The sequence below is a fragment of the Micropterus salmoides genome, unplaced genomic scaffold (assembly GCF_014851395.1).
Source record: "Micropterus salmoides isolate LMB-PRFRI ecotype aquatic unplaced genomic scaffold, ASM1485139v1 Ms_hic_scaffold_5, whole genome shotgun sequence".
Classification (NCBI taxonomy): domain Eukaryota; kingdom Metazoa; phylum Chordata; class Actinopteri; order Centrarchiformes; family Centrarchidae; genus Micropterus; species Micropterus salmoides.
The window spans coordinates 6,743,159-7,031,516 of NW_024044237.1; the positions used below are offsets into that span (position 1 = coordinate 6,743,159).

The 288,358-nt window shown below is 42.0% G+C and overlaps 2 protein-coding genes across 2 annotated transcripts; one reads left to right on the plus strand and one right to left on the minus strand.

Moving 5' to 3' along the window:
* Positions 1-84,907: 84,907 nt before the first annotated feature.
* On the minus strand, positions 84,908-208,459 carry LOC119889140 (GDNF family receptor alpha-4-like). The gene is made up of 8 exons (XM_038700010.1): positions 207,250-208,459; positions 164,491-164,787; positions 131,206-131,277; positions 115,897-116,251; positions 111,662-111,771; positions 108,755-108,889; positions 106,361-106,497; positions 84,908-88,629 (listed from the first exon to the last, which is right to left on the minus strand). The coding sequence occupies exons 1-8, from the start codon at positions 207,287-207,289 to the stop codon at positions 88,420-88,422; spliced, it is 1,356 nt and encodes a 451-aa protein (XP_038555938.1). The 5' UTR covers positions 207,290-208,459; the 3' UTR covers positions 84,908-88,419.
* A 2,403-nt stretch (positions 208,460-210,862) lies between these two features.
* LOC119888961 lies at positions 210,863-211,725 on the plus strand. The gene is made up of 2 exons (XM_038699773.1): positions 210,863-211,076; positions 211,205-211,725. The coding sequence occupies exons 1-2, from the start codon at positions 210,946-210,948 to the stop codon at positions 211,680-211,682; spliced, it is 609 nt and encodes a 202-aa protein (XP_038555701.1). The 5' UTR covers positions 210,863-210,945; the 3' UTR covers positions 211,683-211,725.
* The last annotated feature ends 76,633 nt before the right edge of the window (positions 211,726-288,358 follow it).

The following is a 288,358-nucleotide window of genomic DNA, read 5'->3' on the forward strand; positions in this document are numbered from 1 at the left end:
TTTACATCACTGTAAATATGATGTTCAGTTTTGATTCTGACTGCCTTCAGTTCAGTCTGATGTTAGTCCAAGCTGTCACGTTCATTTTCACAGTGTTATCAGATTATGATGGTTTCAATGGCTTTTGCTGAGGTAGCACACTGTGAATCATGGCTGCGTTGACAACAGCACTTTCAGACACCAGTGAGGAGCTTCACTGTGTACAGTCAGTTCACTTTTATAGATGGGAATATGTACGTACATATACTGGACACATCCCACAAATGCCGCAATTTCCTACAATCTCACTGCTGTTTTGCTGAAACTCAACATAGTTCACAGTTCACAGTGCCAATAATGGGAAATTAAATTTTGCAATTTGTGGGCCCAATTTGTACCACAGTATAACCCCCAAGGAGTGTTTCTCTAAAATAGATGACTTGCATCCCAGCAAGAGTATGTTGTCTGCTCTAAGCACCCTGCCACAATGATCCCTTCACACTACCTCATGATTTAAGACTGGGAGATAACACACCAGATGCTTTCATGTGGGGAAAAACTCCACGCCACAAGAAAGGAAAGGCATCAAAGTATTCAGTGATTAGATTAAATAATAGATTCTGCATGTAACTTTAAATATCCCCAATATGGTTGTTATTCAGATTCAGATATTCAGACTTTAGATTTAGATAAACATTATTGTTCATCACAGTGTATGGGGAGTTTGTGTTAGATGCTACATAGTAAACATATCTTTCCAAAAGACTAGCAAATATAGAATAAAAACACACTGGATAATATAGTAGCATATGTGTCAAGCGTGTTCATGTGCACAATAGTACTGTTTATAATGTTAATGGACAGGGACATAACATAAGACAGACATATTCTCTTCTTCCATTTCTCCTCTGTTGAACAAAAATTACTGTAACGTTAGCTATTAGACACAACAAAGCTGCATAGGGGGAATTCACTAAGGCCAGACTTAATGTAGGCTGTGACTTAAATACTACCCAGCTGCTCATGTAAATGTGTGATAAAGTAATACCATATCTAATACCTCTCTCTCTTAGATAAGTTGCAGGTTCAAAGAATGCTATTAATTACACTAATTACTGTTACTGCACTGTAGATTGGTTCAATCACAGTGTGATTTTGCTCAAACATACATACATAAACTAGGATAGGATCCTATTTAAAGTGGCTACTGGCTGAATTTAATAACCTGATGGTGGAAGGAATAAAAGATGTGGAGCAATGATTTCTATGTGTATGGATGCATGTATGTATGATTGCTTTCATTTAAATATTTTCCTTGGTATATATCAGTGGGTATATGCTCATATATAGCCTAGCCATTTAGGCAACATTTAATTTATTACAGCCAATAAATGCAGAAAGTTAAGTGGGTCAGAATATAGCAAATATACCAAGAAAAGCTATCTAGTGTATGCGGTCCTGTATATTGGGGAAACTAAACAACCACTACACAAACGCATGGCTCAACACAGAAGGGCCAACTACTAGAGACAGTCTATATTAATGGTGTTCATACTAGTACCAACACTAGTGTTTTCCATAGCCAACTAAAATATCATTGTCATTAACAACAACTTACAGTTTCACTCTGTATCACTCACTATGCTAAATCAATCTTCCTGTGTGTCGCAGTGTGTCGCTGTGTGTGTGTAGTAACATTACTCGGCTGCTCCAGAGCAGCAATGAAATGCACCCTCCCTCAGGGTCCTAGTCCCTACTACAGTAGGGATTTAAATTATGAAGCAGAAGAAACAACCAGAATGATTATTTTAAACCAATAAATACAAATTATATTTGTATTATTCTATAGCGGCTGTGGCTCAGGAGGTAGAGCGGGTTGCCCGTTAATGGTCTCCCCGGCCCCCCGGCTCCTCCAGGCTGCATGTCAAAGTGTCCTTGGGCAAGATACTGAACCCCAAATTGCCTCTGGTGGCTGTTCCGCCAGTGTATGAATGTGTGTGAATGTTAGTTTCCGTTTGAGCACTTAGGCTCAGTGTATGAATGTGTGTGACTGGTGAATGCAGATGTAGTGTAAAAGCGCTTTGAGTGGTCGAAAAGACTAGAAAGGCGCTATACAAGTACGGAACATTTAGTATTTATCTATATTCTTGCTTCTCTCTGTTGAGTAAATGTCTGCACTGTAAAAAATATCTAAAAAAAACATTACAAACAACTTAATCTAATTTTACTATCATTATTTTTCTCATTATTATTTGGGGGGGCTTAGGACCATGTTAGGGTAGCTTTAGCCCCCTTAAAATAGGCCTAATGATGTCAATGTTAATGGATGTTACAATGATCGACTTTTTTTTTTACAGATTGTCTAGGACTTTTCTTAAACCATGGTCATTTTATTGATATTTGAGAACACAGCCTTCAGACAATTCTTGTATGCTAACTTTGTAAAATAGTTTTGACAGCTGGGGGTGATGCCAGAAATCTGTTAAATCCATGCACATGTTTTACCAGCCTGGTTCATTCATCCTCTGCCACCAACAAGCTCAACTGCAATTCCTTATCAACAGTCATTTAACCAAATGGGGAGGGGTCGAAGAGACGCTACATTGAACTATTTGCTCAAGATAAATTCAGTTAAATGCAAACCAGATCAGGAGCCAAATCTGAGGCCTAGGTGAGAAGAACCCTCAAGTTTTTGGGTAGAAAAATGCACTATTTTATGTTATATGACCAAATTAGCACTGTAAACTATATTCTATCCACTTGTTAACTTCTTAGTAGCTTCTCAAGTGACTAGCCTGAATTACTAGCACTAGCATCGTTAGCACCTTTTCCCTTCTGAGAGAGGGCACCAACAAACCTGTACTGCTGGCTTTATGGCAAATGGAATCACATATCAGAATCAGAATCGGGTTTATTGCCAGGTACATTTTCACATACGAGGAATTTGCCTTGGTATAAATTGGTGCTTACAGTACACATGAACATACATAGAAATATAAATATATAAAAAGTAAGGAGATCAAAAAATGTACAAGTATACAAAAAATACAATAATACTATAATACAATGCTGACAAGTATGTGCAAAAGTTCACAAACATGAGCATAAAGCACAGTTGAGCATTACTGTAAAGTGTGTGGTCAGGAGTGTGTATGAGTGTGCCCTACTTCACACTAACTGTCCACAGTGTCTGTTGCTGAGACGTTGCTGACGTACTGCGGTAAGCGTGTTGACTCATTTCCGCTTCTTGTGTGTTGATAGTGTGTTGTGCTGCTCGCAAAATTTTTTATACAAGATGTCTGTCTGATAGTGCTGTAGCTAAATTTAAGGATGCGATTCCATCAGCTATAAATTCATTATCAAGTCACAAAGTAACGGAGGACTCCTATGCTAATTTCAGTCCCTCCCAAATCGATCATCTTGTTGATAGTGCTGCAGGCTCGCTGCGAATGACACTCGACTCTGTTGCCCCTCTAAAAAAGAAAATAATAAAACAAAGACGGTTAGCTCCATGGTATAATACTGACACTCACAAATTAAAGCAAATATCGGGAAACTTGAAAGAAAGTGGCATTCCACCAAACGGTGGGCCCTCCGTAATGCCAGAGCAGCGTACTACTTGTCATTAATAGAGGAAAATAGGAACAACCCCAAGTTTCTTTTCAGCACTGTAGCCAGGCTGACAGAGAGTCACAGCTCTATTGAGCCAAGTATTCCCATAGCTCTCAGTAGTTACGACTTCATGAGCTTCTTTAATGATAAAATTCTAGCTATTAGAGACAAAATTGGCACCGACTTATCTCTTAACTCGGGAACCTTAGAAACAGCTGTAGAACCAGATACATGTTTAGACTGTTTTGCTTCCCTCAATCTTTACCAACTAACTTCAATAATTTCTTCATCTAAACCATCAACCTGCCTCTTAGACCCCATCCCGACTAGGTTGCTTAAAGATGTTTTACCCTTAGTCAGCACTTCTGTACTAGATATGATCAATCTATCTCTATCAACAGGCTATGTACCACAGTACTTTAAAGTAGCTGTAATTAAACCTCTTCTGAAAAAGCCCAAACTTGATCCGGATGTTTTAGCCAACTATAGACCTATATCTAACCTTCCATTTCTCTCTAAGGTTCTGGAGAAAGCAGTTGCTAAACAGCTGTGTGACTTTCTACAGAGCAATAGTTTATTTAAGGATTTTCAGTCAGGATTTAGAGTTCATCATAGCACAGAGACAGCACTGGTGAAAATTACTAACGACCTCCTTATTGCATCAGACAAAGGACTTGTCTCTGTACTGGTTTTATTAGATCTTAGCACTGCATTTGATACCACTGACCATCAGATCCTATTGCAGAGACTGGAATATTTCATTGGCATTAAAGGAACCGCTCTAAGCTGGTTTAAGTCCTATTTATCAGATCGATTTCAGTTTGTACATGTTAACGATGAGTCCTCCATGCACGCCAAAGTTACTCATGGAGTTCCTCAAGGATCTGTCCTTGGACCAATCCTCTTCACTTTATATATGCTTCCTTTAGGCAATATTATCAGGAAACATTCCATAAGCTTTCATTGTTATGCAGATGATACTCAGTTATATCTATCGATCAAGCCAGATGAAACTCATCAGTTAGCTAAACTTCAAATGTGCCTTCAGGATGTTAAAACCTGGATGACCTGTAATTTTCTAATGTTAAACTCAGATAAAACTGAAGTTATTGCTCTGGGGCCTAAGCACCTCCGTGACGCATTATCTAAAGATATAGTTTCCCTGGATGGCATCGCCTTGGCCTCCAGCACCACTGTGAGGAATCTTGGAGTTATGTTTGATCAGGACATGTCGTTTAAGTCTCACATTAAGCAAATTTCACCTACCTAAATTTCGCCTTTTTTCACCTACGTAATATTGCGAAAATCAGGAACATCCTGTCTAAAACTGATGCAGAAAAACTAGTCCATGCATTTGTTACTTCTAGGCTGGATTACTGCAATTCCTTATTATCAGGCTGCTCGAAAAAGTCCATTAAGACTCTTCAGCTGATCCAGAATGCTGCAGCACGTGTTCTGACAGGAACCAGGAAAAGAGATCACATTTCTCCTGTCTTAGCTTCTTTGCATTGGCTTCCAGTAAAATCCAGAATAGAATTTAAAATCATTCTTCTTACCTACAAAGCTCTTAATGGTCAGGCACCATCTTATCTTAAAGAGCTCATAGTACCTTACTACCCCACCAGAGCACTGCGCTTCCAGAATGCAGGGTTACTTGTGGTAAGATGTCGCTTTTAGTGTAATTTAATGTATATCCTGAGACTGCACTATATTCTTTGAGGCATTTTAATAGAGGGGGGACAGATGTTTGTGGATCAGTTATATATAATAGGAGATCATCTGAATACAGAGAAAGTTTATGTTAATTTCTGCCAAATTTAATTCCTGCTATGGAAGTGTTAGAGCGGATGGCGATGGCTAATGGTTCAATTGCAAGTGCAAAGAGCAGGGGGGAGCTTGGACAGCCTTGCCTGCACCCTCTGGATAATGAGAAAGTATTAGGCTGGGCAGATCAGGGGAGCAACAGAGTCGACCAAGCCGGCTGGACGGGCCATAAGGGCAACACAGTTCAGGAGGTCATCCCGGAGGACGACCAAGAGAACAAGGGTTCAACTGAGGCCAGACAGGTGACCGATGAAGGCGAGACCTCTCCGGAGGATGAACTGAAGGTCGGCGGTGGAAACATGACCTCTCTGAAAGTCGGCGGCGAGACCTCTCTGGAGGATGAACTGAAGGTCGGCGGCGGAGACGAGACCTCTCTGGAGGATGTACTGAAGGTCGCGGCGGAGACACGACCTCTCCGGAGGCCTAACTGGAGGTGGGCGGGGGAGGCCTGGGGCCTCAAGTGGCAGGGACTGAAGGCTGGCAACTGGACAGCAGGGCTGAGGACCGGCGACTGGACAGCAGGGCTGAGGACCACCGACTGGACAGCAGGGCTGAGGACCACCGACTGGACAGCAGAGCTGAGGACCACCGGCGAGACTGGTACCGATCAGGCCACCAACAGGGAACGAGGAGCAGGAGTCAGCTGGACCTCCGGCGGAGTTGTTACCGGTCGGACCACCGACAGAGAACAGGGAGCAGGAGTCAATCGGACCACCGGCAAAGCCGGTGCTGGTCAGACCACCGATGGGGCACGAAGAACAGGATTCGGATGGACCACCAATGGAGCTGGTGTTGGTCGAACCACCGATGAGGGACCAGAAGTCGATAGGACCACCGATGGAGCACGGGGAACAGCAGCCGGCTGGACCACTGGCGGAGCTGGTGCCGGTCGGACCACTGATGGGGAACAGGAGTCGACTCAGTAGGACGGAGGTGCTCAGGTTCCATGCCGCACAGGAGCACGGTCTCGGAAACCCTGGGTGACTTGGAGGACAAGGCGCTGGACCCCTGAGCAGCCTGTCTGTGGCGGCGAGAACCCTGTTGTCCTCCAGAAAGTTTCTCTGCAGGTGGAACAGGCGGGGAACTCAGAGGGTGGCTAGCCTTTGTGCTAGCAGACCAGGGGCCGGACACGTGCAGGTCGGCTAGCAGCCCGCTAGCAGACTGGTTACTTTCCAGCTGGTGGCTGGTTGGTCGGGGTCTGTTTGCTCTCTGGCTCCAAAGCTATGTCCAACAAAAAGGCAGCCAGAGAGCTAGAAGTCCATGAATCCCCAACCAACTTGGATGCTGGAGCAGACTGGATGCTGGAACAGGGGATGGAGTAGGCAGGCAGGCAGGCTGAATACTAGCTTCAGCGCTAGCAGGCCGGGAAACTGGCTGATGGCTATCCGCTGGAGCGCTAGCAGGCCGGGAACCAGGCTGGCTCGTAGATTGGCCGGACAGGCTGATGACGCCAAGCCTGACTGGTTGCGACGCAGGCAGATGACTAGCCCCTTCCCTCTATCTCCAGCAAATCCACAAGCAGCTCCTCTGGAAACTTAACTGCATCTCCTCCTTCTTTGCCCTCGGGAATGCCCACAAAACGAATGTTGTTGCGCCTCGAGCGATTTTCCATATCCTCTATTTTCTCCCAGAGTAGCTCTAACTCCTTCTTGCTAGCTGGCGGGTTAGCTTGACATTCGTTCTCGGCTAATTCCAGGTACTCCACACGCTTTTCCACCTCATCTATTCTGGTGATTAGGGTGGAGAGTTTTGTCTTCACCAAGGCAGTAGTACGTCGAATTTCAGCCAGGCCTTCCATGTCGTTGATAATTTTCGTTAATGGCGCATAGATATTTTCGTTAATGGCGCATAGATATTTTGATTCTATTAACCATAAAAACCTGGAGGACATAATACAACATCTGAAATCCTCCTCATGCTGCCTTGATATTCTGCCAACAGGTTTTTTCAAAAATGTGTCTAAATGTATGGCCTCAGATTTACTACAAATTGTCAACATGTCTCTCCTTTCAGGTTTTTTCCCACAGGCCCTGAAAACTGCAGGCATTAAGCTACTCTTAAAAAAGAGCAATCTAGACAGTTCACTAATGAGCAATTATAGGCCCATATCAAATCTCCCATTTTTAAGTAAAAACATTGAAAAAGCTGTTTTTCAACAGCTTAGTGCTTTCTTGGCACTAAATAACTGTTTTGATGTCTTCCAATCAGGTTTTCGACCACACCACAGCACTGAGACGGCTCTTGTTAAGGTCTTCAATGACATCCATTTAAACACTGACAGTGGCAGAATTTGCAGTATTATTGGATCTCAGTGCTGCATTCGACACAGTCGACCACTACATATTACTAGACAGACTTGAAAACTGGGTTGGACATTCTGGCACAGTACTAAAATGGTTTGAATCCTACTTAAAGGACAGGGACTACTTTGTGTCTATAGGTAATTACACATCTGAGCTGACAAAAATGACATGTGGAGTTCCCCAAGGCTCCTTTCTTGGGCCTCTCCTGTTTAACATTTACACGCTTCCACTGGCTAAGATTATGAAAAACAACAAAATATGTTACCATAATTATGCAGATGACACACAGATTTACATAACCATTTCACCAGGGGACTATGATCCCATACAGGCGCTGAATAACTGTATTGAGCAGGTCAACGATTGGATGTGCCAGAATTTTCTTCAATTAAACAAGGATAAAACTGAAGTTATTGTTTTTGGAGCCAGGGAGGAACGATTGAAAGTCAGTGCTCGACTTCAATCTGTAATGTTAAGAACCACAAATCAAGCCAGAAATCTTGGTGTAGTCATGGACTCAGACCTGAATTTGAGGAGCCATATTAAGACAATTACAAAGTCAGCCTACTATCACCTGAAGAATATATCAAGGATTAAAGGACAAGGAAAAGCTTATCCATGCATTTATCTTCATTTGACTCGACTACTGTAACAGTGTCCTTACAGGGCTCCCTAAGAAATCCATCAGACAGCTGCAGCTGATTCAGAACGCTGCCAAGAAGGTGGATCACATCACTCCAGTTCTGAGGTCTTTACATTGGCTTCCTGTATGTCAAAGAATTGATTTCAAAATCCTGCTGTTAGTTTATAAAGCAGTAAATGGTTTAGGGACAAAATACATTTCCGATCTTCTGCTTCGTTACGAACCATCCAGACCTCTCAGGTCATCTGGGGCAGGTCTGCTTTCTGTCCCCAGAGTCAAAACTAAACAAGGAGAAACAGCGTTCAGTTATTATGCTCTGTATATTTGGAACAAACTCCCAGATAACTGCAGGTCTGCTGAAACTCTCAGTTCTTTTAAATTAAGACTGAAGACTTTTCTTTTTACAATTGCTTTTAATTAAATATTTAAGATTTTTCTTTTTATTGATAACTTACACTGTACTGTGACTTTTACTGTCCTGTTTTCTTTTTCTTTGTTTTTAGCTTTTTATCATTGCTTTTAATTAAATATTTCCATTGAACTCTTTTAACCCTGATTGTAACTCTGTAACTTTTATTATATTTTATGTTGCTTTTAAACTTTTTTATATTTCCCTGTTGCTTTTATGTTTTATGTAAAGCACTTTGAATTACCTTGTTGTTAAAATGTGCTATACAAATAAACTTGCCTTGCCTTGCCAATGTCCTCCGCTATGTTATGAGACTGTTGCTCGCTAGCGGGTCCAGGCTCACCTCCGCTGTCAGGATCTTGCACGGCGTAGGTCCATGCGAGCGCAGATGTCAATATGTGCAGATTTCAATATCCCCACAGGTTGACGACTTCATAACTTTCGCCATTGTAGACTTCCACAATGTTTCTCCCCCAAACTAAACACAAATTTCCCTGGTAATATATCTCTATGAGGATAAATGTTTCAAAGCGATGCAGAGCTCTCTATTGAGCAGCCATCTGCTGGCTTATGTCACACCCCCTGTAATATAAATTTAATAAAAAATAACTCTTAACAGATTCAAGGTAAATTTATTGTCAAAGTTTGGGCTTTTTCTATAGAGTAAAGATATTGACTTTTCATTATGAATTAACCTATACACAAATGCTCTTATTTCATGCCATTTCTAGTTTTGATGTCATTTTAAATTCCTAATATATTAAAAAGTAATAATGCTACAGAACTCTGTAAACTGGCTCTATAAACAGAAGATGCTGTACTAATAATGCACTAATAGTTAGGTAGGTACATTTCTTGTCACAATATAACAGGTTATATAATGAAACTGAGTTTTGTAACACACTTCTGCTACATAGCAGACAATGTACATTAATACAGAAGCAATTATAAAAACAGAAAAAAACAATATTCAATGGAGCAGTCTTAATGCACACTAATGAACTGTCTAAATAAGAGAATGTGGAGAAGGCATTAGCCTGTATAGATGGTAGTGCTATCTTTGGTCACATCCAGTTTCCCCACCTAACATTAGTACATTGTAGCTATAGCTGTTACTTTGGGTTTCCTGGGTCTCTTGTTGTCTTTTGGCATGTCTGTCTTTAAAAGTTCTCGCTCAGCTGATTTCAGTGAGGACTCTTTTCTACATTAACGTGGGGAGATATAATTTTTAATTTCAACAATGCCAAATATCAACACCATTTAAAGTTTTAAAACATAAACTCAGCCTTTAGTGCTAACAGAATAATTTCCATTTTTAAAAGATAAGGTTCCAGGTTAACGTTGCAGCTAGCCTAGTGGGTCATTACCATCGGCCAGCCTGAATGTTTTGACTGAAGCCCCGAATGTAACTCAACAACAACAAAAATATTTTCCATATTAATATGCAATAATCCTCATGATGCAGCCTGTCTCCCAGGTATTCAAAGAACGGAGGCTACTCGCAATAAAATTGCTACATTTTGTTTGAAGTTCACATAACGTGACCCCCACCGTTACTCAGCCTGCCTGCATTTAGAGACAGTATGAGAGGAGAGAGAGAGAAAGAGAGAGAGTATTGCTCACAACTTCAGGGCTTGTCAGTGACTACTGAATTGTCCCTAGCAAAATTGTAATCAAAACATTTAAATATAAATGTTGTCGGTCAGTTTCTAGTCAGTGTATTTGCTACACAAATGGTTATGAGTCCGCGACACTGACACCTGTCGCTCTGTGTCTCTGTCTCCCTCGCTCAGAGACACTTTGCTCAGTTTGAATGTCTCTCTGCTCCAGGAAGTTTCTCTCTGAAGTGGCTGAGCTACACTTTATCAGAGGTGCTGAAGTTAACATTTGTGTGGATTTGTGGTGACATTTACATCTGATCACAAGTGTTTCCAGTTTCGGTTTTCAACCTCTGATGAAAAGCAGCGCTCTCGTCTCATCAAGTACAGTCCTAAACGGGCTCTGTGTCTGTCAGACGGTCTAAAGGGGGTAGCCTACTACCACTACTACCATATCAGCAGAGCAATAACCCAGGGTAATAATGCACAGCAGAGGGGCAGGTAGATTTTGTTAAAATATTATGACTTCATTCTCATCAGTTAACGATTTTATTCTGGTAATGTTACGACTTTTGTCTCAAAATATTCTGTAAATGTCAGAGAACACATACGTGGGAGAGATTCTGAACAGTTTTAAACATGAGCAGAAAACCCGATGAAACACAGAAGCTATTACACTATATTTTTTATATTTTGAATTGTCACCTGTCACCTGAAACAGGTGAAAACATGAAAGATTCTCTGGCCTGGGCTAAGCCCCAAATGTTTCAAGAGCCTGGAAACGCCCCTGGTTGTTAGTTAGCCTATTTTGCAACAAGGTAACATTTTAGCATGCAGGCCTAAGAGTTTTTTAATTTAAGTTATGGTCACTGTTATAAACTGTAAATAAAAATAAGGCCTTAACTTACCTGCTAACTGCATCTCCACTGCCAGCCCAACTTGCCATCAGTTCACAGTCTTCTCGATGTGTTTATCAAATTCAACCTTGAAAGCTTGCTAGTTGTTGTAGCTAGTTGTTGAAGCTACCTACCTACAATTTTAGCGGTCTTTTTAACGGCACTGCCAACAACGAGTGCACCACTAAGTGCACCCAGCCTATGCTGTGATTTGCTGGCACTACTGTGCTGTTATTGGCTAATACTCGTTGTTTCAAAACTTTTTATGGACGAATCACAGTGACCAAATGAAAAGGAAATATATCCCTGGTTCTGATAAAATGGAGATTCCAGTAGGAAGTTAAATTACAGTAAAATGATAGCATGGCCATATTTAACTTATTAACATAGTACACTTATGGTCTTGATGGTACTGCAGTTTCCTGGTTTGGGACCTGTCATGATGACTGCTGTTCTACCTATACATTAAGAATATGTGTTCTTCTGTAAAATATTGTGAATATATACTTTTATACAAATACAAATTTATATATGTACACATGAACACAATTTTTCATATTTACTATCATACTTGTATATGAAATATATAACTATACAAGTGAGATGGCATTGATGAATATCTGTTCAGCTATTTGGAAAGCATTGCAATATATTTCTTAAAAGTAGCAGTATATAGCCATACATGGTCCATGCATATATTACAGTATATTGAAAAATATATGTCCTAATTTCACATATGTGGAAATTAATTATTTAATATTTTTAATTATATTTTCCGATATATTGCCATATATTTTTGTTTCGTAAATGAGGGTTCAAAGTAAAGGAAAATCAGGCTGAGGGAAGCCTGGACAGAGCTATTGAGCTAAATGTGTTTTTCAATAGGTTCAGCTCAGCTGCCCCCTCCCCTGCTCCCCATCTCACAGACCCCACACCCTCCCTGCCCCCACAGCTGCTCCCCTTTCACACTTCCTCAGTGATCAGGACTGATGACACACATGGTGCCTCCCCACACTCCTCAACATCTTTCCCCCCATCTGCCCTCAATGACTACAGACCGGTTGCCTTAACATCTCACATCATGAAGGTTCTGGAGAGACTGGTCCTGGCCCATCTAAGACCTCAGGTGTCCACCTTCATTGACCCACTGCAGTTTGCCCTGAGGTTGGTGTGGAGGATTCTATCATTTATCTGCTTCAGCTCACTATCTCACACCTGGATAAAGCAGGCAGCATTGTGAGGATCATGTTCTGTTTGTTTTCTCCAGTGCTTTTAACACGATCCAGCCTATACAGCAGCGGGAGAAGCTCCAGAAGATGCAGGCGGAGACCTCCACAACTTCCTGGATTATTGACTACCTGACAGACAGACCACAGTTTGTGTGACTGAGGGATGGTGTGTCTGAACAGGCGGTCAGCAGCACAGGAGCATCGCGGGGGACTGTACTCTCACCATTTCTCTTCAGGCTTTACACCTCAGACTAGAGACCTGCGCGGGACTGTTTTCTTGATCCAGCTCCTGCTGATTTTGTGACCATTACCGTCCAGTCATGCAAACATTGTGACATAAAGTAAAACCTCAAGAGTAAAAAAAAGGACACAAATGTTTGGGCTATGCTAAATGTTCAGAATAACCGACATAAATCATTGCATTCATTTTTGTCAGTAACAAAAATGACTTTGGTCTTATATTGTATAAGCCTGTGTGATGGAAGCCAACGAGTAAACGTTGGACGGAATACTATCATCCATCATGACCAATGCTTAATTTGTAAATTATTAGGTGCCAGAGCGTGTGAAATGTGCCGCCCGCCGAAAATAATTAATTAATAATGTATGATAAAATATTTATTTAAAATGCGTGGCGTACCTGCACATTGTTTTAAAGGGTAAACAGAAACCATTATTAGCTACCAATCAAATAGCAAATAATGAAATCCATTAGACTTACCCTATTTGGCTGGATGAAATATTGGATTTTATTTGTGTAGAAGGGCAGTGCAGTGACAGAGCGCACTTTAGAGATGCCGGAGCGCAAAAGGCTTAAACTCAGAGGTACCGGCTAGCTCCGGCACAAATTAAGCACTGATCATGATCATCATCAAGCATCAGTGCTTTAGTGGGAGCCCCTTACCCCTGTCATCAAGGCATCAAAATGTGCAACAAACACAAAACACTTCAGAAGCTGAAATGTGTACACACACACACACACACACACACACACACACACATAGCTTTACATACGTGCTCAGGGAAGTTCTGCAACTGTATATGTACAGTATGTACATTGAGCACTGGTGTTCAGTGGGCTCATTTAGGGCCGAAGATTTTTAATTTTTTTCATTTTATATGAACAATAGGTCAAATTTAACTGCTGACAAAAACTTTAAAGAATTGTGCGGTGGCAAGGAGCCGCTGCTGCAAATGTTTGAGTGGGTCTTCCCCTAACATAGTGTGACCATATTTTGGTTTTCAAAGAAGAGGACAGTGGGGGCAGGAGGCAGACAGACACCCGCAGTGGGGGGAAGGTTGGGGCTTGGGAGATTCAAGTAATTTGTTGTTGGCAATGTGTACTGGTGGGGGCAACTGTGTTATTTAACTTTAAAAGGGCCTACATGTGGGCTTCTGGATTGCTAGCACATTTATTTGACAATGACATGTAAGTACCAGCTTTGCAGGTAAAGTAAACTGCTTCACACGGATCCCGACGCCACCCCACCCCTACCCCTGGACACACAGTGGGCCGACACAGTTTTAGCTCTTATTTTGAAGGGCTTATTGAGGGGACGTGACTTCACATAGAAACAATACCTTTGATTGGCTGTCTACAAGTGTGGATTGTAGTCATACACTCTGTTGAAAGACGAAAGGACAAAACGATCTGTAGACAAATGCAAAAGGATCTGCAAAGACAGATTCAACACAGAATTTGTAAACATGTCTTTAAACAGCAGTTTGAAAATACAAGTTAGAGATCCAGATTGCGAAAAGTTCATTTATAAAAAACACAGCGTGCCACTATTCTGAAAACAAATGCAACACAATCTACAAACAGAATAAGACCCTCATGCCCAGTCAAATCACTTTGCCTTCATCCAAATTCTGGTTTTCAAGTTCAAGTCACTGATTTCTATTTGTTAAAAGTTTTATTAAGAATTTATTTGTAGATGTGATTTGTGTTTTGTGTTTACAAGTTGTAATATACATTTCTAACTCATATTCTGTTTAGTTTCAATAAATATGGCATCATTTTACCCCCATAGTTTTGCTGCAACACAATATAACATCATTGGGCAATATAACACATTTGCCAATAGGCTTCTTGGACCGTACTGCCAGTACCTCAAACAACAAATCCCCACCAGCCCCCTGCTCTGTTTTAATACAAGTAGTACAGGAGTGAATTAAACTATAAGTCTCCGAACCTGATTGAATGGAATACATCTATTTAAAGTACAAGAGAACCTAAAAATGATCTTGAGGCAAAATAATACGAAGCAAATCCAGCTGTGACATCAACCAATAACTACTGCCATAGAGGAGTCTTTTCACTAACATTTGATCCATGATAAGCAATCACATTATTATTTCCCAGAAAAAGATGAAAGGCTTTGGCTGTTTTTAAGGCTTCATCCGTCGGCATCACAGAAATTAAAGTTGTGTCACAGCTTCATTTGGAATCTGAATTTGCTTCACTTGTTTTTAGCAGGGAAATGAAAAAAGGTTTTTAGTAGTTCAATCAGATTTTTTTATTATTTTTTTTATTTTTTTGCCGTGGAGCTAAGATGTCAGGCACGTAGCCAGTCAGTCAGCCAAACAGTGTTATTAAGTTTTCTGCAATGCTTCAGTTCTTCATAAAACCTTAATAAAGGATCTGCTTTATGTATTCTCGTCAGGATGCAAAGTCATATCCATATTACAGTTACAATTCAGCTCATTAATTTTTGAGCGTTATAAAAGTTGCTGCTGGGGTGTGTGTGTGTGTCAGACTATCTGGTTTTCTTTCATTGTACAGCTTTAGTTCTGTTCATTTATGATACTAGCTTTGTGTTGTTTGCTGTATCAATATGTAATTAGAAGCAAGGAGCCACTGCAGTCTGGACCCTGTGTGTGTGTGTGTGTGTGTGTGTGTGTAATGCCATGAAGTTCCTTTATGTGCCATCATTATACTTATGAGGTACAGACAACAGCCCTGCAGCCTCTGGAGTGCTCAAACGCACGAATATCAGTACACATGCCCACACACACACACACACACACACACACACACACACACACACACACACACACACACACACACGGACAGTTTGCTGTTTAATGGAGCTCTACTCTTCTTTAATGAGCGTTGTAGTCGTTCTTTTCTCTGCTGTCCCCCTCATTACCTCTGTCTTCACTCTCTTCTTCGTCATTCTCTTCTCTGCTCTTTCGTACCTGCACTCTCTCTTTCTTATTACCCTCCTTACTTCTTTAATCTGTGTCATCTTGCTTCCTTCAGTTTGAACTTCCTTTTCATCTTTTTCTTCTTGCCCTCTTTTCTTTCTTTCTTACCGCAGTACTTCTCTTTCTGCATTCCATACCCTCCTCCTCTTATTTCATCCATGTTGTCCTTCCATCTTTTCTCTTCTCTCCTTTCCTTCCATTCCTTCTTTCATCTCACACCATTTCTCAACAGAACAAATGTCACAATGTCACAATAACATATTGTTTAAAATTAGTCATAAATCACGCATTGAACAACTCTTTATTCATGACAAAACCCAGTCTCATATTCTTATTAAGATGGTGCTCTCTTCACCAACATAAATACCCAAAGATGACAACTACATTGTTCTAAGCTGCAGACTACATTTAGCTTGAGCTAGTTCAGTTTACCTCATGTATCTTTGAAATGACTAATTGACTGGAGCACACTTATTAATGAACAAGACTTTATAATGACAACATATTAACATTTCAACAGCGACTGTGTCTAATTGTCAGCATAATACACATATCTGGTCCACTGGCAGTGTGATTGGATATTAATAAGGTATATATAAATCGTACCCTCGCACCCTGAAGCACATCTGGGAATGCTGCAACGCAGTTTTCTGACATCAAATTACAAAACATGTAATTGTCTGTTGATAGTACGTGGTGATTAGCTGTATTTTTTACTTAATTAATATCTGTATGTTCAGTACATCATATTTGTTGTAAATCACATACTAGCTAGCACTACAGTGTAGAGCTGGTCAAGTTTCAAAGAACAAAAAGAGATGTGTTGTACAACAGTTTCTTGATCCTACCTTGAACAGTAATGAAATGTGTAATATTATTTAAAGCAGTGTCAGAGGAACTTCTGTGTTCTTATTAAAGTTAGTTGCACTGAGGTAAAAGTTTTTCATTCACTGGGGGTAAGTGATTCACGGTGCTGCTGTTCAAATGTAATCTGAGGGAATGGATCAAATTCTGATAGTGAAACAAGTAATTTTGTGGGGGTTGTAACGGTCAAAATAATGTCTTCACCGTTTTACAGCTGCTTAGAAAGATGCCCAGGGTCCCTGCTCATCTGCATGAACGTGGAGGACTGCAAACAGCAAGAACTGGCAAATCTGCGGTGCAGTTGATGAGGAGGAGATGCACCGCAGAACTTTACGCACACCAGATACTGACATTTTGATTTTGACCTCCCTTTGTTCAGGGAAAATTTTTCAATTTCTTTTAGTCACATGTCTGTGAATCTTAATTCAGTTATGTCTTAGTTGTTGAATCTTCTTGTCTTCATACAAATATTTACAAATGTTGAGTTTTGAAAGTACAAAGTGGTGACATTAATACATAAGTTCAGTAACCGCATTATGTGTGTAGCCTGAACAAGCTAACAGTAAATACAGTAAGTAGTCTACTTGCATAACTATACTTTTTCATTGTCTTTTCCTGGTGTGAGTTCTCAGGGTCATACATCTCTCGATTTCCCGTATTTCTGGTTCCTGTAACTAGTTTTTGGTCATGTAATGATGCAGTGCATTTGAGCTCTGCCTATTGTTAAGCCTATTGTTTCCACTCAGACAACAAAACAGCTACACTAGCAGCAATAGACACATAGTTTGTCATGATTAACTCTACCATACCATAAAAACAATGAATGAAGTTCACCTAAACACGCGTAAAATCTTCTTCTGTTCACTATGTACTAGCCTGTTGTTCATCACGTGAGTATTGATAGCTGACTTTGGCACTGAATGTTCCCCTACTGTTTTGCACAGTAACAGAGTCGACACAATAGTGTGGATGCATTGATTGGTGTATGTTGTTAATTTTTTTCCAATTATTTGTTAAAAATCATCAAAGTAAAGTTTAATTGTCCAGTTTAGTTGGCTAACCATACAAACACACATTATACATCTAGCTGACGCTTTTATCCAAAGCGACTTACAATTGCTATATATGTCAGAGGTTGCACGCCACTGGAGCAACTAGGGGTTGTCTTGCTCAGGGACACACTGGTGGATGTGTAACAGTGGGGAATGTATCTGAGATGGCACCGCGGAGGATGGCAGCCTGTGGATTACGCTCCGTAGTGCTTTTTGTGTTTTTGTTTATTAACTCTGTTTTCTGACGTCTCTTTCTGGTAACATTTACCTTAGAAGAGCTCTTAAACATTGGACTTTCAACTGCTCACACTATTCCACCACTCCTGATCGAACCTGGAACTTTCCCGGAGTTATTAGTTGGAGGAGCGGCAACTCTATTTGTGATACCCTGTGAAAGTTTGCAGGCGTACTGGTTAAACTGAGGCAGCGGGGTTTTCACACTGCACTCCCTTCGATCCACCTGGTGAATGTCCGCTCTCTGGCCAACAAAATGGATGAACTGCTGCTCCTCAACAGAAATAACTCAGACCTGCAGATCTACCGCCCTCTGTCCTGGCTCACCGAGCACATCCCGGACAGCGCACTTCACCTACCGGGATTTAATCTTTTCCGAGCAGACTGCGTAACAAAAACGGGAAACACGGGGAGGCGGACTCTGTCTCTACATGAATGAAGGTTGGTGTACAGATGTCAGTTTTGAAGAAACCATGCAACCCTCACTTAGAGACCTTATTCATAAACTGTTAACCTTTTTATTCACCGCAGGAGTTTTCCTCGTTTGTTCTTGTCGCTGTTTACATTCCACCTCAGGCCTGTGTTAGTGAGGCGTTACTACACCTGGCTGACCAGATAACTAATGTGGAGAAAAAACATCCAGACTCCCTGCTCATTGTTCTCGGGGACTTCAACAAAGCAAACCTCAACCATGAACTCCCAAAGTACAGACAGCATATTAAGTGTCCCACCAGGGACACTAACACACTGGACCACTGCTACACAACATTAAAGGACGCCTATCGCTCTGTCCCCCATGCAGACTTGGGACTCTCTGATCACTGTCTGGTTCATCTTATCCCAACATACAGGCAGCGACTGAAATCTGCTAAACCTGTTGTAACCATCCCCCAACTCTGCTGTTACTCAATGACTGGCTGACGAGCTGAATGGTTGCTATTGTAGGTTTGAGAAGCCCACAGTCACACCTCTACCCCGCTCCAACACCATCTTCAAACAGTCACCTTTCCCGACTGCCATGCTCTCACCCCCCCTCTCCGACCCCTCACCTGCACTCATGATGTGTGAAGAGGATGTGCGCCAGCTCTTTCAGAAGCAGACGATCAGGAAGGCTCCTGGCCCAGACGGTGTGTCTCCATCCTGCCTGAAAATCTGCATAGACCAGCTGGCCCCCATCTTCACACAGGTCTTCAACAGATCACTGGAGCTGTGTGAAGTTCCCTCCTGCTTCAAATGCTCCACAATCATCCCGGTCCCCAAAAAACCCTCTGGACTAAATGACTACAGGCTTGTCGCCATGACATTTGTAGTCATGACGTCCTTTGAAAGACTGGTGTTGGCCCACCTGAAGGACATTACAGGCCCCCTGCAGTTTGGCTACAGGGCTAATGGGTCTGTGGATGATGCAGTCAACACATATGCAAGGATCCTGTTTGTGTACTTAGGCTCGGCATTCAACACCATCATCCCAGACATCCTCAGCACCAAACTCACCTAGCTCACTGTGCCAGCCTCCACCTGTCAGTGGATCACAAACTTCCTGACTGACAGGAGTCAGCAGGTGAGGCTGGGGAACATCACATCCAGCACACGGACTATTAGCACTGTTATCTCACAGCGCTTTTCATAAAAGAGCAGGTCTAGACCGTACTCTATGATGTTATTTACAGAAGCCCAACAGTTCCCACCAAGAGCAGCACTAGGAGACAGAGGCAAGGAAAAACTTCCTTTTAAGAGGCAGAAACCTCGAGCAGAACCATGGCTCAGGGTGGGCGGCCATCTGCCTCGACCGGTTAGGGTGAAGGAGAGGGAGGGAAGAGAGAGAGAGAGAGAGAGAGAGAGAGGGCAAGAGAGGAACAGAGAGAGAGAGAGAGCAGGAGAGGAACAGAGAGAGAGAGAGCAGGAGAGGAACAGAGAGAAAAAGAGAGGGATGGAAGGAGAGAGAGGGGGAGGGAGGCAGCCTACACAATATACACACAGAGGTACAGACAGTAAAGGTGATGTTGCTATAGACTAAATGACTAAATGAAAAATGGTATAGATATTTATAGTAGTGTTAATGATAACAATCCTAATGTTAATGATTATAATAACAATAATAACAATAGGACTTTTCCCTCTACACCAACGACTGGACCTCAGGAGACCAATCTGTCAAACTCCTGAAGTTTGCTGATGACACAACGGTCATTGGCCTCATCCAGGACGGTGATGAGTCTGCCTACAGATGGGAGGTTGATCAGCTGGGTCTCTGGTGCGGTCAACCCAATCATTACCGTGGACTGCAGGAGGAGCCCCCCCACTCTGTCAAGTACAGACCCACCTAAACCAGAGCCAACATAATAAGCCACCCGATCCCCCGCAGCCCGTGGTATTGGTGTCACCGTGCGTGCAATCACCAATGGCGCAACATGGGAAGGCAGAGAACTGACCCATGCGTAAAAGACCGGGGACCAGATGGGGGGCCCCGCAGCTGTGCAGGTGCAGACGAGGTCACGACAGTGACCACATCAGCTGCGCACAGAGCAGGGCCAGCATGATCAGCGGCCGCTCCCCCACTTGTTCGGATGGCAGAAAAGCACCGCGTACTCACAGAGGACAATCACTCAGACAGAACGCTTAGTACTGAGTGACTCAACAAGAAGCGGGAGACACAGATGAAAGAGCATGGGGAAGACCAGGAGGTCTTGTCATCCACCGACATTCCACTGTGCAACGCCACAGAGGAGGAGACACCTCTTGTGGAGTGCACCCTGATGCTGTCCAGGGGAGATACACTGGCTGACACATAGGCTTGTGAGATAGCCTTGCCAAGCCAGTGAGAAAGGCGCTGCACCGACAGGGGAAGCCCCTGGACTGTTCCCTGTAGTGCACAAACAGGCGCTATGAACAGCGCTGTGAACAGTGCCAGACGGTCGTGCGCACTACATAGCAGGCCCGGGCATCCTCAGACCCATGGGGGGAGGAAAGAAGCCAGAGAGGGTAATCACCCACGACGGGAAGGAGCTGGTGATGTGAGCCATGAAAGCAGGATTAGGGCGCAGGACAGTAGAACTGCCGTCACCCTGTATCTGGAGACACGATGGAGTCAAAGAGAGGGCAGCCAGGTTGCTGACCCTCTCAGCCGAAATCGGAGCCACAAGCAGAGCGACCTTGGCTGAAAGGAACCGCAGTTCCGCCATCTCCAAGGGCTCGAAAGGGGCTTGGGTCAAGGCGCGTAAGACTAGCACCAAATCCCACTGTGAAGCGGCAGGCTGCGACACACGCCTGAGCCTCCGCACCCCATTCAGGAAACGCTTCACCAGCAGGTGAGCGAGCACCGTCCTGTCACCAAAGCCTTCGTGGCAGGATGAAATGGCAGCTGCGTAGGTTTTAACCGTACTGAACTCCAGACCTTTGACCTTTGTCTGGAGGAACGAAAGCACCTCCGTCAGTGGACAAGATACAGCGTCCAACTCCTGGTCCAAACACCAGCGTTGGAACACCAACCATTTGGAGGAGTAAGAGGACTGAGTAGAAGCGATCCATAGATGCTGCAGACCTAAATCCTCTAGGCACCGCCACTCAGCAAGAAGCGGATAACTTCTGACCGTGCCTCCCGCCTGAGAGAGGCCATCCCCCCTCCAGGGGAGTTTCCACAGCTGACCCGACAGCAGTCGCTGCGGGGGATCGGGTGGCTTATTATGTTGGCTCTGGTTTAGGTGGGTCTGTACTTGGCAGAGTGGGGGGGCTTTTTTACTTTATCCTTCCTGCCAGGTGATCCCACCATCTCGGCGCGGATCACGGACTGTCTCTCGGACATATCTGCATGGATGAAGGCTTGCCACCTTCAACTAAACCTCTCTAAGACTGAACTCTTGGTCATTCCATCCAAGCAATCTATCCACCATAACATCAAACTACAAATTGACTCCTCAACCATCACTCCAACCAAGGTGGTGAGAAACTTGGGTGTCATGATTGATGACCAGCTGTCCTTTTCAGACCATGTCTCTCGGTCATGCCGCTTTGCTCTATACAACATAAGGAAAATCAGGCCCTACCTCACTCAGTACGCAACCCAGCTTCTGGTACAGGCCATGGTTATCACTCGCCTCGACTATTGCAATGCCCTCCTAGCAGGTCTTCCAGCTTGTGCAGTGAAACCCTTACAAATAGTTCAGAACGCAGCAGCACATCTGGTTTTTGATCAGCCCAAAAAGACTCATGTCACTCCATTACTCAGTGACCTCCACTGGCTGCCCGTGGCCTCCAGAATCAAATTCAAGTCACTAATGCTTGCATACAGAGTGACTACTGGGTCTGCACCCATCTACCTAAACTCCATAATACAAACTTACGTTCCTTCTCGGCTGCTACGCTCCTCCAACGAACGCTGCCTGGTTCTGCCATCCCTTCACACAAAGCAATCCCAGTCCCAGCTATTCTCATCTGTGACACCACGATGGTGGAACGAGCTACCACACGCCATCAGAGCAGGGGCGTCCCTCTCTAACTTCAAGAAGCTCTTGAAAACTCATCTCTTCCAAGAACACTTCCTCTTATAACACCTCTAACTCCTAATCTCTAACATGCACGTCCTGTGCTCTTCTCCTATCCCCTACAATGATCTTGTTTTGATTGCACTTTTTGTTAACTCTTACTTCGTTCCCTAGGTATTTACCCCATTGATGTGATATGTACTATGAGCTCTTACTGTCAGTTGTAGATCTGTATTTGATGTTTGCACATCCTGAACATGCGCACGGTTGAACTTGTGTATACATCTCAGTTTTGTAAATATATGTTGTAAATATATTTTTTAAAGTAAATTTTGTACATTATATGTTAGTTTGTGGTCTGTAAATTTTTGTAATCTGTGTCAATTTTGCTGCTGCAAGACTGCTCTTGACTGGTAGTCAAGAGCTGTGGAAAGCTCATATTTGTTTATCTGTCAGCAGAATCCAAACCTGATGTGGCCCATTCAGCATCCAGACCTGCCAAACTGCTATTTCTTTGTTTCTTTCTCTGTGCTGGAATCCTTTTAAGAGCTTGAGGGCTTTATCCTAACTATTAGAAACCTGCCCTTAACTGGCACCAACTTATCTCTAAACTCAGGAACCTTAGAAACAGCTGTAGAACCAGATATATGTTTAGACTGTTTTGCTTCCCTCAGTCTTTACAAACTAACTTCAATAATTTCTTCATCTAAACCATCAACCTGCCTCTTAGACCCCATCCCGACTAGGTTGCTTAAAGATGTTTTACCCTTAGTCAGCACTTCTATACTAGATATGATCAATCTATCTTTATCATCAGGCTATGTACCACAGTACTTTAAAGTAGCTGTAATTAAACCTCTTCTGAAAAAGCCCAAACTTGATCCTGATGTTTTAGCCAACTATAGACCTATATCTAACCTTCCATTTCTCTCTAAGGTCCTGGAGAAAGTAGTTGCTAAACAGCTGTGTGACTTTCTACAGTGCAATAGTTTATTTGAGGAGAGACAGCACTGGTGAAAATTACTAATGACCTCCTCATTGCATCAGAAAAAGGACTTGTCTTTGCACTGGTTTTATTAGATCTTAGCGCTGCATTTGATACCATTGACCATCAGATCCTATTGCAGAAACTGGTACATTTCATTGGCATTAAAGGAACTGCTCTAAGCTGGTTTAAGTCCTATTTATCAGATCGATTTCAGTTTGTACATGTTAACAATGAGTCCTCCATGCACGCCAAAATTAGTCATGGAGTTCCACAAGGATCTGTCCTCGGACCAATCCTCTTCACTTTATATATGCTTCCTTTAGGCAATATTATCAGGAAATGTTCCATAAGCTTTCATTGTTATGCAGATGATACTCAGTTATATCTATCGATCAAACCAGATGAAACTCATCAGTTAGCTAAACTTCAAATGTGCCTTCAGGATGTTAAAACCTGGATGACCTGTAATTTTCTAATGTTAAACTCAGATAAAACTGAAGTTATTGTTCTGGGGCCTAAGTACCTCCGTGACGCATTATCTAAAGATATAGTTTCCCTGGATGGCATCGCCCTGGCCTCCAGCACCACTGTGAGGAATCTTGGAGTTATCTTTGATCAGGACATGTCGTTTAAGTCTCACATTAAGCAAATTTCAAGGACCGCCTTTTTTCACCTACGTAATAATGCGAAAATCAGGAACATCCTGTCTAAAAATGATGCAGAAAAACTAGTCCATGCATGTGTTACTTCTAGGCTGGATTACTGCAATTCCTTATTATCAGGCTGCTCGAAAAAGTCCGTTAAGACTCTTCAGCTGATCCAGAATGCTGCAGCACGTGTTCTGACAGGAACCAGGAAAAGAGATCATATTTCTCCTGTCTTAGCTTCTCTGCATTGGCTTCCAGTAAAATCCAGAATAGAATTTAAAATCATTCTTCTTACCTACAAAGCTCTTAATGGTCAGGCACCATCTTATCTTAAAGAGCTCATAGTACCTTACTACCCCACCAGAGCACTGCACTCCCAGAATGCATTGTTATTTGTTGTTCCTAGAGTCTCCAAAAGTAGACTAGGAGCCAGAGCGTTCAGCTATCAAGCTCCTCTCCTGTGGAACCAGGTTCCAGTTTGGGTTCAGGAGGCAGACACCATCTCCACATTTAAGAGTAGGCTTAAGACTTTCCTCTTTGATAAAGCTTATAGTTAGGGCTGGCTCAGGTGAGTCCTGAACCATCCCTTAGTTATGCTGCTATAGGCCTAGACTGCCGGGGGGATTTCCCATGATGCACTGAGCTCCTCTCTCCTCTACTTTCTCTCCCTCTGTATGCAACCTCATCCCATTATTGCATGTTAATAACTCAACTTCTCCCCTAGAGGGCCCACTAGAGGGCTGCAGTGCCACAATAACCAGCCTAGTTCACAAGAAAGAAATGACTCAAAAAAAACATTTTTTGTTTAAACCTGCCCTGCACAGCAGCCTGGTATAGAGTATGCACAAACAGACAACACAGACAAAGGACAACACCTGCAAGAGAACAGGGATGGGGTGTGAGGACAACAGGAAATAGCAGAGGGAAACACCAATTGCAAAAAGCAACAAAACCTGCAAGAGAACGGGGAGGGGGGGCTTTAGACGGAGAAAAACAACAACAAACAAAGAAATAAAACAAAACAAACAAAGAGACAAACAGCCGAACAGCAGCAATAAACAGCTGATATAAGAAAAAACTGAGGGAGAAATAAAATCAAGAAACAGTCATCCAAAATAAGAAAAAAATCGACTCCCGGACGGACCGTGACACAAACGCGGCAGACCCTGGCCCGACCAGCAAACACCCCCTCCCAAAAAAAATCCCAACCAACCAAATGCCAATTGACAATGCAATGCAAAGGCGGAGCGGCAAACCAGGGACGCAAATTGGTCCCTTCAAGTCAACCAGGAAATGCCTCCCCCGGACTCCAATGACCAAATTAAATGTCCAACAGCCACTCCAGAGACACTGTACAGAAAACCCCCCAGCGGACCCCAAGCCTCGTGAACCAGAGGCCGGTCCTTTCCCCAGATGGGGTGCAGCCCCCCCCCCAGGCAGCCACCCCCAAGGCAGAGGGCCAAAACCCACCTCGACAATACCGGTGATGTAGCACCGGGACTACCGCACGCCCACATTGTGAAAGAGCCGGCAGGGGGAACCTGTGGGAGCTCCAACCGTGCTGAAGATTTTAATGACCGAGATGTGAAGATTCTAGTCTGTCAAAAGATTTGAACTTGTCATCACCACTGGACGTCGGGGGACGCCCCTTGAATTATTGCGTGTTTTGGACCACTCACTAAGGAGGTAAATGTCACATCCTGTGTGTCCCCTAGGTGGCACTACACAACTCCCACTAATTATATGTTGTGTAGCAGTAGGTGAAGTGTGGACCATTCTGTGATCACACCATCCATATCAAATGATTTTTTTTCAGATAGGGCTTACTTCCTTTTGCCAGTGTACGGTGCTATAACATCGAGTGAATTATTTGCATGTAGATGTGTTGAGGGCAGAAAAAAAATCCTTCAATTTCAATAAGGTTGCAATTAGGTTGCATGCACCTAATTATTGACTATGCAAGACAAAACTAGTCATCACTGTTATTTTGTTTCAGTTTTTATTGTTTGATTTTCAAGAGCAACCTTGCAAGGAACTTTTAACAAAGCCAGGCTGATGTGATCTAATCATCTCCACGTCCATATCTTCATTTATGTATTAAGAAATGCAAAGATGAATCATGTGGAGTAATATCAAGTGAGAAGACCTTATCTGAAGTTTTTTTGTGAGGTGAGTGACGACATGTCTAGTTTGGGCTATTATGCTCACAGCAGTGAATGCCCCTTCCTCCAGACAGAAAAGAAAAGGCTCTCTGAGTAGACCCAGAATACACTTAATACATTGATTTGTACACAGATTACACTCATGTTAGCTGTAACATGAGTGTAATCTGTGTACTGGTTACATGTGAGGACAAAAGTAATTTTGTGGACAGAAGTTGAAATGTTAATGTGCTGTTTAGTGGTTGCAATGGATACCATGGTAGTGCACCTGCATCTGTCTATTTTTACCTGACAATTACAGCAGCAAAGTGCCAAGCCACAGCACGTCAAGCCGTGTACACTTCACACAGGTACAATTAGGACTTGTCTTTCCCACTGAGCAATTTTGAGTTGTAGCACACTTCCTGTTTGTGTCTTTACTGCCAACTTTGTCACAGACAAAATGCTCTGCAGAGAACTGCAGGAATGTTCAAAGCATTAATTCAGCCAAAAATGCTATTGTTGAATGCTGTTCAACCCTCTTGTATTAATGGATGCAATTTTAATTCACAGTACATGCTGTACACTAAACATGTTCGGCTCATCAAGGGCTTTGAACGTGGAACAGTCAGAACAACTTTCATCAAAGAAACTGATATTAACGCCACTGTAGTTATGTTTGGCATTATGGTTCTCTTCACATACCTGCCCATCAATGTGCACACATGGAAAGCCTGAGGTAGAGAGCAGTAGTAACCAGCCCCTTGGTACAGAACAGAGCAGGCATTTTTACCAAATTACCTGATTTATCAGACATGGCCTTAAAGGCGTAGCTGGGGTTGTGGTGGGTTATGAGCTGCTTGCCAAGGAAGCAGCAAGGGTATGCAGGCAGACTATAGAAGCTTACGTAAGGCACCTTATATGGAATTTGCCAATGAATGCTAAGAGACGAATCAGCTGATGTGCTGGGATTGTGAGCTGAGCTTGACTTTGTTGCCTGCCTGAACTAGCGCTATGCTTGATTTCAGTCAGGACAACTTTGATCAAAGAAACTGATATTTGCGCTGCTGTAACTATGTTTGGTGGTATAGCTCTGTTCTAGGGAGAGCATCTCCCTGCCCATCCATGTGATTACATGGAAAGCCTGAGGCAGAGAGCAGCAGCCAAGACCCCCAAAACAACCACACGGGCAAACCTATCTGGCCTTCCATGCGCTTACATGGAAGTGCCAGCAGGAGGACCCAGCTGAACTATAAACAGAAAGAACTAGTCAGACAACAAGGCAGACAGCTAAAAGGAACAAATTATGGACTCAATGACCAATACCTGAAGGACATTCTACGGCACAAACAAAAAACGTGCAAGAATTTTTTTTTATTTCTTATTTTCTGCATAGAAAACTCAAACAAAACAAAACCTCAAGGATCCATACCCTAAACTCAACTAGAAGTCAGCAATTTTTTATTTAAATTAAATTTTGCAATTTTCACCATTTACAAGGTGTGTACTTTAATGCTTCATGCTGTAAAGATGGTGAGTCTATCTGCAATGGCATATCTGTGGCGGGGCAGCAAAGCACTCGCAGATGCGCTTCACGTGTGAGGGCCCGCTCAGCTTTAATTGATTTATCATTTCCCAGGGGAACCAAATGCCCATCTCTGAATGACAGCATAGCGCTCGTAATATTCTGGGAAGAAGTCCTTATTTTTTATTTATCCATACTCTAATGACGAAGCTCATAATTAGTCATTCAGTTGCCAAACTGTCTCCCTGTTTTGTGCTTCTGTCGACGATACATTGAAATTTATTAAGGAAGCTGGTAGAACCGGGTGGTTCTAGCGTTGTGATGTGCCTTAGCAGTCTTCGCAATGGCATCTATCAGGGTAAATAAATAAATAAAATATATTCAATTGGCTAATCGTATGTCATTAAGTCAATTGGCTTTCTACTGAGTGCTTTCCTAGCCTTGCTGGCCTTTCCATATAGCTCATGGAGGGCAAGGGAGTCTTGCCGTGTGTAATTGTTTTGAGGGGTCTGCTTTCTGCCTCAGGCCTTCCATGTGCATATAGAGGTGCTTTCCCTGCTTTAAGGATTTTCTACATAGGCACGTGGAAGGGCAGAGAGGCCCCAAAATAGACCCAAAATACCAAAAACAATAACAACAGTGTCTCTTTGTCTCAATTTCAATTTTATTTATAGTATAGTGCCATGTCACAACAAGTTATACAAGTTATTTGCATTATCCAAAGCGACTTATATTTGAGGAACAACATACAATCATCAACAGTTATCTCAGTGCTTTTCATAAAAGACCGCACTCTGTGATATTGTTTACAGAAACCCAACAATTGGCAGAGTGGTTTTGGAGGTGATGGATCTATGAACGCTATTCTCACAGGATGGTGCGACATTCAATCTCATTCATTGTCATCTCAGACTGGACTATAACATCACGCAACCTGGATCACTTGGAAGAATTAATCTACCAGCATGCAACATGAAGGACAAAACAAACGATAGCAAAAAAACCCAAATCCACTTCTACTCCAAACCCAAAAAGAATCCGTCCTGATTCCCTCTCCTGTACAGGTACAACTCCATCCACATCCCCAAAACCTCCATGCTGTGCAGAGATGAGTGACATTCTAATTTCTATTGAAGGCAAATTTATCGGACTGGACACCAGAATTGCACTATTAAAAGCACTATACGGGGAATTCCAGGCACTGCACCACAGCCTGGAATTCAGTCAGGACCAAATCGAAACACTCACCAGAGAAAATAACTCACTAAAACACCATTAGTGTAACACACACACCACTCGCCTCTGTCAGCGCAGGAAACATACGTATGAAAGTTCTCTCCGGGAGAAATTGGGGCATCAGAAAGAATGAATGGAACCCCCGGAGGAGGCTGGAACTGCACTTCCCAGCAATCTCTGCGGGAGGGTAATGTCATCGATGTTGCCGTTTTGCGTCACAGGCCTGCATCCAAGGAGGAAAACAGCCAGCTGTGCTAGGAAAACTTGAATTGTGGAGAGTGCCAAATCGGACTTCAGGGCTTGGATGTAGAGTTCATGCTAGCTGTTCTTATTTCAGGGTTTCAGCAGGTTTCACCTAGTCAAATTTCAGACTTTTTAGACCTTTTTAAGACCATTTTGAACGAAATTTAAAACCTATATCACATCAAGTCCTCCGCCAAGAATTTTCTGTATGTAAGTATGCAATTCCACCTAATTTTGGAACTTTGTTATTATATGTGAAGAATAAGTTGGAAAATCTAGAGCAAATTTTTTATTTAAAATTATTTAAGACCTAGAACACAGTACTTAAGCGAATTTGAGACTTTTTAAGGCCTTAAATTTAGATTTTGAAATTGACTTTTTGAGCTCTCACGAAAAACCCGGTAATTTCCTCTATTAATGACGAGTAGTACGCTGCTCTGGCATTACAGATGGCCTTCCTGTAAGTTTTAGGACTATCTTGCCAAATTAAACAAGATTCTTCCAAATTGGTGGAATGCCATTTCGTTTCTGCAATGTTTGCTTTAATTTGCGAATTTCGGTGTTATACCATGGAGCTAATAGCTTTGTTTTATTATCTTCTTTTTTAGAGGGGCAACAGAGTTAAGTGTCATTGATCAATGTGGGAGGGACTGAAATTAGCATACTCTGTTACTTTGAGACATGGTAGTGAATAAAATTAAATTGAGCTTCAGCACTCTCAGATAGACATCTCATTTTTGCCTAATGACATGTAGTCCAGCAATAGGAACGCAAAAGTTATCAAATAGTGGTCAGATTAAAAGGAACACTCTTAAATGTTCAATTTCAATACCATATAACAGAACAAGGTCGAGGGTGTGGTTAAAACAGTGAGTCGGTTTATGAACACTCTGACAGAAGCCTACTGAATCTAGTAGTGAGATAACTGCAGTACTTCTATCATCATCAAGTCATCATCTATCATTCTCAAGTTCCACATGAAAATTTTAATTCTGATCCATGCTGAAGTTTGCAGGCAAAACAAGATTATATTACATATTATTAACCCCTAACTGCTATGAATATTTCCATGCACATATTATTTTAAAGGTCACAGCTTATGATTATTCACTTTTTCATTTACAGTTGCAACTTCAGATTAAAGAATGGTTAAATTAGGGCATTTCCTGTCTCTCTCTTTATCTGTTCCTATCAAATAATGGCAAAAAGCCACAAAAAAAAAAAAAAGAATGGCTAAACTGTAATTTTATTGGGTACCAATACATTTCCAAGATGCAAAAGCAAAGTTCAGGTAAAATTCACACATGGATTTTCACATGTGACTTCATTGATACTATATAATATAGTTTATAGTAAATATAATATACTGTATTATTACAAAGTATGTGACATGCATTCAGTTCTACACACCTGAAAATATTTTTCTTTCTGCATTGTACAGGCAATGTGTATGTTTATCTGACCACAGCAATATACAAGATTTATACATTTTGTTGAGATGGAGTGTATTTGCTGTGCAGCAGGCAGTCATCCAGATGTTATTAAGTGTTCTGCATTGCTTCGTTTATTGTAAAACTATAACAAAGGATTGACTTCATAGATTACACTCCAGATGCAAACCCCAGATTCATATGCAGTTGTGTTCCTTGGTTGGCTGGTTGGTTGAATGATTGGCTAGTTGGCTGGTTGGATGAAATAAGCTGCAGATCAGCATTATTGAGTTAGCTGAATCTGGTAGAATCTATTAGTTGTGGAATTTCAAGTTAATGTGCAAATAGAGCCGACACTATCAGCTGGCTGCACACCTGGAGAGAGAGAGAAAGAGAGGGGGAGAGAGAAAAAGAGGAGAAAGGAAGTGAGTGAGCAGTGAGATGATGCCTAATGTGGTGTGTAATGCTGTTTTTCTGTCTGTGATTGGCTCCATTTAACCCTGAGTAACCCTCCCCACCACCATCACCACCACCTCTTTGCCAGCCAGTTGGATGACTGGCTGAGCTGCTGCCAACCTATACGCCATATAGATCGCATATGAGGAATGTACTTTTGCAGCTATCGCTACCTGCTTTTGGAAGGAAATTCATCTTTATCTGTCCTGACCCAGTCGCTGTTACCTGGCCGTTCTGTCAGCCACATCCACTGTGAATCAGCACAAACCAGAACCCAATCACTGGTCACACAGAGGGAGATTTGGATAAGAGGACAGAAGGGGAAAAGGTACAGCGAGAGAAAGTGACATCTATTTTGATACACATATCTCACACAACACCCACATCTGATACTATAAACCTCTAATGCTCAGTTTACAAAAACATTGAGATACTGGAGTGAGATTGTTGTGGTACAGCTGCAGATCCCATTCACTAGCAAAAAATAATATTCTGAAAAGGTGGATTTCTTTCCTAAATGTAGAGTAGCCTCCACTGTCAGCTGTCATATTCATAGCGGATTAATTGGGTGAGTAATAAAACATTAGGCATGCTGAAGTGATCATTCATAACTAAATTTAACAGGTCCCAAAAAGAAAGGAACTCCTTTTTGCAGGGGATGAGTGGGCAGACAGACAGCAGAAACACACTGGTCATCATTCAATAATAATAATATTGTGTTTCAAAGTACATTTTCCAAGGGAACCTCATGACACCCATGTGATGAGATCTCAGCCATTTCTAATTTCACCTTCTTAAGAAAGAAATCCTCTTGCCAATTTTCGTTGACAGTCCCCTAATTTACCTGGTAAATATATGGTAAATTATAGTATATTGTTAGGTAATTACCACTGTAAATGTAAATGCTCTGTATTTGTATAGCGCCTTTCTAGTCTTTTCGACCACTCAAAGCGCTTTTACACTACATCTGCATTCACCATTCACACACATTCATACACTGGCGGAACAGCCGCCAGGGGCAAGTCGTGGTTCAGTATCTTGCCCAAGGACACTTTGACATGCAGCCTGGGGGAGCCAGAGATTGAACCACCGACCTTGGCAAACAAGTAGGTAAATATCCAGCACACTCTTTCCTTTACAGCGACGTTCCCCACCCCTCCCTTAAAGCCCAAACTCTCTCAGCTGGCTGTTGCATGTTTAGTTCAGCTGGATAGGAGGAGCCAAGTTGAACAGGGTTATAACTGCTAGAACTTGCTAATCACAGTTATTAGCTTAAGGCTATGGTGTTTTACGCTTCATCAATTAGCCTAGTGGCTAATGGACTTTTTCTCTACTCATAGCATAACAGTTTACTTATTATTTATGCTTATTCTAAACCTGGTGTTTTAAGCCTTGCTTTACCTGGTCCGTGCTTGTAAAATATTCACCCTGTCCCCAGGTGGATTTATACATTTCTCCCTGTAAGTAAGTTTATGTAACTTCATCTCCTGACAGAACACCACGTTTGAATTTCAGTGTTACATACCGTACAAGTTGTCGTCAACTTTACCTGTCTGTGTGCCCACACATATGCACACGCACACACAGTTGGTTTCCAGGAGGGACAGAAACATGGCAGTAGCAAAACAAAACTGGTCTGTCAATGATACAATTTTTTTTGTTGAAGTATGTGCTGTTGAGATTGCTGCTTAATTAGAAAGAATAGCAGAAACAAAAATATTTTTCCAGAACACAGTGTGGTTCTATCTTAAAAATTGTATTAACCAAAGGAACCACTTCTTCTTCTCAAGGGCGTAGAATTAGGTAGGGATAGTAGCGAGATGTCCCTACCAATATCTATTGACTGCTGGATTGTCCCAATACTTTTGATCAAAAATTCAACTATAACCTCTGTTGTCCAACAGTGTCTAGTCACTGTATTTGGTACACAAAGTCTTAATAGTCAGCCACAAATTAGGGAGGGAATAACAGAAACCAAAAGGGGGGGTGGGGGGGGCAGTGTTCTGTATGAGACGCCCCAGGGACAGAAGGACAGTAGAAAGAAGGACAGTAGCCTATTCACCTAATTCCGCCCTGCCCACTTTTAATACCACCTCAAAACTTCTCAGAAGTGGATTTAGTGATGAAATTCCAAACGAAACTTTCTGTTGCTGGCCTCTGTCTGGTGCACGTGATGATGATGCAGTGAATAGTGAATATTCTCTCTGACCAATCAGCAGTCTGTCCTGTTTTCACGTCACATTTTAGTATCCCGTAGCCCAAAGTCTAACAATCCCCTGTACTCGCCGGGGCCCCTCCGGCAGCCCCACTGCCACCCCCCCACGTCACCGTTCCCACACAAATCATGAGCACTCTGACCACCACCAGGCCATCAGAGCCGGCACAACCACCCCCCCACGCCAGACCCCTCAGAGAACCGAAATACAATTATCAGCATGCACACAGGACAGAGCCGCACACCAGCCCAGTCCAGGCCCGCACCTGATGCCCCCAACCCTCGACAAGCACGCAAGCCAATCATGACCTACAGGTGAGCCAACCAACACTACCCCACTACCAATCTAACTAGTGGCACACAACAGCCAAGTAATGCGCTGCACAGGAGAGATGCCAGCCGGCGCAGACCGCCCCCATCCCCCCCGCAGCCAGGGAGACCACAGACCCCCACCCACGGCAACACCGTGACCCACACCGCACGCCTACCACCGGACCGAAACCCACAACAAGCATCCTCCCCCGCCAAACCCCACCGCCATGCCCGCCCCTCCCCCCAACCTGGACCCACACACAGGACCCACAGAGAGGCAGCCAAGCACCGAGCGCCACCACATCCGCACACCGCGCGAGTCAAAATCACCACCCGTGCACCGATACCAACAACCGTGCGACACCCAAGCAGAGTGGCTACCCACCCAGCAGCAGCAGCACGCCGAATACAGGGCAAACACCGGTCCCCCCGTCAAGCCCGCACCCCAGGCAGCCCGAGCGCCGCACCACCGCCCCCCGCCCCCCGCCAACACCAAGCCATCAACCAACATTAAAAAAACCCAAAAACGAGTCCCCCACGCCCACACCAATGCATCCAAGAATCAACCCACCCCCAGACACACCTACCGGCCGCACGGGACCCTGACCAGCAAGGCAGTACACACCCACCCCCATTAAGTGATAAAGTTGATCAAGGGGAACCAGAGAGACTGGAATTGTGTCAATTTGTTTTTTTTACATTTTCTTACATACCGGGACTTCTCCCAAGCTGGCAGTCCTCTCCTCTGCCCTCTCCATATTAGGTTCTCAGCTGTTCCCATTCTCTCTGCTTGCTAAACTCTGTCAGCAGAGAGAGATGAAGAAGCTCTGGTGCCTTTTAAGCAGCCGTGTGCTGAATGTAGCTTGTCAATGTCACTTTTTGTGAACCGACCAATCGCAGCCTGGATGGGGCGGGACATTTAAAAATATTGACAGATCATTGTCATTTACACTGAGGACGCTGGGGACAGGTCAGAATCAGAATGCCCATCACTTTTTGAAAGCTTTTGTTAAAAATGTTTTGAACAACAGCGACAATAAATGTAATTTTCCAAATGTAACAATGGACAATAAGAAAACATGCAAATCAACTGAAATATAGAAGAAACAAATGCGCATTGTCCAAAAGCTCATTACTGCATTATATTCCATTATATTTTTATATTTTGAATTGTCACCTGTCACCACCTTAATTTTGTTCCCCTTCATATAAATTAATACATTTCCACCATAAGTTGGTGCCGAAAATGTCTCCAGAATGGGAGGAGTACTGGCACCTATTTTTCTCCACTTCAAGCACTGAACATGGCAACCACAATTATATAAAACAGTGTGTGTGAGAGAGGTGTATTTAAAACAAGACAGTATACACACAATCTCTAATTGTTTTGTTAATACGAAGGTCAATATCAACATCTGAATGAGGGATGTAGCTAACTAAGTTGGCCGGCTAACCTCTGCGATATATGTAACTTACAGGAATAACGTGAGCTATTGTTAGACTGTAATGGAGGAGATCATAATATGCTAACACCTTAATGTCAAAATTTAAATTTATAACGTTAGGTAGGCAATGGTAATCATGCAAAATGAATTGTATTTAGTTACTTTAGTTACCTGCTCGTTACTTATCTTTAAATGTATTGATAGAACAAACTTAACAAACGTAAAAAAGTTATGCAGTTGAACACATATATAGCTAGCTTACCTGAATCTGACAACCTGTTCAGCCGAGGACTTCATCAGTCTGCTTCCAGAACACACAAGCGTAGTGCGCATCAAGTTTAGCGCCTTCAGCCATAAATTAGCCTCAAGTGCTCCTCATCTTGGTGGTAGGTGTAAGTTGTAAAATGCACAACACTCCAAGCTCTTCACATTATACTCATAACGTTGTGTGTGCAATTGTTCTCACCTCTTGAAACTGAAAATGTAATACTTGACATCTTTTCTCGGTTATCGTCTAACATTACAGCTAGCAGCTAGCTTAGGTCCTGCTCAACCGGAAGTAGGATGACAGAACGAACGCAATGGCGTCACCCTTGTTGTTGTGGAAAATAAGGTGAATAGATTTTCTTCTGTGCTGAGGATAAATCCATAATGTCCGGAGTTCACATATATCAATGACAGACTGATCATAAAAGCGTACATGTTCAAGATCATCCAACGAAGGTTTAGGTCAAGAGCAACTGAACTTGGTTGAAGATACTAGAAGACATTTCGTCCCTCATCCAAGGGACTTCTTCAGTTCTGACTGACTGGTAGGGAACTGATGCCAGTGACAAAGTTCTGAAAAGCTGCTTTGGACAACACGTGACACCAATTACACTATAAGAGCAATAAACTGTGCCAGATTGTGCAGTTCAGCAATGACACTTTGAGAATGGACTTTCACTACCACAAACTACAATAAGCACAACGCAGTATTCACTCGTCATGGCGCCCAGTGCACAGGTAAGATGTCAAAGATATGAGCCCTTTTAAATAGATAATTGGGGACAGTATCCCCACAGTGGCAATTTTTTATATCATAGGAACAAATCAAATGTTAAATTAATTGTTCAATTACAAGTTTTAGTTTGTCTATTACAGTTTTTTTTTTTTTCAAATTAACCTTGAGACGTGGCCCTGATTTAGCGCCATAGATGTGCCACACCAGTGAGGTGTTTATAATTTTGTTCAGTATATGTCTGCATCTGGGTCCAGACTCCTAGTTTTTCTGCCCACTAGGCCTAAAATACATATTTTCTAATTGTAGTTAAGTCTCTTTTTAAAATCACACAACACAATGTAGACACCATAATATTATTACAAAATAAATATTGATATAATGAAATTACGAAACTAACATACTACAATGAACTTTTAGGAGGTTTAAGAGGTTTACAGAGAGTACTTAATATGAATATCAAAAGTAAAGACAAAGAAAGAAAATGGCATCATTTTACAGCACTGACCTTGAAGGTGATAAGCCAACCTTTTTGTCCCTCATGAAACATGAACACCGCTGCTAGGGCACTGTCATAATAAAAACTTATCACATAATATAACTGTATAAAATTTACCGCAGGGTATTATCGCACTTAATATGTCAAAACCTTAGCTTGTAAAATTCTACTATTTTCCGTCGTGAATGTGGCGAGTCATGAATTTCAGTGAACACACTCTGTAAAATGAATATGTTGTTTTCGGAGGGAACCCATCAGAGAGACGTTGAAATGTGTTTAGAGAAAGTGTAATATACATTGTAGTATATTCTCCTTGACAGCAACACGCTGCAGTTTATTTGCACATTGCAAGATGACTGTTTTAAGAGCTGAGATATTTTTCATTTTCCTCTCCTCTTTCTGTCTCTATTTCTCACACTGTCACTGTTTTCTTCTTAATTCCCAGTCTCTCTTACTCTTTATCTCCCTCACTCACTCTTCCGAGTAGAGCCCTATAACCAGCAGTGATTTGATTACTCTGCGTAGCTACAGTCTTTCTTTGTTATCAGGCTTCATAAATGTTTAAAGAGCATTAAGGAGATGCAAACAGAGCAGACAGACAGAGGGGATATCTTAATGCTTAAATGACCATTACCCTTCTCCATTTACAGATTAAAAGCTTTACTCTGTATCCTCCACCTGCTACTCATCCTGCCCTTGCTCACCATCATCCCTCTCTGTGCATTTCTCCATCGGGGCTCTGGAGAATCATTTTTGTTTAGGTAGATGATGACAGTGAAGAACGGATTAAACAGAGGAGTAGCAGAAGAGTGAAAGAAAAAATAAATAAAATTGATTTATATATGAGTCTGATTAAGTCATTTAAATTGAAGGTCAGATCATCCACACAGATACAACTGCTATGATGCAGTATTAATTTAAGATTTGGAAGCAGTTTAACAATTCTAATGATATCACTGGAACAAATACAACAGAAGTACGAACAATGTGTAGTCTAAATGTTCTTTCAAAGGATTATACTTTTTGTATTCATCCTGAGGCAGTCCCAGACTAGATAGGAAGGGGTGAAGGAGAGAGAGGGAGAGAGAGAGAGGGAGAGGGGTAGAGAGAGAGAGAGAGAGAGGGGGAGAGAGAGATAGCCATAAAGGAGAGGGGGATGGGGGGTAGAGCAGCCTACACAATATACACACAGAGGTACAGACAGTAATGGTAATGTAGGTACAGACTGAATGAATAATGGTACAGATTTTTATAGTAGTGTTTATGATAACAATTGTAATGTTAATGATAATGATAACAATAATAATTAAATAAATAGTGTTTTAAAGATAACTACCAATAAGAGTGAACATATAAACAGTAAATATGGCCAAAACATGGACATTCGCCTGGTATATTTTTAAAACATTGTGTAATAACTGTTGTATATCAGTTTCTTTTCATCAAGTGTACAGTTGCAGTTGTGTTCCAGGTGTATTAGAAGATATTCAGGTGCATTATAATCTACCTTATGAAGGTTTTAAAGGTTTATTGCATCAAAATAAAGCTTTTTTTACCAGGCGAGGATGAAAATATCCTATTTCTTCTGTATTTCATCTCCATGTAGTCTGTAATAGTAAAATAAATAGGTTAATATACAATGGATTTATATTCCTTAGCTCCAGACCTTTCAAAGGAGACCAGAATTATGCATCTAGGCCTAATGGTTGAGGAGATATTACTGATTTATTTTGTGTATGTTATTTTAGGCGTTTTTCCTAGAAATAGTTGTCAGGGTCCATGTGGATGTGGTCCACCTCTTATAAGGAGCATAAATGCCTCACTATGGACATTTCTGTTGCTAAGGTGCTAAGTGGGGTAAAAATATGAAAGAGGTATAAGAATTAAATTTTAAAATGTGTCCTTTCCAGATGCCAGTAAGTGGCGCTATCACTACTGCTGGATATTGACATGACAAGTCTATGAAGAGGTTCACTTGTGAATTTTGGGCCAGATCTGACCTTGTCTAGTCCATTTACATGCTACTTCCTCTTACATGGCGTAACATCAATTCAACGGCATGCCATGGACACACCGTTTGATCAATCAAAAAATGCTTCGCAATTTAACATTGCAAGGCTCTTAAGATGGCGCTACCCACATTTGAAGTCGATCAGATTAAAGCTCTAGGAGGAGTTCGTAAAAGTATGGAGGGTGTAAACGGGTTGAGTTCAGTGCATCATGGGAAGTCCCAAGGCAGACTAAGGGATGGTTCAGGACTCACCTGAGCCAGCCCTAACTATAAGCTTTAAACTGGAACCTGGTTTCATAAGATGGAGCTTGATAGCTTAAGGCCCTGGCTCCCATTCTACTTTTGGACCGCATCCTTTGAAGGGCATGGCCTTTGCGGCCTACGAAGGCATACGGCCGCAAAAGGCTGAACCAACCGTTACCAACTGACCCCACTCTTACCATTGCGTGGTGAAGCACTGCTCCTGTCACCTAGCAATGTTCACAGCTGCTGTCCACCGGTATGGAGACGAATATTGTAGCAGACCTCGGATACGTAAAATTTTAATACAGTTATGGAAATTAATATTTCTGGGAATATTAATTTATACCTCAAAATTAGGAGCACCACCTAAAGATTTACTTGTCCGCCCAAGGCTTTAGGTCCTTGAGTATAGCCTGAGAATTATACGAAGTTCGGTTAATTCATTAGTTGTTATTCTGAAATCGTAAGGTCAGTCAGTCAGTCTCAGATCTGAGCGTAAGTTCTGTGTATAGGGACTCTAGATTCTGAATAACACACACACATACGTCGCTGTGCTCAAGGTGAATTTATTAACTAACAAAAGAGGGTACAATTGTGGGTAAATGTGGTGATATTACAGGGATAACAGTTAATATGACAACAAGGAGGTACTAAAAAGGGTAGCCTATGTAAGGTTCGATTGAATTTCAGTTTATTGTAGAGGGAGAGAATTCTACCAGTATGAAGGAACGAATGACAGAAATTGGATTGCAGATTTAGTTTGTCTAATCTAAGGGTTATTAACTGTGGATGGAGCCCATAGAACACCAACGAGTCACAGAGTGTTGTTTGTTTTGGCCTACCGTTGCCGCAGGTCCCGTGGCGAGGCTCGACTGCCGGTTGGCTCGGGAAGTCGGTTCTGGCCCGACCCCAGTGGCGTTTTTGAGTTGGGTTGAAACCGGTGGATTGGGTCCGGAGTCCTCTTGTGGCAAGCGCTTGCAGCAACGGGGCTGTCAGCCAAGGCTTTTGCTCTGATCTCAGTTCGTTTGGTGTCGCTATAGGGCCCACTCAGGGTTCTGTTGTCAGAGCCGTGGTTTCATTTATTCTAGGCCATAAATGAAGGCTTCTGAGTTTCTGGTCCAAAGTTGCTCACAACGGTCAGATGAGGTTGCAACAACAAAATCAAATAAACTCACACATTCACCGTAGGTTTGGGAGGCCTCGGGAATATAGGCTATTTAATGTTGCTGAGGTTAAACAGGCAGCTCCAAACAGAATAAAAAAAATCAAATCCCCCGCTAAGAAATTTGGAATTCAGGGTCGTAGCTTTCTCAGCTCGTCTGAAGGAGATTTAAGTACGAAACGAAAATCGGAATTTCAAAAGTAAAGGAAGTTAAGAGAACGTATACGTTTAGTTTCAAGAAAGTTTTAAAAGAAGAGTTTTGAAGAGGCAAGAGAAGCTGGAACGAAAGACAGCAGGGCCTTTTTATTGATCCCGCTAGGTAGTGACGTCAATTTTGGGGATGGTCTCCCAAACGTCGCTAAGGTGTTAACTTTTTGGGATAAAGAAATATACGTTGCGCGTATTTCCCTTTGATCTCTCTCTCCACAATATCGACATTTGGAAAAATACTTAGTTCTAAACATTCGGATAAAGACAGTTAAAACAAGGCTAAACACTATGGAAAAAGGTTATAATGGTTATATAAAACGTAACAAAGCTTGCAATTACATGGTGATAGTTAGGCCTACTTAGCAATTCTGTCAGTGTAAGCCGAGTTTTAAACACTTGCGTGTTATACCTTTCTTGTCCCCTTGGTGGCGCTCGGGTCACACAAGAAAAGAGTAGACATTCCACTTTAACTGAGAGGCTGGTGATGCCTACAAGCGTTTCCATGGATAATTTAGTAAGAAGTTGTATATGAAACATTTAACTAAAGCATTAGTTAGCATTGAATAGACAGTGATTACTAGGGAGTAACAGGAATGACTTAAGACAACACAGAAAGAGGTTAGAAAACTAGTTCAAGATTACTTTCTTATGAGTCTGCTAGTCTTCAAACATCACTAAAGGATAACAACAGGGTTATTACTTACTAAACTCAGAGGCAAACACCGCTGCTCACTTAGCAAGGTTACTATTTAAACAGAATAAACGCAGTTATACTGGAACCTTGCTTGGTTCAAGAAACAGGGGTTTTTATGGTCTCTCTTCTCTGCATTCCTGGCTTATCGCACCGGTTATCAGAGAATGAAATGGTGGTTTATGGCTCAGCCGTTCTGTGGAGAGAAAAGAGTCAGCTGAGAGAGGATCATGTCCAGGTAAATACGGGGGAAAGTAACTAAGAAACATTTCATTTTATATGTATTTAGGCACTACAGGCTTCGTAAAGCTAACAGTGATATTAACCACAGTTAATGTAGTTTATTGATACTGCCATTTCACTTTAACAACATAATTTCATATTTAAAGAAAACCTAACCTTACTTTAATATTAAAATATTGACACTGTTTTTGTCATTGATCAGCTAAAGCAAGTTGAATAGAAAGATATACAAGCCTTATCTAACTAAGCTCTCTACACTTCATAACAGTTGTTCTTCTCCTTGTCTCCCTAAACCAGCCCGGCCCCTGTACTGCAGGATAAATCTGAGTGATCCTGTGCTGGACAGGTTTTTTAGCCAGCAGGACACACGGCCAGATTTCCTGTTGTGCAGGGAGGTGATGGGAGTATTACTGGGCCTCCTAAACCAGGAACGGAGACACGGATGGGGTGCCACCATTGAGACCCTCGTGTTTCTCTTCTGGCTGGCAAGTGGGGCATCATACAGGGTGGCCTCCTGAGTGTTTGCAATGCCTCCATCCACTGTCCACCGCATCGTCCACAGAGTCACTGAGGAGGTGGTGGCCATTCGCCACAAGGTCATCCACCTACCGAAGACCCAGGATGAAATAGAAAAGATATCTACGTGGGCTGACCTGGGTCGGTCCACGACTCCAGAGTGCTCCGCTACAGCCCACTGTACAGGAGTTCACTCTACCCTCCTCCAGGGCATTTCATCCTTGCAGACGGAGGGTACCAGCACCCACTCCCCCTCATCACTCCCCTAGAGGCCAATACAAGGTGTGGGAGCCCAGCGCTTCAACAGCCATCACTCCCGGGCTTTTGGGATGATGAAGACCAGGTTCCGGGCCATCTTCCTGCAAGCGCTGGAGGTGCACCACACCTTTGTACCTCACGTGAGTATTTTTTTAAATTATACAAATGAGTAAATCAACAGACTGATTCATCAAAAAAGCATAAATGTTGTTTTTTTTAGACTGAAATATATTTTTAACCATTTCAGGTCATAACAGCATGTGCCATCCTCCACAACATCTGCCTTGGGGCTGGTGACACTATGTCCCCAGAGGATGAGCCTGAGGAGGATGTGGCAGAGGATGAGGGGGGAGAATGGTTTGGAGACAGTCAGTGATGCTCCCTGGCGTGACCAGCTGTCTGCAGAGGTGTCTGCCCTGGAGGAGGTGCCCCTTGACCACCAATATTTTTAATAGGCAAGTAAAAGATCGGTAAATTCCTATTCATATCCTAACAATTTTGCCTGATTTATTTTGTCAAAATAAGATTGTGAATTAGTACTTTGTGTGCACAGCCTATTATTCTTGCCTCTTACTAAAATATCTTAGCGACATGGTAGCCGTCGATTGAACCAGCCCTGGACAGTAGAGAGATGCATCCACACCTGCAACCCACTCTGGAGACCACCCCAGATGATGTCCTGCTGACCAGGGTCTTTATTGTGGCAGCCCATCCAGGTCCAGCAGCATCACCAGGGTCTCCCTGCTGAGCAGAATAAATGTTGTAAATAAAAAGACCACAGAAAATAAAATCATTTATTTAACAAATATTTTATTTTAATTGATTAATAAATATTGAATATATTATTATTTAAGGATTTATTTTTCGGCAAGTCTCTCTAGTACACGCAACTCTACCTATCCTTCCCGCCAGGTGATCCCACCATCTCAGCGCGGATCACGGACTGTCTATCGGACATATCTGCATGGATGAAGGCTTGCCACCTTCAACTAAACCTCTCTAAGACTGAACTCTTGGTCATTCCAGCCAAGCAATCTATCCACCATAACATCAAACTACAAATTGACTCCTCAACCATCACTCCAACCAAGGTGGTGAGAAACTTGGGTGCCATGACTGATGACCAGCTGTCCTTTTCAGACCATGTTGCTGCTGTCTCTCGGTCATGCCGCTTTGCTCTATACAACATAAGGAAAATCAGGCCCTACCTCACTCAGTACGCCACCCAGCTTCTGGTACAGGCCATGGTTATCTCTCGCCTCGACTATTGCAATGCCCTCCTAGCAGGTGTTCCAGCTTGTGCGGTGAAACCCTTACAAATGGTTCAGAATGCAGCATCGCGTCTGGTTTTTGATCAGCCCAAAAGGACTCAAAAGGATGATGGTGGAACAAGCTACCACACGCCATCAGAGCAGGGGCGTCCCTCTCTAACTTCAAGAAGCTCTTGAAAACTCATCTCTTCCGAGAACACTTCCTCTTATGCACCTCTAACTCCTAACCTCTAACATGCACTTCCTGTGCTCTTCTTCTTCTATCCCCTACAATGATCTTGTATTGATTGCACTTTTTGTTTTGATTGCACTTTTAACTAACTCTTACTTCGTTCCCTAGGTATCTACCCCATTGATGTGATATGTACTGTGAGCTCTTACTAGTATTTATTGCTGCTCTTACTAGTATGTATTGTCAGTTGTAGACCTGTATTTGATGCTCTGTTGATGCTTGTATGTTGTTCCTCAAATGTAAGTCGCTTTGGATAAAAGCGTCTGCCAAATGAGTAAATGTAAATGTAATGTAAATGTAGTAGAGAGAACAGCCTGTCTCTGCTCTCCTGTGCTTTCCTCTCCTATGCCTCTCTCTGCAACCTCATTGTCTTCCTTAAGAAGCTGAAGCAGCTCATCCTCTCTGTCCCTCTTTCTCTTTCTCGGCTGGCTCTCCTCCTCCTCCTCTTCCTCCTCCTCCTCCTGGTCACCCACTGCAGTACTTGGCCCTGGTGTGTCCTCACGGATAGAGGCAATTACGACAGGTGGGGTGGTGGAATGCCTCTGTCCCAACACCTTGTCCATGAGGACAAACCAGGGCCAAGTTGCAGCAGTGGGCTTCCCACCTACACCCTCTCCTGACCCTGGACGCTTGCGATCCTAAGGCACAGGAAGTCAATCATGGTAAATAACAGCAGAAAAACAAATTCCACCACGTGTTATGTAATGTGCATGACTAAAATGAATATACAATGTACAAGGTAAATGCATGTATTAAAACAGGGTTGTAAGATGAATGCAGTTTGTAGTTCCCTTTATGCTACATTTATACAAAAATTCTAAAGTCATAAAGGTCGGTTGATTGGTTATGCTACTCAACCACAGCTTCTTGCCCCCTTCATGCACGGTGCTCCCGTCAACGAGCGGCCACACATCTTTCACATAGTTCTTTGTGTCCTCGTTTGACCTTTTAGGCCGCACTAGAGCTTGAAGGGTCTTGAATGCCTTGAAGTGTTGACCATATGTCTGTATCTTGTCAGGGCTTTCCTTGATGTCTGGTGCCATCTGGAGGAGTCCACAGTGGTGACTGGAGAGTCACACAGGATGATGGGGGAGGGTGGGGCTGTGCTCTTTCTGAAGTCCACGACCATCTCCACTGTCTTCAAAGCGTTGAGCTCCAGACTGTTCTGGCTGCACCAGGTGACCAAATGGTCGATCTCCCACCTGTAGGCAGACTCATCCCCACCGAGATGAGCCCAATGAGGGTGGTGTCATCTGCAAACTTCATGAGCTTGACGGACTGGTAACTGGAGGTGCAGCTGTTGGTGTACAGGGAGAAGAGAAGAGGGGAAAGAACGCAGCCTTGAGTGGAACCGGTGCAAATGGTCCTGGAATCAGAGATGTTTTCCCATCTTCACGTGCTGCTTCCTGTCCGTCTCTCGGGCTACTCGTGCTCACTGAGACCTGGATAAAACCAGAAAACTCTGCTACCCCCACTGCGCTACCAAATACTCCTATCCTCCTTCTCAATCAGCATCAGTGCTGCCAAAACTGTAATCTAAAATGACAGAATTAGCACTGACCCATGGAAATTATTTTCCACTTTTAAAGTGCTTCTAAATCCTCCTCCACCTCCACACTACATGAAAAGCGGGATTTTCGTCCCTGTAAACTGCCTTCAATCCCACTAATCCCCGGCAGTTTTCGGTCATTTATGGTGCTGCACGTTCGCATTAGTCTGTACTCAAAATCGTCGGAAACGTACCCACACAAGCAGCACGGGGAAGGGGGGTGTTGGGGGACTGGCGGTGGTATTAACAGGGTTGGAGATTAACGGACTACATCGAATGGCATTACATAATCAGGATAAAACAAAAAAAAAACCTGCATTCCGTTACAGAAAGTTTCCATGAAACAGAAGATGCAGCGCTATTTATGTTTTTTATATACAGTCTATGGTATGTATCTATATCTATGTATCTATGTACGTGTTTTTGTAAAAACACAAAGCTCGGGAGGGACTTGTTGCAGCTATCCACATTTAAAAGTAGGCTTAAGACTTTCCTCTTTGATAAAGCTTATAGTTAGGGCTGGCTCAGGTGAGTCCTGAACCATCCCTTAGTTATGCTGCTATAGTCCTAGACTGCCGGGGGATTTCCCATGATGCACTGAGCTCCTCTCTCCTCTACTTTCTCTCCCTCTGTATGCAACCTCATCCCATTAATGCATGTTACTAACACAACTTCTCCCCTTTCTGGTAGTCTTGTGCTTTCTCGTCCCTCTCGTCTCCTCCTATCACTTCCTGCAGGTGTTTCTGGCTCTGGAGCTGTGGAGTCTGGATCTGTGGCTGCGGGTCACCTGCTGCCCCCGTGTTCCTGCTCGACACCCTCTGCTACAACTATTGTTACTAGTCCTATTGTTATTATTGTTATTATAATCATTAACATTACGATTATTATCATTAACACTACTGTAAATACCATTATTCATTCAGTCTATAGCAACATCACCTTTACTGTCTGTACCTCTGTGTGTATATTGTGTAGGATGCCTCCCTCCCCTCTCTCTCTCTCCCTCACCCCCAACTGGTCAAGGCAGATGGCCGCCCACGCTGAGCCATGCTCAAGGTTTCTGCCTCTTAAAAGGAAGTTTTTCCTTGCCTCTGTCGCCTAGTGGGACTGGAAACTGTTGGGTTTCTGTAAATAGCATCATAGAGTACGGTCTAGACCTGCTCTTTTATGAAAAGCGCTCTGAGATAACTGTTGTGATTTGGCGCTATATAAATAAAATTTGATTGAATATTGATTGCCTTTTACAGTCACCACCCAGATAGCAGAGGACTGTGGGGCAGATCCGCCTTCAAGCCGGCACATCCGCCGTACATTCTCCCCCGTTTTGGCCATTCGCACTGCATCCGGCCCGCCTCCAGACAGCACTCTGTCAAACAGCGGACTCACTGCGGACACCGGGTGGGTTCGCACATCGAACACGCCTGTTTTAAAAATTCTTAATCGTCGCTGACCGTTGTTCTCGCAGGCAGCAGAGTACTTGCAGTGGGAATCGGCAGCTCTCTCAGAGGACATGGACATATGTAATATTAAACTGTGCTGTCAAAATATGATTTATTTGTATTTGCCATTTTAATTCAGACAATATACGAAGTTCGCTCGTGTTACAGCACCTTAGCATTAATGTTAATCTAGCTAACTAACTTAAAAGTTAACAAAGCCCAATTTGGATGAGATGTTTTCTGTCTGGGAGAGTGATTTTAACATCAGCGCAGTGTTCAGGAATTTTAAGCCAGTCACGAGGGCATATTTAATTTAAGTATATTTCACCCCTCTAGTAGTAACAAGCTAAGCTAACCTGATAACTTAGCTTGCAGGTTCTTGTATAACTTGAATTTAACCATTAAGGTTACTCGTTTGAGTCCATTTTTAGCTGATATTTGCTAATATTTTGTTAAAGTGATGCTATTAAAAGTATGCCAAAAAGCTATTACTTTAGCAGTTAACGTTACAGTTTGCAATGGAAAGGTACTTGTGCAGACAACTATCACTTGATGACTTTATTACTGAAGAAAACTTGAAATGTGATCATTTCTCAGGCAGGTTAAGTTAACTAACCTTAGTTACCTTAGTGTTTTTTCGACCTTTAAGCGGATTTATGGACATAAATTGGCAGTTTACATTGGATATGTCATCTGCGGGAAGTTTACTCACACTGAAAGATACACTGTGGATCTGTCATGTCTTTCAGATTATTAAATCATATTAAACATTTAGTCAAAAATCCCTGAACCCTAAGTAATGTTACCTATAATGTCAGTTCATGTTTTTTTCTCATTTGGCATTTTTCTTTTCTTCAACTTTGGTTATTGTAAAATTGGTGTTAAATTTAATTCCGAGTGGCATTACTAAAAGTCTCACATCGCATTATACTGTGCTTTGCTGCAGCATACTGCTCATTTACAAGCGGCGCCAGTCTGATTTGGGGACTGCCTGCTTCTCACCCTTTCCTAATGTCGGAGTAAAGTAAATAATACAGTATTAGACTTGATTTAGCCGACTAAATTAGTATTTTGTCAAATACTGACAATGGTCCACTTATTTATTGATTTTAATAAATGTATGTGCATTTTAAGTGCATGTGTGAGTGAGCATAAGTCTTATATTTTTCGGCGCACTGAGCGACTTCTGAGTTTTTACAGCCATGATAGTAAAGCTCAGTCAATGTCTTCATAAGCTCTAAACATCTCTGGCTCAGTGTACAAAACATTCAGATCCATCCATCCATCCCCGTTTTAGCCGACCACGTCGCTGTTTTAAATAAGAAACATCAAGTCATATCAGTTGTTGCTAACAAACGTTAATTCAATGATTTAACTTGACCAACTCAGTGGACTGAGTGTTAATGTAGCTCCAACAACTCCAACAGAATGAGACTTTCTGTACGAGTAAAACCATCAGCTGATCGCATCATGTTGTGTGTGTGTAAAATACAGTGTTTCCCACAGATTGACAGCGTAACTGTGGGGGGGAGGTTATGTCGAATTTTGTATGCTTGCCGAGAACTGCATGAAAATGCATTAAAGTTCTTCTTTTAAACACTATACTATTATTTGTGGGGTTCATCAATAGTGATAAATGATCAGCATATATTTTATGAATGTTATGAATCGTTAACATATTATTACACTTAGTAAAAGTAGGCTACCATTTCTTGAGATTTGGCAAAAACATCTCAGTATAAAAGAGCGTTACCTCCCGCAAGGTGTATGTAATTCATGGCAGGCATGCAAAATTCGGCACAACGCACAACACCTGTGCGGCAAAACATTACTAGACCTTGTGCGAGCAAGGCCTGACCATTGTTCTAAGCTCACAGTAAGCTCACGCAGTCTACCGGAGGTAGATTGTGTCTAACTTGACGGCGCTGTTTTTATTCCCCTATCAAGTCGACGAAAGTCAGCCAGTTATCTCAAATGCACCTGTAGACTATCAATTATACAGCATGGTAACTTCGACAGCTGTTTTCCAAAATGAACATAGACATCCTTATTAGCTAGGCTCCTTATATGCTTGCTAATAACATTGACAGAGTTGTTGGACAGATTTGTGCAGTGGTGTTTATGATACCAGCTTTTCAATTCACAGACTGTTGTCTGTGTTTGCGAGAGAGAGAGAGGATGTGTGGAGCTAATATGTGCTGTGCAGCGCTGCAATCAAGAATGATTTTTTTCGGGATGTGCAGTGTGGGTGCGGGGCAGGGCTGTGCTCCGGTTTGTTCTGGGTTTGTGCCTGGAGTTCTCGGCCCTTGATGGATGGGTGGGTTGTTGGTGGCATGCAGCTGAGCTAGTTGATTTTGCCTCGTTGCTGGTTTGGCTGGTGTTGCATGGCGGCCGGGGGGCGCGCTGGGCATGGGGGATGTCGGCTGGCGCCGGCGGCCTTAGTTTTTTCCGGCGGTTGGGGGGACGGTGGACTTTTATTGGCGGGTGCACGGTGACCTGTGCGGCGCGTTTGCTGCCGGGCTGGGACTTGCTGCTGGTGTCTCTCTCCGCTGGCTTTCGCTGTCGTGTTGTTCCGTTTGCTCTCTCTCATTTGCCCGACCTCGCACGCGGGATTCGCGGGGGGCTGCTGGGCATGGGTGTCGCCGTGCTCGCGCAGTGTGCGCGTTGGGCTCGTCACTTGTGCATTGGTGTTGATGACTGCGTGGCATTTGGGCATTGTGGTTGTTTGCTGCACGGCGGTGGGGTGCTGGATGGGGAGGCCACTGGTCTATGTTGTGTCTGCGCCGCGGTCGGTCCGGGCGCTGCTCTTCCTCTTTTGCGTTCCGTCGGCATTACGTTGTCAACTGGCATTTGGGTCGGGGTCTTCTGCGTTTGCATCGCGGTGCATCTGGGAGTCTTTGTTTTTTTTTTGATTTGATTTATTCTTTTTCTTTCTTCCACCCCTATTGGCTACTGGGGTTCTTGCCTGCCTGTTACAGTCGTGGCGTCCCACTCTCTCTAACAACTACATTCTTTAACAGGCTTATGCGCACACACATGTACATACACACACATACAGACACATTCACCCACACAGACACAAACAAACTTAGGTTGTCCCTGGTAGAATTATTCCTGATGCCTTTCTTTCAGTTACTTATTTAAATTAATTATTATTCCAGCTCTCGTGGCTGTGTTGTGTTGCTTATTTAGTGTGTGTGACTGTTTCTTGTTTTCATTGTTCTCTTAGTTGTCTTAATATGTCATTAATATGTCAGCTGTTTATTGCTGCTGTTCGGCTGGTTTTCTTTTACTATTATTACTATTATTATTTTTATTGTTTTTTTTGTTTGTGTTTGTTTGTTGTTGTTTTTCTCCTCCCCAAGCCCCCCTCTCTGTTCTCTTGCAGGTTTCGTTGCTTTCTGCAATTGGTGTTTCCCACAGCTTTTCCCTGTTGTCCCCACCCTCCATCCCCCTTTCCCCCTTCTCTTGCAGGTGTTGTCCTTTCTCTGTGCTGTCTGTTTGTTAGTATTTTATTTATTTTCTACTGAAACTGTCATGAGCGATCAGCTGATGGTTTTAGTAGAGGATGTCTCTTTCTGTTGAAGTTGTTGGACTATATACATACATGAATACATACATATTTCTTTAGGCTAGGATTAGGCTGATTTAAAAATTGGTTACCAAGGTCTTGGGACTAAAAAAAATCCAATAAACACATAATTTATACCCGGTATGATAAAATTAATAATAATAATTAAAAATGTATATTTTTTGTTCTTTTTCATTTTAGATTTTCTCCCTGGAAGCCAGAGGGGCCACAACACAAAACGTGCCACATGGGACATCCTTTCCCACATGTTCGGGAAGAGGATAAATTGGAAAGGGATCATTGAGAAAAAACTCTCTATGCCAGATTACATTGGAGATGTTGCTCCTGTAGTTGTAATATATATTTAAAACAATCTGAAGTCACGTAGCATTCTTAGGCAGTGTTCAAACTGGCATTAGCACTACTTTAAAAAAACACAACCATGCTTATTAATCGACGCAGAGGTTTGGGAGTCAACGCAGGAGGTTTCAGAAAACATTGCAGGGTCTGTTTGCTAAAAAATTCTTAATGCCACACAACAACACATCATCTGGCCAAGATGTGTGCAAATACACATTTCTGGTAGACTCTGAAACTTGACTGTTACATTATGATTGTTGTCAAGATAAAATAAATTTTGGCGTGACAACTTTCCAGAGTTGTTATATACCTTCTCATAGTATTATAAACAATTACACAGTGTTTTGACATCTAACAAGCCTTAAAACGCATGGATCTTTCACTCCATTCAGCCTTCCTGGGTGATATTTCATGGGCTAATTGGCACACAAGACATGCCTCCGCCAAGTTTGTGAACGCAGTGCTGTTTTTGGTCTGAACACTGTCTTATATTAATCTCCAGAAAATACCTTGTTTGTGTAAAAATGATTGTTGTGTGTGGGAACAGTAGCTTTCCTGATGTCTCTGCTGGTTCAAGGTCGTAGCCAAAATGTAGTTCATAACATAACCACTTGTTACAATTTGTTTTTTGTCTAGATTAAACAACTGTGAATAAAGTATGAAGTGCTGATTACTGATCTTTAGAGGTACAGTGAAGTGGGTTTTATTACATGTAGAAAGGGCCAGGCTGTCTTACCCCCCCCTCAAACCAGCTTTGAGCCATGTCCTGCCCCTACTCTGTCTCTGATTGGCTAAACCTAACTTCAACCATCCTACCCAACGGAGGCAAGGAGTTCTAGCCAATTACAGGCAGTGCTGCGCAAGCTGGTGGGGAAGAAATATTAAGTGCGTTTGAGAGGACTGCAGCTGACTTTCGCCGACTAGATCAAGTCGAGTCGGACACGTTCTACCTGTGTGAGCTGAGATAAATGACTAATCTCGCGGCATTTGCAATGGAAAATGCCAGGAGATCAGGCAAAAGTGTGGTTTCAACTTTGTGCAGCCGGAGAAAAGCAACTGCAGCCGCCATCTCCCACGAGGTTTTAATGTCATGTGACACGGTGCCGTTTTCCACAATTTCTAACCAACACGCCTATTTTTAATCCAGCATGCATCATGTTAAGTCAGCGCTGCACAGTGCCGCATGAAGTCAAACACAAACGCACCTAATGCATTTCCACCTGTTTCAAGTCTTTACACTGGGCTAACCTTAGCTAGGTAGAAAGGGGAAGAAGCTCAAGGAGGTATGCCGCTATCAGCGTCCTTATGGAAGATCAGCCCACTGTTAATACACCTATTTTTGATCATTTTTATGGTTGCATTTCGTTTGTCCAGTAATACATATTCAATGTATTTACAGTCCGTAAAGACTTTTTTGACCTACAGAGTCTACCATTGGATAAAAACTGTGTAAGGAAACAAGCATCGCTGATAACTGCTGGCTCTCTTACGGCTGTAGCAGAGCTGTATGAAGTTGCTAATACAAACTAAATTTTCTTATTTTCTGCTTCTTCACAGTAAAAGCATTTAACTAAAGAACCGCAGGGTGGCTTAAAGGATAGACAGTATTTAAGCTTTTATACAGAACAGTAGATGTTGGTCGGCTAGATATTTCCGGATGAGCCACTTCGTGAACGGGTCTGGATCGGATCCGGGCTAAGCCACTGCGTGAACGGGTCCAGATCAGATCCGGGTTGGGTATGGGCCGGAATCCTTATCCGTTTCGGATCCATCTCGCTGTGCAAGTAGACTTTTGCGGCTCCATTCCGGACCCTGTGATACCTCCAGTGCGGAGTCAGTTTGCTATCTGGGCAGTAGCGCCGAATGTGTGTTAAATTATTTTCAGTTAAAAGGGAATTTATATCTTTTGCGTTACTGCTGAATTAATTAAAGGTTCAGTGTGTAATATTTCTTTTGGCAGAAATGCAATATAATATCCATAACTATGTTTTCAGTGGTGTATTAAGACCTTAAGTAATGGACCATTATGTTTTTATTACCTTAGAATGAGCCATTTATATCTACATAACCGCGGGTCCCGCCTTCCATGGACGACTATGTTTCTACACAGCCGATAACAGACAAAGAGCGCTACATAGCGCGTTTCCGTTTCGTCATCACGTTCGTTCTTCTGTCACTACATTAAATGCGTCCGTAGAAGAATAAGGGGAAATAATAATAATAATATACAGTCTCTGAGTAGTCTTCTGGTTTATTAGAAGTTAGAAGAGAAGTGACATTTGGCCAAATGAACGAGCACACGTTATTTAGCACGAGAGCCGACAGCCTGTGGGTCTTTATACCATGAAGCCAGACTGAGTCGGAACAGATGCAGACAGCTGACGGTAGAAATCACGGATGTGGATTTTCCCAGATGGAAGGATATAATGTGGGACAGATGTTTTCAAAGCGGTGCTGAAGTTTCTGCTGGACAGGTAATTAACTTAAGTTTGTCAGACTTTAGCGATCACTGAGAGAGGTGAGGTGTTTCCCCTGTCAATATGTAGTTGCATTAATTTTATGTATTAATTTCAAAACCTTAGCTTACAGCTGGAAGCTCAGATCAGACAGCTAAACCTTTAATGTCCTGGTAGAAAAATATGTTGTTGGATTAGTTTTCTGTAGTTAATTTCTCTCTCCAGCGCTCTGTTTTGGTTTTGTTACATTCTTGAGACAATCAGCTGATCACTAATTGGCAATAAAAGAAGGCAGCTTCAGCGTCGAAGCTCATATCAACCAGCTAAACTTACTGCGTTGATAGGAAAAATATGTAGTTGGATTGTAATTTCATGTAGTTCTTCTCCAGCCTCTTTGTTTGCTTTTTACTGCCCTGCTGGAAAACATGTATTTCTTTTTACTGCTAATGGTGATATATAACAAGACCGTGTGCCTGTCAAGTGACCAATAATGAATACTTTCCAAATTTGCATTAAAAAAAAAGGTGTTCTGTGCACACGTGTAATTTGTACTTTCACATGCTGAATGCCCATTAAAATGTTGCACTGTTTTACCACAAGCTGAAATTATGGCTGTCAGTACTACTTTGTGTTTCTGTTGTATGTTAAAAAATTATAAAAGACATGTTGGTAAGATTTGCATGTTTATCTAATTAAGCAAAGTGAGAGGAGCCTTGATCTTCACCAGCCAATGCCTTTGTAAGCTTCATGCATTATGTGGTTTATAATGGACTGTGGTGCAGAAACAGTGAGGCTTACATTGTCTTGTTATCTGTCAGTGGTCATACTTGATGCACTAGATGTGAAAGTGTTTGAGATGTTTTCATTTAATTTGGTATGTTAGTCCAGATGAGCCTGAAGACTGAAGTTTGTGTCCTGTTACAGACAAGTAGCATTAGTCTTTTTATCAACCATAATCATGATCTTTCCCTAACCTTTGCGTGGTTAGGTGTTTTAGTTGCCTGACCCTAAAAATACCTTAACTGTTTCCATAACCACAATATTTCCTTAACAATACTTATATAGTAGTTTGCATGCACCGATACTGAAATTAAGATGTAAGAATGTTGACATTAGATGTAAAAATAAGAAAAATCTGAGATTCATCCAATATTGACATTCTTTTCCATCAATAGCGTTGGACTAAATGACTCTGAACTGCATATTCCTGCAGTACATAAGACTCTCAGAGAGACACAGTGATAAGTCTTCTCCAAGTCCACATAACAATGTAGAAGTATTGGCCTAAGTAACTTTTCAAAGATAAAAGAAATGGTCCACTCTTCAAAGACCAGGATGTGATTGTTCCTTGTGATTCTCCAATTGGTTAGATCTTATGTGCCAGCACCCTGCTTTGTGTAATTTTACATACATAAGCTATTTGCATTTTCAGTGTTGAGGTATGAATGTCAACCGTCAGTCAAGTGGTGTAAAAGGAGGAGAGGAAGGTAAAAGGGAATGGAGTGAAAGAGTGTACAAGTGAGAATGAGCGAGAGATGCGTATGTTGGGGGGTCGTGGTATGAGATCAAAGGAATGGAGGTGGGTTTGGAGGCAATAAGATGTTAAGGCCTGAATTCAAACAGGGTCACTGGTGAGAGCTGAGCCATAGAGGCTGAAAATACTCACTGTTAAATCTGGAGCTGCTTCTCATAGACTGAATGGCAGCGCTGGAGGAGAGGCAGCACACACACACACACACGCACACAGACAAACAACATAAACGTCTGGATTTGTACATGCACACCTACACCCTGACATAAAGAATCTTGCTTGCATTTATGTACTGGCTCCCTCTTTCTGTCACACACACACACACACACACACACACACAGCAGTTTGCTGAGGAACAGCCGATTGGTTCTGATTTTTGCCAGTGGGGAAGAAACCTGATTATTTAATAGGCCTCAGAATGGACCTCACAGGGAGCATTGTTCAAGTGTGTGTGTATTTGTCCAGGTGCTTGTATCTTTATGAGGGCTGTTTATGTTTTAGACTCACACAATGACATCTTCTTAGCCTGACGTTCAGATGCTTGTTTGACGTTTGGGCTCTTGGTCTTAAAGTTAAGTTAACCATTGACATATAAAAAAATGCAGGCTTTTCTACTTTTCATCACAAATTACTACAACACAAAACTGATTCAACTAAAACTCACTTTATGAAAGCTTTTATATTTGGTATTTCGAACACCTGGGGCTCTATCATTGTGAATCAATGATGCACAGCACAAAAGCACAGGGTGTGGCATGTGATTTGTGATAATTTTTGTAGCCTGGGGTGGACAGCTTAACGGCAGCAGAGTCGGAATACATTAACAGCTGGTGTGGTGATGACCAATCATATCACCCCTTTTCCCCTTTGGGAATAAATAGAGGATGAGGTCACTATCTACAACCATGCATTGCAGCACATAATGTCAGTCCTCTGTGGGTGAAAATAATTCACAACAGAGACGCATGACACTGGTACACCCACTCAGGGCTTGAAGGCTAAAGTAAGGTTTGTGATGTGTCGCAAAATGTCCTGTTTTCTTTTCAATAATTATTTTCAGTGCACATCCATGCTGTTTGTGATTTCCCAGGGTTGAATTTACAACTTAAAATAGGTCAAATGAAAAAAGAGAAATGGGTTAAATATATATGTTTATGTATGTGCATACCATATACAATACACTCACAATTCATTGAAAGATTCTCATCACAGTTTGACAGGAGTAACTGCTAGATATGAAGAGATTGAAAGCAGACAGAAGTTAACACATATCCAGTTTTATTGTATTTTTATTTAACTTTTATTTATTTACTACATCAGGCCCGTATTAACATGCAGGTTCTTAGCTAGTTAATAGAATCTACAGGACAACAATGGAGTGAACCTGCAAGAAGAGCTCAGTAGTGTTTCTCAAGATCAGAGTTTTTAGTGAGTTGAATGCAGAAATCAAGGTATTGTTACTGAGGCTTGGCTCTTGCTGTATCAGGCTGCATCTGTCTGTGCTTAAAACTCCTGCCTGAAGGAAAATCAATCGGCCTGTAAAGTCGATTCAAATTATAGCGATCCCTGCATGTAGTACTGTGCATTATTATGTATGTGCATGCCTACTACTGTGGCCACATGGTCGAGCAAATGAATGTGAGTGCAAATATTACTCTTCCGTTTGGAGACTTGATTAATGCTGACTTTTGTAGATGCATAGAAATATTACTCCTTATCATCCATCTGTATGTCCAACCTAGCGTGTTCAAAGCAATAGTTTTGCCAGTGTGGCTGGCAATCTCATTATCGCATAGGTCTTATAAATCACTGTTGTTCACTGAAATCCTTGTATCTCTCCACATTGTCGCCAAGAAAAACAGCTTTATTATGTTTTTTAAATATTTTTCTTCAGCTCATGTCAAAGCATTAAAATCACCACAGAAGATAAAAGCTTTTCACATGAAATGTGACATGCTGTTGTTAACAAAGTGAACGTGGAATACTAACTTTTCGTGAAAAAACACTGAAATCAAAATGAAAACATAAGTTCATAAAAAAAAGAAATTCAACATATTTTATTCTCCATATGCAGAATTAGATGTTTGCTATGCAAGGAATTTTGTTGCATGCTAGGGATTGGTTTTTTTGTCACAGAAAGAAATGCACCACAGTAACAAGCTGCAAACACAAACTTATTTTATTATTATTAAGATAATATAAAGTTAATATGGTAAATAACCTAGAAAACATTAGCCTGTTTTAACATTCAACATAAAGCAACAAAATTCACCATCAAAATGACATAAATGGCATACCTTTGTTCATGGTAACAATAATAAACATGTGGTTAACTTTGTGAAATGGTCTCAGTTTGATTAGTTTTAGGCACCAAAACTACGTGGTTATGTTTAGGTCAAGATCATGGTTAGGGTTTAAAACAATTGACTTTTGGATCTACCTGGGCCTCCTCCCTACATGGACTTTAATATGCTGCTTACAGAGACAACCTATTTGGCTGTAATTTGGGGTTGGTCTGGACTGATCTAAACAAAGCTGAGGACTGTAAAACCAAAATTATGAAAGAAAGATGCTAAAATATTTTTGTACAACTGAGGGAAACTGCAAAATTAGGTCATAATTGTCTGTGGATTTATCATATGAGTGACCCATTTTGATATAAATAATTATTCAAATTATGATTAGTGCAGCTTAAGAAATCTTCTGAGATTGCTTTGTCATATATAAGTGTGTTTAGTCCTCACAGGGCTGCAATAAACACTCATTCCATTCAGACCGAATGTTAATGATTGGCTGGGTGACTGTCACTCTACCCTGATACCAGCCCTGCTGTTGACCCGCCTACACGCGCTTGCCCAGTCAGCTCTCTCAGACCTGACGACGGTAGGTACAAGAGGTCATAGGACCGGAGTCAATATCAGCATTTCTGCTGGATAGGTAATCTGTCTAGTTTTTTGATGGTAATTTGTTACTTTTATCGCTAGCTAACGTAGCTACCTACTTAGCATACAGCTAACATTAGCTACGACCGTGTAGGTGTACCCTGGTGTAGCATGCCAGAGTACAGACATAGATAATCAGTAGCTGCAGCTAAGTTGGAAAACAGCTTAGCCACTGTCTTGGAGAAGTTAGCTAACGCTAACATTAGGTAAGACAATGTAGGTGTAGACTGCGTCGAAGAATGATTTTTATATCTAGCATTAACCTCTAAACTGCTAGTGTCATCATCGACACGACGCACAAATCTTTGCCTGTTTAGGTTTGTCACCTTCTCCATTCCTCTTAGAAATTTTTAGCACTAAAGTTAGTTGATGTATGATGAGTATAAATTACACTTGAGGAGCTTCTGATCCACTTTTACACATCCATCATTCAGTGTGTCCTTTGCAGTCCTGACTGTCCGTTTTAGTCTGCTCCTATCCTTATTGGTGGCAGATCCAAACCAGACAGTGATGGTCGTGCAGAGGACACACTCAATGATGGCTGTGTAAAAGTGGATCAGCAGCTCCTTAAGTGTAATTTCGTCAAATCGACGGCATAGCCTCTGCGTAGCCCCCTACCCTATGCTGTCACCTATGCCGTAGCCTGACGTGCACTTCCTCAAAAATGTAACTACACGTCGAGGCAACGCGGACTGTAAGAACTGTGACTGGTCGACTGGGTAGCCTCGCACTGCCTCTGAGCCAACAGGACGTGCACCGTGGTTTGAAGTAAATTATACTAGCGGCCAAACCAGCGGTTGTAACATGGTGGATCAATAAATTTGACCATCACAACCTGAGCGAAATGAGAATCAGAATGTGATCCATTTGGTCGATAACATTTGAAAAGGCTACAACAGCCGCACGTTTACTATTTTATCCCCACGTAAAAGGAGGGCTAAATTGGAAGCTAGCTTGCTCGGGCCGGCAAAAATCAACACAGTGGACGCTGTAGCGCTACTGCTGGGGCTACTACTGGGGCTGTGATTGCAGAATGACGGAGAGACCGATGCACAAGTATAAATGCATTGTTAAAATGCAATTTTAACCATCACTCCTCAGGGAACTCCTTGGCTGCTTTAAAATGCCCATTAAAATGTGTTTGAATGTAAATAGGGATATGACTTCATATAGAGTCCAGTGTTTCCAGTTTTCCCAGTCCAGTATGGCCCGCCATACTCTAATCTGTTCCGCCACTGTCTCTAACGTTTTTCGCCATTGATTTCGCAAAGAATCTGTTCAATTCAATTCAATTCAATTTTATTTATATAGCGCCAAATCACAACAACAGTTATCTCACAGCGCTTTTCATAAAAGAGCAGGTCTAGACCGTACTCTATGATGCTATTTACAGAAGCCCAACAGTTCCCACCAAGAGCAAGCATTAGGCGACAGAGGCAAGGAAAAACTTCCTTTTAAGAGGCAGAAACCTCGAGCAGAACCATGGCTCAGGGTGGGCGGCCATCTGCCTCGACCGGTTGGGGGTGAAGGAGAGAGAGAGAGAGAGAGAGAGAGAGAGAGAGAGAGAGAGAGAGGGAGGGAGGCAGCCTACACAATATACACACAGAGGTACAGACAGTGAAGGTGATGTTGCTATAGACTAAATGAAAAATGGTACAGATATTTAATTTAATAGTGTTAATGGTAACAATTGTAATGTTAATGATTATAATAACAATAATAACAATAAGACTAGCAACAATAGTCGTTGCAGCAGAGGGTGTCGAGCAGGAACACGGGGGCAGCAGGTGACCCGCAACCACAGATCCAGAGTCCACAGCTCCAGAGCCAGAAAACCTGCAGGAAGTAATAGGAGAGAGGAGAGAAACGAGAAAGCACAAGACTACCAGAAAGGGGAGAAGTTGTGTTAGTAACATGCAATAATGGGATGAGGTTGCATACAGAGGGAGAGAAAGTAGAGGAGAGAGGAGCTCAGTGCATCATGGGAAATCCCCCGGCAGTCTAGGCCTATAGCAGCATAACTAAGGGATGGTTCAGGACTCACCTGAGCCAGCCCTAACTATAAGCTTTATCAAAGAGGAAAGTCTTAAGCCTACTCTTAAATGTGGAGATGGTGTCTGCCTCCTCAACCCAAACTGGAACCTGGTTCCACAGGAGAGGAGCTTGATAGCTGAACGCTCTGGCTCCTAGTCTACTTTTGGAGACTCTAGGAACCACAAGTAACCCTGCATTCTGGGAGCGCAGTGCTCTGGTGGGGTAGTAAGGTACTATGAGCTCTTTAAGATAAGATGGTGCCTGACCATTAAGAGCTTTGTAGGTAAGAAGAATGATTTTAAATTCTATTCTGGATTTTACTGGAAGCCAATGCAAAGAAGCTAAAACAGGAGAAATGTGATCTCTTTTCCTGGTTCCTGTCAGAACACGTGCTGCAGCATTCTGGATCAGCTGAAGAGTCTTAATGGACTTTTTCGAGCAGCCTGATAATAAAGAATTGCAGTAATCCAGCCTAGAAGTAACAAATGCATGGACTAGTTTTTCTGCATCATTTTTAGACAGGATGTTCCTGATTTTCGCAATATTACGTAGGTGAAAAAAGGCGGTCCTTGAAATTTGCTTAATGTGAGACTTAAACGACATGTCCTGATCAAAGATAACTCCAAGATTCCTCACAGTGGTGCTGGAGGCCAGGGCGATGCCATCAAGGGAAACTATATCTTTAGATAATGCGTCACGGAGGTGCTTAGGCCCCAGAGCAATAACTTCAGTTTTATCTGAGTTTAACATGAGAAAATTACAGGTCATCCAGGTTTTAACATCCTGAAGGCACATTTGAAGTTTAGCTAATTGATGAGTTTCATCTGGCTTGATCGATAGATATAACTGAGTATCATCTGCATAACAATGAAAGCTTATGGAATGTTTCCTGATAATATTGCCTAAAGGAAGCATATATAAAGTGAAGAGGATTGGTCCGAGGACAGATCCTTGAGGAACTCCATGACTAACTTTGGCATGCATGGAGGACTCATCGTTAACATGTACAAACTGAAATCGATCTGATAAATAGGACTTAAACCAGCTTAGAGCGGTTCCTTTAATGCCAATGAAATATTCCAGTCTCTGCAATAGTATCTGATGGTCAATGGTATCAAATGCAGCACTAAGATCTAATAAAACCAGTACAGAGACAAGTCCTTTGTCTGATGCAATAAGGAGGTCGTTAGTAATTTTCACCAGTGCTGTCTCTGTGCTATGATTTGCTCTAAATCCTGACTGAAAATCCTCAAATAAACTATTGCTCTGTAGAAAGTCACACAGCTGTTTAGCAACTGCTTTCTCCAGAACCTTAGAGAGAAATGGAAGGTTAGATATAGGTCTATAGTTGGCTAAAACATCCAGATCAAGTTTGGGCTTTTTCAGAAGAGGTTTAATTACAGCTACTTTAAAGTACTGTGGTACATAGCCTGTTGATAAAGATAGATTGATCATATCTAGTATAGAGGTGCTGACTAAGGGTAAAACATCTTTAAGCAGCCTAGTCGGGATGGGGTCTAAGAGGCAGGTTGATGGTTTAGATGAAGAAATTACTGAAGTTAGTTGGTAAAGATTGAGGGAAGCAAAACAGTCTAAACATGTATCTGGTTCTACAGCTGTTTCTAAGGTTCCTGAGTTAAGAGATAAGTTGGTGTCAGTTAAGGGCAGGTCTTGGTGAATTTTGTCTCTAATAGCTAGAATTTTATCATTAAAGAAGCTCATGAAGTCGTAACTACTGAGAGCTATGGGAATACTTGGCTCAATAGAGCTGTGACTCTCTGTCAGCCTGGCTACAGTGCTGAAAAGAAACCTGGGGTTGTTCCTATTTTCCTCTATTAATGACGAGTAGTACGCTGTTCTGGCATTACGGAGGGCCTTCCTATAAGTTTTAAGACTATCTTGCCAAATTAAATGAGAATTTTCCAGTTTGGTGGAACGCCAATTCCTCTCAAGTTTCTGCGATATTTGCTAACCGTCTTTGTTTTAGTATTTTCTTTTTTAGAGGGGCTATAGAGTCCAGTGTCATTCGCAGCGAGCCTGCAGCACTATCAACAAGATGATCGATTTGGGAGGGACTGAAACTACCATAGGAATCCTCTGTTACTTTGTGACTAGATAATGTATTTAGAGCTGATGGAATCGCATCCTTAAATTTAGCTATAGCACTATCAGACAGACATCTTGTATAGAAATTTTTGCCCAATGGCGAGTAGTTCAGCAATACAAACTCAAAAGTTATCAAACAGTGGTCGGACAAAGAGGGATTCTGTGGGAAAACCACTAAATGTTCAATTTCAATACCATACACCAAAACAAGGTCGAGGGTGTGGTTAAAACAGTGAGTCGGTTCATGAACACTCTGAGAGAAGCCAATGGAATCTAACAGAGAGATAAACGCAGTACTAAAGCTGTCATTCTCAACGTCCACATGAATATTAAAATCCCCTACAATAATAACTTTGTCCGTTTTAAGGACTAAAGTTGACAAAAACTCTGCAAATTCAGATAAGAATTCAGAATACGGGCCAGGTGCTCGGTACACTATAACGAAGAGAATTGGTTGCAGTGATTTCCAACTTGGGTGCGAAAGACTAAGAACAAGGCTTGCAAATGAGTTATAGTTTGGTTTAGGTTTAGAGCTGATTAATAGGCTAGAGTCGAAGATAGCTGCATCTCCACCTCCTCGGCCTGTGCCTCGAGGAATGTGAGTATTAATATGACACGGAGGGGTGGATTCATTTAGGCTAACATATTCTCCATCACCCAGCCAGGTTTCAGTAAGACCAAATAAATCAATATCATAATCTGATATTAGTTCATTTAGTAGTACACCTTTAGAAGAGAGAGATCTGATGTTTAAGAGTCCACATTTAACTCTCCTATTCGTTTGCACTATTGCTCTTGTGGTTTTAATTTTTATGAGGTTTTTATGCACAGCTCCTCTTCTGTTTACCTTTTTAAATAATTTCAATGGTCGGGGGGCAGACACCGTCACTATAGGATTTTCACTAAGTAACTCCTGAAATGGAGGAGCAGAGAAGTGTGTTAGACTGCGACTCTGCGTAGGGTTTTGGGTGGGTAACTGCTGAAAAAGAAGTCCACCTAAAATCGAATTGATATGGCTTTGTTCCCTTATCAAATCGCAAACTTAATTTAATTTAATAAGTATACGTAAAAATAAGATATTAAATCAATATACAGTCCCCTCCAAGTATTGAAACGGTAAGGCAAATTCCTTTGTTTTTGATCAAAAGATGAATAGGAGACAAGAGTTCAGAATTTCAGCTTTTACTTCCTGGTATTCACATCTAGATGTGTTAAATAGCTTGGGACATTTCACCGTTTGTTTGAACCCACCCATTTTTCAAGTGAGTAAAACTATTGGAACATGTGACTGACAGATGTTTCTTGTTGCACAAGTGTTCATGAGAAATGCATTGAAACTAATGTGGAGGAAGTTTATCATGCAGCAGGACAATGAGCCAAAGCACACTGCCAACAAAACAAAGGACTTCATCAGGGGAAAAAGTGGAAGGTTTTAGACTGACCAAGTTAATCAGCTGACCTGAACCCAACAGAGCTGCATTTCACCTCCTTAAGAGGAGACTGAAGGGAGAAACACACAGGAATTTGCATTACCGTTCCAATACTTTTGGAGGGGACTGTCAATAGGTTATTTAAGTAGGTTAAAAAAGTAACTTTTACACTGAGTAAATTTTAAATGAACTACTTTTTACTTTGACTTGTACTTAAGTAAAAGTTCATCAAAGTAATCGTACTTTTACGTAGGTAGAATATTTTTGTACTCTTTCCACCTCTGGTTTTGTGTTAGTTTGACCGTTAGTATATTTTAACGTCCGCCCACATTTTTACCATGCCGTGTCATGTGACCAATGTAGCTCGTCTGAGATTTCCGCGTCCCTTTCCTAGAGTAAACGCTGTATTTTTACCTTATGTTTCACTACAGCAAACACAGGACATCAATGTGGAGCAGACTGCAGTTCTTCGATGTCTACCAGTGCTGCTGCAAGAAGACAACACAGAGCTGTTCTACACCTGCAAGGTGGGCTGATATACACTTAACATGTGCAAGCAATAGTAGGCCGAGCATTTAATGGAAGATTTATCAAAACCAACATTACGATTCTCTATCTGAACTCATTTTATATCGAATCGATTAGGGTGTAATGATTCTCGAATCTTTCGGTTCAGACCACGATTTTTGATCTGCAGTTCGGGCATTATTATTATTAGTAGTAATATTATTGTCCACCTTGGGTTATTAATTAAAGTAGTCTAACTTGCAGGCATGATCTCTCAGTAATGACTGGACCAAAATAGTCACGTGACACACGCAGTTGGAAGACAATAAAGTAGGTTTATGGAGTAATATTTACAAAAAATAGGCCTACTACTTGCCCTAACTGCGGCCAAAATCGGCAGGTTAGACTGTTAAAAAAATCGGAGTCGGCAAGGAAAAATGACTGACATCAGCACCAACAGGTGTGTCCACTGTTGCTTTACCTGGTCCTTTCTGTAAAATATCCACCGTGTCCTCGCCTTCTACCCCAATACAAGATAGCGTCTCTTCCTGTGTGTTTTTCTGCACGTGTAAATTGCGAGCACTGTGTCTTCTAACATGTTTTAGCGTGTGAGGTTGTGACAATAGCCGGTTACTGTCTGTGCCACTGTGTGTACAGACAGAAAATAAGTGTCCAGAAGCTGCGCAAAGAATAGGCAGTCAGTTTTTGACGGAAGATGCGTCAAGCAGCACCGAGCAGATGAACCGGGCAGGAAGTCAGACACAGAAACAGCAAAGAGAATCTGGTCGATTTTCAAAATAAAATACCTTGTGCAGACTCCCTATCGTATATCGGCTGTGGCTCTGGAGGTAGAGCAGGTTGGCCGTTAATCGGAAGGTCGGCGGTTCAATCCCTGGCTCCCCCTGGTTGCGTGTCGAAGTGTCCTTGGGCAAGATACTGAACCCCGACTTGCCCCTGGTGGCTGTTCCGCCAGTGTATGAGTGAGTGTGAATGTTAGTTTCCGTTTGAGCACTTAGGCTCAGTGTATGAATGTGTATGACTGGTGAATGCAGATGTAGTGTAAAAGCACTTTGAGTGGTCGAAAAGACTAGAAAGGCGCTATACAAGTACGGAGCATTTACATTTAACAAAAAGTCAACAACGTGGGGCAGGCTAAACACGGTGCACATGCATGAGTTTTCATGCACTTTTACATAATTACAACAGGAACAGTACTGGTGTTACAGTTGCCTTAATTTGTGGATATATATATTCTTTCAAAGAAATAATAATTTCTATTTTTCAAATAGCAAGCTTTCCTCGTACCCCCTGGTAAATGCAGAAGTACCCCTGGGGTACAAATACCCCTGGTTGGGAATCACTGTTTTGAATAAACCAATTCTTAACCAATCAGTCTTTTAGAAAAATAAGTCATTATTCTTACAGGGTCTTGTAATGAAATGCTACATTCATGCTTAAAGTATTGTCCATGATTGTGTAGCTGGTCACATGATTATGAAGGTAAATATGGTGTAAAAAGTGAGAGCTTGTATGTGAGGTTTTTACTCAGGTAAAAAAAAAAAAAAATTTTATGTTGCATTGCAAGTCTGCAGCTGTCTTTATATTTATGTAAATATCAATCCACACATTTGTGAATATTTTAAGTGATAAGTGCTCACATCAAGTCTACAAGCTCTCACATTTTGCACCATATTTACCTTCATACATGATGAGGCAATTTTTTAGGGCTGACAAAAGTCCACAGTGATGTGTTGCGGTTCCAAGGGGCAGAACCGTGACCCACCACTGGACTGTTACCTGGAGCTGTCTTATAAAAAGGGAGGGGCGGTGGCTCGGTGTATGACGTAGCCTATTTTATTTCTAGTAGGTTATTTCATTATTTAACTATTTCAAATCTAGTTCATTCTCCACCTTGTTTTAGTGTTTCCTCACTACTTGAATCTGCTCCATTTCTCTTCACTTCTCTTTTCCCTACACTCACATACACACCTACACCTCCGGTCTCTCACTGCAAACACACCTGCTTGCCTCACCTCTTCCTGTCGCTCTTGCCCTGTATGAGTCTCTGCTCTGCTGACTTTCTCCAGCAGTACATCGTTTAAAGTCACTACGTTTAATAAACTCGCCTGCGATGTGTGTGAAGTGACACCAGTTTACATCTCTGTGTCGCTTTGCAAAATGCTAAAATGTCTCGTACAATATACTTTGGGAGTTATCACTATACCTGAGTGGCCCGCCCAAGTAAAGTATGTCAAGAACACTGTATTTAAAGTTAGGATGAGCTGTAGCCCTATATATTGTAAATATTACACCTTTTTTATTGTCTTTCAACTGTGTGTGTGTCACGTTACTATTTTGGTCCGGTCATAATTGAGTGATCATGCCTGCAAGTTAGACTAGTTTAATTAACCCAAGATGGATGATGATGATGATGATGATGATGATGATGATGATGATGATGATGATGATAATAATAATAATAATGGTCTGTTAAAATGTATCAATACGATATATTAATATGATACTGTTGTGTCATTAAATTGGATTGTGATTGTCCTGGTCAACTATCACTGGTCTATGAGGAGTTTGCGTGAGATGTGATGTTCTCCCCATCTCTATTTGTTTCCCTTCTAACCCTAAATTGGCTGTAACTTTGTGGTAACGCTAAATAATGTATTCATTTATAGTACTGAGGTGTGTGTGTGTGTGTGTGTGTGTGTGTGTGTAATTTAATCAAAGTTGTAATTGTAAATTTTGGGGCATATTTTCCAGGAGGGTGCAGACCAAGGTCCTACCATAGCGTCAAGCACTGCTGACAGTAAAGATGTAAGCATGGTGCCATTCCATCCCTGTGAAGTCAAGGTCTTCCTCCAGGATCAGGTTGTCTTTCACTAGACTGATTGCTAGCTTGATGTACTCCTGTTTTTGTATGGCTGTATGTCCTCCAGCCTGAGTACTCTAAAGGCTTGACCTATAATTTAGAGTTAATTTAGAAATCCTGCTAAATGTGGATGGGGTAAAACTGAAACCACCAAACATTGTCTGTAAACTACAAAAATAGTGTAAGAAAAGTACTTGCAGATATGTTGAAATGATGCTGTTTTGTTGAGAAGATGTTAAGCTGTTATAGCCGTGATTGTGGCCCTTACATCAGTGCAGTGTCATGTTGGATTCTACAGTTTGTTAAATAAAAAAGATACACTTTAGACCCTAATGTCCAGATTTTTTCTTACATAACCATGTATTATGGATTAGCAATGAGAAGGTAGAAACAACATGGGACTTTGTATGAACAATAGAGAGATGTGTTCATGATACCTAACATTTTAATTTGTTTCGTTTTTTTTAATTGAGTGCAAGGTATTTTTAAAATGAGTTGTATAATAGCAGAAGTTATATTAACATAATAACTTAAGTTTGTACACTTAACAAAATAGATTTTTGGTTCTAAACACAAATCCTGTCCTTTGAAAAATATTAATTTATACATTTAACAACTTAAACATAACTTGTGTTACATTTACTCGATATTCCCACATAATTTGACATATAATTCGATGTTATCAAAACAGAAAATATTTCATCATGTGGTTGAAAAATTTGTGTAGACAGAAAACTCAGTCAGACGAGGGTCATGTGACACAATTATTTTTGTGTCTAGCGTAATTCATGTTATTGTACTATTATTATTGTGTAGTTTTGTGTGCAAGATGTTTCCAAAAAGAATTTGAGTAGAATGAACGAATTTGAATTTAGCTGATTAATAAAAAATGTGCAAATATATGCAATGTAAATATGCAATTGTTGTTTGTAAATAAAATGATAAAGTTATTACACATAATTTTATTTGTGGTTAATAAACATAACAATTAGAATTCAGTGGCCTTGTAATTTTTATTCATATAACTTATACATGTCCTGTTAACGTGACACAGATTTAAACGATCAAACAGCACAACTAATTTTGTAGTGTAATTAAAAAAGTTATGTTGAACATTTTCAGTCAGACAAGGTTCATATGATGCAATTATTTTGTGTCTGTTGTACTCAAAAGTTTCATGTTACTGTACTGGAAAGTTTTGGTGCAAGCCGTTACAAAAAAAAAAATTAAGTACAGTGAGCGAATTTTTTTTCTGAATAATGAAGAATTTTATGTTCAGTTGACTTTAAAATAACAATATCCAATTGTGGTTTGTAAATAAAATGATAAAGTTATTACACATCATTTTATTTGTGGTTAATAAACATAAAAATTTGAAATTTGAATTATTCATATAACTCATACATTTCCTGTTAACATGACACAAATTTAAACAACATTTAAACTCAAACAGCACAAATTATTTTGTAGTGTAATTAAAAGTTATGTTGAACTGACGTAAATTTTCAGTCAGACAAGGGTCATGTGATGCAATAATTTTGTGTCAGGTGTACTCAAAACTTTCATGTTACTGTATTTTACTAACTAAAAGTTATGCAAGAGTGCAAGCTGTTTCCAAAAAATAATTTAAGTTGAGTGAGCGAATTGGGGTTTACAGTGTACACATGTACATGCCCACATTCACCCACAGTCATAGCGCCACCTGCTGGCAACAGGAAATGTCCTTTAACTAAGCAGCCCCTGTGGCACGTTTCACCTACATGTATGAAATTTCTGTGGCACATTTACATTTACATTTACTCATTTGGCAGACGCTTTTATCCAAAGCGACATACATTTGAGGAACAACATACAAGCATCAACAGAGCATAAAATACAGATCTACAACTGACAATTGTAGTGAACAACAGTGTGGATTTGTGCATTTTATATTAAATACATTTGAACTACTCAAAATTATTCCCCTCTCCCTGAGAGAAGGAGGGGGGTTGAGATCAGCTTTCAACAGACGGCTGAAAAGACCCCAACAGAAGGGGGGTGGAGAGGTCCCCCCCCCCCCCCCCCCACACACACACACACATGTAACCGTGACAACTGACCTTGCTCTGTGTTTCATTACCTCACCAAAGGTATACTCCTTTATGCCTAGGTGTGACAAAATCCAGGACACCAGGGACAGCCCTGAATTTATGTAAAAAAAGATTCAAAGCATTACCTGTTTAATTAAATAATATTTTAGTTACTTCATTACGTTTGCCTCTATTTGAGTAGTTATGTTGTGTATTGTATGTATCGGTAACCAGCAAACGATGTGGGCTTTGTAGATCATTGGCAGACTTTCTGGGGAAGACCTGGTCTGATCTGGAGAGATGGCATCCATCTCACTTGGGAAGGAGCAGCTCTCATTTCTAGAAATATGGCCAAGTTTATTAGTGGACCAAATCCATGACAACCCAGAGTTGAGACCAGGAGGCAGAGTCGCAGTCTAACACACTTCTCTGCTCCTCCATTTCAGGAGTTACTTAGTGAAAATCCTATAGTGACGGTGTCTGCCCCCACCATCGAAATTATTTAAAAAGGTAAACAGAAGAGGAGCTGTGCATAAAAACCTCATAAAAATTAAAACCACAAGAGCAATAGTGCAAACTAATAGGAGAGTTAAATGTGGACTCTTAAACATCAGATCTCTCTCTTCTAAAGGTGTACTACTAAATGAACTAATATCAGATTATGATATTGATTTATTTGGTCTTACTGAAACCTGGCTGGGTGATGGAGAATATGTTAGCCTAAATGAATCCACCCCTCCCAGTCATATTAATACTCACATTCCTCGAGGCACAGGCCGAGGAGGTGGAGATGCAGCTATCTTCGACTCTAGCCTACTAATCAGCTCTAAACCTAAACTAAACTATAACTCATTTGCAAGCCTTGTTCTTGGTCTTTCGCCCCCAAGTTGGAAATCACTGCAACCAATTCTCTTCGTTATAGTGTACCGAGCACCTGGCCCGTATTCTGAATTCTTATCTGAATTTGCAGAGTTTTTGTCAACTTTAGTCCTTAAAACGGACAAAGTTATTATTGTAGGGGATTTTAATATTCATGTGGACGTTGAGAATGACAGCTTCAGTACTGCGTTTATCTCTCTGTTAGATTCCATTGGCTTCTCTCAGAGTGTTCATGAACCGACTCACTGTTTTAACCACACCCTCAACCTTGTTTTGGTGTATGGTATTGTGGTATTGAAACTGAACATTTAGTGGTGTTCCCACAGAATCCCTCTTTGTCCGACCACTGTTTGATAACTTTTGAGTTTGTATTGCTGAACTACACGCCACTGGGCAAAAATTTCTATACAAGATGTCTGTCTGATAGTGCTGTAGCTAAATTTATTGATGCGATTCCATCAGCTCTAAATTCATTATCAAGTCACAAAGTAACAGAGGACTCCTATGGTAGTTTCAGTCCCTCCCAAATCGATCATCTTATTGATAGTGCTGCAGGCTCGCTGCGAATGACACTGGACTCTATAGCCCCTCTAAAAAAGAAAATACTAAAACAAAGACGGTTAGCTCCATGGCAAATATCGCGGAAACTTGAGAGGAATTGGCGTTCCACCAAACTGGAAAATTCTCGTTTAATTTGGCAAGATTGTCTTAAAACTTATAGGAAGGCCCTCCGTAATGCCAGAGCAGCGAACTACTCGTCATTAATAGAGGAAAATAGGAACAACCCCAGGTTTCTTTTCAGCACTGTAGCCAGGCTGAGCCAAGTATTCCCATAGCTCTCAGTAGTTACGACTTCATGAGCTTCTTTAATGATAAAATTCTAACTATTAGAAACAAAATTCACCAAGACCTGCCCTCAACTGGCACCAACTTATCTCTAAACTCAGGAACCTTAGAAACAGCTGTAGAACCAGATATATGTTTAGACTGTTTTGCTTCCCTCAATCTTTACCAACTAACTTCAGTAATTTCTTCATCTAAACCATCAACCTGCCTCTTAGATCCCATCCCGACTAGGTTGCTTAAAGATGTTTTACCCTTAGTCAGCACTTCTATACTAGATATGATCAATCTATCTCTATCAACAGGCTATGTACCACAGTACTTTAAAGTAGCTGTAATTAAACCTCTTCTGAAAAAGCCCAAACTTGATCCGGATGTTTTAGCCAACTATAGACCTATATCTAACCTTCCATTTCTCTTTCTGGAGAAAGCAGTTGCTAAACAGCTGTGTGACTTTCTACAGAGCAATAGTTTATTTGAAAATTTTCAGTCAGGATTTAGAGCTCATCATAGCACAGAGACAGCACTGGTGAAAATTACTAATGACCTCCTTATTGCATCAGACAAAGGACTTGTCTCTGTACTGGTTTTATTAGATCTTAGTGCTGCATTTGATACCATTGACCATCAGATCCTATTGCAGAGACTGAAATATTTCATTGGCATTAAAGGAACCGCTCTAAGCTGGTTTAAGTCCTATTTATCAGATCGATTTCAGTTTGTACATGTTAACGATGAGTCCTCCATGCATGCCAAAGTTAGTCATGGAGTTCCTCAAGGATCTGACCTCGGACCAATCCTCTTCACTTTATATATGCTTCCTTTAGGCAATATTATCAGGAAATATTCCATAAGCTCTCATTGTTATGCAGATGATACTCAGTTATATCTATCGATCAAGCCAGATGAAACTCATCAGTTAGCTAAACTTCAAATGTGCCTTCAGGATGTTAAAACCTGGATGACCTGTAATTTTCTCATGTTAAACTCAGATAAAACTGAAGTTATTGCTCTGGGGCCTAAGCACCTCCGTGACGCATTATCTAAAGATATAGTTTCCCTTGATGGCATCGCCCTGGCCTCCAGCACCACTGTGAGGAATCTTGGAGTTATCTTTGATCAGGACATGTTGTTTAAGTCTCACATTAAGCAAATTTCAAGGACCACCTTTTTCACCTACGTAATATTGCGAAAATCAGGAACATCCTGTCTAAAAATGATGCAGAAAAACTAGTCCATGCATTTGTTACTTCTAGGCTGGATTACTGCAATTCCTTATTATCAGGCTGCTCGAAAAAGTCCATTAAGACTCTTCAGCTGATCCACAATGCTGCAGCACGTGTTCTGACCAGGAACCAGGAAAAGAGATCATATTTCTCCTGTCTTAGCTTCTTTGCATTGGCTTCCAGTAAAATCCAGAATAGAATTTAAAATCATTCTTCTTACCTACAAAGCTCTTAATGGTCAGGCACCATCTTATCTTAAAGAGCTCATAGTACCTTACTACCCCACCAGAGCACTGCACTCCCAGAATGCAGGGTTACTTGTGGTTCCTAGAGTCTCCAAAAGTAGACTAGGAGCCAGAGCGTTCAGCTATCAAGCTCCTCTCCTGTGGAACCAGGTTCCAGTTTGGGTTCAGGAGGCAGACACCATCTCCACATTTAAGAGTAGGCTTAAGACTTTCCTCTTTGATAAAGCTTATAGTTAGGGCTGGCTCAGGTGAGTCCTGAACCATCCCTTAGTTATGCTGCTATAGGCCTAGACTGCCGGGGGATTTCCTATGATGCACTGAGCTCCTCTCTCCTTTACTTTCTCTCCCTCTGTATGCAACCTCATCCCATTATTACATGTTACTAACACAACTTCTCCCCTTTCCGGTAGTCTTGTGCTTTCTCGTCCCTCTCCTCTCTCCTCCTATCACTTCCTGCAGGTTTTCTGGCTCTGGAGCTGTGGAGTCTGGATCTTTGGCTGCGGGTCACCTGCTGCCCCCCGTGTTCCTGCTCGACACCCTCTGCTGCAACGACTATTGTTACTAGTCCTATTGTTATTATTGTTATTACAATCATTAACATTACGACTGTTATCATTAACACTACTATAAATATCTGTACCATTTTTCATTTAGTCTATAGCAACATCACCTTTACTGTCTGTACCTCTGTATGTGTATTGTGTAGGCTGCCTCCCTCTCCTCTCTCTCTCCTTCCATCCCTCTCTTTTTCTCTCTGTTCCTCTCCTGCCCTCTCTCTCTCTCTCGCTCTCTCGCTTTCTCTCTCCCTCTCTCTCCTTCACCCCAACCGGTCTAGGCAGATGGCCGCCCACCCTGAGCCATGGTTCTGCTCGAGGTTTCTGCCTCTTAAAAGGAAGTTTTTCCTTGCCTCTGTCGCCTAGTGCTGCTCTTGGTGGGAACTGTTGGGCTTCTGTAAATAGCATCATAGAGTACGGTCTAGACCTGCTCTTTTATGAAAAGCGCTGTGAGATAACTGTTGTTGTGATTTGGCGCTATATAAATAAAATTGAATTGAATTGAATTGAGTCAAATGCTTCCCACAATCGAACCTCCATTCTCATTGTTTAGCCATTGTTTATTTCTCTGATGTATTTAACCACCTTTCATTATCACCTTAGTTAGTTTATAAATTCACCAAGGAATTGTGTGTATTGCCTACGTCTGAGTCCCTGCCAAGAGAATTTACCCTTTAGATAGGAGACTGACTGATTGATTTAAGATAATTGAGCGATTATTAACTAACTGATAACTGGTGAATTATTGTATAATTATTAAAAGCTACCTAGAGGTCCGGAGACTCTAGGTTAATAACAACTCCGGTGGTGCCCCGAAACGAGAGATTAATATTGTCTGAATATTAAAATTCATAATTGGGTATTCTCATAAATTTTTTAAAATTCATAGCTAGTTTAGACATGCTACACAATACACACTAGTAGGAGCAACAATAAATACTAGTAAGAGCTCATAGTACATATCACATCAATGGGGTAAATACCTAGGGAAGGAAGTAAGAGTTAACAAAAAGTGCAATCAATACAAAAAAGTGCAATCAATACAAGATCATTGTAGGGGATAGGAGAAGAAGAGCACAGGAAGTGCATGTTAGAGGTTAGGATAAGAGGAAGTGTTTTTGGAAGAGATGAGTTTTCAAGAGCTTCTTGAAGTTAGAGAGGGACGCCCCTGCTCTGATGGCGTGTGGTAGCTCGTTCCACCATCGTGGTGTCACAGATGAGAATAGCCGGGACTGGGATAGCTTTGTGTAAAGGGATGGCAGAGCCAGGCGGCGTTCGTTGGAGGAGCGTAGCGGCCGAGAAGGAACGTAAGTTTGTATTATGGAGTTTACGTAGATGGGTGCAGACCCAGTAGTCACTCTGTATGCAATCATTAGTGACTTGAATTTGATTCTGGAGGCCACGGGCAGCCAGTGGAGGTCACTGAGTAATGGAGTGACATGAGTCTTTTTGGGCTGATCAAAAACCAGACACGCTGCTGTGTTCTGAACCATTTGTAAGGGTTTCACCGCACAAGCTGGAAGACCTGCTAGGAGGGCATTGCAATAGTCGAGGCGAGAGATAACCATGGCCTGTACCAGAAGCTGGGTGGCGTACTGAGTGAGGTAGGGCCTGATTTTCCTTATGTTGTACAGAGCAAAGCGGCATGACCGAGAGACAGCAGCAACATGGTCTGAAAAGGAAAGCTGGTCATCAATCATGACACCCAAGTTTCTCACCACCTTGGTTGGAGTGATGGTTGAGGAGTCAATTTGTAGTTTGATGTTATGGTGGATGGATTGCTTGGCTGGAATGACCAAGAGTACAGTCTTAGAGAGGTTTAGTTGAAGGTGGCAAGCCTTCATCCATGCAGATATGTCCGAGAGACAGTCCGTGATCCGCGCCGAGATGGTGGGATCGCCTGGTGGGAAGGATAGGTAGAGTTGCGTATCGTCTGCGTAGCAGTGGTAAGAGAAGCCGTGCGAGCGAATGATCGGCCCCAGTGAGGTGGTGTAAATATGTACATGTACCAACTCAAAGTCATAGTGCCACCTGCTGGCAACAGCAGTTTTGGCAATGTGTTCATTTTAACTTTCTTGCCACCATTTTATCACAGCAGGCAGGCTGTGTCATGTGACCAGTGTAGCCCTACAGAGATTTCAGTGTCTCATTTCCTAGTGTAAGCCTTGTATTTTTGTATGTTTAATAAACAGAGGTGCATTAAGATGAAGCCAGAAGGCAATGCATTGTCTTCTGCAGGTATGTGTTTTCCTTTTTTTTATTAACGTAATTTCAGCGGGTTTTAACGGGTACCTTTAGCGTCAAACAACTACGCTTTGTCACGCTGTCTGAAAGCGTTGGTAATGACGCACTGAGAATGTGTTGGTCATTTTCATTATCTCTGTGTTGTCACCTTCCCCACAAACACATATTAATTCAGTCCACCAGGGTGTTGCTGTTATGCTTTTATGTATATATAACATTTGTATGAATTTGTTATAATTAATTTTAAATGTTTTATCGATAGTTTTAATGACTCGATGAGTAGTGTGCACTCTGAGTGAAATATATGATGTGATGTTAAAATAATGTGTTTGTAATGTATTTTAAATGTATAAAGTTGTCAAGTTTCTTTTTGCACTGCCTGGCCAGCCATTAGGAATTATGGACAGGGGGACAACATTTTTCAAACTGGTCCCCTCATTGACACCCACTCCAGCACCAACTCCACACTCCTGCCCTTAGTTCTAATACAAACATGGGCAATTTCCAAGAAGCTCTTGGCCATTGGCTTTATTGTGACAGAGATGGAGTCCCTAACGACCATTTCCAAATTCAGTGTTATAGACTCATCCAGTCCATGCTAGCATATACACTGAACAAAATTATAAACGCAACACTTGTTTTTGCCCCCATTCATCATGAGCTGAATTCAAAGATCTAAGACTTTCTCTATGTACACAAGAGGCCTATTTCTCTCAAATATTGTACACAAATCTGTCTAAATCTGTGTCAGTGAGCACTTTGCCGAGATAATCCATCCACCTCACAGGTGTGGCATATCAAGATGCTGATCAGACAGCATGGGGATTGCACAGGTGTGCCTTAGGATGGCCACAATAAAAGGCCACTCGAAAATGTGCAGTTTCACTGAATCAGGCAGGGGTCCGTAAACGAGTCAGTATCTGGTGTGACCACCATTTGTCTCACGCAGTGCAGCACATCTCCTTCGCATAGAGTTGATCAGGTTGTTGATTGTAGCCTGTGGAATGTTGGTCCACTCCTCTTCAATGGCTGTGCAAAGTTGCAGTCAGATCGAGACCCCGATGAGGACGACGAGCAGATGCCGTGTTGCATCAGCTGCGTGGAGTAACTCACCCCGAGTCGATATTATCAGTTATACATTTGTTTTCACTGCGTGAGAAAACTGATGTGGAGCGTGAGAGTATGTGAAAATTGTCAGTTGCATGAGTCACACGCTCGATGCCTGAGAGATGGCAGCTCTGGTTCTAACATTAGCCTATTTAAAGGTTAAGCAAGCGAAAGCTTTACTAGGCTGCCTAACTGTTAGGCCCCTGACAGGCTGCAGTGTTCACTTAAAGCGACTCGCCTTACATTTGCGGGTGTCTATGAAGTTTGCGGGTCTTGCACATGGCTAAATGTTTTGACCATACTATTTTCACAACAGCGGGGGTTATTAGACGACAAGTATGAAATATGTTTTAATGCTAATAATACATTTATCATGTAAATACATCTAAAAAGTGTTGTTATTCATATAAGACAGTAATTAAAGTTGTACTAGATCTCATTTAAGGGTCAACAATGGACCTTTAAATGGGCTCTTCTTTTATGTGTAATGTGATTAAGATGTAAAGGTACACTTAAGATTAATCTACAAGTAAAAACCTTAATATTCTCTGTCATTATAGCCACACATTTATGACAGAAACTTCACTTTGCAAGGCTGCAACATCACACACACGCGTCTGCCGTGTAGTATGCATACATAGGAAAGTTATATTAAACTTGCAATCGGATTTAGCAGTGAGGAAATCCTCCTGAGTTTAGCCCACAATATATTATCATGCACCTTAGAGAATTTGCTGTGGATTGGGCGTATTCGGAAGAGTGATATTTGATTTTTTTTATGACAATAATTTCAGGGTAAATTCCACACTTTCATCAGATTTTTTTTACTCGGTTATTAAGCCACACCTTGGTTCCCTATTTTTTAGACACGTAAAATAGTCTATCTAAATATGTGAAAAAACTTAGGAGAATTCAATTATAGACCACAGATGGGCTACATCTAAGAAACTATCCCGTAAATTAATTCCTCTCTAAAATCCCTGAGGCTGCAGGGCTCGCTGTCTGAACGTGATGCTGTTGTGTTCAGAACTTCATTCCAACCGCAGTGGAACAAATCAGGGTGAAATCTAAACATATTTTATGAAGTGGTGTGTAATATCCTACTTCTCATCATTAACACTGAGTACAGATGTGGTGTGTAGTCCACGTGCAGGGTAACCTCGAGTTAACCACGAACAAAACCTGCTCGGAGCAGTTTCGAGATGCGGTGTAAATTGCCATGGCAACAGACCTCGGTTAACACCTATCCACCTTTCGTAGTATGGGTTAACCGGGAAGTTACACCCGACGTCACAAAGTTACTCTTGAAGTTACTTGGATAAGCCTTACCCCGCTTCGTAGTACAGGCCACAGGTCTCCTGGTCATTCCATGGTTTAAAAACAAATCAGCTGGCTTCCAAGCATTTGCCTACAGTGCTCCTTATCTCTGGAATGGCATTCCATTTTAGAGGGCAGTTCAGAGTGACGCCGTTTTGGTTTTATGGTCTGGTGACACTGTGGGTGTAATTAGCATTTTCTTTTACAGTGATCATGTTTCCAGGGAGGCATGAATACTTTTTTCACTTCTTTGTGAATAAAGACACTATGAAACACAACACTATGCTCCAAAATATATTTGAGTGGGGGGAGTGCTGTTTTAACAGGTACAGAGGTACAGTTCCAACACTGCTCATCTGATGTTGGTGCGTGAAGCTAAAAGTGACACTGTAACCTCAAAGTACAGAGTACAAAACAACAACAAATAGATATTTAAATCTGCAGTGCAAAATCTGTAAGAAGTCACTAGAGAAGAACAGACACACTGGAAGTCGAGGTAAGGAAATGTCAGCTTGTACATTTATTATTCACAGGTGAACACAGCAGAGGCATGGAGTGGTTCATATCCCTCGGGGGCACATTCAGCAGGGCAAAAAAATCAACAAATGATCAGAAATAGAAATATTTCATGCGGAACAACCTATATATCCCCCAGAGATACATAGTTTTTCATCAACACCACCAAAAATCAATCAACTACCGATCTCTATCGACTAGAGCCAATGTTTACTCAACTTAATTTGGGTGAAGGAGTTGGACTTCATGTGCCTAAGAAACAGTCAAAGGTTTAACCAGCAATCAGAAAGCACAGGACCAATGGAGCAGTGGATCACGCACTAAAATAGGAGAGAGATGGGAAATCCCTGTGGTGATGTGCCTCCCTCACTCTAGCACTGTACACTGACATGCTTTGGGGGGTGGGGGATGACAAGCTTGTTTTCAGCCTCGGTCAATGTTCTTTAAATGGAGTGTATATATCTCCACCTGCTTGTCTCCCAGGCCTGGGCTTTTGTTTGGAATTACCCAAAGGAAGGGTTTACATTTGACAGAATGAAAGAGAAAGTGAGCTCCATCCATATTCATTCAGAGGGATGAAAGAGCAGAGCAGAGTTCCCTTCAAGTGACAGCTCAATCCGTGCGGCTGTCCTCCCTTTGGAGAAACAACTTTTCATTGAGTGAGACTGTGCAGCCGCTCGCTCATGAAAGCCAGTCTCATTTCCGAGTGTGTTACTCTGTGTGTGTGTGTGTGTGTGTGTGTGTTTGTGTTTGTGTTTTTGTGCGCGCCTGCGAAAGTGTCATTGCCTCAATCTCTATGGCGATGATGTCCCATTCAACCAGGCACCTGCCGGGATAAGAGGTGGGGGAGGAGGGAGGATGTTCAGTCAGTCAAGCAGGGAAAAATGGCTGTTGTGCCCTCACCAGGTGTTGGTGTATTGAAAAGAACTTCCAAAGATCATTCAGCTCCATTTACCTTTTGGGATCACCCGGGGTGCAGCAACCTAGGTAACCATGGCAATGTACGCTGACGGTGACAAGCTTGTACATCTGCGTCAGCTCACAAAAACATTCAGACAAAAACACTTTGCAGAAACACATTTGAAACATAATTTAATGAGCAGTACGGTAAAGTGGTTTTCAAAGAGTCCAGGAAGTGCTATTAGCCCATGAAGGGACACCTGGGAGGTCCTAGATAAAGCTCCAGGAAGTCCCAAACAATTAATTTACTAGATATTTAAATGTACAGAAATAACCCCAGTCAGGGTGTCCAAGAATGAATTTGGTATTCATTCAACAGCATAAATATTTTCATATGGGTCTGGGAATTCTGTAAAATTATACAAAACAGTGCTAATGAACTGTCACATGACAAGACATTGCCAATAATTCCCTTATTACATACATCTTTACACAGTTTAACAAATGAATAGTGCAAGCTGTTTCAAACTGAACACAAAACAAATGAGAGGTTTTGTGCTTGTTTTAGAGTTTTTGGCAAATGCTTGGATTCAGTGATAAATTGAGTAGATATTGGCCAGGAAGTGCGGTTTACCACCAAAATGTCCCTGTTTGACTATAATTGCTAAATGTGTTTTTTTTAAAGTCAAAAGTCCAGACAGAAGAAGTGGTCACTGAAACCTGCGTCATTCTTCCTTAAGGGGCTGATATACCCCCATTTCCACTCTCCTGTAAGGCCTGGTTATGAATAAATACATAATTAAATAAATAATAAAGAAGACAAAGGAGTTAATCAAAGCTCTCCTTGGAAAAGCAAAATCTGCCAAGCACAACATGGTATCCAGCTCCTCGTGGTGCATACCAGGCTGCTGAGCAGGAAAGGATAAAAAATAAAATAAAAAAATAGAAATAATACTCAATTTCGCTTACTTCAATAGACTCAATGGTTTTGCTGCTACAGTTTTACTTGGTCTGGTATGAGCAGTAGTTTATGGTGACTAATGTTAGCTGATATTAGCAATATTTAAATAGATAGCTGTGTAACTGACATTATTGTTTTTGTTTGTATGACTGTTGTCTACCTGTGCTACTGTTATGCTATGTCTTGGCATTTACCATTATCCCATTCATGTCACTTGTGGCCAGAGAGGATACTATTAAGCAAAAGTTACCTAGTCTCACTTTTGACTAGCATGGCTTTCAGTGGAGTCTTTGAGGGCCCCATGATGGTCTAAATGCTGCTTCAGAGGCGTTAATAATCTGGTACATGTGAAAAGAATGCCAACATTTTGTCTTGTTTCCGCTTATTAAATAGACATAGATTGCATAGGATTCAAAAAAATCTAACAAACATTGCAGAGCCATTGTGTTCCATCCAACAATCTGGATCTGGTAACCCCACTATGAGGACAGCACTTGTCAGCTGTCCTGCTGTCACTTTGCTCACCAGTTATGTAGTGTTAGGTTTTCTCTTGATGAAGTTAAGCTAGCACAATTTCCCCCTACTTTTAGTCTTTTTTAATAAGCCACACTAAATACGTGAATTGGTGCACAAACATGATATTAATATGATGTAATGTCTGAGTCTGAATGACAACATAAAAGTGTACGTCAGTTAAAATGTCCTTCACATGCTTCTTCAAATGCATTTTCTGATGTAAGGTTGAGGATTATCCAGAATAATCAGGATTTTGTCTCTGGATAGACGCATTGCTGTTACATTTTAAAATGTAATTTTTCAGTGTCACCCAATGTGTCAGGGGGAAGTATGAATCTCAGTGACAAAAATCACAAAACATGGGCAAATAAAACCAAAACCATCTGTATGGAAAGATACTACTGGAGGGTAAGTGAGAAAATATGTTTGGCTTTTTTGTGTAATTAGCTGTAAGGGAAAAGTTAGCCGCCAGTCTTTGTAATTAACTTTTTAGTTGTGTCAGCTCTTCCTTAACCTGACTCGCCTCAGGAAGCATCAGTGTAAGTGCGCCATGAGACACCACCAAAGCTGTTTTGAAAAAGCATTTTAATGTTGTTGAGGGGACTTCCTTCAATATTTTTTGAACCCAGTGTGATAGATTGAAAGCAGAGATCCAAGAAGCAGAGAGAGCAAGAAAAGTTGCAGGAATTTCAGTTTAGCGACTGTGAGTGTGTTTATCTGCGTGCATGACTGAGAAATGGCGGTGAACAAGTGTGTGTGTTTGTGAATTAGAAATCAAAAAAGGACTGAGCCTATGTGTGTCTATGTGATTTTGTGTGTGTATGTGTGTCTTTAAGCGCTGATGCGTCAGGACCTACAGAGTGTGAAATGGAGCAGGGAGGTTCTGGCTTCAGCCGTGACACTGCAACACACACACACACACACACACACACACACACACATCTCTCTCTCTCTCTGTTTCTATCTCTTGCTCTCTCGCCCATCCCACCAACTGCACATCCTCCTCTTCCGCTCCTATTTTCTTCTTTTCTCTGGTTTTCCCACTTCCATTTTATCTCCTTCCTTCCCTGGTTCTTCTTCTGCTCCTTCCTCCCTTTTCCCTCTCATTCCATCTCTTCAACTTCCTCTGTATATCTCCGTCACTGTTTTATTCTGCTGCTTTATCTCTCTGGATAAAGCACAGCCTGCTGTGGAGTTTGTTTTCCCCCTGCTCGCTGCGTTTATCTTCCATTTGGATGCCGTGTATGTGCAGTACCATGGTGAGAGAGACATAGACGGAGAGAGAAAAGAGAGAGACAGCATCCCCATGTCAGGCCAATGATGGATTAGAATACTAAAATACTGGAGAGAGAAAGCAGACACACTAGACGCTCAAATCTGACATGGTGTGTGTGAGTGTGTGAGTGTGTGTGTATGTGCGTGCACTTTCACCCGTGTAAATCTACTGCACGGTAATAGAACAATAAAAAGAATGCTTCTTTCTACACACACACATCTTCCTCTCTATTCCTCTCTCACCCTTTAGGCTTTCTGTCTCTCTCGTTGAGTTGATTTAACGCATGGCTTCTCCGCTTGTTTATTTCAGTACATATTAATGTAAATCACTGGTGTCCATTCCATCCTCTCTCTCCCTCCACTGTCTCTCTTACTCCCTCCGTCCATCCCTCTTGTCATCCTGCCACCGGGTGCCGGTCCTGGCATCAAACCACGAGACAACAATTAAAACGAACAAACAATGTGGCCCGTAAAAGGTCGACGCTCCAGCCCCCTCCGGCCACGTCAATCAAAAGCCCGCCCTCTGCTGCTGATCTCAATTAACCTCCACTATTGGGTAAAAGGACGTCACTTCATCTAATCTCTCTAATAAAGGAAGGAATCTGTGTATATGTGTGTGTCTGTTTGTTTGTATTTCAATTATGTAAGGAACCATTCATCCAATCGACTTCCAATGGCAGGTGTGTTGTTGCGGACCCAGGGGAGTGCAGTTTCATGTTTTGTGCATTTTTAACACGCAATACGTTCAGAATTATTAAATACAGTAAAGAACAGTGCTGAGCGGAGCTCTGCAACAGCGAGAGCGGGGTACACTCGTGGGGACGGGGCTTGTATGCTCCGGTGTGGTAGTAATTGTTGAAACCAGAGATGGGGACTTTGAGTTTGAGACTCGGACTCAAGTCCGACTTAAGTCACACACACAGTGACTTCAGACTTGACTTGGACTCAAGATGCAGGACTCCTGAGCATTGTTTATTTTTAGGAAACATCTGATTAGCTTACTGTTATTCCCCTCCCTGCGTTACCTATAACCTGCCTACGTAGCACATACGCATCTGCTGGCCACATGTGAGAGAGGACAACAAACACCAGCAGCTGCTGAGCATTCATCATAAGCTTTGGCTTTAAAACTTCACACAACAAGACCCAAACAAAGAAGCGCTGAATGCAAAATAGGTTAGTAACCTGAGGTTAGTAAACATGTTTAGCTCAGAATTGGCCATCTAATGTTAGCTTACTTCTTGTTCAGCCACGACCTACAAGAGGATAACTCCGACTGCCGTTCGTTATGAAAAGATGAATGAGCGTTTGTTTACTTGCCAAACTTGTGGTGGTCGATAACGTAATGATTTACATCCCGCTGGCTGCTATCACATTAATTATTAACGTTGGCTGCAAACAGGTTACAGGTTTATTGTTGATCATGTAACGTTACAGTTTTAAAACGTTACACTGGGTTTGAGAGTCTGCGGGGTGTGTTGACTTACAGTAGTTTATAAGCTGTCATTGATTGCATTGCACATTACATGGTTGTGCTCTGTGAAAAACAGGTTACAGGTTTATTGTTGATCATGTAACGTTACAGTTTTATTAAGGTAATGTTACACTGGGTTTGAGAGTCTGGGAGGAGGGTGTTGAATTACAGAAGTTGATAAGCTGTGATTAATTGCACTGCACATTACATGTTTGTGCTCTGTAAATGAAAAACAGGTTGCAGTTACAGAATCTTACAGCAGTATTGCAGTATAATAAGCAGCCTGGATTGAACGCATGGTTAAAATTCATTAAAACCACGAGTGACTTGAGACTTAACTTGGACTCTAGCTCAAAGACTTGTGAGCATCTCTGGTTGAAATAGAGTTATTGTCATCCAGGATTTATATATGTTAGAAATGAATGTTTTGAAACAGTTGTAAGAGTTTTATGTTTAATGTTAAGTTCTAGGTAGGCGCTGAATATCTAGCAGTATCTCCACCATTGTCGTGTTGTTTCAGTGTTATTAATGCTGTAGGTCAGCGGTCGGCAAATAAGTTTGATAATTTAAAATCAATTGTTAGGTTTCCTGTTAGCTCAGTCAGTAGTGCACAGGCCTTTTAATTGGAAGGTTGTGTCTTCAGTCCCCCCCCTTTCACAAATATATTTTTGCCTCTGCAGCAAATTAACCATGCGATAAAGCATGTGCTGGAGTGTGTGGGTCCCGGCGATCCACATTCATTAACATATGGACACGTATTTTCATTTACCCTGCATCTCCAGGCAGAGGAAATTCCTGTGCTTCTCATTCAGGGGAATCATGTTTCCTGAGGCTTTTTTAAAGAGGCTAAGCAAGCAACAGTCTCTTTTGAATGTCTTTCAGAACTTTTCAAAGTAAAAGCTCTCAATTCTACAAAAAATAAAGCATTGCTGCAAAAAACTTTCACTGGTATTTGTTTTGTAGGCACAATCACTTTAGGAAGTGATTGTTTGAGAACTGTTGCTGTCATGACTGAGATCTATTTCAGCACCAGCTGCTATTTAAGTATTTATTTTTTTATCATCCTCTTACCAACCACTGCTGTAGGTGAAACCAATGTTTGAATGCACATTTTGAACAGAAAGCGCAGGGAGGTCTTACATCGGCCCCTGTGAACGGGCACTGCACTTGTTCTATGTAACGTTGGCCAGCATAGCTTTCAGGAGAGCAGTGTGGCAGGAGATATGGAGCATGGATTTATGCTGCAGCGAGAGGAGTTGTCATGTGGATGACGCAGCAAACTTGGACTACCTGAATTAGTTTGCAGGCTTCACTTCAACTGCTCACCTTGTGCACCCACTTTCAAAACCACTCTAGGAATTTTAAACTGATCTTTCTACCTGTTCCACAAGCCATCTTGTTTTAAGCACTTTTACGATTTTCGACAGGTCTTTATCCCTGGTCACGCAAGAAAGTGGCACAGCAAAACTCAAGGTTGGTGGTGTTGTGACTACTCACAGGGCTAGTTAGCTAACTGCTATAGTTAACAAGCTAATTGCTAGCCAGTCTAGAACCTGCTATTGCTAGTCAGTCACAACAGCTGTCCACTGTTCATTGAAATTAATTGATGTAATTCCAAACGTTGCTTTTTTCAATGCTGGTGTGACGAGCATTTACTCTGACTTGTCCAGTCCCACTAGGAATTGGTGTTCTTCCAAATAGAAGGAATTCATCACACTTCAACCAGTTTTCATGCTATATGTAAGGCCTTACATCAATTCAATATGTCCACAACAAATGGTTAAATCAGAAGATTTTCAAATTATACCAATCACTGCCCTTTGTGTGGTGTGAGCCCACAACAAATTAACCTTTCTCACAGAGCTTACGCTCAGGCTGTGTGTGTGTGTGTGTGTGTGTGTGTAACTGCCAACAAGCTCCTCCAGTTGAAATCTCAGCAAACCACTTCTAACAACTTTCCTCAATTGACTCATCTCTAACCAGATTCCTCAAATATACCATCTGGTTAATGACTGTTAGGAGTGCTACACAGCCTGGGACACTGAAGACAAAACTATGTTCAGCTGGATATTAAATATAAAGTTTTTTAAACAACACAGCAGTTCATTGCAAAACAATTGAAAAGGTTGCAATTCTTACCAAAGCTAAGACAACAGAATCATGGTGGGACTGAGAGAAAGGGAAATCTACAGTGGAAAAATTTTGAATTACAGATCACTAGAATAATTTCTGTAAACTACAGAACGCTATGTGTGTTCATGGTGATGAAGGAACATGTCACCCACTGCAGCAGTGAGGCTCACTGACGGGTTTTAATAGTTTCTACACGACAATAGAGCTCTATGGCTCAGAAGAAGAAGAGACATCAGGCTGTGAGACACATGTGAGTTGTTAATTATTCATTGTTGGTTGGGTCTATTCATGGGATTTAGTGGCAGAAAGAAAAATATAGATTCATGTCATGGTTGACCTAAGTCAGAGGTTTTAAGGTGCACATGGTGTTTCTTTAAACAAAGCTGTCAATGCTGACAGCTCTCTGAAGAGTCCTTCATGGAGACATTTGCAGTCATTACAATGAATGAATGTTTCATTGTAATCAGTATCCTCTGTTAGATTACAGTGCCTGATTGCTGTTTATGACTCAGTTAATACTTGGGCAAAGCACTCCTCACAGAACATCATGATTTATTGTTCAGCCGGCGGAATGTTTAAAGAAGAATCTCAGGTGAGCCAACAGAGCTTTACGCTGTCTCTTATCACTGTTTCATTGACTGACAGGCGCTTTGTCTGAGGGGTGTGTTTAGACAGAAAGGCCTTGAGTGTGTGTGTGTGTGTGTGTGTGTTTGTGTGAGCCTGCATTTGTCAGTAGTTGCACACAATGCCTGAGGAAAAAGAGAGGTTAAAGTACACAGCAGACCTGTCACCTCTCTATCTCTCTCCACATCCTTTCATTCCCTTTGTAGTTTGTTTCCTCGGCAGCTTCACAAAGCAAGTGTCCTCTTCCTCCTCCTAGCTTTCTTCTCCTTTTTGCCCACTCCTTCTCTTCACTCTTCTCATTCCTCTACTCCTTCCATCCTCTTCCTATCCCTTTTCAACTCTTTTTTCCTTCTTCCCCCTTTCCAACCTCTTTTCCTTGTTATTTTCTTCAATGTCTATTTCGTTCTTTTTTCCTCCTCTCTCTGCCCCTCTTTCTTTTTTCCTTCTTCCCTACTATTCCTTTCTCTTCTTACCCCCCCTTCCTCCTGTCCATCTCCTGTTTACATCTTTTCTCCTCACCTATTTATATTCTATTTGCCCCCCTTCCATTTCTTTCTTTTCCATTCTTTCTCCATGTTTGCTTCTCATCCTTTTTGTTCCTGCTTTTCCTTTGTCTTCTCTGCTTTTTCTCATTTGTTTCTCCCCTTTCTTCTTCCTGCCATCCCTCTTTTCTTGCCCTCTTTTTCTTCTTCTTCTTTCCTATTTTGTCCTCTTCTACTTGCTGCTTTCTTCTATGTTTATTTTCTACTTTTATCTTCTCCTTCTTGCTTCCACGCTTCTTTTTTCTTTCTCTCCCTCTAATTTGTTACATCTTTTGTTTCCTATCTTACCCTTGCTTTCCTTTTCCCTTGTCCCCCTCCTGCTCCCTCTCCTCCATTTCTTCCTTCGACTTGTTTCCCTCCTTTCTTCATTCTCTGGCTGTCTTTCCATTCCCATTTCCATCTTTCTCCTATTTCTCCTCCCTTCTGTCCGTCCTCTGTCTCCTTGCCCTCCACCATCACTGGCACCCCTGCAGATGTAAGTTAATTTTACACATTCCCAAGAAATGGGAAAGAAACGGGGGGGAAAAATTAGTGTCAGCAAAAGATTTATAAGACACAGAAAATCAAGAGCCGGCGATTCTCTCTGCTATATTTGTGCTCCAGGGTCCTTTCTGTTCTCGCTGTAGCACACTATTTCTATCACTGTCTGATACCCCCCCCCCCCCACACACACTAACCCAAGAAGCCTGTCAGATGATAAAGAGATGTTGTCAGGGAGTGATTATCAGCCTCCCAACTAAAAACAAGTAAAACATCAAACGCACAAAGACCACACAGGGACAGGGCCTTATTTTTTTCTAAATTTCTCCTCCATACATCTATCGCTCCTACTCGTTCTCTAACTCTTTTCATTTTGTCTCCGTGTCAATTTCAGAAGTAGCATGTGTTTTTCGCCTGCTGGGGAGCCATTTGATTTGTTCTACTGTTTTAGAGCTCATATTGTTTCTGGGATCTTGTTTTTGTTACTGCTTTATTCATACGGGGGCCGGTGGCAGCTCGGGTCCCGGTCCTGAGGCACCGGAGAGGGCAACACGGACGGGGATAGAGCAATAAAGCAAAAAAGAGCTGCATCGGCTCAATACATGGCAGGCAGTATGTGTGCAAATGTAAGGTGTGTGTGAGTCTCTGTAGTATGTGTGGCAATGCTGACGTGGATGGGAACGATGAATTGCAACACTCAAATTATGACAAAAAGCATTTTCTTTGCATTCTCTCCATCTGATCCCTGCACGCTCAAACACACACATCACACACTTGTCACTTGATGTTCATTAAACAATGAGAGCCAAGTGTGTAATTTGTCATTCATCCCAGCTGTAGAACAGAGACAGCGGCTGGGAGAAGAGGATCGCTGCATTCATCACCATGAAGTTTGAATGATGCATACTATGTAAGGATGACCCCATAGACAGGTAAGTTGTAACCAGTGGGACAAATCATCAACCATCAATAAGTAAAAAAAAAAGAGGTCCGACTGCAGCCGTGGGGCATTTCTGTGTGTGGGGCGTATTCACATCCAAGCAAGATCATTAGTTTGCAGTGTTTCCAGGCCAATCATCTGCTTTGACCCCAAACACATGCTGGTACTAAAAATGTACTATCCATTTGTGTTTTATTCTCTACTTCTCAAAATTAAAACTGATCATTAAATAAAAGTGAACCAATAAAAAAAATAAGAGTTTGGAATGTGGCACTCAATTATTAGATTTCAGGTGGTTGGGCTGTTGGATTTGCATTATGTTGACTATGTTGCCTATTTCTAAAAAGTAGCTTTTGGAGAAGCCAGAAATGAACATAGTGTACATAAATCATCAAAAGTTATAAATGGCTATAGCCTACAGTTTATCCTTAAGTTTATCAACTTTCATCAACTTAACTAGCTTACAAACTACATATCTTACTAAAACATTTGTTTGCACTTTGACAACACCATGTACCAACTTTTACAGATTTTCTTTTGCTATGTTGTAAAATGTATCAAATAAAAGAGTTTGTAGCCAGCTTCTGTGCCATTTGATTTTGTTACTAGCATAGCTAGCTTGGGAATGTTCATTATTTTATCTGAGCCCATTTACATAGACATAAGCCACACAAGCAATTTAGCTAGTTTTATTTTGGTAAATATTGGTAGCATCTTGCTAACAAGTTAAACCAGACATTAACTGTGTAAGCTTTGCAGCTCCTCTTAAAATAGTTGCATTAAGTTTAATCTTAATAGTATGTATTTTCTTTGTCTTGAATGGATTGACAGCAATTTTGGCTTTGCAGACATTTTGGCACCAGTTTGTGGACACTTGGTTATTTCCTATTGCCAACCGAGAGACATCAAAGCTGTCAGAAATTTGTATCTACTACTCATGATTAACACTGAGGGAGCTGACAGGAGCTGTTTCAACTGTCTGTACAATATGGCAAGAATGCAACATTACCTTCAAGCCATTATTTTATCCTGCTAACACACCTTGGCCTGCTAATGTTTGTGTACAGCCAAGCAAGCCACTCAAAATTATATAATCTTTCTGGACCTATGACAGAAACAGCTACATTATTGGTTGATGGTAACATGTGAATAACCTACCACAACTAGGTTTCCTGTGCTCCCAGGACATTACAGTAATACACCACTGCAGCTGCAGTCAGACCATTCTGAAAAAAGTGCAATTTTCCAAGGAGAAAAGGAAGGAACCAAGGAAAGAACTGAGGAATCAAGGGGATGCTACTGACAAATTGTGAAGTCCATTTCTTCATTATGCTTCCTATTATTTTACAGCCATCAGTCCAGGATTGTTGGCAGGTCCATTATATGCGAGTGTTTCCATGTGCATGGATGTATGTGTACGTGTGTGTGTGTGTATGTGTGTCTTCTCTATATCCTCTGTTCTACCCCCAGCTAAGGGAGGCAGACAGAATCAGAAGGAGCAGTAGTATGGATTTAGGAGGGCCAGTGGTCTGGGATGCAGCTCCCCCTGTGCCGGAGGAGCCCAGGTTGGAGACAGTGGCCCTTTCTGAGTAGAGTGGGATGACGTCAAACTGGCCACCTTCATCACCCTCCTCCTCTGTCAGTTCTTCCACTTCTTCGCTCTCCACCACCTGAGAGGGAGAAGACAGTGTTAGTAAAAACTGTACAGCAGAGGACAGCAGATACAACAGTAGTACTTCTACAAAATGTTCACCTTAACTCTGAAATGTTAACTAGCGAAGATCAAGTTTGGGCAGATATTTGTTTCAGGTACTTTAAGGGTTTTCAATCTGAATCCCTGTTTTCTCATGTTTTATCTCTATGTGACTAATGGTAACAACATTTTTTTAAATTGGTCGCGTACTGTGTGAGTGCGCGGCTGTCGGCAGCAGTGAACAGGGCTGCAATGTAATCCTTGCATGCAATTATGCCCCGTTGAAGTACGTCCACTAAAATGCTTGTTTTTGCCACTGACAGGTTCAGATTGTCAGAAATGTCCAACAACTTTGTGGAAAGAATCCCTACAGAGAGAGAGCTTTTTTTAAGAGTAAGAATGTTTTTGTTTAACCAGAAACAGTCACTATAATGCTCTCGTCAAACGTCAAAGCCACCAGAATCCCTTGACAAAAATAGTCATTTTACCTCTCTGGTTTACTGCTGCCTTAATGAGTTAGTTTGTGTTATTGTGTGACTTTTTAACCCTTTAAAACCACCAAAGTAACAGAAAAACACTCCCGAGTTCTACAAGGTAAAATTACATCTGTAAATTAGAACAAGGGGTTTAGGGTTAGTGGTCAAACAATATGTGTTTTTAAACGTCCACCTCACGAGCACCTAGATCTCGTGAGGTGCCATTGTTGTTGGCGCGTAAGCAGGCTCATTTATATGCATCAGTATTCATGAGGTGCTTTGCATCAACCATTTATGGTTGAAAGTGCATGTGTAAATGGCTGCATGTGAGGCTGACCCACGTGTGCACATTTCCATGTGGACTGTGATGTATAAAGGGAAAGCTACCTACAGGTGTGTGTATGCAGAGTTTAAAATCTGAATTTTTTGGACATGCGCCATTTTCATTGTTTTTTAGTGTGCATGTCCACTGTTTTAGTATGGATTCCTGGTCATTTCCTATTTCACAACCACAATATTTGATAAAGGCTATCAAATCAAAATCTATATTTTTTTTACCATTACTACTTTGGAGCGGGTGATTCAAACTGCTCAGAAGATCATCGGTACCCATCTCCCGAGCATCAGTGATATCGGTGAGGTGAGGTGCCTGCGCAGAGCCCAAAGGATTCTAAAGGACAGTACCCACCCAGCCACAGCCTGTTCACCCTGCTGCCTTTTATTTTTTCTGCTGCCACACCACCAGACTGCAGAGCAGCTTTTTCCACCAAGATATCAGACTTTAAACTCTAATTCATCCTCAGCACTGTTCCACTGATGATAGTTAATTTCTGTTACCATTTTTCATAATTGCTGTTATATTAATTAAAATACAAACAAATTCACAACACAGATTATTGTTCAATACCTGCTTGAACAAAGATCTGCCAATGTAAATCTCATGTCATGTATTTTATTACATGTATGTGTGCGATTATACTTTTTAAATGTCACTTGAATGCCTTTCTGGTTCATGGTAAACATTACAATGTTTGTTTTTCTATTAAATATGATGTTAAATGTATCGTGTGTGTTCATGTGTGAACACTTTGATCAAGAGAAGTCTATCTTATTTAAAACTTTATAGCTGTTGATGAATATGATTTAATGCAGTGTTATGGGTGTTGACACCCAGCTGTTCATCCTCAATGATATGCACCAACATCTGGAATAGCTCAGGGCCCTTGCTGGGTTATTGTGTGCAGATTGTTCTTCTACAAATAATAATACGCCACTCTATCAATTTAGATTTTTTGACTAATTTTAAACTTTTCATCATCTAGGCTGACACTTGCAGAAGCTGTAAGCAAGCCATCTTGCTCTCCTTCAGGGTACAGAAATGCATCATGGTTTTTCTCACTTCTTAAAATAATTCTTGTCCTGTCTTTTTAATAACACTTTTCCTTTGATCTATTGCTTCTAGGAACATTGTTAATATTTCTATAAAGATAATTGGAGCAATATACTTATTATATACAGTGGTTACGGTATGTTTAAAATTGCTGTATGTTGTGAGTTGTCATGTTCAGTTGCTGTGATAAGAATAAATAAAGCTGTTATAGTATTGCACAGTATGCGTTGTACATCCCATTTCCACCTGGTAAAAATATGCTGAATCTGTGTCTGAATATCTTATCTGTATAAAGAAAGAAGCATGTTACCGCAGGTGTAAATGCGTCACACAAGAACACAATGCAATCCTAATGTGACAGGAGGAGCAACACCACATCTTTAGGTGATCTGACTTGAACTGTGATCTTCTCTCAGATGTAAATGCAGTTTGAACATAGTGTGGCCACATTGTCTGTCCACAAAGTTGAAAGGTCACCTAACTCCTCCTTTTCCTGCTATCTGAAACTCCATATGAAAACGCCATTGCCATGAGCCGAGAGTCACATGATCAACAAGGGTAGCTGAGCTAAGCATGCTATTGGTAACATTGGTAACTAGTCCATGCATTTGATATTCTAGGCTGGATTACTGCAATTCCTTATTATCAGGCTGCTCGAAAAAGTCCATTAAGACTCTTCAGCTGATCCAGAATGCTGCAGCATGTGTTCTGACAGGAACCAGGAAAAGAGATCATATTTCTCCTGTTTTAGCTTCTTTGCATTGGCTTCCAGTAAAATCCAGAATAGAATTTAAAATCATTCTTCTTACCTACAAAGCTCTTAATGGTCAGGCACCATCTTATCTTAAAGAGCTCATAGTACCTTACTACCCCACCAGAGCACTGCGCTCCCAGAATGCAGGGTTACTTGTGGTTCCTAGAGTCTCCAAAAGTAGACTAGGAGCCAGAGCGTTCAGCTATCAAGCTCCTCTCTTGTGGAACCAGGTTCCAGTTTGGGTTCAGGAGGCAGACACCATCTCCACATTTAAGAGTAGGCTTAAGACTTTCCTCTTTGATAAAGCTTATAGTTAGGGCTGGCTCAGGTAGTCCTGAACCATCCCTTAGTTATGCTGCTATAGGCCTAGACTGCCGGGGGATTTCCTATGATGCACTGAGCTCCTCTCTCCTCTACTTTCTCTCCCTCTGTATGCAACCTCATCCCATTATTGCATGTTACTAACACAACTTCTCCCCTTTCTGGTAGTCTTGTGCTTTCTCGTCCCTCTCCTCTCTCCTCCTATCACTTCCTGCAGGTTTTCTGGCTCTGGAGCTGTGGAGTCTGGATCTGTGGTTGCGGGTCACCTGCTGCCCCCGTGTTCCTGCTCGACACCCTCTGCTGCAACGACTATTGTTACTAGTCCTATTGTTATTATTGTTATTATAATCATTAACATTACGATTATTATCATACACAACACTACTATAAATATCTGTACAATTTTTCATTTAGTCTATAGCAACATCACCTTTACTGTCTGTACCTCTGTGTGGATATTGTTTAGGCTGCCCCCATCCCTCTCTACCTCTTAATCTCTCTCTCTCTCTCTCTTGCCCTCTCTCTCTCTCTCTCTCTCTCTCTCACCCCCAACCGTTCGAGGCAGATGGCCGCCCACCCAACACGTTCTCATCTCAATGCGTCATAACTGACACTTTCAGCCAGCGTGACAAAGCGTAAGGATTTTACATTAAAGGTACCCTTCAGCGTCAGTATGAAACGCCCCCGTTTCCTAAATTGCAGCATCACAAGGGAGGCTAACCCTACCTGTTAGCACATCGTGCCGATGTGCGCAGCTATAGGGTTAGCCGGTCGACATGCATACATTAAGTGACTTAGGTTTAAGTTCTAACATTTCTGATGGTTGTGGTAAGGGTAGGGGCTTCGGGGGGCTGTCAACACCTTTATCACAAACGTTGGTAGCTAGCACTTCCGGTCTGAACCAGACAACCTAAAGGGTACCTTTTGCGTCAAAATCCTACGCTTTGTCACTCTTTCTCAAATTGTCGGTATATGACGCCCTGAGATGAGAACGGGCTGGCCCACCCTGAGCCATGGTTCTGCTCGAGGTTTCTGCCTCTTAAAAGGAAGTTTTTCCTTGCCTCTGTCGCCTAGTGCTGCTCTTGGTGGGAACTGTTGCGTTTCTGTAAATAACATCACAGATTATGGTCGCTAAAGGGTACCGTCAAATAACTATGCTCTGTCACTTTTTCTGAAAGCGTTGGCATTGGACGCATGGAGATGAGAACAGGCTTTGGGCCTAATTCATTACAATGAAAGTTGCTCACCAGGTCCAGACTGCAACAAAAATTCAGGCGGCCATTAGCTTCTGTTTTTCGGGGACTATAGAGCACATATGCTAGAGTCCTCTTCCAGCTGAGCCAGTGTACACTGTGCACATAAATGGTAAATGGTCCTGGATTCAACCTGGGCCTCTGCAGTAAGGACTCTACCAACTGAGCTACCAATAACAAAATTAACAGGCTACTGGTATTCAAAATCCCATTAATATCCCATACAGTACTTAAATGCATTCCTTGAGGAAATTTTCAATTCAATTCAATTCAATTCAATTTTATTTATATAGCGCCAAATCACAACAACAGTTATCTCACAGCGCTTTTCATAAAAGAGCAGGTCTAGACCGTACTCTGTGATGCTATTTACAGAAGCCCAACAGTTCCCACCAAGAGCAAGCACTAGGAGACAGAGGCAAGGAAAAACTTCCTTTTAAGAGGCAGAAACCTCGAGCAGAACCATGGCTCAGGGTGGGCGGCCATCTGCCTCGACTGGTTGGGGTGAGAGAGAGAGAGAGAGAGAGAGATGTAAGGAGAGAGAGAGATGTAAGGAGAGAGAGATGTAAGGAGAGAGAGAGGGGAGGGAGGCAGCCTACACAATATACACACAGAGGTACAGACAGTGAAGGTAATGTTGCTATAGACTAAATGAAAAATGGTACAGATATTTATAATAGTGTTAATGGTAACCATCGTAATGTTAATGATTATAATAACAATAATAACAATAGGACTAGTAACAATAGTCGTTGCAGCAGAGGGTGTCGAGCAGGAACACGGGGGCAGCAGGTGACCCGCAGCCACAGATCCAGACTCCACAGCTCCAGAGCCAGAAACACCTGCAGGAAGTGATAGGAGGAGAGAGGAGAGAGACGAGAAAGCACAAGACTACCAGAAAGGGGAGAAGTTGTGTTAGTAACATGCAATAATGGGATAAGGTTGCATACAGAGGGAGAGAAAGTAGAGGAGAGAGGGAAGAGAGAGAAATGTAACATTTAAAACAAAGAGCAGTCATCTGTTTTTCTAAATGTGACATTTTTCACTGCTAGAGCAGATACTCAGCTTTTTGAAGTGAAACTTTTCAAATTCAGGAAAAATCACTTTAGAAAAACAAAGCTCCTCAGAAATACAACACAAGCAGCTGAGTGGCAAACAGATGAGGAGATGTCGAGCAGGTATGGATGGGGGGAGGGGTACAGTGGTGGCTTGAGGACGCAAGACTGAATGAACTGAGTAACAGAGAACAGAATAAATGTGTAGAAGAAGAAACAGGATGGAGGAACTGAAGAAATTACAGAAGGAAGGAAAGAAGAAGGGAAGAGGGGGATTTGGAGAAGGAAGAGAAATACAGGGGAGACATATGGGCATGAATAAATTCATATTAATGAAGCTTGACTGATGCACTGCTTCCAACCAACACCTCATCTAATCCACTCACTGGGAGAGAGACACAGACGGGGAGGGAGGGAGGGAGAGAGAGAGAGAGATAGAGACAGCAAGCAGAGGAGGGCAAACTGAGGAAGAGAGAGAGTTGGAATCCCCTCTTGTCTGGCGGCCCAGATTATCTCTGGCAGTGAGGCATGCTGGGAGCCAGGGCGCCACAGCCATGGCAGATTGTGGTCTGGCCAAGGTTACAGTAGCCAGGACCGCGAAAGGATTGGACCACATTTAATGGTTCGTTTTGGACATGGACAGCCAGGAGTTGTGCTGCTCGGGACATATGTGTTCACAGCACACTTCAGCAGGTATGTGTGTCTGTTACTGTCTGCACATTACTGAGCTGGCAGACTCAGACTTGATCCAACAGGACTGAAATCAAAACACTTCAGGGCCAAGACTTGTCTGTGTCCCACAGACTGTGTGAAGCCTGATTGGCAAGGAAAGACAAATTAAATGGACACACTCAGGACGGTTAGAAAATTTGTTTGGGTGTAGTTGAGGTCTGACCCTGATCCCCTCACTGAGCTGCTAGGCTCCAAATAGTAGGAAAGCTTAAGCAGATTTTGAATAGAAGGTCACTTGTTTGAGATTGGAAACGTTTTACACCTGTGCAAAAAACAACATCCATATTAGAGGCTTTCTGACGGTGAAGCACGACTCCACAGGGTGGCACATGAGAGTTGGAGGGGAGGGGGGCGTGGGTGGAGAATCATGAGCTGGAATTTGCATCAAGATTCATACAAAACATATTCTCGGAGTTATAACTCACACACAGAAAACACAGATATGATACACATATTATCAGATTCAGTATGCCTTACACACAAGGATGAAATTCCAGGAAGTGGTCTGTAGACATGGACATTTAGCAGGACAAAGATAAAAGGCTTCCCTACAGTTTAAGGGGAGGCAAAGATACTGCATGATGTAAATAAAAACATAAATCCACTCAGACATCATAGCAAAAATAGCTGCACAACACTGCTACTCTGCCTATGGCAGGCAAATCTTAACGATTGCTCAGCTGATTATTAACATGTTATGTTAATATGATAACTGATCAGCCCAAGTTGGATCAACTAGTTCCAGTGTGGGCCAGTTGTTGGGCCAATGGGCCAGTCAGGAGATAAAATCCTACAGTGTGTGGTGTCCAGCGATTCTACTAGTTTGCTTCTGATTAAGTCGCTGCCCACTGTTGTCAATACCATTATTTTACCTGGAATCAGGAATCACCGTAAAAGCCTTCCAGTGGTGTTTCCTTAAAACTGTAAATTAATATTCCACACTCAATTAATGTAAATAAATCAGCAGTAAAAAAACTGATCACTGGTGAACATTAACAACCCATTCGTCAAATACAAACGCTACTTCATCACGCACAAGGTAGCCTACTCTTTAGCGTCTGTATGAAACACAACACGCGGTATATATATATATATATATAAAAATCCTGTGTAATCTTTGATGCAACATTTTTATATATATTTTGTAGTATAATGCTACACACTTTGTGTATTATGATATCTGTGCAATAATCCATTACATATACTGTATCTGTATGTTCTATTTCTATTTTACTTTTATTTTATGTGTATTTTTTACCTGTTACTTTTTTCCTGTACATGTAGAATTTTGAGCTGCTGTAACAAGTTCATTTCCCTGGAGTGGGATCACTAATGTTTATTTAGGGGTCCAAGCCCGAGTGGGCTGGGAACCCTATTGTAATCATTCTTGTTTTTATTATTATACCTGACCTGACGTGCTGACGTATTGCGGTAAGCGTGTCGACTCATTTCCGTTTCCGGTGCTTGTGTGTTGGTACCGTGTTGTGCTGCTCTCGCTAAATAACAGTTACATTTGTTAGATTACAGCGGCCAACTGTTCGCTAAACACTTATTCTTTACAGTAATTTTGCCTAAGCACTCACAGTTCTTTCCATCTTTTAGTGACTGCTGTTCAATCTCATAGTTGTTCTAAAGTTTTGGTAACTGACGCTACAGTACTTTAGCTTAGCCGTTAGCGACTTTAGCTTAGCAGCTAGCGATGGCTTCTCCTTCTCCCTCTCTCTCTCCTACTTTCTCCTGCTCGGTGTGTCAGATGTTTAGTTACTCCTCTGCCTCCTTTAGCGGTAATGGTACATGTAATAAGTGTAGTTTATTTATAGACATGGAGGCGAGGCTCAGTGAGTTAGAAGTCCGGCTCCGCACCCTGGTAGATCAGTCTTTAGCTACTGTAGCTAGCCAGTCCCCGGTAGTCGGTGCGGAACGGCCTGAGTTAGCCTCTGGTAGCCGTCCTCCGGCATCCCCTGTGCAGCCAGGAAAGGGGGGCTGGGTGACTGTCCGAAGGAGGAATAGTAAGCATTCAAAGTCCACGGGGCATCATCAACCTGTTCACGTTTCTAACAGATTTTCCCCACTCAGCGACACACCCGCTGAGAAACCAACTCTGATCATTGGCAGCTCCATTTTGAGAAACGTGAATTTAGCGAAGCCAGCGGCCATAGTTAAGTGCATCCCTGGGGCCAGAGCGGGCGACATTGAGTCTTATTTGAAACTGCTGGCTAAGGATAAACGTAAATACAGTAAGATTGTTATTCACGTCGGCGGTAATGACTCCCGGTTACGCCAATCGGAGGTCACTAAGATTAATGTTGAGTCGGTGTGTACACATGCAAAAACAATGTCGGACACCGTAGTTTTCTCTGGACCCCTGCCAAATCTGACCAGTGATGACATATATAGCCGTATGTCGTCATTCCGCCGCTGGTTGTCGAGGTGGTGTCCAGCAAACGATGTGGGCTTTGTTGATCATTGGCAGACTTTCTGGGGAAGACCTGGTCTGATCCGGAGAGACGGCATCCATCCCACTTGGGAAGGAGCAGCTCTCATTTCTAGAAATCTGGCCAAGTTTATTAGTGGACCAAATCCATGACAACCCAGAGTTGAGACCAGGAGGCAGAGTCGCAGTTTAACACACTTCTCTGCCCTTCTTTTTCAGCAGTTACCCACCCAAAACCCTACGCAGAGTCGCAGTCTAACACACTTCTCTGCTCCTCCATTTCAGGAGTTACTTAGTGAAAACCCTATAGTGACGGTGTCTGTCCCCCGACCATCGAAATTATTTAAAAAGGTAAACAGAAGAGGAGCTGTGCATAAAAACCTTATAAAAATTAAAACCACAAGAGCAATAGTGCAAACAAATAGGAGAGTTAAATGTGGACTCTTAAACATCAGATCTCTCTCTTCTAAAGGTGTACTAGTAAATGAACTAATATCAGATTATGATATTGATTTATTTTGTCTTACTGAAACCTGGCTGGGTGATGGAGAATATGTTAGCCTAAATGAATCCACCCCTCCCAGTCATATTAATACTCACATTCCTCGAGGCACAGGCCGAGGAGGTGGAGTTGCAGCTATCTTGACTCTAGCCTATTAATCAGCTCTAAACCTAAACTAAACTATAACTCATTTGAAAGTCTTGTTCTTAGTCTTTCGCACCCAAGTTGGAAATCACTGCAACCAATTCTTTTGTTATAGTGTACCGAGCACCTGGCCCGTATTCTGAATTCTTATCTGAATTTGCAGAGTTTTTGTCAACTTTAGTCCTTAAAACGGACAAAGTTATTATTGTAGGGGATTTTAATATTCATGTAGATGTTGAGAATGACAGCTTCAGTACTGCGTTTATCTCTTTGTTAGATTCCATCGGCTTCTCTCAGAGTGTTCATGAACCGACTCACTGTTTTAACCACACCCTTGACCTTGTTTTGGTGTATGGTATTGAAATTGAACATTTAGTGGTGTTCCCACAGAATCCCTCTTTATCCGACCACTGTTTGATAACTTTTGAGTTTGTATTGCTGAACTACTCGCCATTGGGCAAAAATTTCTATACAAGATGTCTGTCTGATAGTGCTATAGCTAAATTTAAGGATGCGATTCCATCAGCTCTAAATACATTATCTAGTCACAAAGTAACGGAGGACTCCTATGCTAATTTCAGTCCCTCCCAAATCGATCATCTTGTTGATAGTGCTGCTGGCTCGCTGCGAATGACACTCGACTCTGTAGCCCCTCTAAAAAAGAAAATACTAAAACAAAGACGGTTAGCTCCATGGTATAATACTGAAACTCGCAAATTAAAGCAAATATCACGGAAACTTGAGAGGAATTGGCGTTCCACCAAAGTGGAAAATTCTCGTTTAATTTGGCAAGATAGTCTTAAAACTTATAGGAAGGCCCTCCGTAATGCCAGAGCAGCGTACTACTCGTCATTAATAGAGGAAAATAGGAACAACCCCAGGTTTCTTTTCAGCACTGTAGCCAGGCTGACAGAGAGTCACAGCTCTATTGAGCCAAGTATTCCCATAGCTCTCAGTAGTTACGACTTCATGAGCTTCTTTAATGATAAAATTCTAGCTATTAGAGACAAAATTCACCAAGACCTGCCCTCAACTGGCACCGACTTATCTCTAAACTCAGGAACCTTAGAAACAGCTGTAGAACCAGATACATGTTTAGACTGTTTTGCTTCCCTCAATCTTTACCAACTAACTTCAATAATTTCTTCATCTAAACCATCAACCTGCCTCTTAGACCCCATCCCGACTAGGCTGCTTAAAGATGTTTTACCCTTAGTCAGCACTCTATACTAGATATGATCAATCTATCTTTATCAACAGGCTATGTACCACAGTACTTTAAAGTAGCTGTAATTAAACCTCTTCTGAAAAAGCCCAAACTTGATCCGGATGTTTTATCAAACTATAGACCTATATCTAACCTTCCATTTCTCTCTAAGGTTCTGGAGAAAGCAGTTGCTAAACAGCTGTGTGACTTTCTACAGAGCAATAGTTTATTTGAGGATTTTCAGTCAGGATTTAGAGCTCATCATAGCACAGAGACAGCACTGGTGAAAATTACTAATGACCTCCTTATTGCATCAGACAAAGGACTTGTCTCTGTACTGGTTTTATTAGATCTTAGTGCTGCATTTGATACCATTGACCATCAGATCCTATTGCAGAGACTGGAATATTTCATTGGCATTAAAGGAACCGCTCTAAGCTGGTTTAAGTCCTATTTATCAGATCGATTTCAGTTTGTACATGTTAACGATGAGTCCTCCATGCACGCCAAAGTTACTCATGGAGTTCCTCAAGGATCTGTCCTTGGACCAATCCTCTTCACTTTATATATGCTTCCTTTAGGCAATATTATCAGGAAACATTCCATAAGCTTTCATTGTTATGCAGATGATACTCAGTTATATCTATCGATCAAGCCAGATGAAACTCATCAGTTAGCTAAACTTCAAATGTGCCTTCAGGATGTTAAAACCTGGATGAGCTGTAATTTTCTTATGTTAAACTCAGATAAAACTGAAGTTATTGTTCTGGGGCCTAAGCACCTCCGTGACGCATTATCTAAAGATATAGTTTCCCTGGATGGCATCGCCTTGGCCTCCAGCACCACTGTGAGGAATCTTGGAGTTATCTTTGATCAGGACATGTCGTTTAAGTCCCACATTAAGCAAATTTCAAGGACCGCCTTTTTTCACCTACGTAATATTGCGAAAATCAGGAACATCCTGTCTAAAAATGATGCAGAAAAACTAGTCCATGCATTTGTTACTTCTAGGCTGGATTACTGCAATTCCTTATTATCAGGCTGCTCGAAAAAGTCCATTAAGACTCTTCAGCTGATCCAGAATGCTGCAGCACGTGTTCTGACAGGAACCAGGAAAAGAGATCACATTTCTCCTGTTTTAGCTTCTTTGCATTGGCTTCCAGTAAAATCCAGAATAGAATTTAAAATCATTCTTCTTACCTACAAAGCTCTTAATGGTCAGGCACCATCTTATCTTAAAGAGCTCATAGTACCTTACTACCCCACCAGAGCACTGCGCTCCCAGAATGCAGGGTTACTTGTGGTTCCTAGAGTCTCCAAAAGTAGACTAGGAGCCAGAGCGTTCAGCTATCAAGCTCCTCTCCTGTGGAACCAGGTTCCAGTTTGGGTTCAGGAGGCAGACACCATCTCCACATTTAAGAGTAGGCTTAAGACTTTCCTCTTTGATAAAGCTTATAGTTAGGGCTGGCTCAGGTAGTCCTGAACCATCCCTTAGTTATGCTGCTATAGGCCTAGACTGCCGGGGGATTTCCCATGATGCACTGAGCTCCTCTCTCCTCTACTTTCTCTCCCTCTGTATGCAACCTTATCCCATTATTGCATGTTACTAACACAACTTCTCCCCTTTCTGGTAGTCTTGTGCTTTCTCGTCCCTCTCCTCTCTCCTCCTATCACTTCCTGCAGGTTTTCTGGCTCTGGAGCTGTGGAGTCTGGATCTGTGGCTGCGGGTCGCCTGCTGCCCCCGTGTTCCTGCTCGACACCCTCTACTGCAGCGACTGTTGTCGCTGTCTTATTGTTATTATAATCATTAACATTACGATGGTTACCATTAACACTATTATAAATATCTGTACCATTTTTCATTTAGTTTATAGCAACATTACCTTCGCTGTCTGTACCTCTGTGTGTATATTGTGTAGGCTGCCTCCCTCCCCCTCTCTCTCCTTACATCTCTCTCTCTCTCTCTCTCTTTCTCTCTCTCTCTCTTTCTCTTCTCTCTCTCTTTCTCTCTCTCTCTCTCTCACCCCAACCGGTCGAGGCAGATGGCCGCCCACCCTGAGCCATGGTTCTGCTCGAGGTTTCTGCCTCTTAAAAGGAAGTTTTTCCTTGCCTCTGTCGCCTAGTGCTTGCTCTTGGTGGGAACTGTTGGGCTTCTGTAAATATCATCACAGAGTACGGTCTAGACCTGCTCTTTTATGAAAAGCGCTGTGAGATAACTGTTGTTGTGATTTGGCGCTATATAAATAAAATTGAATTGAATTGAATTGAATTATTTTTATTCTTCCGTAAAGAAAACTGATACTGAAGCCTTGACGGTAAGTGCTACAGACGTGAAACTCAAACTGCAAAAATTCACACACTTATAACAATTTTTTTTGCCGTTTTACCTTGGAACTCCTGCCTACGAAGGTGCATATCAAAAACCTTATATACACGCGTTTGGGGGATCGAGCTGAATCTAATGGTATAGGCCACGCCCATTTCCGTTTAGACTTTTTTTAGCTACATCGCAAAAACTGAAAAACCTATTTTAATTAACTCCACCCGAAGCTGCAATTGTTCCCCATGCACCCCTGATGACACACGAAAAATTTGGTGCAATTCGGCTTATAGGTGGTGCTATAATGGAAGCTCAAATACCGTCAGAAAATCCCATTCATTTCAATGGGATTTTGAACCAAAGGACATTTTGCCTCATAACTACGCACCACTACATCGCACATTCCTTATGTCTACATGTTTGGGGGATTCTGCCGGTTTGGATGGTATAAGATACGCCTCTGTGCGATGACGTTTTCATTTCGCTAAATCACGAAAACTGAAAAACCTATTTTAATTAACTCCTCCGAAGCCGCAAGTCCGATCCGCACCAAACTTGGCACGGACCATCTCTGGACCAAGCCGATAAAAGCTTGTAGAGGGAATTTTGATCCGCCAAAAAATGCCCTAATTATACTCTAACAAATAATTGACAAAACACACAAAACAGGATGTGATGTCATATCTTAGGTTTGCAATTGCAAACCTGGGGGCATTATCAGCCACCTTCCCGACGGGCTGTGTGAAATTTGGTGTCAATCGGCCTCTAGTCAGCATTACTAAGCGAATATCAATTAACACTCCCCTAGACATACATTCATTTTATATCTCTGTAATTGCAAGTTCGCTTCATTTACAACTATGGTCGTTTATTCTCTGCGGGTCCCCGAGCCCTGGCAGGGCGCCCGGGGCAAGGGGGGCGGCTTACCCCGCTTACAACTGCTTGCAGTTCTAGTCTTATTTTGTATTGCTTTTATGCATCTTTGCTGGTATTTCTTCTTTTTCATTTTTGATAATAGTGATAGTGACACATTCTTTATTATACATCACTGTAAAATTAATCTCTGTGTTTTGGACTGTTAAACATTTAAAGATGTTGTGATTGTATTTTTTTGCAATGTTAATGACATGGCTCGGAATGGAATGGAATGTTGGTCAGATGGTTAGTCAGTCAGTTGGTCCCATCAGAATCACTCAGCAGCTGTTGGATATGTCCTCTAAATGTTCTCTTAGCATAACATTTTTCTAAATGTATTTGTATAGCGCCTTTCTTGTCTACATCGCATTCACCCACTGAGCCTAAGTGCTCAAACAAAAACATTTACACACATTCATACACCGATGAAACAGCCATCGGGGCAATTCGGGGTTCCGTATCTTGCCCAAGGACACTTAGACATGCACCTTAGCCACAGCTGCGATGTACAAGCACTCATTGTCCCTAGACAATCAATCCTACTGACTTTTGTGATTCTCTAACGCCACCATGAGGTTCACATTTGTGGATTTGAATGTCTCAACAACTGCTGGATGGATTGCCATTACAGTTTTTTTCAACTGTCAACAAGCATCAAACTGAAGCCACTTTTTCAAAAGTCTTCATACAGTCAGGCATTACCAGCATGCATCTTGACCAAACAGTTAATCTCACCTCCAAAACTCACTTAAACCACCAAAACACTTCATACAAGTCTCAAAATGAAAATGTTCAACCAAAACTCTGGCAACAAGTCTCACTGACATCCTATGCAAAAGATGGCGCCGAGACAGGGCACCATAGCAAGAGCTCTTGTTCTACTGATCGCCATTTCAACAGTTTCTTTCCCCAAGCTGTGATCACTTTAAACAAAGCACTTTTATCTTATGTATGGATTTTATTGTACAGTGTTTTATTAAAGTTTTATGTGGCATTTGCTTGTCTGTTTTATGTTATGTCTTTTTATGTGGTGACATTGCACTTTGAGCTTCTTGCATATTCTTTTCCAATGTGGTTTTATACTGCAAATGGCAGATGGCAAATGAAGTGAATCTGAATCTGAATCTTCAAAATGTGACAGGTCTTTCGTATAAATCAATATTTCATATAGAATACAGTTGTTCTCAGACACTTTGGTACATTTCTCAGATCAGAATTGAAATTCTACTTGTTCAACCTCCACATCATCTAGTCACGTGGGCACATCATATGTAAAAGCAATTTCTCAAATTGATTGAAATTGCAAATGGAAAATGCTTTGACACATTTATGCAAATGATTATGTACAATTGTTTGCTGTTTCCTACATTATCAGTTGCTTACTGTATGTCATGTTGATTACAATGTATTACAGTTTACTGGTTCTCTGTTGAGTAGCCTTACCTCCCAAAACATCTAGTCATAAGTTCATTGCATAAGTCGCTACATGCAAAATGGTTGAACATGTAATTACGTGCAAATAATTTTTTCTACATGTCTATTACTTTTTTTTTTGTGTGCTACGGTAAATGATGAAGATATCTGTTATGATGTCAATAAGAACCTGTGAATGATACAAGCACATTTCCTGCTTTACACTCAGCTTGCAGTTTTACAGTAAAACCAAGATAGATGTAAACATAAAATGTACGCATACACTGCATGTAAAAGATTTTCTATATATTTCAGTCTGCAGGATATTTAAAATAATTGAATTTTGAATGTGTTTTTAACAGTTTTGGACAAAGTGTGTTAGCATTTGAAAAATGTGCTGCAGATATACAGAGTTTTGCAGGTGGTGAAGTAGTAATGAGAAAAGAGTTCATGGATTTTGGAGAAAGTGGTCATTGAATGCATTTTGTGTGAAAGCAATGAAAAATGATTCACAGTTTGGTTCACATACACTACTGTTTCGCTGACTGTGTGAAGAGTTTTGACAATGGGACTTCAGTTTTGACCAATGCAGGTTAGCAATTGAAAAAAAACTGTAACTGTTTTGGCCCCATGGTGCTAGCATTTGAAAAATGTGCTGCAAATATATAGATAGTGTTTTGCAGGTGGTGGAGTATTGATGAGAAAAGAGTTCATGGATTTTAGAAAAAAGTGGTCATTGAACGTATTTTGTATGAAAGCAATGAAAAATGATTTAGAGTTTGGGCCACACATACTTCTGTTCGCTGTATGTGATAAGAGTTTTGACAATGTGAGTTCAGTTTTGACCAATGCATGTTAGCAATTGAAGAAACCTGCAAATTTAGTATAGTTCCTGTTCCCCTCAGGATGAACTGTAAGAACTTTGGTGATCTGTCATCTGGTCAACATTTGAATGTGTCCAACGCAAATACCTCATGGCATCCCCGTCAGCCTCAGCTCTACTCTAGAGCTAATTAATATGTTAGAAAGCTATCATTTGCTAAACTAAGAATTTGGTATTTCTTTATTGGATAAATTCTCCTGGTGGTAGTGCTATACAACAGTCTAAGTTACAACCGTAATTCCAATGAAGTTGGGACATTGTGCAAAACTTAAATACAAACAGAATACAATGATTTGCAAATCCTTTTCAACCTATGTTCAATTGAACACACCACAAAGACAAGATATTTAATGTTCAAACTGATAAACTTTGTTTTTTGCAAATATTCACTCACTTTGAATTTGATGCCTGCAACACGTTCCAAAACAGCTGAGACGGGTACGTGTTTACCACTTTGTTACATCACCTTTCCTTTTAACAACACTCAGTAAGCGTTTGGGAACTGAGGACACTAATTGTTGAAGCTTTGTAGGTGGAATTCTTTTCCAATCTTGCTTGATATACAACTTCAGTTGCTCAACAGTCTCCGTTGTCGTATTTCGTGCTTCATAATGAGCCACACATTTTCAATGGGAGACAGGTCTGGACTGCAGGCAGGCCGGGCTGGTACTCTTTTACTTTGAAGCCACGCATTTGTAACACGTGCAGAATGTGGCTTGGCATTGTCTTGCTGAAATAAACAGGGACGTCCCTGAAAAAGACGTTGCTTCGATGGCAGCATATGTTGCTCCAAAACCTGTATGTACCTTTCAGCATTAATGGGGCCTTCACAGATGTGCAAGTTACCCATGCCATGGGCACTAACGCCCCCCCATACCATCACAGATGCTGGCTTTTGTACTTCGCGCTGATAACAATCCGGATGGTCCTTTTCCTCTTTGGCCCGGAGGACACGACGTCCATAATTTCCAAAAACAATTTCAAATGTGGACTCGTCAGACCACAGCACACTTTGTGTCCATCTCAAAGGAGCTCGGGCCCAGAGAACCCGGCGGCGTTTCTGGGTGTTGTTGATATATGGCTTTCGCTTTGCATGTTAGAGTTTTAACTTGCACTTGTAGTGATGAACTGTGTTAACTGACAATGGTTTTCTGATGTGTTCCTGAGCCCATGTGGTAATATCCTTTACACATTGATGTCGGTTTTTAATGCCGTGCCGCATGAGGGATCGAAGGTCACATGCATGCAATGTTGGTTTTCGGCCTTGCCGCATACGTGCAGAGATTTCTCCAGATTCTCTGAATCTTTTGATGATATTATGGAGCCTAGATGATGAAATCCCTAAATTCCTTGCAATTGTACGTTAAGAAACGTTCTTATTCTACAGCAACTTTGAAACTGCTACCAAAATCTATGTCCAAGTAGTCCAAAACATTACACCTCACAAACTGTTAAAATATTCAAAATTATTCTATGGTTAGTTCAAAGTTGTTGTTTTTTGCTTTGAAAACTTTTCTTCATAACTACGTTAAAATGGTCAGACAGAGAACATATGGTAGGCTACTTGTGGTAAATTGAATCCACATGTGTTGAAATTTCAAAGATTTGGTATATATGTAAAGAAAATGTTTAAACACAAACTCCACATTATGTTTTGTCACAATCCAAAAGGAGCAAGTGAATATAAAGTTCTGAGCTTGCAAGAAAAAAGCAGGTAAACGCTAAAAATAATAAACTGATAAAAAAGCCCCAGCAATGGAGATAAAACAAATATATTAAATAAACAACATAGGCTGCCGTGTGACAGTGAAAAGATGGGCTCAAACCAAAGATAATAAAAAATGCCTTGGGATAAAAGTCTGAAAGGTAATTTAAAATGTGAAGGCGTGATGAGCTGAATTGTACTCACAACGTTGTTGTGTTCAGGCAGGTGGTTGTTGCTCAGCAGCTCATCCTCCTGAACCAGCGGGGAAGGTCTGGGAGCAGGATGGGGGGTGATGTCTGCAGGCAGGGAGCCGGGGCTCCCCATCCAACTGATAGAGTTGCCTGCATGGAGACACAGTCCCATCACTGCTTTTGTGTGTGTGTGTGTGTGTGTGTGTGTGTTTGTGTGTGTGTGTGTGTGAGTGGGTGTGAACATATCTATTTGGCAGCTTTATTGTTTGAGCTGGCAGCAGCTTGATAAATCACTGAGCTTTATGGGAAGTGCATTGACGCATCGACCCAGGCTTTAGTGTTTGGACATACGGGCTCAGTGTGTATCGACAGCCTTATTGACAGCTGCTGTGCCTGAGTGACACCTGGAGGTCTTTACCCTAGGGCTCCTCTCCGCACACCTCTTGATTCTTGCAGAAGCCTAATGCTGCAGATACAGGCTGTAAAACTCTTATGAATGCTAAGGCTGTAACAATTAAATAGGTAGAGCCAGCCACCCAGACAGATTCAGCAGATATTGTGTCAAAGACATTTTTTCATGTATTTCCTTTAATTTGTTTGTCTCAGAGTATCTTTGATGGTGACATATGCATTCTATTTTCATAATTCTGGTTTAAATGTGACTTCATTCCAAATAATCCTCAAAATTCGAAATACTCAAGTGCTTTGGGGTAAAAAGAATCTGAAACAACATCCAGGGCATCATGGGATGGTAACATATTCCATAAAACCACAGGAAATAATTATAGATTATAATAATAATTCATATATTTCTTAGGATATTTCTTAATAGAAATATTGGTTGCACAAAACTAACTTTACTTTATTGCTGGGTATTAAAAGTAAATAGCACATTTTAGAAATCCACTTTACTGGAACAATAATTAACCTGAGGAGTCACTGCAGCCTCTCAGACCAGAGGATGCTGGATCATATAGGCTATGGATATAGGCCATTTAAAAATAATAAAAAACAAAGCAGGTCCCTCCCAAAATTATAACTAATTGTGTATTCATAACAGCAGCAATGAGTATGATTTTTACAGTACATAACATTTCTTAATGTCACAGGCGGAAATAGAAAAAACATGACACAGCATGTTATATTAATATGCGAAATCTACATTGATTACAGCGGTTGACTTCAGTCTTCTGGCTGGCTACCGGAGCGCTTTTGCCCCCTGGCTGCGTGCGAATCCAGTAGTGTATACAAGAAACCCGTCTATACACATAGCTTTTAATTAAATTTTGCCTACAGAGCCCCAGTAACCCACCAACTTTCCTGTCCTGGATTACTATCTGGCCCCAGGATTGTATACATACATGCAACAGTTACTCACATAATCACTCAATCAATCATTTTCATAGCAAAATAAAAGTGCAAGAATGTTTTTTGCAGTAATGCTTTACATTGAGTAGAATTGAGAGCTTTTACTTTGAAAAATTCTGAATGACATTAAAAAGAGTCTGTAGCCTGCTTGACACACCTCTGAAATAGCCATCAGAAAATGTGATTCCCCTAAATTTCCTCTGCCTGGAGATAATGGGGAAATGAAAAGGCGTCCCTGGGTTGAGGGATGCGAATGAAACACTGAAACACTGACACTACAGCAAATGCTTTATTGTGAGCATGTGAAACAGTTGCTTCATAATCAAATTGTTGAAAAGGGGGAAAAATGCCATTCTTCCAACATGGGATTGAACATGCAACCTTCTAGGTGACAGGCCTGCACTTTACCAACTGAGCTAACCAAAAACTATTACATTTAGTTTAAATATTGTGCCTCATGCTCTCACCCACCATCTACAAGATCAAGAAGAAGGACAAACCGCACTCTGTAGCGCTGTTTGTCCGTTTTGGGCTACTGTAGAAACAACATGGCGACGTCCATTTAAGGGGGACCCGCGGTTGTGTAGATAAAAAATGGCTCATTCTAAGGTAATAAAAACATAATGGTTCATTATGTAAGGTCTTTATACACCACTGAGAACAAAGTTATAAAACATAGTTATGTATCTTATATCGCATTTCTTTCTATATCCTCAGAAATATTACACACTGAACCTTTAGGGAATTTTGTTGTGATATTGTGCTATAATGGTGCACAGTCCCAAACAAATGAGCAATTAATCAAGTTATTAAAATCAAACTGACGCACTATGAACCAAGGGCTTTGTTAGCCACTGGCGGTCTGGGGCAGTTGTCCACTTTGACCAGGTAACCCAGCTTGGTATGAAAGACGTTTTATGCAGCCAACACATCTACTACTACATGGGATCTGGTCCAGCTCAGATAAATTACTGCACTGACCAAATAGAGTATATAAAAAGAGCTACATTGGAAACATGCAAATAGACTGTAGACTCACGCAGGCAGCTGTTGTGGGTGAACATGCGCTGCAGTCTCAGACATTCCTGCCACTGGTTGCCACTGCCCTCACAGTTGCACCACAGTGACACATCTGCAGAGCTGTTACCGATGTAGTTGGGTGTCATCATGGTACCTACAGGTCAGAGAGGTGAAAGTTGGCAAATACACTTTTACTTTGATTTTAATTCATCTGGGGGTTTTCTTCCTTTTATTTTACAGTTATTCAGAAATGTAAACACAATTGTTAGAAACAAATTAGGCCATGGTCAAAAAGACTGGAAGCATCTACTGGTTTCTACACTGCATTTCACTTTGATTTGTGAGAAAATCAGTTAAATTGTATTATGGCACGAAACAGAGAGAGGATACTGTTCTTTAACTTCAAAGAAAGCCGAAGCATAGCCTGTAGAAAAACGTGATGTAGATCCTGTGACATTTCCTAAGAGAGCTGAAGGGACATTTTGAAGTCTGGAGTTGGTGTTTTTCTTCATAATGCCATCTTCGCCATTTTTAGAGCCAAACATACCAAATGTTGACAATATGCTGAAATAGCAAACACCATAGCTGAGTGCGACACACAAAACAATACCACTTTTAAGTCAGTTCAACTGTTTGATTTTCTTTCCTAGAAGAAATAGTGAAAATCAATACTTCATTCATTTTGAAGCTTGGACTGGAAGACGATTGGCCTAGCTTAGTATAAAGAAAGGAAGCTGGGGAAAATAAATGGTCTGTACATATAAAGCACCTTTCTAGTCTAGACTCAAAGCGTTTTACACTACATTACATTCACCACTTTTACGTGCCTTCATACACTGATGGAGAGAGGCTAAGGTGCCTCTGCCATCAGAAACAAAAGTAAACAGAACAACACATTCTCACTCCCGAATCGTCACATATTGTCGCTTGGTCAAGGCCCTTTGGCGTCATTTATTAACGCCCTGTGTAACCCTTTAGCGTCATTTTTTGACTCTTCAGGCTTCATGTAACGTCCGGTTAGACTTTCAAAATAAAATGCTAGCATTTCGAAACATCGCCATTTTGAAACTGCACGTTATTAAAGTTGAAAGTGAAGTTGCAGTTTGTTTAGGTTAAGGTTAGGAAAAGATCATGGTTTGGGTTAAAATAACTATGTATGTCAGTTAACACATAAGTTAACAAATGTTACTTGTGTAACTTATGGAATTTATGTAACTTGCCTTAAATAAACATATTAAATTTTTGCTTCACACGAGGCACAAACACCCTTTTCTGGTTCAAAGTCCGGGTTCTGGCCCTCCATTCACCCCAACCACCTCCTTATTCAGTTTTTTCTGTTAAATATCATATACCTAACTTTTTTAACATACTGAGCAGCTAGTTGGAGAGAAGTTGATTACTGGCCAGGCATGGCTACACGTTTTGACAAATAAATGCAGGTGTCAAATGGTTTTAATAGAGTTTTTGGGATGTATGAGTTTAGTGATTGAAACAAATAAAATCCCAGACTAATAATTTTAATTAAATTAAATAAAATTTAATTATTCTTATTCTTATTCTTACTACTACTACTAATAATAATAGTACTTTTGTAATTACGCAAACGGGGTTTGTGGGGGGATAAGATCAAAGTAATTGGTAAAAAAAATAGAGGAGGAGAGAGGGGAAGGAAGTTAACTAAGGAATGCAATCTTGAAAAGGTGGGTTTTCAGGGCCTGTTAGAAAGATGGCATGGAGTTAGGCTGTCGGATGTGGCTAGGGAGGGTGTTCCAGAGGGAGGGTGGTGCAAGGGAAAAGACCCTGTCACTTCAGGACCGTCGCTTTGTCCAGATGGTTTTTAAAGTTGCTGCCTTCGCAGACCTGAGGCAACATGTGGAGGTGTGGCAGGGGAAGAGGTCAGAAAGGTAGAGAGGGGCCAGGTTGTTTAAGGCTTTGTAGGTGATGAGTAGAAGTTTAAAGTGGATCCTGTATTTAACCAGGAGCCAGTGGAGGCTGTGAAGGATGGGGGTGATCTGATCTCTGCAACGGGTCGAATTGAGCATGCTGGCAGCAGAGTTCTGGACGTATTGAAGTTTATTGAAGATTTTGTTAGGTGAACTGTAGAGGATGCTGTTACAGTAGTCTGGAAGTAATGAGGGCATGTATGAGTATTTCTGCAGCAGTAAAAGTCAAGGAGGGTCAGAGGCGGGCGATGTTCTTTAGGTGGAAGTTTCTGTGACTGGGTTGAGATGGGGCAGGAAGGAGAGGCTGGGGTCAAAGATGATTCCAAGATTGAAATCCTGGGTGGAGGGGGTGACAATGGAGCCATCGATGTTGAGTAAAAAGGTCAGGGTGGAGCTGGTGAGGGTGTTAGGGCTGATGACGAGGATTTCAGTAGTTTCAATGGCCATTTTGATATCGCTTGTCCACCAAAAAATACTTTAGTATTTCATATTCAAGGTTCTTATAAAAAAAGATTCTCAGAAATCTTCAATTTACTGCTTTTTTTAAAAGTTAAGTTTTTTTCTTAGCCCAATTTTCCATAAGTTGAAAAAACACCAATAACTTTTGACATGAAAAATTTCAAGAACCGTTAATCCTTTTCAGTTATGTTCTGTCAGATATTTGCAGTATTTACTGTGATCCACACCTCAACTCTCATTAATGTTATAACTCAGCTACATTATTTTACACAGTAAGACAATTAGGAGTTGATAGCTAAGTAGCGAAGACATAAGACGTATTAGTCTAGACTTGCTAATTTGACAATTTGTTGATGCATGAAAGATATAATTTTCATACACCTATTTATTGATCGGTATTTGACAGCATGAAGTAAAATATATAATCCATAGTTCAAATGGCCAAAGACTCTATCTCCAAAATTTCAGGAAACTCTGTATTAGGATTTTCAAAATGTCCCCCCACTTGCCCCTGAAGCCCATACCGATGAGTCCAGTGTAGGCTCGGAGGCACAGGCCTGCAGAATCTTTCAGACAACCGCTGGCCGTCTGAGGAGATGGCTGGCAGTTATTAAGGAAATCAGCCAGTCTGGACCTGGCAACAACACAAACAACAGCTCAACATCAAACACAAGAAGTGGGCAGAATATCTGGAAATATATGTTAGGGTTTTAAGTCCCATACCAATGTTTTTAAAAAATATAGTATTAACACATTTTACTACTTGTAAATGTTGCCTTTTGTCTTTCCTCTCATTATTACTTTTTTCTTGATACTTGATTTTTCTTTTGTACCAGGTGTTAAATGTTAAATATCCTTAAATTTGTATCAAGTATCACTATTTCCTCTATACATTAAACATTTCAAGTGTAAAACCTAAAAAACATCAATTAAACCTTCATAGCAAAAAAAGAGGATTACTATATTTAAGTAAATAAATCATATTATCATATATCATCAGATTACATCATCAAAAAGGCCCAGTAACACCAGCATTTAAAATAGTGACATTTTGGTGGACACAGAGTGAGATAGTGAGATATACAAAGAGTTCAGCCGACCGGACTATATAACTCTTTGGTTTAAGGAATTTCTCTCTTTTAACGATGTGTGGCAAGACCATGACATCAAGGAAAGGACAGGATTGACTCCATAAAAGCACAATAAAACATGGTCAATATGAAAGTATGAGAGTTTCCTTAAACATTAAAAGCGCTGTTGACCCTTTTCGCACACAGCTTCACAGTTGGCTTCAAATTTGCATCAATGATGGTTCCCTGGTATTTATAAGATTTCACATACTCGATGGTCTGACAGTTAAATAAAGTGTCTTCGCTCATGTGAGTTTTCCAACTAAAATCGTTGAGCATGTCTTTAGTTTTAATCATGTTTCGTGAGGTTTGAGTCCTTCACCAGTGTCCAAACTGATCAACGACAGGACCGTGGCTGGTATCATGAATCAGACTTACAACAACAGAGTCATCTGCATACTTTACAATACTTCTGTTATCATTTCTGCTCTGACACATATTTTATAATGAATGAATAACAAAGATGACCACATACACCCTGGTGGGGAATCTGTGGAACTACACTTCCGGTCAGACAAAATACAATCTACCCACACTCTCTCTGTCCTGTTAGTTAAAAGGATCCTTCTGGTTACAATATGGGGTTGGATCATGTTAAAAGCAAGCAAATAAAAGTCTGGCATGATTCCTGTTACCGTCCAGATGTCTAAAAAGCATGTTAAGCATCCACCACTCCTCTGCGAAATCTATGCAAACTGCAAAGGATCCAGTGCATGTTCAGTGTGCCTCAAAATCCCTGACCTGAGCAGTTTCTCAAAGATTTTCATTAAAATGGAGGTCAGAGCAACGGGCCTAAAATCATTTAGCATGGTAGGACAACTGGATTTAGGAACAGGGACTAATTATATATATATATATCTTCTTCATCTTCCTTGTCCTCACCCTCGGGTTTCACACAGACAAATAGAAGAAGTGGCTGATATCAAGAAATCCTACCAGTAGCTGGAAAAGGATGGACTGAAGGACAGCACAGAAGCACTAAGAACAGGCACTCAGTACAAGATCAATAGAGGCTGGGGTCTACCACACCAGGCAGGACCCCAGGTGCACACTGTGCAAGGATGCCACTGAGACTGTACAGTACATAACAGCAGTGTGTAAGATGCAGGCAGGAAGTGCATACATGGAACGCCGTAACCAGGTAGCTGTCATTGTGTACAGGAACATCTGCCATGAGTATGGTCTGGAAGTCTCAAGGTCAAAATGGAAGACACCTCCTAAGGTAGTTGAGAATGACTGAGCCAAGATCCTGTGGGACTTCAAGATCCAGACTGACAAAGTGGTGATGGCTAACCAACCAGACATCGTGTTGATCGACAAACAGCAGAAGAAGGCTGCGGTGATAGATGTGGAAATCCCAAGCGATAACAGCATCAAGAAGAAGGAGCACGAGAAGCTTGAGAAATACCAAGGGCTGAAAGAGGAGCTAGAAAATATGTGGAAAGTAAGAGCAATGGTGGTGCCAGTGGTAATCGGAGCGTTGGGGGCTGTGACCCCCAAACTGGGAGAGTGGCTACAGCAGATTCCAGGTAAAACATCAGAGGTCTCTGTCCAGAAGAGTGCAGTCCTAGGAACAGCTAAGATACTGCGCAGAACCCTCAAACTCCCAGGCCTCTGGTAGAGGACCCGAGCTTTTATTGTGTGTGTGTTAATTACTCTTATCTTGTTTTTTGTATTATTCTTTACACTTGTTAAAGCACTTTGTAACTTGTTTTTGAAAAGTGCTCTACAAATAAGGATTATTATTATTATAATTACGATTAGGAAACACTGTGGGTAATCATTTGGCCACTGATGATACACATTTTTAGCCAGCACCACATTAGTCCAAATATTTTTCAAGTCAACACAATTTTGTTTTTATAAATATAGACACATACTGTCCTGTATACAGGTGCTGGTCATATAATTAGAATATCATCAAAAAGTTGATTTATTTCAGTAATTCCATTCAAAAAGTGAAACTTGTATAATGTATAAATTTATTCCACACAGACTGATATATTTCAAGTGTTCATTCCTTTTAATTTTGATGATTATAACTGACAACTAATGAAAAATTAGAGAAAATTAGAATATTGTGAAAATGTTCAATATTGAAGACACCTGGTGCCACACTCTAATCAGCTAATTAACTCAAAACACCTGCAAAGGCCTTTAAATGGTCTCTCAGTCTAGTTCTGTAGGCTACACAATCATGGGGAAGACCGCTGACTTGACAGCTGTCCAAAAGACGACCATTGACATTTTGCACAAGGAGGGCAAGACACAAAAGGTCATTGCTAAAGAGGCTGGCTGTTCACAGAGCTCTGTGTCCAAGCACATTAATAGAGAGGCGAAGGGAAGGAAAAGATGTGGTAGAAAAAAGTGTACAAGCAATAGGGATAACCGCACCCTGGAGAGGATTGTGAAACAAAACCCATTCAAAAATGGGGGGGAGATTCACAAAGAGTGGACTGTAGCTGGAGTCAGTGCTTCAAGAACCACCACGCACAGACGTATGCAAGACATGGGTTTCAGCTGTCGCATTCCTTGTGTCAAGACACTCTTGAACAAGACACAGCGTCAGAAGCGTCTCGCCTGGGCTAAAGACAAAAAGGACTGGACTGCTGCTGAGTGGTCCAAAGTTATGTTCTCTGATGAAAGTAAATTTTGCATTTCCTTTGGAAATCAAGGTCCCAGAGTCTGGAGGAAGAGAGGAGAGGCACAGAATCCACGTTGCTTGAAGTCCAGTGTAAAGTTTCCACAGTCAGTGATGGTTTGGGGTGCCATGTCATCTGCTGGCGTTGGTCCACTGTGTTTTCTGAGGTCCAAGGTCAGCGCAGCCGTCCACCAGGAAGTTTTAGAGCACTTCATGCTTCCTGCTGCTGACCAACTTTATGGAGATGCAGATTTCATTTTCCAACAGGACTTGGCACCTGCACACAGTGCCAAAGCTACCAGTACCTGGTTTAAGGACCATGGTATCCCTCTTCTTAATTGGCCAGCAAACTCGCCTGACCTTAACCCTATAGAAAATCTATGGGCTATTGTGAAGCGGAAAATGCGATACGCCAGACCCAACAATGCGGAAGAGCTGAAGGCCACTATCAGAGCAACCTGGGCTCTCATAACACCTGAGCAGTGCCACAGACTGATCGACTCCATGCCACGCCGCATTGCTGCAGTAATTCAGCCAAAAGGAGCCCCAACTAAGTATTGAGTGCTGTACATGCTCATACTTTTCATGTTCATACTTTTCAGTTGGCCAACATTTCTAAAAATCCTTTTTTTTGTATTGGTCTTAAGTAATATTCTAATTTTCGGAGATACTGAAATTCGGGATTTTCATTAGTTGTCAGTTTTAATCATCACAATTAAATGAAATAAACATTTGAAATATATCAGTCTGTGTGTAGTGAATGAATATAATATCCATATTTCACTTTTTGAATGGAATTACTGAAATAAATCAACTTTTTGATGATATTCTAATTATATGACCTGCACCTGTACAAGCTATGCCACTTAACATTGCTATCAATTCTACAATAAATATGTAATCAAACTGCCCCATATAATGCCAGTTTCTAGCCATTTTACATTTGATAATTAGCTAACAGTATCAATATCTGAGTTTCATGTCTAACCTGCAGAGGTCATCTCGACGGCAGAAGCTTTGCTGGTGGAGGCAGTTAGGTTGCAGACCCTCCATCTCCTGGTAGGAGCAGGAGGGTACGATGGTTTTCCTCCTCCTCTCACCACACAGGGTGGTGGTGCAAGGGCAGAACAGAACACCCAGGCTGTACTCCTCAGGCACCCGCTCTAGGAAGCGGCGCAGGGCTCGGTGGCACTTGTGCTGGTTGCATCGGTTGGTCCCGGGTACCATCTTAGTGCAGGCCAGGACATACTCTGATCGCAGAGAACCACACTTCTCGTACAGGCCACAGTCCTGTGCTGCCTTAAGGCACTGGTTCTCATCATCCAATTGCATGAAAGACGAGGCTGAGGGGGTAAGGAAAAGTCAAATTAGCCAAAAGTTGTGAAGAGGGAAAAAGAAGTGCCAAGCCTATACAAAATATAAATTATACCTATTAGTTTTTAATCTGTGAGTTGCAGCAGGAATTGTAGACTATGGTGATAGTGAGTTCCAAAACTTTTATTCCTATTGGTTTGAATTTGAAAATATTTTGATGTATAATTACCATTCATATGATGTCAAAATAATCCCGACTAATCCCGAGAATTCACTTATTGCCTGAAGGCAAACAACAACTCGGAAAATCAGTGAGAATTTTGGTACACGACTTGCCAGGTTGAAGTCCTACTACACAGAAACATGGCAGATAAAACGCTTTTTATTAATTTAGGAAGTGAATATACATTTTTACTCACGTGTTTTGTAATATGGTAGCTTATTAGGATGTAGTTGTAACTGTTGTCAATGTAATGTGATTTGGCGCTATATAAATAAAATTGAATTGAATTGAATTGTAGAGTGACCTAGATTAGTTATTTATTAGCATTAACCCTGATAACAGGTAAAGCAATATTTTTGTGGTTTTAAGTAACATATCTGCACCTGGAGTTTTTGGCTTGTTGGCATCCATTGAGGAAATTTGTAATTATCTTCACGTGTTCTTGTTGTGGGCTAATTCTTTATTATGTATTTTATGGACTCTTCTTTTTTATTTATTTTTTTTTAATTGTTTTTTTTGTTTGTTTGTTTTTAACCTTTATTTTAAGAATTCCATTGAGAGATTTTATCTGTAATATGATTAAGATGTAAAGGTACAACTGCACATAAGGCCCATTGTAATAAAAACAAATGGAGCCTCTTCTGCGGGTTACGCCTCTTGCATTCTGTCGGCACTGCATTGTCAATTGGCATTTGGATGGTCGTTTTTATTTATTTATTTTGGGGCATCTGTTGGTTGGGTCGGGGTCTTTCGCGTTTGCATCGCGGTGCATCTGGGAGTCTTTGTTTTTTGATTTTGATTATATTTTTCTTTCTCCCACCCCTATTGGCTACTGGGGTTCTTGCCTGCCTGTTGCTGGGGTAAGTGTGGCCCAGTCGTGGCATCCCACTCTCACTAGCAACTACATTCTTTAACAGGCTTATGCGGACACACATGTACCCACACACATACAGACACATTCACCCACACGTTACTTATTTAAATTAATTATTTTTCCAGCTCTCGTGGCTGTGCTGTGTTGCTTATTTAGTGTGCTGGACTGTTTCTTGTTTTAATTTTTCTCTTAGTTGTCTTACTATGTCAGCTGTTTATTGCTGCCGTTCGGCTCGTTGTCTTTTACTATTATTATTATTTTTATTGTTTGTTTTTGTTTGTTGTTGTTTTCTCCTCCCCAAGCCCCCCTCTCTGTTCTATTACAGGTTTCGTTGCTTTCTGCAATTGGTGTTTCCCACAGCTTTTCCTTGTTGTCCCCACCATCCATCCCCCTTCTCTTACAGGTCTTGTCCTTTCTCTGTGCTGTCTGTTTGTGCCCCCCCATCCCCGTGTCTGCCCCCCTGTCCGGCCCGGTGACAAATCAATACATAATTAAATAAATAATAAAACAGACAAAGGAGTATATTAATACTCTCTTGTTAAAGTCAAATCGTTGGTCAGATCTGTCTGGCACAATATGGTATCCAGCTCATCATACTCTATACCAGGCTGCTGGGCAGGACAGGTTTAAAAGAAAACAAAAAACAAAAAAACTAATGGAGCCAGCGGAGAGGGGTAATAATCTGAGAAAAAATTTTTTTTTCCAATGTTAAGCTACAAGTAAAAAACTTTTCTGTATATTCTCTGACATTACAGTCACACATTTATGAGAGAAAATTCACTTTGCAAGGCTGCAGCATCACACACACCTCTGCCATGCATTAGGCATGCGGTGGAAAGTTATATTAGACTTTGCAATCGGATTTAGCAGTGAGGAAATCCTCGTTTAGCCCATAATCACCAGCCTATTTCATCATGTATCTCAGAGACTTTGCCATGAATTGGGCGTATTCAGAATAAAACACCAGAGTGATTTGGATTTTTTGCACTTTTAATTTAAGGGAATTTCAGATTTTGTAAATTTGTCACTTTCAATTGTAATTTTCTTCTCGGTTTTTTAACCCTCACCCCTGGCTCCATATGTTTTGGACATAAAATAGTAAATTTAAATATGTGAAAACACATAATTCATTTATAGCCTACAGATGGGCTACATCTCAGAAACCGGCCCGTTACCTACAGTATTAAATTAAGATCTTCTCACCGAGGCTGCAGGGCTCGTTGCACCCGACATCACAAAGTTACTCCTGAAGTTACCTGCATAAGCCAGTTGCCTCACTTTGTAGTACAGGCCACAGGTCTGTTCAGTCTGTCTTACCATCCTGTTTCCCACTCTGCCTGCCTGTGTGTCTGTTCTGCCAAAGGGGGTAAGCCAGAGATCGGACAGTGAAGCCGACCAAAGCCTGCATGGAGGGATCCATGTAGGCCCAAAAATGACGTCAAAACCCTGTGACACCCCGTCGCACATGAGAGATGTAACCGTATTGATTAGATTTTCAACTCTCTGTGAATCTAAAAAAACTCTTCAGCCATCAGTGACGCTTCGTTGATGTTTGGCAGGTGAGCCTCGTAGGTGGGCTGATTAAACACTGACGATGTGAGTCAGACAAACACTCTTGGCGCAGCTATGCAGCTACTAGAATTACAGTGTTTCTGCTGTTCCTTTACGTCATTAAACCACGGTTTTGCTGCGCCATCATGCACAGCAGATACTGGTGCGGACAGGAAGTAGCCCTTTAGTAGTATTTTATTGGTCCAAAACTGGCCTCACTGCTCTCCATTCAAATCTGCGGGGTGGTTTCGTCCAGTAATATACTGTCTATGGTTCTGCCTAATTAGCCCCTCATGTCTTTCATCTGTGCACTCCCTCCCAGCTTGTTTGCCCTATTATTTAAGTCCTCCGTTCTGTTCTGTCTTTGTTGTGCTCTCGTTGTAAGTTGAGTGTTCTGCCTGTTTCTGTGTTCTTTGGATTATCCTGCTCTGTTGCACCATGTAACCGACTGTTACATGTTATGGATTTAGTTACGTTTCTTGGAATGCTGCCTTGGTTTGGACTTTGCCTTTTGTTACTGTTGAAAACAGATGGTTCAATCTCTCTCCTTTTTTTAAGTGAGAAACACATCTATTCATTGTCCAGACCACACTACAGGACGCAGTTATGTTTAAACAATTTTAGAATGAAAAACAAAAAAACAAATTTACAACTCATACAGTATAAAATAGAACACACTCCTTAGAACACACTATACAGGACAAAGGATGTTCAGAATGGGTCTCATGCAGTCAAACATTTGCCTAAACTGCTCAGGTAACATCTGATAGTTACATGCATGCTATGTGGCAATGTGCACCTGTCCAAAAGTTCTGGCAGAAGATATGTGAAGAGCTATCAATTTGGCTAAGGTACCCCGTCCCAGTTTGCCCATCACTGCCCTATGCATCACCAAGGCCAAAAATTTAAGTATCACCCAATATAGGAAACTACCTTGCCAGCTGCTTGTTGAGAGAAACCAGCTCCTCTCTACCAGCAGCAGAGAGAGGAGGAGAAGTAACAACTGACTGAGTGATGTCTTCTTTCTAAACTTTACTCAGTATTTTGATGTCAGGAATATAGTTTATTTTACATGTTCCATTTGTTTCCAGTGAGATATTGATTTTATAAAGTGACTTTGCTGCTGTAAACTTTACTTTTGTTGCTGCTCTGAAAACACAAATTTGATTACTGTTCTCAATTTATTTTTTTTCAATAACGTTTTTAAAAGGCAATTATTTAGTAATGAAAAACCAATAAGATTATAGATAAAGAACAGAACAAATAAATAGTGTTAATAAATGTATCAATAAAACCCTAATATAAAATAAATACAATATAAATGGCAGTAGGTAAAGACAAAGTTTATGATAATTTATCACTCATGGTTAAAGCGGACCTATTATGCTGCATTTCCAGCCCTATACTGTAGTTCTGTGACTCCTGTATGGCACTTTTGCATGATTCAAAGTTCAAAAATGTATTTTCTATCTTATACTGGCTCTTCATGTTGGCCCTCATTTCAGCATCTGTCTGTAAAAAGCTGTTTATGCTTCGTTTCTTTGAGACCCCCCCCCACTCCATAGCCCACTGTCTTCTAACTGGCTATTGTCTGTGTTTACCAGGTTGCTGCAGGGATAGGTCTGTATGTTCCTTTTGGGGGCGTGGCCAGCATTCTCTGCCTGGAGCAAATGACCATATTTGGAAATCTGGCTCAGAATGACATCATACCTAATACTAGAAAATATGAAAAAGCATAATAGATCCCCTTTATCAAGTCCATCTCTGGGGTGGATCTCTAATTCATTTAATTTAGTATTTATAAATATTAAACGTTTAAATTAAAGTTTTGTGTTGGAGTTTGTGTTATTCTAAATTTTGACACAAAGATTAAAACTTTCACAGCAAATGTATTCCAAATATAGGTCATCTGTCTAATTGCTTAAGAATAATCAGGAATTGGCCCGGAAAAAAACATACCGGGCCTGCTCCCTTGCGGGAAGGCACCAGGCTTGGGGTCGGGGCTGTGCAGAGCTGCCCTGGGGATGTGTGGAGGCAGCTGACCTGCACTCTCCCATAACAGGAACAGCATGGACCCAGCGAGGATACTGGGACAATGACTCTCCTTGCCTACTTCGCTATGAAACGCCGACTTCTGCTCCACGTGTCAAGTTGGTGGCCCGACCGATCCCTACTTCACGTCTAGTTCATTGGTCCCACAGCCCGCTGCTGATCCTCAGCCCTATAGCACTGTCTCTGGTTCCCGTTCAGCTGCTTTGCCACCGGCCATCGGTCCAGAGAGCCAAAGCTTTGACGTCGGCTCCCTGCTCTGCCTCTGGAGAGGTCCTGCCTTCATCGCCAACCTCCGCCTAGACCGTCTGCCTCCTGCTTGGCCTTGTGAGTGCTCCTGCCTTTACTGTCGGTCCCCTGGCCAACCTCCTGACCTGATCTGGCCCCCTGACCTGCTTGTCCCCCTATTTGAGTTATGGCTCGTTTGGTAGTCTGTCTGTGTTCTGTCTGTTAATCACCCTGCCTGCCTGTGTGTGAGTTCTGTCTAATTTCCTCCACCTGGTCTTGGTTCCACCCTGTTTGTTACCTGATGTTTAAATGTGTGCTTGTCTCTTCAGTCTGTGTGCAGTCGACATCTATTGTGGAGTGTTCTGCCTGTCTTTGTGTTCTGAAGATATTCTTTTTTTGGGATTTTCCTTTAGTTGGGACTTTGCCTCATAGCCATCTCCATGGCAACAGTAGCATGCCAAAGCAGCAATCAGTAGCTTCCTTAATTTTTGTTATATTTTTGATTTTAATGTGTTTTTTTCTCCTTTTTTTAAACTGAAAATCACCTATGACAGAAATACATTAATAAATACTGGAAAAGAAAGTGCGGGGACTGGACTGAGTGCAACAAATCTGGAAACGGGAGCAACGGGATCTCCCGACAAAACAAGCGGACAAGCTGGAGGAAACATCGAAGAAGGAAGAGAGGAAAGCAAGTAGGGAGAAGAGTGAAACCAAATAAGTTTGGACCAAAGGCTTTCCCACTCCCCTGCCTACTCCTGGCTAATGTCCGGTCATTGGAGAGTAAAATTAAGGCTCGCTCAGCAACGGCAAAGCAGAGACTGCTGTGCCCTAGCCGCACAGCAGCGTACCTGAGGAAGCTGTCACACTTGACGGGAGGAGTTTATTCCGCACAGACATGACACTAGAGTCCGGTAAGACGAGGGGAGAAGAACTGTGTATCTACATAAATAATGCTTAGTGCTCAAACGCAGCTAAAGTGGATGGACAATGTTGGACAGATGTGGAATTTTTAATGTTGAGATGCCGACCATACTCTCTGCCCAGAGAATTCTCCAGCATCTTTGTAATTGCAGTTTTTATTCCTCCAAATGCAAATTCAAAAAATGCACTACAGGAACTGTATGAGGTCATCAGTAGTCACATGACAAAACAATCTGATGGTGTTTTTATTGTTGCTGGTGATTTTAATCAAATAAATCTCAGTTTTATCTAAACAGAACAGTTTTACCTAAACCAGCATGTCCACATCCCCACCAGAGGAACAAACACGCTGGACCACGTCTACACCAATATTCCTGGTAGCTACAAAGCCCTCCTCCATGCCCATTTTGGTTTATCAGACCATATTTCTCTGCTCCTTCAGCCCACTTACACCGGGCTGATTAAAGCCAAGTCAAGCCAACAATTAAAACAGCCAAAAAAGCTGCTTTTCGGTTGGGTGATAAAGATGTTTACAGCTGGGCCTGATAACATTCCTGGCCGTGTACTAAAAACCTGAGCCAATCAGCTAGTTGATGTTATTACTGACATTTTCAACATCTCACTCTCAGGAGAGGGTTCCCACCTGCTTCAAGACAGCCACCATCATTCCTGTACCTAAAAAGTCTGCGGTGTCTAGTCTGAAAGACTGCAGCCCTGTGGCTCTCACCCACATTCTGATGAAGTGCTTTAAGAAACTGGTTCCTCAGCATATAAAGAACAACATCCCAGCCAGCCTGGACCCTCACCAGTTTGCTTTCAGAACCAACAGATCCACAGAGGATGCCATCTCCACTGCCCTCCACTCAGTCGTCACACTCCTTGAGAGAAACAACACCTACATCAGAATGCTGTTTGTGGATTTCAGCTCAGCATTCAACACAATCTCCCCATGAAACTGATCAGCAAACTCAGCACTCTGCAACTGGATATTGGACTAACAGACCCCAGTCAGTTCGGATTGGTGGACACACCTCCTCCACTCTAGTGCTCAACACCCGAGCCCCCCAGGTCTGTGTGCTCAGCCCCCTGATGTGACTCTGTAGCCCCTCTAAAAAAGAAAATACTAAAACAAAGACGGTTAGCTCCATGGTATAATACTGAAACTCGCAAATTAAAGCAAATATCGCGGAAACTTGAGAGGAATTGGCGTTCCACCAAAGTGGAAAATTCTCGTTTAATTTGGCAAGATAGTCTTAAAACTTATAGGAAGGCCCTCCGTAATGCCAGAGCAGCGTACTACTCGTCATTAATAGAGGAAAATAGGAACAACCCCAGGTTTCTTTTCAGCACTGTAGCCAGGCTGACAGAGAGTCACAGCTCTATTGAGCCAAGTATTCCCATAGCTCTCAGTAGTTACGATTTCATGAGCTTCTTTAATGATAAAATTCTAACTATTAGAAACAAAATTCACCAAGACCTGCCCTCAATTGGCACCGACTTATCTCTTAACTCAGGAACCTTAGAAACAGCTGTAGAACCAGATACATGTTTAGACTGTTTTGCTTCACTCAATCTTTACCAACTAACTTCAATAATTTCTTCATCTAAACCATCAACCTGCCTCTTGGACCCTATCCCGACTAGGTTGCTTAAAGATGTTTTACCCTTAGTCAGCACCTCTATACTAGATATGATCAATCCATCTTTATCAACAGGCTATGTACCACAGTACTTTAAAGTAGCTGTAATTAAACCTCTTCTGAAAAAGCCCAAACTTGATCCGGATGTTTTAGCCAACTATAGACCTATATCTAACCTTCCATTTCTCTCTAAGGTTCTGGAGAAAGCAGTTGCTAAACAGCTGTGTGACTTTCTACAGAGCAATAGTTTATTTGAGGATTTTCAGTCGGGATTTAGAGCTCATCATAGCACAGAGACAGCACTGGTGAAAATTACTAACGACCTCCTTATTGCATCAGACAAAGGACTTGTCTCTGTACTGGTTTTATTAGATCTTAGTGCTGCATTTGATACTATTGACCATCAGATCCTATTGCAGAGACTGGAATATTTCATTGGCATTAAAGGAACCGCTCTAAGCTGGTTTAAGTCCTATTTATCAGATCGATTTCAGTTTGTACATGTTAACGATGAGTCCTCCATGCATGCCAAAGTTAGTCATGGAGTTCCTCAAGGATCTGTCCTCGGACCAATCCTCTTCACTTTATATATGCTTCCCTTAGGCAATATTATCAGGAAATATTCCATAAGCTTTCATTGTTATGCAGATGATACTCAGTTATATCTATCGATCAAGCCAGATGAAACTCATCAGTTAGCTAAACTTCAAATGTGCCTTCAGGATGTTAAAACCTGGATGACCTGTAATTTTCTCATGTTAAACTCAGATAAAACTGAAGTTATTGCTCTGGGGCCTAAGCACCTCCGTGACGCATTATCTAAAGATATAGTTTCCTTGGATGGCATCGCCCTGGCCTCCAGCACCACTGTGAGGAATCTTGGAGTTATCTTTGATCAGGACATGTTGTTTAAGTCTCACATTAAGCAAATTTCAAGGACCGCCTTTTTCCACCTACGTAATATTGCGAAAATCAGGAACATCCTGTCTAAAAATGATGCAGAAAAACTAGTCCATGCATTTGTTGCTTCTAGGCTGGATTACTGCAATTCCTTATTATCAGGCTGCTCGAAAAAGTCCATTAAGACTCTTCAGCTGATCCAGAATGCTGCAGCACGTGTTCTGACAGGAACCAGGAAAAGAGATCATATTTCTCCTGTTTTAGCTTCTTTGCATTGGCTTCCAGTAAAATCCAGAATAGAATTTAAAATCATTCTTCTTACCTACAAAGCTCTTAATGGTCAGGCACCATCTTATCTTAAAGAGCTCATAGTACCTTACTACCCCACCAGAGCACTGCGCTCCCAGAATGCAGGGTGACTTGTGGTTCCTAGAGTCTCCAAAAGTAGACTAGGAGCCAGAGCATTCAGCTATCAAGCTCCTCTCCTGTGGTACCAGGTTCCAGTTTGGGTTGAGGAGGCAGACACCATCTCCACATTTAAGAGTAGGCTTAAGACTTTCCTCTTTGATAAAGCTTATAGTTACGGCTGGCTCAGGTGAGTCCTGAACCATCCCTTAGTTATGCTGCTATAGGCCTAGACTGCCGGGGGATTTCCCATGATGCACTGAGCTCCTCTCTCCTCCTCTTTCTCTCCCTCTGTATGCAACCTCATCCCATTATTGCATGTTACTAACACAACTTCTCCCCTTTCTGGTAGTCTTGTGCTTTCTCGTCCCTCTCCTCTCTCCTCCTATCACTTCCTGCAGGTTTTCTGGCTCTGGAGCTGTGGAGTCTGGATCTGTGGCTGCGGGTCACCTGCTGCCCCCCGACTGCTAACGACTATTGTTACTAGTCCTATTGTTATTATAATCATTAACATTACGACTGTTAACATTAACACTACTATAAATATCTGTACCATTTTTCATTTAGTCTATAGCAACATCACCTTTACTGTCTGTACCTCTGTGTGTGTATTGTGTAGGCTGCCTTCCCTCCTCTCTCTCTCTCTCTCTCTCTCTCTCTCCCCTTCACCCCAACCGGTCGAGGCAGATGGCCGCCCACACTGAGCCATGGTTCTGCTCGAGGTTTCTGCCTCTTAAAAGGAAGTTTTTCCTTGCCTCTGTCTCCTAGTGCTGCTCTTGGTAGGAACTGTTGGGCTTCTGTAAATAGCATCACAGAGTACGGTCTAGACCTGCTCTTTTATGAAAAGCGCTGTGAGATAACTGTTGTTGTGATTTGGCGCTATATAAATACAATTGAATTGAAAAAAATTGAATTGAATGTTCACGCTGTACACCCACGACTGCATCCCTCAACATGAAGAGAATAGTTGTGAAATGTGCGGATGACACCACCATCATCGGCCGGATTTCAAACAAGGATGAGACTTCATATCAGGAGGAAACTCATAATCTTGCAGAGTGGTGCTCAGAGAACAACCTGCTGCTTAATGTCAGCATATCCAAGGAGATGATCATTGAATTTAGGAAGAAGGACATAAAGACACACACTCCTGTCTACATCAGTGAAGCTGAGGTGGAGCAGGTGAATAGTTTCAAGTTCCTGGGAATCAGCATCACAGATAAGCTGACATGGTCATCTCAAGAAAGCTCAGAAACTACTGTATTTCTTGAGGAAGCTTAAGAAGGCCATGCCAAGTTCTTGTCAGTTTTTACAGAGGAGCAGTAGAAAGCATCCTGACTGGAAACATCACTAACATGGGACGTGCACGGCCCAGGACCGGAGAGCTCTGCAGCGGGTGATTCAAACTGCTCAGAAGATCATTGGTACCCATCTCCTGAGCATCAGTGATATCAGTGAGGTGAGGTGCCTACGCAGAGCCCAAAGGATACTAAAGGACAGTACCCACCCAGCCACAGCCTGTTCACCCTGCTGCATTCTGGGAAGAGAAGTTTCTGCTGCCACACCACCAGACTGCAGAGCAGCTTTTTCCACCAAGCTATCCGACTCTAATTCATCCTCAGCACTGCTCCACTGATGATAGTTTATTTCTGTTTACCATTTTTCATAATTAATTTTTTATTAATGTATATTGTCTGCTATTTAGCAGAAGGCAGACCCACCTACCTACCCATGTAAGTCTGTTTAAGTTTAGTTATTTAACCTGACAGGGGGACCTGGAGTCCTCTTGCCTAGGGGCGCAAGGGACGTGGCTAAATGCTGGGGCCAGTCAGGAACATGCATGCTCTGGACCTGGGCCTGGAGCCTCAGGCTTCTGCTCATGTCTGGGGCAAGTGGTGTGTCCCTGGGCCTGGGATCAATTGTCTTCTTTCCTACCGGGGGCCTTCTTTGGCAGAGGTGGTTTCCCGCCGCTGCCTCCTACCGGCTCTCTCACAATGAGGGCGAGTAGTCTTCGCCCTCATGGGGTGCATGGCCGGTGTTGTCAGGGAGGGTTTTGGCCCGCTTCCTTTGGGGTGACTGTCTGGGAAGACTGGGCCCTTGTCCAGGGTCTGGGCCAACCTCAGATTCGCCCGGCCCGGGGGGGCACTGGCTCTGCCTGCACTCGGGAGGGGGAGGCCTCTGGCTGGGTTGGGTGCTGTTGAGCCTGCTTATCCTGCGCTCTCGCTCCCTGGCTGCGGGGGCTCCTCGGCAGGGCTCTCTGCTGTTCTCCCTTTGGCTCTCCCCCGAGGAATGTGGTCTTAAGTCCTTTGTGCTCTGGGAGGGTTACAGGGTGCCCTGGCTGCTGGGGTTCTTACCTACCTCCCGTCGGGGTCGGTGTAGTACTTTTGTGGCTTACCATTCTTACTAACAACTACATCCCATGACAGTCTTATATACACACACACACACACACGCGCGCGCGCACACACACACACACTCACACTCACACACACACACACACACACACACAGACTCACACATGTAGACCCACACGCATACAGACCATAGACTGTATATAAAAATGGACGCAGTGTCCATGATGACACCCATAGTGTTAGCCGGCCAGCACTATCTTGGCAGCGGGTCACCATGGGGCACTCCCGGATAACCATAAAAGGATAAAGAAGCGGGTTGTGGGTGGAGCAGAGGTGATGGGTTGCTAAAACTCAGCTAAACCTCCTGGGCTGCATGTTTGGATGGTAACATTAGCTTGTGGCCATAACCTGAAACTATACAACAACACTCCAAATAACTGTTTATCTATTAATGGGGTTATACTACACAAGGTTTAAAATGCTTCAACATTTTTTAATTTTTTAATTTGTAAATTTGGTCATTCGCAACTCTAGATTTTGTGAGGACTTGCAGAAATTTGGGATTTAACCATAACCATTTCCATGAATCAGCATTCTCAAACCAACAATTTGAAGCAAATCAATTAACCTTTTGAATGAAAATACTCAGAAAACATGTTTCATATGAAATGTGATTGTGCAGTTTATTTCTGTGCACTGGCGTATTTTCACTTTCTACCTCATACATTAAGAGCCTTAAACCCAGTAACCAGAGCCCGATGTTTTTGAGTGCCTTCTTTGCTGCTCTGATATAAGTCTAGTTTAAAAACATAAGAATGTGCGCACATTGAAACCAACCTGTGGGTAAGTGATGAAACAAAAAATGACCTGCACAAAGTAGTTACAAATCCAACTAGGTGGTGTCATTAATTGTTGAAAACTCTGGAGTCTCAGAACTGATCAAATGCACCTGTGATAGACAGTTGCAATAAATGACAACTTCTTGGCTTCAAAATTATTCAGTGTGCAGATAATTCTTTATCTGAGTGTAACTTCTCAGTCTCTTAAAGAAATGTCCAAATAAAACCAGCATATACTGTAAAATCAGCTTTTCATTCTTTAGTTTTCTACTAACATATATACAAAATGTTGACCTATAAATACCATCCATCCATCCATCCATCCATCATCAACTGCTTTCCTGCATACAGGGTCGTGGGGGGCTGGAGCCAAACCCAGCCGACATCAGGCGAAAGGCGGAGTACACCCTGGACAGGTCGCCAATCCATCGCAGGGCCACACATAGACACACAACCAGTCACCAATCAACCTAAGCTGCATGTCTCTGGATGGTGGGAGGAACATGCAGACTCCACACAGAAAGGCCCGCGACCTTCATTCTGTGAGGCCACAGCACTATCCACAGGACCACTGTGATCGTAATATTTTCCTTTACAGCTGTTAACTATCATATTGTTAAGTTTAGATCACACTATTTACAATTAACACAAGAAACTGATGATGAAAAATGTGGTTTTATTTTAAGTCTAATTAGTCTGATTAGTTTTATAACAAATTATTCCTTATACACAAGCAATAGTTAAGCAATCTAAAACTCATGTCTTGCATTCATGAAAACATCAATGTTAAAAGGTTACAAATGTAAAAGTAGTTTTGTATGAATTGAATTAATGTGTTGTAAGAGTTATTATAATGTTGTGGAGTAAAAAGAAAAGGCTGAGCATAGCAAGAGCTGAAGAACCTCGCTGCAAGCTGGAGCTGTTCTCTCCTGTAGAGCTGGACACAGCAAATCACATCTGGAAGGTTCTGCAATCAGCTCCTCTGGCACCTGTAAAGTAAACAATGGGTAGACTTTTAAGCAGCTTCTTCCAAAGAGCCATAAAGCTACTGAACTCTGAGATCGCCTCAGCATGATAACCTCTCTGGCATGTGACAGTAATTAATTCAACATTTGCTGCTGGACACTATGCAATAATCATCCATTCTGCTAGACACCTGTTGACTACTCAAATCAGTGCTTAATGAATATTTATTATTAAGATCTTATTTTAGATTTCTTATTGAACTGTACTACTTGTTTTTTTTGGCGAATTCTAATCCCCCAAACAAATTTTCTTGCCTTAACTAAACTAACTTTATTGAACTCAGGAACATCCCCCTAGTTACAGCCCAGCTACCTGTCTTAGAGAATTGCATGCACCTCGCGGGAGATAACGCTGATAACGCTAACACTGATCAAATGCGGTTATCACCTAAGACTTTTTGCTGAATCTCAAGGAATACTACTTCAACTAAGTGTAATAATAAAATATTGATGACTCTAAACGTTATTAAATATGTACTTCGAATCAATCTTCCCCACTGATGAACCCCACAACAGAATAGTAACGTTATATCGTTTTTAAACAGTAACATTAACGTTACTTTGAGGTGCATGGCTCTCCTCGGTGGTCAGGCAGCATGCTGCAGCTGCTCCCCCCTTGGATTCAGGTGCAGCCGCTTATCCTAATACTATCTGACTAATATCTAACTGAACAGTGACTAAGTTACAGTTCAAAGCCAAATCTAACATTGCCCGTTTGTAAAATTTAACGTTAACGTAACGGCAGCTGATGTTAACAGAGAGCTAATGTCTAACACCAACGTTTATCTATTACATTTGGCTTCTCTCTTGCCGACTTCCCTTAAACACACTTCCATTTACTTAGCATTGTTAGCACAGCTTGGGGTTGCTTGTATCTGGCTAATTAAAGTAACGAGCTAAGCTAACAAGCTATAAGTTGTGCTGGCACCGATACCTGCTAATTACTGTTAACACTTAAATGAAATACTAGAATTCCACTCACCAACTGGAGAACAGGCTTCTTGGATGGTCTCTCTCTATACAGCCTGCCATTATTCGTTGAGTATCTGAATGAAGAAATGTCCAAAAGGTTCCAACAGGCTGAACAACAGAGCTCCATGTATTAGCTGAGTGAGGCTAACAGATGGCGGACCGAGTGCTAGCAGTGACAGCGGCGGCAGCCACCTATCAATCAAAACGGCCACGCCCCTATTAATGCAGAACTTTAATTAACTTTAATTTAAACAGGTGAGGTACATAAAAATTAAGCTATATACATTAAAATCATTTATGAACCGGGCTGTAAACATGTTTTTTACTGTTGTAAAGTTGGCCTTTTTAACATGGGAGGTTCAATGGAGATTGACTCCCTTCTGCAGCCAGCCTCAAGTGGCCACTCGATGAATTGCAGTTTTTTGTTATTTCCTGGTTGCATCGGAAGTGAGAGCCGGAGGTTGTCGCTTGACACAGACACACATCCATCCATCGTCAACCGCTTATCCTGCGTACAGGGTCGCAGGGTACAGACACACAAACAAATTTAGGTTGTGCATGGTTGTCAGCAGGTAGTTGCATTATTCTTTATGCATGTCAATATGTTATTTATTTCCTTCTCATGGCTGTGCTGTGTTTTTTTATTTATTTTGCTTGCCTGTTTCTCCTTTTCATTCTCCCTCAGTTGTTTTCTTATGTCTGCTGTTTGTTGCTGTTCAACTGGTTGTCTCCCCCTCATTTTTTTTCTTTCCTCCAGAAGCCCCCCTCCCCGTTCTTTGTCCGTTCTCTGTGGTGACTGTTTGTGTGATGCTTGTGTCCCCATCCCCATTTCTACCCCCGCCCGACCCGGTGACAAATTAATACATAATTAAATAAATAATAAAGAAGACAAAGGAGTATATTAAAAACTCTTTTGTTAAAGCAAAATCTGTCTGGCACAACATGGTATCCAGCTCCTCATACTCTATACTAAAAAAAACCAAAAAGGGTGTGTTTTACCTGCCACTAAGGAGGCCATGCGAGTATCCATTAGTGTGTTGTCATAGGGAGATATTTCCAGTTCATCTTTCCCTGGAAAAAAGGAACACACAAACATTTGCAAAAAGATTGAGAGATCATTCATAGAGGTGTGTCAATAAATCGACAGCAATATATTGTAATACATTCTTCCATGATACTGTATCGATATTCCAGCCATCATATCGATGCATAGAAATAAAAGAAATAGGAATTTGACAGTTAGTTCAATGCTACAACATTAGCATCTAGGGTTGGGCGATGTCTACAAAATTTCCATCGGACGATCTCCGCACTGAAACATCGGGATGGGGGATCGGGGGGGATTAGTGGTCGTGTTATGGGCGTGTGTTCACTCGCATAGACTTCACTCGGTTAAAAACTTAGTAGCCTATGACGTTACAAGTCACGGTGGATTTTACAAGCACGGAGCAGGTAAAGCAGCAGTGAACACACAGAGTGCAGACGTTGTTTCAGTTGTTTGATTTGCTGCATCTTTAACAAGCCCACAAGTGGCTCACGGATGGACGATGGCATCGTCTATCGGCTCAACCCTATTAGCATCGCGATTGCGAAAATATAATCTTAACATAAACGACACATTTTGCTTCACATGCTGAACATCCTGAGTGACATACTGTGCAGCTACTTAAAGTACATATGTTTCCTGAGCTCTGTGTGAAATAAAAAATTGCTAACTTCACTGTCTTGATCTGCTAACTTAGGACCTTTCCGAAACTGCTTACTACTCCCTCTCCCTACTTACTTCCACTCCGTTTGCACCTTCATGGAGAGGGTCCGCCACATTGAGTGGCATCCGAAACCAATGAGGGCGGAGTGGTAGTGGGTTGTTAAACACTCAGATGCCAAGTGAGCACCAATGCCGGCTTGTTGAAGGTGTGTAATACCTTTGCTGCACAATGGGGGACTTTCTTTCAAATCAGTTCCGTGTGACTTCGCTGGTTAACATGTAGGATTTTTAAATTCCTAAACTACACTAACATTTCATATCACCATTCACAGGTTAACAATGTAGCCCAAAGGTTATACTGTATTTAATTTAAAAAAATGCTTGTCTGATAGACAATAAAGCTGTTGTTGTTACTGACTCATATTCATCTCACATGAAAATCTTCAGCCAAAACAAAATAGCCTAAATTAAATAACAGAATAATAGAACATGGCACAACTAGATAGACAGGGGCATCAGTAACAAGCAACAAAGGCATTAAAGAAAAATAATTAAGTCTTTATACATTTTAATTGTTATAAATTCTTCAGACTATATACTGCTTCAATATAATGTATGATTTATATTTAAATGTTGGATTTGAATCCATGAATGGATTTGTGAATGTAATATTTTTCAGATAAGAAAAGAGGTTCAAATATATAGGTTTTTTTCTTTACAATGAATATCAATCATTTCATAAAAGAATATAATATTTATTTTTCGTAAATATCTGAAGTCATTAAAGTAATATTTGACACAAACACAAAATGAATGACAAATGCTTTCAGTTTCGTTATTGCAAAAAACACACTTCCTCAACACGAATGCTGAATCTTCATACAACTGTTTATTTGATACAGTGAGTGCAGCGGTAACGTCAGATCCTATTTACGTTGGGGAGAGGGGAGTTCGTCCAAAAGTTGTCGCTGTATTTAAACCCTACGTTCCCAGTGGCCTAAAAATAGCGAGACGATATGTAACAACATAGTTTTATGACAAAATGTTCACACTTTATTTGATTAATTCAACCTTTTATGTGTTGCAAAGCGCTGACTTGCAGGGCTTCCGTGCCTGTGACCGGGATTTTCTCGATCGCTTAAACACATTTCTTGAAAATATGCTTCTTTTTCTCAAAACTCTAAACACAAATACACAGTTTCTCACTCAATTCCCCAAACAACCTATTTTCAGGTCACAATAAATCACTCTACTCAAAACCATTTAATCTTTCTGAAAAAACAAACTTTGCCCTCAGACATAACACACAAGTGCTCAGAAACACACACACTACAACACAGTTTTACACACTGGTGAGATAAATTCAAAACAATAGCACAAAAACTGATTATTAGTAATGCTGCTTGTGGTTCTCTCCCTCAAAAACCTTTTCACATTATGAACACAACAACAGAAGGAATAACAAATGTATATATTTGCACACATTTTTTATTCCATAGTGTGCTGTACAGTTCAACACACTACTAATTAATTAAAAACAACTAATTATTCTGCCCCAGCGTCCTGTCTTTGGTCTGGGACAGGCCAGAGATTCTTGTTCTTCACCTCCTTCTCCACCTACTCCTCCTCCCTCTACCTCCTCAACCTTCTTCTTTACTTTCCTCCTCCAACTCCTGGGCCCAATCCCAATGTCCCCCTATGCCCTAAGCCCTGGACCCTCACAGACTTTACTGACATCACTTGGAAAGTGATTGAGTTTAAGAGGCTGCAAGGGCTCAAAATGCTGTAAACGGGACAGCCACATTATCACGTTACCTTAACGACGCTGAAACACGATGCACACTTTTTAATTTATGTTTTTCCCTTATTTTTAAGTCCTGAAGGCTCGCGCCCTACAGAGGGGAGAAAGGTCACCTAAATTTCAATATATATTTGTAATTAATCAATACAATATTGTTGGTCAAACAGCATCATTAAGCAAAAACTAAAATAAATAGTTGAATAAACTAAGTGTGTAATAAGGTGATTGCATTCCTCTGACTTCATGTGTTCTATGCAGCATCTTAAGTTACAGTTTTTCTCAATTGTTTACACACAAATTCTGGTACTTGAGACACAATGACCACAACATGTAACTCATTCACCAACCCCCTGAACCAATTCTGCTAAACTACAAGCACAATTCCTGCTTTACACTCAAATTGCAGTTCTAAAACACACTTTTTTCAAAACACTACACACAATTCTCTTCTTTTGGCACAAGTTTCATGCAGAAAATATCTTGTTTTCACAAGGAACACACTGCCATTCAAATATGCACACTGACTCATCACAAGGGCAAACACCCGTCACACAGTTTTCCAATTAGCAATCAGAGCTTTAGCATAAAAGGGCAACAGGTGAGCTCTTCAATGGAGCAATGGATGCCAACATTGGAAACAGAGGCAGAGCCAGAGGAGTGAGAGGACGAGGACGAGGAGGATTATACATATTTCAATATTGTAATCATAATGATTGTGCTTCACAATCGTGACCACTCCATGTCTATTTCTGATATTGTCAGGTGTGTTTCAGAGAGTCCTTGAGCTAGAGGTGGCTGCAGTGGAGCACCAGTTCATCTTCATTGATGAGGTTGGGTTCAACCTCACAAAAAGACAAAAGAGGGGAAGGAATGTCATCGGCCAGCGTGCCATTGTTGAAGTCCCTGGCCAGCATGGAGGGAACATCACAATGTGTGCAGCGATTACCCACCACGGCGTCATCCATCACCATGCTACCCTTGTCCCCTACAACACCGCCCATCTGATCACATTCCTGGACACCCTACACAACACACTCATTCCACCAGATCAGGTAGATGGCCCAGAGCAGCTCAGGTACGTTGTCATTTGGGACAACGTAAGTTTCCACAGGGCTGCTCTGGTTCGTAACTGGTTCACTGCCCACCCACGCTTTTTAGTTGTTTATCTCCCTCCATATTCTCCATTCCATTTTTTTCTGCCTGGAGATGGAAAGTGTATGACCGAAATCCACAAACGCGTATACCTCTTCTCCAAGCTATGGAGGATGCATGTGGAGATATAGCAGCTGATGCTTTTCATGGCTGGAATCGCCATGCTAGGCGATATTTCCCCCGCTGCTTGGCCAGGGAAAACATTGCTTGTGATGTAGATGACGTGCTGTGGCCAGACCGCAACAGAAGAGAGGATGCAGCATAGTTTGTGTTTAGTTTTTTTTTTTTACTGTAACTGTGTACAGTAAATTCTTCTGTTGTTTTGTATGTAGTGTATGTGCAACTTTGTGTTGGTTGGGATGTACACTGTGTACATTGTTTTGTTTTGTGGGACAAATATATTTGTTACCGTGTATTTGTGTCGTCTGAGTATAAAAACAATATTCTCAAATATTTTACAACACACTTATGTATGTACTGTCTGTAGTAAGTGTAACACTGAACAAAAAAAAAGGCCCAAGTCATTATAATGAATGGAGAACAAGTGTTTTCCATTCATCATAGTGTTTTACATTGAGCACATCAGTGTTCAACTGGTTCTTATGAATGTCCACCATTTTTAGAAGAAATAACATTGTTTTGAATGTAAAGTTTCATTTTGCAGGAGAATTGAGGGGTTTTGCCCATTGTGTGTGTGTTTTTTGATTTGTGTGTAGAGTTCTGAAAATATGAGGCATTCTTTCAGAAAATGTGTGTCAACAAACGAGAAGAACTGTAAGAAAACCTTCAACAATGTTACCATCAGCGTAGGTGTCGATTCTTGTTTGTTTACTGTTTTCTTCTTCTCTTACATCGCGGATTTGCCGTGATACTTCTCTTGATTCCGAGCTTCCCCTGGTAACCCCTGTGTTTCACGTCATACCGCCATGAACTGTGGGCAATTCCCTCAGCCAAAGTCTGCAGAAATGTGGACTTACGAAAAGGGTCTATAAAGGGCTCAAAATGTCCGCGAGAGAGCCCTTGCACACTTGACGATTCGACAGCGTCACAGCCCAAAGCCCTCTTCCCGGGAACGCGCCTCAAAGTCTGTGAGGGGGACATTGGGATTGGCCCCTACTGTTCCTCTTCCTTCACCTCTTACTCCTTTCCATACTGCATTTTGTCCTTCTCCTCCTCTTCTTCTTCTTCTTCCTCTTCATCTCTGGTGTCCTACACCTCTTCCTTCAGATTTCTCTGGATCCTTTGTTCCAACACTGAATGAACAGGCTCTGGCCCTTTATCTATTGAAGCTTCTGATTGGTGTGTTATCAATTTTGACTGTTTGTATTTCCAGCTGGGTAGCTGTGTGCTAACTGAGCTCAAGCTGTGCTGATTGAGTGAACAATATTGAATGTTAGAGCTTTCTCAATGACCACTTTGTGTAGGCAATAAGAAATTAAGGGATTTATGTGTAGAGTTTAGGGAAATTGGTGTTCTTTTTGAAAAATGGAGTTATGGTTTTGAAATTTTAGTTCAAAAGCCTGGTGATAGTTTTTAAGAAATGGAGAAAAACTGTAACTAATGAATGCGTGATACTGTGTGTGTGTGTCTGTGTACAGTAGTAGAAGTAACAGTTGCTCATGCATTTAAAATGATACAATACATAGCCTAGGTTTGACAATGGTTTTGGAAGGATGCGAATTTAGGAAGTGTGCTTAATAGGGCTGACCCCCAATAGTCGAAGATTCAATGCTGTGAAGGGCAGAGCCTGATTCGACTGTCAATCTCACAGTCAAAGCTTTGCAGCGAAACCAGGATCATGCTATTTTGGCAATATGGGGGTGCTCGACATCTGATTTTGCATAGAACTATCAGTTTTCTCCCAATAACTTAATATACAGCCTATTACAATATACATTTCAACATTTAATGATGTAAATAAACATGTAAAAAGAATAAAACTGTCAATAAATGTTTTTAAAGTGCGTGAATAAATCCAAAATTGTAACCCTAACCCTGGGTCGTCAGTTCGCATGTGTAGGCATAGTGTGTGTGTGTGTGTGTGTGTGTGTGGTGGTAGAAGAGGAACACCTGCTGAAGAGACCGAGCCCCGGCTTCACTGGTGTTGTGCAGAATTGTCCGCACCTTGCGGGACTTTCGGATAATTTATCACCGTTGATGAATCACCTAAAGAATATTTTATTGTTTTTAAAAAGCCAGCTACTTGAAATAGACGCGCGAGGAACTGAGACGTGCATGTAGTTGTCGGCAGCACGGCATGCACGCAAAACTCACATAAGCCCAGTGAATGACAGGCGAGAGCAAGAGAGAAAAGGGTCTTCAGAAAGCCTCTGTTTAGCTGCAAATATACAGTGTACGTTGAATGAATAGAGACTGCAGCTCTGCAGTGCTGCGTGCTCCAAATACCATATTCAAATAACATCAAAATGTAACTCTTAACTGGCTGAGTTAGGTGGTGATTAACACTTAACAGTAGAAAATCATGATTCTTCCCACCTGTAACATTCATTGGCTGTTAAAGTCTTTGCAGTATTGATAACACATAAACAGCCCTGCTGTAGGCCTACTGTTTGTATTAGTATTAAGTGTAGCAGTGCTTATGGGACGTTGCTCTGGGATGGGTGAGTCTGAGGCTGGGAGGGAAAAATAACAGTATACAAAAAAACTAGACTACACCACTGGTTGGAAAGAACACATCTAAAACAAACACTGGTAAAGAAAGCATGTATGTGGCCTAGAATTGAACCTTGGGGCACACCAGAAGAACTAATACAACTTCTCCCCAGAGGAAACAAGGCAGTGGTTAAACATCTAAACCAGTCTAAAACTGTGCTGGAGAAAACAAGCCACCATTAAAACATATAAAGTAGTACTAGAAAAAACAACTTTCTACCAGCTAATATGATTTACATCTTTGAGCGAGACTTCTGTGCTATTTCTGTCACAGAAGCCAGATGCAATTTGCTTGCAATGGAAGTTGAGACAACAAAATTTTATAGCCAATTATAAACCAGGTTCTCAAGTATTTCGAGAATTTTGAAAATGAACTTTTCTGTTCATAAATCAGCATCAGCCACATTAAACAGCAAAGGCTACCTATGTTGTTTTGGCAGTATATTATACCTGATGTCAACATGTACCATATGTTCAAATCCCCCACACTTGATAACAGATCAAACCCAGTTAAACTGGTATTACCATCATGCTGCATGTGTGCAAAGTAAATGATTCTGTGATGATTTAATTTCTATCTCACTGTATTGAATTGACATTAACTTTACAAAAGCTAAGAAAAACAAAAGCCTCCCCCTGCAGCCCTGCAGTGCAGGAACGTCACTGAAGTAAAACCACCTCTTTGCACATTCAAAAATGTAAGCTTCATTGCCTCTATGAGTCTCCCTTCTTACTTTAGTGGAGAGTACATATCGCCACTGTCTAAAACACTATACTATCTAAGTACATACCAGATAACAGTGTACTTCATGACACAAAGGGACAGTGGAAAGGTTCACTTTATCTCTGCTGAATTGAAGACCCCTGCCATACAATCACCATATATACATTCTTTCATTCATTTGCTCCTGCTCACTGTGGCAAGATAGTCTTAAATCTTTAAGGAAGGCCCTCCATAACGCCAGAGCAGCTTATTACTCATCATTAATAGAGGAAAATAAGAACAACACCAGATTTCTTTTCAGCACTGTAGCCAGGCTGACAGAGAGTCACAGCTCTATCGAACACTACAGAGCCACGTTTCACCGAATTGTACGAAATGTTTGTGGCATCATGTGTAGACCTACAAAAAAGCCAGAAAACCCACGTGCTTTACAACATGACATCATCAAGAGTTTTCTGAGATAGTTTTGAAGTAGATACAGCCAACCTGCTAGAAGTGGTTTCTCAATACATAAACATAGTCCCTTCCTGTTGCCAGCAGGTGGTGCTGTGACTACGGATGAATTTTGGCTTATAGATGTGTTTAGGGCAGGACTCTTATTAAACATGTAACGTTTGGTGCAAATGTGAGCATGTAGAGTGAAGTTATAACAAATTCTGTCCTGTTTTATGGCAAATCATCAATTGTCGACACCACGCCACAGGCACGCCATTCCACCAAAACTCACCGTTTGTACAACTTTTAATCGTCAATGGGTTTAGAGTGGACAACACAAATCTGAATCCTAGGAGGAGCTTGTTAAAGTACGGAGTGTGGAAATCGCCAAAAATGACCATTAAATCCAAAATGGCCGACTTCCTGTTGGGTTTAGGCAATCGCTTCAAGAGGCTTTTTAGTACATCTGGACATGATACATGTGCCACAGAAATTTCATACATGTAGATGAAACGTGCGGCGGGGCTGCTTCATTAAAGGCGACTTTCTGTTGCCAGCAGGTGGCGCTATGACTATGGGTGAATGTCGGCATGTACATGTGTTCAGGGCGGGACTCTCATCCTACATGTACAGTTTGGTGCAGATGTGAGCATATACCCTGAAGTTATAATAACTTCCTGTTTCATGGCGAAGCGTGGAACTTTGCCGCCACTCCACCCCCATGCCATTAACTGCAAACTCACAACTTTTACAACATGGCTTCATCAATGAGTTAAGGGTTTTCTGGGACAGTTCTAAAGTTGATATGTCCAACCTGCTAGGAGTAGTACATAACAGCGTAAAACGTGTCATTTCCTGTTGCCAGCAGATGGCGCTATGACTTTGAGTGAATATTGGCATATGGATGTGTTCAGGGCATGGTTATTATACATGTAAAATTTCATGCAGATGTGAGCTTGTAGTGAAGTTATAACAACTTCCTGTTTCATGGTGAATCATCATTTTGACCGCACGCCACAGGCAAACCGGTCGTTTATGCACAGTTCGTGCTCAGGCCCTAATAAACTGTTTTTTTTTACATCCCCCACAGGACGTAACGTGATGCATTCTTGGTTGTTTAGCTACTCTACACATCGTGACAAGGGTGGGTGACTGGCACGCGGGAAGCTTCCAGTCTAAAATATGAAGCCAATGCGTAAGTCCCTGAAACCAGCAGGGGGTGACTCTTCTGGTTGCAAAAAGAAGTCTGGCTCCATTAGAAATAATGGTAAAATGACCCTACTTCTCAGCTGAATAATTACCCCAGTATACACTTTGATAATGAGTTTATGATCTCAGTCGCTAGTTTCAAGTCTTCCATACAATACAATGATGTTGGTTTAGTAAATTATAGTCCCATTTATTTTAAAATAGACCATAAAGCAGAGGATGTTTTAGGGCGGGATTATCTGTGATTGACAAGGCGTTACCATGGCGACCTGTCAATCAGTCTACAGTGACTCGTACCCTCGGCACTGTGTAAATTTAACCAGCGCTGTTGAAAAACTTATGAGGAGTTGGCTGTTCACTTTCTCTGGTGAGTACATTTAGTTTTAAGACTGTTGTTTGCTAGACAAAGTTATCAGCCCTGTTAAAATGACTAGCTACCTTAGCACCTAGCTAAGCCAGCTAGCTAGCTAGCATATGGCCGTTAGCTCCGCCATGTCACTTCCGGGCACTTCCTGGTTGCAAAAACTCGACATGGTGGCGCTCTATCGGCCAAACTCAAGGCTTCAAAACGGCAGTCCACAAACAAATGGGTGACGTCACAATGACAACGTCCATTTCTTATACGTCTATGGTGACTGGTTAGCATTATCCAAAACACTGACAAAAGTCTGAATGCATTGATCTTGGTATGTGTTTGCCGTCAAAATAGCTACAGCTATCAATATTGTATCTATATCTAAATATCTAAATCACACAAATTACAGAATGTGACGTGTGTAAGTTAGGTTATTTGTCGTTCTACATAGGTAAAGTTAGGCTACGCTAGCGTTAGCTCCTGAAGTAGTACTGTACGATTATACAAATACTGTACCTTTTTTTTGTCTTTGGATAATATAAGCTACTGTGTGTTCAGCTTTATTAAAAGCTGTTGTCTTCAGAAGCTCTGGTGAATGACTGGTTGCTGACGCACTGCGGTAAGCGTGTCGACTCATTTCCGTTTCCGTTGCTTGTGTGTTGGTAACGTGTTGTGCTGCTCTCGCTAAATAACATTTACATATTTACATTTGTTAGATTACAGCAGCCAACTGTCCGCTAAACACGTATTCTTTACAGTAATTTTGCCTAAGCACTCACAGTTCTTTCCATCTTTTAGTGACTGCTGCTCAATCTCATAGTTGTTCAAAAGTTTTGGTAGCTGACGCTACAGTACTTTAGCTTAGCCATTAGCGACTTTAGCTTAGCAGATAGCGATGGCTTCTCCTTCTCCCTCTCTCTCTCCTACATTCTCCTGCTCGGTGCGTCAGATGTTCAGTTACTCCTCTGCCTCCTTTAGCAGTAATGGTACGTGTAACAAGTGTAATTTATTTATAGACATGGAGGTGAGGCTCAGTGATTTAGAAGTCCGGCTCCGCACCTTGGTAGATCAGTCTTTAGCTACTGTAGCTAGCCAGTCCCCGGTAGTCGGTGCGGAACGGCCTGAGTTAGCCTGTGGTAGCCGTCCTCCGGCATCCCCTGTGCAGCCAGGAAGGGGGGGCTGGGTGACTGTCCGAAGGAGGAATAGTCGTAAGCATTCAAAGTCCACGGGGCACCATCAACCTGTTCACGTTTCTAACAGATTTTCCCCACTCAGCGACACACCCGCTGAGAAACCAACTCTGATCATTGGCAGCTCCATTTTGAGAAACGTGAAGTTAGCGAAGCCAGCGGCCATAGTTAAGTGCATCCCTGGGGCCAGAGCGGGCGACATTGAGTCTTATTTGAAACTGCTGGCTAAGGATAAATGTAAATACAGTAAGATTGTTATTCACGACGGCGGTAATGACTCCCGGTTACGCCAATCGGAGGTCACTAAGATTAATGTTGAGCCGGTGTGTACATATGCAAAAACAGTGTCGGACACCGTAGTTTTCTCTGGACCCCTGCCAAATCTGACCAGGGATGACATGTATAGCCGCATGTCGTCATTCCGCCGCTGGTTGTCGAGGTGGTGTCCAGCAAACGATGTGGGCTTTGTAGATCATTGGCAGACCTTCTGGGGAAGACCTGGTCTGATTCGGAGAGACGGCATCAATCCCTCTTGGGAAGGAGCAGCTCTCATTTCTAGAAATCTGGCCAAGTTTATTAGTGGACCAAATCCATGACAATCCAGAGTTGAGACCAGGAGGCAGAGTCTCTGCCCTTCTAATTCAGCAGTTACCCACCCAAAACCCTACGCAGAGTCGCAGTCTAACACACTTCTCTGCTCCTCCATTTCCGGAATTACTTAGTGAAAATCCTATAGTGACGGTGTCTGACCCCCGACCATCGAAATTATTTAAATCAAAGGTAAACAGAAGAGCTGAGGAGGAGAGGAGAGCTGTGCATAAAAATCTCAAAAAAATTAAAACCACAAGAGCAATAGTGCAAACTAAAAGGAAAATTAAATGTGGACTCTTAAACATCAGATCTCTCTCGTGTAGGTGCACTAGTAAATGAATTAAAATCAGATTATGATATTGATTTATTTTGTCTTACTGAAACCTGGCCGGGTGATGGAGAATATGTTAGCCTAAATGAATAAACCGCTCCCAGTCATATTAATACTCACATTCCTCGAGGCACAGGCCGAGGAGGTGGAGTTGCAGCTATCTTCGACTCTAGCCTGCTAGATCAGCTCTAAAACTAAACTAAACTATAACTCATTTGAAAGCCTTGTTCTTAGTCTTTCACACCCAAGTTGGAAATCACTGCAACCAATTCTCTTCTGGTCCGTACACTGGTCAGCACCTGGTCCGTACACTGAATTATTATCTGAATTTGCAGAGTTTTTGTCAACTTTAGTCCTTAAAACGGACAAAGTTATTATTGTAGGGGATTTTAATATTCATGTGGACGTTGAGAATGACAGCTTTAGTACTGCGTTTATCTCTCTGTTAGATTCCATTGGCTTCTCTCAGAGTGTTCATGAATTGACTCACTGTTTTAACCACACCCTCGACCTTGTTTTGGTGTATGGTATTGAAATTGAACATTTAGAGGTGTTCCCACAGAATCCCTCTTTGTCCGACCACTGTTTGATAACTTTTGAGTTTGTATTGCTGAACTACACAAACTACAAAAATTTCTATACAAGATGTCTGTCTGATAGTGCTGTAGCTAAATTTAAGGATGCGATTCCATCAGCTCTAAATTCATTATCAAGTCACAAAGTAACAGAGGACTCCTATGCTAGTTTCAGTCCCTCCCAAATTGATCATCTTGTTGATAGTGCTGCAGGCTCGCTGCGAATGACACTAGACTCTGTTGCCCCTCTAAAAAAGAAAATAATAAAACAAAGACGGTTAGCTCCATGGTATAATACTGAAACTCGCAAATTAAAGCAAATATTGCGGAAAGTTGAGAGGAATCGGTGTTCCACCAAAGTGGAAAATTCTCGTTTAATTTGGCAAGATAGTCTTAAAACTTATAGGAAGGAACGACCTCCTTATTGCATCAGACAAAGGACTTGTCTCTGTACTGGTTTTATTAGATCTTAGTGCTGCATTTGATACCATTGACCATCAGATCCTATTGCAGAGACTGGAACATTTTATTGGCATTAAAGGAACCGCTCTAAGCTGGTTTAAGTCCTATTTATCAGATCGATTTCAGTTTGTACATGTTAACGATGAGTCCTCCATGCATGCCAAAGTTAGTCATGGAGTTCCTCAAGGATCTGTCCTCGGACCAATCCTGTTCACTTTATATATGCTTCCTTTAGGCAATATTATCAGGAAATATTCCATAAGCTTTCATTGTTATGCAGATGATACTCAGTTATATCTATCGATCAAACCAGATGAAACTCATCAGTTAGCTAAACAACCTTCAGGATCTTAAAACCTGGATGACCTGTAATTTTCTAATGTTAAACTCAGATAAAACTGAAGTTATTGTTCTGGGGCCTAAGCACCTCCGTGACGCGTTATCTAAAGATATAGTTTCCCTTGATGGCATCGCCCTGGCCTCCAGACAACATCTCCACATTTAAGAGTAGGCTTAAGACTTTCCTCTTTGATAAAGCTTATAGTTAGGGCTGGCTCAGGTGAGTCCTGAACCATCCCTTAGTTATGCTGCTATAGGCCTAGACTGCCGGGGGATTTCCTATGATGCACTGAGCTCCTCTCTCCTCCACTTTCTCTCCCTCTGTATGCAACCTCATCCCATTAATGCATGTTACTAAAACAACTTCTCCCCTTTCCGGTAGTCTTGTGCTTTCTCGTCCCTCTCCTCTCTCCTCCTATCACTTCCTGCAGGTTTTCTGGCTCTGGAGCTGTGGAGTCTGGATCTGTGTCTGCGGGTCACCTGCTGCCCCCGTGTTCCTGCTCGACACCCTCTGCCACAACAACTATTGTTACTAGTCCTACTGTTATTATTGTTATTATAATCATTAACATTACAATTGTTATCATTAACACTACTATAAATATCTGTACCATTTTTCATTTAGTCTATAGCAACATCACCTTTACCGTCTGTACCTCTGTGTGTGTATATTGTGTAGGCTGCCTCCCTCCCCTCTCTCTCTCCTTCCATCCCTCTCTTTTTCTCTCTGTTCCTCTCCTGCCCTCTCTCTCTCTCTCTCGCTCTCTCTCTCCCTCTCTCCTTCACCCCAACCGGTCGAGGCAGATGGCCGCCCACCCTGAGCCATGGTTCTGCTCGAGGTTTCTGCCTCTTAAAAGGAAGTTTTTCCTTGCCGCTGTCTCCTAGTGCTGCTCTTGGTGGGAACTGTTGGGCTTCTGTAAATAGCATCATAGAGTATGGTCTAGACCTGCTCTTTTATGAAAAGCGCTGTGAGATAACTGTTGTTGTGATTTGGCGCTATATAAATAAAATTGAATTGAATTGAATTGAATTAAATGTTTTTTTGTAAATCATTTAGCAAGGGCATAGGTCTGCATTCGTCTTAATATGTTGACTATGATGATCAGGTTAGTTATTTGTCCAAAAGGAGATAAAATAAAGTTTGTTTATCTCCGCTGGTAATGTTCTTTACAGACTCCCACGAAGCTCAAATTATAACTGTAGTCTAGTTTCCACAGTTGTCAGTTTTTCATATTAAATTTAGCTTACAGCAGTAAAATGCAAATGTAAATGCTCCGTACTTGTATAGCGCCTTTCTAGTCTTTTCGACCACTCAAAGCGCTTTTACACTACATCTGCATTCACCAGTCACACACATTCATACACTGAGCCTAAGTGCTCAAACGGAAACTAACATTCACACTCATTCATACACTGGCGGAATAGCCGTCAGGGGCAATTCGGGGTTCAGTATCTTGCCCAAGGACACTTCGACACGCAACTAGGGGGAGCCAGGGATTGAACCGCCGACCTTCCGATTAACGGCCAACCCGCTCTACTTCCTGAGCCACAGCCGCCCCAAATGCCATAGAATATTACTCTTCAAAGGGAAATTATGAATGAGAAATGTGTGTGTGTGTGTGTGTGTGTGTGTTTTTAAGATATCTGGAAGTTACACTCTTAATCAATGACGTTATGTTTTTTTGTGAATTGATGTGGCTAGCTGTATGGAACGTCCTATTTTGACAGAATAAATCAATAGTGCCTGTAAAAAACATACTGTTACAAGTTGAATTATTGAATCAATATACAGTCAGCTTTGCTACACTGGGACGTTCAGTGGAGTAGACAGAATAGGCTCAAATCAATATTCTATATTTAAGGAATTAGCCTACTAGTTTTCACTTACAATGTTGACTAATACATGGTTAAATTTTTTATTTTTTGAATGCGTTTCCTGTCAAATTGCACAATTTTATTTTGTATTTTTTGACATTATTTCCTGTCCTGACAGAGGAGCCGACCTGAGAGTGGAGCCTGCACTGGAAGCGACTCCACAGTGGAGGTCTGCAGTTGGACACTCTTTGCAATTTCAGCCATTTTACAGGGTCCATACTTTAACTAACTCCTACAGAATTAATTGGATCGACTTCAGATGTTGGCTGTGCAATCTAGAGGCATTGAAGGTGAAAGTTGTGCTATCTGTGAGTTTTTGTCGATGGGCGTGTCCGTGGCGTAGCCTCAGATAGCGATAATTCGCCATGAAGGAGGAAGTTGTTATAAATGTATATGTATAATGTATAAAAAGTGCACAAAAGTGTTAAAATCAATCTGTAGGTAACTTTCCCTTTTTAAATCGCACTCCACCTGGAAATGTGCGCACATGGATCAGCCTCATATTCAGCCCTCTACACGCCCACATTCAGCCATAAATGGTCAAAAAGAGTTTCTCTGACACAGATATTGAGGTGCTTGTGAAGTGGAGGTTAGAAAGCATGTTTGAGGCATTGAGATACCAGAATTACTAATTCCCAAAAGGGGCTTTGGACAGAGAAATAAATCTTATATTTTGTTGATTATATCAAACACACACCTGTTGGCTCATTCCCGCTGCTAACCGGCTTTGATCTATTAACAGCTGGCTACCAGAGTGTACCAGAGACTACCATAGAGCTGTTAATAGCCTGCATGCATGGGTGGAAATGAACTTTTTGCCAAATGGAAAATCTACCCGCATTTGGCACTTAGCAGGAGTTAATTTCCAGCCCTGCCTGCATGTATTGGTACTGAGATGGTATGGTTCTGTTGGGTTGGTCTGTCTAATGCTGGACCCAGTTCAGTACATAGATCCAAAACACAGCTCTAGGAATCTACATCGACATTATCATCACAGGACAGGAAATCTTCGTGGGCCCTGAACAGTCATTCCCTCCTTATCCTTCCTTTGTTCTTTGGAGTGTCAGCGCATCCACAAAATATTTGCATGTCACACAATTTTGAAACCTCTCACTCAAAGAGCAAAACTACACACCAAGTCTCCAAAACCATAAGCTATTTCTCAACAGTTTTCAATTGCATAAAACACTTTTTTCAAAACACTACAAACAATTCTCTACCTAAGTCACAAAATCTAACAGGAAGTGACTTGCTATCCTTTTCCAAACACAACCAATCAAATGCTACACTTCACCAGGTCACACAGCCACTCCTCACATGTGCAAACACTAACTGCTTACATAGCTCAAAGGTCAGATTACCTGTTTTGAACAATGGATGCCGACGATGGACAGAGAGGAAGGGGAGTAGGAGGGAGAGTCAGGGGACGACAACGAGGACAAGTTCAAGGAGGAAGAGTTGGAAGAATAGAAGGACGATGAGGAGGAGGGCAAAGAAGAGAAGGAAGGAGAGCCATCACTGATGAGATCAGGGCCACACTTATTGATCATGTGATCAACCACGGGTTGACCATGAGAGATTTTTGGGATGTGTTTATGGCATGTTAAATGCAGTGTTTCATTTTGATGGACACAATTTTGTGTGAGCAGTTTTGGGAAAATATGTGTAAGCAGTAGTAAAAAACTGTAATAAAAACAGCCTGTGTAAGCCAATACTACAGTCCCTCAGTCATTTCAATTTTATCAATGTGGCCAAAATGAGGATAAAATAAGGGAAATAAAGGGGCAAAATAGGCAAACCCAAAGTCTCCATGAACTCAGTTCATTGAAGACAGCTTTTGTCCTATTGTGAATCTTGACTGACCAGTGGACAAGCCATTTGTTCCTGCAAATTGTTTAAACACACTCAAAAGTACAAACTTAGTCAAGAATGTAATGGCATGTAAAGTGTTTATGTATGTAAATCCTATTCTAGGCTATATGTTTATGGTAATGACACGCTAGAGCAGCCTAGCAGGGTTAGGAACTGAAGAGTGTGTAATTACACTAATGCTCTGCTGACTAATAGGCCACAGGGGAGGAGGAGTCCGCTGGCGAGTGTTAGCTCACTTACTGATGCACACATCACACCAGCACTCCGGATATGCTTCTGTTATTTTGTGTGTGTGTGTGTGTGTGTGTGTGTGTATGTGTGTTCAGAGGTCTTTTTGACTGGACCTCACTTCTATACAAGGCTAGCTTGGGATATAACACATTTTATGTTTAAAGTAAAAATAAACCAGGTTTGTGGAAAAGGGTTGAACATCTCATGTAAATATGAATGTGTACATATGTAATGTGTAATTTTGCTGCCTATCTTGGCCAGGTCTCCCTTGCAAAAGAGATTTTTAATCTCAATGGGTTTTTTTCCTGGTTAAATAAAGGATAAATAAAAAAATAAAAAACAATGCCCATTCTGTGCTGCTATAGGCATGACCACATGCACACACAAATAATTTTCTAGTGTACTCCAGTTTGTCTGGTTGTCTATATGATTTAATTACAAGACACATAGTGTAGACAGCTGCAGGTTATTCTTTAGCCAGACTATTTGTGTAGTTGTCCCTAATGTATAAAGGCATTTCCTATTACAATATCACTGCTTATACTGTTACTGAGGATCTGTAGTTTTCATATTAAATAAAAATACTGTTAGATGCCTGTATTAAGCTTTACTAAACTACACACCAAATATCCAATAACCATAAGCTATTTCTCAGCCTTTCACTCAGTTTTCAATTGCATAAAGCACTTTTTTCAAAACACTACACACAATTCTCTACCTAAGACACAAAAATGTAACGTACTTGCTTTCCTTTTCCAAACACAACCAATCAACATGCAGCACTTATTCACCAGGGCTCAGTTCAGTGCTGACAAAATGCAGCAAAATGTTTTTTTAAACGAAAATGGTGGTGCCTTAAACACACCATTGTGTACACAAGTGCACTGATTTTTACTGCATTTTTACACTTTACAAGTCACACAGCCACTCCTCACATGTGCAAACACTAACTGCTTAACTGATCACTAACCAATCACTGCTTCAGTATAGGCCTATAAAAAGTCAAAGGTCAGATTACAGGGGCAGATTATAGGGGGCGGCTGTGGCTCAAGGTTTGGCCGTTAATCGGAAGGTCAGCGGTTCAATCCCGGCTCCCCCAGGCAGCATGTCGAAGTGTCCTTGGGCAAGATACTGAACCGAATTGCCCCTGGCGGCTGTTCCGCCAGTGAATGAATGTGTGTGAATGGTGAATGCAGATGTAGTGTAGTGCTTAGAGTGGTTGAAAAGACTAGAAAGGCGCTATACAAATACGGAGCATTTACATTACCTGTTTTGAACAATGGATGCCAACAATGGAAACAACAAGGACAAGTTCAAGGAGGAAGAGTTGGGGAAAAAAAGGAAGAGGAAGACAAAGAGGACGAGTTAGAAGGGGACAAAGGCAAAGCAGAGAAGGAAGAAGAGCTATCTCCGATGAGATCAGAGCCACACTTTTTGATCTTGTGATCAACCAGGAATGAAGCTGGACTGAGAGTCCAGTCCAACTTGAGTTGCTTTACAGTGGCGTCCATAATTCAAACCTTCAGAAATAACAGGTACGCAACTATCTAATGACTATTTCAGAATTGAAGTATTGTAAAACATGTATTACTGTTTGGCAAGAGAAAGTACCCACAAATTTGTTCTTTATTCTAAAAATAAGACTTTTGGTTTACATATGTTTATGGTTTTGTTTTCTTGTATGCTACTGAGTACAACACTGTACTACTGTTAGAACTCTAATGTTTTGCCAAATAAATATTTTCTGTTTCAACATTGCATTGGTGTTTACAGTGTACTTTTCAACACTTCTCAGCAGATTACTTTTACTCCAGAACGCTGTATGGAAATGTACATAAGCCTGTGAAAGATGAAAGAGCTTTCGATACAAAGCTCTTAATGGTCAGGCACCATCTTATCTTAAAGAGCTCATAGTACCTTACTACCCCACCAGAGCACTGCGCTCCCAGAATGCAGGGTTACTTGTGGTTCCTAGAGTCTCCAAAAGTAGACTAGGAGCCAGAGCGTTCAGCTATCAAGCTCCTCTCCTGTGGAACCAGGTTCCAGTTTGGGTTCAGGAGGCAGACACCATCTCCACATTTAAGAGTAGGCTTAAGACTTTCCTCTTTGATAAAGCTTATAGTTAGGGCTGGCTCAGGTGAGTCCTGAACCATCCCTTAGTTATGCTGCTATAGGCCTAGACTGCCGGGGGGCTTCCCATGATGCACTGAGCTCCTCTCTCCTCCTTTCCCTCTCCATCTGTATGTATTCTTATCCCATTAGGTGATGTGCTGATGTGCTTCGGTAAGCATATTGACTCATTTCTGTTTCCAGTGCCTGTCTGTTGGTAGTGTATTGTGCTGCTCTAACTGAAAACCAGCTAAACGTATCACCAAAGATATGTGGCAGGCCATCAAAAACATCACAGGCTACAAAAGCAGGAGCTCCCCCATCATGTGTGAGGCCACATTACCAGATGAACTTAACACCTTTTATGCTCGCTTTGATCTCCTCAACAAGGAGTCAGCTGTAAAGTCTACTCCACCTCCAGAGGACCGGCCACTGTCAGTATCCACAGCAGATGTGAGGAGAGTCCTGCTGAGAGTGAATATGAGTAAATCAGCTGGTCCTGATAACATTCCTGGCTGTGTACTAAAAACCTGAGCCAATCAGCTAGTTGATGTTATTACTGACATTTTCAACATCTCACTCTCAGGAGAGGGTTCCCACCTGCTTCAAGACAGCCACCATCATTCCTGTACCTAAAAAGTCTGCGGTGTCCAGTCTGAAAGACTGCAGCCCTGTGGCTCTGATGAATTGCTTTAAGAAACTGGTTCCTCAGCATATAAAGGACAACATCCCAGCCAGCCTGGACCCTCACCAGTTTGCTTTCAGAACCAACAGATCCACAGAGGATGCCATCTCCACTGCCCTCCACTCAGCCGTCACACTCCTTGAGAGAAACAACACCTACATCAGAATGCTGTTTGTGGATTTCAGCTCAGCATTCAACACAATCTCCCCATGAAACTGATCAGCAAACTCAGCACTAGGTTTGGGCCATCATATGATGACATCAGAATGTTGAGCCGGCATCGTGATTTTTTTCACATATTACCGCCCTGTGCAGGTTTTAATCCCCACCAACATTATTATTATCTGCTTGGCACCTGCCTCAGACTTCTCTCCTCCCCACACTCAGATGCACTCATACCACCTACACCTCTGGTCCCTTTCTGCAAACAACTCTGTTTGCCCCGCCTCTCTATGGCTCTCTCCCTGCTCCCCTGACTTTCTCCATCAGCAGAAGGCTATGTTTTATACAGTAAAGACGCAGAAAAGACATAGAACTCATATTTTTCCGGAGTTTTTCCACCCGCAATCCGTTTTCATGGCAGCAGGTGTGTCACATGCCAGCTTGTTACAGTTTTTCTGAATTTGCTAAAACACTAAATCCCATTCTCTGAACCAAATACTCAGTGGCCTAAACCCATTTGTCAAGTCAATCACTCTTTTGGCAAAACCGTAAACAAGTTCAGGCATTTAGACACCATTTGCAAATCTCATCCACTCTTTTTGCAAAACTCAACAACTCAACATATTCTCACTCACTAAAACACATTTTGCACTGTCCATCCATCCATCCATCCATCGTCAACCGCTTATCCTGTGTACAGGGTCGCGGGGGGGCTGGAGCCAATCCCAGCTGACATCGGGCGAAAAGCGGGGTACACCCTGGACAGGTCGCCAGTACATTTTGCACTGTGATGCACTTATGTTGCAAGATGGTAAACACGGGCAGCAAAAGTTAAACACAACTACAACACAGCTGTCATCGTTTACACACAACTCAAAATTGTTCACACTTGTTTCTAATGATGTGATCAAATCAGTTGTCTAGAATATAAGCCAGTTCAGAGTACACCGGTGGCCCAACTACATTAAATGTTGATACCAAGAATGGATGGAAACAATGTGAGAGGCAGAGGAGAAAGAGTTCGTGTAAGAGGTGGTGGACGAGGAGGAAGAGTACGAGGACAACGAAGAGCAAGACCAAGAATAGTAATTTCAGATCAAATTCAGGCAACTGTGATAGTCCATGTTCTTGTTCATAGAATGCCAATGAGGGAAGCAGGGTACAAAACAATTTGAGCAGATTCTCTGTGGCCACCATAATCAGGACATTCAGAGAAGAGAACAGGTAATTGTTTTGTTTTTCTCATTTTGGCAACTGAAAGTTTACTGTATACATTTGATTCAGTACACTTTGTCAATAGAAAGGTGACTGGGGAAAAAAGAAAAAAAAGTAAATTTTACATATAGAAGTGATGTCCATTACTATTGTTACTGTATGCATACATTTGTAAGTGCATTTTCCCTTCTGTAGATTTGCAAGACTACCACATGAGGGTGGAAGGACTCCTTTGTCCTCCCAACAGCAAGAGGCTCTCATTTTTGATATGGTCATTCAAAACAATGCCATCCGACTGTGTGAAATACAGCAAAGAATTGTACAAAACAATGTAAACTTTGAAGGAATCAACAGCGTCAGCCATTGTACCACTGCCCGTGCCCTCCATCGCAACAGAGTACGCATGAAGCACATGTACAGAGTGCCCTTTGAGCGCAATCCAGAAAGGGTCAAAGATCTACGATATCAGTATGTGAGTGCATGTAAGTGTGGGCGGTTCTACACAGAACTATGTCTTAGCAATTGTGAAAAACTGTAATGATGTATCTATCAAACAACTGTAAACCAACATCTGCACTCTGTGCGTTCACTGCTGTTTTATCTGGTCCATATCCACCATGTCCATGGTACCCATCTCCCGAGCATCAGTGATATCGGTGAGGTGAGGTGCCTACGCAGAGCCCAAAGGATACTAAAGGACAGTACCCACCCAGCCACAGCCTGGTCACCCTGCTGCATTCTGGGAAGAGATATAGAAGTTTCTGCTGCCACACCACCAGACTTTTTTCCCCCCAAGCTATCAGACACCGCTCCATTGAATATTGATTATTTCTGTTTACCATTTTTATTATTGCTTAATATATTAATGTATATTGTCTGCTACGTAGCAGAAGGGAGTTACAAACTCAGTTTCACTCTACAACCTGTTGTAATGTGACAAATAAATCTACCATGTACCTTTCTCTCCCTCTTGCTCTCCTGTTAACTCTTTCTCGATGTGTTCTGACCACAGGCTCGGTGTATGAATGTGTGTCAATGGGTGAGTGTGACAAGTGGTTGGAAGACTAGAAAGGCGTTACAACTACAGACCATTTACTGTGTATGGGCTGGTACTAATTTAGTTGACACATTATACTCAAATGAAGACAAAGGGGATTTTGGCTATCTCTATTATTTCATAAATCAAAATACAATTTTGGGAATACAATGTTATATAATTCAGGTTATGAATGACATATGAACACCCTCTGTAAAAACCTTCAAAATATATTCAGGAATACAACTGGAAAGTTTGGTGTATGTAAGTGCTACTGAAGTGGAGATTTTAGGCTCAAAGTATGAGGAAAAACTCATTTTGAGAAAACAGCCTGTAAAGATAAGTATGGTAAAATTCTACCCAATTTTATTTAAAATCAATACTTACAGACCAAATATCAAATTAAATCCTTGAAAAAATGTTTTTGCCTGCCGTGTCTCGCGTTAATTGAATATACATTGTATTGCCAAAAGTTTTGGGATGCCTGCCTTTACATGGATATGAAGGTTGATGAAGGCTGAGAAACCAAGTCTGATTATCGGCAGCTTCATTTTGTGAAACATAAAGTTGCCCATAGTTAAGTGCATCCCTGGGACCAGAGATGCACACTGAATGTTTTTAAAAACTGCTGGTTAAGGATAAACATAAATACACTAAGACTATTATTCATGTCGGCGGTAACGACAGCTGATTTCACCAATCGCAGGTCAGTAAGATTAATGTTGAGTCAGTGTGTACATGCAAAAACAAGGTCGGACTCCATAGTTTTGCAGCTGGTTGTCGAGGTGGTGTCCAGGCAACAATGTGGGCTTTGTAGATTATTGGCAGACTTTCAGGGGAAGACCTTTGGATCCCACTTTGGATGAAGCAGTTCTCGTATCTAGAAATCTGTGACGAGAAATCTGGACCAATCCATGACAATCCAGAGTTTAGACCGGGAGGCAGAGTCGCTTCTCTGCGCTTCTCTGTGCTTTCATCTCAGCATTTACCTAGCCAAAATACCATAGTGACTGTGTTTGTTCCCCCAACCCTTAATTAATTAAATGAAAGGTAAACAGCTGTGCATAAAAACCTCATAAAAATTAAAACCACAAGTGCAATAGTTCTAAAAATAGGTGAACTCTTAAACATCAGATCTCTGTCTTCTAAAGGTACTAATAAATGAATTAATGTCAGATTATAATATTGATTTATTTGGTCTTACTGAAACCTGGCTGGGTGATGGAGAATATGTTAGCCTAAATGAATCCACCCCTCCCAGTCATATTAATACTCACATTCCTCGAGCTGCCGAGAAGTGCAAGTGAAGATAAATGAAGTAGTAATTTCAAAAACTAAAGTAAAAAGCTAATTTAATAAAAGCAGTTAACTCTGAGCTCCTCCCGCTGGTAAACGGCGTAGTTGTCACAGCAGAATCCAGACCATCTACAGGTGTTTATTTGTCTGAAAGCTGCAGCGCTGCTCCCCTGTCCACTTCTACGTTTTTTACCAGCTCCCCGTCAGCTAGTGGATTGTCATTACACCGCTCGTCTGGTCCTCTCCAAACAGCGCTCCGTAGACGCTTAACCTCACCCTCAACCTCTTTCTGGTATTTGTTACTAAAATTTAACATTTAACAATGTTCCCACAGAATCCCTTTTTATCTTACCACTATTTATTAACATATTGCTGGACAACATGCCATTAGGCAAAAATTTCTACACTAGATATCTATTTGATGCTATGATAATCTGTTTTTCTGTAGCTAAATTTAAGGAAGTGATTCCATCAGCATTTAATTCAGTGCCATGTCTCAAGTTCCTTTTTTCAAGTTCATTTTATTTATATAGCACGTTTTATAGCAGCCACTGACTGACCAAAGTGCTTTACAGAATTAAAAGACAATAATACCATGCATAACAGCACAGCATAGAAAAGTACAGCAAAGTTAAGAACAGCTTTAAACAGGAGTAGCCAAAGCAGTATCAGACTCGTCAACAATAACAATAAAAACAGAAATGCCAGTATCAGACTTAGATGGAAAAAGAGCATCATACTCCAAGGAGAGAGAAATTAACAAAAAAAAAAAATAATATATATATATATATATATATATATATATATATATATATATATATATATACACCCTTATTTATAGGCCAAGGAAAACAAGTGCGTTTTTAAAAGTGTCTCAAAGTAACAGAGGACTCCTATGCTAAATGAAAGGAAACTTGAGAGGAATTGGCGTTCCACCAAACTGGAAAATTCTCATTTAATTTGGCAAGATAGTCTTAAAACTTATAGGAAGGCCCTCCGTAATGCCAGAGCAGCGTACTACTCATCATTAATAGAGGAAAATAGGAACAACCCCAGGTTTCTTTTCAGCACTGTAGCCAGGCTGACAGAGAGTCACAACTCTACTCTTCTGCAGGTGTTTCTGGCTCTGGAGCTGTGGAGTCTGGATATGTGGTTACGGATCACCGGCTGCTACCATGCTCCTACTCAACACACCATGGTCGCTTTATTTCTGCTGGACAGGTAATATGGCTTTTATCATTTTGATGGTACTTTGATACTTTTATCGCTTGCCAACGTAGCTACCTACTTAGCATACAGCTAACGGCAGCTAGAGTGCAGGCTGGTGGAGCAAGCCACAGTTGAGATGATGAATTATATGTAACTGCAGCTGAGCTGGCTGAGAGCTGCTTGCCGACGCTAACATTAGGAAAGACAATGTAGGTGTAGACGGCGTCGGTTTAGTTATTCACCACCTAGGTTTATTTTTATGCTGTTTACACCTAACGTTATCTTTGCCTTGTATCTAATCTTTTGTGATTGTTTGTGATTATTTTGTGACTGCAATCGTTGTTTGACTGAATGTTACTCTTTTACAAATGTGGTGATGTAGCTGTGCGTTCTTGTAGTTATGAGAAAGACATGTCAACGTTAGTGTACATAAACTGTACCCCTGTGCTGGCTAAAGGTCCCCAAGTATCTGCGTTTCTGGTCTATAAGCTAATTATTATATAGTTTGACATATAGCTAAACCTATGTGTGAAAATCTTTTACTGTAATTGGTGTTGTTATTCCATTACTTATTTTACCAGAAGTAAAAATTCCTGTATGTTTTATTTCTACTGTGCTCTCAGGTCACCTGCAGATTTGGAGTCTATCATAGCCCTGTACTTCTCACCAGTATACGCTGATCAGACCATGCTGGATTGCCTGGATTACAACCACAGTGTCCACAGACCGGCCAGGAGAAAAGCTGATGACACAATTCAGTATGTTGCACTTTTATTAGTCCTATGCACTTTTACTCAATATAAGTGATGAGTCAAAAAAATTAAACAGTATGAGGAATACAGATAGATGGTGCTGATTTATTGTTTTGATTGCATTTTATGGGCTAATGCTAACTACTGTATAAGAGAATGATGTCAGGTATTACAAACTTTTCACTAAGCTGATCCTCCTTTCTGTATTATCAGGTGCAGCAAGGTGTAGGAAAGAGTCCAGGAAGTGGAGCTTGTACTCATTGAAAGTGGAGAAGGACTACAGTTACATCGCAGACCTTCAGAGTGCCATCCTCCTCCTCCTCCTCCTCCTCCAGTTGTGTACTACTGAGGAGATGCCTAGAAGCAGAACCAGGAGACCTGATGATCCCCGTCAACATGGGGTTCAGTCAGGTGTCCCTGCCCCAACTGTGTTGCTCGATACAGCAAAATGTACAACAAAAAGTAATATGGTTGGTTTTGAAATGTGGTAATCATGTCAGAGAGGTGATTGTGATATATTTAATCATCTCCACAGCAACAATACAATGCTACGAATAAAGTCTGAACTGTCTTCATAATCAGTCAGGACACCTCTGGACACACCTTGTCTCTTCCTGTATACACTTATTTTTAAAATGATCTATTTGTGATATAGGTTGTAGTTTTAGTAGTATACAATAAACAAGTTTTATACCACATTTGGATGGCATTATTAGAGACATAAGACATAAATGTAGTTTGTTTATGATGCAAGTGTAAAGAAAAGGCATTTATCATTTTCAGTGTTTTATTTAAAAAAGAATGAAAATATCCAGAACAGGGGAAAATATCCTTTGGATTTTCTCTAGCCTCCTGGGAATAAACAATGTACAGGTATTTATCCACACAGTGGATAGTATTATTTGTGTAGCAGTTAGTGACATTACATCTTATACCCTGCTAGGATTAAACCTCTGTATTGTCCTAATGGATCAGGAGAACAGTTGCATATCTTCCAGAAACAGCAACTCAGTATCACGAGTGCTCCACACTGCCACACTACAAACTGTCTGTCTGCTGCCTGACTGAACTGTCCTGGGTCTGGAAGATCAGCCATGTGTGGTGCATGGAAACACAGTAGTCTGGATGTTGTCCACAGTCCTCAGATTCTGGCCTGTAAAGGAATATATAGTTGTTAGAACCCCAAATTGGAAAGATCGGTGTAACTGGAAAGAACATTCATCAACATGATCAGATATTTTTATTGAACAGGGGTTTGTTGTTCCCTGTACATTGACCTGGTGTCCACATTACACACAAGGTCAATGTACATGACACAGATGAGCCCATGGCTGAAGCAGAGCTGTAGTTAGTTGTTGTAATCAGTAAACAATAATAAAAAAGTAATAACAATAGTGATGGATTACATTTATAAAGCACTTTATGTTTTGACACCAAAAGGGCTTCGGGGGAAACACCAGAGAAACTTTAAGACAAGCACACTGGGAAATAATATACTAATATTAACATATGTATATATATATATATACACACCTGTTCATATATCGTTGTTGGAGGTCGACGCAGGTCCTACAATATCTGCTCCTTGGCTTGCACCTCGTCCTCCCCGTCCTGCCTCTTCTTCTTCGGACCCTGGCTGCCCTCCCTCCTCTGCCTCGCCTTGACCCCGGTCCTGTCCCGGTCTGTGCTTGGCTCTGGAGTGCAGTCCTCATCAGAGACCATAATGCTGTCACCATGGAAGCTCTAACATGCAAAACAACGTACATGTTATGAGTCTAACACGAAATTAACTTTCATGTAGTGTAACTGATGGAAACGGGAAAATTTATCAGCCTGTTTTTAGCTTTGGCCAGTGTTTCCGCAGCTGTTAGCACAGCTACCTGATGCTAACAGTTAGCTAGCCAGCTCGTTACTGATTAAAACTCGGTCTTTTTAAACCTATCCAATATAACATGCTAGCTTGATAGTGAGTACTAACAGCCGGGTTAGTTGTTTCTTTTCATAATGATAAAGTTAGATGTTTTCTTACCCCTGATATGAGCCGCTGCACTGCGCTCCTCTCCGCTCGTCACACTTCACATGTTTTGGGGTCGTGGCTTTGGAAGGAGCCCAGAAGGGAGGGGGTGGGAGTTTCTCTGTTGGATACTTTCAAAATCCAGCAGTTTCTTGCTAGTTTCTCAAACTTACCTAGCCTGCCTTTAAGGTTTCTTAAAAGGAAGTTTTTCCTTGCCTGTATCACCAAGTACTTCTGTCGCTTTCTGCAGGTATTTCTGGCTGTGGAATCTCCATCTGTGGTTGCGGGCATTCTGCTTCCCCCATGTACTGCTTGACACAAGAACCCATACCCTAAACTCAACAGGAAGTCAGCCATTTTGAACTTTACGGCCATTTTTGGATGATTTACACACTCTATACTTTAACAAACTCCTCCTAGGGATTTAGTCCGACCGACGTCAAATTTCTGCTGTGCCTTCTAAAGGCATTGAAGATGAAAAGTTGTGCTATTTGCGAGATTTCGTCAATGGGCGTGTCCGTGGCGTGGCGTCAAAGATCAACTCTTCGCCATGACACAGGAAGTTGTTGTAACTTCAGTGTAAATGCTCACATCTGCACCAAACTGTACATGTAGGATGAGAGTCCCGCCCTGAACACATGTACATGCCGACATTCACCCACAGTCATAGCGCCACCTGCTGGCAACAGGAAGTGACCTTTAACGAAGCAGCCCCCGCCGCACGTTTCACCTACATGTCCGAATTTTCTGTGGTATGTGTATCATGTCCAGATGTACCACAAAGCCTCTTGGAGCGATGCCCTAAAACCAACAGGAAGTTGGCCATTTTGAATTTTACGTCAAATTTTGGATGATTTACACACTTCGTACTTTAACGAACTCCTCCTAGGGATTTAGTCCAACCGACTTCAAATTTCTGCTGTGCCTTCTAAAGGCATTCAAGATGAAAAGTTGCGCTATCTGTGAGTTTTCGTTAAAGGGGCGTGTCCGTGGCGTGGCGTCAAAGATCAACTCTTCGCCATGACACAGGAAGTTGTTGTAACTTCAGTGTACATGCTCACATCTGAACAAAACTTTACATGCTTGATAACTGTCCGGCCCCAAACACATCTACACGCCAATATTCATTTTTAGTCATAGCGCCAAGTGCTATGTAGCTTCACAAAGGGGACACAGGAAGTGACATATAATACCTTCATGCAGCGTCCGAAGCGCGTCGCAAATTCACAGCCGCACCGGCAGAGCTCCAGAATATGCAACGCGGCCGGCAAGTACCATTATTAATTTTCCATCTGTAACATTACTAATTTTACTGTTTATATTTCTGTGTGGATATTGTGTTGGCTGATTGAATTGAATTAAATTAACAGTTACCATCTGGGTAAGTTACCATGGTACTGCGTGAACCTAACCTGTTTAGTAGACTAGAAAATTGAGTTAGCCTGTGTGGCCATGTCCTTTACCGGCCCTCTTCATATAACAATATATGTATAAAAATTGAAAACTGGCAATTACAACATTTGTTGTGGGGTCCCACAAAGCTCAGTTCTAGACCCAATACTGATATACAATTGTACATTTCACTTTCACAACCTTAGCCCTATAAATGACCTTAACAAATGTATCAGTGACATTAGACACTGAAAGCCACATACATTCATGTGTGTAATGCCCTTCATGGCAGACTTCCCAAAAATACTGTGGGACAGCTCCAGCTCATTTAAAAAGCTGCAGCCAGAGTACTCAGTGGAACAGAACAACTTAACATATTCTATATTTAGATAACTTCACTGGCTTCAGGTAAAATAAATAATTGATTTCAAAGTTTTGCTCACTGTTTACAAATTTCCTTATGGTCTAGCTCCCAAATACATTTCTTACCTGCTCACTGCTTACAAACCCTCCAGAACCCATAGATCATTAGACACTGACTTCTTACTGTAACCCTGATCAGAAAATTTGGTGCATTCAGTTATTATGGGCCCATTCTATGGAATAAACTGCCTGATGATATAAGATGTACCACAACTGTGTTGTCTTTTAAAAGCAGGGTCAAGAGCTACCTGTTCTCTCAAGCCTATGGCTAACTAGTCCATCTCTCTGTCTGTGTGTCTGTCTCTCACTCTTTGGGTGGGTGGGTATGTTTATGTTAAAAAAAAAGTGTGCACGTGTTACAATTTGGGCTGAACTCAAGATTTATCATTTCTGACATAACTGCATCTGTAAAATCCAAATTATTTACATAAATTATTAGTAGAAGCCCTATGCACTATTTATAAATGTGACCAATAATTTGTTACCAATAATTTTACAATTAGATCAATTCCTCCTCTGTAAACTGTCATTCAACTGTCTCATCTCCTTTCAGTGAGCTGTCTACGGAGGCTGAGGCGTGTCAAATTAAAATAACTACAAATCAAAAGTTTGCCAACACTTTTCAAGAGAGACTTACAAGATGCATGCAATTTGCAAAACATGCCGTGGCGCTATAAAGTAACTTAAAAACTCACCTGAAGCAGCAACATGGTGTGAGCATGGAGACTGCTGCCTTAATTAATGATTTGCTGTTTGTTTAAGAAGAGCCACAGAAATAAAACCAAACTCTTAGTACCATATTGAATTGCATAGCATCATATGCTTTTGCATCAAATCAAATTGCATTGTATCACAATGAATCGCATTATGCTCAATCATGTCAAATCGCACTGCATCGTAATAGGGGTGAATTGTATCGTACCGCATTGGTAGTCACTTCACATATATCCTTAATGTATCAGATCTTTTGTTACCTAAATCCAGACCAAAAAGCCTCTTGGAATGATGCCCTGAACCCAGCAGGAAGTCGGCCATTTTGAATTTTATGGTAATTTTTGGAGGAATGACACCAGTGGTCACCAATAGGCTGGCCGTGGACAGATTCCTTTGATAGCAGAATAATAAATAAATATAAAAATTGATAGCGGCTGGTGCTGAAATAGATCTCAGTCATGACAGCAACATTTACTCACATAATCACTTCCTCTTAAGTGATTGTGCCTCCAAAATAAAAGCGTGAGAATGTTTTTTGCAGCAGTATTTCATGTTGAGTTTATTGAGAGCTTATACTTTTCTGAAGTTCTGAAGGACATTCGAAAGAGTCTCTGGCTTACTTGACACACCTCTGTAAAAGCCGCCAGTAGGCTAAACATGTGATTGGATTCCCCTGAATTTCCTCAGGGAAATGAAAATTAGTCTCCATAGGTTTATGAATGTGGATCAAACGCTGGGACACACACACACATGCTTAATTGCGAGCATTTGAAAAAGTGTCCTTATAGGCTGATCATTTTGTTTAACAAGGGAGAAAAAGGTCCACCGGATGTGTCCTGTACTCTACCCACTGAGCCAAATGTGCACGAGTATCCAAGGGTTTGAAATAATTTGACTGAAATAATGTTCTGGCCCGCCATGTAATGGCATGAGAAAAATTTGCCCCGATGTCAAACTTATTTGCCGACCCCTGATTTACACACTCCATACTTTAACAAACTCACTGTGATTGCTTTAGAAATAATAGTCCTCTCTCCAACCCTGCTCACTCACTCTGTTTTGTTATATAATACCCAATACCCAATCCTAAATCTTTAATGGCAAATACCCATCCTTAATCCTAAATGAATCCCCCAATGCACGCCAAAATTAGTCATGGAGTTCCACAAGGATCTATGTTGGGACCAATCCTGTTCACTTTATATTGGCTTCCTTTAGGAAATATCAGGAAGGATGCCATAAACTTTCATTGTAATGCAGACGATACTTAATTATATCTATTGATCAAGCCAGATGAAGCTAATCAGTTAGCTTAACTCCAAATGTGCCTTCAGGATGTTAAAACCTGGATGATAAAACTGAAGTTATTGTTCTGAGGCCAAAGCACCTCTGTGACGCATTATCTAAAGATATCGTTTCCCTGGATGGCATCGCCCTGGCCTCCAGCTCCACTGTGAGGAATCTTGGAGTTATCTTTGATCAGGACATGTCTTTAAGTCTCACATTAAGCAAATTTCAAGGACCACCTTTTTTCACTTACGTAATATTGCGAAAATCAGGAACATCCTGTCTAAAAATGATGCAGAAAAACTAGTCCATGCATTTGTTACTTCTAGGCTGGATTACTGCAATTCCTTATTATCAGGCTGCTCGAAAAACTCCATTAAGACTCTTCAGCTGATCCAGAATGCTGCAGCACGTGTTCTGACAGGAACCAGGAAAAGAGAACACATTTCTCCTGTTTTAGCTTCTTTGCATTGGCTTCCAGTAAAATCCAGAATAGAATTTAAAATCATTCTTCTCACCTACAAAGCTCTTAATGGTCAGGCACCATCTTATCTTAAAGAGCTCATAGTACCTTACTACCCCACCAGAGCACTGCGCTCCCAGAATGCAGGGTTACTTGTGGTTCCTAGAGTCTCCAAAAGTAGAATGGGAGCCAGAGCGTTCAGCTATCAAGCTCCTCTCCTGTGGAACCAGGTTCCAGTTTGGGTTCAGGAGGCAGACACCATCTCCACATTTAAGAGTAGGCTTAAGACTTTCCTCTTTGATAAAGCTTATAGTTAGGGCTGGCTCAGGTGAGTCCTGAACCATCCCTTAGTTATGCTGCTATAGGCCTAGACTGCCAGGGGATTTCCCATGATGCACTGAGCTCCTCTCTCCTCTACTTTCTCTCCCTCTGTATGCAACCTCATCCCATTATTGCATGTTACTAACACAACTTCTCCCCTTTCTGGTAGTCTTGTGCTTTCTCGTCCCTCTCCTCTCTCCTCCTATCACTTCCTGCAGGTTTTCTGGCTCTGGAGCTGTGGAGTCTGGATCTGTGGTTGCGAGTCACCTGCAGCCCCCGCGTTTCTGCTCAACACCCTCCACTACAATTATTGTTACTAGTCCTATTATTATTATTGTTATTATAATCATTAACATTACGATTATTATCATTAACACTACTATAAATATCTGTACCATTTTTCATTCAGTCTATAGCAACATTACCTTTACTGTCTGTACCTCTGTGTGTATATTGTGTAGGCTGCTCTCCCACCACCCTCCATCTCTCCCTCTTTATGGCTCTCTCTCTCTCCCTTGCCCTTTCTCTCTCCCTTTTCAATTTGGATGTTTAGTTTTAATTCTGAACCAATATATACTCCATAAGTATTGTCTGTGTATCAAAAGAATGCTATGCAGCTCCTTTTTGGGGTAAAAACACATCAGTGAGCCTCATTGTTGCACTGGGTGACATTCGGTCCCACATACACTACACTAGAGCACCATCTGTGGATTAATGAAAATATTCCCCAACAAATTTCCTCCTGTTTGAACATTTGTTATTATTGAGAATATTTTAAATATGAGGTTTGGGCTGAGTGCCACAGGCAGGCTAAGTATTGAGAGATGGTAACATATTGTTGGCTTTGGTATTTCAAAAGGGACTTTTTAGAAAAATAAAGTATATGCCCAACTTTATCCTTTAAAGCGAGCCTATATAACTTCCGCTGAACAGCAGCCTATGTGTCCACAAGTGGGATAATTTTAAAAAAACAACAGTATTAGTGCGGCGTTAAGCTTGTTGGCATACATTTGCCTATTACACATCCAGCAGATGTCAGAGCAACATTAGCACTCATTTTAAGTTGTGTTTGTGTACTCCAGATTAACAATATGCACTCTCCTTTAGCTCTGTTTTGGTCTCCAACAACTCTTGAGAAAAATATATTGCTATGGCTTTAGCTGCTAAATGCTCCACTATGTTCACCAGCTTGTCTCTAACTGTGTTTTTCTGCTGTTTGGTGCTGTGCAGGTAAGTGTACAGCGGGTTTATCAGAGTGTGTTTGCTAAAAAGCAACTGCCTGCTGCTGATGGAAACTATGCTGATGAGAGCTGTGACAGTGAACCAAAACAGTAAAATTGCTGGCTGAAAGACACTAAAAAGCTCTATAGAGCTGAAGGGAACTGCAGAGCAGGAGATAATTCGGTGGGGTCATCAGTAAAGGCAACCCCCTTACAATTATATGAATAAATCATAATCATAAATAAGTCATCTTTAAGCCCTGTGATAAACTGTTGACCTTTCCAAAGTGTACCTCACCTCTCATTCTCCATACTGGGATAGGTTTTAGCCACTACCTTGCATTGGATAAGCTGGTAAAGCTAATGAACTAATAGATGGAGACCCAGCTTCATATATATGCACCCACATACAGACCTACAAGCATATCCCCCACACCCCAGCCCCAGCAGAGGCCTAACTGACCTGGCAGCAGACGAACCCTCCAGTATATGCGCAGGCACTGCTCCTCCTTTCGGAAACCGCGCTGGCACTTGCAGGCCAACAGAGATGGGTGTTTGGCCAACAGAGCGTCCTGTCTCTCCAGGCACTCGGAAGCTGCTTGCACCCCCAGTGTGGACATCGATGGGTCGGCTGCACACAGTTCCAAACCCCGGTACAGCGCCTCGCACCGGGGGTCGCTGGAGCATTCCCGATGAGCTCCAACACAGTCAGTGTTGGAGGCATGGAGGGGGAAGATGGATGCTGAGGATGGAAACACACCTAAGAGAGGACATAAGAGATGAAGGGAGATAATTAAACTAAACTAAACTAAAATCCTGTAAATGAATACCAAGTCACTGGTGTTCGTGTTGGAAAGCAGCCTGCATCGCCCTTTCATAAGCCAACAGAAATACTTGCGGCATATTAACAGTATTTTGTCTCAAATGTAGGCTACGCATTGTAACATCTTCATCAGATGGTCGCTAGATTGATTCTGATATATTAACAAAATCCTCTCATTGTGCAAAGCATGGCTTTCATTTGATGAAATTATTTATTTCTCTAGTTCTCATTGCTATTTGTTTAATAGTGATGGACGATGGTGAATTCATTAAATAGAATGTCACCAGTAAAACTGATTTTGGCTTTCAGTCAGCTGGCTACCAGCTGTTACTTATACAGGAAAGAGTTATTTTTGAGAAGCATAGAGAGAGATATGGGTTGATACATCAGTCCTGTTGGGCTACGCGTCGCACACCTCTTCCTCTGTATGTAGGCTTATCCTACTTCATTCAGCAATGAGCTGCTCCTGTATTACTGCCATAATAATTATTCACGTTGTAAAGATTATTATATGCTTATATTATATGCTTTTTACATGCTATATGCTTATATATGCTTTAGGAATAATCAAATTGCATTGGGTGACTGAGCTATTGGAGATGGCAAATCATATGCAGCTCCCTTCATATCAAACAAGTGATTTGGCTGGCTACATGTCCATTTCAAGAACGGATACAGGCAACAACAGTAGGTGAGGCAGCTAGTAAGTATGTTATTTTAAAGTGATCCTTTCAATACCTTCATGTAGACTAAGTAATTCATTGTGTTAAACAGAAATAGCTAAATTAGAGAGAATCACCATGCAAAGCAAAGTACATTTCCTAGAAATACCCACTTTGCACAGTGGCTGTTTCTGACCTGGTGAATGAATGTGGATGAAACACTTATTATTCCAAAAAGAGACTTGAGACTTGATTTGGACTTGACTAAAATGACTTTTGAAGATCTCTGTCAATATTAAAACACAAAGTAACTTGTACTTAGTTAGCAGTTTATGGAGTTCTTTTATACTTTTACTTGAGTAAAGATTTATTAGTACTCTACCCTACCACTCCGACAGAGGAGTACAAATAAAAGTGATGATGCAAAACAGCTAATAAGCTGCAATATATCAGACCAGCCCATACAGGTACTTTGTAAAACATCATGGCCGTCCTGGCTTTTTGGGGGATAGAAAATGAAGATCCTATAGACATCAATGCAATTTTAAGTGTGTTCATATTTTGACAAGTGTGTATGCATTCATTTCATGTTAAACAAACCTTTGATTATAGATAATTAGTTTCCGACCTTGTCTGAACCTGAACATTCACGATACCTAAATAAATTAAGGGTGATTTGTCAACTGTCAGGTCCCTTCAGTCTTCCCCTGTCCAAACTGGACCAGACATTGCTTTTCTTGAAATCTGACTGAATCACCAAGTATCTTTAGTCTAAGTATTGCTTAGCCAGTTCATACAGTAGCCAACTGTGTGAGCTAGGCTGAGATTTAGTTGGAGACAACTGATGCTGTTATATTGTAATACTGTACTCCAGCAGCCTTCCTCAAGCTAGCTATCATCAGTAGTAACCGTGAGAACTAGAGTTTCTGGTGTCACACAGTCTGTGTGCATGTTGTTACAGCTAGCTACAGCGAATGTCTGTACATTGGCTGTGTAAAGCAAATAAACCCAGACAGCAAAACAGTCCAGCAGTTAAATTCATGCAAATGACGGAAGGCAAACATTTGCTTCCACCTCAACAATAGCACTACATTCTAAGCTAGATAGCTTTTGTAATGTGTGGAACCCAAAGTTTGTCCAAGAAGAACTGTTGTTTTCTGAAGTGTCGATGCTTTGATTTGCAATAGCAAAAGGAAGAGGCTCCCCTGGTAAAATCCAATAACTGATACAAACAGGGGAAGTGCAGAGAAGTTGTCTGAGGACAGCAGAAATGTCATACAGGGAGGAGAAATAGGGGAACGGGAAGATAGATGAAAAAGGGGGAGGTGGGAGCAAGAGAGAGCAAGAGAGATAGAGCCAGAGAAAGAGAGCGAGAGTTCCAATGTGAACCTTGATGGGTTGGACACGCGCACAGTATGAGGTACAATCAGCATGAACCACCAAAACTGATGTTCTTAGAATCACACAAAGATGCGCACATATGCACACACACACAATTGCAAAAAACAACACAGAGACACACACGCATGGCTGCCCTGAGAAGGACCCTTTTATGTGTATGTCCTGCTGGGAGAAAGACTGGGAGGCACAGAACCCATCATTACTACCAGAACACAATACTGCACAACCATGGGGGTGGGGGGGGCCAATCCGTCTTAGACACACACACAGACTTCCACACATACATCTCGGTGTCAGAATAAAGTGGCTGAGAGAGCATAAACAGCTTAACATTCAGTGCCGGATCAGTAGACAGTATGTAAATTGAATACTGAGTGTGCTGATGAAAGACTAACCACATACATAAAACATTGTTGGTTGAACAAACAGTCTTTGTTGAGCACTGCATCCCAACTCTGCCACAACTCACTTTGTCCACACACCAGACTAACTGCTCAGCCTGACCGGCTTGATCCTGACCACATCTCTGACCAGAGGCCGTCCTGTATAATGCCAACTTCGCATCACCTTTTACAAACAAACTCATTTTCGTATGCCAAAGGCACACACCCAGCACAGTGTAAAATTTGTTTTGGTATTTTTCCTAAATTATGGCTTAGCTGAGTTCAAAGCATTATGTAGTCTTATTTTTTATGTGAAGGGTCATCTCAGTCATGTACATAGTACATTACCAGTTCAAAATAAAGCAGTACACTGCTTCACAGTTTGCTTCCTGCTTTCTTACAGTGCTGCGGACACTTTGCTGCTTTCTCTTGCCTCTGCTTGCATTATTTTACTTAAATTCTTTTTTTTTTCAACTAGAAATTATGAGCAGCAGCTCTTGGGTACTTTTAAATCACTTGGGCTGTCATTTATTCAGATAAAGTATAGATTTTAAACACTTTTATGATCTGAAGTGCTACGCGAGTGCGGCCTATCAATAGTACTAGCCTGTACTGCAGTGACTGGAGTTGGGAAATGGGAGGACGAGTAACAGGCAGAACCCTGCGCCCTGAGATTTGTGATGCGACTGGCTGGCCTGCATTATCATCCAGGCAGAGCGCCTCTTCAACCCCTGTTCTTAGTAGGACACAGCCGTGGACAGCTGAGAAAGGGACAGTTACCAGCAGACCTCCCCAACTAATGGGTAGGACAGCAACAGCAGGACGGATTTTCACCACTCTTGCGGGACCCTGGACCTCCGTCCACCTCCACCACTGGCTGTAAGTCTTCAGCCAGGTTTGAGACGTGTCACATACACGGCGTCGACCCACTCCACAAAGGCGTAAAAGCCCAGCAAGCTGATATGGGCTGGGTCCAGGCTACAAGGAAAATGGCACTCATGACTCTTCCCAGGACAAGCCCAATGTGCTGGTAGCCTTCTCCATTCCTTTCCTTTTCATTAGAAAAAGAATGGTGAATGTGTTAAGAAACAGGAAGCACTGAACATATCCAAATTTAGTATATTTAGCAGTAGTCAGCTGCAGCCTCTTGAAAAAAGCGGGGCAGATAATGTTTTTAACACACTAAATTTAGCTTCATTAAACATTAGGTCTTTGGCAGGAAAAACATTTTTAATCAATGATAATCACGCACAATATTAATTTCATGTTTTTAAAGTTTTTAAAGGAGTTTATAACTGAATAAAAATGAATACTTTTATCATTGAGGTGAAAAGGTGCCACATGCACATTTAAAGACTTTAGGCTACTTCAGGCTTGTCTGCATGTATGTAGACTCAGCAGGGATTAAATTAAATGAGAAAAGTTGATCTACAGGAGAAACATATCTGACAGCAATACAGTGCTTTACTGCATTATATTACAATATATATATTTTATATTTGAACTGTCACCTGAATTTTGTGTTTCCTTTTATATAAATAAAGATATTTCCTCAATAAATTGGTGCAGAAAAATTCACCAGAATTGTTTAAAGTAGTGTTTAAAGCCCAAATGTTTCAGGGAAAGTATCCCCATACCCCAATAATTAATATCATTAGTGTTAGTGGTGACCTGTACAGGGTGTCCAGGCAGTTGTTGATGGATGTATGAATGTATATATGGCCTATGATATTTAATAATTAAGATGTAGCTCAACTGATCACATAACATTGACCAGTTGCAGACTTTGGTGTATATACTATATTTGCCCTTATTGGAACTTCTTATGGATGAGAACATCTGCCCCATGCTGAAAATGTAGTTGTCACATTCAATTATTCCAGCAAAATCAAATGTGTGATCCACATGATTAACCTTTAGTGGTAAGTGGTCACTTAGATTTTTTGCAGTGAATGTACTGTGGATAGATGGTGTCCTCTAGAAAGCTTAGTAAAGGCCAGCAGGCAGCAGTGTTTTTGCAGTGGTCTACTTTAACATGATCAACTGAGGAATCTACTTAATATCCACAAATGAATGACAGTATGTAGGTTTTCTACTTTAATATTTTCCTTTTACCGTTCCAGGAGTTTACAGGTTACAAAAATGAGATATTTATTATTATTATTATTATTAGTGAGCTGCTGCAGACTACAGGCGACATTAGCCACTACTAATGTTAGTACCGACAAATGTAGCAGCTAATCACTAATGTCTTCCAAGATGGCGGCACAGACTGCCACCTCGGGATTACGCTCCGTAGTGCTTTTTGTGTTTTTGTTAATTAACCCTCTTTTCTGCCGTCCTTCTCTGATAAAAGTTACCATAGAGGGACGGCAAAAAAAGAGCGTTAAACATTGGACTTTCTACTGCTCATACTATTCCACCGCTCTTTATTGACTCTGGAACTTTTATTAGTTATTAGTTGGAGGAGCAGCAGCTCTGTTTGGGATCCTTCGGAAACGGTGCAGGGGAAAACGTGCAGGCACGCTAGTCAAACTGAGACAGCGGGGAGTTCGCACTCCCTTCAATCCACCTGGTGAATGTCCGCTCTCTGGCAAAATGGACGAACTACTGCTCCTCAACAGAACCAACTCGGACTTCTGCAGATCTGCTGCCCTCTGTTTCACCGAATCCTGGCTCACCGAGCACTTCACGGACAGCGCACTTCACCTATCGGGATTTAATCTCATCCGCGCGGATCGCGAAAGGGAGCTCACGAGAAAAACTGACTCTGTTTCTATATAAACGAAGGTTGGTGCACAGATGTCACAGTGTTGAAGAAATCATGCAGCCCTCACTTAGAGACATTATTTATAAACTGCAAACCTTTTTATTCTCTGTGGGAGTTTTCTTCGTTTGTTCTTGTCGCTGTTTACATTCCACCTCAGGCCTGTGTTAGTGAGGCGTAACTACACCTGGCCAACCAGATAACTAACCTGGAGAAAAAACATCCAGACTCCCTGCTCATTGTTCTCGGGGACTTCAACAAAGCAAACCTCAACCATGAACTCCCAAAGTACAGACAGCATATTAAGTGTCCCACCAGGGACACTAACACACTGGACCACTGCTACACAACATTAAAGGACGCCTATCGCTCTGTCCCCCGTGCAGACTTGGGACTCTCTGATCACTGTCTGGTTCATCTTATCCTGACACACAGGCAAAAACTGAACTGAAATCTGCTAAACCTGTTGTAAAGACTGTGAAGAAATGGACCAACAAGTCAAAGCTGGAGTTTCAGGCCTGCTTTGACTGCACTGACTGGAATGTTTTTGAAGCTGCAGCCACTGACCTGGACGAACTAACTGACACTGTGACATCTTACATCAGTTTTTGTCAGGACATGTGTGTGCCGACTAAAACAGTCCGCACATACAACAACCAAAAACCCTGGTTCACAGCGAAACTCAGGCAGCTTCATCAGACCAAGGAGGAGGCCTTCAGAAGTGGGGACAGAGTCTTGTACAACCAGGCCAGGAACACAATGACTAAAGACGTCAAAGCTGCAAAGAGGTGCTATGCTGAAAAGCTAAATAACAGCTTTGCAGCCAATGGCCCTGCGTCAGTGTGGAGAAGCCTACGGACACTCACAAACTACAAGAGACCATTCCCCAACACTGCTCAGTATTCAAACCTACAGTAGAAACCAGGTTTCTACTGTAGGTTTGAAAAGCCACACCTCTCCCCCACTCCAATGTCACCTTCAAACAGTCACCTTCCCCCCTCTGACCTCTAGAAGATCAGGAAGGCTCCTGGACCTGACGGTGTCTCACCATCATCGACCAGCTGGCCCCCATCTTCACTCAGATCTTCAACAAATCACTGGAGCTGTGTGAAGTTCCCTCCTGCTTCAAACGCTACAGTCATCCCGGTCCCAAAAACACCCTCCATCTCTGGACTAAATGACTACAGTCCTGTCGCCCTGACATCTGTAGTCCTTTGAAAGACAGGTGTTGGCCCACCTGAAGGACATTACAGGCCCCTTGCTGGACCCCCTGCAGTTTGCCTACAGGGCTAACAGGTCAGTGGATGATGCAGTCAACTTGGGTCTGCATCACATCCTGCAACACCTCGACTCTCCAGGGACATATGCAAGGATCCTGTTCGTGGACTTCAGCTCGGCATTCAACACCATCATCCCAGACATCCTCAGCACCAAACTCACCCAGCTCACTGTGCCAGCCTCCACCTGTCAGTGGATCACAGACTTCCTGACTGACAGGAGTCAGCAGGTGAGGCTGGGGAACATCACATCCAGCCCCCGGACTTTCAGCACTGTGTGCTCTCCCCACTGCTCTTCTCTCTCTACACCAACGACTGCACCTCAGGGAACCCAACTATCAAACTCCTGAAGTTCGCTGACGACACAGCGGTCATCGGCCTCATCTGGGACGGTGACGAGTCGGCCTACAGACGGGATGTTGATCAGCTGGACTTCTGGTGTGGTCAGAACAACCTGGAGCTTAACACGCTCAAAACTGTGGAGATGACCGTGGACTTCAGGAGGAGCCCCCCACTCTGCCCCACTCTGCCCCATCACCATACTCAACAGCCCTGTGTCTGCTGTGGAATCCTTCAGATTTCTGGGATCCACTATTTCCCAGGACCTGAAGTGGGAGCCCAACACCGACACGATCATCAAGAAGGCCCAGCAGAGGATGTACTTCCTGCGTCAGCTCAGGAAGCTCAACCTGCCTAAGGACCTGCTGATCCAGGTCTACACAGCCATCATCCAGTCTGTTCTCTGCACCTCAATCACTGTCTGGTTTGGATCTGCCACCAAAAAGGACAGGAGCAGACTACAACGGACAGTCAGGACTGCAGAAAAAATAATCGGTGCCAACCTGCCCTCCATTCAGGACTTATCCATTTCCAGAGTCAGGAAACAGGCAGGAAACATCACTGCAGATCCATCTCACCCCGGACACAACCTGTTCCAGCTCCTCCCCTCTTGTAGGCGCTATAGAGCACTGTACGCCAAAATCAACAGACTCAGGAACAGTTTCTTCCCACAAGCCATCACTCTGATGAACAGCTGATTTCTGACTCACAGTGTCAGGAACATTTCCTGTGCAATAACCTAGTAACTCTGTCTCTAATCAGCACCTGTTTACTGGTTTCCACTTATTATTTATTTATTCATTCACATATTATTTCAGTGCTGTTCATACTATGTCATATTGTATATACTGTATACCAATACACCTACCTCAGGTCATAAGGTCATAGGTCTTATTTATTTTTTCCAGCATCCTTTGCACTATGCTCCATCACACTGTGTACCTGTATATCATATCCACCTTCAACATGTACATAATGAGAATAGTTTACTCCTGCATCCTTTGCACTCTGATCACTGCAGTATTTGTCAATATGTCTATATTGTTTTGTTCATAGTGTGTATATTAATGTTGTCTACTCTGTAGTTTGTGTCTGATTTTATTTTATTATTATTATATTATTATTTTATTATTGTATAAGTAAGCACATCGTGAACAATGTACAATCCTGAGTCAAATTCCTTGTATGTGTACATAACTGGCAATAAAACTCTGATTCTGATTCTGATGTGTGGAATACAAGAGATGACATCTTTAGTTTTGCTATATAATTTTCTTTTTTTTAAACTATCTATCATCAGATTGTTATTCACGTCGGCGGTAATGACTCCCGGTTACGCCAATCGGAGGTCACTAAGATTAATGTTGAGTCGGTGTGTACATATGCAAAAACAATGTCGGACACCGTAGTTTTCTCTGGACCCCTGCCAAATCTGACCAGTGATGACATGTATAGCCACATGTCGTCATTCCGCCGCTGGTTGTCGAGGTGGTGTCCAGCAAACGATGTGGGCTTTGTTGATCATTGGCAGACTTTCTGGGGAAGACCTGGTCTGATCCGGAGAGACGGCATCCATCCCACTTGGGAAGGAGCAGCTCTCATTTCTAGAAATCTGGCCAAGTTTATTAGTGGACCAAATCCATGACAACCCAGAGTTGAGACCAGGAGGCAGAGTCGCAGTTTAACACACTTCTCTGCCCTTCTTTTTCAGCAGTTACCCACCCAAAACCCTACGCAGAGTCGCAGTCTAACACACTTCTCTGCTCCTCCATTTCAGGAGTTACTTAGTGAAAATCCTATAGTGACGGTGTCTGCCCCCCGACCATCGAAATTATTTAAAAAGGTAAACAGAAGAGGAGCTGTGCATAAAAACCTCATAAAAATTAAAACCACAAGAGCAATAGTGCAAACGAATAGGAGAGTTAAATGTGGACTCTTAAACATCAGATCTCTCTCTTCTAAAGGTGTACTAGTAAATGAACTAATATCAGATTATGATATTGATTTATTTGGTCTTACTGAAACCTGGCTGGGTGATGGAGAATATGTTAGCCTAAATGAATCCACCCCTCCCAGTCATATTAATACTCACATTCCTCGAGGCACAGGCCGAGGAGGTGGAGTTGCAGCTATCTTCGACTCTAGCCTACTAATCAGCTCTAAACCTAAACTAAACTATAACTCATTTGAAAGTCTTGTTCTTAGTCTTTCGCACTCAAGTTGGAAATCACTGCAACCAATTCTTTTTGTTATAGTGTACCGAACACCTGGCCCGTACTCTGAATTCTTATCTGAATTTGCAGAGTTTTTGTCAACTTTAGTCCTTAAAACGGACAAAGTTATTATTGTAGGGGACTTTAATATTCATGTGGACGTTGAGAATGGCAGCTTCAGTACTGCGTTTATCTCTTTGTTAGATTCCATCGGCTTCTCTCAGAGTGTTCATGAACCGACTCACTGTTTTAACCACACCCTCGACCTTGTTTTGGTGTATGGTATTGAAATTGAACATTTAGTGGTGTTCCCACAGAATCCCTCTTTATCCGACCACTGTTTGATAACTTTTGAGTTTGTATTGCTGAACTACTCGCCATTGGGCAAAAATTTCTATACAAGATGTCTGTCTGATAGTGCCATAGCTAAATTTAAGGATGCGATTCCATCAGCTCTAAATACATTAGCTAGTCACAAAGTAACGGAGGACTCCTATGCTAATTTCAGTCCCTCCCAAATCGATCATCTTGTTGATAGTGCTGCAGGCTCGCTGCGAATGACACTGACTCTGTAGCCCCTCTAAAAAAGAAAATACTAAAACAAAGACGGTTAGCTCCATGGTATAATACTGAAACTCGCAAATTAAAGCAAATATCACGGAAACTTGAGAGGAATTGGCGTTCTACCAAAGTGGAAAATTCTCGTTTAATTTGGCAAGATAGTCTTAAAACTTATAGGAAGGCCCTCCGTAATGCCAGAGCAGCGTACTACTCGTCATTAATAGAGGAAATAGGAACAACCCCAGGTTTCTTTTCAGCACTGTAGCCAGGCTGACAGAGAGTCACAGCTCTATTGAGCCAAGTATTCCCATAGCTCTCAGTAGTTACGATTTCATGAGCTTCTTTAATGATAAAATTCTAGCTATTAGAGACAAAATTCACCAAGACCTGCCCTCAATTGGCACCGACTTATCTCTTAACTCAGGAACCTTAGAAACAGCTGTAGAACCAGATACATGTTTAGACTGTTTTGCTTCCCTCAATCTTTACCAACTAACTTCAATAATTTCTTCATCTAAACCATCAACCTGCCTCTTAGACCCCATCCCGACTAGGCTGCTTAAAGATGTTTTACCCTTAGTCAGCACCTCTATACTAGATATGATCAATCTATCTTTATCAACAGGCTATGTACCACAGTACTTAAAGTAGCTGTAATTAAACCTCTTCTGAAAAAGCCCAAACTTGATCCGGATGTTTTAGCCAACTATAGACCTATATCTAACCTTCCATTTCTCTCTAAGGTTCTGGAGAAAGCAGTTGCTAAACAGCTGTGTGACTTTCTACAGAGCAATAGTTTATTTGAGGATTTTCAGTCAGGATTTAGAGCTCATCATAGCACAGAGACAGCACTGGTGAAAATTACTATGACCTCCTTATTGCATCAGACAAAGGACTTGTCTCTGTACTGGTTTTATTAGATCTTAGTGCTGCATTTGATACCATTGACCATCAGATCCTATTGCAGAGACTGGAATATTTCATTGGCATTAAAGGAACCGCTCTAAGCTGGTTTAAGTCCTATTTATCAGATCGATTTCAGTTTGTACATGTTAACAATGAGTCCTCCATGCACGCCAAAGTTACTCATGGAGTTCCTCAAGGATCTGTCCTTGGACCAATCCTCTTCACTTTATATATGCTTCCTTTAGGCAATATTATCAGGAAACATTCCATAAGCTTTCATTGTTATGCAGATGATACTCAGTTATATCTATCGATCAAGCCAGATGAAACTCATCAGTTAGCTAAACTTCAAATGTGCCTTCAGGATGTTAAAACCTGGATGACCTGTAATTTTCTCATGTTAAACTCAGATAAAACTGAAGTTATTGCTCTGGGGCCTAAGCACCTCCGTGACGCATTATCTAAAGATATAGTTTCCCTGGATGGCATCACCTTGGCCTCCAGCACCACTGTGAGGAATCTTGGAGTTATCTTTGATCAGGACATGTCGTTTAAGTCTCACATTAAGCAAATTTCAAGGACCGCCTTTTTTCACCTACGTAATATTGCGAAAATCAGGAACATCCTGTCTAAAAATGATGCAGAAAAACTAGTCCATGCATTTGTTACTTCTAGGCTGGATTACTGCAATTCCTTATTATCAGGCTGCTCGAAAAAGTCCATTAAGACTCTTCAGCTGATCCAGAATGCTGCAGCACGTGTTCTGACAGGAACCAGGAAAAGAGAACACATTTCTCCTGTTTTAGCTTCTTTGCATTGGCTTCCAGTAAAATCCAGAATAGAATTTAAAATCATTCTTCTTACCTACAAAGCTCTTAATGGTCAGGCACCATCTTATCTTAAAGAGCTCATAGTACCTTACTACCCCACCAGAGCACTGCGCTCCCAGAATGCAGGGTTACTTGTGGTTCCTAGAATCTCCAAAAGTTTCTCCATGGAGATCTTCTCTTACCAGAGACCACCTTCACCTTGGCTGGTGCAATGGCATCAATAACATTTGTAATTTTAGAACTAAAAAAATTATCTACAAGCTCATTGACTGAGACCTGTGAGACGGCGGGTGTCGAGGAGAAAGCCTCAATAAATTTTTCACTAGTGTTTTCAGTGATATGCCGTTTTGTGATTACCTCTGTTTTTTACATTTGTGTGCACGCAGATAGCACTCTGAAAGAAAACACAGGAATGATCAGAGAGAGCAACATCAGTCACCACAACCTTGGAAATGTTCAGACCCTTGGAGATGACTAAGTCCAAAGTGTGCCCCTTATTGTGTGTGGGCTCTGTCACATGTTGGGTCAGTCCATAATTATCATGAACACAACACAGTTCTTTAGTCCCTCTGTCCTGGGGGTTGTCATCATGGATGTTAAAATCACCAAGTCAATACAGATTATAGACAGCAGTTTACCAAAGTCATCAAAAACGTTTGCACAGTATTCAGGGGGCCTTTAGATATTTAGAAAAATAGCACGAGAAGAGGAATTCAGCTGAAGAGCCACATATTCAAAAGTAGCTAAATTTCCATAAGACATTTTTTTGCATTTGAGGTAATCATTAAACAAAATGGCAATTCCACCTCCTCTCTAGCTTCGCTCATAAAACTGAAGTTGGGAGGGGTAGACTTGATAAGGACAGCTGCACTGTTATCTTGGTCTAAGCAGGTTTCAGTTAATAGCTCCTGTGTTTCATTGGGTTTTCTGCTCATGTTTAAAACTTTCTGCACATTCAGAATCTCTCCCACGTATGTGTTCTCTGACATTTACAGAATATTTTGAGACAAAAGTCGTAACATTACCAGAATAAAATCATTATCTGATGAGAATGAAGTCATAATATTTTAACAAAATCTACTTGCCCCTCTGCTGTGCATTATTACCCTGGGTTATTGCTCTGCTGATATGGTAGTAGTGGTAGTAGGCTACCCCCTTTAGACCGTCTGACAGACACAGAGCCCATCTGTACTCGAGACGAGATCACTGCTCTTCATCAGAGATTGAAAACCGAAACTGAAAACACTTGTAATCAGACAGAAATCTCACCACACATCCACAGAAATGTTAACTTCAGCACCTCTGATAAAGTGCAGCTCACAGCCGCTTCAGAGGGAATTAAGCATCCTGGAGCAGAGAGACATTCAAACTGAGCAAAGTGTCTCAGAGGGAGGGGGACAGAGAGAGCGACAGGTGTCTGTGTCGCTGTCAGGTATTCTCTCACTACTTTGTGATTGTTAACCATTTGTGTAGCAAATACATTGATTAGACGCTGACTGATGACATTTATATTTAAATGTTTTGATTACAATTTTGCTAGGGACAATTCAGTAGTCGCAGACAAGCCCTGAAGCTGTGTGCAATGCACTCTCTCTCTCTCTCTCTCTCTCTCTCTGTACTCTCGTGCTTACTTTAAATGCAGGCAGGCAGGTAACAGTGGGGGGTCACGTTACATGAACTTATGTAGCAATATTAGCCTCCGTTCTTTTAAGACCCGCGAGACAGGCTGCGTCATAAAGATTATTGCATATTAATATGGAAAATATTTTTGTTGCTGTTGTTGAGTTACATTCAGGGCTTCAGTCAAAACATTACTCATCTTCTGCTGAGCTTCAATTGGTGGACAGATGACCTTACATTCTCCTGCAAAATGTCTTGATAAACTTCGGAATAAATTTTTCCATCGATGATAGCTAGTCCTTATTTTATTCATACATAAATAAATAAAATAAACTCATATCCTCTCAGTCATTTTGTTTAGTCTAAGATCCTGAAAGACTATTCAAGTTATTAATTAATTAATTATTATTAAACCTAAGTGTACTTTTATGATTCTGAGGTTTTGAACCATCTACCTTCTTTCTTCCTCATGCTTCTTACAACATGCTCTACAGTTTCTTCTTGCCCACAGTAGTCACAACAGCCTGAGTTATGTTTGCCTGTTTTGAACAATGTGCTGTTTAATCCAGTGTGTCCAAATCTAAGTCTTGATATGATTGTTTGGTCTCTCCTTTTACATGCTGCACTTATCATTTCTCCAACTCACTTCTGCACTCTGTAAAACCACCTCCACTTACTTTTGAAAGATAGAGCTCACAGCATTTTGATTTACATGTGAAAGCCTCCCCTAGACCTAGGGGAAGGGGGGTCATGGGGTCACCACTGACACACAAAATCCACATCAGTTCCTGACAGTTTTCGGTGCCGGCCAAATATTCCCATGAGCACCTGAACACAGCAAGTTAATGTACCATTAACTGCCAAACATTCAACTTTTCATGCAGTGGTTCTTACAGAAAAGTAGCATTGCCCAGGTATAATACAAAAAGAAAATGTATAGTTGACTTCCTACTTGTACTCTTAATTTTGTGAGGTACTTTTAGCTGGGGATTTTAACTTGGATTGGCTGTCCTCCATTCCGGACAGTTTATCTGTCTGAGATTCTTTAATCTCAACCAGTTGATAGTCCACCTCGCCCAAACCCCAAATGCCCTGAAAAGTCATCTTTACTTGATTTGTTTTCCGGTCGAGGCAGATGGCCGCCCACCCTGAGCCATGGTTCTGCTCGAGGTTTCTGCCTCTTAAAAGGAAGTTTTTCCTTGCCTCTGTCGCCTAGTGCTTGCTCTTGGTGGGAACTGTTGGGCTTCTGTAAATATCATCACAGAGTACGGTCTAGACCTGCTCTTTTATGAAAAGCGCTGTGAGATAACTGTTGTTGTGATTTGGCGCTATATAAATAAAATTGAATTGAATTGAATTGAACTTGTGTGTAGCCAGGTAAACCAGGGTTACAGAGTTCAATAGTGTTATTTGGGGTATAATGTTATGTAGTTGCTGGTGGGATTACTGCAGCAATAACGTTCCCCTCTATTTAATGGCACCGTCACTTTAAGAGTAGTACATGGGATGGATCGCGCGACAGCGTAGAGTTTCTGACGGGATGCGGGGAAAAACAGAAGTGTCGGCTCCACGGAGTGGAGTAACTGCAAGAGGTGTATTTTGGTTAATTGATACAGAGGATCTCTCCTTAAATAATGGTAAAGTACAATAGTAATCCTTAAAATCAGCAAATGGGAGAGTGAACTTGTAATGGAGACCAGGCATTCCATTACTTGAAATAGTTACTGAGTGTCTAGGTGGGGGTTAGTGATAAAGCAGGAGCCATAGACATTGTTATTTTGATTGTTTATTTAAGTTGTTAAATATTTGATAACTTTCGTCTGCGAGTAGTTCCAGAGGAGGTTGAGGAAGCACAGGGGAGTCTGGCCATCCTGCCTGTGTGGAAAAAAAACTCACATCAGTAATATTCAAGGTTCACAACATAGTATTAAGTGATTCTACTCTGTTCCAGTTAAATATCAAATTAGCTCACAGATAACACAAAAAATGGTAGTACTCACCTCTTCCTGGTTGTCTCCTCAGCAGGCTTCGGAGGCAAAAGAGTGTGGTATGCCCAAGCACCTGCTTAAGAGCTGCAGGAGCAAACCATGAAGCTGAGGGTAGGGGGAGTGAAGATCTCAACAATGCTGATTTATGTGATTATTTTGAGTGTATGTGATTGATTTATAGATTTGTATTTATGTAAACATTCATTCTTTGTGCTCTATTTTCTCTATGGTGTTGTGTTTTAGGTAACTATTTATTATTCTAAATGAGTTAAATCAGTTACGTAATCCAAGTACCAGAAAATAAAAGTAATATATCCAATTACTTTTAGTTACTTTTGGATTACTTCAATCCCAAATAGGCAAATGAAGACAATGAAATTCCCATGAAATCAAAATCCATGTTTGAATGTTTTTATATGATATGCTTTGCACTATGTCACCACTATGGCAGTATCTGCTCTTTCCATCTTTTAGTGACTGCTGTTCAATCTCATAGTTGTTCTAAAGTTGTAGCTAACGCTACAGTACTTTAGCTTAGCTGTTAGTGACTTTAGCTCAGCAGCCAGCGATGGCTTCTCCTTCTCCCTCTCTCTCTCCTCCTTTCTCCTGCTCGGTGTGTCAGATGTTCAGTTACTCCTCTGCCTCCTTTAGCAGTAATGGTACGTGTAATAAGTGTAGCTTATTTATAGACATGGAGGCGAGGCTCAGTGATTTAGAAGTCCGGCTCCGCACCTTGGTAGATCAGTCTTTAGCTACTGTAGCTAGCCAGTCCCCGGTAGTCGGTGCGGAACGGCCTGAGTTAGCCTGTGGTAGCCGTCCTCCGGCATCCCCTGTGCAGCCAGGAAGGGGGGGCTGGGTGACTGTCCGAAGGAGGAATAGTCGTAAGCATTCAAAGCCCACGGGGCATCATCAACCTGTTCACGTTTCTAACAGATTTTTCCCACTCAGCGACACACCCGCTGAGAAACCAACTCTGATCATTGGCAGCTCCATTTTGAGAAACGTGAATTTAGCGAAGCCAGCGGCCATAGTTAAGTGCATCCTTGGGGCCAGAGCGGGCGACATTGAGTCTTATTTGAAACTGCTGGCTAAGGATAAAACATAAATATAGTAAGATTGTTATTCACGTCGGCGGTAATGACTCCCGGTTAGGCCAATAGGAGGTCATTAAGATTAATGTTGAGCCGGTGTGTACATATGCAAAAACAATGTCGGACACCGTAGTTTTCTCTGGACCCCTGCCAAATCTGACCAGGGGATGACATGTATAGCCGCATGTCGTCATTCCGCCGCTGGTTGTCGAGGTGGTGTCCAGCAAACGATGTGGGCTTTGTTGATCATTGGCAGACTTTCTGGGGAAGACCTGGTCTGATTCAGAGAGACGGCATCCATCCCACTTGGGAAGGAGCAGCTCTCATTTCTAGAAATCTGGCCAAGTTTATTAGTGGACCAAATCCATGACAACCCAGAGTTGAGACCAGGAGGCAGAGTCGCAGTTTAACACACTTCTCTGCCCTTCTTTTTCAGCAGTTACCCACCCAAAACCCTACGCAGAGTCGCAGTCTAACACACTTCTCTGCTCCTCCATTTCAGGAGTTACTTAGTGAAAATCCTATAGTGACGGTGTCTGCCCCCCGACCATCGAAATTATTTAAAAAGGTAAACAGAAGAGGAGCTGTGCATAAAAACCTCATAAAAATTAAAACCACAAGAGCAATAGTGCAAACTAATAGGAAAATTAAATGTGGACTCTTAAACATCGATCTCTCTCTTCTAAAGGTGTACTAGTAAATGAACTAATATCAGATTATGATATTGATTTATTTGTCTTACTGAAACCTGGCTGGGTGATGGAGAATATGTTAGCCTAAATGAATCCACCCCTCCAGTCATATTAATACTCACATTCCTCGAGGCACAGGCCGAGGAGGTGGAGTTGCAGCTATCTTCGACTCTAGCCTACTAATCAGCTCTAAACCTAAACTAAACTATAACTCATTTGAAAGTCTTGTTCTTAGTCTTTGCACCCAAGTTGGAAATCACTGCAACCAATTCTCTTTGTTATAGTGTACCGAGCACCTGGCCCGTATTCTGAATTTGCAAGTTTTGTCAACTTTAGTCCTTAAAACGGACAAAGTTATTATTGTAGGGGATTTTAATATTCATGTGGATGTTGAGAATGACAGCTTCAGTACTGCGTTTATCTCTCTGTTAGATTCCATTGGCTTCTCTCAGAGTGTTCATGAACCGACTCACTGTTTTAACCACACCCTCGACCTTGTTTTGGTGTATGGTATTGAAATTGAACATTTAGTGGTGTTCCCACAGAATCCCTCTTTATCCGACCACTGTTTGATAACTTTTGAGTTTGTATTGCTGAACTACTCGCCATTGGGCAAAAATTTCTATACAAGATGTCTGTCTGATAGTGCTGTAGCTAAATTTAAGGATGCGATTCCATCAGCTCTAAATACATTATCTAGTCACAAAGTAACGGAGGACTCCTATGCTAATTTCAGTCCCTCCCAAATCGATCATCTTGTTGATAGTGCTGCAGGCTCGCTGCGAATGACACTCGACTCTGTAGCCCCTCTAAAAAAGAAAATACTAAAACAAAGACGGTTAGCTCCATGGTATAATACTGAAACTCGCAAATTAAAGCAAATATCGCGGAAACTTGAGAGGAATTGGTGTTCCACCAAACTGGAAAATCCTCGTTTAATTTGGCGAGATAGTCTTAAAACTTATAGGAAGGCCCTCGTAATGCAGAGCAGCGTACTACTCGTCATTAATAGAGGACAATAGGAACAACCCCAGGTTTCTTTTCAGCACTGTAGCCAGGCTGACAGAGAGTCACGAGCCAAGTATTCCCATAGCTCTCAGTAGTTACGACTTCATGAGCTTCTTTAATGATAAAATTCTAACTATTAGAAACAAAATTCACCAAGACCTGCCCTCAACTGGCACCAACTTATCTCTTAACTCAGGAACCTTAGAAACAGCTGTAGAACCAGATATATGTTTTGCTTCCCTCAATCTTTACCAACTAACTTCAATAATTTCTTCATCTAAACCATCAACCTGCCTCTTAGACCCATCCCGACTAGGTTGCTTAAAGATGTTTTACCCTTAGTCAGCACTTCCATACTAGATATGATCAATCTATCTTTATCAACAGGCTAGTACCAAGTACTTTAAAGTAGCTGTAATTAAACCTCTTCTGAAAAAGCCCAAACTTGATCCGGATGTTTTAGCCAACTATAGACCTATATCTAACCTTCCATTTTCTCTAAGGTTTGGAGAAAGCAGTTGCTAAACAGCTGTGTGACTTTCTACAGAGCAATAGTTTATTTGAGGATTTTCAGTCAGGATTTAGAGCTCATCATAGCACAGAGACAGCACTGGTGAAAATTACTAACCTCCTTATTGCATCAGACAAAGGACTTGTCTCTGTACTGGTTTTATTAGATCTTAGTGCTACATTTGATACCATTGACCATCAAATCCTATTGCAGAGACTGGAACATTTCATTGGCATTAAAGGAACCGCTCTAAGCTGGTTTAAGTCCTATTTATCAGATCGATTTCACTTTGTACATGTTAACAATGAGTCCTCCATGCATGCCAAAGTTAGTCATGGAGTTCCACAAGGATCTGTCCTCGGACCAATCCTCTTCACTTTATATATGCTTCCTTTAGGCAATATTATCAGGAAATGTTCCATAAACCTTGTTATGCTTCATTGTTATGCAGATGATACTCTGTTATATCTATCGATCAAGCTAGATGAAACTCATCAGTTAGCTAAACTTCAAATGTGCCTTCAGGATGTTAAAACCTGGATGACCTGTAATTTTCTAATGTTAAACTCAGATAAAACTGAAGTTATTGCTCTGGGGCCTAAGCACCTCCGTGATGCATTATCTAAAGATATAGTTTCCCTGGATGGCATCACCTTGGCCTCCAGCACCACTGTGAGGAATCTTGGAATTATCTTTGATCAGGACATGTCGTTTAAGTCTCACATTAAGCAAATTTCAAGGACCGCCTTTTTTCACCTACGTAATATTGCGAAAATCAGGAACATCCTGTCTAAAAATTATGCAGAAAAACTAGTCCATGCATTTGTTACTTCTAGGCTGGATTACTGCAATTCCTTATTATCAGACTGCTCGAAAAAGTCCGTTAAGACTCTTCAGCTGATCCAGAATGCTGCAGCACGTGTTCTGACAGGAACCAGGAAAAGAGATCACATTTCTCCTGTTTTAGCTTCTTTGCATTGGCTTCCAGTAAAATCCTGAATAGAATTTAAAATCATTCTTCTTACCTACAAAGCTCTTAATGGTCAGGCACCATCTTATCTTAAAGAGCTCATAGTACCTTACTACCCCACCAGAGCACTGCGCTCCCAGAATGCAGGGTTACTTGTGGTTCCTAGAGTCTCCAAAAGTAGAATGGGAGCCAGAGCATTCAGCTATCAAGCTCCTCTCATGTGGAAACAGGTTCCAGTTTGGGTTCAGGAGGCAGACACCATCTCCACATTTAAGAGTAGGCTTAAGACTTTCCTCTTTGATAAAGCTTATAGTTAGGGCTGGCTCAGGTGAGTCCTGAACCATCCCTTAGTTATGCTGCTATAGGCCTAGACTGCCGGGGGATTTCCTATGATGCACTGAGCTCCTCTCTCCTCTACTTTCTCTCCCTCTGTATGCAACCTCATCCCATTTTTGCATGTTACTAACACAACTTCTGCTCTTTCCGGTAGTCTTTCTCGTCCCTCTCCTCTCTCCTATCACTTCCTGCAGGTTTTCTGGCTCTGGAGCTGTGGAGTCTGGATCTGTGGCTGTGGGTCAACTGCTCCCCCCGTGTTCCTGCTCTCTCCCCTTCACCCCAACCGGTCGAGGCAGATGGCCGCCCACCCTGAGCCATGGTTCTGCTCGAGGTTTCTGCCTCTTAAAAGGAAGTTTTTCCTTGCCTCTGTCGCCTAGTGCTTGCTCTTGGTGGGAACTGTTGGGCTTCTGTAAATAGCATCATAGAGTATGGTCTAGACCTGCTCTTTTATGAAAAAGCGCTGTGAGATAACTGTTGTTGTGATTTGGCGCTATATAAATAAAATTGAATTGAACTGAATTGAATTGAATCTGGCCCATCAATGACAAAAAAATGTGTTTTGTAGGTATTCTTGATATTGATATTTAAGAGTTGTCCCACTGATTACTGTACAAAAGCACAACTTTCTTCACTGATTTTGGTGAATCTGGATCATATTTGATTTCTCTGACATTCACAGACAGATAGCTTTACTTGTTGCTGAAGTTAGTTAACAGCTTGGTTAACTAGTGGCTGTTATTAGCTCAGTTAGCTGTGTAATCACTGGTCAGATTAGCTCTGCCCGTACTGGGAGCTCGGCGCATGGACAAATGGGAACCAGAGCAGGCCAAGCGGCCTACGAAACCTCACTCAGCAGCCTCCCAGTGAACATGGAATGAACAGGACCGAACACAGCCTCAGACACCAACAAGGAACAGAGCTTCTTGACGGATAGCTTTACTTTTTGCTAAAACGCTAACTGTAGCCTGTCTGCCTGTATCTGTGGCTGGTTAGCTCGGTCAGGTAGCTGTGCTGCTAGTGGTTATATTATCTTACTCAGCCCCGGGGAGCTAAGAGCAAGAAAACCACCTCGGGACTTCCTAGTGTTCAAACTGGCCTCTGTCGGTCTTGGAGGCTGTGCTCGGAGCAGTAGCCGTGTTCATTCAATGAGAGCTGGAACCAGTACGCCCAGAGTGGGTGGGGGCATAAACACATATTCAGCGCTACTAGTGACTGCAAACACCAATAAATGTCTGATTCATGTCCCTCCCTAGCTTTGTGTTTTTACGGTTACACATACATATACCATAGTGTATATAAAAAAACATACGGAGGCATATAGCACTACGTTTTCTGTTTTAGGGAAACTTTCTTAAAGTAATCCCTCTGAGAAATCCCCGCTTTTACAAAATGTACTTGTAATCTTTTTTTCTATTTTTCCTGTACTGTAACTAAGGTGTGTGTGTGTGTGTGGGCATGTCCTGGGGGAGCACACAGGACATTAGAAGACAGCGAGTTACTGATCCTTTTATAACATATTGATTCTGAGTTCCTGTACAAAGTGTTGGGCAAATTATATTTTATGTTTTCTGGTAAATTTAAATATTTTACCTTGAGTTTATGACCTTGTGCATTGTGTGGCTAAATGATGGTATATATTTACGCTCATATTTTTTATTTTCTCTATTTAGAAAAGACAACAGTAGTGACCGTTGTCTAGACTTGACTGTTTTCTAGATTTGTTGTTTTCTAGATTTGTTGTATTCTAGACTTGGTTTTTGTCTAGATTTTAGATTGCAAACTCAAGAGTTTAAGGTCTAGCTTGTAGAATCAAGAATTTACTGTCTAGAGTTCCTGTTTAGAGGAAACTGAAGTCTACCAGAGTGAGTGTAAACTACTTTATGGCAGCTGTTTACATATTCTGGTATGGTTAAGGGGTACTATAGTGTACTGTTAACCCCTTGACGCCGATTGTCGCGAATTCGCATCATACCTCTTCCTTTCAGACTACAAGCCAAGATAGCACATGGATTCCCCCAATGCCTGTTGGTGCATATTCGATACGTACTTAGGAACCTTTTGCAAGCCCTGGTTTCTTGTTTATGCCTGTTGTAGACAAATTAACAATCTTCACTTAATTTAACATCAGCTTGAAAGCAAATGAAAACACAAATCATTTTTTTAATTTTTTGATTGTAAAAAATTCAGGCGTTAAGGGTTTAAATCAAATAGTTGAGATCAGATGCACATTATTAATGCTGTTCTCGTTTGAGTCCAGTCGGGGATTAAAAAAAAAAAAACTCTTCTTGTATGTGAAGTACATTTGGCCTGGAACTACTTTTATGATGGTCTTCTTAGGATCAAAAATAAGCATGCTCCTATACCCAAATCTAGAGTCCCTCTACTTTAAATAACTAAAGGACAATCTCTAAACTGTGTGTTTTTGCCAAGGTCCTTGAACGCTTGGTTCGCAGCTTAAACTCAAATTATATCTTATCTCCCTTTCAATCTGGTTTTAGGAAACAACATAGTACCATATCTGCAGCATTTAAAGTGATAAATGATATTGTTGGGGCATGGACAGCAAGTGAATATGCTCTGCGCTGTTCAGATTTATCGAAAGCTTTTGATCCAGTTGACCATGGCATTTTGGAAAATAGACTCCTTAGCATCTAAACCATCTAAAACTAGCTTAAGTTGGTCCTAAGTGCGGAAAAATCTAAAGTAATGGTGTTCACAAATTCAAGACAACTTCCAGTTACTACTTCAAGCATATCAACTTCTAAAGGAAATTAATTTGAGTTAGTTACTAGTTATAAATATTTATGGATGGTCATTGATTGTGAACTGTGTTTCAGAATTCATATTAACAACCTGGTTTCTAAGCTCAAGATAAAGCTAGGCTTTCTCTACAGCTCAAAATCATGCTTATCCACTTGAGCTAGAAAATACCTGGTGACGGCCACTTTTCTTCCCATATTAGCAGCGGTGGGTAGAGTAGCCAAAAACTGTACTCAGGTAAAAGTAATGTTACTTTGCAAAAGTATCTTCATCAGGCTACACAAGCGGTTCCCAAACTTACTTATTTTTTCATTTAGTTATTTATTTGCTCAATGTCCCACCCACAGCACCCGATCGAATAATAGATTCACACTAAACACTCCGCTGAGTGTGTTGAAGAGAAGGCAGCCGATATTACTGAAGGTGCTATAAACATCAAAATCTGATGATCTGTTTCTATGATGACAAGCAGCGCAGTGTCCCTGTCACACCACTGAACACGCCCAAAGTCACAGCTATGGGGTTTCACTCAGTGTGACAATCAGTCACTCTCCCCTTACCCACTCACTGCGCTTAAACACAGCATGCATCTGTCTTCTTCATCGCGATGTTATATATTTATGTGTACATTAAAAAGTAACAGTGGCAGTAAAAAAATTCTCAGACTGTGATGGTTAAACTTTGCAATCAATCCACATTTCACCTGTGTGCCAAACCGTGCGGAGGGAGGTGGGCGTAATTTTTTTTTACAAATCACACCCTGTGTAGCCTCATAAACAGATAACATGGACAAAAAGAGGATCCATATGAGGATTTGGCTCAGCTGGAGAGAAAGTGAGGGGAGAGAGAGAGAAAGAGAGGGAAAGAGGTGTGTGAATTTCCTGTGAGCTAACTATTAATAATCACGTTTTTAATTTTAAATTAAATTTACAAAGGAAAGTTTTCAATTCAGGTTTATATTTCATGAAAAATTCCACATAAAAATAATTTTTGTATTACACTGTCACACCACCATTACATTTTTCCTGTCGCGCACCCCCTAGAGGCAGCTCACGCACCCTGAGGGGTGCGAGCACCACACTTTGGGAATCGCTAGGCTACACCAATAAGCATGGCTAGTTAGCACACTGCTCGTGCACTGTTAACTTGAATATTTCCATAAAAGAAGAAAGCAGGAGTACTTTTTAAGCATGATATGTATATCATGCTTCTCAACCAAAACCCAGACTCTATGCATGACTATTAAAATGAAAATATTAACCTTGTCTAGAGACTAATCTGAACCAGGCTGTGAAGACCTCAGCAGCCATAAACTAAACAACCTCTAAACAAACAAGTTCCACTTTCAGATTACCTCAGACATCAAAGACCCCCTTCTTCAGTCTTGATTCCCTACCCCAAAGAGCCATTAATTTGGACTCTTAACATGCCCTCTCCCTTTTCACACCCAGTTGTGAAACTGCTGTGAAAACCCAGACACCAGAGAAAGACTGCAGCCACATTCTTGTGAACAAGAAATGTCTCCTATAAGCTCTCAGTATTACCATGTTTTAATTAAATAATCTTTGTTAAGTACTTAGTAGGTCTCTCCACTTCCATTCAAGTAGTTATATTACCATGGTGTTGTTGTTGTTGGAAAGAAGGAAGTTAATTTTGCAGTGTTTTAATCTTCATCAATGCTCGCTGTCCTTTCTGTATTTAATTTGTATAACTAATGCTTTGTTCCCAGCACCTTTTTATTAACCAATTTTCCTAGCTCCTGAGCCAAGGATTGAGTTAACTAAAGTACTCAGAGGATCCTTTACCCGCTTATGGAACCAGTGCCCTCCAGAGGACAAATTAAGTATTACATGTCATTGTTTTAATGTATCACTCTGTATTTTATTGTTCGTAATCTGATGCCATGTTCATATAACTTGCTTATTCTCTAAGTGAGAACGTTTAACAGCCAATATTATCCAGGAAGTATTTAGTTAAGTTGCTCTATCATCTGCTGTGATCCCTACGAAATGTTGTAACTATTAAAATGTTTAACGATTGACAATAACTTCCTTTTCTTTTATCAAATGCTTAAAAACTAAGAACGGTATAACTGTTTATGACATTTAAGGTTTGATTGTGGAAGGTATTTGATTAAAAACACGCAAATAGAACATATTAAAAGTTAAGGCACAACAGCCTCAGAGGAAACAAGGCCCTCCCACTGGGATACGCCCCAGACAAACAAAACAGAAGCCAGACACACGCTCGCTCTTTTTTTGTCTCCTTCTCTTGGCTCTTTGCTTCTGGCTTCGCTCTGCACACTTACGGAGCGTGCTCCGTTTCCAAGCAACGCCAAGATTTCGGCCCGACATTGTCCGTGAAAGGATTACTGCTGGCGTAACAGACCCAGCCACATGGGTCTGTTACGCCAGCAGTAATCCTGAGGACATAAAACCAACAAACTAAGCCTGGGCTGACCGCCCATTACTGCAAGCATTTTTCACGCAACTACCAGCCAGCCATAATCCATCGGCAAAAATCCGCTCGAGAAGCCGTGTGGCGTGCCAAGCCACGGAGGCCCTGACCACACGAACGAGCTAAGCTGACAGTGAGCCTTTGTCAGACAGTGGATAAACTGAGAAACAATAAGCTGTAAGGCTAAAACAAACTGTTCTGTAGTCGAGATGATCCTTTATTTTTAATCCTTAATCATTTTGGTCGCAAACTCCTAGCCAAATTTAACTTAGTTATTATCATTATCATTATTATCATCGTTCATTAGTTCGCTTTCTCTCTTAGACTCAAATCCTTTCACAATAGACCAATTAAATTCACATTGAACTCCATCATCCTCATTGATTGCATTCTGTTTGTGTAATCATTATCGTTGTTTTATTTCTTTGATATATTTAACACTCACTGTGTATTCACTTTAGTTAGTTAATAAATTTCACCTAAATCACAGCAACTGTGTGTGTGTCCTGTTTAAATCCAAGTCACTGGACGGAGGATTCACGACTTTGATATGAGATTGACTGATTTAATTTATAGATATGATTAAGCAATTACTACTAACTGATCACTAGGAATAATTGTGTAATTATTAAAACCATACCCAGGGAGTCCTGAGGCCCTGGGCGAACGGAATTTTAGGTGGTGCCCCAAAAAAAACTAGAGTTTTATGAATTAATATTTCCGAATATTAATATTCATAATTTTATTAACAGTAGCCTGCCTAGATTCACTACAGGAGTAAAACTAATCATTTTTCTCTTAAAAAACTCCTTAAGTAAGAGTAAAAGTGTGATGCATTAAAACTACTCTGACAAGTGCAATTTATTCAAAAAACCTACTTGCGTACATGTAACGTAACAAGTAAATTACTTTTTTTATTATTACTACCACCTACAGAAATTGGATGTTGTGTATCATTGTGCATTACTTTTTTTTCACTGGCTGTAGTTATAGGACACATCATTATACCCTTTACTTTAATACTCAATGGCCATCTCTCTATGGCAAGAAGGTATACTCATTGACTGTATTTTATCTTAAAGGCACTTCTTGGACTAGTACCTACTCCTACCTACCTGAACATTTTAACAAGAACTCAAGGCCATTATGGATAACATCCTAAGGACGTCCTACACTTGGTCCCTCGTGTCCACACAGAACTAGGTAAAAAAAAAGTCTTAAAATTTGCTGCAATTACTGCTTGGAACTTTCTTCAGAACTCATTGTAACTGACTGACTTTATTTATTATAGACAGTTTGTTTCAATTCTTAAGGATATGTAGCGGGTGATTAAAAAAATTGAAAAAGTTTGATCTCAACATCAACCTTGTTTATTGTATTACATGTGTTTGACAGCATAAGAATTTAACATTATCTCAGCCAGCAGTAGAGCAGCTTACATTGGTGTAAAAAACAAAGGATACATTCGTGGCTGGTAGTTGACGTTTGCGGGGCACATACAGGAGTGACTGGAACGGAGTAAAGACAGACTGTGTGTTTGCAGCCTGTGATTAGAGGACATCTGAGGGTCGCTGCATGGCTCCCTATTCTGTGCTTCCTTAGTAAAAGCTTAAGTTGAGAGCCAGTAATTGGAGTCTGAGTGACCTTTTAACAGAGCAAAAACTAAATCATATTGGTAAAATTAGTTTTCAGCACCAGGGTAGGTCAACCAATCTAATAAGAAGAAAACTGATGGGAGCAAGAGCATGTGAAACAGCTTGCAGAAAATCAACGATGTGGGCTGAGCTTTGGTCCCCCACTTTATGCAAGCAACCAAGCTCCTACTAACCCGAATAATTCGCACAAAACTGTCACCTGCAAATTTCTAATCACATTTCACAGACATTCAGAGACTCTAAATCACTAAGCCTCTACATTCTAACTTCCCTCAATTCAATGTTTATGAGAAACTGAGGTAAGAGAGGAGCCATAATTAGTGTAATTGTGATCAAAGAGCAAAATAATGGATAATTTCTGAATGGTTGCAAAGGTCTCGGACAGTGATGAATGCCTCCCATTATACTTTACATTCTGCAAAGGAACTCCTGCCATGTCATTGTGTATTAAAGGAGCTACTGCCTCCAGTCCTTGTGTTTAGGCAAAGTGGGGCTGTCGTCAGTCTGTTTTTCACAAGGAAATAGCTGAAAAGAGTGATTCAGTTGAGGCCTACAGAATAACTGTTGGGAATTATGATGCCAGGCTTTTAGAGAGACAAAAATGTTCCCTTTCACACATATAAACCCATACACTTGAGGCACAACAGGATGCCAGTCGTCATGAATTGAATGTCCAAAAACATGCTGGCTACACCCACCACTGCTCAAAGACTCAAAAGGCAGCAGAGGTGCAACATGGGGAAGTTGAGAAAGGATCAAATTGCGCTCCTTTTGTTTTCCTATGAAATGTGAGTTCACAGCTGTTATCTACTTCATTCAACTATATTAATATCCTTAAAAAAAATTTAAAGCTAAAAGAAAGCTGAGTTGCAGTTACCACGGTCTGTTAATTCTGTGCAGTAACTATATAACTTATAACCTACTGGGATAACAAAAAACAATGCATGGAAACATTTATGGAACACCAAACCAAAGCTAAGCTTGTAAATGACATTTCAAGACATAATGCTTCAGCATCCTGAACACAAATCACAGACCACGAATGAATGGTAAGACGACAAGACTACTGTGATGTGCTGACGTGGTGCGGTGGTGCTTGTGTGTTGGTAGCATGTTTTGCTGCTCTAACTGACAAACTCTAACTAACAAATCACAACACAGTTATCTCATAGCGCTTTTCATATAGAGCAGGTCTAGAACAACCCCAGGTTTCTTTTCAGCACTGTAGCCAGGCTCCCCTCTGCAGGGGAGTGGCATAACACGGACAGGCTGCAGCTGGACGTGTGTGGTCCCTCCCACCACACATGGGAGGACACCCATACAGACCACTCTGACTGTATGTGAAGGTCTCTCACAATGTGGCCTGCGAGCGGCGGAGCGCCCTGGTGGATCGAGTACTGCTGTCAGATTGACTCGCACATGCCCGCCACGCAGGAAAGCGCTCCCTCCTGCATGGCACCGTGTGTTGGCGCCCATGACCCTCCCTTCCCCCCGCCAGGTATTAAGCTCTCCTGTTTGGTGAAACACAGAGGTTGCTGCCTGCCAGGCCCCCCCACGCCCGCCACCCCCAACCTTCTGAGGCGGGCCTCGCCCCCGAACCATGACGACAGCAATGGGCAGCAGAGTGGCTTCCCTTCAGGGCCACCAGGGCGCCTCATCAGCAGGTCTGACCGCTTTCAGAGCGCTACTCGGAGTGGCTCGCTTCCTGCTCGATGCACAGATGGATGGATAGCCTCTGGGGTCACAAGCTGCAGTTCGCCTCCACCCCCCCCTCCTTCTTCGTCAGGATTGTGGAGACTGTGCTCTCCTCCTCGGCTCAGAATGCCGCCCTCTGAGCTTCTGGCTTGTTGAACAGTGTGCTATAAAGTTATATGGATTAAACGAAGCCTCGATGCAAAAAATTTACGTCAATGCATTTACATAATCAATTTAATTTCCGTCCACATAGCAAAGCCAAGACACAGTGTTGGAGAATAACATTAAAAATTACAATCCAACTTAATCCTCCATTTCCTCCATGGCTGGGTCCTCCTTTTCTAGGGCAGTAGGCTACTGTTTTATTGCCAATTACTGATCACCTGATTGTTTCACAAATGTAACCAACACATTTATGTCCACGTAGCAAAGCCAAAGCGCTAGAGACATATTGTTTTTACCAGGGCAGTAAAATGTGAAGTTTAGCTGGCTAATCTGAGCTTCCATGCTGGAGGCCATTGTTTCATTACCAATTAATCAGCTGTTTGTCTCAACAACGTAAGCAAACAATAAAGAATAATGTTAATGAAATTACAATCCAACTATTTATTTCACAACATTGACAGGGGAAACTTGTTCATTGTCACTTGTCTAGGTGATTATGGCCAGCTTCGAGCTAAAGCCTTCAAACAAACGTTTTCATTTGCATCGCTAAAGGTGGACTAACTTATTTACCTTTCCAGCAGAAAACAGGCAACTTCAGCGCAGCTTTGAAAACATTTGTCCCGCTTCAGCACCTTCCATCTGGGAAAATCTACCACGATTATATTTTTTTGTTCTGCCGCCATCTGTCTGTATCTGTCACAACTTCATCTGGCTTTATCGTATTTTCGAAGATCAACACGTTGTCGGCTCGTGCCAAATAATGTAAGGTAAGGTAATAAACTCATGTTCATGCTATAACGTTACACTGGTTTGAGAGTCTGGGGAATGTGTTGACTTACAGTACTTTATAAGCTGTCATTGATTGCATTGCACATTAAATGGTTGTGCTCTGTTAAAAACAGGTTACAGGTTTATTGTTGATCATGTAACGTTACAGTTTTATTTAGTTAGTTTGAGAGCCTGCGGTTGGTGTTGACTTACAGTAGAATTGCGATTTTTAAAGTTTGTTAAAGTTCAAGATTCACTGCCAGTCTATTTTTGATGGACAAAACATAGAGCAGATGAACATAGAGCATAGAGTATCCGGTCAATTTTTGCAGACTCCCGATCGTACATCAACAATAAACAGTTAAAACAGACAAAAAGAGAAAATTTAGCTACGTAGCCTACTTAACCATAGTAGAAGCACAAAAATGAAGACAACTGAACAAATAAGCAAAATCCGAACAAGTCAGCAAAATCAGACAGGCAAAACGCTCTTATTCTGAAATGCTCCCTGTGGATATGCCTGCACAGAACAGGCTAACGCTAACAACATGTAGGCTAAACGCCTCCGCTGCTGAAACACTTCAGGGTGAGTTGACACTGGACAAAACTGCGGCACGGCCGCTGCCTGTGTCAGTTCGGCTGATGCCATTATCCCACGTTTTCCTCTATTTCGTTTGTTGTTGTAAAATGTACACGCCATGTGCCTGCTCTGATTGGTGAGTAGGACCTTAACAGGATTTGCATGGCGCTTGCGAATGGCGAGCAGATCTGTCACACAAGGATGACAATGGAATAAATCTGTAACTGCATGACTGTTTAAAACGGGTCAGATGCGCTGTATAATGAACCTTCATTTTAATCTCTTTCAAATTGCAGTTTCAATTTGAAAAGAATTAAGCCGAATAAAAAGATGGTGCCGCAGACAGCAGCCTCTGGATTACGCTCCGCAGTGCTTTTTGTGTTTTTGTTTATTAACGCCATCCCTCTCTGGTAACATTTACCAGTGAAGAGCTATTAAATATTGGACTTTCAACTGCTCACACTATTTCACACTCTGTATTGAACCCTGAACTTACTCTGAGATATTAGTTGGAGGAGCAGCAGCTCTGTACGGGATATACCGGACACTGCAAAAGGGGAAGTGTGCTGGTGCACTGGTTAAACTGAGGCAGCGGGGTTTTCACACTGCGCTCCCTTCTATCCACCTCGCAAATGTCCGCTCTCTGACCAACAAAATGGATGAACTGCTGCTCCTCAACAGAAATAACTCGGACTTCTGCAGATCTGCCACACTCAGCGCACTTTACCTACCGGGGAAAAAAAGGGGAGGCGGACTCTGTTTCTATATAAACGAAGGTTGGTGCACAGATGTCACAGTGTTGAAGAAATCATGCAGCCCTCACTTAGAGACATTATTTATAAACTGCAAACCTTTTTATTCTCTGTGGGAGTTTTCTTCGTTTGTTCTGGTCGCTGTTTACATTCCACCTCAGGCCTGTGTTAGTGAGGCGTTACGACACCTGGCCAACCAGATAACTAACCTGGAGAAAAAACATCCAGACTCCCTGCTCATTGTTCTCGGGGACTTCAACAGAGCAAACTTCAACCATGAACTCCCAAAGTACAGACAGCATATTAAGTGTCCCACCAGGAACACTAACACACTGGACCACTGCTACACAACATTAAAGGACGCCTATCGCTCTGTCCCCCGTGCAGACTTGGGACTCTCTGATCACGGTCTGGTTCATCTTATCCTGACACACAGGCAAAAACTGAAATCTGCTAAACCTGTTGTAAAGACTGTGAAAAGATGGACCAACGAGTCAAAGCTGGAGTTTCAGGCCTGCTTTGACTGCACTGACTGGAATGTTTTTGAAGCTGCAGCCACTGACCTGGACGAACTAACTGACACTGTGACATCTTACATCAGTTTTTGTGAGGACATTTGTGTGCCGACTAAAACCTTCCGCACATACAACAACCAAAAACCCTGGTTCACAGTGAAACTCAGGCAGCTTCGTCAGACCAAGGAGGAGGCCTTCAGAAGTGGGGAAAAAACTGACCGTTGACTTGGAATCCTTCAGGTCTCTGGGATCCACTATATGACCAGGACCTGAAGTGGCAGCCCAACACATATTTTCATACTGTATACCAAATCCACCTACCTCTGCTATGTAGCAATGTACAATCAAGTCAAATTCCTCGTATGTGTACACAAACCTGGCAAATAAATCTGATTCTAATTCTGATTAATCGTTCAGGCCTAGCCCCATTGTTGCTGCCTGACACCTTTTGCTACATGGGGTGGCTGTGGCTCAGGAGGTAGAGCGGGTTGGCCGTTAATCGGAAGGTCGGCGGTTCAATCCCTGGCTCCCTCTGGTTGCGTGTCGAAGTGTCCTTGGGCGTGTCGAAGTGTCCTTGGGCAAGATACTGAACCCTGATTTGCCCCTGGCGAATGTTAGTTTCCGTTTGAGCACTTAGGCTCAGTGTATAAATGTGTGTGACTGGTGAATGCAGATGTAGTGTAAAAGCGGTTTGAGTGGTCGAAAAGACTAGAAAGGCGCTATACAAGTACGGAGCATTTACAATTGTTAATACTAACTATTATTGTTATTTTCTTTAACATTACAATAAATATCTGTACCATTATTCATTTTCAGTCTGTACCACTATCTACTACTACTACTACCTTTACTGTCTGTACTTGTTACTTACTTAATTGTACTTACTTGTTGGCTGCTCCATGACAACATGACATGATGTCATGACAACAATGTTTGATTGTGTGAAAGAGATCTCTATAAGACTTGAAAAAAAAAGAAAAGAAGTAAAACAATAACAACCTGGTCTCATAGGATATACATACCTCTGACTACATTTTTGCAGCTCCACAATTACATACCCTGAGGTACATTTTGCCACAGTTTTAAGAAACAAATGTCCACTGGGGGTGCTAAAGAGAGGCACTGTACTGGAACACTACGATCACATTAGAGATTGGCTGTAGTTGACTTCTTTATTTTTATTATTAAAAAGTCCTAAACCTCAACTTTTATACTTTTATATAAATATACTATTTTACAGTAGTGAACATGTGTATGTACTGTCACAGCCCAGCTCTTGGAATGTAACAAAAACTGGAGACACACAGGTAAACTAAATAACAAACAACAAAACCAATGGTGTAGGGAGTGGATGGTACACCATTGGTTTTGCTTATTATGCCTACTGCAGCTCCTCTTTTCACCCTATGTGTTCACATCGCAGAGTGATGCATCTTACTTGTACAAACTCTTTGTTGGGAGTTGCACATGCGCAGTTCCCAGGTAAGGACTACTAGCCAATCAGAAGCAGAGAAGGGCGGGTCGTAAGAAACAAGGTAGTGTGACCCAAATCAAAGCCGCTTCAGACTGCGACTGTAACCTAGCAGATGGTATAAGTTACTCACAAGTCCACAACCACACAACATCATTGTTCCACATCTAATCATAAATCACTACAAGAATCACCATATTTCAACTTAATTTTACATAAAAATTGGCCAAACAATTTGAACGTTTGCTCAGTAGCTTTCACATCAGGTGTAACGTTAGCATCATAGCTATAACTTTAGCAGTGTTAGCCAACGTTTACAACAACTCCGCACTTGAACAGTCTGTGAAGTTACATTGCCCTGTTTATTTTAAATATAATTCACAACCAATAAAGCATACTTACAGGTGATTGTGAATTTCCAGGCCCAAACAGAGTCGGAGTTGCATCGTCTTTTAGGACTAAATGTTGAACTGTTGCCAGTGTTCTGATGATCAATGCTGCTTTGCCAAAAAAGGCTACCATAGCGCAAATCGATAGACTCGACTCTACTCGGCCCTGCTCCGTTTTCCATTGCAGATAGTACCCAGAGATAGTACGTAGCTTGTCGTCACAGTGACGCCACACACAACTGCTGTGACATAATGTTCAATGTGACACACACACCAGCGATCCACACAGCTTTCTTTTTTTTAAGTTAAAACGTTTCAACCTTCCTCAGAATGTAAAGACAGATAAGCGGTATGAAAACCTTCCAGCTGTGTTTTCCTCTGCCGTTGTTGCTGCAGCGGTCTGTGTGACGGCGGGAGCAGAGGGCTCTGTGAGCGGGCGGCTGGCCGGCCTCACACGCTCCTCCCGCGGGTCACAGCAGGCTTCCCCTGCAGCCACTTGGCGGAGCTCCTCAACTCTGGAAATATTCAAGCATTTTTGTTCCGCCACCACTTCTCGTAAAACTGTCAATATTCGAAATCTACACAGCTGAAACAAAGGCGAGTCGAGCCAAAGGGCCTCCGCTTAGACTAGCTTGGTTTGACGGCCCCGCTAAACGCTTTATGACACGTTTTTATTGTGACGTCACAATATTTGGTCCGTTGAGCGGCAGTTTGGCAAAAAAACTATTCGGCATTCATGCAAAATATTCTTGTCATCAAGAAAGTTGACAAGTCGTTTATTAATGATGTTGCAGAATATTTTCCCAGGTTACTGGATACACATATTCCTCTGTAGTTATTTGGATCATATTTATCTCCGGATTCATGAATTGGGGTTATTAAACCTTTGTTCCAGATGTCTGGAAGAGTTCCAGTTGCTAGAATAGTATTGAATAGTTTTATCTGATTTAGTTATCTGATTTTATGGTCTGAGTATTTGATCATTTCATTGAGGATTCCATCAATACCACCAGCCTTTTTTCCTTTCAGGGACTGGATGACTTCTGTTCTGTCTTGTTCTGTTACAGGGTAATCTAGAGGGTTTTGGTTGTTTTTTATCACCGCCTCCAGAGTTTTCCATTTCAGGAATATCTTGTACTGATCATCATTTTTTCCAATATTACTATATAATTCACTAAAGTGATTAATCCAAGTATTTCCATCTTGGATCGGCAATTCATCCTGCTGGATTTTGTTTAGGTTGTTCCATTTCTCCCAGAACTGTTTGGACTCTACGGATTCCTGAGTTTTACAGAGCTGCTTCTTGCTGTGTTCTTGCTTTCTTAGTTTTTAGGGTGTACTTGTATTGTTTCAGAGTGGCTTCATATTGACAGCGTATTGTTGTGGTTATCTGGGTCCCTATGCCTTTCATTTGATAATTTCCTTAAAGTTTTCCTCAGGTTTTTGCATTCAGTGTCAAACCATTTGTTATTGGTCATTTGTTGAGATTTTGGAGGCTTTCAAATTAGACAATAGAGCCAAGTGAAAATTTTATTGATTTTGTCCACAGCAGAATTTACACCAGAATTATTCTGGGGAAATGTTTCTGTTAGAAATAAATGAGTTAAATCATGTATGTTTTGATTTTCCAGTGCCCTTTCGTACGCCCCCATGCTGTCTGGGGTCCATCTGTATGGGTATGTGCTGTTAAACAGTTCACAGGCACTAGGGGCTCCAGACTTAGACTGAGCCCTTTTCAGATCGATAGTGATTTTGCTGTGGTCTGAGAGGGATGTGAGGGGGCTGACTGTGAAAGCTCTGAGAGGCATTGGATCTAGATCTGTAATGAAATAATCTACCGTACTATTGCCAAGAGCTGAGCTGTAAGTGTAGCGACCTCTTTCTTGCTATCTCGTCTCTCTCTCTCTCTCTCTCTCTTTCTCTCATCCCCAACCGATGGAGCCTGAGCCATGGTTCTGCTTGAGGTTTCTGCCTCTTAAAAGGAAGTGTTTCCTTGCTTGTGTCAGGCTTAACAAACCCTGAGCTCTAAGTTGACTGAGACTGAGATGGGAAACTTGAAACTGATGGAAGCGCGTGCGTGGGGATGAAAAAAAGCCATCATGAATGGAGCTCCAATACTATGATTCACCATGGCAACGGGTAAATAAAGAGCAGAGCCTCCATTTTAATTGGGTTGAGCTATAAATATGAAGGCGCGCCAACGCAGACCATGATAGGCTCTAAAATGCAGGAGTGGAGGAAGAAGTCAATACGTTAACAATATGACATTTTATACAGCGTAGCTCATCCATCATTTACCAGACAGGAATTTCCTTAATGAATGATAAAGTGCTGGAACTCCCCTCTTGGCCTATTAGGCTACATTTGATTTTTAAATGGGCTATGTTTATTCAGCTGTAACCTGACAGGACACAATGCATGTGGCAATCGGCTACCTGACAATGAAAATATGTATCAAATAGGCTATAAGACAAAGTTTACTCAAGGAGTAAGGGGCGGATTGGCCACCTGGCAATTCTGGCATATCCCAGAGGGTCCGGACTATTTGTTTCGGGGTGGGCCGGTCAGATTGATATTAATATCAGTGTTTCCCACACATCAGCTTTACTTGGGTGGCCGTTGAGGTACGTTAAGGGCCGCAATTACGTATTTTGCAGAGAAACACTGAGAGCAATGATCATCCATTCCGTTATAAGACTCAGAAGGTGGATATTTCACAAGCATGGACCAGGTAAAGCAACAGTGAACACTTTGGTGCAGGTGCAACTGGGTACAGTGTTGGTTTCAGTTTTGATTGGCTTCCTCATACTTGATTGGCTTCCTTAAAAAGCCTCCTCCGCGCACCCGAGGGTGAAAGCGGTATCGCGGGTGAAAATCGCGAGTGCTGTGTCATTTTGGCCACTTCATAAAACAGCCCACTGCTGATGGAGAAAGTCAAGAGGGCCGACAAATACAGGGAAAGAGATAAAGAAAGAGGTAGGGCACGCTTCTGTGTTTGCAGTAGAGGTGAATGTTTGTATGCTTCTGTGGAAATATTAGAAGTGAAGGCAAGGAGAGCAGAATTAAGTAGGCTAGTGAGTAATGTTTTTATTCATGTATATCTCAATGTTGAGAGCAGTGTGTGAAAAAATGATCTTCTATCGATCTAAATGATCTTTCGCTAACGCAACCGTCAGGACAAATTTTTTAACACATTTTTAACCCCACTACTTGTAAAGTTCCATGACCAACAAATCTGATCATGTCTGTCCAACAAGGGTGTAGGTTTGCATATTATTTATTATTATTATTTATGCTCTTTCAAAATTCTGGGAGGACAGAATTGTCCCTATCAATATTTGAGCCAACTTGTTGGCATTATCTACCAGTGTTGAGACCAAACATACACCCTTTCTGTCCAAAATATCCAAATGGACGTAATGAACAGCCTCTAGGTATCCTTAGCACTTTTAGTCTTGCTCACATAATAATAATAATTGCCTTATATATAAAGAAACTGTCATATATATATATATACATCTTATATTTTAAGTGTTGACTTTGGAAAAGCCAGACTGGCAAAGTCTACTTGCTTGTTTTTTTTTTCTGGAACTTTTGGGAACATTTAAAGGTCCAGTGTAATATTTAGAGGGATCTTTTGATAGAAATACAATATAATATACATAAGTATGTTTTCAGTGGTGTATAAAGACCTTATATAATGAACAGTTTATTTATTTATTACCTTAGAATGAACCCTTTCTATCTACATACACCATGGGTCCCCTTCCATGTCAAATGCCATGTTGCGCCACCATGTTTCTATAGTAGAAAACAAAATGGACAAACTGCTCTACTGAGTGCGTTTTGTCACTACATTCTTCTTGTAGAATTCCGGCAGTTTAGACACTTGTTACTTTGTTAAATATGTAATAATAAGAAATATAATAATAATTAGTAGTAGTAATAGTAGTAGTAGTTGTAGTCTGGTTAATCAGAAATAAGAAGAGAAGTGAAATTAGGACAAATGGAGGACCACACGTATTATTTAGCACAAGATAGCCGATAGGCCAAACCACCTCTGGAAGTGATCAGGGACGCATTGTGACCACATTAAATGTGTTGTCAATCCACAAAGGACAACTACATGGACAGAAATACCTACCATTTGCAGTCTTCCGCAAATAAGATCAAAAGTTTGACAGTGCATACAGGCAGTGTATGCATACAGTGTTGTGCATGAATGCGCCTAAAAAGCACCGATCATTGAACATACTCATGTTTTTGGTGAACAGTGAACTGAACGTATCTGAAGTCTGAAGTCACGCACTATTGAGTTAATCTCATTATAAACTACTAAACAGAAAGCAATACACATTATAAAGAAAGGTAGTGCAAGATAACGATGCCAGGCAGAATTACATTTTTCTTCCACTTTCCTGCTGAGCTATTACATCGGCACACAAGTATGTAGGACCATCATTTTTCATGTGAACAACCTAGTGCAACACCATGAATGCCTTCGAGAAGTGTCTGTCGGAATGTAAGCGCTCTTATGCCTTGTTATTTTCTAACTTGTGTTAATAAATTTTTTTTATTAGGTTATTAAACTTGGCTGTCAGGTCAGAGTCACCTATCTGTGAACTTCTAACTTAGTAACACTGATTTTGTGCTGAAATGTGATTTGGAAAGGTATTATTTACTTCCATGGGCAATGTCTCAGACTCCTCTTTATCATATGTTTTGGCACTTCCTTCTCCTACCGTTAGACAAACAACAGAGTAGAAGACACATTTCATTCATGTGTGTTTCCAAACATATTTAGCATTTAAAGAACCAAACTAAATGTCTGGCAGAGGTCCTCCTGCCAACAGGGAGGGCAGTCTCTTAGAAACACTAACTGGGGATTGTGGGTCCAGCCACAGATCTGAAGCCACTCTCTGACACATCTGTCATAATGATGGCAGATGGGCCTGAGGTCAGGCCTCGGCTGACCTGGGATCAGCACAGGCTCTGACCACATCGAGCCGTGGTACCTTCGGGGACCACTGACTGAGTTTGAGTAAGGACACTCCAACACACACACACAGCACTCACTCTTCCTGTTCATACATTTGATGCACACACAGCCACAGAAAGAGAAGCCAACACACCATCTGCCGCCCCTATGTTTGAGTTCCAAATCCCAGTTATTAGCAAAACACACAGAAGACCTCTAAACTACCCCTTGGATACACCATTCCCTTTGAGAAGAACACTATCACACACACATATACTAACACATGCACACACCACAAACCTCGCATCCAGATCAGATGGAACCAGGTGGATGGAGGCCAGGTAAGTTTTTCATTAAATGTGACAGGAGAAGGAAGATGGATTTCCTCACATCTCACCACGTTCATTCACCTCTCCCTCTCCCTCTCCCCCTCTCTCTCTCGTGACACGGGATGATGGCCTCTCCTATTCCAAGCAGCTTTTACACTTATCGTCAAAGCAGGTTTATGATGCTCATTTCTCTGGCCTCATTGCTCTTCATAGACGTCATCATCTGTCACTGGAGATCAATACAGATAAGACATTCTCTCTCTAATCTACCTACTTCTCCTGTTGGTCATACACACACCCCAGCAGTTTCTGTAAAATCATCAGTAATAGGTGTGTTAGTACAGTGAGATTGCCTCTAGCCTACACTTTGAAACACCTGACACCTGTGTGTCTCTGTGTGTGTTTTATGAGCTAAAAGTGGAGGTGGTGTGTTTAAATGAGGTAACGTCTAAAGTTAGACCAATATAACACATACACAGTGTATCAATATAAAGGTTAGCAGATGGTAACCTTTTATTTAAAGGGTTGTTCTATTAATTTTCACATAAAGGTTACTTCACTGGTTATGAGTTCTACTCAACCTGTGAAAAAAATTGTAGTTGCTCTGGAGGAGCTTATTCATGTCTAAAGACCTGGGCCTTATCAAGCTTCTCAAAGTGCAATTTTAGTCCTAAGTGTCCTAATTCATGAAATTTACTCCTACTTTTAAACTTAAGAATAAAAGCAAGTTATCAAATTTCTTAAAGCTAAGAATCACTCTTACTCTCCCAGTAATTTAAGACAGCTTTTTTTTCAGAACGGTGGACACAGACCCTAAAATGGCACTTCCAAAAGGAATTGCTGAAATTCCTACAATGTTTTGTCTGCCAATTTGTGCCATTGACCAACAGCAAGCTGTCTTGACAGTGCTCACCTTTAAGGGAACAGAGAGCAAACAGAGTCCAAAATGGAGGAAGCTATCGTAGCTTATTAGCTGTGCTGTGTTTAACTCCTGTCGTATAAATTGCTCCACAAAAAGCAATGATTTACAGACAGTTATGACACAGGAGTTGATGATACAAATATCTCTATTAAAATTAAACAGTTTGATCTCTGTGCTGCTTTTCCAACCAAGTAAGGGCTCGGATAGCTTTAATTTTCTTCTGCAAGAAACTTTTATTGAATGAAAAGGTTTATAATGGTGAGAATGCCAGGGTCGAGTACACAGAACACAGGAAGAAAAGATAGAGACATATGTGCAAGACAGTGTTTAATAAGATGATTTTAATTACCTCAAAGCTGCCCCTGAAAACTTAGTTTCTAAACCTCGTGAACAAAATAAACAATAATCTAATGTGAAGTTAGGAAAAAATTATTTAGGTACTATTTTTCAAGAGTCTAAAACTCAGCTAATCTGCTTCATCTGGAGTGTGTGGGTGAAGCTTGATCATGTTTCAAAATTTTGATTGGTGATTGAGAAAGGTTTTCAAGATCTTTAAGGGGAACCAACAAAGAAAAACGGTATATTATTATCTAAAAGACAAGTTAAATATTCCTTGTGGGCAGCTTCACTCCCTAAGTATCGGTATCAGTATAGGTCTTCAAAAACCCACTTGTGGTGTCTACGCAAAATGAGCCCTGTCACGCACCCTCCCACCCCTAAAAATACACACAAACATGCACACCTGCCAGCGCACCGATAAGATGTCAACCACCACTGCTCCAAATGTGTTTGCACACTGGCTCCGGTTGACTGCACTTCCTCATTGAACGACTTGAACAATTTATTCTGACGCGCCTCTGAATCCAATGGGAAATTTAGATTGAGATTGAAAAAAAGGAAACTCAGACACAACCTGAAAGCCTTGAGGGAGGGAGGGTAAACCTGACGCAGAGACAGGGTGATATATGAGCCTGTCACTCAACATTACAGTGTCACTATAAGCTGGACAATCATTAACATGACTATTGAACACAGTGGGGCAGGGCTGCAGTACTGACCACTCTCACAATGTCAGTCCTTCTACAGCTGTGAGATAATCCTCCTGCTGTTACCAGGGGTATATGGCTGTGGAGGAGTTGAGCTAATTGGAAAAATTTAAAAAGGTATAAATCATGATTCCATATAACGTGTCCATATATGTGTGTTTAGTAGGAAAATAAACACAAAGATTTGCTTTCAAATTGGTGTCAGGCTGATCTTTAGTACATTTATTGTCACAATAACCTACCAACTAGGTAGTCTGACAGCACAAGACACCTCAGTCATCCACCGACCGAGTCAGTTGTAACAGCCGCCCTTGAGACTGCATGAAAAGTAGCTAGAAAGAGACCAACATAAAGCTAAAGTAATGGATAAATGATTAAAGCTTTCAGTTTCTGCCACACCTAGTAGTAAAAGTACAACTGCAAACTAAACCAAAACTACTGCAAAAAATGCCACAATAAAAAACCGACCTGAACATCAACAACTCCAGGAACTCGGTGTCTTGTATGAAATCACACACAGCCAAACATCAACTACAAACATTGTGGTAAAATACTTGACAAAAAGGTTGGGAACCACCAGCGGAACAATAGTACAAAAACTGGAATTGTTTTAATAATAAGAAGAAAACATGAAGAACTTAGAAATCATTTGCACAGACCTCACCTCACTGATTTAACATATGTGTAGATGCTGAATTAAAAGAAAATGTAAACAAACATTGAGTACATTTGAGTGGTACTAAATGTCCACATCTGAGAGTGAGCAAAGATAGTTTTGGCTTTTTTTCTCTAGGTCAGACTTGAACTATGAAAAACACCCAACAACAGCCAGATAAGGGTGTGTCCTGTTGAAGCACTATTAGAAAGTGGCCCCTAGGCTCTCACAATAACAGAGCACAAAATTTCAATTTTGCACTTTTTGTTTCATGCTTTCTCTCTCTGTGTACTCAGTGTATTTTAACATTTATGTTGATTAAAGATAAAGATCAGTTTCATGCATTTATCTCTAACAATCATTTTTATTAATATGTATTTACCCACAATGCGTAGAATGTGACCGCCTACTGCTGTTATCTAATCTTCAGGCCTTAGAAGGATTTGCATACTGTCTTTATTGTAGGTGCTAAGAAAGGATTTCGGGCCACTGACACGGCCCATCAGACTTGTGTTTCATCCACATATATTGAACCTTCTGATTTTTGGTAAGTAATTTGTTTACATTTTGTTCAGTCATGATCACTCCCAGTGTCAAAGAACGAGGTTTTAGCACATACACAGACTGAACTACACAAAACACACAAACAGAAAAAGGAATAAACTTAACAAGGACAATATCACGCGCAAATTTGTTTATCACAAAGTGATCATCAAAAAGGCCCATGAGTAGTTACAATATGACATGAAAATTTTTAAATGAATCTTTGCTCAAACACAGCTTGAATAAAATGATTAAATACCTTAGTCATTCAAACTGAGGTGCAGGCTTCACTCTGGTCTGCGGAGGATCAGATTCTGTTGTTTTAGCCCTTTTTTACTACTTAAACCTTCCTCTGAATCTACATGCCACATTTAAAGAGATTTGAATGTATACAATGAAGGTATCTGTCATTCAATTCTGTTCAATTCCGCCATTCCGATGTATCTGTTTTCTATTTATCATGAAGACTGCTTCTCAAAATCACTTCTTTTTGAGTTTTTTACCTTAAAACATTTTATTAATTTAATTTTTCGCCTTTTTTCATCTGCAAATGGGGCAAATATGGCTTTTAAAAAATGACAGTATTGACACTGTAAAACGCTCATTTATAAATGTAAAATGTTATTTTATGTATTTCTTTCTAACAAAGAGGATTATTTGAGCTTTTATAAAACTATAAGAAAAAATATCTAGGGCCAGGACCCAAACTATAAACTCCAGCCCTGAGGTTTTGGTACCTGTCAGTCAGCATGTTTCCGGGTTCAGTCATCCTCTTAAACTTTCAGTTTGGGGCTTGGCGCTGGAAGGGCGTAGCCTAGTGGCGTTTTGGACAAAGCTGAGAGATGCATTGTCTAGCCTGAACTAAGAGCACAGGACCACAGCCAAAAAGTTGATTATTGAGACAGAAATGATCTTTGAGGATTTACGGCCATTTGAAACATTTTTTTACAATGCTAAAAAGTTGCGAGGAAAAAACCCACGGCTCTAAGCAAGTCTCTTTACTTGAAGCAACATTAAGGCTACAAATGAAGTGCGGCTTTCCACTCTCAATCCTCACCTCCATCTAACTTGCGAGTCAAGGAGCATCTAAACAAAGACTGTGCTTGGTCACTGAGTTCTCTCTTTTATTGTAGGCTAATAATCAAATCACTGAACGTAGCCTACCTGAAAAGAAACGAACAAGGACAATCCCAAGGAGAATCATGTTTGCCGTGTTCGGATCACCGGGGGTAAAGCGGGGATGTCGGACGGGACTCTGTGCGTTCTCGGCTGCTCCAGCAGCGCCGCTGTGCGCTCCGCAGACAGACACCCAGCCTGCCGCTACATTCACCGCACGACACTCTCCGTCCGTCCGCCTTCCCTTCCCTGCCTACAACGGTAGAGTCCCTTAAGTTTCAAGTCTCCAACTGGAGGGAAGGACAAGCCTCGGAAAAATGTGTCGGTGCAAAGTACGCGCCAGAGAGGCAGCCTCTGAGTGTGACTGTTTGTGCCAAAGCTCCAGCTTCACCCCGCGCTGCTTGGAGAAATCAACTACTGGATGGAGGAAATGTCATGCGTCACGGGGCTGCAGCTCTGCCCGCGGACAGTCATTACACCGTGGCTCCGCTGGTGAAGGGGTCCTGGTACATTCTGCGATCATGATGCTGACAGCAAAGGAGGCTGGGGTTATTAACTGGTGATATCCCTCCTCCTCTCCCCCACCCCTCCTCCTCCTCCTCCTCAGACCATCAACATCATCACCTTTGGGGACAGGCCTACATATCAAGCCATGAAAATAAGCTCATTAGCTCATTATAACTGAGTAGGCTATATTTTAAGTTGAATTTTAAAATAAATTTGCATTCTTGTAATCCCTGAAGAGCAAATGGTTTGTGAAATCAACAAAGAGCAAAATTATTTTTACTTATAGCCAATATGATGTTATTAATAAAACCCCAAGTATTTTGTATTTCTAATATCTGTAGTTTGTTGAGTAACTGAATACCACTAACCCAAGGATTCAATGGATTTCTTCTCAAGGATTTGACTGCCTCCTCAGTACAATATTGGAATAGCATGTTTAATGCTAACCTGCGGGCAAAACTTCGGCATATGCACTGCACACAATTTGTAAGTGTAATTGTTATTTGTATGTAGACTAATGAGACCGGGTTGCTTACAAGATAAGCAATGCAGATTAAGTTCCATAACTCTTATTATGCATCTGAATGAGCCTTTTATAAATACAAAGATCACAGCCTAAAGACACCTATAGTGTTGATTATATAGAACTAAGGCTAGAACTCTGAAAAAAGTTAAGTTTTCCACAAATGAATTGTGGTATTTAGTTGCACATAAACTGGTTGTTTTGGAAGCAACTTTTATAGTAGTGTTGTTTCAGCAAATTGGTATTATCCTAATATACTGAAATTGACACTTTTTTTTACACTTTTAATTCACTCCAACATAATTCAATTGTGTTATTTTAATCTATACATATAGGCCTATATATATGTATATACAGTGTGGGGGGTGGTCTCCTGTAGCTGGTGATGTGCAAGCTATGGTTGGGCCGATAGACGATGCCATCATCCACTGCTGAAGGCTGAAGACATCACAATGTTGGGCAGTCATCATGATCATGAGAGCTCCCCTGACTTCCTCCATCAGCAGTTTGTTTTATAAAATCTTTATAAAGAACTCATCTTTTTTCCGGATATTCCATTTTCATAGCAGCAGGTGCACCACATGCCAGCTTTTTAATGACGTAGCCTATCAAACGATCAAAACAAACTAATGACATCTGCACTTGTGTGTTCAATGTTGCTTTACTTGGTTCATGCTTGTAAGATATCCACCATGTCCACTTTGTCTTGTAATGTAGTATCACGTTTTTTTACCTCATAAAGGTATGTGTGGGAAACACATACCTTTATAAGACGACCGCTACCACCACCCCCCGCCGCTGCCGCACCCAATGTTTCATTGTAGATTCCAATTTTGTGGATATCGCCCAACCCTAGCACAGGGCCGTCCACACTAACGCAGGGTCAGTGCATTGTAGCTGAAAGAGTGTTTTTCAGCTTTTCAGTGTAGTACCTCTTAGTCAATCTGATTTATTTTTTCATTATGTTTCAGACCCCATTTCTGTAGGCCCCTGTCTTTGCCTTATGAAGCTGCCTCAGTTTAGTTGTAAACCAGTTTTATTGTTGTATGTGCAGAAGGTTTTAGTCGGCACACACGTCCTCACAAAAACTGATGTAAGATGTCACAGTGTCAGGAGAGTTGATCCAGTTCTGCAGCTGCATCCTCAAAAACACCAATCATCAAAGCAGTGAGAGCAGGCCTGTAACTCCAGCTTTGCCTCATTGGGCCACCTCCTCACAGTCTTGACTACAGGCTTAGCAGATTTTAGTTTATGCCTGTAGGTCAGGAGAGGATGAACCAGACATAGATTGGGGAGTCCCTACTTAGCTGCACAGGGAACAGAGCGACATTCTTTAATGTGGAGTAGCAGTGGTGGAACGCTTATGTGCTGTCTTTTGGCAGTTGATGGCTGAGGTTTGCTCTTTTAAAGTCCCAAAGAACAATAAGCCAGGAGTTTGGATGTTTGTGCTTCAAGTTAGTTATACAGTCAGCAAGGTGTTGAATACTCCGGTTATGAATTAAGCTGTTTCCAATTTATGAAAATGGTCTTCAAATGGGGACTTGGCTGAAAACATTTTCTGGCTATTGTGTTAAACTTCGCTTTATCTCTATGCAATATAATCATGTTTCAGTGGATTATTTTAACCCAATGAGATTTAGTTTAGTATATTTAACAGATGCTTTCTCCATTTTGTCAGTGAGTGCAGAGACATATTATATTTCCCCAAGGAATATCAAACCCTGAATACAGATACTGTAATATGAGGACCATTGTAGCAATTGTAATGGGCTCTGGTGACAAGAATGAAGTGGTGAAAAAGCACATTTTAGAGGACTATGCAATATAATTGTTTCACATGCAGCCTTAAGAGTAATTTTGTCTCTCTAAAGTAGTGGATCACAAAAGTGGGGTCAATTATAGGGCTGCAGGGGCTCCACCTGTTAAACCACTCATCACTTTCAATTAATTTGCAGTCCACAACAGAATTACAAAAAAATGACGCCCTCACTGCCAGCACTATGAAAATGTTTCATGAATCAGTTCATGTGTAGTTCTTCATCTTTAAAAGGCTTGGACTTGCTTCAGACAAGATATAAGTGATTTTTATAAATTACAGTTTTTCTCAAATGCTAAAACACAAAAGCCAATCCTCTAAACCAAATGATCAGTTGTCTAAACACATTTACTAAATCTAGCCATCATTTTCCAATATCATAAACACATTTCACATGAAGACACAATTCACAAAACACAATCCTCCGTTCACATAAATCTTAACACATTTTTCCTTGCTAAAACACAAGTTGCAAAAGAACTCTATTCTCAAATGAAAGCTCATGTGATGCAAAATGCTTGCCACAGTCAGCAATATTTGAACAAAATGAACACACCTGGCGTCATTCATTACACACAACGACTCAAAATTGAAAACACCTGTTGCTAATGCTGTGACCACATGTATAAAAGCAAGTTCAGAGTGCACAGTTTGCTGAAGATTCCAAATAAACACAATGGATGAAGGCAGAGTCAGGGGAAGAGGTAATCGAGTCAGAGGAGGGAGAAGAGCTGGCCAAGGAGGAAGAGGAGCAGGCCAGGGAGGAAGAGGAGCAGGCCAGGGAGCAGGCCAGGGAGGAAGAGGAGCAGGCCAAGGAAGAAGAGGAGGAGGCCAACATGGGAGAGGAGAAGGTCCAGGAGGGAGAGCAAGACAACCTCGCACCATCATTACGGACGAGATGCGAGCAACAGTCATTGACCATGTCATTGTCCATGGCATGACAATGGCTGAAGCAGGACTAAGAGTCCGTCCAAACCTGAGTAGGTTCACCGTGGCCACCATTATCAGGGCATTCACACAACACAACAGGTATTGTACTCTACTGCTTTCTTTGTCACAATACAATTTTACAAGCCTGTGAAAGTAGTCTATTAGTTTCAAATCAGTTGTTACTGTATTGTAAAACATGTCAATTGACAACACGTTTCTTTCTTTAGAGTTGAAAGAATGCCACATAGAGGTGGGAGGGTTGCCATATTTACAGCGGCACAAGAAACCCTCATTGTGGATATGGTTCGTGAGAACAACCTCATCAGACTCCGGGAGATCAGAGACAAAGTCATTGCCGATAATGTGAGCTTCCACAGAACAAACCAAATCAGAGAGTGGTTCACCACCAACAGTAACCCCTTTTTAAACGTCTGTCTGCCACCCTACTCCCCTTTCCTGAACCCTATAGAGGAGTTCTTCTCATCGTGGAGATGGAAGGTTTATGACAGACAACCATACACTAGAGAGAACCTCCTAAGGGCAATGGAGCTGGCGTGTGTTGACATCCCAGTGGAGAACTTCCAAGGATGGATCCGCCATTCCAGGGCGTTTTTCCCGCGGTGCCTGGCAAGAGACAATATAGCCTGCGATGTGGATGAGGTGATGTGGCCCGATGCAGCTCAGCGACATGATGCCGCACAGTGATTGTGGTGTAAATAAAATAAATAAAAAAAACTTCACACCCTGATCATGTTTTCAAGAGTACTGTTGTGTGCAATAGATTCTGTTTTTGCATTGAGTTGTTACAGTAGTGTACAGAATTTACTATAGATTTATACTCTTCATATGAAACTCACAAATCTAAATGCCCAATCCTCTGCAGAGATCTAAGAAGATCCATTATTGTAAAGTGTCTAAAAATATGCATTGGCAGTTATGAAACAAAGAACCTTCTCACAAATTGAGCATTGTGTTTTCAATTGTTTTGCTGTAGTGTGTAATGATGTGTATAGTGTTTACATTTTTGAAAGCTTCGAGCTGCTCTTTTGGTGTGAAAGTTTGAGTTTTGAAGGGAGAAGGTGTGGTTGTGTTTATGTAGCTTTAGAAAAGGGTGTTGTGTTGGAGAACATGGACGAAACGTTTGTGAAATGTGTTTTAGCATTTGAGAAAAACTGTAATATATTTGGTCCTTTGTAATTATAACCTGTCTTAATACAGTGAGGAAAATAAGTATTTGAACACCCTGCTATTTTGCAAGTTCTCCCACTTAGAAATCATGGAGGGGTCTGAAATTGTCATCGTAGGTGCATGTCCACTGTGAGAGACATAATCTAAAAAAAAAAATCCAGAAATCACAATGTATGATTTTTTAACTATTTATTTGTATGATACAGCTGCAAATAAGTATTTGAACACCTGAGAAAATCAATGTTAATATTTGGTACAGTAGCCTTTGTTTGTAATTACAGAGGTCAAACGTTTCCTGTAGTTTTTCAGCAGGTTTGCACACACTGCAGGAGGGATTTTGGCCCACTCCTCCACACAGATCTTCTCTAGATCAGTCAGGTTTCTGGGCTGTCGCTGAGAAACACGGAGTTTGAGCTCCCTCCAAAGATTCTCTATTGGGTTTAGGTCTGGAGACTGGCTAGGCCACGCCAGAACCTTGATATGCTTCCTACAGAGCCACTCCTGGGTTATCCTGGCTGTGTGCTTCGGGTCATTGTCATGTTGGAAGACCCGGCCTCGACCCATCTTCAATGCTCTAACTGAGGGAAGGAGGTTGTTCCCCAAAATCTCGCAATACATGGCCCCGGTCATCCTCTCTTAATACAGTGCAGTCGCCCTGTCCCATGTGCAGAAAAACACCCCCAAAGCATGATGCTACCACCCCCATGCTTCACAGTAGGGATGCTGTTCTTGGGATGGTACTCATCATTCTTCTTCCTCCAAACACGTTAGTGGAATTATGACCAAAAGTTCTATTTTGGTCTCATCTGACCACATGACTTTCTCCCATGACTCCTCTGGATCATCCAAATGGTCATTGGCAAACTGAAGACGGGCCTTGACATGTGCTGGTTTAAGCAGGGGAACCTTCCGTGCCATGCGTGATTTCAAACCATGACGTCTTAGTGTATTACCAACAGTAACCTTGGAAACGGTGGTCCCAGCTCTGTTCAGGTCATTGACCAGCTCCTCCCGTGTAGTTCTGGGCTGATTTCTCACCTTTCTTAGGATCATTGAGACCCCACGAGGTGAGATCTTGCATGGAGCCCCGGTCCGAGGGAGATTGACAGTCATGTTTAGCTTCTTCCATTTTCTAATGATTGCTCCAACAGTGGAGCTTTTTTCACCAAGCTGCTTGGCAATTTCCCCGTAGCCCTTTCCAGCCTTGTGGAGGTGTACAATTTTGTCTCTAGTGTCTTTGGACAGCTCTTTGGTCTTGGCCATGTTAGTAGTTGGATTCTTACTGATTGTATGGGGTGGACAGGTGTCTTTATGCAGCTAACGACCTCAAACAGGTGCATCTAATTTAGGATAATAAATGGAGTGGAGGTGGACATTTTGAAGGCAGACTAACAGGTCTTTGAGAGTCAGAATTCTAGCTGATAGACAGGTGTTCAAATACTTATTTGCAGCTGTATCATACAAATAAATAGTTAAAAAATCATACATTGTGATTTCTGGATATTTTTTTTTAGATTATGTCTCTCACAGTGGACATGCACCTACGATGACAATTTCAGACCCCTCCATGATTTCTAAGTGGGAGAACTTGCAAAATAGCAGGGTGTTCAAATACTTATTTTCCTCACTGTATATTGTCATACCAAATTAAATGTGTCATATGAGACTATTCATTTTGGATGAGCAGCCTTTAATTTACTTTTGTGTATGTGTATTTTCATTTCATTCTGTGTCTATACTTGCTCTCCAGTGGTTTCAGTGCTGAAAGTGTAGATGATGTCTGGATTTGGTGCAGAGCAGGTGGCTGACCCTCATCCACAGTACTGTGGTGTGGGCTGTTAGGTGCACTGCTGGACTGGATGATTGTATAAATGGAAGAGAGAGGAGCTGGAAGAGACACTTATGGCTGGCCAACCATAAATAACAGTGACACAGAGGCACACACACACATACATAAAACACACAGACACACATGCACACAGTCTACCATCATGTGTGCTTAAATTTCCTCACATGCAATTTCTGTCATTGTTGATGGAAGCAGCTTAGATGGCCCACAGTTTTTATGGGCGAGCAACTGTAAAATGCTTATTTCTAGTAGAAACTGTAAAAACAAGATAAATGAATTAGAATTTCAACCAAAACTATATGGTTTGGTTTTTACACAGAATCATACCCTTGAGATCAGCCCGCTCTATAGACAGCAGAGCAACCGAGAGTGCACAATAACCTGCAGAATGCTTTTGTTAACATATTAACAGCTTTTTCAGCTTCATTTACGAATCCCAAACCGTAATCAGTCCTATTTAATGATCATGCACACACATACGCACACACAAAATTGTTACAACCTTGTCCCATCAAGCAAATTACATGCCTCTCTGTTCACCCCCAGAGGTCATTCAACCTCATGGCCTGTTGGGCAACAAGCTGTTCAGCTAATCAGTGGAGAGCCTCTTCTCTCCAGGGAGAGACATATGGTGAACAGCACTGTGACATCACAACAAATAACAACCACTGTGACATCACAAAAGAGGCTTTGCAGTGGCATCATAAATCTCCTGCACTCTTAGAACAGATGTGTTAAAAACAACACATAATGTGTTAAATTAATGTGCTGAATCAGCTCAGGAACAACACATGTTGTGACACAACTCGTGTCCATTTCTTGTGTCAAATAGGTCAACACACAGATGTGTTATTTTTACACAAAGATGTGTTTACTTGGGTTTTGATGGATTAATGTGGAATTACAAATTTATGATTTAAAAACTTTTTGTGTAGACAATTTACATTTGTGCAATCAAGAAATAAACATGTACATGTGTTCATGTGAATTTATTACAGATTACATTTTAGACGTTCACATTAAAAAATCATGTAAGTAAATCTGTTTCTGTAATTGGTAATACATTACACTTAAACCAATCATCTATTTGAATTAATAAATTCATTTGTGAAGACAATTTTTGTTTTAGGGACTCTCATTGATATCACTAAAGAGATTGTGCCTAACTGTCTAACTCTGTTTTGTGAATACTGGATTTTTTAAATGTCCATAACCATAAAAACAATGCACTTACATTTACCATGTCTATTCTGATATAATCATGTTGAGATAGAATACATGGCATTGAAAAAAATTAAAAACAGGTAATAGGCAACAATTGTCATCTGTGCTTTATTAAACAATTGGAAAGTTGCGTCCAAAGGGCAGAACACATTTACAGTGTACTGAACATAACATCAAAGCTATACAATTTTGTACCTTGGGTTCAAATACAGCTCACTGGTGTCAAAGTTTGTCATAATATCTAAAGGCCGAAAATCTGAAGTTTCAGCCAGTGTAATCAGTTCATATTCTTTTGTTCTTTAGACTGCATAGGCATAAAAATGGTCATCAAAGTACTTGACTTTTAGGATCCTCACAAACATAAGAATCGACTCATTTACTGCCTGGGGCAAGATATGAATGACTTCACCGAACAAACGTTCTGTCATGCCTCCCGGACCCTGATCCCCTCTGGTGACAGTGTGCGTGTGTGTGTGTATGCGCTTATGGGTGAATGATTTTCTATTTGATTTTTGCCTTTTGAGTGTTGCTGTGTGCTTGGTGTTTGTCTGTCTCCCCTTCTTTGTTTCCCAGAGCTGGTGGGCGTGGCCATCAGTTCCTCACGGCTGTGGCGCACCTGTTGGGCATTTCCTCATCATCACACCCTATTTAACCCTGGACAACTCTCCAGTCCTTGCTGGATTGTTGTGTAACTATAGTACGCTTCACCCCAGCCTCAGATCAGTCTAGTAACCCTGTGTCTCTGTTTGCTCGCTTACACTATCTGTTTCTCGTCTTCATGAATCCCGTCCTGCTTCCCTGGATCTCAGGTCTTCCCTGCCAGTCAGCACACCCTCAGGAGTGCCCCCGTCTCGCCTCTCCTGCCAGCTTCCCCGGCTAGCCCTCTCCTACGGAACCCAGACCTTGCCCCACTCCCCCATCAGTTTTCCCTCTGTCATTCTATAAATAAAACTCTTTGTTTATCTCCAGCTCCAGTCTGCTCTTGGGTTCTGTTACCAGCCCTGACACGTTCTTCTCTATGGTCTGTTCTCAGTGGCAGTATAGAACCAGTTCTATAAGCCTGGCCATACATGTCAACACTGTGAGACACAAATAAAAGAACAACGGAGCTCAGGGAAGAGGTCCTGAAGACTGGGGTAGGGGAGTCTTTCTCCCCTCCCGAACATTTCTCCGTGGGTCCTGCGCACTGCCATAGATGGGTTTCGACTACAGTTCAAAACCCGCCCTCCAAAATTCAGTGGGGTGGTTTGGACTGTGGTCTGCCCGGAGCAAGGTCCGGTGTTGGGACATGAAGTTCTTACTCTGCTGAGGAAAGAGGCCGTGGAACGTGTCTCCCCCCCAGACAGAGACGCCGGTTCTACAGCACTTTCCCCTCGCACATTCACCAAGTGTATGGATGCAGCACTGGCCCCGCTGAGGCTCCAGGGCATCCGGATTTTCAACTACATCGACGACTGGCTCATCCTAGCAGAGTCTCGAGAGTTGGCGGTTCGGCATCGAGATGTCATGCGAGATGGCTCATCTGCTGCGTTTAGGGCTGAGGCTCAACGCAAAGAAGAGTGTGCTGGCGCCCACCCAACGTACTACGTTCCTAGGGGTAGTATGGGATTCGACAACGATTCAATTCAATTCAATTTTATTTATATAGCGCCAAATCACAACAACAGTTATCTCACAGCGCTTTTCATAAAAGAGCAGATCTAGACCGTACTCTATGATGTTATTTACAGAAGCCCAACAGTTCCCACCAAGAGCAGCACTAGGCGACAGAGGCAAGGAAAAACTTAAACCTGCAGGAAGTGACAGGAGGAGAGAGGAGAGGGACGAGAAAGCACAAGACTACTAGAAAGGGGAGAAGTTGTGTTAGTAACATGCAATAATGGGATGAGGTTGCATACAGAGGGAGAGAAAGTAGAGGAAAGAGGAGCTCAGTGCATCATGGGAAATCCCCCAGCAGTCTAATACTACGATTCACCATGGCAACGGGTAAATAAAGGCAGAGCCTCCATTTTAATCAGGTGGAGCTAGAAAAATGCTTGCTAACGCGGACCATTACAGGCTATTTATGTTAAAATGCAGGAGTGGAGGAAGGATCAATATGTTAACAATCTTCGGCAGGCTACATTTTACATTAACCACACCTACATTTTATTTCGCTCAGAAATATTCATATCATATCCAGCTAATAACTACGTCAGGAATGTTCCTATCAGTGTGACTACAATATGAAAGATTACTGTTCATTGATCAGTTTTAAATTATACAGATTAGTTTAGTTGCAGTAATGTAGCCCACGGTAAGAGTTTCAATTTAACTCTGCTTCTACACTCAGCTGCCCATGACAGTAGGACTTCACTGAGACACTGGACCCAACAGACAATCCCTTGTCCCAGAAGGAAATGAGCAAGGTGAGGTTTGCCATGGACAAGCTTTCACTTGCCTTGATTACTATTGTGGATTGTCATAAGAGTCAGGGGGCTATAGCCACTTTTGAAGAAACCAGCATTCCTCCAAGCTCCTGGCGTGGCTAGCCTGGTATTAAATTTGGACACTTTAAAGACTGCTATGTTGGCCTCACTGGATTCCTCCAGTGCTGTCCTGGCAGATTCCCGGCCTGCTAGCACTCCAGCGGCTAATCACCTGCCAGCATCCCAATCACTCAGGCTAGGTACCATCAGCCTGACTGACTCACCACATCAGTCTGCCTGATTTCTAGACTATGAGCGCCCCAGCGGTTAGCCACCAGTCTGCCTGCCTACCTACTCCATCCCCCTCCAAGGTTGGTTGGGGATTCATGGATATCTAGCTCCCTGGCTGCCTTTTTGTTGGACATGGCTTTGGACCCAGAAAGCAAACAGACTGCAAGCCCCAACCAACCAACCAGTCTGCTAGCAGCCTGCTAGCCGGTGTCCACATGTCCTCTTTTGGCCTGAGGTGAGCACCTCATCCCCCCGGCCACCCAGTGTTGCCGAGGCTGTGCTCCAGGGCAGCATGGAGCCTGTGCACCCTCCTCCGTCGGTAGTCCGAGCTGTATCAACTCCGCCCGTGCTCCGATCGACTCCAGCTCCAGAACCTCCGTCGGTGGTCCGACCGGTACCAGTCCCCGGGGCTTAAAATTCTTCGGCGCTGTGCCGGAATTCCGGCGTGAAGCGTTTTTGGATCTGGATTGGATCGTCTGGACCTTTGCCAACGTAACAAGACCATTTTTGTTGGAATGGAATCCACTGGCTGAGTACGGCTTCACAGATAAGTGGTGTCAATTTTGATAATAGGCAGAGCTTTAAGTGGGCCACCAATACCAGTAAGTTACTTCTATATTTTACTCTTTGGCATCCCGGGACTTTTCTTGCGTATCGGTGAGCTCTATGTGGTGCTCATCTGTTCCCATTCTTGCCTGTTTGCTTATCTCTGTCGGGGGAGACGGAGCAGGTAGAAGCTCGGTGCCTTTCATGCAGCTGTGAGCTCCCATGTGAATTGGGAGTACCAGCAGGGCTGGGCAATAAAACAATAATGATAATTATTGCAATATAATTTTCCTCAATAACAATATAACAAATGTTTAAAGTGTTCAAATCAGCACTTTAATTTGTTGAGGAAAAGTGACTTAAGATACTTAATTGAAATTGACTTAATCATAATTGTTTTGAATGTTTTACCTCAGATTTGTTAAGTGATCCCAGTGTTTCCCACAGTGGCACCAGCTATAAACAACATGCTAGCCTCGACAACCCAGCTGTATTCTAACATTAACTTAGCTCTTCTTATTAGCTAGGCTCCGTACATGTGGGTGTCCTACAGTGTTGTGTTGGACAGATTTGTGCAGCGGTGTTCATGAGGGAGAGAGAGAGAGGGATGAGCAAACAAGAGCAAGAGAGAGAGGGACGAGCATGAGGACGTGCTGCGCAAATGCAGCACGTCCAATCAATACATGGCGGTCAGCGTTGATATTGTGGCGGGCTGCCACAAATAAATGAATGTATGGGAAACACTGGATCCACTGTTTGGCATTAAGTGCTATATTTTCCACTTCAAGGACTGATTATAAGTGGTGGCAGATAATGTTACCAGAGTGCAGGAAATGAACTGTGTAATGCTCAAAATCTTACTTCATGTGTCGTAAGCTAAGTGGATGTCACACCCATAATCTGAGTCCCTGTGTCCCCGTCAGTTTTCAACACAGTTACCCTCCATCTTTATCATAGACCCCGAACACATTTTAGGCACAGAAAAATGTCTTGCTTTAAGCCCTGAGTCCCGCCAGTGGTCTGATTGACTCCAGTTCCAGAGCCTTCGGCGGTGCCCTGACAGAAACAAGCTCCATGGGTGGACCAGCTGACTTCAGGCTCCTGTATCCAGTCCTCAGCCCTGCAGTCCAGTTCGTGGTCCGGCTGACACCCGTTTCTGGAGTCCAGTCCATGGTCTTCACACAGCAGCCTGAATGTGAATTATCCCAAATGTTACGTCACATCTAGAGCTTGTTAGCATTCACCCCCTTCCCTTTTATAAGGGAAGAAACAATGGTGAGTGAGGCTCATGGTATGTCAGTTCCATGTACTGAACTCTTTTGATTCAACTATGCCAAGGTAAATACAGTTTTCCATCCTACGGCACCTTTAAAGGTGCATTAATCAAGAATTTTTGGCTCCGTGGTGGCACAACTCTGCAACAAGCCAAGAATGACACGTTGGCATATTAAGGCCTTGTAAAGTTACAGTGGTTTTGTTGCAATAGCAAATAATTGCCTGTTTTCAGATCCAGTAGACATGGAGAAACATTCATTTGGAATCATGTTTCTGTGCTCGTGATGAAGTTCAAACCTCCCTCGCTTTTAGCTCTGTTGTCCATCCAGCAACACCAGAGGGAAATATCTGTCTCTTAAGCTGCAAAATGCTCCACTATGTTCACCAGCTGACTTTGTGTGTCTGCTTTTTAGTGATGGGCAGGTAGAGTACAGAGGCTTTATCAGAGCCTTTTCACTCAAAACAGCTGCCTGCTGCTGCTGACTAGCAGGTTGATGAGTGAGACTGAACCAAAACAGTGAAAGGTGTGGGCTGTGAAACAATAAGCTGAATGATTCTATAGATTTTCATGGGAAACTGCAAATTCCCAAACACATTTAGTCATGACATGAAATGAAAATAAATTTGGCGAAATGAAATATTTTACCCAATCATAACCCATCATGATCATGATTATAATTGCTACAGATAAACATATTTAGTGTCTATTTGGACACAGCTGCCTTTTGGCCTAAAACTATTTTCCTGTGACTTCTTAAATTTACCAACAGTCAGACTAAGGCCTTGTCAATTTTAGACAATAGTGTCCACCATCAGTTTAAGTGTTTCCAAAAACACATTTTTGTGGAGTAATCTGTAGACAACAGGACTTATTATCCAGATCAAAGCTGTAGGTGAGCAGGAAATATTCAACTAACAACATGTACCCTGAAGGCATTAATTACAATAATTGACTTGTTCTTGACTCACAGTGCAAGACAGCTTCATATTGTAGTGATTACATACTTTGAACATTCCTGTAGTTCACCTCAGGTCCGTTATTGCAGAGCATTTTGGCTGTGACAAAGTTGGCAGTAAAGACACAGAACAGGATGTGTGCTATATCCCAGCTCAAAGGGTAGACAAGTCTTAATTGTGCCTGTGTACACGTTTTGACACATTGTTGCTTAACTTCTGGAGCAGTTGTTAGCAGTTCTGTTTATTTTTTTATTATTTATCCTGATCATTCACATTGTTCAACATATTGTCATTTGTCTTTTGCTTTTGTTTTTTCTCATATTTGCTCAGCTTGCAGGATGATGGAGATTGTAGACATTGTTACTATGGTAACATAATAACATCCAAGCTAGGATTATTGAGTTCCAGGCTATGGACCACTTTTCTGTCATTTGCAACTTGGAACTTGGAACTTGTTTGCTCTTGCCCACCACCTAATGAACCTGCCCTTTTCTGACCTCTTGAAAACATTTTAAACTTGCATTCTGTCAGGAATTAGGGTTTAAATGGCATCAATACTTATAAAATACATATAAAATAATATGATCAGGGTATCCCCTGTTGTGCCAATAGAACATTCTAATGAGTTCAGTGATTCCCTGACTTTTCATCTAGTGCAATTGTGTCCTCAGTCGTACACATCCAGGCTGACAAGCTTTCCCATAGGAGTTACAGATTTATAGTATAAACACAAAAAGTCTTCATTCAAAAAAATTGTTGTTCTTAAAGCCCCCCTCCAGCCAGTTTTAACTGCCATTTTTGGTTAACGTTCTTTCTCAAACAGAGAATGGGGGTGTGGTTAATAGTTGGACGTAATCAATTACCATGGCAACCAGAAACTGACCGGCTGTTTCTGAGTGATCGCTAACGATATGTTGTGTTAATATCACTACACTGTAAAGTGTAGTACACTGTACATATCAGCTTTAGCTGTAGATATTGTGTCCCTATATTAATAAGCATACCATACAGTTTACAGCCAGGTTGTCTGCTGGGCCTAAGGCAGGCACATTATGAAGTCCTTACCTTTGTGTGTTGTATCCTGAAGAACGGGGTGTTTACACATTTTATACAGCACCTTTACAGGGTAAAGGTAAACATAATTTAAGGTAGGTCATAATGTCTCTATTTTAGAATAGACATCAAACTTTATCTCATGAGTGATTGTCGTTATTTCTTGCATTTTAGTTTATCTGCACTGAAGACCAGCTAGATGTGGTGGATCAACTTTTTGGAGTGGCACCACCATCACCTTACTGCCCAGACCCCAGACATAAATGACCATGGGAGACCATCCTTTACCAAAAACAGGCTAATCGAGGATTATTTTAGGATCCTCACTTCCATCATGAAGGAGAACTATGTTGCTATGGAAACCGGCAGCGCTTGCAGAAGCAGCAGTCGGTAGCTCCTTCAAACCTCGCTACACTTTTGTTTTTGTTCTGTTTTTTACAGCTTTATTGCCAAAACATGCGTTACCTCTGACATAAATACAGTCATTAGAAGATAAAGACGGGGTTTTTTGGATGAAAGAGCAGCAGACCATGATCCACCAGGCCCAAACAACCGGACCAGGTGCCACGGCGGGTGTGGTGATCCCTCAGAGGAGAGGAAAGAGAGCCAAGAGAGGAGCCATGCTGGCCCAGCTTGGACTTAATTCTGCTCCTAAAGATCCGGTCTGGACAAAACGGGACTCATGTTGACCAAGCAATGGAATTCAGAGACTGTTCTGCCCACATCGTTACAGAGACCTGCCCCATCAACATCCAGGGTTCAAGCACTCGGCAGGTGGTCCATGTTCCGAGCTGTGAGTGGAAGACTCCGGCAAGATGAGAGGAGATGGACTCTGTGTTTTACATCGATGATACTTGGAGCTCAAATGCAGTCAAGTTGCTGGTTGCTGCTTTTCACATTCACCTCAAATTCAAAAAATGCACTGCGGAATGTTCGCTGTGTATAAATGTATGTCTATATGTATGTATATAAATAATTGTATATATTGTTTGATATGTTACCATATTTAAATATAGGCCTACACTTAATTATATGTTGTGTGTGTAGCATGAAGGGACTGCAATTTCGTTTTGTTATGCAGCCTTGAACGCGCATTTCCATGGTAACCAGTCCTACCAGAGACTGAAATATAGCAGAATCCACAGCGTCTGCTGTCCGAGAGCAAGTTAGCCTGAATAAGAGGGCATGTTTTAGCAGCACTGTAGAAGGTGCGACAGCAAGCCTGGCAATATTTAAATATGTATGGAAGCAAAATACGCAGTTAACGCAGGTCTTCCCCTCACCTGGTCATATAATTTGTCTCAATTCCTCAGACCTTTCCCTCTGTGGCTGTTTCTCAGTCATCTTCACAGCTAAAGTTAAGCTAAGAAGTCCAGCGTGTTCGAACATACTGCTGTTTGTTTACATTCTCTCTCCCACTGCTTCGAGCGCGCCACCGCCACCTGCTGCTCGCTCCCAGCAGCTTTGTTTGTGATCAATTGACAGACCCAGGGGCTGTGTAGGAAATCCGGAATTTTTTTCAGAGCAGACAAAAAACAGAGAGCTACCTATCCATGAGGAAATATTTGCCGAATTTAACAAAAAGTGTATTGGATAAGAATCGCAAAGTACTCCTTTAACAACCTTGTGCCTTGTACTTCAAACAGGTTTAGGGAGAAGCCGGGTCTGATAGGATTTCACTTGGACTATTAGGTGACGCCATCATGCCCTGGAGAAACAAGGCCCAGGGATCTACCTAGGGTGTCTCTGTATCAAGGAAGGGGTTTTCACTGCCCTCCATAAGTTTGCTAAAAGTGGCACAACACTACGGGAAAGGGGAGAAGTTGTGTTAGTAACATGCAATAATGGGATGAGGTTGCATACAGAGGGAGAGAAAGTAGAGGAGAGAGGAGCTCAGTGCATCATGCGAAATCCCCCCGGCAGTCTAGGCCTATAGCAGCATAACTAAGGGATGGTTCAGGACTCACCTGAGCCAGCCCTAACTATAAGCTTTATCAAAGAGGAAAGTCTTAAGTCTTAAGCCCTTCGAAGGGCATGGCCTTCGTGGTGTACAAAGGCATGCGGCCGCAGAAGGCCGAACCGACCATTGTTTTTTTTCTCATTTAAATTTTTATTGAATTCTTAAAGGCAGAGTATGTGAGTACAGGATTGAGCATTACAGAGTCTTGGCATAAACACATTCTGACATGTCACAGAGTAAGAATAAAAGTAAAAAATATATTTAGCCTCTAATTTCTTAGGTTGAGTTTTCATTAGTCCTTGTGTATGTCCAAAAAAGATCCCAAGAGATCATCCCATTCTCCTTGTTAGCTGACAGTTTGTGAAGCATAGACTCGTAGGATGCGGTCTCCACCATTGCATTAGTCCAGTCTCTCAGATTAGGAGATACAGCAGTTTTCCAGTGTCTTAAAATAACTCTGGAAGCTGTGACCAAGCCTACCATGATGACAGAAAAGGTTCCCTTTGAGATATTTGGTATTTGTGATCTGTCCCCTAGTAGACATACAGCAGGAGTCAGAGGAATCACTGAGCCTGACCAGTTACTCAAGAAGTCCACAACTTTAACCCAAAATGGATTCACCAATCCACATTCCCATACACAGTGAAGAAAAGTTCCTACCTCTGTTTTACACTTCCAACACATATTGTCATTCTATATAATCTCCCAGGGGTATGATAGTATCTATGTATGATCTTATATTGTGTGAACTTCCCTCTTGCCTCTCTTACATACTTTCCACAGTCTGCTAGTATACCCAGCCATTTTTCCTGTGTAAAGCTCGTACTCAGGTCTCTTTGCCATAACAATTTCACATTAGAGGACTCACCACTAGTAGTAGAGTAGTAGTAGTAGATTAGTAGTAGAGTAGTTTGTTAGTTTATAGAATTGTGAAGCTGTGCAGCGTTCGCGTGGCGCATTCAGATAGTCCAGATTATCATTTCCTGAACAATTACCAATTTGAGAATTTACACAGTCCCTAATTTGTATATATTTCCAAAAATGTTGTTTGCCTTCGAGTTTAAATTGACGCGATAAATCTTCATAAGACATGAATTGTCAATTTTTGTTAAGGTCTCCTATACTACATATACCATTTGAACTCCACTGCTTCCAATACACTGACGTTTTACCAATATGTATGGCAGGATTAGACCACAATGAAGTATATGTCTGCACACTTGGGTCAGGTAAACCTAATCCCCCTTTCACCATGGGGGCGCAAAGTTTACTAAGTTTTAACCTTGTTCTTTTCCCGTCCCACAAAAACTGTTTAACTATATTATCATACTTCTTAAAGATGGCGGGCGGTATCGTGATTGGCAACATCATAACTAAGTAATTAAATTGAGGAGCTACTATCATTTTAATAATATTGACTTTTCCCACAGGGTAAGTTTTATCTTTTGCCCCTTTTCCAAATTTGTTTAAATTTTTTGCAACACTGGATTAAAGTTTAACAAAGGCATCTCTTCTAAGTCTTGACTGAGTTTAATTCCAAGGTACTTCGAACCGACCATTGTTAAATGAGATGGTCTGGTCTACGGAGGACTGTCTATTGCATCATCAACTGACCCCGCCCTTACCCATGCGTGGGGAAGCGCCACTCCTGTTGCCTAGCAACCTTCACAGCTCCAAGTCCACCGGCTTGGAGACTAATATTTTAATTTTAATATTTTACCTCTTAACAGAGGAACTAGAGATACTTCACCGCCGGCGCCACCGCATGATGTATCTCAGGTTGAGAGAGGACCATGTCCAGGTAAATACGGGGGAAAGTAACTAAGAAACATTTCATTTTATATATATTTAGGCACTACAGGCTTCCTAAAGCTAACAGTGATGTTAACCACAGTTAACGTAGTTTATTGCTACTGCCATTTCACTTTAACAACATCATTTCATATTTAAAGAAAACCTAACCTTACTTTAATATTAAAATATTGACACTGTTTTTGTCATTGATCAGCTAAAGCAAGTTGAATAGAAAGATATACAAGCCTTATCTACGGTGGCCCTTAAGTGCAAACCACTACTGCAAATCACCACAACACTACAGCATTGGTGAGACTGAAACGGAAAGGGTAGGTACGTATTGGACACTGATCCTCCTCCTTATTGGTTGCGCATCTCTGTCTGTCATGTTGTAAAGCATCTGTGTGTAGTAGAGCTCTACTGCAGTATTGCAGCTTATTTTCAAAGGAATATGGACCAAAACATTGATGTGAGTGAAATAATTCAGCATTATTTCAATGAAGGACACACATACAAGGTCACACTTGATCTGCTGTCAATTTTACACAATATCAGGATGAGTTTGCTCATGCTGAAAACTCGGTTAAAAGAAGCTGGGTTATTCTGGAGAAATAACTTCTCTCCCTTAGTAGATGTAAGGAATGCAATTTTGATGGAGTTACGTGGACCAGGGCAGTTGTTTGGTTACCGCACTATGTGGCACGTACTCAAACAGAAGTACAAACTTAGTGTTAAACGGAGTACTGTGATGAGGTTGTTGAAACAACTGAATCCGTGAGGGACTGAAATAAGGACCCGTCGTAGATTTGTTCGGCGCACTTATCATTCTATGGGCCCAAACTACATATGGCATGTGGATGGATATGATAAACTCAAACCATTTGGCTTTGCTTTATCAGGCTGTATAGATGGCTTTTCGAAGCGACTTAGCCTGTAACCCTTCCTTTTAAAGTCCCCTAATTACCAGGTATTTACCTGGTAAAGTTATAGTGGGTTATTGGTAATTACCATAGGTAACAAGTAATAATAATAATAATAATAATCTTTATTTGTAGAGCACTTTTAAAAACAAGTTACAAAGTGCTTTAACCAGTGTAAAGACAATAATACCCAAAAAACAATAAAACAGAAACAATACAAGATAAAAGCAAGAAAACACTGAAAAGACTAAAATACATGTTTAAGATAAATATAAAATTAGTAAAATAAAATAAAAGTGATACAATAAAGTCAAATAAGATCGGGAAAGGCTCTCCTATAAAAGTATGTTTTAAGAAGAGACTTGACACAGCTGACCTGATTTCCTCAGGCAGGCTGTTCCAGAGCGTCGGGGCCCTGACAGCAAACGCTCTGTCCCCTTTTGTTTTCAGTCGAGACTCTGGAACAGACAACAGACCTCTGCCCGAGGATCTCAAGGTGGGTGCTGGTGTGTATGGGACTAAAAGTTCAGAAATATAACAAGGCGAGAGGCCATGAAGAGCTTTAAAAGTGATCAATAGAATTTTAAAGTCAATTCTAAAACATACTGGGAGCCAGTGTAATGAAGCTAAAATAGGAGTAATGTGGTCATATTTCTTTGTTCTGGTTAAAAGCCTGGCAGCTGAGTTCTGGACAGTCTGGAGTCGATCAATAGATTTTTGGGTTAAACAGGTGAAAAGGCTGTTGCAATAATCCAGGCGTGATGAGATGAAGGCGTGTAAAATGGTCTCGGTGTCCTTAAAAGTTAACATAGATCGAATTTTTGCTATATTTCTAAGTTGATAAAAACATGATTAAACAAGTTTTGTGGTGTGCTGCTCTAAATTTAAATTACTATCAAACCAATGGCAGTATTTGTTTTGCCATCTGCTGGGACCCGATGACCAGGATTTCTGTTTTGTCTGAGTTCAGCTGGGGGAAATTATTTGACATCCATTTTTTAACTTCACAAAGGCAGTTGTTAAGTGAACTCAGCATTCCAGGGTCTGTGGATCTGACGGGCAAGTATATTTGTGTGTCATCAGCATAAATATGAAAAGAATAAGGATATGGATAATATGTCCAAAGGGAAGCAGATACAAGGAAAACAAAATGGGTCCTAAGACCGACCCCTGAGGCACACCATATTTAACTGGACAGAACGAAGAGACATAGTTGTTTACAGACACGCAAAACTTACTATTTGACAGGTAGGATGAAAACCATTCTAGGGCAGTACCAGAGATCCCCACCCAGTGCCTCAGTCTGTCTAACTTGATGTTGTGATCAATGATGTCAAATGCAGCACTAAGGTCCAGGAGTACAAGGACTGAGCACATACCTTCATCAGCAGACATTAAAAGGTCATTGGTGACTTTAAGCAAGGCAGTCTCAGTGCTGTGGTACTTCCTGAAACCAGACTGAAACTTTTCAAATAATTTGTTATTTTCCAGTACAATGAGCAGCTGTTTGGACACAATTCTTTCTAGAATCTTTGCAATAAAAGGCAGTTTTGAAATTGGTCTAAAATTATGTGGGAGGGAGGGATCTAAACCAGGTTTCTTTAAAAGTGGGTTCACGCAAGTCGTTTAAAATAATCAGGGACACAACTAGTAGATAGGGAGCTGTTGAAAACAGAGATCAAATGGGGCCCAACAGAATCTATTAATTTCAGTAAAAACTTTGTAGGTATTACATCAAGTGGGCTGGAGGACACTCTCATTTGTGATACTGTTTTTAAAAGCTCAGACAAGTCGATGGGATAAAACTGGTTAAAACTCTCTTGTTGCTGGTGAGGAACCTCTGAGTAAGAGGCAATGGGGGTAATAGAGGCTCTGATTGACACCACCTTATTGGTAAAATAAGATAAAAACAATTCACAGTCATCATTACTTCCAGCTGAGGCACAAGGAGGGGTTGGGTTTACCAGCTGATCCACAGTCTTAAACAGAAACCTGGGATTGTGTTTATGTGTAGTAATGACTTCAGAAAAATAGTGTGTTCTCGCATCCTTAACCATGTTATTGTAGTTAATTAATAAATCCTTCAGACTGAGGTAATGGACTTGGTTCTGCTTTCCTGCATTCCCTTTTTAGGCTGCGAATGCTGTCATTTATCCAGGGTAATATTTAGTGATTTAGTTAGATATGATTGAAGTGATCGACCAGATTGTTGGTGTTGGAATCAGACAGATGTTGGCTTTGGCTCTGAAAGAATGCGCAAAACTCTGAAACACTTTGTTCATTAAAGATGTGAGAACACACGGAGCTTAGTGAGGCAGCATGAGTAACAGGAGAATCACAGCTAAAAACAATACATCTGTGGTCAGATATGGTCATGTCCACTAATTCCACAGAGGAAATGCTGACACCCAGGGTAAAAACCAAGTCCAGTGTATGACCACGGTTATGTGTTTGCCCTTTGACATGTTGTTTGAAGTTAAAAGAAGTGGCCATATTTAAAAAGTCAGTTGCATTAACATTGGTGGGCTCATCAACATGAATATTAAAATTGCCACAAAGAACAATTCTGTCATAATTTAAAACCAGAGAAGATAAAAATTCATGAAGTTCTGATAAAAATCCTCCAGGCAGTTTTGGGGGGCGATAAATTATAACAAATATGATAGGTTGCAGCCCTCCAACTTTAAGAGTGAGAACTTCAAAGGAGTTAAATTCATCACAGCGTACTTGATGACATTTAGCATCTAGCCCACCACCACGACCACTGACCCTCGGTTGATTAAAACAATCATATTGAGGTGGACATATTTCAGCCAGCTGGCTATAGTCATTCATTTACAGCCAGGTTTCAGTTAAAAACATAAAATCTAGATTTGCAGACAAGTTAAAATCATTGAAGATAAAAGTCTTACTTGACAGAGATCTCACATTGAAGAGAGCCATTTTAAATTAGTTCTGGGTGCTGGAGTTGGTGCAGTTGTCCTAATCCTTTAGAGATTACTATTATTTCTGTGTGGAATGTGCACATTTCGGTTTACTGGTCTATGCGTGGTGATGACAGGAATAGAAGTCTTTGGAACAGAGCTGGGAGCAGACAGCTTTACATGCCAGCAGGTGGAGACAGTTGTGCAGTGAGGCAGAGATCTGTTCAGTGAGCAGTGGTGTGTCCAGGTGTGCTGCATGAATGATTAGTCATTCACGTAAGTGCTGTATGTGAGCAGCTAACATTTCTGAGCCCCGTTTGTTTGAGTGAAGTCCGTCTCTCTTAAAAAGAGACATCTTTGCCAGAAAATATTAAAGTTATCGACATAACACACGGTGAGCCCTGCAGGCGGACTGGAGCCAGTCGTGGAGGCCAAGGAGTCTACTAAAGCGGCCAGCACCGCGACCAACTGTGGGAATGGGACCAGAGATAAAAACGGACTTTCCACACTGCTTTAAAAAGTGAAAAAGATGGTTAAAATCTTATTTTGTCAGCTTAGACTGCTGAAGAGCTGTGTCATTTGTTCCCACATGGACTATCACTCTTGTGATGGAGGACGGGAGCGACGGCATCAGGTCCTGGAGTTTTTTTAAAATGTCAGCCGTGGTGGCACCGGGGAAGCAGTGAGTGGTAGCGTTAAAGAAACAGATGTTTGTGGTTATAGAGTCACAAATTAGTGTGGTTGGGGAGAAAAGAGGACAAGGAGATGCCGGTTGTGGGGTGCAGAGCAGGACTGAGCAGAATCTGCTTCAACACTGCGTGCGGACTGAGGATGGAGTGTGTGAGCTGCCGAGTGTTGTGTTGGAGTAGCAGTAACAGACCTGAGAGAAGGGCTACCCGACAGTGCAGGGTAGAGACGGCCTCCGGAGCGTCTGAGCACAGCCTCCTTCAGGATCCTACGTCGAGAAGCGGAGGTTTTTGACCGGGATGACGGGCGCCGATCAGGCCCAGTGTAGGAGATGTAGCCGGTGGAGGAGATGCAACAGTGTCAGCAGGCACTGTCCGCCGAAAGAGATCCGTATCAGGGAGACTCAAAGCCGCAGGTGCATCCACTTAAACGTGGTAGCACGCTCTGATGTCTTTGCAAAGGGATCCAAGAATACCCTTTTTGTGCTCCTTTCCAAGCCAGTGGTTCCACTCAATGAACCTAAAGTTCATTTTTAATGCCTTTTCTGTCAGGTTTCCTCTGTATCAGTAACTGTCCTCTTTATAATTTTGCCACGCCCGTTCAATATGCTGCGTGTGAGCACCACTCCCAGGGTGGACAAAATGTCTCCTGTGATTCACCTGATAGTGAATGTAACCATGACGTGATAACCTGTTGTAGGCACTCCATCTATCATTTATCACTTTACTACCATTTGTAATGTACTTCTGGATAATTGGGAGCAGTCACTTCCTTGATCGATATTTTACAAGCTTTAAGATTGGACGTCTATGGCGTCCCTTGACTTCCACCATTCCAAAGACCCATGAGCGGGTGTGTCCACGTCATCCACGTCCATACTGAAAATAAGTAAAATGTCTTGCTTAATGATTGTCCACCTGTACTATACATTACTGTACTGTACATTTTTAAAACAGTGTTTACCATTTTAGTTATAAAACCAGACCTTACCTTTCTTTGTGTCTGAATTTGCTCTCATCTATGGCAACAAAAGCTTTCCTCCCTCCTATACACATTTTCCGTCTATTCTCCAGTCGCTTGACTGCTTTACCACAGATCTCTCTTAACAGTGTGATCACCCTGGTCAGTGATTGGCTGCTCCCACATACAGTACTCCATCCTCGATCATGTCCACTTGTCTCTTCCTCAAACCCTGCAACAAACTGAGAAAAAAAACTACTGAACATGACAACTTCTATCAACATAATACCAGTTAATACCCTGATAGCCTAATTGTAATAATACAACAATGTTTAAACATAATAATTAATTACCTATCAACAAACCAGCAAATGTGGATTTAATAAATTAGTAATATTAGGCAATATTGCAGGACATTGTTGTGATATTTTTTGCTGTTTTGCTGTAGTACTAACGTGTCTGTGTTCTAACCATCCAGCAAAGTCTCTTAAATCTGACATGTATATTCTAGATATATAAATTAATTCCACTCACACTTTCTTGGCGCCGCAATCAGTGAAGTGAATGCCCGCAGAAAGAGCGCTGAAGTTATCTACTGTGGGAAGGTACGTTTCATCGGGTTACATCCTACAGTCCTACAGAAACCACCGCTCATTTCAGACAATTAATATATGTTTTAGCTATATTTTTATTGTTTAATTGTTTCATCATATTCAATATTTTTAAATAAATGCCAAGGACACAAGTTACCAGACGAACCAATAAGAGCAGAAGCCCCCCAGATGATGAGCCGCTGCAGTCGGATAATGAAGATAACTTAATATTACATAACGTTAGTAAAGAATTTAATAACGATAAAATGTTTAGTTTGTGTGCCACGTCACTCTTACAAGTTGTGTTTTTTCACTGTACGGTTTTTATAGTGTGTGATTGCTCAATCACAGAGCTCTCTGCAATAACTCGTTTACTTGCTAGCATGGTATCAGGATAACGTCAGCAACATTTACAGTAAACAACCTACAACATGTATGTTGTAACATTACAGTTTAAACCACGAATTACAGGGTGCAAACCTCACCAATCACTCTGAGTGATTGGTGAGGTTTGCACCCTGTGACTCATAATGATGTGTCAGCCGAAGGAGTCGGCTAATATAGGTCTAATATGCTGTAAAGCTTTATAGCCAAGTCTCAAATAGCTGCCTACCTCTTCCTGGCCTGGTGTGGGAACACATTTAGACAAATAAATGCAGGTGCCCATTACACTACCATTACATTACCGCATGGGCGCCCCCTTGAGCTGCTTCTAAGATGCTCACATTGTTAATACAAATACTAATGTTTAAACTTATGATCTATGTGTCAGTATGGACATGCTACACATCGTTAGATCAGTTAGATTTTCCACAATTCAACTGTTCAGTTCATTTAACGGAAACAACAAGCCCCAAAGTCTGATTCTTAAAGATTTACTGATGTAACCTGCGTGGTACAAGAGATGAAAAGAAAAAAAAGTACCGACTCCCGTTACCTTTGAAGCACTTGTTAAGCCCGAATGTGTCCGTTCCTTGATTATTTATATTCCTTTAGTCTGTAAGGGTCCGCTGATCAAAAGAATCAAAACAGATTTTTTGATAAAAATTAATCCAAGTTATGAATCCTGTGACTCTCTGTCTGCTAACTTCTGCCACATTGTCTTGCACCCAGTTGTTGTTTTTGTTACGTTGCTGCCTTCAAAATAAAAGTCATAGTCATAAAATGTCAGAGCTAGATCAAATGAATGACGTGTATTTGATATTATTGGATACTTTTTAAACAAGTAATATTCTGTTTGAAATAAATAAACTGTTTCAAAGTAGCCTATATTAGTTTTGTGCAAGAGGAATTAAAGGCCGTTCCCATATGACACCATTTGTGAGCAGAAAGAGGCAACTCTCAGGAAATAACAGAGCCATAAGATAAGGCTTCCTTCAAAGAGCCTTAATTCCCATCACCAGACTCCTGTGAAAACAGTACAACTGGATTACTACAAAGCTCTGCGGTGGAATTGAAACAGAACAAGTTATGACTGACTACCACATTGGAGTAAACGGTAAAATGAAAAATAAATATTTAAATAGGAAATATATTTCTGTTTGCATCTATTATAGTTGTAGAGATTCAACAGAAAGCCACTGCTCCAACCATGGATAAGTTCCGGGAGGATTTTAAATTACTCAAAGAGGAGAACCGGCTTCTGAAAGAGGAGCAGGATTTCCTTAGGGAGGAAGCTCTGAACCCAGTAAAGACCGTACCCTCAACAACTTAGAAAGGTATTCAGACTGTGTTCCTCCCATAACCAACACAGAAGGCTTTTTCCATAGGCATAATTATTCAAGTTGTTTGTTATTATCCGTATATTGATTTGATATCCCCACATCATGCAAATGAATAAGAGAAATATACTACTAGAGGATGATTTGAGAACACTGAATTACTTTAAATTTCTTGTTACTCTGTTTTAGGTTCCCACAAAAAGAAAGTTCTGGATTCTTCAGACTCTTCAACATCTGGCTCTGTCCTCATCTGAAAAAGGGAAGAGGAAGAGAAAGCAGAACAAGAACAAGAAAAACCATGCAGCATTTGGAAAAAGAGGTGACTTATATAATTTGAAAAAGCAGATGCACAACTAAATTACATTTGTAGATACATATGACATTTTCTTAATATAAGAATGTTTTTTCAGTGTAGCGCCTTTATGTGTTGAAAGATTTAACCAAGCATAAGGCTAAGATCACTGCCAACACACACAATCCACAACTCCATATACATCTGCCATATTCAAGTCTGGGCCAATTATGAAACAGTTATGTGTTTTATTGTAATACGTTATTGATGTTACAGAAGAAGAGTTGTGATGGCACTAGATTGCTTCAGGTTATTCACCTAACGCCTGAATGTCCTGTTTTATATAATCAAAGCTGCATTTTTGTGTGGTTATATAATGTGTGGATATAATGTTTTAATGTGGTTTTATGATCTGTCTTGTAGTTCAGAGTCCGGAGGACGTTGTGCACAGGTACCGTGCTGTCCTAAAAGAGTTTAGACGGACAAGGATCGTGAGCCTCAGCTGCAGAACACTGGACGTGGACTGGAACACAATCGCATTGACTGCTATCATTGCTGAAATTGTGATTGCTGCTGAAGGTGAAAACTTCGGGCTGCTGCAAGTGTTCAAGGAGGAGGACACTGTAGGCAATTATGCAAAAACCTGCAAGGCCTTCTTAGAGGGCAACAAACCTCTTGGGGATAAAATAAAAACAATGAAAGAAGATTCAGAGCTACTCCCCATTAAATATAAATTTAGAAAGTGAGAGGCCATACTGCCGTCTTCATTGTTAATGGACAGTTTTGCACTTTGTCAAAGGTTCTGTGTTTCTTTGAACACGGTTTCTATAGTTTCTATTAAGGGTTGTTAATAGTTATATATTTACATGGTAAGAACGATTTAAGTTTGTAAATATTTCTTTATTTAAATTCTTAGTGAAACCATGTAAAAGATGGGTTTCTTTTACAGTATATTTTCAGCTTACTTACTGAGTAAAAAGTGTTGTTTTACATAGTAGCTGTAGTTACCCAAAAAGGGTGGAAAATCTATTGCAGATTATAGGGTAAGATCCTGGTAATACCATGGAAGTACAGGAAGGCTTCCTTTACAGTACAGTTTGACTTTACTTACTGAGAATGTTTAGTTAGTTAAGTTGCAGAACACACATGGTAAAAGTTTGTGATTTCATAAATTTATAACCAGTTGCAGAGGATGTGGTAAGAGTCTGGTTTTACTATGGAAATAAACAAGGCTTCCTTCCGTAGTAGTTTCATGGAAAAGGGAATGATCTTTTGCAGATTATGTGGTACGATTCTGGTAATACCATGGAAATAAACAAGGCTTCCTTTTACAGTACAGTAACACTTTACTTACCAAGTAAATTGCCACGTTTTCCTTGGTAACGTTGCAGGACATACAAAGTATAAATTTCTGATTACATGGAAAAGGGAATGATCTTTTACAGATTATATGGTACGATTCTGGTAATACCATGGAAATAAACAAGACTTCATTTTACAGTACAGTTACACTTTACTTATTGAGTAAATTGTAAAAACATCGGCAAGAACATACCCAGTATTTAAGATGTGCCATGTCACGGTTCCTGCAGGGTAGTTAACAGGTAAGTGTAAGGTAAATTATTTGATAAACCCTGTATAAATGGGTGTAGCCATGAACAACAACTATGTAAGACAAGGTAATTTATTGGAAACTACCGTCTTAATTTTGAGGTACACTGTACTTTGTTGAGTTGATATTTAATAGTGGTGTTTTTGCCCTGGTAGTTTCTCTGTAATTGCATACTAATCACCTTAAGTAATTAACCAATAATATCCATTCACCATATGCTTACCAGGTAAATACTCAGTAATTAGTTTGTAGTTTCTCTGCATTTACATACTTGTTACCTGTGGTAATTACCAATAACTCACTATCACTTACCATATATTTATCAGGTAAATACCTGGTAATTAGGGGACTGTAAAAGGAAAGGAATTAGCCTATGTGGCTTGTTTGTGGACCTACAAACAATAATCCATAAATCATCCACAATTACATTAATTGTGCAGAGTATTGGTGTTGTCCCTTTGAGATTACGGACTGATCATGGGACAGAAAATGGGATAATGGCAGCTATTCAGTATACTCTCCGCGATCATCATGACGACTACTATGCTGTCATGCTACTATAGCATGACAGGTGTTGCAGTAAAGGTAAACTACTATTTCTAGGGCTCAGTTTTGGATGGATTTGTTCAGGGACCTAAGGGACTCTGGACATTTCAATGGCAGTAATGAACACAGGTGCTTACTGAGATTCTGCTTCAGCAATCTTCTACAGAAAGACCTCAATGAATACGTCGACTTCTGGAACAAGCACAGGATTCAGCCATCCAGACCTGCGTCATGTCCCGGGGGAATCCCAAATGAACTCTACCTTTTACCTCACAGGTAATCAATATTAGGCCTAACTCCTATTAAACTGCACTGATAAATGTTGTTTTCTGTTCTTGGTTAATCACAGTGTTCTAGGTCTGATATTTGTAGAGAACCGACCACTGTCAATCATAATTTACTGTTGCTATGGGTAACAGACTATATGGAAACCGATTTGAGCAATCACTTCTTGTCATATCAATCCGCTGATTGACGTTTACATCTCAAGGCTACAAACGGTTACATACGACTTTTAAAAACATCGTTACAGGCATCGCTACATCGTTACCGTTGCTATGGAGGGAGTTATTCTGACCATGGAGGACTATTTTTTGTAGCCTACTTTGTTCTACTGGAAGCAAGAACAGCATTTCCAAATCAATAAAACCAATTCATAATTCATTGGCTTTTCGACCATCGACACGACATCTGCATTCACCAGTCACACACAATGCCTAAGTGCTCCAACGGAAACTAACATTCACACTCACTCATACACTGGCGGAATAGCCGCCAGGGGCAATTTGGGGTTCAGTATCTTGCCCAAGGACAATTCGACACGCAACCGGGGGGGGCCAGGGATTGAACCGCCGACCTTCCGATTAACGGCCAACCTGCTCAACCTCCTGAGCCACAGCCGCCCCATACGTATGCCTATCCTAAGCTACTTTATTACTTTCTATAGCTGCATAAAAAGCATCCCCATTATATTTGACAACTAATGTGGAAAACATACCTGAGCTAGAACCAACATTTGTTGTAATGAGATTTCCACTAAAAAGATGTTTTATTAAAGGCATGTATGAATCTTTACAGGTTCAGTTCAAGGGACTGTGGATTTTCTATTGAAGGAATGGAACTGGAGGCATTTACTGAGTCAAGGCAGATCTTTTCTTCATGCGGTGATCCAGACATTCAGGACTATTTAGAGCATGCAATGGTACTAAATGGATTGCAGAGGCCAGAGCATTGGGAGGCATCATTAGAACTGTACTTTAATCTCAAGGAAATAGATGGATTATAAATAGAAACAATAGAAAATGACCTTACATCAAGATGCAGGTCACTAATGACAGCAATGTACAACCTTGAGATTTTTGTTTTTTCCATTTTTTATTGTTTTACTCTGGTTCTGTTTAAGCACAATAGTAGCTCAGATTTATACAGTGCTAGACTATAAAATTGGGTTTCGTTGTTAAATGGAACTTAAACCTCAATGGACAACAACCAATGGGCATTAATAACAGTTGCATCAACAAAACTTTTTCCTAAATCAAAGCGAAAGGCAATGCATTCTACAAACACTGTTGCTTCTGCCCAGGGAAAATGTACAACAAATGCAATGTGTTAAGGCAAGGCTCTTAAGCCATTTTATTTTCAGTGTAGGCTACTAGGTTATGTAGGAACACTCTACAACATCCTTTGCAAATAACACTGATTTTGTTTTTAATGATTGTGTAATTTTCAGCCTGGATCATGAACTCATGTTTTTGTGTTTAAGTGACTGGTGGGAACAGTAATTTTTAAAATATGTCAAGTAGGCCTAATAAGCAAGACTGTTGCAGTAGGCAGTGACGAAACGAGCTAAAGCTACATTTTAAGTTACTGGGCAATTTAAGTCCACAAAAAATGCTCAGATTGTTATTCTAATTGTCTAACAACATTATGGAAAGCATCCCTACAGAGGTTGACCTTTAAGTTAAAGAATAAGATTTTGTTTTTTTTATAAATAACATACCGGAATCGCTATAGCAAAACCCACCAGACTCACAAACGTCTCGGGTTACATATGTAACCCTGGTTCCCCGAGAAGGGGAACGAGACACTGCGTCAGTTACAACACTATGGGAACGCCTCTAGGCATAGCAGGTCTGAACGTGAATGAAATCACTCCAATCCTATTGGTTTGTTGCTAGAACGGTAAGGTGTGACGGAATGTGGAGGCCAAGGCGATCCCTGGATGGCATCGCCTTGGCCTCCAGCACCACTGTGAGGAATCTTGGAGTTATCTTTGATCAGGACATGTCGTTTAAGTCGCACATTAAGCAAATTTCAAGGACCGCCTTTTTTCACCTACGTAATATTGCGAAAATCAGGAACATCCTGTCTAAAAATTATGCAGAAAAACTAGTCCATGCATTTGTTACTTCTAGGCTGGATTACTGCAATTCCTTGTTATCAGGCTGCTCGAAAAAGTCAATTAAGACTCTTCAGCTGATCCAGAATGCTGCAGCACGTGTTCTGACAGGAACCAGGAAAAGAGATCACATTTCTCCTGTTTTAGCTTCTTTGCATTGGCTTCCAGTAAAATCCAGAATAGAATTTAAAATCATTCTTCTTACCTACAAAGCTTTTAATGGTCAGGCACCATCTTATCTTAAAGAGCACATAGTACCTTACTACCCCACCAGAGCACTGCGCTCCCAGAATGCAGGGTTACTTGTGGTTCCTAGAGTCTCCAAAAGTAGACTAGGAGCCAGAGCGTTCAGCTATCAAGCTCCTCTCCTGTGGAACCAGGTTCCAGTTTGGGTTCAGGAGGCAGACACCATCTCCACATTTAAGAGTAGGCTTAAGACTTTCCTCTTTGATAAAGCTTATAGTTAGGGCTGGCTCAGGTAGTCCTGAACCATCCCTTAGTTATGCTGCTATAGGCCTAGACTGCCGGGGGATTTCCCATGATGCACTGAGCTCCTCTCTCCTCTACTTTCTCTCCCTCTGTATGCAACCTTATCCCATTATTGCATGTTACTAACACAACTTCTCCCCTTTCTGGTAGTCTTGTGCTTTCTCGTCTCTCTCCTCTCTCCTATCACTTCCTGCAGGTTTTCTGGCTCTGGAGCTGTGGAGTCTGGATCTGTGGTTGCGAGTCACCTGCTGCCCCCGTGTTCCTGCTCGACACCCTCTGCTGCAACGACTATTGTTGCTAGTCTTATTGTTATTATTGTTATTATAATCATTAACATTACGACGGTTACCATTAACACTATTATAAATATCTGTACCATTTTTCATTTAGTCTATAGCAACATTACCTTCACTGTGTGTACCTCTGTGTGTATATTGTGTAGGCTGCCTCCCTCCCCTCTCTCTCTCCTTACATCTCTCTCTCCTTACATCTCTCTCTCTCTCTCCTTACATCTCTCTCTCTCTCTCTCTCTCACCCCAACCGGTCGAGGCAGATGGCCGCCCACCCTGAGCCATGGTTCTGCTCGAGGTTTCTGCCTCTTAAAAGGAAGTTTTTCCTTGCCTCTGTCGCCTAGTGCTTGCTCTTGGTGGGAACTGTTGGGCTTCTGTAAATAACATCACAGAGTACGGTCTAGACCTGCTCTTTTATGAAAAGCGCTGTGAGATAACTGTTGTTGTGATTTGGCGCTATATAAATAAAATTGAATTGAATTGAATTGAATTGAATAACCAGAGGAGTATAAAGCACACCCGTACACACTCATCATTAGCTTAAACTATGAAGCAGGCACTTCAGGCGGGGAGAGAGGTGCGGCGGGCCGACGCAGTGTCTCGTTCCCCTTCTCGGGGAACCAGGGTTACATACGTAACCCGAGATGTTCCCCTTCGAGGGAACTCGAACTGCGTCGGTTACGACACTATGGGAACGAGATACCCACTAAACCGTGCCAAAAACCCCGCCTGCCCCAGTGTGCAATAAAGTGGCACGACTAAGAGGAGAGCACACGAGTGCCAGGTGCCGAAGGAAGGTCAAGACTGTAAAACCGAATGAATGTGTGCGGAGTGGCCCAGCCAGCCGCTACACAAACATCCTGCATAGAGGCCCCGGAAAGGAGGGCTCGAGAGGCCGCCATGCCTCTGGTAGAATGAGTCCTCACAGCCACAGGTGAAGGCAAACCGCGCACCTGATAGGCCAGGGAAATAGTCTGAACAATCCAGTTGCTAACAGTATGTTTGGATGCAGGGAGCCCAGCCCTGGGGGACCCAAAACACACTAGCAGCTGGTCAGCCTTCCTCCAACGGGAGGACCTCACAGTGTAAATACTCAGGGCACAGCAGATGAAGTCTCCCGTCCTCCGCCGTCACATGAGGTGGAGGATGAAATGACTGCAGCACTGTGGACCCTGCCGCACAAGAAGGCACTTCAGGGATGTATCCTGGACGAGGGTGCAGGATAGCCCTAATATTCACCGGGGCAAACTCCAGGCTTTGCGGGGAAACCGAAAGCGCTTGGAGATCCCCCACCCTCCTCAGAGAGGTGATAGCAAGGAGAAAGGCCATCTTGAAGGTCAAGTGCTTAGCCTCAGCTGACTCCGGGAGTTCGAAGGGGGCCTCAGCCAACGGCCCAAGAACCACCGCCAGATCCCAAGTGGGAACCTTGGATCGAGTCTCAGGTCTCATCCTCCGGGCCCCATGGAGGAAACGTACAACCAAGGGAAGTTTCCCCAAAGACCCCTCCCTCAGAGGGGCGTGGAAAGATGAAATAGCTGCCACGTACACCTTGAGGGTGGAAGGGGAAAGACCAGCAGAGAGCCGGTCCTGGAGGAACTCAAGCACCTGAACCACTGGGCAGGTAACAGGGTCCACCGACCGCTCCCTACACCAAGTGGAGAAAACACTCCACTTCAGGCCGTACATCCTCCGTGTGGACGGGGCCCTGGAGCTGAGGAGGGTCTCGACTGCTCCGGCTGTTAGACCCGCCTCTAGGTACTGTGCCCCCTCAGGGGCCAGACCCACAGTCGCCATATGGCGGGGCAAGGGTGAAGAACCCGGCCCTGCGCCTGGGACAGCAGGTCTCTCCTCAGAGGGACGACATGATGTCCGAGAACCACACCCGGGCGGGCCAGAACGGGGCTACGAGCAGTAGGCCGACATTGTCCTGGCAGACCCGCTCCAGAACCCCCGGGAGCAGAGCGGCTGGGGGAAAAGCGTACAGACGTAGCCTCGGCCATGAATGTACCATGGCATCCAGACCCAACGGGGCTGGAGGAACGAGAGAAAACCATAGCGGGCAGTGCGTAGTCTCTTGAGACGCAAACAGATCCACATCTATGGGGCTGAGCTCCACCACTTCGGGGTGAAGTAACCTCTGCTGGGACCACAGGAGGATCTGATGCGCTAGTCTGTACAGAGGGCGTGAGTGCAGACTGCCCTGGTGATTCAGATAGGCCACCACTGCTGTGTTGTCGGAATGAACCAGGACGTGATGGCCTTGGAGATCGGGCAGGAAACTCCTTAGAGCCTGGAACACCGTCAACATCTCGAGACAGACAGCCACTTGGACTGATGCACCTGCCAGGATCCCCTTGCAAAGCGGCCGCCCATGACCGCGCCCCAGCCCGTGAGGGAGGTGTCTGTCGAAATGACCAGCCGGCGACAAGACCCTCCCAGCACGGACCCCTGGGACAGGAACCAAGTTTCCTTCCAAACTGATAGGGAACGAAGACACTTGCGTGTAACCCAATTCAGACGGAAAGGATTTCCCCTTGTGGAAAAACCCTTGGTCCTTAGCCACCACTGCAGGTGTCTCATGTGCAGCAGTCCAGATGGTATTACGCTGGACGCAGCCGCCAGGAAACCCAACACTCGTTGAAAGTGTTTTACAGTGATGGCGTGGCCTAACTTCACCCCTTTCAAGGCAGCCAATATGGTGTCAACACGTGCCGGAGACAATTGTGCGCGCATCGTTGGCGAATCCCATACTACCCCAAGGAACGTAGTCCGTTGGGTGGGCGCCAGCACACTCTTCTTTGCGTTGAGCCTCAGCCCTAAACGCAGCAGATGAGCCAGAACGACATCTTGATGCTTGATCCAACTCTCGAGACTGGGCTAGGATGAGCCAGTCGTCGATGTAGTTGAGGGTGCTGGAGGGGAGAAAAGACTCCCCTACCCCGGTCTTCAGGACCTCTTCCCTGAGCTCCATCGGGACTGGATGACGGTCCTCAGATCTGAGGTTGAGAGCTCCGCCTCGCTACCCCAGCTCCTCGGGGGGGCCCCGAGAAGTGACACTCTGCTTCCCCTCCCCTCAGTAGGAGCTCGTAGAGGGAAGGGACCTACGCCTGGCATCCTCAGCTGCCTTGGGTCCAGACGAGCGAGGGAGGTACTGGCGCAACGCTTCGCCCTGCGTCTTAACGTGCTGGAACCGATCCACCACCGAGTCCACCGCGTCACCGAAGAAGCCCGTCGTGCTCACCTGTGCATCGTGGAGGAAGCTCTTATCCTTCTCAGATATACCCGCGAGGTTGAGCCACCAGAACCGACATGGACCGGCCAATGGAGCGGGCTGTTTCTTTGGTGGCCCGGAGAGACAGGTCCGTGGTTCTGCGAAGCTCCGCCAGATCTTCCTCAGAGGGACCCCCCCTCTGAACCATCTCCTGTAGCAGGTCGGCTTGGTAGGCTTGAAGCACTGCCATGGTGTGCAAGCTCGCACCTGCCTGGCCCGCTGCCATGTACGCCTTCCCCACGAGCGTAGATGTGGTGCGACATGGCTTGGAGGATAACGCCGGCTTCTCCAGGGAGGACGCAAGTCGAGGGGAGAGATAGCTGACTGTGTCATGCTAAACCAAAGAACTTCAATCTCTTTCCTTTCTCTCTGAAATGGCGAGATCCATAAACGATTTGATGAAAGACAATTGTGAAATATCAAGCTTCATGCTTCATTGGGGGGGGGGGTTAAAGAACACAATAGGACGTCACAGAAGATCCTTCACCCGTTTGGAACATCCAACAGTGTGGAACATGGTGCTGTTCTGCAGGAGGAGATCTTGCAGAGAACTTGCATTCTGAACCTGAAAAAATGTGACCTGAATGACTATTGGTTAACAATAACAAACTAGCCAGACAAATGTATAAAAAGGCTCATTACAGATGGCCAGGTACTGCAAGCAGCAGCCCCAGGGCTAGGGTTCCCTCTTTTGAATTACTTTACAGTGGATAGAAAAAGTCTACACACCCCTGTTAAAATGGCAGGTTCTTATGATGTAAAATAATGAGACAAAGATAAATCATGTCAGATCTTTTTCCACCTTTTAATGTGACCTATAATGTGAACAATTCAATAGAAAAACTAACTGAAATCTTCGAGGGGGAAAAATGGAAAAATAAAAACCCTCAAATAACCTGGTTGCATAAGTGTGCACACCCTTAGACTAATACTTTGTTGAAGCGCCTTTTGATTTTATTACAGCAGTCAGTCTTTTTGGGTAGGAGTCTATTAGCATGGCACATCTTGATGTGGCAATATTTGCCCACTCTTCTTTGCAAAAGCGCTCCAAATCTGTCAGATTGCGAGGACATGGCCTGTGCACAGCCCTCTTCAGATGTTCAATCGGATTCAGGTCTGGGCTCTGGCTGGGCCGTTCCAAAACGTTAATCTTCTTCTGCTGAAGTCCAAAATCCAGGATGTGCGCTTTGGGTCGTTGTCGTGCTGAAAGGTGAACTTCCTCTTCATCTTCATCTTTCTAACCGACGCCTGAAGGTTTTGTGCCAAAACTGCTTGGTATTTGGAACTGTTCATAATTCCCTCCACTCTGACTAAGGCCCCGGTTCCAGCTGAAGAAAAACAGCCCCAAAGCATGATGCTGCCGCCACCATGCTTCACTATGGGTATGGAATACCTTTTGGAATTATGGCCAAAAAGTTCTATTCTTTGTAAGGAAAGGCTTCTGTCTTGCCACCCTACCACATAGCCCATTCATATGAAGAATACGGGAGTTGTCACATGTACCACAAAGCCAGTACTTGCCAGAAATCCCTGCAGTTCCTTTAATGTTGCTGTAGGCCTCATGGAAGCCTCCCTGACCAGTTTTCTTCTCATCTTTTCATCAGTTTTGGAGGGACGTCCAGTCACAGTTGTGCCATATTTTCTCCACTTGATGATGACTGTCTTCACTGTGTTCCATGGTATATCTAATGCTTTGGAAATTCTTTTGTACCCATCTCCTGACTTATGTCTTTCAACAATGAGATCTCTCTGATGCTTTGAAAGCTCTCTGCGGACCGTGGCTTTTGCTCGGAGATGCAACTAAGAAAACATCAGGAAAATCCTACTAGAACAGCTGAACTTTATTTGTGATTAATCAGAGTCACTTTAAATGATGGCAGGGGTGTAATGACTTCCAGTTAACCTGAGTTTGAATGTTATTGGTTAATTCTGAACATAGCGTCGTCCCCAGTTATAAGAGGGTGTGCACATTTATCTTTGTCTCATTATAAACACTCTCAAAAACAATGCAAAATCTTTTTAGAACTTATTTATTTGAATTATTACCTACCCATGACATACAGTACATCAGTTGCACCTGAGCGCAGGTTATGGAAAATATTTTCCTTCTCTCCTTTCAATCCGTCCCATTTATAGCTACACCACATTTTGCAAATATATAAAATCACATGTCTACTGTCTGGAATCCATTGATGAGAGCAACTGATAAATATAACCACCAATATTCAGATATATACTGCATACACTGAACAGTACAATCAGTGGTCTAGCAAATTTCAGTATTAATTTAAAGAAATCAGTTCAGGACTCTCTTCCTACCTCATGCAGAACTTTCCCTATCTCCTCATCTGTTACATCTGCTACAGTGGCTTTGCCTAAAATGTGGTTCACCAGGTTCTTGGAGAGGAAATGCAGGGCTGGTCCTCCATGCACTATACTCACTGCATACATTTTCCCTGCCAAGAAATACTCATCTTCCCTGACAGCTGTTATGCAGAGTACATAGGAAGCACATACAATAAAACATTACGTTATTATTTATACGCAAAATAAAAAATAAGCTGTCTGTTAAATTAAATAAATAATTCAAACTTGCTTGAGAACTACACATCCAAATAAATTCTAAAAATTACCATTGGAATTGTGAACAAGGTAGCGGCCCATCAAAAATGGGGCGATCTTTGAGATGACTCATGAAAAGGGTGAGGAATTCTTGCTTGGGACCACCTGTATCCAAGGCCTCTTCAAATGTGCCAGCATCGTCAGTGAACTTCACAAGCAAGTCATTGTTATCAGAGTAAGAGCCACACTTAAATCCTCGGACAGCTCCATCCCACACATCTGACCTAGCTACATTAAACCTGCTGACTTTTTTGTGGTCAAGAGCAGGTGACAAATCTGTAACGATTTCTTGAGCAGACGCACTTGTGTGACTAGAAAAAAGTAAAAATAAAGTAATAAATTACTTCAGATGTAAAAGATCTCATACTTGCATATTTAAATCACAAGAAGTTGGAACACAAATGCATACAACATAATTATAAAGGAAACTTCTGAGAGTACAGTCATTTGGGCACAGTACACAGTTAGGCAGCATTGTTTTTCAATCCATAGTTTTACCAGGATAGAGCAGCCAAATATGCAGCTCTATTGGGAGTCAAAAACAACTGCAGAGTACCCGTTATTACTGTTATAATAATAATTTAGTGACTTACTCAGGTTCCTTTGTCAAAATATGTCTTTCATTTGCAATCCTTCCTCCTAATCTTCCTCATCATCAATGACAACTGGCGCATACAGGTCTGTGTACTTCCTGTAAAAAGAACACAGCATTAATTTATGTCGAGCTATGCTTTCGCACACAAGAAAAAACTTACACACTTAAATACACACCCATAATAAGTGCTCCTGGTAGCAGAAGATCCTGTGGTACTTTGAATAACTTCCTCTGTATCAGACAGTATAATCTGAAATATGTAGAAAATGGTTTTAATCAAAAATGTGATATTAAACTACAAAGGAAACAGGAAAACCACAAGTAATATGTAATAATGGATTACTACCTTAGGTAAATCACTGCTTTGTAAAAGTCTGCCAGTGCAATACCTGCGATGGGACATTTTATATTTAAATGGGGAGAAAAACACAGTACTTCACATAAGGTTGCTGGAGTCAAATGTATGTATTCCAGTAGCCACCTTTTGTAAAGAATACCCTTAATTGAGTAAGACTGTAAATGGTGGACACAGTGTAACTATTCACAACAGAATGTATATGTTTACATATAAACCGACTTACAATGTTTCTGATTGCAGTACAGGGCTGCTCTCATGCTGAGGTATAAATGGCTGAAATAAAACCAAAGTCACCATTTACATTTAAACAGACTGCATTGCTGCAAGTTAACAATTTATTTACTCTTACTTGTCATCAATAAACATACAACATAACCTCACACTCACCAGTGTATCAGCAAGATTAAACTCAGCTCCAGGTCTTCTAACCACAACCTTAGTGTCAGACTCATCACTCTCCAATACCTCTTGTTCTGGATCTGCAAACACAAATGCATACAATGATATATGTGTACATTAATAATAAACCTAGACTAGGTTTATTATTAATTAAAGTATTGGGGAAACTGGCAAGTACGCCTAGTGGGTAGTATTTGCCAAGTGGGCCATACCGACTGTCTTACCTTTCTCAAACTCTTTTGTTTTTGAGCAGAGAAAATTTGTGATCCTCTGATATGCTTTCCTTGTATTCCTTCAGCACAAAAGGACGGTCTGTTCCAGGCACATTAACTATTTGAGATGCATCTGGTTACAAGAGGATGAAGGGTCCGTGGTCTTCAAGATCCTTATTGAGTCCTTCATCTTCTTCTCAGCAAGTTGATGGAGAGTTCAGTATCAGTGTCTATAAGCAGTGGTAGTGCTTTTCCACACAATGGTTTTAAAACACCCTTGTGCAATGCCATCAATCCAATATTTATCTGCAATAGAAAACATGGAAAACTCATTTTCATCTGTTTATATTGCAGGTATATAAAAAAGTACCTGCACACATAAATGTATATTGAAAACCATGTCTACATTACAGCTGTATAACTGGTTTACCACAGTCTTCTATTTTACAGTATTATTTGTTATAGGCCTATGTTGCTTTATTTTATATTTTAACCTGGTACTGTTTTTCTCTTACTACATGTATGGTTTTCATTTTATAAAACATTTCATTGTCAAAATACTGCTTCTGTAGTCTAATTGTTGTGCACATGACAGTAAAAGAACTTTTTGATTTGAAATGTAATTATTTTGATAAAACCTGTCTACAGACTTTATTCCAAAACAAAGCTTAACTCACCTGGACAAATTTTTTTCCTTCCTTTTTTTACCCATTCCCCCAAAGGAAAAGTTCTGTCTTTCCTCTGACTTTTTCTTGCGGTATTGCAAAAAAGTACGAAGAGTTGGGTTTGTGGATCCGCACTGGTTTGACACCAACTCTGGATGAGACGCAAAACTAACATTAAACATTATCTGGCAAATTACTTAGACAGAGCTCAAAACCGTTTTCTGCTTTGCAAAAAAAGATTATGTTGCACCACAAGCTTCTCAACTAACGTTATCATCAAATGAAACGTTACCAATAAAATAAGGCCACACACTAACTTAGGTTAATTTTTTGGTAAATAGGTGTTTTGCGGAGTTCTGCCTTGCCACATCTTCATACACCTCTGGCTAATATTGCATTGACACTGTGACCTTATTTCTGGAGATCTATTATTGAAATGGCTTTACCAGCTCACTTTTTGGGTCTTTTTGGCTCAATAGCGTGAATATGATACAGCTTACCTGCGGTAGGCAGAACTCGCCATGACTCCTAGCTTACTAGCTTGCTAGATTTCCGGTGCCAGTTTTATATGGCATGGCTATAACATAACGTTACATAACGGTGTAAGTTTAACAATACACATCACTTAGCTTCAAATACAGCAAAGTTGATATTGTTAACATGTTACCTGAATACGCTGCGCTCTCAGGTGTAACGTTAGTTTCATCGGTGGTGGCTTCACATTCGTCAAATAACACTCTGGGAACCCCTTAGCCACAGCCACTGCAAAAACTTGGCTGTAGTTTTGAAAACAATTCCTGCCACAGTGAGGGCAATACATAACGTAACGTTAACACCTATCGTTTCTCTTTCCACAGTAACGTTAACCTCTATCCTACCTTTCCTCTTCAGTGCTGCTGCAGAAACTGCAAAAGTTTGTAAAAATGACAGACAGAGATGTGCAACCAGTCAGGAGGAGGATTGTACCTAGCCTTTCCATTTCAGTCTCACCTGTAGTGTTGTGGCAATATGCTGTTGTGGTTTGCACTTAAGGGCCACCGTACTTATCTAACTAAGCTCTCTACACTTCATAACAGTTGTTCTTCTCCTTGTCTCCCTAAACCAGCCCGGCCCCTGTACTGCAGGATAAATCTGAGTGTTCATGTGCTGGACAGGTTTTTTAGCCAGCAGGACACACGGCCAGATTTCCGGTTGAGCGGGGAGGTGATGGGAGTGTTACTGGGCCTCCTAAACCAGGAACGGAGACACGGATGGGGTGCCACCATTGAGACCCTGGTGTTTCTCTTCTGGCTGGCAAGCAGGGCATCATGCAGGGTGGCCTCCTGAGTGTTTGCAATGCCTCCATCCACTGTCCACCGATTCATCAAAAAGCATAAATGTTGTTTTTTTTAGACTGAAATATATTTTTAACCATTTCAGGTCATAACAGCATGTGCCATCCTCCACAACATCTGCCTTGGGGCTGGTGACACTATGTCCCCAGAGGATGAGCCTGAGGAGGATGTGGCAGAGGATGAGGGGGAGAATGGTTTGGAGACAGTCAGTGTTGCTCCCTGGCGTGACCAGCTGTCTGCAGAGGTGTCTGCCCTGGAGGAGGTGCCCCTTGACCACCAATATTTTTAACAGGCAAGTATAAGATCGGTAAATTCCTATTCATATCCTAACAATTTTGCCTTATTTATTTTGTCAAAATAAGATTGTGAATTAGTACTTTGTGTGCACAGCCTATTATTCTTGCCTCTTACTAAAATATCTTCGCGACATGGTAGCCGTCGATTGAACCAGCCCTGCAAACCCATTGATGGACGATGCGGTGGACAGTGGAGAGATGCATCCACACCTGCAACCCACTCTGGAGACCACCCCAGATGATGTCCTGCTGACCAGGGTCTTTATTGTGGCAGCCCATCCAGGTCCAGCAGCATCACCAGGGTCTCCCTGCTCAGCAGAATAAATGTTGTAAATAGTTATAAAGACCACAGAAAATAAAATCATTTATTCAACAAATATTATATATTAATTGATTAATAAATATTGTATATATTATTATTTAAGGATTATTTTTCAGTAAGTAGAGAGAACAGCCTGTCCATCCTGTCTGTTCTCCTGTGCTTTCCTCTCCTCTGCCTCTCTCTGCAACCTCATGTCTTCCTTAAGAAGCTGAAGCAGCTCATCCTCTCTGTCCCTCTTTCTCTTTCTCGGCTGGCTCTCCTCCTCCTCCTCTTCCTCCTCCTCCTCCTGGTCACCCACTGCAGAACTTGGCCCTGGTGTGTCTTCAGGGATAGATGCAATTACGACAGGTGGGGTGGTGGAATGCCTCTGTCCCAACACCTTGTCCATGAGGACAAACCAGGGCCAAGTTGCAGCAGTGGGCTTCCCACATACACCCTCTCCTGACCCTGGACACTTGCAATCCTAAGGCACAGGAAGTCAATCATGGTAAATAACAACAGCAGAAAACCAAATTTCAGCAACTGTGTTTATTAACGTGCATGGTAAAATGAATGAAATGAATATACAACATAAGGTAAATGTATGTATTATATTAAAACAGGGTTGTAAGATGAATGCAGTTTGTAGTTCCCTTTATGCTACACAGTGAACGATTTATACAAAAATTATAAAAGAATATATACAGATTATATAAATTTAAAATCACACATACATACTTTGTATTTTTTATTAATTGTCCCACTTTTTTTTTGCTTGGAGGGAAGTCACCTTCCCCAACAGGCCCATTTTCTCTACAATTGTCCAAATCACAGAGAAACAAAAGAAATGGTAATTTTGTGAAGACTGGAAAAGGTGACAGGGCAGGACAGAGACACAAAAACCCAACAAAGGTTGCCCCATCTACTAGTTGTCTTATTGTTAAAGGCTTTTTATAGGATGGGGGGTCATTTAACTGTAACTTTAAGTACATGATGATTAAATGCAGATATTACAAAAGGGCTATTGATACTTTAATTACCTCTAAGCCATGTTGGCAGAAAATTTTGCCCTGGTGAAGAGGTGGTCGCTCTCCCCCCTTAATAACGAGGGCAGTTTGCTCCTTGCTCCCTAAATAAAACGACATGTTCAAGTAAGTTTTTTACTTCACATTACCAAACAGTAAGCAGCATAAATCGCAAAATAACCTAGTTACATTAACCGTATACTATATCCCAAGGTTTTTGTAACCGTTACTAACGTTAACTGTCTGAAAACCAAGCAGGGTTCACAACCCGTCTAACGTTAAATTAGGAGCCTTCGAAATGGGACAGCCTAGTCGCATCGACTGTGACGTATTCGGTCTTCAAATGCAGCCTTCGAAGGATGCGGTCCCTGAATTGGGGCGGCTGTGGCTCAGGAGGTAGAGCGGGTTGGCCGTTAATCGGAACGTCAGCGATTCAATGCCTGGCTCCCCCTGGTTGCATGTCAAAGTGTCCTTGGGCAAGATACTGAACTCCGAATTGCCGCGGAGGCTGTTTCGCCAGTGTATGAATGTTTGTGAATGTTAGTTTCCGTTTGAGCACTTAGGCTCAGTGTATGAATGTGTATGACTGGTGAATGCAGATGTAGTGTAAAAGTGCTTTGAGTGGTCGAAAAGACTAGAAAGTACAAGTATACTATATATATACTTATATATATAGTATATACTTGCTATACAAGTACGGAGCATTTTTCATGAATTGAGACACAGCTATGACATCTCTCTTTTCCTAGTTCCTGTCAGAACACGCGTGCAGCATTCTGCATCAGCTGTAGAGTCTTAATGGACTGCATCATTTTTAGACAGGATGTTCCAGATTTTTGCAATATTACATAGGTGAAAAAAGGCGGTCCTTGAAATTTGATTAATGTGAGACTTAAATGACATGTCCTGATCAAAGATAACTACAAGATTGCTCACAGTGGTGCTGGAGGCCAGGGCGATGCCATCAAGGGAAATCATGAATGAAACTACTCCAATCCTATTGGCGTTGCTAGAACGGTAGCGTGTGACGGCGTAACTGGAGGCGTATATAAGCACGTCGGCACACCGGACACATTAGCTCTTTGCTAAGAAGCAAGGCACTCCAGGCGGGGCGAGGTGTGGCCGACCGACGCAGTTCGAGTTCCCTCGAAGGGGAACGTCTCGGGTTAGTTATGTAACCCTTGTTCCCCTATAGATAATAGTGACGACACTATGGGAACGAGAATACCCACTATTCCACGCCAAAGCCTCCGCCTGACCCCCCAGCGTGCAGCAACCTGTAGGCACGACTAGGAGAAGAGCGCACGGGTGCCGGGTGCAGAAGGAAGGTCCAGACTGAAAAAGTGGATGAAAGTGTGAGGAGTGACCCAGCCAGCTGTCTCACACAAATCCTGGAGCGAAGCCCCTACGAGGAGGGCCCTAGAGGCTGCCATGCCTCGAGTAGAGTGCGCCGTTACGGCCATAGGTGAAGGTAACCCGCGCACCTGATAGGCCAGGGAAATAGTCTGAACAATCCAGTTGCTGATTGTGTGTTTAGAAGCAGGGAGCCCAGCCTTCGGGGACCTGAAACACACCAGCAACTGGTCTACTTTCCTCCACCGGGAGGACCTCAGAGTGTAAATACTCAGTGCTCTGACCGGGCAGAGCAGATGAAGTCTCCCGTCCTCCGCCGTCACATGAGGTGGGGGATGAAACGCCTGCAGCACCGTATACCCTGCCAACCTGGACGGAACCTTAGGGACATAGCCCAGACAGGGGTGCAGGATGGCTCTGACCCTCCCCAGGGCAAACTCCAGGCACTGAGGAGAAACCGAAAGTGCCTGGAGATCCTCCACCCTCCTCAGAGAGGTGATAGCGAGGAGAAAGGCCATCTTAAGGGTCAGGTGCTTGGCCTCAGCCGACTCCAGGGGTTCTAAGGGGGCCTCAGCCAGCGCTTCGAGAACCACCGCCAGGTCCCAAGTGGGAACCCTGGAACGAGTCACGGGTGTCATCCTCCGGGCTCCACGGAGGAAGCGCACGACCAGTGGAAGCCTCCCCAGAGGCCCATCCCTCAGAGGGGTGTGGAACGCCGCCACGGCAGCCACATACACCTTGGGTGTGGATGGGGAAAGGCCAGCAGAGAAATGGTCCTGAAGGAACTCCAGTACCATAGTCACCAGGCAGGTAACTGGGTCCACCGCCCGTTCTCTACACCAGGTAGCAAACATATTCCATTTCAGGCAGTACGTCCTTCTCGTGGACGGGGCTATGGAGCTGAGCAGCGTCTCGACTGTCCCCGCCGTCAGGCCCGCCTCCAGGAACTGGGCCCCATCAGGGGCCAGACCCACAGTCTCAAAAGGGCGGGGCAAGGGTGAAAGACCTGGCGATATTATGTCCGAGAACCACACTCGGGCCGGCCAAAACGGAATCGCTCCAGAAAGAAAAGCATACAGGCGCAGCCTCGGCCACGTCTGCACCATGGCATCCAGCCCTAGCGGGGCTGGGGGCGAGAGGGAGAACCACAGGGGACAGTGCGTAGTCTCTCGAGACGCAAACAAACAAGTCCACGTCTATGGGGCCGAACCTTTCGCATAATAACTCCACCACCTGGGGGTGGAGTGGAGGATCTGATGTGCCAATTTGCATAACGGGCGCGAGCGCAGACCCCCCTGGTGATTCAAATAGGCCACCACCGCCGTGTTGTCGGTCCTGACAAGGACGTGGCGACCGCGGAGAGCAGGCAGAAAACTCCTCAGAGCTCTGAAAACCACCAACATTTCCAGGCAATTTATGTGCCAAGAGAAATGATGCTCCTGCCAGGAGCCTCTCGCAAAGCGGCCGTCCATGACCGCGCCCCATCCTGCGAGTGAGGCATCTGTCGAAATAATTGTTCGGCGACATGACGCTCCCAACACGAGACCCTGGGACAAGAACCAAGGCTTCCTCCATACACCTGCTCGTAACCCATATTAGACGGGGAGAATCCCTTGGATTTTAGCCACCACTGCAGGGCTCTCATGTGCAGCAGGCCAGACGGGATTACGCTGGACGCTGCCGCCATGAAACAACATGTATGCATGTGTTATGCGTAGGTCCCCCCATAGCGGGATCTCCTGAAGCGGAGGACTGCCAGGGAAACTCGCCGGCGACCCACGGTGTGTGAGCCCGATCGTTTTCCAGCTGCAACCCCTCGAGGCGGGCAGACTGGTGAGAGCTCGCTGGCGGTTAGCGTGCTTAGTTTCTGTCACGCTGCTGTAGTCCAGCAGAGGGGACACAGTCAGCCGTGCAGAGCAGTTTTTTTTTTTTTTTTTGGTCTGTTCCATGATTTACATAACTCATTGTGCAAATCAGGAAAGAACGCGGGGGTGGCGCTCGGGCTGCAGAAAAGCTCACAGAGGTCACTGCCGGCCCGCGGTTCCTGCCCCGCCTCTTATAGCTGGGTGCGGTGTGATTATGTCGGCCCGGCTCCCGGAAGTCATCCTTCATGATGCTACGCACGTCTAGCTCCTCAGAATCAGACTGTGCAAGCCTCTCCAAACTCATACCTCGGGCGGGAGAAGCCGAGACGCGGACTCCCGAACGGGGAAGAGAGGAGGCGGACTCAGCAGACGAGGAACGGGCATTCCCGATGTCCTCGGAGATGTAGCGCTGGGCGCCCCATGACCGAAGCCGCCGCGCCGCCTTAGCAACCGCCGGGCGTCGAGCCACGGGGAGCGACCATCCGGCCGTTTTCGGAAAAGAGAGCCGCACGGGACCTCAGCACCCTCAGGGGCAAGGCCTCGCAATGGCCGCAAGCAGCCGCCTCGAAAGCTGCCTGGGCATGCAGCATCCCCAGACAGAAAACACACAGGGCATGAGTGTCCCCTGCCGTGATGTAGCGTGGGCATGGAAAGACACACTGCCTGAACTGCTCACCAGCCATCTCTTCTGCTTCTCCTTCCAGGTAATTTCGTCTTGTGGTAGCTTTCTTCTGAGTAGTCTCAAACATGCCAGAGTGCCTGCTGAATAGAAAAAAGCTAATGTGTCCGGTGTGCCGGCGTGCTTATATACGCCTCCAGTTACGCCGTCACACAATACCGTTCTAGCAACGGCAATAGGATTGGAGTAGTTTCATTCATGATTTCAGCCCTGCCACGCCCAGAGGCGTTCCCATAATGTCGTTACCGATGCAGTTCGAGTTCCCTCGAAGGGGAACTATATCTTTAGATTATGCGTCACGGAGGTGCTTGGGTCCCAGAACAATAACTTCAGTTTTATCTGAGTTTAGCATTAGAAAATTACAGGTCATCCAGGTTTCAACATCCTGAAGGAATATCTGAAGTTTAGCTAACTGATGAGTTTCATCTGGCTTGATCGATAGATATAACTGAGTATCATCTGCAAAACAATGAAAGTTTATGGAGTGTTGATAATATTGCCTAAAGGAAGCCAATATAAAGTGAAGAGGATTGGTCTGAGCACAGATCCTTGTGGAACTCCATGACTAACTTTGGCATGCATGGAGGACTCATTGTTAACATGTACAAACTGAAATCGATCTGATAAACAGTTTATAGCGGTTCTTTTAATGCCAATGAAATATTTCAGTCTCTGTAATAGGATATGATGGTCAATGGTATCGAATGCAGCACTAAGATCTAATAAAACTAGTACAGAGACCTTTGTCCGGATGCAATGAGGAGGTCATTAGTAATTTTCACCAGTGCTGTCTCTGTGCTGTAATGAACTCTAAATCATGACTGAAAATCCTCAAATAAACTATTGCTATGTAGAAAGTCACACAGCTGTTTGGCGACTGCTTTCTCCAGGATCTTAGAGAGAAATGGAAGGTTAGATATAGGTCTGTAGTTGGCTAAAACATCTGGATCAAGATTGGGTTTTTTCAGAAGAGGTTAGAGTACTGTGGTACATAGCCTGTTGATAAAGATAGATTGATCATATCTAGTATAGAAGTGCTGACTAAGGGTAAAACTTCTTTAAGCAGCCTAGTCGGGATGGGGTCTAAGAGGTAGGTTGATGGTTTAGATGAAGAAATTATTGAAGTTATTAGTGAAGTAGTTGGTAAAGATTGAGGGAAGCAAAGCAGTCTAAACATACATCTGGTTTTACAGCTGTTTCTAAGGTTCCTGAGTTGGTGTCGGTGCCGGTATAGGGCAGGTCTTGGTGAATTTTGTTTCTAATAGTTAGAATTTTACCATTAAAGAGGCTCATGAAGTCGTAACTACTGAGAGCTATGGGAATACTTGGCTCAATAGAGCTGTGACTCTGTCAGCCTGTCAGCAAGGTTTTTGTTTCATGATGAAACTCCAATGACCCTTTCAGCAATGACTTTAATGTGTCATCTTGTGATCCTGCATCCAATCACTGCTGTTTGGGTGAAAAAAGGAGAAATAATCAGAGAGGAGTGACAGGTGGGACTGCAGAGCCACGCAAGCATGAAATAACCAGATATTGTGACCAAATCTCACAAACAATTTCACATGAAATTTCTCCCACTCAACCTCACTTTCTCGTATACCTACACCCTTATTTTCTCTCCTTTTGTCTCTACCCATCCATTCCTTGTTCCTCTTCTCACCTCTTCCTCTCTCTCTTTCCTCCCACCACCTCTGAATATATTCCTCTCTCTCTCCAGGTTGTCCTCTGCCTCCCCCTGTCTTCCTCTCATTACCATTTTATAGGCTTGTTAGTTCCACTTAAAATGCCAAATGACAAACAATCTAAACCCAGTGAGCCGCTACCTTGCTGCCCTCATAGAGGTGCAGATCTAAACAAACAGGATATGAGCAGAAAGACTCACACAGTCCGCCCCCTCCCGCCCACCATAAATCCTCATATAGGATTTAGACACTTAAACACACACATGAGCTGTGCAACAACAAACACAAAGTCATTTTTAACCTTTGAATTGACAGTGGTTAGAGGTAGTGAGCAGGGTTAAATCCTCGCGTCCCTTCATAATCAAAATGCTGTTTTAGAGGTTTCAATTCATACAGCAAATCAATTTAGAAAAAAAACAGCTGTCCTGTGGTGTTATCTTGCAAATAAACAAAAGTTCTGTTAACATTCAGTGTTATGGTATCTATGTTCCCTGGGTTCTATGTTCCTAGCTCAATATCCTCTAGATATGACACAATGAAGAGACCTTTCAAAGGGTTTTATGTTATCAGCAATGTCTTTTCCATAGGTCAAATGTTCAATGTATGTTTCCATGAGTCAATATGTTCAAAAGATGATGTTGTACTCAAAGTTACTAACTTCAGTTTTATCTGAGTTTAACATCAGAAAATTACAGGTCATCCAGGTTTTTACATGTTTGAAGTTTAGCTAACTGATTGGTTTCATCAATCGATATAATTGAGTAACATCTGCATAACAAATTTTATAGAGTGATTCCTGATCATATTGCCTAAAGGAATAAGGTGAAAAGGATTGGTCCCAGCACAGACTTTTTCAGAAGAGGTTTAATTTCAGCTACTTTAAAGGACTGTGGTACAATGGCTGTTAATAAAGAGAGATTGATCATATCTATCTATCATATCAGGTCTGGTTGATGGTTTAGGTGAAGAAATCATTGAAGTCAGTCTAAATATACTGTATATCCATATTACTTTAAAAATGTAATCTGATACAATTACTAATTACTTGTTAAAAAATTTAAACAGTAACATAATCCAAGTACCACAAGATAAAAGTAATGTAATCTGATTATTTTAATTACTTTTGTCTTTGATATTCAGGACACTTTAGGTTGCATTATGGCTCAGGTAATAATGCCAGCCTTTATCTGTGGGTAGTCGCTTGCTCCAGTAGATCTAGAAAGCACAAGGAAAATCACTCATGTTAGAATTCATGTTGAACGCGTCATTGGTAATGTACGCCAGAAATATTGTATTTTGAGGGGACATTGCCAATTCATTTCTTGTGGAGAAAAGATGATAGTTTTTGTACTAGTAATAGACCAGATTGGACTTGTCTGTTGTGCTCTGGTAAACCTTTGTCCATCAGTTGTTGATTTTGACTGAATGACTTGTGATTTCATTGTTAATAGTATTGTTCTGTAATACAAACACACAATACACCACTGTCATCAGAACAGCACAAATTTATTAAAAGAGCAACATTTGGGTATGCCACAATTTACCTACTTAAAACAAAAAGTGCCTGAAGTGCTTAAGAGAAAATGTTGTAATATGCTTGGCTTAGGCTGTATATCACAGATGTAAATGAAAACATATACATCAATAAAATTATATGAAGCTACAGAACAGTTTACTGCGTACAACATAACTGAGTTTTTTTATTTTTTACACAATATGTTTCTTGACCCTCTTTGGAAGAAATTGAGGTAGTTTATGGCAGTTTGAACTATACCATTTTCCTCAACCTCAACATTAATACATGAATAGTGAAACCACTGAATCTGACATTTTGCATTGTCACACAAAATCATCTGACCAAACTCAATCTGGCCATAGTATTACCAGCTTTTTTCTTGCCCACTGGCACTTGCAGCATTATCAGAAACATCTGAATCAGCAGGGACAGATACACCAGGTTGTGCAGACACATTTGCCATGGTCGAAGAAAGCCTAGTGTAGAACTTAATGGCTGTGTCAAAAATGAGCTTGCTTTTCAGACATACATAGCTATCTCAACTGCCTTTGCTTGCTCTTCTGATACAGAAATGTTTATATCATTACAAATGGACAATACATCACTGTAGTTCATGTGAAGTGCCTCATCATTTCACAGTTCAGTCAACACCAGTGGAAAGTTTTCACTAATTGGTTTAGGAATAAAATCTTCTGAATGAGGCTCAATCAGGGATAAAATAGCATACTTTGAGCCAGTTGTGCTGAGAGTGTTGATTAACTGATAATTCATCACTGTTTGGATGCAGTGTTCTGCTCCCTTTAACAGCAGAATACCTGGCACATTCAGTCTTATTAGCTATTTTACTTTATATGTCTTTGCTGCTGTGAAGTTAATCTCTCAACATTCCTTGTACTCCACCTTTGACATTGCAGTAGGTGACATCCAATATGCCTTTTCCTGCGACACTGTCTTTGAGTCCCTCAACTTCACTGTTGCTTCAATCAGAAACAACAAAGCAGCAACATGAGTGCACGTCTCCCCCAGGCCAGCCATACAAGTACAGTGGGCTCCAAGAATCCTCCCAGACTTTTCTGTAATTATCCAGGGTTCCAGGGGTTTTTCTCATATTCATTGGGAATGAAGTACCTGCATAAAAGACAAGACAATCAAAAATATCCTTGTAAGAATAAAAACTAGCCTCTTTCATTCATTTATTTAATAAACTCACTGAAGAGCTAGCTAGTGCAATACCTACCTTGGCTTGATACGTTGATAAGCTGATGCTGTGCCTCTCTCACCCATCCACACACCATCTGGTTGTAGGCATCCAAACCTTTATAGCATTTAAGGTCTTCAGTTGTGTATGGGCTTGGCGAAAAAACGAGGTAGTGCACTGTGTTGGGATAAGAAATAGAAGGAAGAATAGTCGGGTCACCAGTCCAAGACAAAGGAGTCAGCTCGTACAGATCTGTCCCACCTATTAACCTCAGTTTGTCAAAAAGTCCTTCTCTGTATAATTTAGCAGCTTCAACGCGTCTTTTCAGTGGCTTAGACATTGTAAATTTGTTTGTGTCGTCAAATTCATCTTTAGTAGAACATTTATCGTGCAATGCATGATGTTGTTTACTTCCGTGTACCTCCAATATGGCTGTGCATCCAAGTAACTGACCAATCCATGACATAGGTGCAAACACCCTATGGGTTGCACCGGCAGTTCAGCGATACGCATGGTGATTAGCACCTGTTGGTGAGCTGCGGGTGTGTTATGCTTTTGTCCTCCGCATGAAGAGCTGTCACGCTGCATGTCCGTTGTGTTGTGTTTAGTTTGGGTTGTTGGTAGTGAGTCACCATCTTGGTAGTTTTCTTTTCCTTGTTTTCTTCTGTTCTGATGGTCTGGCTTAGTGCTCATATTGTATGTGTGATGAACTTGTGCATTGCTTTTAAAAACAGTATCACAAATGAGAGTATCCTCCAGCCCACTTGATGTAATACCTGTAAAGTTTTTACTGAAAGTAATGGATTCTGTTGGGCCCCATTTGATCTCTGTTTTCAACAGCTCCCTATCTACTAGTTGTGTCCCTGATTATTTTAAACGGCTTGCGTGAACCCACTTTTAAAGAAACCTGGTTTAGATCCCTCCCTCCCACATAATTTTAGACCAATTTCAAAACTGCCTTTTATTGCAAAGATTCTAGAAAGAATTGTGTCCAAACAGCTACTCACTGTACTGGAAAATTACAAATTATTTGAAAAGTTTCAGTCTGGTTTCAGGAAGTACCACAGCACTGAGACTGCCCTGCTTAAAGTCACCAATGACCTTTTAATGTCTGCTGATGAAGGTATGTGCTCAGTCCTGGTACTCCTGGACCTTAGCGCTGCTTTTGACATCATTGATCACAACATCAAGTTAGACAGACTGAGGCACTGGGTGGGGATCTCTGGTACTGCCCTAGAATGATTTTCATCCTACCTGTCAAATAGGAAGTTTTGCGTGTCTGTAAACAACTACTGTATGTCTCCTCGTTCTGTCCAGTTAAATTTGGTGTGCCTCAGGGGTCGGTCTTAGGACCCATTTTGTTTTCCTTGTATCTGCTTCCCCTTGGACATATTATCCATAAACATGGCATTTCTTTTCATATTTATGCTGATGACACACAAATATACTTGCCCGTCAGATCCACAGACCCTGGAATGCTGAGTTCACTTAACAACTGCCTTTGTGAAGTAAAAAAATGGATGTCAAATAATTTCCTCCAGCTGAACTCAGACAAAACAGAAATCCTGGTCATCGGGTCCCAGCAGATGGCAAATCAAATACTGCCATCTGCTGGTTCCCTAGTAAATCACATTAAGCCTGTTGCAAAGAACCTTGGTGTTTGGTTTGATAGTAATTTAAATTTCGAGTAGCACACCACAAAGCTTGTTCAATCATGTTTTTATCAACTTAGAAATATAGCAAAAATTCGATCTATGTTAACTTTTAAGGACACCGAGACCATTTTACACGCCTTCATCTCATCACGCCTGGATTATTGCAACAGCCTTTTTACCTGTTTAACCCAAAAATCTACTGATCGACTCCAGACTGTCCAGAACTCAGCTGCCAGGCTTTTAACCAGAACAAAGAAATATGACCACATTACTCCTATTTTAGCTTCATTACACTGGCTCCCAGTATGTTTTAGAATTGACTTTAAAATTCTATTGATCACTTTTAAAGCTCTTCATGGCCTCTCGCCTTGTTATATTTCTGACCTTTTAGTCCCATACGCACCAGCACGTACCTTGAGATCCTCGGGCAGAGGTCTGTTGTCTGTTCCAGAGTCTCGACTGAAAACTAAAGGGGACAGAGCGTTTGCTGTCAGGGCCCCGAGGCTCTGGAACAGCCTGCCCGAGGAAATCAGGTCGGCTGAGTCAGTGAACTCTTTGTTGTCTATTGTCTATTTAATAAAGGTTTAGATTTTAATATAACTGCTTTCCAGTCATACTTGCCTTCAGGGTGCTAGGGACCTGTTGTTTGTGGCTCCAAGGGGGGCCTACACTATCTTCCAGTTTCTCAGCTGTCTATCAATTGTATTTCACCTCCATTTATTATATTTCACCTATTTAACCAAGAATGATAGAGATAGACACTGATGTAATGAATTTCTTGGGACCACTGGGTAGTAGGATTAGTGTAGTTCTCTATTAGTGTAGCTCTTTTCTGTATGTAGGTTAGAAATTATACTGTAGATTGTATGTGCTTCATTTATTTGTAGTATTTATTTAGACAATGTGTTAGTACTTCAAATATATATATATATGTATATATATGCTTAGTGTTTTAGTTTGGACCCCTATGTACAAGCGTCAGATAGCTTTAAAAAGGGTGTCCTTTTTCACAAATCTGCATTATTTCTAATGATTTTACTTGTATTTTAATGTTTTGTGAATAAACTGAACTGGACTGAAATAAATTGAACTAAAACTATCACTAAGACTAATAAAAACTAAGCTAAAACTGAGCATTTTCATTTTAGGATTGTCCTTATATTCTTTATATGTAGCTTTGGCAATATTGTTGCTATACATTCATGCTAATAAAGCTAATTTAAATTTGAATTTGAAAACTTTATGGGATTTATACGTCAGTTTACACACATACACATATATATGCAGTTTGAATCTGGATGAGATGGGACGGGAGTCATTCTTCCTGGACTGGTATGGGACAGAATCATGAAAATCCAATCACATGTCACTCTGTAATATGCACCCAGGTGAACCATAAAAAACATGTGACACCCCATAGTATTTCTACTTTATCAAACAGCTGCTGCTACTGTGACCTGTCTTGGTGAGAGACTGATCCATACTACTATCAGAGCCATCAGCGGCCTGTATGTGTGCCTGTGTTGGAAGTGTGTGTGTTTGTTTGCTGTGGTAGCAGGAGGTGCACGGTGAACAAACATGTCCTTTTGAATCAGTGGCTACAGAGCTAATATTGACCTGCATGCTCGGCGACATGCAGCAGGTCAAATTAAGCACAGTAGCGACGGTTGCAGAGCACAAAGGGCCAATGACATGCCTTATCACCTGGATGAATTAGCCTCGGTCTGTCAGTCTGATGACAAACACATAACACAGTGAGAGAGGGATAGAGAGGGAGAGATATTCACATATGAATGTGTAAAAGCCCTGAAAAGGGGAGTAGTTGAATGAAAGATGCAGGGACACAAACTTTCCTCAGATAATGTGTCTAATGACTGTCTACCAAAAACCATATGCAACGTCAGTACAGTTTACAAATATACATAATATAACATGCATAATACATACAATTCTAATAAAAAGGTTAGCTACTCATGTTTAAAACACATTGTACATGATATCCAGCTAAACTATTTATTTGTGAGTGTGGTAACTGAAGTTTATGGTCACACAGCATACACTGTAATAGACTTTAGACCGCTAATATTATATTGGAAATATAGACTGTTATCTAGATATTTTGAAGTGTTGCTGCCTTGTTACGTTTTCTCCTGTTACCTTAGATGTGACATAGAAGAATTTATTACACATTTATTTTACACCCATTGTTGCAGTGTGGATCGTTGGTGACAGCTATGTCCAGCATGGTGGCCAGAGAGCTGCAGAGAGCTTAGGAAGCATCTTCACTGCTGGACGTCTCTTGGTCTGGTTGGCTTCTCCCCTTCTATCCCCTCACTGTGAAGACGTGTACCATCAGATGTCATTCACTGTGGCGGCAGCAGCATGGGGGAGGTCATCAGCGTGAAGCTGGTCAACATGGAGGACGACCTGCACCCTGGCATGAAAATCCTGTTTTTGTCTGTGACACAAAGTGTTGGTGGAAGGCTGGTACCAATCAGTGAACAGTGTTATGGCTGTATTTGTTTGTAGCTTAAATGATGCCATGATTAAGAATGATTGTGGATTTTATTTCACAACTAGGGCAGATTATGTTTTCAAGTACAGTAGCTAATTGCCTCAAAGACCACCTCCAAATGCATCGAACTGCTTTCAGTTGGCAGTGTTACTGCTTTTGAATTTGGCTTTTAGGACCCATTTTCTTGCACCTAAACATAGATGACAGTCATGGTTAATGTTGTTTATGTTCATAATAGTTGTTAAAAAAATAACACTCCCACCTTTATGTCCCTTTCTGTCTACCACCCCATGGACTCCTAAGTACTCTGGACCTATGCCGGACATACAATAGCTATTGCCACTTGCACAGGCCCAGTCTGTTTATTTGAATAAATGCGTTTACTACATGTCCACATTTGCAAACATTTAAAAAAAAAAAAAATGGTTAACATTGCAATAAATTTTATTTATATATTTGCACTCCTTTTGTCTTTAATACTGACTGGAAATGTTAGATTTCACATTCTGATATACTGTAAGTTTAGTTCAAACACACAAAAACGTGCACATCCAACAACTATGCTCACATAGTGCTGAATAAAAGGGCTTAAAGTGAAAAAATAAGAATGACCTGCACACTAAGTAATTATGAATCCCACTAGGCAGTATCATTTATTGCAATGTTTCAAACTCTGAGGTCTTCTGAGGCAAATACACAGGTATTGTGAAGCTTTTACAGTGAGGCAAAGACAGACAATCAGCTGATATGAACCTCTGATTAATAGGCGCTTTCTATCAGCTGATTTCGTTTTTTCCCTTTTGCCTCACTTGGCGTCACTTACTGATCCTTCAGAAATGCTTGGGGAAATGAAGCGTGTGAGAAAGCTACTCAGCCAATAAAAGAGCTTCGCTACTGAAAAGCTATTTGATTCAGAAAATAGTGACGCTGCCACCAAGCTACTGAGAAGTAGCTTAGTGGCAGTTAAAGTAGTAACAGCGTTAAAGTAGTAACGGCGCTACTTGCCCAACACTGAACGTTTTCCCACCAGCCTTAAACGCACCATCTGCAAATGTAATACCTAAAGCAAATTTACGGTAAATTTAAGACAATTTAAGACCTTAATTTTCCTGATTTAAATTTAAGATCTTTTAAGACTTTTTAAGGAGCCGTGGGAACCCTGATACTGCTACTGTGTTAGAATTACATTTTGCACATGAAAAATGAGAAATATGAAAAGTATTGTACTGTAACTGCTGCAACTAACAATAACAACTGTAACCATAACATATGATATACCATGAGAATGGCAAAATTATGATATGAGAATGGCAAAACTACTAAATATGAAGCCATTACCTGTTGCTCTACTGCTTGCTATGATTTACTGGAAAACATTATTTCCATCTGCCACAAATGCTGCAGATATGCAGCATGTATATTTGGATCTATGGCTTGTGTTATATTTTGAAGGATACTCATTTCCCTTTTTAGGTGTTTTCTCTTTTCTGCCACCTCATCCACACATAAGAAGACCTGGAAAACAGGATTAGCATGTCATATGGCTGCTGGGCTGTGCAAATGTGAAAGGGTTTGGGTTTGCTTTTTTAAATGAATGGACAAATTCAGGGTTGTCTGGCTACCAGATGTGTACAATGTTTACAATAATAACTGTATTGCTCTCAAAAAACAGCTTCCTGTTTTATGGCGAATAAATACTCACCAAAGCAAGAGCATCAGACAAGAACTTTGTAATCCTGCTATGAGGTCACACATTTCCATCCGCTATGGTGCTATGTGGGGTTGAAAAAATTAAATGAGGCTAAAACATGTCCTTTCCAGATGCCAGTAAGTGGCACTATCACTATGACTGGATATTGACATGTAAGTCTCTAAGGGGTTTACTTGTGAATTTTGGACAGATCTGACCATGTCTAGTCCATTTACATGCTCCTTACTTTTTCATGGCGAAACATCAAGCCACGCCATAGACATGCCGTTTGAGCCGTTTAACATCGCAAGGCTCTTAAGATTGCACTGCCTGCATTTGAAGTCGATCGGGTTGAAGCTCTAGGAGGAATTTGTTAAAGTACGGAGCCCGTAAACAGGGAAAAATCTTGTAAATAATTCAAAATGGCTGACTTCCTGTTGGGTTTTGGGTATGGGTCAAAGAGGCTTATGTTTAAGTCTAGAGATGATACATTGGCTTCTCAAGTTTCGCACAGCTAGGTAAAACGTACAGCAGGGGCTGCTTTGTTGAAAATTTGTAGTGGGTGCTATTGAGCCAATGTTCCACAACCACGCCCCCAAATACAAAACAATCCTTTTCCAAGTATCGTGAGGGTTTGACAATCTCTAGCCATGTGACGGCTAAAAAGGCTTTAGGGCGCGCTATAGAGCCACCGTGCAATCCAAAGTCCCAAAAATGACATCAAATACAAATATTACCAATTCAGTCGGGCTGCAAAGTTTTGTGGCTTTTTGAGCATCCTAAAGGCCTCAAACACCTGTTTAAAATATTGAAAATGATGCAGGAAGCGCAAGATGCCTGACTTCCTGTTGAGCAAAATCTCATCAAAAAAGAAGAAATGTGGAAATTGTAAAAGTTGTAATAAGAGCATGAAGGTGAAAGAAGCTGTTTCCAAAATTTTGTGCCGCGGCACTTTTGTGCTCGGGCCTTAATAATAATCCAAGCAAAAACAATAGGTTCCTTGCACTGCGTGCCAAGGACACCATTGGTGCCCTTGAACTTTAGTGCTTGGGCCCTAATAATAATAATCTGAGCAAAAACAATAGGTTCCTTGCACTTCGTGCTAGGACACCGTTGGGGCCCTTTTGGAAACTCTAGAACCACAAGTAACCCTGCATTCTGGGAGCGCAGTGCTCTGGTGGGGTAGTAAGGTACTATGAGATCTTTAAGATAAGATGGTGCCTGACCATTAAGAGCTTTGTAGGTGAGAAGAATGATTTTAAATTCTATTCAGGATTTTACTGGAAGCCAATGCAGAGAAGTTAAGACAGGAGAAATATGATCTCTTTTCTTGGTTCCTGTCAGATCTAATAAAACCAGTACAGAGACAAGTCCTTTGTCTGATGCAATGAGGAGGTCATTAGTAATTTTTTCAGTAATGCATGTTACTATCTCGACTTCTCCCCTTTCCCGTAGTCTTGTGCTTTTTTCGTCCCTCTCCTCTCTCCTCCTATCACTTCCTGCAGGTGTTCCTGACTCTGGAGCTGTGGAGTCTGGATCTGTGGTTGCGAGTCATCTGCTGCTACCATGTTCCTGCTCAACACCCTTTGCTACAATTGTTATTATGTGTCCTATTGTTATACTTATTATCACTGGTTTGAGAACTGTGACACTTTTGTTGTTGTTGCTCTTTAGTGTGAGAGTTGTGGCTCTCACACTTTTATCTTTGCTCTTTATTATTCTTTATTTCGCCATTTCTTATGCATCTATGTTCGCACCGTTTGTCCTAGAAAGGTTTTTCAACTTCAAAATTTACGTCCTGTTCAGGAGATGTATGCTATAACTTTTATTGCTGATATATGCAATGGTTGATTTTATATTAATATTTTTATACATTTCAAAATGAATGGTTTCAATGGCAGACTAAACTTTCTTCCAACCTACTCAACTTTAAGAGCTAAATGCTCCGGCATGTGTGCAGCTACAGACTCCAGTTGAGCTGTAAGTTGCAGAAAAGATGGTGATCTTTCAAAGTTGTATTTGGTGTTTGCTAAAAACATGTTTAGTTTAGGAACTATGTCTAACTGACTAACTAACTATGTTAGTTTTTTAACTGAACCTTAATTGATAGGAAACCCTCAGTCATCTCTCATTCACTCCCTGTTGTAACTGCAGTTCTCACCCTGAAAACAATTCTTTAACTTGCTATATCTTCCTTCCTGTTTGGAGTGTCGACACATAATGTATATTTTTATTAACAGCTACTTAGGCTTTAACTAAAAATACCAAATACCAAAACACAGTTCCATGCAGCGTCCAAAGTGCGTGACAATACAGAGCAACACTATCTGACCAGCTTCACGTGCAAGGGCTGTCCAACGCCGGTTGCTGCTTTAATATTTACTGAATTTGTGTGGCATGTGATTCTTTTACCTGTAGGTAGCGCTAAAGTATTTTAAATTGGTGATGGAGCAGTACTTGACAGCAGCATTGGTAGCAGTCACAGCTAACAGCTGACACGCATTTACTTTAGTGAATGTCCATTCTTTGTTGTCTGCCACGATGGCTCAAATTCCCGTGAGCTGGAATGAGCTAGAAACATGAAACTTAGGAGAATAACTGGAAATGGTGTGCATCAGCTTCCATAGAAATATGAACCCAATCGGCCACATGGTGGCGCTATAATTAAGGCTTCCAAATGCAAACTTTGAAAGGCCACGCCCCTCATGCCGTAAGTCTGATTGACTTGAAATTTCTCACACAGGTCAAGCTCAGTGTGGGAAATGGGCGTGTCTCTGGACATAAATGAACACAAACCAGCAACCGTAGGGCCAGTCATCACAAATCTCACAGGATATGTTCAGATAAGTGCCCCAGAAATACCTGGCCAGTTTGATGCTTACACAAATTGGTAATGTGTAAATATGTGTAAATCACATATTCATTCTCCAATCATCACAAATCTCTCAGGTTATGTCCTCATAAGTAACTGAAACATGCCCTGAAGGTTTCATTAAAATTGAACGCCAGGGGGCGCTATAAATGTAAACAAACTGCAGGTGATATAACGCAAATCAGGCTACAAGACTCAATGCTTGTCCAATCAACACAAAACTTCCAGGATATGTCGAGTCTCATTAAATTGACCACTAGGAGGCGCTATAAATGCATAACAACTGGATATGGAATTATATAAATGAAGCTATGGATCAGAATGATTGTCCAATCGTTATAAAACTTGCAGGATATGTTTCATAACACTGTTTCACCACAAGTTATTTTGAAGTCGCTAAAGCGAAAAAAGGTTTCAGCACATGAATCAGAAATCCCACAATAAACACCAGCATGTAGTCTGTGGTTTTCCAGACATGTTCACGTACTGTTACTTCAAGATCTGTGCAATGTGAGAACCATCATGGACAACTTTCTTTGTGAATTAAGGACTGAGGATTGGCACAAGAGACTGGAAGCGCTACTCTGTTTTGAGAAAGCTCTGGACCAACAACCCTGCCTACTGAGTGCTCCTGGTGTGGCAAGGCTGGTTTGGGAGGTGGGCCTTCTCAAAGGATCCCTGCTATCGGCTCTGAACTCCCCCAGTGCTCCTCATGCTGGGCTTAGCATGGGGCCTGCTAGCCCCCAACCTGTTCCTTCTGATCCCCAGCCTGCTAGTGCCACTAGTCCCCAGCCTGTTCCCCCGGCCTGCTAGCGCTGCTGGCCCCCAGCCTGTTCCTACTGAATGGTCCTGGTGTGGCAAGGCTGGTTTGGGAGGTGGGTCTTCTCAAAGGATCTCTGCTATCGGCTCTGAACTCCCCCAGTGCTCCTCTTGCTGGGCTTAGAATGGGGCCTGCTAGCGCCGCTAGCCCCGAGCCTGACCCTCCTGATTCCCAGGCTGCTAGCTCCGCTAGCGCCGCTAGCCCCCAGACGGTCCCTCAAGATCCCCGGCCTCCTAGGGCCGCTAGCCCGGCGCATGCTCCTCATACCTTGGATCGATCCGTTTCTACCCCGCCGGTGATCCAACCGAGCCCCCATACCTTGTCGGAGGACCGACCAACATCAGCCCCGTCAGTGGTCCGGCCGACTCCCGCTCCTCGTGCTTTGTTGGAGGATCGACCAGCAGACCAACACTTTAGGCCCCTTAGTGCCAATTGGGCATCGTTTAAATACCACGGCCTACCTGAGCATTGTTTCTGACCATGTCCATCCCTTTATGGCCACCATGTACCCATCCTCTGATGGCTACTTCCAGCAGGATAATGCACCATGTCACAAAGCTCCAATCATTTCAAATTGGTTTCTTGAACATGACAATGAGTTCACTGTACTAAAATGGCCCCCACAGTCACCAGATCTCAACCCAATAGAGCATCTTTGGGATGTGGTGGAACGGGAGCTTCGTGCCCTGGATGTGCATCCCACAAATCTCCATCAACTGCAAGATGCTATCCATCAATATGGGCCAACATTTCTAAAGAATGCTTTCAGCATCTTGTTGAATCAATGCCACGTAGAATTAAGGCAGTTCTGAAGGCGAAAGGGGGTCAAACACAGTATTAGTATGGTGTTCCTAATAATCCTTTAGGTGAGTGTATGTGTCTGAGTACGTGTGGGTGAGTGTGTCTGTATGTGTGTATGCATAAGCCTGTTACATAATAAAATAATAATAAATAAATAATAATAATAATAATAATAAAATAAAAAAAATAAAATAAAAGAAATAAATAAATAAAATACAGCAAATTAAATCAAATCAGTCCATGGTCACAGTTCATCCTTTGTGAATGTTATGTAAGCATGCCAAACCCTGTCATGACATGGTAGTGTCAGAGGTCCATAAGCGGTTCCCATATCCTTCGGAAGGCATCCCCCTTATTTTTTAGGGCGTATGTGCGTTGTTCCAGTCTTAAAGTTTCGTTGAGGATTTGTTTAAACAGATTAAATGATGGGGGTCTCTGTTGATTCCAATTGAGCAAGATACATTTCTTTGCTATATAAGACATTATGATAATCCTCTTCCTGCATGTGGTGTCCAGTGTCTTGTCCAATTCCGTACCAAAGAGGTACCGTGTTGGTGTAATGTCCAGCGGGGTTTTCACAATCTTAACAGTTAGATCAGGTACCGCCTTCCAGAAGTGTTTTAATTTCCTGCATTCCCAAAAAACATGCATAATTGACCCTTTACATGTTTTACAACGATGACATCTGGGGGATGAGTTAGGAAACATTTTACTTAAGCGGAGCGGGGTAAGATACATCCTGTGCATGAATTTATAATTTTGTTTGATTAGGTTATTAAAGGATAGTGAGGAAAAAACATTCTGACATACTGTTTCCCATTGATCTTCAACAAAAGCAAGTCCCATATCCTTCTGCCATATGTTCCTAAGTGGAGTCAAGGAAGAGCTCTAACGGTCTAACAAAGCACTATAAATTACAGAGATTGTTCCTTTTAATGATGTTGAGTTCACCAAAATCTCCTCAAGATTTGTTAGCCCCAAAGACAGGCGTTTTTCCCCTTTCAGGGTGTTTATTAAATGGCGAATTTGTAAGTATTTATAAAAGTCCTGTTTCGGATTTCCATACTCTGACATTAGAACAGCAAAGGACTTGAGTGTATCCCCATCACACAATTGTTGGAATTGCTGTACACCATTTCCTCTCCACTTTGCAAACAAGGAACCACCAATAGACGTGGCAGATCTGGGTTTAAGGATATGGGGGAAAGCCTGGATATTTTACCAAAATTCCCACAGAACTTATTTATATCTTGCCAAGCCCGAAGAGTGTTGTAAACTACATATGTTTTTGTTATTTGATGTAGAGCATTTATGTTGTTAATGAATGGTAGCAATGTTCAAAGTTCTTCTTCTATGTCTATCCAGTGCGCATTATTACATTTTTGCACCCAGCTAATCAGGCCCTTTGTCTGGGCTGCCCAATAGTACATCTGTAAGTCTGGTAATGTCAGTCCCCCTTTCTCTCTAGATTTTGTTGAAGTTTTAAAAGCTATTCTTGGTAAGGAATTTTTCCAGATGAAAGAGGTTAACATTTTGTTTATAGATTTAAAGAATGTTTTATCCAAGTAACAGGGCAGTGACTGAAATAAATAACTAAAACGGGGCAGAACATTCATTTTAATTACATTAATTCGTCCAAGAAATGAGATGGGGAGCATTTTTCCAATGTTCTAATTCCTCCTTAATCTTTTTAAGCAATGGAATGTAATTTATGGGGTAAAGATCTTTGAGTTTTAGAGCCACATTCACCCCAAGATATTTAAAGCTGTTTTGGGCCCAGGTGAACGGTGAGATTGCCCTGAGGCTATTAGAAACTGACGAGTTCATTAATAATGCATTGGATTTTGTCAAATTGATTTTATAGCCTGATATTGTTCCAAATTTAGTGATAAGGTCTAATACTGCTGGGATTGATCGCTCAGGGCTAGTTAAGTATAGGATTATATCGTCAGCATAAAGTGAAATTTTGTTCTGTATTTTCCCGATATTGATACCAGCTAGCTCATTAGCCCTTATGGCTTCTGCGAGTGGTTCAATTGTCAAGTTAAATAAAAATGGAGATAGAGGGCATCCCTGCCAGCAGCCTCTAAACAAATCAAATTTTTCAGTGAAGTTACCATTTATACATATTTGGGCTTGTGGGTTGCTATACATAGTTTTGACCCACCCAATGCATTTTTTACCAAGATTAAAGATTTCTCCAGAACGGCAAACAAATATGACCACTCGACCCTGTCAAACGCTTTTTCTGCGTCAAGCGAAAGTAGTAGGGCTGTTCTGTTGTGTAGGGCCGAGTGGTCAATTATATTTAATAGCCTCCGGATATTGTCAGATGCATAGCGTGCCTTCCCAAAATCGGACTGATCAGGATTAATAATCTGGGGCAACAGGTCTTCCAGCCTGCGTGCAATTAATTTAGATAATATTTTTAAGTCAACTGGAAGTAATGAAATTGGGCGAAAAGATGCGCATTCGGCAGCATCCTTGTCCTTCTTGTGTATTAAAGATATTATTGCAGTCTTCATAGTGTCAGGAAGAACGCCCTTTTCAAAAAAATCAGTAACCATGGGCATGAAAAGTGGCTCGATTTGCACCCAGAAAGCCTTATAGAATTCTACAGAATATCTGTCTAAACCTGTTTTTTCTGGAGGGCATTGACTTGATTGCTTGTAACACCTCCTCTGGGGTAAGTGGAGCACTCAACTGTTCCTTCTCATCCTCTGAGATAGAGGGTAGGGATATTTTGTCCAAAAAACTGTGGATATCTGTTGCGGGGGGATTTTCTGATGCGTAGAGCTGTGTATAAAAATCAAGAAATGAGGACTTAATTGATTGTGTATCGTATTTCAACTGACCTGCCGCAATACGTGTACACTTTATTGTACTTTCTGCACGTTCTTTTTTGAGTTGATAGGCTAGAAGTCTACTTGGCTTGTTGCCATATTCATGATATTGCTGTTTGGTAAAGAATAGAAGTTTTTTGATATGTTCTGTTTGAATGAGATTAAGATTAGTTCTGACTGCATTTAGGTTTCTTAAGTTTTCCTCTGTAGGAGAGCGTTTATGGCATTTCTCCAAGTTGGATAACTCTTTCTTAAGTTGTTCTGTTTGTTTAATAATAGATTTTTTTTTTTGCAGATGCGTAAGAGATCAACTGGCCCCTAATGACTACTTTAGCTGCATCCCACATCACTGCCGGGGTAACAGGGGAGAACGCATTATCCTGTCTATGCTGCTCTAACCATTTTCTAATATTATTACAAGCATCCATATCTGTGAGGAGGGAGGCATTAAATCTCCATTGTTTGGTTTGAATTGTCTGCTGGGGGAGGGCTAAGCGCAGGTAGACTGGTGAGTGGTCTGATATGAGAATATCGCTATATCGCATGAAACTATGGATGAGAGATGATCCTGAGGTAAAAAAAATTAATCTAATCGAGAGTATAATTTGTGTCTAGCCGAATAGAAAGTGTAGTCTTTCCTTGTAGGATTAAGTTCTCTCCAAACATCGACCAGGCCAACATCAGCCGAGGCTAACCTCAGTCCATATAGCATCCCCCTAATTAATATTTGTCTGACATCATAGTCGCTATGTTGTTCCTTAAGTATGAAAGGTAATTTTTTATGAATAAGTATTGCTGTTCCCCTTTTATTGCTTGTGAAGCTAGAGAAATAAGCTTGCCCGACCCAATCTCTCTTGAGTTTTTTATGCTCCTCATTGGACAAATGAGTTTCCTGAAGGAAAGCTATGTCTACTTTTTCCTTTTTTAAGAATGTAAGAACTCTCTTCCGTTTAATTGGGTGGCCAAGGCCTCTGACATTAAACGTTATTACATTAAGTGTACTAGACATACAGAGTTTTGCCCGTTACATTGGTTTCGTGTGACCATGATAGAGTAAAAGGAAAAGGGAAAACAATGTAAGACTAACATACTAAAAAAAGAAAAGAATATAACATAGGTAGAGCATGAGGGGACCCCTCTACCCACCCCCTCCCCAACTCCCCAAAACCCTAGCCTAGTCCCCAAACGACAAGGCAACCCCACTGACACAAGTAACACCCTCAAGCTGACCGGCAAGTAACGGTTATCCGTCAACAACGCACATTTTGTTTAGAAAAAGGCGGTATCTCTGTGCAGGAAAACAGGCTGGGAGAGAAAAGGGAAAAGAAAAAAAAGTAAAATTTAAAAAATAAATAAGTAAATAAAATAAAAGATATATATGTATAGTGTTATTTTCAAGTATACAAAAAATTGAAGTGTCCAGCCAATAGTATTATTTAAAACACAACTTAAAACAGATTTGGATTAGTATCAAGGTTAGGGCCTATACACCTGTTGCTCCCGTCTCGTCTTAATACAATTTCTCTCTTCTATTTCACTTTTAGAAAAGTGTCACATATATCCAAAATAAAATGAGTCATATACAGAGACTGTGAGTGATCACGAAAAATAAATAAATAAAATGAAATAAAATAAAATAAACATAAAGCAGAAGTTTTGCACTGCTGTTTGACAAAAACCAGTATGTGCCTGCTGTGAATTGTTCAAATTTCCCCCTATTGTAGAGCCACCTGACTTAAGTGGCCGCCATCAGGCCCGGTGATGAGACTGTTTCATGCACATAAAGTAAAGCACTCACCACTCTCCATGTATGGAAAACAATTCGATTCAAACCTGGTCATGTATAGGCTATTTGGCTGAGATTTTGTGGTAGAATTCCTCAGCCTCTTGTGGGGAGGAAAACATCTGGATCTTCCCGTTGTGTAGGACTCTCAGCCTACACGGTTGGAGGTGAAATCCTTGGAAGGTTCCCATGTCAACAAACAGCTTTTTTACAGCGCACACAACAGAGAACAGTGCCCCCCGCGACCGACACCCCACCGCCGCGGAACGAGCAACCAAACCGCCAATGCCACGCACTGATCAACATCAGCGCACAGGTAACGACCCCAACCCACACACCGCACGAGCACAGTGACACCCAACACCCGGCAGCCCCCCGCGTATCCTGCGTGCAAGGCCGAGAAAATGAGAGAGAGCGAGCGGCAGAACACAATGGCGAAAGCCAGAGGAGAACACCAGGCACACGGCCAAACACGGACCACAGCCCCGCCCCGCACACACCCTGCATATCCCGATAACTTAATTTTTACCTCAGTCTCCATAGGAGTCCAACAACCGGCTGACAGAGAAACAGATGAGCGCGGATCTGAGTCCAACGAAGCAGACCAGGGACGCAAACTAGTCACTCCAAGCCAACCAGGAAATGCCTCCCCCAGATTCCAATACACAAACTAACGTCCAACAGCCCCACAGAGACCCTGCACATAAAAAAAAAACAATGCATCAAGATGCATCGACAATTGCCCCACAATCCCATCGCAGCCCTCCGAACCGCGCCGCGCCCAGAGACACCAACCTCTCGGCACCCCCGACGCCCCAGGGTTGTGTTGGATTTATATCATGGAATGTGAAGTGTATGGTGGAGTAAAGATAAGGTGCGTGGTAACTAAGGTGCAGTTAAAATTGGAGGGTAGTTACAACACAGGCACCCCAAAACAGTCAGGTCGTGGAGCCTCCCAATGTGCCCCTCCCATCCCCGAAGCCCTCTGTGTCTAATGTGCAATTAAACTTGAGGGGCGGCCAGTGGGGGAGGAAGAAACCAAACGTCCTGCAGCATGCCCGCCCCCCAGAATCTTAAAGGCCCATTTATACTCCTGCGTAGGGTCTACGTGCGTACTTACGCCGTAGGCTATGGGGCTACACAGAGGCTATGCAGAGGCTACGCCGTCACCTGACGTGCACCTCCTCTAAAATGTAACTACACGTCGACCTTCACCTACGCTGTCGATTTGACGCAGAAGTATAATTTGCACTTTAGGGTGTATATAGTGAGACATGACCAAAAGGGGGGAAGGTAAAGGAGGTCATAGGGAGGCTAGAATGGTCCTCCCCACTGGGTCCAGATTCCTGACTGGGCCCATCATTTAGCCCCGTCCCCCACCCCCCTAAGCTGACCTATTATTCGAGACTTTACAGGGAGTACACAGCAGTAGTAATGTGGGCAAAGAGAAGCAGCTGAGGATAGCAAAAATGATTTAGTCACAAACTTGAAATAAATTTTAATCATTGAAGCCGTTAATGTATTCTTTATTATGCAGGAGCTAAAGCGGGCAATAAGACGAGGTCATAATACCACACATGGGAGAGATGGTCTGGGGGTTGGAAAGAATGGTTACAGATAGACTTTTGCATAGGCTAGAGCAGAGAACGTACTTTTCGGTCTTTCAAAGCGGGTTTAGGCTTGGTAGAGCAACAATGGATTCAGTTTTATTATTAGAAAGAGAAGTTAAAAGAGCTCTAGTGAACAAAGAAATGGTGATTGGTGTCTTATTGGATATAGAGAAAGAATATGCATGTTGTGGAAAGATGGTTTAGTAATAGTAGGGGTGGCTGCGGCTCAGGAGGTAGAGCAGGTCGTTAATTGGAAGGTCGGCGGTTCAATCCCTGACTCCCCCTGGTTGCGTGTCAAAGTGTCCTTGGGCAAGATACTGAACCCTGAATTGCCCCTGGTGGCTGTTCAGTGTATGAATGTGTGTGAATGTTAGTTTCCGTTTGAGCACTTAGGCTCAGTGTATGAATGTGTATGATTGGTGAATGCAGATGTAGTTTAAAAGTCGAAAAGGCTAGAAAGGCGCTATACAAATACGGAGTATTTACAACCAAAGGTTGTCTTTCTAAGTTGCATCAAGAAAACTCATTGGAGTCTAATTGACCACGCGTCAACTTCTAATGGAATGCATGAATTTAAGATGACGGTTGTCCATCAAATACAAATAGTGCTATTGTTCATTTAGTATTGTCAAGATCATTGAAACTTCAAGAAAAAGAAGGCGGAGTTGGGTGGGAAGGGCTTCAAACTACATTTAAGATGGGCAGATCTGTGCAAGAAATACCACTTCTGCTGCCACAAGTGCTACTTGTTGGGGTGGTTGTACATGTCAAAAGCCACAAACTGTAACTGAAGAGAGATTCCATTGAAATCACGTTCAGATCACCTCAAATGGAGACACTGATGATTCTTGTGTTCATAAGTCCCTCTATAACTTCAAGAAGCTCTCGAAAACTCATCTCTTCCGAGAACACTCCTAACCTCTGACATGCACTTCCTGTGCTCTTCTTCTTCTATCTTGTATTGATTACACTTTTTTGTTTTGATTGCACTTTTTGTTAACTCTTACATCCTTCCCTAGGTATTTACCCCATTGATGTGATATCTACTATGAGCTCTTTCTAGTATTTATTGCTGGTCTAACTAGTATGTATTGTCAGTTGTAGATCTGTATTTGATGTTCTGTTGATGCTTGTATGTTCCTCAAATGTAAGTCGCTTTGGATAAAAGCGTCTGCCAAATGAGTAAATGTAAATGTAAATGTACCAAATCACCCCTAGTAGATGCTCTAGTTCTACTGGCACTGCCAATGCCAGAAAATACTATGCATGCTCTAACAGGAGGGAGATTATGAACTTTAGACATGCGTCTGAATAAAATAAGAAATGATCAAAATTGAGAAAATTGTGAAATAGCTGAGAAATAGCTCTGACAGCTTGGTGGAAACTCTAATGCCTAGATACATAATATGACTTGTGCATAATGGGATAGGTGATGAATGGGCTGCCACATCCCAGTTATTACTTTGAAGTGGAATAATAGATGATTTTCCCCAGTTAATGGAGTATTCTGAAATTTTGGAGAATGTTTAAATTTATTTTATAGTTTCTTGTAGCAGGTCTTGTAGAAATAGTAATATATTATCTGCATAAAGACTAATTTTATGATGTACATTTGGCGTTTGAATACCTTTAATTCGGGTGTTCTGACGGATGGCTGCTTCTAGTGGTTCGATGCAAATGGTGAGGGCGAGAGTGGACATCCTTGCCTAGTACCCCTGTGTAGTGTAAAGCTTTTTGATGTGAGTCTATTAGTAATGATGGTGGCTGATGGTGTGGTGTATAGAATTTTAATCCAGTTAATTAATGATTCCCCAAAACCAAATCACTCTGTGTGGAAATGTGGAAAACAGAAATTTCCAGTTTACCCTATCAAAAGCCTTTTCAGCATCTAGTGTGGTTATGATGGTTCTTGCTTCTTGTAATGACTAATGCATTAAGTCGGTCTTTGATGAAACCAGTTTGGTCTGGATGGATTATGGATGCGATAACTTTTTCTGCTCTGTGGGCTAGTGCTTTGCTGATGATTTTTACATCTACATTAATGAGAGATATGGGGCGGTTACTTGATGGTAGAGTTGGATCTTTATTGGGTTTTAGGAGGAGTGAAGTCATGGCTGTGTTCATATTAGTTGGAAATTTAGAATTTTGTTTTGTTTCAGGTATCATCCAATGAAAGAGTGGGGCTATAACGGGCCAGAAATGTTTATAGAACTCAGCAGGGAAGCCATCCGGTCCAGGTGCTCTGTTATTAGGCATAAGATTTGGAGCAGTAATAAATTCGTTCTGAGTTAATAATAAATCAAGTAATTTAGTTTGAGCTTCATTAAGTTGTGGTACATCAATACAGTTAAGAAATGAGTTGATGTCCTCTTGACTTGGGTTGATTTCTGATGAATATAAATTGCTATAAAATTTGTAAAAAATTTCATTTATCTGATCGGGTGAACTGGTGGGCTTCCCTGCTGAGTCCTTAATGACAGAGATTGTTGATTTTTCTTTGTTTCGTTTGATTTGATTTGCCTGATATTTACCACATTTATTATTGTGGTGGAAATGTTCTTGTCTGAGCCTTTGTATCATAAATTGAGTTTGCTTATTCATAAATTCATTTAGCAGAGCTTTATTTTTTCTTAATTAATTCTGGTTATCCTCTGTCGGGTTGGTTACATTAATGTTTTCAAGTTTTTCAAAGATTTTTTGTTCCAGATCGGCTTCTTGTTTTTTTTCTTTTTTCCTTTTGTAGACGGAGAAAGATATTATTTTTCCTCTCAGAACAGCTTTCCCTGTTTCCCACAGAAGAGTTTGAGATGTCCCAGGGTAGTAATTCATTTCTAGGAAGGATGTCCACTGTCTTTTGATATAGCTGTTAAATTTGGGATCTTTGAGTAGAGATGTATTAAAGCGCCATCTGGTGATGGGTTTGGACAGATTAGTTCTATTCCATTTAAATGTTACTGAGGCATGGTCACTAATAAGGATGGGGTGGACCTTTGATTCTGAAATATTTCTTATTATTGAATTACTGCTGAGGAAGAAGTCAATTCGAGAATATGATTGATGAGCTGGTGAGAAGAATGTGAATTCTTTAGCCGTTGGGTGCTGTAGTCGCCAACAATCGCAAAGACCAATGCTGAATGCGTTTATTACTAAAATTATTGGATCTATCTATTGATGGGTTGATGGCTGTGTTGAAATTGCCTCCTATTATGACTGGACAATCTGAAATGTCTTAAAAATAGGGAAAATTCTGAAAGAAGGATGGCTCATCTGTGTTTGGACCATAGATGTTATCAATTGTAACAGGATTATTGTTGATTGATATTATTTACGATAATAAAACATCCTTCAGGGTCTGTAATGGTGGTGTTGTGAACAAAGGAAATATTTTTGCCTATTAAAATGCATACACCTCTTTGTTTTGTGTTTTAGTGAGACGAAAACAGGTGATAGATTGAAGAAGGCATATATCTGTTTGCAAATTAGTTGATGATTTAAGACTTAAATTTTTTTTGTGCAAGAACCGATTTCACAGATGTTCCAGGTTAGAAATTTTATTAATGACATGTTATAATATTATGACGGAAAAGACAATTTCATGCATTTACCTAGTTACAGCTGGTGGTGGGGATCTAGAAGAGCCATGGTGTGGGGTGGGGGCCGCCATCTTGAATCTCGCACCCCTTGCATCGTCCCGTGAGAGTAGCGTTCACACATCCATCCATCCATCAATTTATATTTTTTTAAGAATCTTGCTCCAAATTTAAAAACATCCTTAGACTTGGACCCTTTTAAGCAATCAAGTGTTTTCAATTGTGAAAACAGGGAAGTCATTATTTGTCGATTCGAGTACTCTTGGTCTAGGACCAAAATTCTTGGCCAGGCACTGTACTGAATCTACAAAAAAATAGTTAAAGATTGTACCTATTTTTCCTTTATTTTCTATCACTTTTGATTGTTCGTTTATTACCCAATTTTGAACTGATTTACGCTCCTTCTTTGTAATTTTATTAATATTTTCCCAAATTAATTTACTATTTCCCTTAGAGTCATTGATTATTGAGTGTTGTCCTGTTTCCTGGTTGGTCCTGTCGCTTTTCCCTTCCCCGGTCTGTGTAACAGTTGGTCCATGTTTTCTGTTTGTTTGTTTCTTGTCTTGTGTGCTCTGTTTAGCCCAGTTTATTTCATTGTTCTGTTTAGCTCACTTTGTACCTGTCTGTCTTGTATCTTAGGTTTAGCCCTGCATTAGAGTTCTGTGCCATAGTTATGTGTTTACTCCTACTTATGCGTCTGCGTTATTCTGGTTTTGGTTTATTCTATTTTATCTTAGCTTCAGTCTGTGTTCCTTGTTGGTATTAGTTTATTTATAATCTATCTGCTTGTGTCTGGATTAGTTTGTTATTTTTATTATTCTGTTCTGTTACTTCTTATTTTGATATGACCTATGGCCCATGTTCAGTAACTTGTGTTTTGTCTGTTCCCCCTCAGTAATCTGCCTGCCTGCTAGTCTCTCTGTTTTCCCCTGCTGTCTCTCTGCCTGCCTGTGTTTTGTTAGGCTCATGTCTCTCACCTGTATATCCCCTCCCAGCTCGTTAACCCTAGTATATATATGTTTGGTTATTCTGTTCAGTCCCCGTCTGGTCATTGTCATATGATGTGTGTTCTGCAAGTCGCTGCGTTACCTGTTCTGCTTTTCGGACTTTGCCAGTTTCCACTGCCTGTGAGTTCCCCTTCGAGGGAACTCGAACTGCGTCGGTTACGACACTATGGGAACGCCTCTAGGCGAAGCAGGTCTGAACGTGAATGAAATCACTCCAATCCTATTGGCCTGTTGCTAGAACGGTAAGGTGTGACGGAATAACCGGAGGAGTATAAAGCACACCTGTACACACTCATCATTAGCTTTTTTTTTATTCAGCAGGCGCTCTGTATGTTGTTTGAAGAAAGCTCCAGTCCTACAAGCAGTGTGTCTTACCTGAAGAAGAAGTCTACCAGCATGTCCGGCAACCAGATGTACAGAAGGTGTGTTTTTTCTTGCCCTCGGTACATCACGGATGGAGATTCTCATGAGATGTGTGTCTCATGTTTGGGGATGGAGCACGCACGGGCAGCTCTCGAGGGGGCTGCCTGCGCCCGTTGCGAAGCCCTTTCCGTGCGGGTACTGAGGTACAGCATTGCTCTCTTTTCCGAGGATGGCCGGATGTGTTTTTCCCCGTGGCGCGGGCCCTGCGGCCGCTGAGGCGGCCCGGCGGCTTCACTCATGGGTTCACAGCGTGATCTGTCGGAGGATTTCGGGACGGCTGAGGCTTTTTCCCGACCTTCATCCGCTGGCTCCGACGCTTCCTTTCCTCGTTCGGGAGCCCGTTCTCGGCTTCTCCCGCTCGCGGTTTTGGATCCGGAGACGCTGCAGCAATCCGACTCCGAGGAGGCGGACGTGCTCAGCGCAGTGGACGATGACTTCCGGGTGTCGGGGCGGCGTCATCTGGCCGCGCCCGACTATGACGTGCTGCTGGAGGTGGTGACTAGAGCCGTGGCTAAGCTCAACATAAAAAAAAGAGAAAAAGACAACTGGCCACGGGAGGAGCAGACACCACAGGCTAGTGGTAGCTTGATGAAAGGTTTCTTAAGCACCACACGCCACCTCCACGCCGGTCTCTGCCATTCTTTCCTGATTTACATGATGAACTGAGTAAATCATGGGGCAGACCCTTCTCTACATGGCTTTCCACACCCCGATCACTGAACTACAGTAATGTGATGGGGGTTAGGGACCGTGGTTATGGGAGGATGCCTCGGGTGGAGGATGAGCTTGCGAGCTATCTCTCCCCTCGACTTGCGTCCTCCCTGGAGAAGCCGGCGTTACCATCCAAACCATGTCGCACCACATCCACGCTTGTGGGGAAGGCGTACATGGCAGCGGGCCAGGCAGGTGCGAGCTTGCACACCACGGTGCTTCAAGCCTACCAAGCCAACCTGCTACAGGAGATGGTTCAGAGGGGGGGTCCCTCCGAGGAAGATCTGGCGGAGCTTCGCAGAACCACGAAGCGTTAGACGCAGTGCGAAGCGTTCCGCCAGTACCTCCCTCGCCGGTCTGGACCCAAGGCAGCTGAGGCTGCCAGGCGTAGGTCCCTTCCCTCTACGAGCTCCTACGGAGAGGAGGGAAGCAGAGTGTCGCTTCTCGGGGGCCCCCCGAGGAGCTGGGGCAGCGAGACGGCGCTCTCACCCTCAGCCGTCTGAGAGACGCGATCTGAGGACCGTCATCCAGTCCCGACGGAGCTCAGGGAAGACCGGGGTAGGGGAGTCTTTCTCCCCTCCCGCACCCCCCCCCCCCCCACCCCCCCCGGAGGCCGACCGAGGTCCCCTCCGCCGTGGCAACAGGTGATGTTATCCCGCCGTTTACACGTTCAGGACGCACCTGCCACCATCGAGTCCGCACCGTACTGCCTGCCCCGAGGGTCTGCAGACGGACGGCATCCCGACTCACTCACCGTGGATCTTCGGCGGCTCCCCCCTGCCGTTCTGGGGCTTCAGGGGTCCACCAGAAGATCACACGAGACACCGACCACCAGCCCCGAGGGGCTGGTTCCATTGGCAGACTTTGCAGACGCTTGGCGGAGCCTGACGAACATTTCTCCGTGGGTCCTGCGCACTGCCATAGATGGGTATCGACTACAGTTCAAAGCCCGCCCTCCAAATTCAACAGAAGAGAGGGGGTGGTTTGGACTGTGGTCCGCCCGGAGCAAGGTCCGGTGTTGGGACAGGAAGTTTGTACTCTGCTAAGGAAAGGGGCCGTGGAACATGTCTCCCCCCCAGACAGAGACTTCATAGTCCCCAAGAAGGACGGAGGGCTGCGTGCCCTATTTTGGATCTGCGGGTTCTAACCGGTCTCTGAGGAGATTCAGGTTAAAGATGCTCATCATCCCCGCCACCGTGACGCACATCCAATCTGAGGATTGGTTCGTCACGATAGATCTAAAGGACGCCTATTTCCAGGTCTCCATCCGTCCTTCTCACAGGAAGTTCCTGAGGTTTGCCTTCGGGGGTGTGGCTTACCAGTATCGGGTTCTTCCATTCGGCCTGGCACTTCCCCTAGCACATTCACCAAGTGCCCCGCGGAGGCTCCGGGGCATCCGGATTTCAACTTCATCGACGACTGGCTCATCCTAGCCCAGTCTCGAGAGTTGGCGGTTCGGCATTGAGATGTCGTTCTGGCTCGTCTGCGGCGTTTAGGGCTGAGGCTCAACGCAAAGAAGAGCGTGCTGGCGCCCACCCAACAGGCTACGTTCCTAGGGGTTGCATGGGATTCGACAACGATGCGGGCACAATTGTCTCCGGCACGTGTCGACACCATATTGGCTGCCGTGAAAGGGGTGAAGTTAGGCCACGCCATCACTATGAAACACTTTCAGCGAGTGTTGGGTCTCCTGGCGGCTGCGTCCAGCGTAATACCATCTGGACTGCTGCACATGAGACCCCTGCAGTGGTGGCTAAGGAACAAGGGTTTTTCCCCGAGGGGAATCCTCTCCGTCTGGTTTGGGTTACGCGCAAGTGTCTTCGTTCCCTATCAGTTTGGAAGGAAACTTGGTTCCTGTCCCAGGGGCCCGTGCTGGGAGGGTCTTGTCGCCGGCTGGTTATTTCGACAGACGCCTCCCTCACGGGCTGGGGCGCGGTCATGGACGGCCGCTTTGCAAGGGGATCCTGGCAGGTGCATCGATCCGAGTGGCATATCAACTGTCTCGAGATGTTGGCGGTGTTCCAGGCTCTAAGGAGTTTCCTGCCCGATCTCCAAGGCCACCACGTCCTGGTTCGTTCTGAGGAGAGCAACACAGCGGTGGTGGCCTATCTGAATCACCAGGGCGGTCTGCGCTCGCGCCCTCTGTACAGACTGGCACGTCAGATCCTCCTGTGGTCCCAGCAGAGGTTACTATCGCTCAGGGCGATGTATTTCCTGGGGACACAGAATCAGGGAGCAGACCTGCTGTTGAGGCAGGGGCTGAGGCCCGGGGAATGGAGACTTTACCCCGAAGTGGTGGAGCTCTTGTGCGAAGAGTTCGGCCCCATAGACGTGGATCTGTTTGCGTCTCAAGAGACTACGCACTGCCCGCTATGGTTTCTCTCGTTCCTCCAGCCCCGTTGGGTCTGGACGCCATGGTACATTCGTGGCCGAGGCTACGTCTGTACGCTTTTCCCCCAGTCGCTCTGCTCCCGGGGTTCTGGAGCGGGTCCGCCAGGACTATGTCGGCCTACTGCTCGTAGCCCCGTTCTGGCCAACCCGGGTGTGGTTCTCGGACATCATGTCGCTCCTGGACGGCCCGCCGTGGCGGGTCCCTCTGAGGAGAGACCTGCTGTCCCAGGCGCAGGGCCGGGTTCTTCACCCTTGCCCCGCCATATGGCGACTGTGGGTCTGGCCCCTGAGGGGGCACAGTACCTAGAGGCGGGTCTAACAGCCGGAGCAGTCGAGACCCTCCTGAGCTCCAGGGCCCCGTCCACACGGAGGATGTACGGCCTGAAGTGGAGTGTTTTCTCCACTTGGTGTAGGGAGCGGTCGGTGGACCCTGTTACCTGCCCGGTGGTTCAGGTACTTGAGTTCCTCCAGGACCGGTTCTCTGCTGGTCTTTCCCCTTCCACCCTCAAGGTGTACGTGGCAGCTATTTCATCTTTCCACACCCCTCTGAGGGAGGGGTTCTTGGGGAAACTTCCCTTGGTTGTACTTTTCCTCCGTGGTGCCCGGAGGATGAGACCTGCGACTCGGTCCAAGGTTCCCACTTGGGATCTGGCAGTGGTTCTTGGGGCGTTGGCTGAGGCCCCCTTCAAACCCCTGGAGTCAGCTGAGGCTAAGCACTTGACCCTCAAGATGGCCTTTCTCCTTGCTATCACCTCTCTGAGGAGGGTGGGGGAGCTCCAAGCGCTTTCGGTTTCCCCGCAAAGCCTGGAGTTTGCCCCGGGGAATATTAGGGCTATCCTGCACCCTCATTCAGGATACATCCCTAAAGTGCCTTCTTGTGCGGCAGGGTCCACAGTGCTGCAGGCATTTCATCCTCCACCTCATGTGACGGCGGAGGACGGGAGACTTCATCTGCTCTGCCCTGTCAGAGCACTGAGTATTTACACTCTGAGGTCCTCCCGTTGGAGGAAGGCTGACCAGCTGCTAGTGTGTTTTGGGTCTCCCAGGGCCGGGCTCCCTGCATCCAAACATACTATTAGCAACTGGATTGTTCAGACTATTTCCCTGGCCTATCAGGTGCGTGGTTTGCCTTCACCTGTGGCTGTGAGGGCTCATTCTACCAGAGGCAAGGCGGCCTCTCGAGCCCTCCTTTCCGGGGCCTCTTGCAGGATGTTGTTTAGCGGCTGGCTGTGCCACTCCGCACACATTCATTCGGTTTTACAGTCTTGACCTTCCTTCGGCACCTGGCACTCGTGCGCTCTCCTCTTAGTAGTGCCACTTTATTGCACACAGGGGCAGGCGGGGTTTTCGGCACGGTTTAGTGGGTATCTCGTTCCCATAGTGTCGTAACCGACGCAGTTCGAGTTCCCTCGAAGGCGAACGTCTCGGGTTACGTATGTAACCCTGGTTCCCCGAGAAGGGGAACGAGAGACTGCGTCGGCCCGCCGCACCTCTCTCCCCGCCTGAAGCGCCTGCTTCATAGTTTAAGCTAATGATGAGTGTGTACAGGTGTGCTTTATACTCCTCCGGTTATTCCGTCACACCTTACCGTTCTAGCAACAGGCCAATAGGATTGGAGTGATTTCATTCACGTTCAGACCTGCTTCGCCTAGAGGCGTTCCCATAGTGTCGTAACCGACGCAGTCTCTCGTTCCCCTTCTCGGGGAACCAGGGTTACATACGTAACCCGAGACGTTTTGTTTTGCCTGTTGCCTTGGATAAAAACCCCTGGAACTGTATCTCAGCTCTCAGTGTCGTGCATTTGGGCTCTCTCCTGCTTTGCGCACCCTCGACCTTGACACCTGCTTGCTTTCTCAGCCCAGTTTATGTTAAAATCAGCTAATACAATTAATTCAGTCTTCAGTACCAATTTCCTTTAGTAAGGATTTAAATTTTTCATAAAAAATATTGGTAGAATTTTTATATATGCCTGTAAAAATAAAGGACATATGAGGGGACAGTACAATACAGACAATAATACTTACAAGGCCTTGTGAAGAATTAAGATGCACTATTACACATTTAAAGTGATTTTGAACATACAAGAGAAATCCTCCTCCTCTGCATGATTTTCTGTCTTTCCTAAAAACTTGGTATAGGTATAGCATAACTAGGACTCTGAAATAAAAGGAAAGTCTAAATTGGAGTCATATCCAACTTTTTCAATTCAATTTTTGTTTAAATAGTGCCAAATCACAACAACAGTTATCTCAGAGTGCTTTTCATTAAAGAGCAGGTTTCTGCCTCTTAAAACTTCCTTTTAAGAGGCAGAAACCTCAAGTAGAGCCATGGCTCAGGGTGGGCGGCCATCTGCCTCGACCTGAGAGGGAGAGGGGGAGAGAGAGGGACCGAAGGAGAGAGAGGGCAAGAGAGGGACATAGAGACAGGGAGGGAGGGAGAGAGGGGAGGGAGGCAGCCTACACAATATATACACAGAGGTACAGACAGCAAAGGTAATGTTGCTATAGACTGAATGAAAAATGGTACAGATATTTAGTGTTAATGATAAGAGCCAGAAACACCTGCAGGAAGTGATAGGAGGAGAGGGACAAGAAAGCATAAGACTACGGGAAAGGGACTAAGTTGAGTTAGTAACATGCATTAATGGGATGAGGATGCGTACAGAGCGAGAGAAAGTAGAGGAGAGAGGAGCTCAGTGCATCATGGGAAATCCCCCGGCAGTCTAGGCCTATAGCAGCATAACTAAGGGATGGTTCAGGACTCACCTGAGCCAGCCCTAACTATAAGCTTTATCAAAGAGGAAAGTCTTAAGCCTACTCCTAAATGTGGAGATGGTGTCTGCCTCCTGAACCCAAACTGGAACCTGGTTCCACAGGAGAGGAGCTTGATAGCTGAACGCTCTGGCTCCTAGTCTACGTTTGGAGACTCTAGGAACCACAAGTAACCCTGCATTCTGGGAGCGCAGTGCTCTGGTGGGGTAGTAAGGTGCTATGAGCTCTTTAAGATAAGATGGTGCCTGACCATTAAGAGCTTTGTATGTGAGAAAAAGGATTTTAAATTCTATTCTGGATTTTACAGGAAGCCAATGCAGAGAAGCCAAGACAGGAGAAATGTGATCTCTCTTCCTGGTTCCTGTCAGAACACATGCTGCAGCATTCTGGATCAGCTTAAGAGTCTTAATGGACTTTTTTGAGTAGCCTGATAATAAGGAATTGCAATAATCCAGCCTAGAAGTAACAAATGCATGTACTAGTTTTTCTGCATCATTTTTAGACAGGATGTTCCTGATTTTCACAATATTACGTAGGTGAAAAAAGGCGGTCCTTGAAATTTGCTTAATGTGAGACTTAAACGACATGTCCTGATCAAAGATAACTCCAAACAAAGATTCCTCACAGTGGTGCTGGAGGCCAGGGCGATGCCATCCAGGGAAACTATATCTTTAGATAATGCGTCATGGAGGTGCTTGGGCCCCAGAACAATAACTTCAGTTTTATCATTATCATTTTCTAATGTTAGAGTTTAACATTAGAAAATTACAGGTCATCCAGGTTTTAACATCCTGAAGGCACATTTGAAGTTTAGCTAACTGATGAGTTTCATCTGGCTTGATTGATAGATATATTTGAGTATCATCTGCATAACAATGAAAGTTTATGGAGTGTTTCCTGATAATATTGCCTAAAGGAAGCATAAATGTGAACAGGATTGGTCCAAGCACAGATCCTTGTTGAACTCCATGACTAACTTTGGTGTGCATAGAGGACTCACTGTTAACATGTACAAACTGAAATTGATCGGGTAAATAGGACTTAAACCAGCTTAGAGCAGTTCCTTTAATGCTAATGAAATGTTCCAGTCTCTGTAATAGGATCTGATGTTCAATGGTATCAAATGCAGCACTAAGATCTAATAAACCAGTACAGACAAGTCCTTTGTCTGATGCAATGAGTTCATTAGTAATTTTCACCATTGCTGTCTCTGTGCTGTAATGAACTCTAAATCCTGACTGAAAATTGTCAAATAAACTATTGCTCTGTAGAAAGTCACACAGCTGTTTAGCAACTACTTTCTCCAGAACCTTAGAGAGAAATGGAAGGTTAGATATAGGTCTATAGTTGGCTAAAACATCTGGATCAAGTTTGGGCTTTTTCAGAAGAGGTTTAATTACAGCTACTTTAAAGTACTGGGGTACATAGCCTGTTGATAGAGATAGATTGATCATATCTAGTAAAGAACTGCTGACTAAGGGTAAAACTTCTTTAAGCAGCCTAGTCGGGATGGGGTCTAAGAGGCAGGTTGATGGTTTAGATGAAGAAATTATTGAAGTTAGTTGGTAAAGATTGAGGGAAGCAAAGCAGTTTAACCATATATCTGGTTCTACAGCTGTTTCTAAGGTTCCTGAGTTTGGAAATAATTGGTGCCAGTTGACGGCAGGTCCTGGTGAATTTTGTTTCTAGTAGTTAGAATTTTATCATTAAAGAAGCTCATGTCGGTTAGGTTAAAAGTCGTAACTACTGAGAGCTATGGGAATACATGGCTCAATAGAGCTGTGGCTCTCTGTCAGCCTGGCTACAGTGCTGAAAAGAAACCTGGGGTTGTTCCTGTTTTCCTCTATTAATGACAAGTAGTACGCTGCTCTGGCATTTCAGAGGGCTTTTAAGATGAGTTTTAAGAGAAGTTTTAAGACTATCTTGCCAAATTTAACAAGAATTTTCCAGTTTGGTGGAACCATCAGTTCGGCAGGACCAGCAGCAATGCAACGAGATCAGCAAGAGAGCAAATGTGTAAGTGAACAAACAGCCTCTGTATGCCACTTCGCCAATAAATTGCCTTAGTCTGGCACCAGTTGGGGTTTGTTTTGTCACTAAAACCATTCTTATTGAAACAAGTCCTATACTTGTATTTGACTTTAGCTGTGCAGAATCCTGCAGCACCTGCCTTGCTGCCTGTCCGCAACGGCATGTTTCCTTAAGAAAAAGTACATATTCTAGATCTCTTTTTGCAGATGACAGAGCAACATGGAAGAGAGGCCATAACTTTGGGTGTTTGATGGGGCAGATGCAGAGTGTCTTGGATAAGGTGTATGATTGGACTGACAAGTGGGGGTTTAGGTTGTCTATATCAAAGACAAAATATGTGATTGTTGGCAGGAAAAAGAAAACAGGTAGTCAGGGGCATTCAGTGCATGGACAACCTCTGGGAAGAGTTAAGGTTTTTAAGTTTTTTGCATTTGGTTAGAAGAAAAACAGACATACAGAGTACACATAGAAAAAGTATTAATATGAATAGTATTATATTTACATAAATATTATGAGGTGC

Excerpts from the sequence above, each read along its gene's own strand:
- LOC119889140 (XM_038700010.1), bottom strand. The coding sequence starts at position 207,289 with ATGATTCTCCTTGGGATTGTCCTTGTTCGTTTCTTTTCAG. Across the intron at positions 111,772-115,896 it reads CGTCGAGATGACCTCTGCAG|GTCCAGACTGGCTGATTTCC; the intron begins GTTAGACATGAA and ends TGTTGTTGCCAG. Across the intron at positions 88,630-106,360 it reads TGCCTGAACACAACAACGTT|GTGGTGGAGAGCGAAGAAGT; the intron begins GTGAGTACAATT and ends TCTCCCTCTCAG.
- LOC119888961 (XM_038699773.1), top strand. The coding sequence starts at position 210,946 with ATGCGAGCAACAGTCATTGACCATGTCATTGTCCATGGCATGACAATG. Across the intron at positions 211,077-211,204 it reads GCATTCACACAACACAACAG|AGTTGAAAGAATGCCACATA; the intron begins GTATTGTACTCT and ends TTCTTTCTTTAG.